This window comes from Euleptes europaea, chromosome 11 (assembly GCF_029931775.1).
Source record: "Euleptes europaea isolate rEulEur1 chromosome 11, rEulEur1.hap1, whole genome shotgun sequence".
In the NCBI taxonomy this organism is placed as follows: domain Eukaryota; kingdom Metazoa; phylum Chordata; class Lepidosauria; order Squamata; family Sphaerodactylidae; genus Euleptes; species Euleptes europaea.
This window is the reverse complement of record NC_079322.1, coordinates 29,768,015-30,052,536: the sequence shown is the minus strand read 5'-3', so window position 1 is coordinate 30,052,536 and position 284,522 is coordinate 29,768,015. Positions and strand designations below refer to the sequence as shown.

Sequence of the window (284,522 nt, the reverse complement as noted above, 5' to 3'; positions counted from 1 at the left end):
CTATTTTTCTTGGCAAGATATAAACACCCCAATCTCAGCCAATGCTGGGAAACCTCATTCAGCAATGCACTAACCCTGTAACGCTTAACAGCTGCTTAACCCAATGGAGAGATGCCCTGTTGTTTTAGAACTTTTTTGTTCCTCCACAAAATCCTTACATGGCCTGCCTTCTTTTTATCCTCATAACTCCGATGTAGGTTCGGCTAAGAAAGAATGACTATCCTAGAATGACCCATCAATATCCGTGGCAGATTGGGGATGTGAACTTAGATCTTCCCCAATCCTGGTCCAGCACTATAACCACTGCACTGCATATCCTAGGGACCATATGTTCCTGCTGTTTCAACTGAAATCAGATGTTATTCAACAGAAACCCTTGTTCTAAGACTGTTTATTGAATACTGGGAAAGGAAGCATAACAGATGCCAAAGGCATTTGTAGGGCTTTCTGTACCAGTCAGGTAGCTCTTGAACACATGAAGCTGGCTTATATTGAATCAGACCCTTGGTCCATCCAAGTCAGTATTGTCTACTCAGACCAGCAGCGGCTCTCCAGAGTCTCAGGCAGAGGTCTTTCCCATCACCTACTTGCCTAGATCCTTTAACTGGAGATGCTGGGGATGGAACCTGGGACCTTCTGCAGGCTAAGCAGATGCTCTACCACTGAGCCACAGCCCCTCCCCTTTTGTTTACAGTCATTTTTTGCAAGGCAATTGATATTCTGGAGTAGAAAATTTCAGAGCTGGGAAGATCTTGGTGACAGTACACCTGCTCATTAAGAGCACAAAACAGATTTGAGTGAACGTGTAGACGATTTGTGGGAAATATTTTTAGCAAACTTGTCCGTTTGATTATTGGGTGTCTAGAACACTAATCTCCAGTGTGGTGCCTATGGGTTCTAAGGTGCCCACCAATGTGTTTGCCGGTGCCCACTCGCTTCTTTGCCCCCGCAAAACTATTCCCTAATGGAAAGAGTGGGTCCTGGTTCTCTTCCTCCTCAGTGGAATGAGAGGCACTTCAGAAGCCCCCAAGATGCATCACTTTTGAGTCTGGAGGGAATGTCCATTTGGAAATAGCTGTCCCACCCTAGAGAGATGCTTGGCCTGAAATTTCTAAGCATTTTGTCATTGCCCCATGGAAGCCACTTCTGTGATTGGCCCTTCCTCCCATGGCAGTCATTTTGTGGTGGCATCTGCTCCCCATTCTTAAATTCCAAAAGTGTGCCCGGACTCAACAAGATTGAGGACCTCTGGTCTAGAATACACCTTTTTAGAATACACTCCATACCTTCAACAGCAGCCTGATACATAGAAATGTAGCTGGCGAAGTTTCTTCTGACACAAAGATAAAATAATGTAAAACCCATACCTGCTAAATTTCTGTTTTAGAAATATAAATCACAGCGAGTATGGCTAAATTTGATACACAAAAAGTCAGTGTCTTGTGCGTATTTTCTAAAAAAGACTTAACTGCCAATAGTAAACTGCTGATAACAGGATCAGGTCGCACATAACAAGGCACTAGAAATACCATAACATCTGCAGAAAGTATACATTGTGCCAAAGCTATACATTGTGCCAAACATACAGGCAATACTGAACCACAGTATGATACAGTTTAAATACACTATAAAATAAACATAGAATAACAGAAAATAAATATGCAACCATTCCAGCAGTCAGACTGCTGTAAACCACAATCCAGAAAAAGCACTTTGTTTGGATGTTAAATTTCTGTGTTAGGCTGCTGTGAAAAAAAAAGCATTGGAAAGAGCCTTTTTTTTTTTAATTGCCCTAGATGACAGTGAGACCAAATATGATATCAAGGCTGAGTCTCTTGACAATGGGATTTTCCACTGGAGTTCATTTACTTCAGTTCTATGGGGATTTAATTTCAACAGAAAGCCCCAGGCGCTCCTTGCTTGGCTCTCCTGGTATTTATTGCTTCCGTTTCTTCCTCTGAAGATGAGCTTATAAAGTAGATCATCATCAGGGCTGCTGCAGTGTGAGTCGTCCTCATAAGTCCCAGTCAGCAAGAACCTGAATTAACGTTTGTTCTCTCTGGAGAAAGACACCCCTAAAAGAGAAAGCGAGGGACAATCAAGGTGTTTACTCTTTTAGGGTTATTGGTTATTTTCCTCTTATGCCTAGAGGCAGTCTTTATTTACTGAGAAATATTGCTTTTCCATCCTGCTTAGGAACTTGGGTGGTGATTTTTACTTTTTTTTTTATAGGCGAGAACTTTATTTGTGAACTTATGCTGTAAGATCAATTGCCTGCATGCTTTTCCTGCAACAATCTGGTAAATGTTTGATCCTGTCTTGGTTCTCTCCTGTAATTAAGACCCCTCCCAGGAATTACATGCCCTTTAATGTATTTTATCCACAATGGCCAATGTCCACCAGAAATCAACAGGAGAAACAAATTCATACTTCAGAAGGAATGGGTGTGGAATGGGGGCAGGGGTAACTTCTCAATGGATGACATAACAGTCATACAAAATGACTTGGACATAGCAACATGATTGGAAGTGTAAGAGCTTTCCTCCCTTCTGGTCTCTTTCCCATCCAGGATTACTTTGGTTTCCCCCCTACAATAACACTGTTTTTAAAGTGCTGCTTTGAAATGCCAGATCAGTGAATGGAAATGCACCTGCCATCTTGGACCTGGCATGCGTCACTGCCCCCTGGGATGGATGTGGGACATGAGTTGAATTTATTCCAGTTGAATCCACCAGGTTTCTCTATACAGGAGTAGGCTAGAGGTGGTGGGCATTGAGAAGGGGGTCACCATAGCTAATCAGGATTCGATGTCTTGGCCCACATATCCTACATAATAACCCTCTATCTTGGTGTGCCTGTATCTGGCACACTGCCCTTTGAAGACAGGTTAGAGCTCTGTTGGTGTACTATTTGCTACACACTGTCCCTCCATGAACTGGTCTTTGTGTTGGTGTTGTCCTGAGGCATTTCAGTGTCCATGATAAGGCTTCCTTGTCAAAGCAGTTTACGATGTCAGTTTAGCCTCCAGGATAACAATATGTCTCAAACTGTATACTATATGACTGTAGACAAGTCACACTTTCAACTTGGGGCTGAACAGAAGGAAGGTAATGTATAGATGGAGAAGCACCTTACTTATTTCTTTTGCTATGCACTGATACTATCTAACAAAGTCTGAGCCGATTGGCGTCCCTTAATGTCTGCAGGGTCCTATTAGAACCGTCTGCTCTCAGAGATTGATGGATCTGATCGGTACTGAGGAAGTTTCCTGTTGCCATGGCTGGTGATCCTGACAAAACAAATGCTGACTGTACGGAGCCAGGTTTACTTCATTCATAGTTGGCCTTTCTTGCTGAGACTTAAGGCAGATTAAGAGTTATGCAGTGAGGACATTGCAATATATAGACTGAACAGTACAGATAATAAGCAGCATTACAAGACTGGAGAACAATGCCGTGGAACTTACATTACATATAATAAACAGGCTGGAGTAAAAAAAAAAATTAAATTCTGGGTGCTCCTGCAGGTACTGCTTGTCCTGTTCAAATGCATGCTTTTCAGTACAAGCAAAGTATTTGGAAAGTCCTGTTTTAAGAGCCCGCAAACATTTTTCTTAGTAAACAGAAACCATGCAGGACGCCTGATTCAATCTGGGGCGGTGGGCTGAAGGAGAGAGAGACCTTAAACATTATCCCCTGAACAGTTTCCCTTAAACAGGGCTTTCCAGAACTGCTATTTATTCTGGTGGGACAAAAATACTGGCGCTCTGTATGCTGCCGGTACAAATGTCATCTTGTTTGACCCTCATTGCTGCTTAGTGGTATGATGGGGAACTTTCCAGTCAGATTCCAACCAAGTCGATATTCCAGTCAGGGAGACAAAAACTGTCCATTCTGCCTCCTCAGACGTGGTGCAGAGCTTGTGAATGAGCTCTGTGGTTACAGTGGAGGCAAAGGTGGTTCCACAGAAGTGAATTAATGGAGAGCAGGAGACTGTTATTAGCTTCCAGGAGACCCTCAACAGCATGGGGTTCTGAAACTCAGTGAGTTTCTTTGTCAAACTTGGGAATTAAAATGCAAATCCCATTTTTCAACTTATACAAAAGCTACTTTATTATGGGGGGATATTCGCTGAAAGAGAAAAAAAACTTCAGAAAGAAGGATATATGTCTCTTGACTGTATAATGAGTACTTAATGAGTGCATAAACACTGTGCCGTTATTGAATTTTAATTGACTTCTTTGTGCTTTTGTGTTATAAAAGAGGTAGAAAACTACACATAATGAGCTCTTGCACTTGGCGTGACAAAGAACAAAAATGTGTCTAAGAGGTACTCACGTCGTCGTAGAAAAAGACTACAAATACAATAGAATGTGAGCAGGGAAACAAGCACATTGCTGCCTAAGAAGCTCTTTGCGCAATTGAACATAACCACTGGATGCAAAAATATACATGGAGTCATCTTAAAAGATGATTCAAATTTCTAGGATGGAGATGTCTTCTGTACTGAAAGTTCCTTGTCACAAACTGAGAAAACAATAGCAGGGAGGAGGAGGAGGAGGAGGAGGAGGAGGAAGAGAAGAAGAAGAAGAAGAAGAAGAGTTGGTTTTTATATGCCGACTTTCTCTACCACTTAAGGGAGACTCAAACCAGCTTACAATCACCTCCCCATTCCCTTCCCACAACAGACACCCTGTGAGGTAGGTGAGGATGAGAGAGCATGACTTGCCCAAGGTCACCCAGCTGGCTTCATGTGGAGGAGTGGGGAATCAAACCCGGTTCTCCAGATCAGACTCCACCGCTCCAAACCACCGCTCTTAACCACTACACCATGCTGGCTGGAGTGAAAACATGGTTCATGGATGGTGCCTAGGTTTGCCAGGTCCCTCTTTGCCACCGGCAGGAGGTTTTTAGGGTGGGGCCTGAGGAGGGCAGGATTTTGGGAGGGGAGGGACTTCCATGCCACTGAGTCCAATTGCCAAAGCGGCCATTTTCTCCAGGTGAACTGATGTCTAGCGGCTGGAGATCAGTTGTAATAGCGGGAGATCTCCAGCTAGTACCTGGAGGTTGGCAACGCTAATGGGGCCTCTCATTTCTAGCCTCAGCTGATATTCTGCTAGGGTTGCCAGGTTCCCCCTAGCCACCAGCGGGGATGAAGGGGTAGAATTGCCAGATCTAGATTGGGAAACTCCTGGAGATTTGGGGATGTAACTTGAGGAGGTCGGGACTTTATGAGGACACAATGCCATAGAGCCCGCCCTCCAAAGCATCTATTTTCTCCAGCGGAACTGATCTCTAATCTGGAGATGACCTGTAATTCCGGGGGATCCCCAGGTCCCACTGGGAAGCTGGCACCCTTAAATTCTGCATATGCATAGAAAAGCCTTTTAAATGTTGTAAGCAATGAAAAATCTCACAAGCATGTGCAGGGCTGCATCCCAAAGCTCTTGCCCTTTGGGAGGCAAGAAGAAACAGTGAGCAGTGGCAGAACAATTCAAGACATACCTGAGCAACACTTTTGCCCTAGGGGTGCCACAGGCCTGGAGAAAATTATCCTGTGTCTTTAGGAGAGGCTGAATGTGTGGAAATGGGCAGTCGAAGATTTTTGTGGCATGGAAGTCAAGAATATAGAGAGGTGTAATGTGCCATCGCCCTTACCTGGATGGCCCAGGCTAGCCTGATCTCGTCAGATCTCAGAACTGAAGCAGGGTCAGCCCTGGTTAGTATTTGGATGGGAGACCACCAAGGAACACTAGGGTTGCTGTGCAGAGGAAGGTACTGGCAAACCACCTCCGTTAGTCTCTTGCCATGAAAACGCCAAAAGGGGTCGCCATAAGTCAGCTGTGACTTGATGGCACTTTACACACACACACAATGTGCCATCAAGTCACAGCCAATGTATGGTGACCCCATAGGATGTACAAGGCAAGAGGCATTCAGAGGTGGTGTGCCATTGTCAGCCTCTGTGTAGTGATCCTGGACTTCCTTGGCGGTCTCCCATCCAAATACCCACCAGGGCTCTCCTTGCTTAGCTTTCAAGCTCTGACCAGATCAGGCTAGCCTGGGCCATCCAGGTCAGGGCCACCCTTTAAGCTGCTATTCAAGGGACCTTTTTGGCCAGGCTAGTTTGCAGATACAAAAGCATGGGGGAGGAACAACTGCCACTCACTTCTCCCTGTGTGCTGTGGTTGCAAACAAAAAAGATCCAGTGAGCACCTGGGTTCTTTGTTCTTACCACAGTTATTTAATAGCCATATACAAGCTGCTAAATAAGATCATCATCCGGTTTAAGCTCCTGTTCAAGGGATAAGATATATATATATTTTGCCAGGCTAGTTTGCAGATACAAAAGCATGGGGTGGCACCTGTTTTCTGCTTGAAGGAGGGTCTTTCTGCTGCTGCAAATATCCTCTGGTGAGACCTTTGGATTTTGGTCTCTCTCTGTGTGTGTGTGGGGGGGTTGCTTTCCCTGTTTCCCTGTGTTTCTTGGCTCACTCAGCTTGTGTAGCGGTTTTGTGTTTGCTGAGGTTAGATAAGCCTGTGCATTAGCTGCATGTTTGAAGAGGATGAGCTCAGGGTATAAAAGCACAGCATGAGACAGTTTGCAGTTTGCTTCTGATTTGTTTTTGCAGATGAGTAGTGTAGGATCCCTGCCAACCAGCACCAGCCTCCACTGATCAGAACTGTTCAAACAGTTGGGACGAGAAGTTCATGGCAGACCCATTTTACAAAATTAGAGATTTCAGTTGATGAAATCAAGGCCTACGTGCTTCCTATCTTCTACAGTGACGTCTCTGCATAAGAGCACATTTGCCCCACTTCTACAGGCCTTGGGAGAAAACACATGGTCGCTTTAGCCTCCTTTATTCCCTGTTTCAGCCAGGATTCAGCCAGGATGCGTTTTGCTGAATGTGCGTTAGATCCTGGCTGAATCCTGGCTGAAACAGGGAATAAAGGAGGCTAAAGTGACCATGCGTTTTCGCCCTGAGTGTCCTGTTCTGTCCTCAGCCCTTCTGGGAATTTAAAAAGGCCAGCCTCTTTTCATTCCAAAGAACTTACCTATTTTGAATTTAAATCTGCCTGCCCCTGTGCCTAGCCAACTCTGTCCTGAAACTATCCAATTAAAATTAGAAAATCCCATCCCTCAAAGGGAGTGTAGAACCTCCAAGTGAAGCCAAAGGATCGACTCTGTCGCTACTACCCAGAATGGGAGAAAGAAATAATTGTCATTAGTACACCTACAGTACACAGCCCATCCCATGAAAATAATTGCCCTTTTTGTCATCCCATGAAAGGTTTTGATCAGGGCAGGAACCTGGAAAGTGGTGTCGCTCATTTCTCATCTGTTAGTATACTTTTCAGCTACAAAGAAATTACAACAACAACTACAACAAATGCCCAGCCTTGCAAAGAGTTGAATCAATCTATTAATGCCTAGTCAAGGAGCCTGGAGGAGAAATGTCAGGGCAAAGTAGGTCAGATATTAAATCACCCAAAAGGAGCCGTCAAGGGCTGGGAAGAGAGCCAGCTTATTGAATGTGCAGTTGTGGAAGGGGAAGAGGGGACACACTGTTAAAAAAACATGTGGAAGGGAAATCAAGGTTACTCCATCTTCAAGAGCATCTCCACCCGCCCACGGTCAGCAGCCCAGGGATGCCTGGAGTATAGCTGACATTTTGCAGCAATGCGATGTAAGTTCCAAAAGGCAAACGGTGTATAATTTTTTTTAAAGCAAGGAAGCTCACCTACCAGTGACTGGGTAAACAGTTTCAAACTCCCAACGGTAATCATTAGAAACTTCTACAGATTCTGTATGGGAAGATAAGACAGATGGTAAAGTTTGCTTGTTGTCAAGAAGGACTTTGGGAAGGTGGGGGACCTGACTTCATCTTACTTACGCTCAGGGCCGGATTTTTAGAGGCCCTAAGCGCTTAAAAGATTTTGGTGCCCCCATATATATGTAGTTCAAAATATAAACAATAATAAACCATCAAAAATAATATATTGAGCCTAGTGTGATTATTCTCAGTTCCCACTTTTACTTCACCCTTCTTCTTCACCCTCATGTTCACCCTTGTTTTTTTAAAGGATAACAATAAAAATTGTGATGTTCAGGGGTTTTTTTTTGAGTCACTGTATGTATATAATTTTATTGTGGGGGCCCCAATCTAGATCTGGCAACCCCACCCCTTTTCATGGACCCTGGTTCAGCTGCACCGTTTGTAGTTTTGCACCCTGTGGTCCATGGCAAATCTGGCAATGGAAAATTTATGTGGTGCCCCCCCTTCTCCTGATGCTAGGGTTGCCAGGTCCCCCCTCTACTCCGGCGGGAGGTTTTGGGGGTGGAGGTGAGGCCAAGATCGCACGCACGTGTGGCCGCACTGACGCGATCGCATCATTTCCGGTTTACACCCGAAGTGCTGCATCGCAAGGGGCCTTTTACCACTCAAACTGGGAGTTTGAGTGGTGAAAGGCCCGTTGCAATACGGTGCTTCTGGGTGTAAACCGGAAGTGATGTGCCGCAGCGGGCAGGCGCACGTTCATGTGTTGCTCACCGACCCTCAGCTGGTCGGCGGGCAGCCAGGTGGATTGGCGGGGGTTTGCCCGCCACCACCTGGCCCTTGGCAACCCAGTTGATGTCCTAAGCACATGCTTATTTTGCTTAATGGTTAATCAAGCCCTGCTTACACTAACTGGAAGTGTCACTGGGAAATAATGGCCTCGAAGTTTGAGCTTGGGGCTCTTCAAAAGCCTCTTCCATCAGGTAATTGCGGTTTGTAGTCACTCACCCCATCTGGCTTGTACTTGGCATTGACAGTGATCCTGGCAGCACCCAGAAACTAAGGTTGCCAGGTCAGAGATGTGTTGGGTCCCCATTCGGGAGATAAAATCAAAACCATCCTTTCTAACTCTTTTTGCATCAGCAGAAAAGAGATGACTGTGGGTTTTCTTATCGCCCTCCTTTGTAGGCCACAGTGCTTGCTTCAGCATTGGACAGCGGAAAGCAAGCAATGGGACTAGAGTTGGGAGAAACCACAGCTATATCCTCTTTCACTGTTACACAGCTTTTGGTGAGAAAACAGAGATGCCTTCTGGGGTTGCAATCAGGTAATCCTACCAAAACTGGGTACTGGGCACCAGTTTTCCGGGTGCATAATAATAGGTGGCCAAAGTACTTGTCCAGTCTGAATAAATATTACACTCCTGACATCAGTGGAGGTGAACGGATGGATGAGCTTGAAGGGGAGGGGAAATTAGCATCGTATTAGTAACAGCAAACTGAGGTTTAAATGTGGGGGGAATGTTAGTTCCTTGCGACTGGCTGTATAGTAGATGAAAAAATGTAGACAGCTGTTAATGCTGATTTAACAGACAAGTTTTCAAATGGGGGGATATGTAGCTCTCCTGTGAAAAGTGTTCCCCCCCCCCCCCGATGAAATAAATGAATAATTTAGAAAGGCCATTCAGATTTTACAACCATACAAATATTATTTTGAATTGCAGAAAATGATCTTTGTTTTCTTTCAAACATGAATCACTACTGCTTCTGCAGAAATGTAACACAACCTTCTGCAGGGCCAGTTTTAAATACCTGGTTTTAACTAGAGAAGAAGAAGAAGAAGAAGAAGAAGAAGAAGAAGAAGAAGAAGAAGAAGAAGAGTTGGTTTTTATATGCTGACTTTCTCTACCACTTAAGGAAGAATCAAACCAGCTTACAATCACCTTCCCTTCCCCTCCCCTCAACAGACACCCTGTGAGGTAGGTGGTGCGAAGAGAACACTAAGAGAGCTGTGACTAGCCCAAGGTCACCAATCTGGCTTCATGTGTAGGAGCAGGGAAACCAGCCCAGTTCACCAGATTAGTGTCCACTGCTCATGTGGAGGAGCGGGAGAATCAAATCCAGTTCTCCAGATTAGAGTCCACCACTCCAAACCACCGCTCTTGACCACGACACTATGCTGGCTCTCTTTTATTATTATTTTGTATTATTATTTATTTTGTAAGCCACCTTGGGAAGGGAAGGTGGCATGGTATAGCCCAATCTTGTCAGCTCTCAGAAGCTAAGCAGAGTCAGTACTTGGAAGGAGGCCATCAAAAAAGATTCTGCAGAGGAAGGCAATGGCAAATCACCTCTGCTCATCTCTTGCCTTGAAAGCCCCTTGCTGGGGTCGCCATCAGCCAGTCGCCACTTGACAGCACTTTGCCTGAGGAGCACGTTTGACTCCATTCCCAGAGAGCGCCTCTGGCGCAAATTGGCCAATATGAGAATGGATCCTCGTTTACTCATTTTGATTCAACAACTATACTCCTCCAACAGCTGCCAAATTCGGTACAATAGATCTGGCCAACTTACTCCCCACATAAACTCTAATAAGGGAGTCAAGCAGGATTGTGTTTTGGCTCCCCACCTTTTTAACTTATATCTTGCTGGCCTTGCCTCTTATTTGGGGAAGGTTGATGGTCATCCCCCCATTTTAAATGCCCAGACCATCCCCCTGCTTCTCTACACTGATGATGCAGCCCTTCTACCCCGCACGAGAGTCGGCTTGAACCGCCTCTTGCAGGCTTTCGCCAACTTCTGCGATGAAAACTCCTTGCTTATTAATTTTGTTAAATCTAAAATCTTGGTGTTCTCAAAGTCTCACAAGACATGGTCTTGGGTGCTGAAAGGAAATAACATTGAGCAGGTTAGGGTGTTCAAATACCTAGGTGTTCATTTCCAGAGCAACTTGAATTGGAATAACCAGGCCAACCTGGCAATCAATGCCATGAGACTTCGGTCTGGGGCTGTCACTAAATTTTTCTACTCCATGGGTGCTCAACATGTGCCAGACGCCCTCAAAATATATAAAGCAAAGCTGCTTCCCATCCTACTTTATGGAATCCCCATCTGAGGGGATTCCATCAACCAAAAGCTAGAGTCAACCCAGTCTTCCTTTTTACGACGACTACTTGGAATTCCCAATTGTGTCCCGTACCCCGCTCTTTGTTTAGAGACAGGCATAGACCTTTTAGAAACCAGGGTCTGGCTGATTATTTTTAAATTCTGATTGAGACTCCACTATAGAGCCACCCCATCGTGTCTGACGTGGCATATGCTTTCCGACCGCTCGATCTCCCTCTGGAGCAGGACCATCACGGATAAAATTACATCCATAGGGATCTCCTTTGAGGCGTTACTTCCCTTAACCGAGGCGCAAGCCTTTAGAATCCTAAAACAAAGGATCACAGACATCGGGAAACAATCTCTGCTTGCTAGTGCCTTAAGCTCTTGCTAGCCTCTATCTCTATAGTATATCCATGACCCCCGAGCTCTCTACCTGGTTACTTCCACACTCTGACCTCCCCCTCCCTCAGACGCCTTTTTATGCAAGCCCGCTTAAATATCCTTCCCACAGCCTGGACCAGGGGCAGATATGCAAAGATCCCCCATGCGAAAAGATGAGCTCATGGACAAGCTCATGGACAAGCTCATGGACAAGCCGAAACAGTGGCCCATGTTTTGCTACACTGTGAGCATGGCACATCATTTCGTGAGCAGATCATTGAACCCCTCTTGAAAGACCGCCCTGGCGGCACTGACAAGGAGCTAGTCAGATTTCTCTTAAGCGATAGTCACTCTCAGGTTACTGCAGGGGTTGCCAGCTTCCTGGGACTTATTTTCAATTACTCTAATCCACATTTATGATTTTAAGTAATAGTCCCACTTTAGTTTTAAAACCTTTTTTTACCTAAATATGTATATATTTATTTTATGCCAATAAAGGTTTTGATATTGACAGCACTTTGCACACACATGCAAGCCGCCTTGAGGTAGAAACGTGGCTAATAAATATTATAAATAAAGAAATCCCATAAGAGGAACTTGGATGGGTCTTGTTGATGACCAATTTGATACCTGCAACCTGAGCAAAAAGTGGGTGACAGGAAACCTGTAGCCCCGGTCTATGCAGCGGGCTCATGTCCTCTTCCTTGGGGCCTTCTGCTACCACAGTGCCGTTAAAAAGGTTACCTAATGATCCTTTGGGAAATCTGAAATGTTAATTTTGGTTGAATCCCACTCCTTTTTCTACTGTACGGTACTTCTGTTTATCTTCTCTCCATCTGCTCCTCCGTGCGATAGTCTCGTCACAAATATTAAGTGGCGCACGATGCTGATACGAAAGAATAGAGGCAATTAGCCAGCCCCACCACCCACACCGGAGCCTCTAATTATAGACCAGGAGCAGCTGCATTATGAATCTATTTTATTAATGAGGTAAAAGATATTATACTATGAAACGTCTGGAGTGAAGGAGTATATAGACAGATAACGGCAGAAGGAAATGCAGTTCTTTTGTTAGGGTTGCCAGCCTCCAGGTACTAGCTGGAGATCTCTCCTGCTATTACAACTGATCTCTAGCCGATAGAGATCAGTTCACCTGGAGAAAATGGCCGATTTGGCCATTGGACTCTATGGCATTGAAGTCCTTCCCCAAACCCCGCCTGCCTCAGGCTCCGCCCCAAAAACCTCCCGCCGGTGGCGAAGGGGAACCTGGCAACCCTATCTTTTGTGGATGGGCTGAATGATGCCTGAGCCCACCTTAGTGCTATAGGGATCTAGCTTACCCAACGGCGGGGCCAGGTGCGACTTTTGCCCAGCAAGGCTTCTGATTGTCCATTGGAGACTTGATTGGCTGTGCAGATTTTTTAAAATGTTGCTTTGGCAGCAGCTGCCAGCGCAGCACAAGGATCTTCACTGGGGTTGCCAGGTCCCTCTTTGCAAGAGATTTTTTGGGCGGAGCCAGAGGAGGGCAGGGTTTGGGGGAGAGGGACTTCAATGCCATAGAGTCCAGTTGTCAAAGCAATCATTTTCTCCAGGGGAACTGATCTCTATCGGCTGAAAATCAGTTGTAATAGCAAGAGATCTCCAGCTAGTACCTGGAGGGTGGCAACCCTAATCTTCACAATGTGATTAAAAGTACACTGTGGCAGCAACTTTGTGACTGCCTCCACCTCCCATGGTGGTCACTTTGTGGCTGCACCCACCACAGTGTGTCAGAATTCCAAAGGTGCCCACAGGCTCAAAAAAGTTGGGGATCCCTGCCTTACAGGCTTCCTGGTATGCAGCTTACTATCTTTAGGTGCTAGACCAAACATTTATTTTTACCCAGGCTTTCAACTGAACAGTCCCATTTTTCTAAGTTTATTTTGAGGTGTGCTTTTAGCCAGATGGCCATTTTGGAGATTGTGGTCTTAAAGCATGTTAACTAAAGGGATCCTCTACATCGAGAGGTTATAAACTAGTACTAGGAGGCAACATGTGGGAGTTGACCTCTATGTCCTGGGTGCTAGCTTTTCAGGGCAACTTGGGTAAGCCACTACATGAAACAGGATGCTGGACAAGATAGACCATTGGTCTGATCCAGCAGGGCTCTTCTTACATTCTTAAACAGAGAATAGCTAAAGGCTTCAGAGGTTAAGGTGAGAAATAGTCAAGAAACAATGTAGCATTATTTTAAGGTAGATGAAATGCCTAGACAATGCTCAGTTTACCATATTGTCGAAGGCTTTCACGGTCAGAGTTCATTGGTTCTTGTAGGTTATCCGGGCTGTGTAACCGTGGTGTTGGAATTTTTTTTCCTGACGTTTCGCCAGCAGCTGTGGCAGGCATCTTCAGAGGAGTAACACTAAAGGACAGTGTCTCTCAGTGTCAAGTGTGTAGGAAGAGTCCTACACACTTGACACTTGACATCTCTTCCTACACACTTGACACTGAGAGACACTGTCCTTCAGTGTTACTCCTCTGAAGATGCCTGCCACAGTTGCTGGCGAAACGTCAGGAAATAAAATTCCAAGACCACGGTTACACACCCCGGATAACCTACAAGAACCAATGAGCTCAGTTTACCGTTTGCAAGAGAAGGGCAAAGTAGGGTTAGGATAAGAGGTTAGCCAGAGAGTACCGGAGATAGGGAGAGAACACTCAGATGTAAATGCAGGAGTACCTATAGTAAGATAAAGGCCATTCAACAGAAGTTCTTCCTTAAATGAGTCTTGCAAAAAGGAAGGTATCTTGATGAATAAGAAGCAAACAGGCTGATCCAGACACAGGAGCAGGCAGGGAGATTGAGTTGTATAGTCCTCTCTCTTTCAGAAAAGAACAGCGCACGAACAAAGCATATTGGAATCAGGAACCAGTACGTAAGGGCCTTGCAGAGACAAGGAGTTGTCAAACTACACTACTGTTCCACTGAGAAAATGACAGCGGACATATTTACCAAACCGCTACCAAGAGACAAGTACCAAGGCCTGCGCAATAACCTGAATGTTGTGAACCTTGACAGCATACAGAGTCGAGAGGGAGTGTTGGAGTGAGAGCGACTCAGCATGCCTTGACATTGTGGGGGGGCGCTATTTTACTCTAGGTTTGTAGTTGCTATTTCTTTAATGAGATGTTTCTGTTTTGCTGAACTTGGGGGGCTGCCCTCTAACTCCTCCTCCTTCTTTCTCAGTAGCCATTTTGTCTCTCTCTTTCCACAAGGTCTGCAAAGGAGGCAGATGTTTCTACAGGTCTCTCCTGCATAAACCATAAGATCATACTTGCACTCACATGACGCTGGATTAGCTAGCCACTTGTATAGGGACAGGTATTCTTTAGCTGAGGCTTTCTATCTTTTATCAACTGCAACAAGAATGTTAGCAAACTAAACCTGAATAAATGTATGTTCTACTTTTTTGCAACTTACTTCTTGGGAAGACTGAATTTATTGCACTCAGTATCTCGCTTCCATGACTGGGCAAACTCTGCTATATTAACCAAATATAAAACCCAATAGATTGATGTGGGAGAGGAGAGAAAGGTATTGCGGCAAGACAAAGGAGACCAATAAGAAATTAAAAACAAAGCTTTATTAAAACTGCTCCACAGGAAAGAAAATCACAGTAGGTAGTGGAAGATGGAGGTATTGGAAAACAATGTACGTTAATATCTCGGTCTCCAGCCGACGTTGTGTTTTATTGCATGCGATTGGTCTCTCTGGATGGAACTGTACGTGGGACACGTCGTTAAATTTGACTGGGACCAGATAAGCATCACAGCATTGAAGTTAATAATATTTCCAATTAGGACACAGAGTTCCAGGTAGGTGTCAGGAACGGATTTTAATGCAACACCATTCAATGAGACTCCCAATGCATTTCAAGCTCAAACAACTCTTCGTAACAGAAACATTAATTTGATTGGAAGACATTTCCTTTACTTGCTCTATAGAGCTATATGCATCTATTTCCTGTGGGAAATTGTCTCCGCTGATGTCCAAAGGCCACATTCGCTGATAATATAACAAGTGCTGTGACAGATGCTTCACCTATTAACTTTCATGAATGAAATTAATATTTCAGTGAGAATTTGACAAGGTATCCCATCAGATCCTTTGTGACATTTGGGGTTTGCTCACTGTCACATGACAAAGTCTTTGCTTGCTGAATATTCAGGGCACTATTTTAATCTCTCACACATCCAAGAATGTGACGCTGGTTTTTCTGGGGCCCCAAATGTCTTTTTGTCAGTTGGTTTACCACCCATATCAGCTCTGCCATGAAGATGTCTGGGTAACTTCTCTCCACCTGGTTTCCCTCACTGGGTTTTTGTGATGACATAAGTGGAAAAGGGAGAACTCTACGGAGCTCTACAAAGGGAAACGCCCTAGATGGATTTGGGGAAATGGCCCGATGATACCAGTTCCTCTGAATTATGAATACGACAAGCATGAATCTCAGATTATTACTCTTAAAAGAGAGAAATGAAACATAAGAAAAACCAGATCCCATCCCAGGATATTATTTAAAATGCTCTAAGGTGTGATTAGCAGCTATTATCCCAAGCACAGTGTTACTCTTCTAACTAATGAATGTGTTTCTTTTGTTAGTGAGACAATTGCATCTTTGCCAAAGGTGTTCTGATGTTCTCTCTCACTCTCTCTCTCTCAAAAAAAAAAAGAGGCTGGAGGGGGGAATAAAGCATCTTATTCTTTAAGAGGCTTTCCAGCTATTTCAGTTGGCTTAATTCCCAGAAGCTAAATCTAGTATTCGTGCAGTTGTAATGTCACCTTTTTATGGAATGATCATACTCTGCTTTCCTGAACAATTCTGCAGTCGGTAACAATTTCCCTTCGCTAGTCAGGAGTGCAAGTGTGCTTCTCATAAAAGATCTGTACTGTGCATGATGAAAGGTGGTGGAGTTAGGTTACATGCCCTGTCTTCAGCGAAGGGTAAGAAAAACGAAAGACCTTGAATTCATCTCGGTGCAGGACTTTGGAGGCATGAGATTTACCATTGAGTTAATGGTGTTTCAGAAGTAAATGTTGCCACTCCGAAAGGGCTACAGAAAGAACTATACTTAATACAGAATATGATCAAAGACTGAGGCAGCAGAAGTCTGGACTGTACCCCTTTACACTACAGGTGAGGGGAGTCAGATTTTATTAAAAAAAAAACCCCGCAGGAAAAACTCAATGCATATAGAAATTACCAGTTGGAGGGATCCCATTTGACCACCCAAAACACTATGCTAGGGACTGTGGGTAGGGTTGCCAGGTCCCTCTTCACCACCAGCGGGAGGTTTTTGGGGCAGAGTATGAGGAGGAAGGGGTTTGGGGAGGGGAGGGACTTCAATGCCATAGAGTCCAACGGCCAAAGCAGCCATTTTCTCCAGGGGAACGGATCTCTGTTGGCTGGAGATAAGTTGTAATAGCAGGAGATCTTCAGCTAGTACCTGGAGATTGGCAACCCTAGCTGTGGGACATGGGTGGACAAAATCCATGTGGAATGGGGGCTGTAATAAGGAGGGACACTGAGCAAAAACGCTGGCTTGAGCCTTATCCTTTGCCGTAAAAACGAAAAGGAAGTTAGCTGTGTGTCATAAATGATGGCTCTCAGATCCGGAATGCTTGATGGTTCCTGACCCTGGAGGAATGCAGTTTAATAAAAGGAGACCTGCGTGGACTCACAAAAAAACCAAAAAAACAAAATAGAACAGCAGCACACAAAACTCATCAAGCCGCACCTCATTGTTCCTGCTGCCAAGTTGGCGGGGTGTGGGTATAATTTACCTGGCCTTCATGCAAACCTTCAAAATGGCATGAATGAATACACTAAATTAGCATTTATATAGTTGGCTTTTCATCCGCAGCTTAACGCAAGGAGTTCTGCAAACATTGTTCGAACCACGGAAAAGATGCGTCCATGACAAGGTGAGCAAATAGATTAAAAGGGCTGAGCTGCTAGAACACAGCATCGACGGATGACCGGATCAGCGACGAGGGATTGAAAAGCTTGCTGGGGGCAGCCTGCCAAAACGGCCCTTCCTGCTTGCTTTCTTGCTTGGCCAGCTCAACTTCAGACAGGACAGGGATAAAGAAAACCTTAGGGTGCATCCTTCCATCCCCAGGCTGAAAGAAATGATTTAAGAATTGGGGCACATCGCAAGAAATGTTCCTGTGTACCTTCGAGAGAGCTTGAATTCTCATCCAGCATCAGAAACATGGATGCGACGTTGGTTGGATGGAAATCCATTAATGGTAATAGCCATTAGCAGCCATTAGTTGCTTTGAATGCCTAGGCACTTAGCAAGTTCAACTGGTAGAAAGCTGGCCATTGTAAATCCTGGGAGGGGAAGAAAAACAACACAAATCCGGTTTCAATATGTCTGTTTTTTCAAATGAGAACTAGCTAACAGACTGTTTTTAGATGCTGCAATGTTTTTTTTTCTCCAAATGGCTTGCTTATTAGGAGTGTGCATTCAGCATAAATCTTTCCTGCAGTGGTAGTTTAAGAACTGTGTACTAATTACACGAGGGGAAATGTTACCGAAAACTGCATCAAGAATTTTTTGTTTCCTAGAAGGACGCATTCACACACAGAGGGCTGGCCTTGTCATTAGGCTGGGTGAGACGTAGGGTTGCCATCCTCCACATACTAGGAACAAGAAGTGTACTGAATTAAGGTTATGGAAATCCCTATACAGGAAGGTTATTTGTCAGTACACAGCCACTAAGCACTCTAAATTTTCTTTTTCAAATTGTATTACACTTTATACATATCAACGTATGGTGAATTACTACAGTAAGACATACAATACGGAATGCATAAGACGGACCATAACATGTAAATGTCCATGAATCAAAGTTCATATTACTGATGTTCAAAGTTATAAAACAAACATCCATCCAGAATTGTAATAATGTAATAGTTGGAACACCAGGGGAAAAAAGGGAAAGAAAATTAAACTTATCCAGCAGTGTGATCCTTCAGCGCCGAGATTGAGAGATGCACTTTGTTCCGTGGTCAGCTGATCCTTGCTGGCCAATCCTATGTTCCTTGGATCTATGGCTGCTAGAAATAGCTAGCGTTGAATACGCTGCTGGAGAACGCTATGAGTTATACATGCGATTGCATATACATGGAATGTATACACATAGAATATATGGAATGTAACAAGACCCCGGTTTCATCTTGTTTCACGTTAATATTATAATGGCTTCTTCAGACTTTACATTTATATCTATAACAACAACAAAACATAGTAGTGTACTATTCTAATATCCATAACCTTATAACCCCATCTTTTAGGGTTCCCCCCCCCAAAAAAAACAAATGTATTGTCTGGGCCCCTGTGAGCCTCAGGGTTGCCAACCTCCAGGCACTAGCTGGCGTTCTCCTGCTATTACAACTGATCTCCAGCCAATAGAGATCCGTTCACCTGGAGAAAATGGCTGCTTTGGCAACTGGACTCTATAGCATTGAAGCCCCTCCCCAAACCCCGCCCTCCTCAGGCTCCGCCCCCAAAACCGCCCATCGGTGGCGAAGAGGGACCTGGCAATCCTAGTGAGCCTCCTCATTCTGTGGTTGAGCCCTGAGTATACCCTGGGTTGCAGAGAGGTTCGACAGGACATCTGGGCCTTCCTGCTCAGGAAGTAAGTTACTGATGACTTGCGAAATAGTCCCATATTCCTCCCCTCGGTACATCCTGCTAGGCCAGGCCGTACCACTTCCTGTTGCCACGGCAACGGTTGATTCTTTGGAAGATGCCAGAACTGTGACAAGCTCCCTTTGCTCTGCAAAGCCCAGCTGTTCCCTTTCAGCCTTGCTAGGGTGGTTTTGTCTCTCGGTGGATCAGAAGCCTTGCCTCCAGACCCCAACGTGTCATTTATCTCCCTCAAGAATTCAGTGTGAACATTCCCCATACATTCATTAATTTTGAAACATTAGCATATTGAGATTAAGAAACGTGGGCACTATTCCAAGGGCGTGGGGAAGTGAGCAATTTGAACAAATACTATACGGATAACATGCAAATAGATAGGCAAATAATATTTACACCATATGCAGCTAAAACGTCCCATGTTTGAGGAGTCTGGAAACTAAAACAGATACTTTCCCTCTCCTGTGGTTTCTGGGAAATAATTTCAAGTGTTCTGTCTGTCACTGAAGCCAGTAATTGTTCATATTCTAAATACAGATCTAGTTTTAAGAGTTCTTATTGATGGCAAATTCTCAGGACGTGCTTGAAATGTGTGAAGAACGGAGTTTGGCACATGTTCAACCTAAAGATCTGGCTGGTACTGAGTTGCTTTATTAAGACCCGATTCTCTGTGTGTGCACGCATGTCTGTTAACAGTTGAGCGTTTTCTATTTTTCACCAAAGAAGTCAGATAGAAAAGACTGGGCACTGACAGCTTGTGAATTTGGAGCTTAATTGGGAGTATATAAATAGCATCGAAATACGGGGGGAGGGGGGGAAATAAATGCAGAAAGGAAGAAAGAAATTATCCATGTTTCCTTTTCCATCTTAAGATCGCATCTTGTGCTATCAGTTCACTCCCTAACATATGAAAGAGTCTTTATGGTGCTGAAATCCCTGTGTCTCCTTTCCGTTGGTGTGATAAGAATCCCAACACCGTCTTTTGCCATGTTTAAAAAGAATAGTTTGTTGTCTTTGAAAGAAGACAAGGGGGGAAAAAATACTGTTCTGCCTTAGGAGTCCAACATCCTCATGTAGATAGACAGGCTTCTGCATTGACATCATTTGCTGGACCAGGAACCGTCGGCATAAATCTGATGCACATCCAAATGTGAAACGGAGTACAGATGTTGCCTTTTTCAACAACATCATTTCCAATGGGCTGCGTATCTGAAATTAATATGCATCCTGATCCCCATTCTGGTCTTTCTAAAGTGTGACCAGAGTGGTTGCAAACCTAAACGCTAGGGGATACATCCTTATTGTCTTCCAGCCTGTATTCAAGATATTGAATAGTGCAGGCCTCCCATGCCTGCCGCCAATTCTGTGTAGGGTTACCAACCTCCAGGTGGTAGCTGGAGATCTCCTGCTATTACAACTGCTCTCCAGCCGATAGAGATCAGCTCCCCTGAAGAAAATGGCCGCTGTTGCAATTGAACTCTGTGGCATTGAAGTCCCTCCCCTCCCCAAACCCCGCCCTCCTCAGGATCACCCCAAAAACCTCCCGCCGGTTCTGAAGAGGGACCTGGCAACCCTAACTCTGTGTGACACCACAACCATTAAGAATGGCCAGAAGACCTCTCTTAAGCATTCTTTCTATGCACCATTAGGTCTACAAGGCTGCACACACTTAGTGGTAGTCCCTAAGCCCTGGAATTACCTTCTCCCTAGAGTAGAGTTGCCAACCTCTATGTGGGGCCTGGAGATCTCCCACTATTACAATTGATCTCCAGGCGACACAGATCAGTTCCTCTGGAGAAAATGGCTGCTTTGGAAGGTGGACTCTATGGTGTTGTACCCTGCTTGGGTCCCTCCCCTCCCCAAACCCTGCCCTCCTCAGGCTCCGCCCCCCAAAATCACCAGGGATTTCCACACCCAGAGCTGGCAACCCTACCCTGGAGTGCAAGGTATTTTTTATTCAAACTAGCTTTTGGTTGGCTAGAGCTCATGTGAGACAGAGGACAATAAAGTGCATTTTCCTATGCATCCTAAGGGGAGATGGGATGGAGAAAGCTATATGTCGAAAGAACGAAACAGAACCCAGTAAGGCTTACTGAAAGCCACTGTGGTGTAGCAGTGAGAGTGTTGGACTAGTTTCTGGGAGACACCAGTTGAATTTCCCACTCTGTCGTTGCTGCTCATTGGGTGACCTTGGGCCAGTCATTCTCTCTCAGCCTAAGTCAACTCACAGCAGGGTTACCAACCTCCAGGTACTAGCTGGAGATCTCCTGCTATTACAACTGATCTCCAGCTGACAGAGATCAGTTCACCTGGAGAAAATGGCTGCTGTGGCAATTGGACTCTATGGCATCGAAGCCCCTCACCTCCCCAAACCCTGCCCTCTTCAGGCTCCACCCCAAAACCTCCCGCCATTGGCGAAGAGGGACCTGCAACCCTACCTCACAGTGTTGTTGTGAGGATAACATGAAGGGAGAATGATGTTGTGTTGATAAAACAGATGGGGCAACAATAATTTTATAGGCTGACAAAGGCTGCTAAATATGGCGTGGGAATTTCCTGTAGATTTGGGGGGTGGAGCCTGGGGAAGGCCCGGTTTGAGGCAAGGAGGAACCTCTGCAGGGTAAATTCCATAGAAACTGCCCCCCCCCCAAGAGCTGCCATTTCCTCCATAGGAACTGATCTCTGTCTCCTATAGATCAGTTGTAATTCTGGGAGATCTCCAGTCTCTAACTGGGGCTCGGCAACCCATATGTTTAGCCTGACTGAGGTGGGCCTGTTTTATAGCTTTTTCAGCCTGTACATGAACACAAACACACTGGGCTTTTCACCTTCATTTAATTGCCTAGCCTGTTCCTCAAACTGAAACTCGTAGGTGACAAGATCGGAGCAAAGTGCACCTCACCAGTGAGCGTGGAGGAGGAAAACCTTGTCCTTGACGAAATGCTTCAGGTCTGCGATGATGCAGACCTAGAAAGTCACCGCTATAAAGAGAAGATCGACGACGACGGTTGGGCAGGATGTGGAAGGAAAGGCTAGTTGAGTCAAGTCACAGCAAATGAAAGATGACATGGAATTTTTTTCCCTTGAGCAAGGTGAATGGGAAGATTCGTCCAAATAATTCAGGGAACAGCTTGTCCGCTTCACGGGCTGGGGTGAAATTGATCTCAGCTGTCTTTGTTTCACTTGGTGCAAGGAATCCATATTGACCATGATAGGCGACCTCATTCCATCGGCGCCTCTTGCCCGGCTGATCTCTGTCACAGCGTTGAACGCTCCCTACGTTCTCAAAGTAATTCCAGGGGCAGCCTGAATCCAGTCACACTGGGCGAAACGCAAGGCCGCTTCAGCCTCCTTTCTTCCCTGTTCCAGCCAGGATTCAGCCAGGATCGAACGCACGTTTGTGCGTTCGATCCTGGCTGAATCCTGGCTGGAACAGGGAAGAAAGGAGGCTGAAGCGGCCTTGCGTTTTCGCCCACTGTTCCAAAGACAGGCCCTTTTCTTAAGAGGAGGTACTGAAGGTTTCTGCCAGTTCTCCTTTACTGCTCAAAATTTCCTTCCTTGGGGGTCAGTGGACAGGAACAGCACAGAGGACAAAATGGGGGTTTAAGTAAAGGGGGGGGGGGATTAGCAGAAATCAACACCTCCTCTTAAGAAAAAGACACCGGTTTCAAACGTGGGGTTGGGTATAGGCCCAGCCTAAAGGGGGTTCCAATTTGAATGGAACGGAAACAAGCCTCTCTTCCTCTTGACGAAACCAAAAATTTCCATCGGCAAGAAAAGTGAAATCTTTGCCTCAAAGATATTCTCTGGGAATTCCCATGTACTCCAGCAGGGCAAATCACAAAATTCTAATTGTTCACAATATAACAGGCTAAAAATACTTCAGACAATCTTGAGGTTATACGCGGCAATGAAGTCAGACTTTAGCATTGATTTTCCATCTGCAAAAAAAGAAGATCTTTCTGGTGAGACCTTTGAGAGAAACATTTGATGAGTTCATAAACAGTGCAAGATCTGATTTGCAAGGATTAACTCATAAGAGGAAGCTCTGGAGCTTTTAAAGATGCTTTCCCAGCCATGAGATGTTTGACAGCAGGGCCAACCACAGGGGGGAGCCATGGGCCCGTGAATAAGGCAGGAACATTAAAATGGCCTTTCGGGTTTCCCCCACTTTGCTTCAGTTTTTGATTTAAAAGTGTGTCCGTTGTTTGTCATTGGTGACAATGTATTTGCATGATAAAAACACAAGAGTCAAAAAGAGAATTTCTGATGTCATTGAACAACCTGTCGGTAACACAATAGTCATTATATCCCTATCTAATGTAATGCAATACTGTTTTTTTTTTAAATTTTCAAAACACAATTCCAATGTGTGGATTAAACAATGCAGTTTATTATCTCTCTCTCTGTGTCTCTCTCTGTGTCTCTCTGTGTCTCTCTCTGTGTCTCTCTCTGTGTCTCTCTGTCTCTCTCTCTCATTTTATCCCACCCATTCTCCACAAGCAGTGTATATGGATAGACCACTGTAATGCACTCTTACATAGGTCTGCCCTGGAAGTCATCCTGGAGACTTCCTGGAGTTGGTGCAGAATGTTACAGCTCAGTTATTATCAGAAACTAGGTGGAACATGCATGTCACTCTCATTCTTCAGTCACTCCATTGGCTGCTCAACAGTTACCTGACTCAGTGCAAGGTACTGACTATTGCATACAAAGCTGTTTATGGCCCTGATCCCTAGGGTTGCCAACCTCCAGGTAATAGCTGGAGATCTCCCGCTATTACAACTGATCTCCAGCTGACAGAGATCAGTACACCTAGAGAAAATGGCCACTTTGGCCATTGGACTCTATGGCATTGAAGTCCCTCCCCTCCCCAAACACTGCCCTCCTCAGGCTTCGCCCCAAAAACCTTTCGCCGGTGGTGAAGAGGAACCTGGCAACCCTACTGACCCCTCATATCTGCAGGACCAGCCTCTCCCTCTCTGCTCCATCATGACAACTGCATCCATACGAACACTGGGCCTCCTGCAAGAGCCACCTGCCAATAGGCAAAATCATCAGCTGCCGGTACATGGGCATTCTCCATTGTGGCCCTCATCCTATGGGTTGCTTTCACACATGCCGGATAATCTACCTGCAAATAATTGCTAAAGTGCGTTGGAAGAACATTGGAAGGTGCTTTTATCCAATGTGTGTTAAAGCAGCCATGGAATGGCCTGCTTGGTGAGGTCAGGAATGCTTCCATCCTCCCAGCTTTCCACAAACTATTCAAAACTGAATTATTCACGAGGACTTTTTTTACATAGTTAATTAGAGCTGTACTGTGATCAAAATATTTCAGAAAGGTGCTTTGGTAAAGGGATAGACACTAGTCCATACTGTCTGTTGCCGTAAGCACAATCTACTATGTAATTTTTAGGAGCCCCATGGCCCAGAGTGTTAAGCTGCAGTACTGCAGTCAAAAGCTCTGCTCACGACCTGAGTTAGATCCCAACGGAAGTTGGTTTCAGGTAGCCGGCTCAAGGTTGACTCAGCCTTCCATCCTTCCGAGGTCGGTGAAATGAGTACCCAGCTTGCTGAGGGTAAAGGGAAGATGACTGGGGAAGGCACTGGCAAACCACCCCGCAAACAAAGTCTGCCTTGGAAACGTCGGGATGTGACGTTACCCCATGAATGACCTGGTGCTTGCACAGGGGACCTTTACCTTTACCTACTATGTAATTTATGCATCATTTAACTTATCATATTAATATTTAAGCTTTGTTTCAGCTCTGTTTTCAGATTTCTACTTGTTTTCAGATTTCTGCAGTCCAAACTTTATTACGTTGTTTATTGGATGTTTAGGATTGCCAAGTGCCCGGTGGTGGTGGGCAAACCCCCGGTAATTTGCCCCTCTGCCCGCCGACTACCTGAGGGTCGGCGGGCAAATGTGCGCAGGCAAACGTCCGCGGGCAAATGTTTGTAAATGCATTGCAAGGGGCCTTTTACCCGGAAGTGCCACATCGCAAGTGGCCCTTTACCACTCAAACTATGAGTCTGAGTGGCATAAGGCTCCTCGCGAGGCGATACTTCCGGTTGCCCCGCATGGGCGTGCACATGCTCGAGCACCGATCTCCTGCCCCAAAAGCTCCCGCCGGAGGAGAAGGGGGACCTGGCAGGCCTATGGATGTTCCATCCTATTGATTTTATTTGACTTACAATCCTCCTTGCCTCTCAGTGAGAAAGGCAGACTATAAATAATGTAAATAAATTGCATCCTCACAACAACTCCCTGAGGTAGGCTTGGCTGAGAATGACTGGCCCAGCTCCATTCATACCTGGGTGTGATGATGATAGTTTCAGGTGGGCAGCCCTGTTGGTCTGCAGTACAAGAGCAAGATTCAAGTTCAGTAGCACCTTAAAGGCCAACAAGATTTCCAGGGCATAAGCTTTCGAGAGTCAACACTACCTTCGTCAGGTACAAGTAGGAATGGAGATCCTTGCGCCCTTCTTTTATCTGACAAAGGGAGCTTCGATTCTTGAAAGTTTATACCCTGGAAATCTTGTTGGTCTTTAAGGGGCTATTATTGGACTTGGATGATAATGATTTGCTTTATTTATACCCTGCCTTTCTCCCCAATGGGAACCCAAGGTGGCTTACATTGTTTTCTTCTCCATGTTATTATAGCAACAACCCTCTGAGATCAGTTAGACCGAGAGTGTTTGACTGCCTCAAGGTCTCCCAGCAAGTGAGGGATGGCAGAGTAGGGATTCGAACCTACATCTCCCAGATCGTGACCCAACACTCTCTCCATGACACCATGTGAGGGACGTTATCGTCATGATGATTATTAATTTCAATCAATCAATCAGCCAACCTTTATTGGCATATACTCAGAGACGTAACATAAACAGTGCACAAAATTTTATGTCCATACCGGCATACTGAGGATTCTTGGCTAGATTTCATTTTATCAATCAAGGGTAGAATTGTTTTCTTACGAGGGCCGTCGTGCAGATGACAATTTAAGATTATATGCTGTACGGTATCGTGTTGACGAAAGCCACATACACATAATCTTTTCTCAAAGGGAATATTTTTAAGCCTACCATTTAATACCTCCGAAGGAAGGGCATTAAACCTGGCGAGCATAAATGACCTCCGTTGAAGGGGTTCCTGAAATGTATCAAAGTACTGCTGTAATTTCCCATATTTAATTTGTAAACCTGATTTAAGAGGAGAGCATATTGGTGGAGTAAATGGACATAGTTTTTGTTGTTCTTGGTCTAAAATTCTTTGTTTGATAGTATTGAACGCTGATTTTTCATCTAGCATAAACAGTTCCTCTAAGGCAGTACCAAGGTGACCAAGTTTAGCTAAAATAGTGGAGAACCAGTGACCTTTGTGATTGTTAATTTTAAAAAGAATTGCATGCCTCTTTGGCTACTGATAATAATGGAAAGACAGTGAAGAAAATGTCAGAACAAAGTACATATCTAGAAACTCTGCCAAGCGACTGAGATTGAAATGTGTTATTTTTAAACATGTTCGAGCGCTGAAATTAAGCACAGGTGCATTTAACATTCTGTGCTGCATTATGTACATATCACCAAAGAGTAGAATCTTGAAGAGGAACAAGTGGCCCAATCCCCTTGTAAAAACCCTTCACATTTCAGATGTGATTGCAGAAAGCCTGTAGAAAGTTATCATCATTACCTTGATTATGCCCCTATCCACACTCAAGAATGTCACTGCCTTGTTGTTGTTGTTGGCTTGGTAATGTGTGTGCATCATAAGTTATTGCTTTTCCTTCTCAGGTAGGGAACCTACCTTTCCACCACCACCCCTCCATCAGTATTCCCACTAATTCCATCCATATAGCCCACCGCATGTATAGGAGGCATGATCCACGTTCATCTTTCGACATGCGGAAAACCACAGACACTTTCAGGGGTCCAAGCAGGTGTCGGAAAACAGACCTTGAAGATCACTTCGCATTTAAATATTTTGTCCAGAAAAATGTGACTCTGCTCAAAGGAACCAGTTGTATCACATGCCATAAGAGCGTGGGAATGTTGTTGAATGAGATCTGAATCATATCTTACCTTGAGTTGTCCCCTCTCCCCAAATAACGGGGGTTGTCTGTGTTATCGAATTTAGCTGTTGCTAGGTTGCTTCCCTGTGGTGCAGAGTGGTAAGCTGCAGTACTGCAGTCCAAGCTCTGCTCACAACCTGTTCGATCCCGACGGAAGTCTCTTTCAGGTAGCTGGCTCAAGGTTGACTCAGCCTTCCATCCTTCTGAGGTCAGTAAAATGAGTACCCAGCTTGCTGAGGGTAAAGGGAAGATGACTGGGGAAGCAATGGCAAACCACCCCGTAAATAAAGTCTGCCTAGTAAACGATGATATGTGACGTCACCCCATGGGTCAGGAATGACCAGGTGCTTGCACAGGGGACCTTTACCTTTTTAGGTTGCTTGCTCTCAGTTTGTTCACGGCACTTTCTGCAGCCTCAGATCACAGAAGGTGCTGTTACTGACATCTGTGGCTTGCAGAGCCGTCCTAAGCAGTGTTACATCCTTCTAAGACTTTAAGGGACTTGGGAAAGTGTAGCCCTGTTTAGGATTGCACTGCTACAGTGCAGTCCTATGTAGGTCTTCTCAGAGGTAATGGCCATTTTATTCAAGGAGGCTTACACCCGGGAAAGCGTTTTGCGGACTGCAGCCTTCCTAGCTCATATGTTAAATATTACTGTGTTTATTACTGCTGCTCCTTCGGTCCCAACTGAAGTCCGTTTCAGGCAGCCCCGTGGCGCAGAGTGGTAAGCTGCAGTACTGCAGTCCAAGCTCTGTTCATGACCTGAGTTTGATCCCAATGGAAGTTGGTTTCAGGTAGCCATCTCAAGGTTGACTCAGCTTTCCATCTTTCCAAGGTCGGTAAAATGAGTGCCCAGCTTGCTGGGGGTAAAGGGAAGATGACTGGGGAAGGTGCTGGCAAACCACCCCGTAAACATAGTCTGCCTAGGAAACGTCGGGATGTGACGTCACCCCATGGGTCAGGAATGACCGGTGCTTGCACAGGGGACCTTTACCTTTTATTACTGCTGCTCGTTGGCCAGTGTTGTTGTTTTTTAAAAAAAATAGTTTTACCACTTTTATATTTCTTGTATGGCTGCTGCTGTTTGTCCTTTCATTGCACTTTTGGTAATATATTGGCACGTGCTGTGCCGCTGCCTCATGTAAATGAAATGTTAAATTTGAAATTTCTTCTGTCAAAAGAAAGAGAGTAATATACAAGCAGTGTAATTTGGATTTCTTTAAGGACATCACACACCATCCATTACCATTCCGGTGTTCCCATGGAGAAGTGTAGATGATTCATTTGCTGTCTCTTTGGAAGGATCCACACACAACAAGGCATGGGGGGGGGGGGGAATGGCCACAACAGGCTTTTGGTCCCAAGGATGCCAGAACACCAGAGAGCCGAATTATGCCCCGGCTTCCTCTGACTCTGTGCCACACAGATGATTTTGTGTTTTAGTGAATAAATCACGGTGTAGTGGGGGAAAGTAGCCCTTTCCAGGCATTACATTTCTTGGGAGCACACAATCATCTCTTGATTGTCTGAAAAGGACAACAGAGATATTTTGCAGCTTCAGTATTTTCCTAGATTGTATGTGGATGTCTCAGACCACTGAATGGTATTTTCAGTTCTGTCCTAAATAGACATGGCAACTTACTTTGTCTTCTTAAAGCAATCAGACTAATGGCTTATCTCCCACTCTGCCATGTCCCCAACTTTAGTGAGGTGTAGTGTGTGTGTGTGTGTGTGTGTGTGTGTGTGTGTGTGTGTGTGTGTGTGTGGAGTTTCACTTAATGTGTTTGGGAAGGGCCGTCGCTCAGTGGTAGAGCATCTGCTTGGCATGCAGAAGGTCCCAGGTTCAATCCCTGGCACCTCCACTTAAAGGGACTAGGCAAGTAGGTGATGTGAAAGACCTCTGCCTGAGACCCTGGAGAGCTGCTGCTGGTCTGAGTAGACAGTACTGACTTTGATGGACCAAGGGTCTGATTCAGTATAAGGCAGCTTCATGTGTTCATGGGTTCACTCCACTGACAGAATTGCCTTCTATTAAAGGAAAATTGAGTCCTGATCCACCTCACTGTGTACAGCAATCACAAGTGGCTACTTAATGTCTTACTGGGTATTCTATAGCCTGTTGCTGAAATGTTAGCCTCACATGTTAGGGACCTGCAAGCTTACAAGATGATTGGAGCTAGATGAAATCAAAAACCCAAAGCGCTGTCTGTTCCAGCCTCTTTGATTGTACCACACAACTCGAGACGATAGCTTAGGAAGGTTAAAGGCAGGGATATGATGGGAAAATAAGGATCGGTAGAGTAATAGTGTGGAGAGCTTTGAAGGGGAAGGGAATCCATCACGGGGATCTGGGGGAAGGGTGTAACATGGTCTGAGCGATGAGACGAGCGAATGATTTTGGCCGCAGAGCTCTGGATAGAGATGAGTGGGATGAAGTGTGATAAGGTAAGACTATCGGGCTATCGGAGAGAAGAAGATTGCAGGAGTCACGGAGACTGATTTTTGCAATTTGGTACGGGAGGAGCAGCAACGCTGCTTAGGGACAGATTGAATACAGCAAGCAAAGGAGAATGCAGGGATCAAATATAAAGCCAAAGCTCTCTCCCCCACCCACCCACGCCCCCCGTTAGCTTTGCCTCTAGGAAACAACATTGCTGGCCAGCTTTTGCTATATTTTTCTTAGGTGTTCCCCAAGATCAGAAAAAGTAATAAAGCAATCCAGAGATTTAACCGTGTTTCAGCTGCTTGACATCTTGCTTGAAGTCACAGGCATCCCTTGAGAAAATGGAAGCATTATAAACTTTTCGTAAAAGTGAAGCAGGTGCTTTTCGACAATGGTTTCCTTGGCAATTTACTAGCCACTAAAGCACACAACATGAAATTAACACCAGTTAAGTAGCTGGGGGATGGAAAGTAATGTGTTATCAAAGAAATGATCTCCTAAGCTTTCTCTGATCGGACAAAAGGAGAGAAAAATAATAGTCTCCAGGCATACTGATCTGAATGTGGAATGGAATAATTAACTACTGCACTGCATAGGAAAAGTGATAATTTGCAATACTTTCACTGCTCATTTTCTGTGGATAAATTAACGATAAATGCTCTGTTCTTGGATTTTGGTTTTGTTTCTATTTAATTGTTTTCCTTTTGTCATTGTGGGGACGGAGGTCTTTTCCTAGGAGGAAATTAGAGAGAAACCAAAATATTTTTCCTGATTCGTGCTGAAAAGCATGTGTTAGTTGGTGTCTACAACAGGTTGGCAATAGGGTTGACCTGCTTGGCACCATCATGGTACCAAGCATTTCACACTACCACCCTGCAAAGAAGTGATCATGAGACAAGCCTAGATTGTTTCCTGTTTCCTGTAGGGGAAAACCTGGAATGTAACTTTCATAGAATAGAATCATAGAATCATAGAATCATAGAGTTGGAAGGGACCACCAGGGCCATCAAGTCCAACCCCCTGTACAATGCAGGAAATTCACAACTACCTCCCCCCTCCACACCCCTAGTGACCAGAAGATGGCCAAGATGCCCTCCCTCTCATCATCTGCCTAAGGTCACAGAATCAGCATTGCTGACAGATGGCCATCTAACCTCTTCTTAAAATCCTCCAGGGAAGGAGAGCTTACCACCTCCCGAGGAAGCCTGTTCCACTGAGGAACCGCTCTAACTGTTAGAAAATTCTTCCTAATGTCTAGACGGAAACTCTTTTGATTAAATTTCAACCCATTGGTTCTGGTCCGACCTTCTTGAGCAACAGAAAACAACTCGGCACCCTCCTCTATATGACAGCCCTTCAAGTACTTGAACATGGTTATCATATCCCCTCTCAGTCTTCTCCTCTTCAGGCTAAACATACCCAGCTCCTTCAACCTTTCCTCATAGGACTTGGTCTCCAGACCCCTCACCATCTTTGTTGCCCTTCTCTGGACACGTTCCAACTTGTCTACATCTTTCTTAAATTGTGGTGCCCAAAACTGAACACACCTTTACTGAGAGCTAGCCTGGCATAGTGGTTAGAGAGTGTCAGACTAGAATCTGGAAAACCCAGGTTTTTACTTATGACCAGCCTGGTGTTAATCAGACTCATTTGTGAAGAGAGGGGAAACTAACTTTATGCCCAAGTTTCCTTTGGCTGGAAGAAGAACGGAAATAAATCAGTGTAACTCCTTGCCGCTCTTCTCTCCTCGCTTGACTTGTCCTCCTTATGTCATAGCTCTCTCTGTGCCTAACACAGCCAGTAGCTGCCCCATCCCCCGAGATCCATATCCCCGTACCCCAAACACACATCTTAACTCAATATATATATTAACAAACTCTGAGATTCTCCCGATTCTGATTTCTGTGCTTGTGCAGCAATCTCCTGGCTGTGGTTTGCCCAGCAGTAACTGCAAGCACCCCAGTGGGGAAATTCGGAGGAAGATATGTTAACATACAACCACATCTGGAAAGATTAAGCATGGCTGGGTCTAACTAAGGCTACTAAGCACTTACAAATTGTGGGTGAATATTTGCCCAGTGTGGTAATAAAGAAGAAGAGTTGGTTTTTACATGCCGACTTTACCACTTAAGGAAGAATCAAACCGGCTTACAATCACCTTCCCTTCCCCTCCCCAATACAGACACCCTGGGAGGTAGGTGGGGCTGAGAGAGCTCTAAGAGAGCTGTGACTAGCTCAAGGTCACCCAGCTGGCTTCATGTGCAGGAGTGGGGAAAACAACCCGGTTCGTCAGATTGGCGTCCGCCACTCATGTGGAGGAATGGGGAATCAAACCCGGTTATCCAGATTAGAGTCCACCGCTCCAAACCACTGCTCTTAACCACTACACCACACTGGCTCAAACTACTGTTTAAAGCACAAGAAGGGGCAGAAGAAAAGACGTTAGCCGACTGGGGATAGTTCGTTGTTTTTATCTTTGCCGCTTTCCCACCTAGGACGTGAGTCTACAGGCTGGGCTGAGAACGGACTGGGGAGAAGATATGAAGAAAGAGGAGAGCCCCCTTCCCTCTCGATGTCACTCACACCCAGATCAAAAACCTCACATCTGTGTTTCTGATTCCACTGCAGATAAATATAAGTAAACCGCCCGAACGTGTGCATATTCTTACTGTTGCTAATTTGGATCGCCTCACTGTCCAAGTCTCATTTCAAACATTGCCGCAGCTGACAAAACACGCTGCACGTTCCAAGGCTTGACTGAAAGGGAGAAGTCCTGCCAGGATTGTCTTCGGGAATCTTCCTGGAGGCTCAATTGGATGCCACAGGAAGCGGCCCTTGGGCACTCTTGTCTTTATTGCCTGCTCCTCCATGACTGAGGCTGCCGCTGCCGCATTGCCTAGCCTGATCGCTGAGTAGCAAAGCTTACAGCCGCTTGCTAGCCCTGCTCCAGGCAGAGCTGACAAATTGACTTTAATACTCCACTCGACAACTGCCAGGCAGGGAGAAAGGAAAGGAGGCTGTAGTCACCCAGAAAATAAGCAGGGTGATCAAACCAAATCCTTCTTTTTGACCCTACTGTACTGTGGCAGCCTAAGGATCGGCTGAATGAAAGGGGCCTGCTCCTTGGGCTTTTTTCCACCTGCCCTGCCAGAACTATAGATTGTTCCAAGTTGCTTTAATGAAACCTGGGCAGGAACAAAACAAGGAGACCCGAAATAAAAGAAACAACAGCCGCTCCAAAGTATCAGGAAATACACGGCAGAGAAAGCTGAAGGCGGGCTTGAATACAGGGCAGTTAAAACAGACTTCAGATTAGGGTTGCCAGGTCCCCCTTCACAACTGGGAGGAGACTTTTGGGGCAGAGCCTGAGGAGGGTGAGGTTTGGGGAAGGGAGGGACTTCAATGCCATAGAGTCCAATGGCCAAAGCGGCCATTTTCTCCAGGTGAACTGATCTCTGTCGGCGGGAGATCAGTTGTAATAGCAGGACATCTCCAGCTAGTACCTGGAGGTTGGTAACCCTACTTCAGATAGAAATAACTTTTTAAAAAAGGACAGTAAATGTATTCTACTTTGGTGCAATTTCTTTTGTTCAGGGATAGGCAGTATAAGAGAGCCAGTGTGGTGTAGTGATTCAGGTGTCGGACTAGGACCTGGGAAATCCAGCTTGAAATCCCCACTTTGTGCTTGCTGGGTGACCTTGGGCCAGTCACACACTCTCAGCCCTGACCCTGGCTAGTATTTGGATGGGAGACCTCCAAGGAATACCAAGGGATATATGATGCAGAGGCAGGCAATGGCAAACCACCTCCGAATGTCTCTTGACGTGAAAACCCTATGGGGTCGCCGTGAGTCATCTGTGACTTGATGGCAAAAAAAAATAAAAAAAATAAAAAAGGCATATAAAGCAGAGAGGTCCAAACCCACCTCCCAAAGCAGTCTTGTATCCCATGTGCTGGAGAATGAGGTAGACTGGTGGTAACAGAATGCTGAGGTTCTAAAATGGAAAACAGCTCTTCAGAATGCATAGGGTTTCCAGCTCTGGGTTGGGAAATACCTGGAGATTTTCGGGGTGGAGCCTGGGGAGAGTGGGGTTTGGGGAGGGGAGGAACCTCAGTGGGGTATAATGCCGTAGAGTTCACCTTCCGAAACAGCCATTTTCTCCAGGGAAATTGATCTCTGTCACCTGCAGACTGGCAGCCCAAAGAATGCAGGTGGTGGATTTCAGGTTTTTGAATATTCTTTCACATTAAAAAGTCCTTTCCCAAGCATGCCAGGGAAAGAGATTCAGTTCCCTTCCCTTTGTTTGCCATGAGGGCTTGCAGATTTCATCGAGTTTTTAGCACAAGGGAGCATTCCAACATGTCCACCTGGACTAGAACTTTCTCCCACTTCTTGTTTCTGCAACCTCATGACTCTGCATGGGTGAACCAAGCCTTAGGCTAGTTGCACAAGATCTCTGGGCCACGACCCACTGGAAGTCAAGGTTGTGTGGGGTTGCCGACTTTCAGGTACTAGCTAGGGAGCTTCTGCTATTACCACTGATCTCCAGCCAACAGAGATGAGTTCACCTGGAGAAAATGACTGCTTTGGCAATTGTACTTCATGGCATTGACGTTCCTCCTCTCCCCAAACCCTGTCCTCCTCAGGCTCTGCCCCAAAAACATCTCCCCGGTGGTGAAGACGGACCTGGAAACCCTATCAAGGAGGCCTGTAAGGCCTAAACACATTGATGTCTAACTGACTCAATATCATGTTGCTGTATTAACACTTTCCCTTACCCAGAATCTATCTGCTTTATTCCTCCGCCATTGGGGCTGCTGATGGGGCATCAGCTGGTTGTTTACAGCCCAGGTTGTTCTCTGAGGTTCATGATGCTAGTTGAACTCAGCTTCTTTCTCCCCGATTGGTACTCCAGGTATATGTCAGTGTAAATTATAGAATAAACCAGACCGGAAGGGTTTAAATCAGAGCTGTGGGTTTGTTGTGCAGAACAAACTGAGCCAGACAGGTGCGAGTCCCTAGTGTAGTGGATTTGGGGGATGGAGGATGGCAGCCTTGGAAGAATGTGGCTGACAGGCTGGGAGGACTTGCCAGTGCTGAGGGGAAAGCTGCTTGCGGACACAGTAGAAAGCACTTGTGACAGGCAGAAACCCAAAGGAGCCAAGAGAGAGAAAGAAAGAAACACTGTAAGGGTTCGGGCAACCAAAAACAAGACAGTCCCAGGCCTAAAACACTGCTTATTTTGTTTTGTTGTATTTATACCCTGCCCTTTCCCAATCAAGTCGGGCTCAGGGCAGCTTCCAACAACGCCATACAATGTAATATAAATTATAACATAGAATTAAAGCATAATTTAAAAACATTAAGCAATGGTTAAAAAGTGTTCCTGAGTTTTGCTACTGGGGGACAAAAAGAGTTGGTTTTGATATACCGACTTTCTCTACCACTTAAGGAGGAATCAAACTGGCTTACAATCGCCTTCCCTTCCCCTCCCCACAACAGACACCCTGTGAGGTAGGTGAGGCTGGGAGAGTGTGACTAGCCCAAGGTCACCCAGCTGGCTTCATGTGTAGGAGTGGGGAAACAAATCCACCAGATTAGCCTTCGCCGCTCATGTGGAGAAGTGAGGAATCAAACCCAGTTCTCCAGATCAGAGTCCATTGCTCCAAATCACCGCTCTTAACCACTATACCATGCTGGCTCCAGAGAATGTCCAGAGAATGTGCATCATTAGGAAGTGCCTTCTCTCATCCCTCTACTTTGTTTCTCTTCTTTTCAAGCCCCCAGAGCCTGAATTGCCGCTCTCTTCTTCCTTTGCCGATGTAAAAAAAGAAAAGGAAAAAAGGAACTCTAACAATGAGCTCAACAATCGCTCTTTTCTATTTTTGATGGCATCATGGAGGAGGCTAAATGGTGGAGCTAATGAAAACCCAGCCGAATAGCCGCTTTAGTGTTTGAACCACCCCGTCGGTCGGTCTGTTCATCCAGTGAGCTGTGCAGGGGGTGCTGAGCCAAACAGCTCCACACAGTCGGCAGCGGCTGTCTTCCTGTTATTTACATTTCTTTCAAGCTTCTCGCCACCTCACCCCCCAGATCCTCATTACAATGCTGTTAATTCACAATTTAAAAAAATTATACAGATTAAGTGGTTTTAAATAATTTATGACTTTTTGATACCACATGGATGAAAGTGAGAGCAGATGAAACCCTCAGACCTGAGCATTCGGTTAGAGCTTGCTTTTCAGAGCAGATGTGATATTTTAAGAATGGGAAGAATGAAAACAATGAATTGTTCGTTTGATAGTCGATGTGAAGTATTTACTGCTTGATATATTAATAATAGCTTGATGCTCAAGAGCACTAAAATGTTCTCTTGCCCCAACGGAGATTTGCTAGATGACTCACAGAATAGTCAGCCCCTGGTGCATGGGCTAACAACCGTACACCAGACCATTGTCCTTGTAAGGTCACCAATCTCAAGGTGGGGCCTGGGGCACGGGTCTCATCCATTTGCAGGGCGGCACCTTTAAAAGCCCTTTCTCAGATGAGCAAAGCTATCGCAGCAGAGCATATCAGAAGAGGGTCTCCTGTGGATCTGTGGGTCCCAGGCCACGAAGGGCATCATAGGTAGTACCCCACATCTTGAACTGAACTTGAAAACTAATGGGTAACCAACAGAATGACTACTAAGTGTAATGAGAGTTGTTTTTTTATATGCCGACTTTCTCTACCACTTAAGGGAGAATCAAACTAGCTTACAATCACCTTTCCTCCCCCTCCCCGCAACAGACACCCTGTGAGGTAGGTGGGGCTGAGAGAGTGTGACTAGCCAAGATCACCCAACTGGCCTTATGTGCAGGAGTGGGAAATAGGGCTGTATTAGGACTATAATTGTTTCCACCCACAGTATTTAGTGTGAATTAACAATGGACAAGCTGAAGAAGGTTCTTCAAAACGCTCTTAATTATCTAGAATTCGTGTTCCTGCTCCATTGGATCCTATGCTTCATACGGACTGTGTGCTTCTACTCAGCAATGCACACATGTTGTGGATTGGACTTCTTGTTTTCCATTGTTAGATTTGTGTCATTTGTGTGTGTGTGTAAATAGCTGGATTGTACACTTTATTGTGCTTGATTTCAGACTTGTGGATTCCCGTTGACATTATGTAAGGATACAGGGTTCATCTTTGTATGTTGTATTGTATTATATATTTTGCTACAATTTGAGCCTCCGTGCTGCTTCCCATTCTCTTTAGCTTGGCTGTTGCAGCATTGGTTTTTGTTTGTGTTTACTTGTTAACCTCCAGGTACTAACTGGAGATCTCCTGCTATTCCAATTGATCTCCAGCCAATAGAGATTAGTTCACCTGGAGAAAATGTGGAGGAATGGGGAATCAAACCTGGTTCTCCACATTAGAGTCCACCACTGCAAGCCTCCGCTCTTAACCACTACACCATGCTGGCTCAAACTTGTGTATTCTACATCAGCTGAAGTTTTTGAGTTCTCCTCAAGGGCAATCTCATGTAGAGCATGTTGCAGTAGTCTAGCCTTGAGGGCTACTGTGCCATGGAACCATATAGCTAGATCGGCTGGGTCGAGAGAGGGAGCCATCCTCCGTGTCAACGGGAGGGTCACAACTGGGACATGCCTGCCTGTGACCTCAGCGCTCTGCTAGTCTGTCAGCTGATGGGGAATGAGCCAAAGTTCCCTGTTCCCCTTCTCCCCACCTTCAGAATACTTTGGATTTTATCCCCAGTACTGAAGAAGAAAGCAGGTGCCGGTGAACTCCATAGCTGGGCATTGTGGGGCCTGAGAGCATCGCTTCTCTAACCAGCGGCAAATATTCCAATTTCCAAACATACTGGAACTTACAGAACATTTCAGAAGTCACTAGTTGTTTTGAGATTTGTTTCAAAGCTCTACTGCCGCATTATGTACCCCAGGATCCTTGAATAAGTATGCTGAGTTGGCTTCCCCCCCACCACCACACAATGGGGAATTGGATTGCCCCTGTTGACCCAAGGGCTTGTGAGCGTGTCCTTTCTAGCTTTATTAATAATATATATCAGCACAATTTCCCTTTACAACATGTGGGCCTTTTATTGCTGCATAAGCTTATTGAAATGCCAACTGTCTGAAGCTTGTTCTGAATTCGATATTGTTCATCGTTTTGCAGCTAATTCATGGTGCCTAATGGGAAAAAAATTATTAATGTCAGAAGAAGACACGAGGTCATATTAAACCAGATTTCCTCACCATTTAGAGGCTGTGATCCATGAAAATTCAGTTGCGGCTCTGGGCCAAACTATGTTATGTTGGAGATCTTGGGTTGGAACCTGCTGGTCTTTTAGTTGGATCAGACAAAAGATCCATCTAGTCCGGCATCCTGTTTTCCCACAGCAACCAACCACATATCCTTAGTCACAACTTCAGCAGGATCAGGCCGTAATCTGTTATTCCCAGTCCCCTACTTCTGTTCATGGAATGAGAGGTTCAGAGGCACATAAGTGTATGCCAGTAAATAGACACAACCTAGGCATGAAAACAGAAACACACTGAAAGCCTGTGGTCGGAGTGGGGATAGACATTTCAACCTCTCTGTATATGCAGTAGCAGACTTGAAAGCTGAACTGAAGCATAGCATAAGTATTCACATGACACATGAAGCAGTACAGAAATTACACAAATAGGATCCTACTTACAATCAACTATACCCAGCAGTAGAGACCACAGTCCTTAATCATTTATCCAAGCAAGTTTGTAAAACCATTTTGTGCAGTGCAACCCTACTGCCTGCACAGAAAAGCCCTCTTTAGGGTTGCCAGGTCCCTCTTCGCCACCGGTGGAAGGTTTTTGGAGCAGACCCTGAGGAGAGTGGGGTTTGGGAGGAGGAGGGACTTAAATGCCATAGAGTTCAATTGCCAAGGGGGCCATTTTCTCCAGGTGAACTGATCTCTATTGGCTGGAGATCAGTTGTGATAGTGGGAGATCTGTGGCTAGTACCTGGAGGTTGGCAAGCCTAGCCCTCTTGAATAGTTCAGTCCCGCATAGGTTGCAGAAGGCAAGGAGAGTGAGAGCTTTCCTGACCTCCTCAGGCAGTCCATTCCACAAAGTGGGAGCCACAACAGAGAAAGCACGTGCATGGGCAGTTGTTGATTTTGCCCATTTGCAGGTTGGCACCTGTAGAAGCCCCTGCTGACAGAGCGAAGTTTGGGGAGGGACTGTGGCTCAGTGGTAGAGCGTCTGCTTGACATGTGGAAGGTCCCAGGTTCAATCCCCGGCATCTCTAGTTAAAGGGACTAGGCAAGTAGGTGAGGTGAAAGACCTCTATCTGAGACCCCGGAGAGACTGAGTAGAAAATACTGACTTTTTTAATTTTTGGAACTGTAAGCTGCCTAAGACACAAGAAAAAGGTAGGGGTTATAGATTTTTTAATAAATAAAAATTATAAATGCACTTAATTATAAATGCAATTATAAGGTTGCCAACCTCCAGGTACTGAACAATAACAAGCTATCAGAGATAGATAGAAACCCTACGGGACGCTGGTCAAATGATGAGGTTTATTAACCCGACATGAATTGATAAGGAGACGACAACTGATGAAGCAACCGCGAAACAAACACTAAACCCGGAGGTGTCGTTTTGGACTTCTTTGGACTTTTCCTTTGGATTTGCCTTAGTTTGAATTTCTTCATACCTACGTTTGGAACTTGCACCGATACTGTGGAGCAATCCTATGAGACTTATATTTTGAAGGGATTCTTTTAGAAATTGTGTGATGGAACATACCTTGAGACTATTTTTCTATTGAAAGTTGAAGTAATACATTTATGAGTTATTGTATAATTTCAGTATCTTACTGGAGATTTTGGATTGTAATCTTTATAGCATATATGGTGATTAATATATGTTCATGTCTGCATGATAGTATTTGGTGTTTTTGTTTAACTCTAAAGTATTGTTATAATTAGCAAATGAGCTTGGTGCTGCTTGGTTCTCTCAACCTCCAGGTACTAGCTGGCGATCTCCTGCTATTACAACTGATCTCCAGCCGATAGAGATCAGTTCACCTGGAGAAAATGGCTGCTTTGGCAACTGTACTCTATGGCACTGAAGTCCCTTCCCTCCCCAAACCTCTTCCTCCTCAGGCTCTGCCCCAAAAAATCTCCAGGTATTTCCCAACCCAGAGCTGGCAACCCTAGCAATTATAAATGCACTTTAAAATTTAGTGGGAAACCTTGCCACTTGGCAATATTGCATGCATGGACCAAGAGGACAACTCTGGCTTATCCATCACTCCGGATTCAGCTTGGGTCTATAACTCAGAACAGGTACTGAGGTTGGGACTGGAAGATGAGCAGCCAGAGTAGTGTGGCAGCCTCTTGCTTTTCCCGCACAGGACTGATCCGCTTTTCAGACTCATCCTTTCTCTACACCGTTAGATAGCGGTATTTTGAAAATGGAGCTGCCAAGACCATTTCAAGCAGCAGCGATGAAGAAAACACCTGTGAGCAGCAAGACGGAAAAGGAGCTTCAAAGGGACAAGCAGCTCCCTCCCGCCCTCAGCCCCTGAAAAAGGGCCTGCAGTCTGCCAACACTTCCCATCGCTTTGGGGGCATGCAATTAAAATCTGGACATGTGGCTGCCAATAACAACAAAGGAATCAAAGAGGGACAATTTAGTCCCTTTATATAGCCTTTGTACGAAGCCATTATCAGAGTCTGGGATTTTGCCTGTCAATAAAAGGCCGGCTAAACCGAACAGCACAAAACTTGCCTTAAGATCTTGCAGGGAAGCCCAGAAGTAATCAGTCGGAGACGGTTGGCTCACAAGACATTCAAAGACAACCTGCCAAAGCTTTAGGAGGACTGCTAGAATGCCTGATGCCATCTGGTAGAGTAAACGTGCAAACTTACGGAAGCGTTGAATGAAACCAATTTTTTTGTTTGCATTCTCCAGAATATGGAAAGTATACCATCAGCTGATGGCAACAACAACAAAAAATCTCAGGGTAAGCACCAATTCAGGTTCACATTTTTACTCTTATTTCCAACCTTTGCTTGGCCTCAGGGTCTAACTCTGAGGGGAACAGTGTATTACAAAACCACCCCAGGTTTCTATCATGTTCAGGGTCTTACTGTATTTGTTGGTGTTGTATATTTACCAGATTGTCCTGAAACACAACACATGTTTTTACATTCTCCAAAATGGGGACAACAATGAATGAGGTCAAGTAGAACAGGTAAATGTGAGCTTGTGTGAAAACTAAGCAGTGAAGTTGTCAGGAGGCAAGGCAATGCAGCACCAATTAAGAATGTACTACACGACTGCGCCAAAGAAGTAAATCAGAGAGTAAATTCTTCCTCCCTTGCACAAAATGTTACCCCCCGTGGTACCTTTTCCCTCCTTTCTGATTCAGAACATTCTTTACAAATGCTTTCTTTGATGTCTCAAGTGATGAATGAACCCTCTTCGGCCATTTCCTTCACCTTTCTAGCATCCTAGGTCTATAGTGGTCCAGGAATGATATATGAGCACAGGCAGCGTGGTGATTAAAAGTGGTGGACTGTAATCTGGAGAACCAGGTTTGATTCCCCGCTCCTCCGCATGAGCAGTGGACTCTGATAAGAACATAAGAAAAGCCATGCTGGATCAGACCAAGGTCCATCAAGTCCAGCAGTCTGTTCACACAGTGGCCAACCAGGTGCCTCTAGGAAGCCCACAAACAAGACAACTGCAGCAGCATTATCCTGCCTGTGTTCCACAGCACCTAATATAATAGGCATGCTCCTCTGATCCTGGAGAGAATAGATATGCATCATGACTAGCATCCATTTTTACTAGTAGCCATGAATACCCTCTCCTCCATGAACATGTATACACTCCCCTCTTAAAACGTTCCAAGGTGGCAGCCATCACCACATCCTGGGGCAGGAAGTTCCACAATTTAATGTGGTGAATCTGGTTGGTTTTCCCACTCCTACTCATGAAGCTAGCTGGGTGACCTTGGGCTAGTCACAGTTCTCTCAGCCTCACCTACCTCACAAGGTGTCTGTTATGAGGAGAGGAAGAGAAGGAGTTTGTAAGCTGGTTTGATTCTCCTTAAAAGGTAGAGAAAATCAGCATATAAAACCCAACTCTTCTTCTTCTCTGTTATTAAATCTAAGCAGGTTGGCGTCTGTTCAACAGTTGAATGGGAGTCTACCCTCAGAGCCCAAACTCATCCTACTTGTATTTCATATCTGGCACTTCTTTCATCTAGAAAATGTATGTATCTGAACAGTACACCCTGCTTTTCTGCGTATTATTCAATTTTTGGTCATACCACCCCCAGTGTGATTTACTGTCAGTTCTCCGAAACCATTACCCCCCCCCCCCCCAAGTCTTACTTTATTACAGGCTGGCAAAGATTTTTTAAATTAATCAGCTCCCTTATGGATATACGTGATATTCCCCAACAGAAAAATCAACACATTCACAGTAGTCTCTAAATTAACTGCGTGCAGGCTCGCAAAATTAGGGATGTGGCCACCAAACTAACACAAATATTCTTACATAATAATGAAATCAAATGTGGAGGATTCCCTAATTCTAGATTAATAGGTTAGATATATAGCTTCAAAACATCATTTGTATTTAATGTGCATTGTTTAAAATGGAATTGTTTTTGTATTAAAACCTCATCATGCTTATGAATGAGCAATTATTTTTAATAAGCTAGAGCAGCTCATATGAAGCAATTAGTCAGGAACTCATATTAAAAATGTTCGCTTTGATAAAAATGGGCCACTGCTGGCGACGGGGTTACATTTCAGACAAAAAGTCACAATGGTTACTCAGATCAAAACAGACAGCTTGGACGTTTATTAAAGTGACAGATTTTAGGAGATGGAGATGAGCATCGACGGAGGAGGCCGACTGCTGTCTGGTGTTGAAGTGCAATCTTAAAGAAACATAATTACGAGACTAGCCAGGTATGCCATCTGAAGCAATTTTACAATGAACTGTACAGCGGGAATTGGCTCTTAAAGCAATTCTTTCCCATTCTTGTTACTAAGGGGGCAAGTTGTCCTTAATTGCTGAGTTAGCCCCTGAGAAACACACAACACAGATCAGATTTAGGAAAAACTGGGTTTAAGAGCAACTGTTTACTGTCAACCTCATTTATCCAGTTACTATATTTTGTAAAAAAAAAAACCAAAACTATTTGGAATTGTTAGGCAGACTCAAATGAAAGGCACACGAGGGCCCCTTCTCTGCAGGAAAAATGACTGTTCTGTTTAAGGAAGCGGCTTCTCTCACTGGCTGTCAGAATGGCTGGGACAAAAGTGGCAGAGTGGGCCACCACCGAGGAAGGGGGGTTTCCTACACGCTAGGTAAAAAGGTTTCTTGGACGATCGCTTTCGTGGGCCCTGACTGCAGCAATAATTCGGCAACTGTACCCGAGAAGGTCCATTTGGGAATATTAATGCTCCTCCATTTTGTAAGTTTTAAGGAGCAGTAGAAAGAGCCCTGTGGCGCAGAGTGGAAGGCTGCAGTACTGCATTCCAAGCTCTGATCATGACCTGAGTTCTATCCCGACAGAAGTCGGTTTCAGGTAGCCGGCTCAAGGTTGACTCAGCCTTCCATCCTTCTGAGGTCGGTAAAATGAGTACCCAGCTTGCTGGGGGTAAAGGGAAGATGACTGGGGAAGGCACTGGCAAAGCAACCCGTAAACAAAGTCTGCCTACTAAACATCGGGATGTGACATCACCCCATGGGTCAGAAATGACCCGTTGCTTGCACAGGGGACCTTTACCTTTTAGAAAGCAAATAAGTAATACACCACCCTCCCCCCCCGCCAAAGAAGCAACATTTTAATGAACGTTAGCTGTGATCTGGAGGACCATGGAGTCCTTTGGTATCAGGGATTGCCAATTTTTAATAGTAGCAAACTTCTACGCGCCCTCCCCCCATTCTGCTTTTCTACCACTGCTAGTCTTACCCTGCAGTAGACATCCACGAGGAACTGTTGAACAAGTTGTGTGTGTAAAGTGCCTTCAAGTCGCAGCTGACTTATGGCAACCCCTTTTTTGGGGTTTTCATGGCAAGAGGTGGTTTGCCAGGGCCTTCCTCTGAACAGCAACCCTGGTATTCCCATCCAAATACTAACCAGGGCTGACCCTGCTTAGCTTCTGAGATCTGATGAGATCAGGTAGCCTGGGCCATCCAGGTCAGGGCGTTGAACAAGTTACCAAGTACTAAGTTAATGCTGGGCAGCAGTAAGGCCCCCCCAAAGGCCTGGCTGGCATCCCACCTGAGTTCAGTAGGCATGTCAGAAAGATGCTCCGGAGTTCTGTGCGAGGCTTACAGGTTCTGTGGCAGCCATGCAGGAGTTCCTTAGCAACAAAATCAATACAGAAAAGGTTCCTTCAAAGTAGACCTTTGAACCTCCCCGGCTCTAAATGATGTTTTTCATGGACATTCCTATGTTCTTTTCCTACAGATGAATGTACACTGCATATGTTAATTATTTTGATGAGACTGGGAATATAGGAGGTAGTAGCATTCCCAGATTGACTGAAGCCCTTGGTAAAGAAAAAAAGACTGCATCTTGTGCACTGCAAAAAATACTAGACACTTTTGATTAACAAGACGATCAAGTTAACTTAATTTTTATTTTTCTCTATGTAAACAATACCTTTGCTAATATTCAAAGAAGAAAAACACCTTTTATATAAAAAAATTACATTTCTTTAAAGGACTGATGCAAACCAGTGATTTTGGACAGTACTGGGGAAGGGGAGTTAATTTTAAGAGGTGACAACTAGCATCATTGTCCTTTCTTGGCTCCATCATTCTTCAGCCTCTCCTTGTTTATCAGCATCCCAGTTCATACATTATAAAGTAATTGTAGAATCAGCCATCGTACAGAAAGTGTTTGACCAAAAGAGCAGGATGTCCAAAGGAGAGTGGACAGGCCGTTGCTGTCAGAGGGTGCTTCTTGGAGGACTTTCTGATTTGCACTTTCAGGCTGACAGTTATGTTGGGGGGGCTGCCCATTCCTCAAGATGTCAGCTGCTAAGTGAATGCAATGGAGGGCTCGGTGAACTGGAAAACCTCTTCATCGTACAGCTCCTCGGACAGCTCTTCTTCTCCATCAGCAAAATAGGTGGGGAATGGCAGGTTCTTACTGTAGTCTCGGTAAGTCCATAAATTTGAATCAGTGATCTAGAACACAAGAGCAAAAGGGGTTGATTATATAAAAAAAGGTTAGCAAAATCACTAAGCGCAAAGTTCTTGTGAACCGAGGTCACTTGAATTTGAATATTTTTTTGCTTTCATTTTCAGTTTCTTCCTAATTGGCAAATTAGCTATAAACATTTTACAAGTCCTTGTTTCTTGTTTACTGAACAGTTCATCAGAAAGGTATGACAATTTCTCCTGCAATACAGAAATTAGGAAAGTATTGGGAGCGAGCAGTCAACATTAGTTTAAAATCCGAATACAACACTGGTTTGCTGTCTCCTTTGTCCAAATTCTTCAAAGCAAAGTGAACAGCATGATGCTGAAATTATCAGAAGTTTGGGTGGTTTGTATATTAAGGTGTACAGTTTGAATCAAACATCTTTAAAGACAAGACAAAGGCACACAATGAAGCACCCATCTTTTAAAGTATGTTCTCCTGCCTAATGCAAGGAATGCTTATTCAGAGGTAAGCACTGCTGGATTTACTGCCAAGTTAAGTGCGCACTGAATTGTGGTCTTAAGCCACATTTAAAATAAAAGGATGCAGCTGGAGCTGCAATATAGAAGCCAAGATTAGAGCGGGAGAAGGTGAGAGAAAACCCTTTCCCATCAATTACTCTCCTAAAGCTGGAGGGTGAGAGATTAAAAACTGATAAAAGGAAGTATTTCTTCACACAACACATAGTTAAATTGTGGAACTCCCTCCCCCAGGACGTGGTGATGGCTGCCAACTTGGAAGGCTTTAAGAGGGGAGTGGAAATGCACATGGAGGAGAGGGCTCTTCATGGCTACTAGTAAAAATGGATACTAGTCATGCAAATCCTGCCCTTAGGATTTTGTTGAAATGTATTCTCTCCCCCCTCCTGGTGCACCTCTTCCCCTTCTTTCCACATATATTGTATGAGAGAAGGGTGCCATGTTTGCTCCTTCAGACTCTTAGGGTCCCTAACTGTCCAATCCTACCTGCTGCTTTAAAAAGTTCCAGTTCCAGCGCAAAAAAGAAAAGAAAAGAGCGCCTGTATGTAAATGAGCAGTTAGGCGTAACTTGATTATAACCTTTGGTGTATCTTCATAGTGGCTGTTAAGTAGTAAACTACTGACAGAGTAACAGCCTTATCATTACAAGACAGCAGATAGATTAAGTGGTAGTCATGAGAACATACAGGAAAGTGTGCACAATGGAGTAATCAAAGAAGATCTTATAGAAGAATATAAATCACAACTGAATAAAAAATGGGTAAGTGTTTTTGCCTTTGCCTTTCCACCCGGGCAGACTCTCTGTCCAATTGGGTTTTTCAAAAATCTGCCGGTTAATTCATTGAGGGGTAGGGCATTATGTCTGGCCAAGACAAAAAGTCTGCGAAAGGAACCGCTCATAAGATCTGGGATAAGAACCCTGGTGTGGGCACAAATGGGCAACGGGTGGAACTTGCAGCATTTGGGCCCTTCGCAGCAAGACTTCAGTGTAACAACTGGGTATAACAAAGGAATTTATAACTTCAAAAAGTCAGCTCAGGTTCCTGGAAGTTGCAACTCCCAAATGCCACCAGGAGAGTCTAAGCAGTGCTCTTTCAGCATTTCATATCATCAACAGCCGAGAAGCAAGCAGCGTTGAATGGACGGCACACGTGGCCGCCGCCTTTGGTTCTAAATATCACTTTATCTAATTGTGTGCATACAGAAAGCGGCCAAATTGGGCCACCCACAGACAAGGCAGGGCTCTCTGCCTACTTTGGGACTTCACGGGTATGCAGAAAAATATGGCTTTGTAAATTAACCAAGAAGAAAAAATCCCGTCCGATGAGGTCTGATAATGCTACAAAAGGGAGAGAATGTTGAGAGCGGCTGAGGGTCAGTTAAAGTGAAAAGAGTGGCGGGAGGGAGGGGTGAGCACGCTCCCATTTAGAGACTACCGGGGGAAGAGATTTTGGGGGACAGGGTGAGATTTCCAAATTGGCTCCATCTCCTGAAATTGCACCCCTTCATACACACTTGGGATTAAGCATTTTTATTCCTACCTTTAGTCCTCTTTATGTTATCTGACAAATGTACTATGCAAGGCCCAAACTCTGTTAATAGAGGAAACACTTTTTCTAGTAGAAAAACATGTGGGGCTTCCTGAATATTTGGACTCTGCGGCATCGCCTGCCAAAGTGGTGGAAGGGAGGAGGAAAAAAGAAGAAGAGGGGATGCTGGCAGACAAGCTACCAAATTGGCCAGATCTTTTCACACGGCCTTCAGACAGGTTTAAAAATCAAACCTTGCGCTTCGTCAGTTTCCAAAAAGTATCTTATTCCAGTGAAATTAACTTCAATAAATGTGACTCGGGTCTCAAAGCACACAGTCTCTGGGGGGGGGGGGACGACTTCCTAAAAAGCAGGCAGAAGACCCTGCATCTCTCTACCAGAAGAAAGCCCCGGCATCTCCATCCTCTGCATTTGACAGCTCAGGAACATCCTATGCTTCATGTGACCGACTCTGCCTCTGCAACTGAGTGAACAGCGTGTGCAATCCTAAGAACACTTTTCTGGGAGTAAGCCCCACTGAGGAGTTTTGAGTAGGATGTAGACCTGCTTAGGATGTTAAGAATTTTTCCGGGCTGGGTAAATGGATGAGTGTAACTTCGGAGCTTTTGGAAATCTAGTTTCTGACTGCAGCTGACAGAAAATACCACACAAGAATTGGCGTTTACAGGGGAAAGTATAAGAAGAAAAGGAAATACAAGTCAGAACATTCTGACAGTCCAGTAAATCAGCGCTTAAAGGAAGAGACTTACAGCAAATTCAGACGTCGGAGGGCACCACCTGGCCAAAATAACTTGCCTAAACACTAGCCAGTATAAGAATGATCTTTGACAGCAGATCTACTCAGAATCCTACTGAAGTCTATTCAATGGGGCTTACTCCCAAGGAAGTGTTTTTGGGATGGCACTGCAACTAACCTTCTAGAAGAGAGCTGACCAGGCAGGCTTCTGCAAGTAAAGAATACCTACAGAAGGGGGCTAACAATTACAGAAAGGGCCGAATCTTCTGGCTATCCTCCCAGCCTCCTTTAGCAGAGAATACAAAGCAGCAGTAGAAGAGTTGGTTTTTATACCCCGCTTTTCTCTGCTGCAAGGAATCTCAAAGTGGCTTACAACTGCCTCCCCCCACCCCCACACACAACAGGCACCTTGTGAGGTAGATGGAGCTGAGAATGTTCTGAGAGAACTGTGACTAGCCCAGAGTCACCCAGCTGGCTTCATGTGGAGGATCGGGGAAACCAACCCGGTTCACCAGATCAGAGTCCGCCGCTCTTAACCACTACACTACGCTGGCTCTCTTTAGGGCTTCACCTCAGCCCTCTCTTCAAGTTAAGAAGCCATTTTAGGAGACCGTTAGGTATCCTACAATAAAGTCTGTGCAGCTTGTTCTGGGGAACAGGTGTTTTAGAAAATTGCTTTTGTCCAGGAAACGAATGCCCCGCCAACACCTAGAAAAACTAAAAATGCATACAATACTGCGTGCTTTTGTCAGCGTAGCTGTCAGTACAAAGAATTCAGCAGAAAATAATCAGCGAAAATTGCTTGAGTGGGAAGCAAGTGCAATGCTTAGGAAGAGGGTGAAGTCACAGCCCACTTAAACAGCTTAGCAAAGCTCCAGGCCTGTTATCAGGAAGAACAGCAGCAAGACGCGAGACACTGACAAAGCAGGGATGTGTACTTGTTTCCCAAGTGGGCAAGATCCCACCCACCCCCAAACCCCTCAACAACAACAAAATAGTGTTTCGATATGAAGGGGCTACAGAGACTAAAATTTTCAATTTGCCTCTGCCGGATTTCTGTGCTCTGGAAGGCTCCTCTAAAATGGTTTGCGGGGTGTTGGGCCGCCCGCCGGAGTGGAGGAATCTGGCCAAGGTGAGTCATGCGCCTCAGTGGCTCGGTCTTCCAATCTGCTGCTTTCATTAAAAGAACAGCCTCGCAAGCTACTTTGTCTTAACAGCGGACCTTTGAGATTTTAAAAAATAAAATAAAAACGTAACCCTGTGCGCCAATTACGCCCCGAGGAAAGGCAATGTTGGCTTGTGCCGCGGCTTCCTGTCAAATTAGGTTACAGCAGCCAGAGGCACTCCATAACAAAAGTGCAGCGATTCCAAAGGTGCATTTCCAATTTGATGGGCTCAGGTGGAACTTCCGTGACTGCGGGCAGACGAGAGATCTCGCCCACAGTGGCAATGGTAAGAATTAAAGGAAATACAGCCACAGGGCAGGTGAAAGATGACACATGAGCATGCTTGATGTATTTATTATGCTCGGCCTAGCTTCAGGAGTCCTGCCAGGAGTCAAAAGCATGGACCAAATTAAAATTGTTCATCTGTTGATACCCAGAATGTCTTCTAAGTGCAGAACCCATGAATCTATTACTCGGAATGCTTTCTGGCGACGAGTGTTCACAGCTTGATATCTCCAAGCTCTGCTTTGCTGTATGCTCCGTAATGTGAGCTTACAAGTGCTTTAGGGAACACAGAACTAACATACTGCAGATTTTACTTTCTTCTTAAAAATGTCATTAAGGCAAGCATCTCTCTCTTTTTTAAGAGAAAAGGCTGCTTTTCCTGCTGAACATAAAACAGTTGCATGGGCTGAGCGCAAAACATTGCACTGATTAAGCCAGAGATACATCAGTGCTCAATTATAAGACTCGGCATGTTTAGGATTTCAGAAAGAACTTAAAACCATTAATTTAAACCATTTCAAATCTACTGGGGAAAATGTTTTCTATAAATGTACACGTGCCAAGGTGCACAGTGGCTTAATGGTTGCCAAGCAACGAACTAAGAGGGTATCAATGCGCTGAAGCTGTGCTTTTTATGCCCTCGAGACATCAGCAACAAAACATTCCACACTTTTGTCTCTACTATTTTAGTTATATCAAATCAAGATTATTTTTTTTACCTGACTGAAACAAGCTATACTTGAACAACAAAACAAATCCATGGAAAAGGTCCAGAGTATTTACATGACGGAACTCCACACACTCTATTTCTGCAGTTAGCACATCAATGCTAGGTAAGAATGATCAATGCAGATCTGAGTGGATAAACCAGCAATTTTCTAGCGCAATTCAAGATAACTGGGTTTGGTCTTTGCAAACATCAAACAGCCTGTCCCAGCGTAACTTGAGAATGGTTTTTCTCATTTGACCCTCACCTGCAGGAAATGAAATTGGAGACTGCATGAAGACAGGACATACTCTGCGGGGGACCACAATCACTTCCTCCCCAGACAGATCCTTTGACCCATGAAGATGGTTTTATTTCCGCAAGCTTTCAGATAAGATTTAACTGTGATAATAGACACTATTATTTGTCTACTGTTGTTTCATGCTATGGGTATTTTAAATGTGTTTTGCATTGTCCACTGCCTTTTTATCTTTTTCTATTGTTACCCTAAGTATGCCGACTTTCTCTACCACTTAAGGAGGAATCAAACCGGCTTACAATCACCTTCCCTTCCCTTCCCCTCCCCACAACAGACACCCTGTGAGGTAGGTGGGGCGGAGAGAGTATGACTAGCCCAAGGTCACCCAGCTGGCTTCATGTGTAGCAGGAGAGGGGAACAAATCCAGTTCACCAGATTAGCCTCCGCTGCTCATGTGGAGGAGTGGTGAATCAAACCCTGCTCTCCAGATCAGAGTCCACTGCTCCAAACCACTGCTCTTAAACACTACACCATGCTGGCTCTCTTTGGGGAAATTCACTTGGAGACTAAGCGAGAGAGTGTTTGAGAGTAAGTAACCAAGACTGAAAAGACCAACGTTTACTGGGATTGTCCCAGCAGAATTCTCTAAATAAACCAAGCCGATTGGTTTTTGTAGGTTATCCGGGCTGTGTAACCGTGGTCTTGGTATTTTCTTTCCTGACGTTTCGCCAGCAGCTGTGGCAGGCATCTTCAGAGAAGTAACACTGAAGGACAGTGTCTCTCAGTGTCAAGTGTGTAGGAAGAGTAATATATAGTCAGAAAGAGGTTGGATTGAGCTGAATCATTGTCCTGCAAAAAGTATCAAAGGTAATGTGCTAATCATTGTCCTGTAAGTATCAAGATAATGTGCTAATGAGGGTGTGGTATGTTAATATGGAACCATTGTATCCTGAAGTGATCTGTTAATGCGTGAAATCCAAAGCTAATCTGCATGGCTATTGTTGACTGTAGTCTTTGTTAGTCTGGAGGTTTTCAGAACAGGAAGCCAAGCCTTATTCATTCTTAAACTCTCTTCTTTTCTGTTAAAGTTGTGCTGATGTTTATGAATTTCAATGGCTTCTCTGTGCAATCTGACAAAATAGTTGGTAGAATTGTCCAGTCTTTCAGTGTCTTGGAATAAGACCCTGTGTCCTGTTTGTGTCATGGACATGGACTGACAGGGGAATTCAACTAAATGTGTTGAAATTCTTGGCCACAAAACTGCAGAGGCATAACATAAGATCAGCCATGAAACCAGTGTTATCCTTAATGATTTTAGCACAGGGACACCACAGAACCCTGAGAAGTTCTCCTGAAGGCAAGACGTTCACAGTCAGCTGGGGGCGTTTGTAAGGAATATTAATGCCGAGGGTACTGGCTTGAGAACTAAGGAGTCTGGAGAGGAGGCGGGATTGGTGAGGGGGAAAGCTGGAGTGTAAATGTGAATCAGAGTCGAGGGCAGAAGGCTCCAGCTAAGACAGACTGAAGCCAATACAGATTTTATCGCTCTTTAACACAACACAAGAAAGGGGGCTGTGGCACTTTAAAGGCTAACAGATTAGCTGTGACACAAGCCTGCCTGGGATGCAGATTTGTCCGTTTCCCCAGCGCGTTGACTTACTGGAGACTACCCATTGTTTGCTGGAAAGAGAGCCAGCAATCCTGGTAGGCTAGAGAGCACGTGGCTCTCACAGAAGGGGAATGGCTGAAATAAGGAAATTTATCTCACTTTAAAAGCTTTCTACACATCCTACTGTTCAGCCGACTCAAAAGCTGCATGAGAAGGTGGCCAAGGTTTACAAAGCTAGCTGAAGGAAGGCTGTCTTATGGCAAGAGGCTAAAAACGCACGGGTAAGGTAAGGCACTCTGACAACCGTCCAATGCGTCTAATATTCCACCACCTCCTCGGTTGTTGGAGGCTTTTGCTTGGGTCTACACGACCAATCAGAAGACGATGTCGTTTCAAAGAGTCCTAGTTTATAAGCAAGTGTACATACTTCTCTCTTCTCGTCTCTTATTTTTCTTCTTTCTCCCTAGCTAGCATCATATGCATTAACTGGGACTAACATGACCCTTTTGAAAGCCTTAATTTTTTTTTTAAACCGGATTTGTAACAAGGGGGGAAATGTCCATAATGACCCTCCTTTCTGAATACTTTAGCTGCTTTAGGACAGGTTAGGAAAAGTGGAACGATGGGGGCCAGGCATATGATCAAAGACTTTGCAGGTGCTCAGCATGCTCTGTAAAGCACACTGGCCCCCTGACAGAACTCCCCCTCTGTCCCCGCCCCATGTTTTTGCGGATGGTTATGGGTTTATTAGAGAAGAACGAAATAACAGTGGGATTTTAGTGCGCCATCTATCTGTTGACCATCGCTCGGTTTTAAATTATATACTGGGGTTTTATATGTTATATAGTTTTTAATTATTGTTGTTAGCCGCCCTGAGCCCTGGTTGGGTGGGGGGACATAAGCCGAAATATAAACAAACAAGTGAATGAATGAATAAGAAGACAGGGCCAGCTTTGCATCTCATCAGTGTCAGCCATAAGGGATCATTCTCCCCCCTCTTGATTTAGTCTCCAAGCTCCTGAGAGTGCTGTGGAACTCCTTCCTCCTAGGTCTCGCTTTCCTTTAGATGTAGCTTTCCAGCCATGCTTATGCCTTGCCTTTTTTTCCCGCTTATGAAAAGGCTATTAGGCTAATGCTCATGAGGAGACCTCCCTCAGTCTTGAATGACCAAACTGACTAGAAGGAGATGATTCCCGCCACATCGCAGCGTGCCTTCCCCTCCCCATGTAACTCCTGTCTCTGCTCAACCTGCTTTCTTCTCTTGTACCTGGGGGGGGGTTTGCCCCTGAACCCCACACAGGACATTTCTGCCCTAACCACGAGGAACAGCTTTTGTGGAGCACAGGAGGCTCCAACGGGAAAGAAGTGGGTAAAATTTTCTTCTTCTGCAAATTCACTCAGTGTGCCATTCTCAAAGGTCAAACCCCATGGCACGAAATATTGAAGAGCACAAGGAAGTCCTGTTGGTCCTTAGGGTGCTACTGGACTCAAATCTAAGATCATACAAAACATTCACTAAACAGCATTGTGCAAACACATTATCAAACAGCTGAAAAGTGAAACTTACCTTTACCAAACAGTTTGTGTGTCCTGGGACAGCACCATGAACATATAGGATATTGTGCTTCACACTGACCCGCCAGACCTGTAAGATTAAAGTGTTTGAACAGAAACCCAAGCATTATATTAAGGTTTTGTAAGTTGGTAAATTTGCCAACTATAACTCCTGACGGGTGGTGAAAATGACACTATTTGGTGGGAAAGTCACATGGGTAGGAGTTTATGACTCTAAAAGGAAATCAGGCTATGGAGTAACACCCCCCCCCCACCATACAGCAAATTGCTCCTCAGTTTGACAGGGAGGATGTCAGAATCAACTTGCACAGTGGGATGCAGGGAGAATGCTCACTCCTGCCACGGAATGCCACTGAAGGAGATGCGGCATCTTCACCGAAGGGCATCAAGAAGTGGCAAAGGAGACACAGGGCCACGGCTGCAGCACCGTACAGGAGCACAATGAGTCAGCAAGGGAGACTTCCTCTGAAAGTGGAGGATCCACTTAAGTATTTTGATTTAATAGTTTTTGATAGCCTCTTCTCCTTGTCTGTGAAAGTGTTGAGACAGCAAGGGAAAAGAGTCTGCTGCAGTACAAGACAGCTCTGTGTGTTGAGTCAGTGGGGGAAAAGTCATGGTGAATGATAACGGGGACTGGATGGAACCGCTATGCTCCTGTGCTCCTGACTATGTGAAACTACCTGATAAGCACCAAATGGTGACGTGTCATGTCTTAGCCTGGAATTAGGATAAAGGTTAATTCCCCAGTAAAATCAGGGCTCAGTCTTTTATGCTTGTTAAGGCGGCTGGGCCGCAGCTGTAATAAAACTGTTTTCTTGACTAACCTTCTCGGGTCTCTCTCCTCTACGAACCTCCATTTTGCCGCGACAACAACTACAAACAGACAGCAAAACGTGGCGCCTTCTTCCTCATTCAGCAGTGCTCCACGATGCAAGTGGGAATTCTGACACTACGGGAGCGGGGGTACTGAAAAACCCTTATTTTATTAAATATGTTTTCCAGTCACTTAACAACCCAGAAGGTTTTCAAAATAGCTTATACGATGGGAAGATGTATTACCATCACTATACTTGTGGAGTGGCTGACTATGAAGTGGTCAGGAAGGTCCTGCCCTCCCAGGTCCTCAGGAAGCTAGCAAAATCCGGAGAACCCACTAACGGTCTCCTCAGCACCCTGATGGTTTGAAATGGAGTTATGTTTGTGACCAAGTCTGTGAAAATTCCACATACAGCCATATACCTTTAGTCCACGTGTTGTTCTGAACCAGTTGCCCATCTGTCCTGGCATTTTCTTTCCCTTGAAGACCTTTGCAACCTTCTATCTCAAAACAAAACAAAACAAACCGAAGAGTTAGTAACGTACCACAGAAGTGCTCCTGTAGGGGACATTCACAAGGACAAAAGAGGTAGTTAAATCAACACTAAGCCAAACGTGGTGTTAACAGTTTTGCAACAAAAACTAATTAATGACACTGAGCTCTCACTCCTACGAAAATTCAATTGAATTCCGAGGGACTTATTTCTGAGTGAAATACTCATCAGAGCAAAGCCACCCTACAAAAGGCAAAAATCAACAGCAGCCCACATGTGACCTTTCTCCCTGTTGTGCCCCCCTCCGATGGAATAACCTACCTGAAGAGGTCAGGAAGCCTTACTACATTTCTATAAAGCTAGTTTCAGAGGGTAGCCATGTGGGTCTGCAGCAGAACAGCTAGAATCGAGTCGGGTACCACCTTAGAGACCAACAAGATTTTCAGGTGATACGTTTCAAGAGGCAAAGACAAAGGGAGCTTTGACTCTTGAAAGCCTATGCCCCCCAAAACCTTGTTGATCTCTAAGGCGCTGCTGGTCTCGATGCTACACATTTCTATAGTTTTGCAAAATGTGTACAACGGAACTGTTCAGGAAGTCATTTTCATAAAGGGAATAAAGTTGTAGTGAAATGGAATTCTGTATGAAGGGTACTTCCTATTTAGATAATAAGGTTTTAATTTAATTTTTAAGTAGCTTCCCCCCTCCCCTCCTTTATACTGGACGTACTATACTACTTCAGTATTCTTTAATTGTGAAATCCAGTTTACCATATTAATGGGTGGATCAGGCAAAACATTCCTGCTAATAGGAGAATTTCCTGATTCCTACTTATGGCGCAGACATGGCCCCATCCCCCTCATGCTGTTTGAGGGGTGGGGGTCCCCTGCCCCACAGGTGGTAAAACGTCTTGAGCTACAAAGGGGAGATGAAGAAGTCTTGTTGCGTTGATGGAAATCCCTTCTGTTAGCTCAGATTTTCTAAAGGATCCAAGCCATTATATATTGAACTTCCGCTCATTTATATTTTATTGCTTCTTCCCAGCCACATGACCAGCAGTACTGAAAGTTCAAGATACACTTGTGAAGACTGTCTATTGTCATACGAAGACCAAGTTGGGCATGCTGCCTTCTAACCTGCCCTAACCAAAGGCTTTTGCAGGGCAAGACAAAGAATGAAATCTGTCATTGGCTGCACTGCCAATGGCTGCACTTTGCACAGCCTTGAACACATGAAGCTGCCTTATACTGATTGAGACCATTGGCCTATCAAGGTCAGTATTGACTAGTCTAACTGTCAGTAGCTTTCCATGGTCTCAGGCTGAGGTCTTTCACATCACCTACTACCTGATACCTTTAAACTGGAGATGCTGGGGTTTGAACCTGGGACCTTCTGCATGAACACACATGAAGCTGCTTTATACTGAATCAGACCCTTGGTCCATCAAAGTCAGTATTGTCTACTCAGACTGGCAGCAGCTCTCCAGGGTCTCAGGAAAGGGTCTTTCACATCACCTACTTGCCTAGTCCCTTTAACTGGAGATGCCGGGGATTGAACCTGGGACCTTCTGCATGCCAAGCAGATGCTCTACCACTGAGCCACGGCCCCTCCTCTTAACGAGATCAATTTTAGCTTGTATGGAATCAACAACGAATGAGCCAATCCCATGTAAAGAAAGGCATTTGCAGTCAACGTGCAAAATATTTGAAATTCAATATGTCACATTGACAAATGGCACAATATTACAGGATCCTGCTGCCTCAGCCACCTTACCTACAATCGCTCTTTAGCTTTTTGCTCTAGCTAAGAGCAGGGCATGAAACTGGCAGGGCTCCAGATTTAATTCCAAATAATATGAAGAGAGTTGCTTAAGACTGCTCTTGTGTTTACCTATTTAACAAGCTGCCATGTGACCAGAAAAAAAAGTTTTTTTTTTTTAAAAAAAAACAGCATTTAAAACAAGAGCTCAACAGTCTAACGGACTCATGATAAAGGATATGAAGTCAGGGAATAATGACTTAAAAATTAAATTTATTTAGTGCATTTTTATCCTTTCTCTAAGAAGCTCAAGGATGTGCACACATCCTTCCCCTCCTTCAGTTTATTGTCACGCCACCACTGTGAGATGGGCTGTGAGGATCTCTAGCTGAAGGTCACCCAATAATTTTCATGGCAAGAGGGAATGTGAACAGATACCATTTATGTATGGGTTTTTTTTGCCTTGGATTTGCAAGTCTCTAGAGGCACATTGTTTCCATCCAAATTCTCAGAACTCAAAAATAAGCCCCCTGTGCAGAGTTTTGAGAATTCGGATGGGGAAAACGTGCATCTAGAGAGTGGCAAATCCAAGGCAAAACCTCCCATGCATAAATGGCCCCAGATTTCCTTGGTTCTGGTCCAGCGCTCTCAGTGATTACACCAGACTGGGGTCTATGAGATGGCAAAACGGGTTTGGCAAGCGCCTCGTTCTACCACAAGGGACGTGGAATTTGCTCAGGACCCACGCTGTCAGACCCGAATGAATGCCCGGTGCTTACAGCTACTGCTGTGCACAACAGTACAAAATTCGCTGTAACAACGAAAAACAACTACTGAGTTGAATTTTCACGTTCCCCCCCTTTTTGTATTGAAAACTTACAGATTTTGCACAGTATGACTTTTTGTTGAATTCTCAAGCAAGCTATGCAAAAAAAAATTACATCACTGACTCTACGCGCACAGCTCACAGAGTCTTGAGGGGGGGTCCCCAAAGGGCTTTGATCCCCCTCTAGTCTTTGCTTGCATTGAGAATCCTTGATACATCTTCCCCTGTTGGCATCTAGATCTATTCTAGAAGCTTGCAGCACCAGCAACACGGGCACGTGGAACAAACTGATGTTTAACGCTTAACAGTGTTCGGGGAAAATTTGGCTATAGTAGTAGCTAAGGTGTTTTTTTTTAAATCACAACATCATAAGATAAGGCTGGATTTTAATTTCCTTGGTTTACTTGATCACACTCAGAACTTAAACCACTGTTATAGCTAGGGTAATAACGTGTTTCCCCGAAAATAAGACATACCCATAAAATAAGCCGTAGCAGGATTTCTAAGCATTTGCGCAATATAAGCCATACCCCGAAAATAAGACATGGTGATAGGCGTGGCTATGCAGGTGCCGTGTGCGCCCGCCTACCTCGCCGCGGCTCCTACCCGGACCTGCGCCTGCGTCACGCAAATGGCCAACCTCGCAGCATGCAACTGGGAAACCTCGGCCGCTCCCTCGCCCCTTTAAAAACTTGATTGGCGGAGGGGGGGAGGAGGAGGAAGGGCGGCTCGCAAAGTGCCTGCCCGGCCCTCCCGTCCAGAGGTGTCGGGCTGCTTTGCCTACCTTGTGCGTCCACCCCCCCTTCCCCTGCGCCCTCCCCGCGCGTGAGGTCTCGGGGCTTGCTCAGCCAGCCTCCCGCGCCGCTTCTGTGTGCTCGGCGGCTTGCAGTGCCGCCTACCCGCCCAACTCTTTCCCCTCACTGCCGGGCCACCAGTTCCTGCACCCCCCCCCCGATCGCTCTCTCCTCCGCCTTTTTCGCCCTCTTCTCGGTTTGAGGGGGCGGGGAGCATCGAAGAGCTCCCCTCCTTTTGCAGCAGGAGCCGCGATCTTGCCATCCCCGCCGCTGCCTGCTGCTCCATGGCCGGCCACGAGTGGGACTGGTTTCAGCTGGAGGAGCTGATCGGGCAGATTAGTGACATCCGAGTTCAAAACCTCCAAGGTAAAACATAAAAACATTTCTCCCTTTGCCTTCCCTCTTTCTGCTTGTGCATGGAGGTGCGTATGCGCCTGCGTCTGGATCGGAGTGCGTCCCCCTCCGGGGTTGGTTTCCAGATGGATTCGATTTGGGGACTTTAAACCCCGTTTCCCATCGAGCAGGTTTAGTTAAGGAGACTTAACTATCTTTGAATAAATGTAGATGGTTGTACCATACTTAATAAAAATAAGACATCCCCTGAAAATAAGCCATAGTGTGTCTTCTTGAGGAAAAATAAATATAAGACAGTGTCTTATTTTCGGGGAAACACAAAATAAATATTGTCGAAGGCTTTCACGGTCAGAGTTCATTGGTTCTTGTAGGTTATCCGGGCTGTGTAACCGTGGTCTTGGAATTTTCTTTCCTGACGTTTCGCCAGCAGCTGTGGCAGGCATCTTCAGAGTACTCTGAAGATGCCTGCCACAGCTGCTGGCGAAACGTCAGGAAAGAAAATTCCAAGACCACGGTTACACAGCCCGGATAACCTACAAGAACCAACGAAATAAATACTTTATTTAATACTTTCTTAGGTCACCTTCCTTTCTTGCAGAGCTCAAAGCGGCTTACAAACATAGATAAGAACACATCAAATAAAATATATTAAAAACCAAAATTTTAAATCGCATCTTAGGACTGATACTAAACTTAACCAAATGCAGTCCTAAATAAAAACCCCTTCAACTGACTCCAAACATCAAAAGTGAGGGGGCCAAGCGCACCTCCCTGGGAGGTTGTTCCATAATGGTAGAGCTGCCACTGAAAAGGCCCTCTCTCGTGTACCCACCAAAGGAGATTCTTTGATTGATGGGACTGTTAGAAGGGCCTCTCCCTGTGATCTTAATTCCTGGGAAGGTACATAAGGGAGAAGACGGTTCTTCTGATACACTGGTCCCAAGCCATGTAGGGCTTTCAAAGTCAAAACCAACACCTTGAATTGGGCTCGGGACTAGATAGGTAGCCAGTGTCATTGATGTGATATCAGAGTCACGTGCTCTCGACAGCTGACCCCAACCAGCAGTCTAACTGCAGCGTTCTGCACCACTTTATATCTAAGATCTACTTGGGACATATCATTTCGTAACTTCAACTACTTGATCTAGAATGTGTAGGCACAACCGACAGAACATATTTTGATCATGTGGCCTTCTTATACCTACAAGAGTAACATTTAACAACACTCACGCTATTGGAAATTGCTCCAGGTCGCCTATGTGTTTTGGTCTGGCCATGGGTGGCAGGCTGGCCTTTAAATCCCCATCTTTTCATGACTCCTTGAAAGCCTTTACCAATTCTGAAAGTAAGCAAAGCCAAACTAAATCAGTTTTGAAGGATAAATCTCTAGAAAAAGACATCTTTGCAATAGTGCACAGTCACCCTGAACAGGATGCTAATTCGGCATCCAGTCTCTTCTTTGTCATAGAGTATATAAACCCCATTAAAAGGTACATAAACCTTCTATGCGGTTGAACCTTCCTTGTGAAAAGCCTCGTCTGGTGAGATCTACATCCATGACCTCAGCCCACCTTTCCCCCCCTCTTGGCAAGGTATTTGGGATAGACTACGAAGAGACACACTAATTTTGAATAGAGTCAGGGGAGGATCAGAAAGGCTTTTTTGGGAGGAAAACCTACACTTTTTCAGAACCAACATGGGAATCAGTACAACTGATTCTGATTACTAGCTATTTAACCATCAGGTTCTTCACCCTTCATTTCATATCATGTCTATTTTAAATGGCTGCGTTTTGAGAGTCCTCACTGATTCAGGGAAAGAAAAGGCTCTAAACACAGTGGCTGAAACCAAAATGATCCAGTGCAGTGAACATTAAAACGCAGCAGTTCAGTACCAATTTTGCTGGCATGCCAAAACTCATAATGCTCATGTAGATAAAAGGCATTTGATTCCAGGACTTTTTCCTTTCAACAGATTCTGCTGAACGTTTTTATAGGCCACTACTAGATGATGAGCAGGGAGGTGAAATGAGAAGCAAGGTGTTTCCACATTAATTGTGGAATGCTGATCACACGGTGGAGATCAGGACATTATGAATGCTTTAGCAACAAAGCAAGAATCTGTAGGGAAGGAGAAGGGAGAACCTCCACCCACAATTCATGATCTGAAGGAACCAAGCTTCAAAGCAAATAGCTCTGTCAACTTTAATCAAGCAGCATAATCCCAGGTGTCCGAGGACTAAGCATCCACTTCAACATTTCATCTAGATGGCCCTTTTTTTAAAAAAGGGAATTATCCATATAGTGCTTTTCAGAGAATAAAAATCGAAAAGCAATTTCATCACCACAAATTGTATACATATAAGAGGCACCACTCCGGGAACAATCTCTCGTCCTGTCCCTGCTTCCAAATTTTAACAAGCCCCAAGTATACTACAAAACAACCAAGTTTCCAGCATTTAATAGACATGGGACTGCAGCCTAAGACTGCCATATATAAACCCTGCCGCTCCTATGAATATATCTGAATGCCATCAATTCTCAGCCAGCGGTGAAGCTCTTTCAGGGCTTCCGTACACTAAGTGTTGGGCCTTTCCAGGCTATACCTTCCCCCCTCCCCTTAAAGTATACCCATAGATGCCCAGCGAGATTTCAAGTCAGATGATTCTGTTCTTCTACTTACCACTGCAAAAAAGGTAATCGTGCTGCACTTACTGAATGCAGAACCCTGCCCTGACCAGTAACACAGAACTTGAAATCCATTCCACTTAAAAAGAATTAAAAAACAAAACAAAACCCACACCGGGCCTCAAAAGACATCCTGCCTGAAGCTACCTTTGTAAACTCAACTACAGGTATTAAAAAAAAAAACTTTCCCCCTTTACTGGTGAAGCTAGGGAATTGTAGGATTTATTTAACTTAAAGGTAATAATATTACCTACAGGAAGATCAGAGCATAAAATAAATTAAACTATTGGTAACTGTCTTCTTTTCCACCACTGGCAAGTTACACACATATTACAAAAGCCTATGACAAGAGAGGGGGGAGGAAGAGGATGGACGAGATCAGGGTAACGAGGGAATGGATGGGACACAATGCAGACACACAACACTAAGGCGAAGTTCTCACTAAGGTGGTGCACCCACATCTGGGAAACACCATATCAGACTGTAGGAGGAGGGCCTGTGTAAAAGTCAACAAACAAGCAAATAAATAATTCTCTGCACTTGGAAACTAGAGAAACGCTAGCCTAGCCTTCATCTTAACATGTTCCACGCAGAAATTTCTAAAGAGATGCATTCGGTCACATGCACACCTTGCCAGAAGCTACAGTCCAGATGAGGGTTGAGCACCTCAGTAAGAACTAGGCCAGACAATCAAGCTGTGTTAAACTGAGCTGGAGGGCTAAGGAGTGTCAGGACAAAGCTTCCGCAGGACAGAACTGAAGACAGCAACAGAAAAGCAGAAAGGACAATGGGTGGGAGAGATGTCCCGTATTCGTACAATCTCAGTTATTTTTATTACCACTTATTTTTTTTAATCCAACAACTCACAGCCAATTTATCACCACCTCACAGGGTTTTCAACACCGAAACGTTCAGAAGTGGTCTGCCACTGCCTGCCTCTGCGTAACAACCCTGGACTTCCTTGGTGGTCTCCCATCCAAATACTAGCCAGGACTGACCCTGCTTAGCTTCTGAGATCTGATGAGATCGAGCTAGCCTATACACATATAAAGCAGTAAAAAGGGCAGCACTGAAAGGATTATGCATGTACACGAGAGAGCCACACGTACGGCCAGAGCTTGGCTTTCCCTTGAGCAGTTAGCACAAATGAAGGGACTTTTAAAACCGAGTGATGGTGCTACTGGGAATCATGAAAACAAAGCGGATTCTGTGCGCAGTTCTTCTCCACATGCACGTATCCCTTCTTTAGATACCAGCGAATACCTTTTAATCTGAAGTAAAAAACGGTAACAATTTCGACATCCAATCGGAGTTCTATTAATATTTAAAGCATCCAATCAAAAATCACTATTATACACACAGAAGTTACCTACCAAAACGGTAAAACAAATGAAAAAGAATTCATTAGCAAAACACCGATGAGCTAAGAAATATTGCAGAGCACTTTTAAAGTGTCTGCATTACACGTACCACTCAAGAATGAAGTAAAATACAAGTTAAACTCGCAATTTTACAGCTTGGGCACCTAAAAAATGATCACCTTATGCACCAAAAAGATACGATAAATATTATCACTCTGTGGCTAAAACTTCCTAATATATATTTAGTATGCTATGGTATAAAGGCAACCTACGTTTTTGCAGTGACGTCCACATATTGCCCAGGGCGGAAATGAGCAGCATACAGTGGAGTACCTTAAATAAGTGGGAGAAAATGACAGGATTTGAAGCCAATGAAGGGTTGCGCTGCAAATTAATTAGTATTATCACACAGGTTTTAACACTGAATGAAAAGTCGTTTAACCAAGTCCACTGTTGCAAAATTACCTCAAAATATTATCTGCCTTCTACACATGTGTGTTAGATTTAATGAGTTTAAAGAAAGCGCGGCTGCTGATTCAGAGGCAACAAGGAAGACGTGAAAGTTGCTGTATAAAGTCCTTTCAATGGCATAATGAACAAAGTTGGAAATAAATTCAAGGGCCGCTGCTGGAAAGCTCCATGAGCAGCCAGTCAACTTCCAGGACAAAGAACAGCCAAATCTAAAGGCCAAATTGTCTTCCTGCTCATCTCCAGTGGTCTTTTCTCCTTTCACTCTTCCTCTCCAGAGAGTTCTTATACATACACAGATTTTGTTCTTTTTTGCTTTTAATTGCTGGATATTAAATTTATTAGCTCACTTTTGCACACGGCAGACTGCATTAAAAGCCCGAATATTCTAGACTGCTGACTGCTCGCGAGGAATAATAACACAGCCCTACTGTATTCTCCAAACCCCTAAAAAGCAATCAGTAAAGGGAAAAGAAATGCCTTAGGAAATGATACTCAATGAAGACTTCTGAAGAGTGTGCTGCTAAGGTTTAACTTTGTCATGAAACTGACCTAGCCAGGCAATTTCTATTTAAAAATCTTCATTTGTGTGACAGGTTAAGATTTGGCCCTTAATGTGTAATTTTCAAACTGCGGGAGAGGACATACCCACCCACCCTCTCTATGAAGCTGCCTCATACCAAGCCAGGCCATTGGCCTATTGAGGTCAGAATTGTCTACTCTGACTGGCAGCAGCTCTCAAGGGTTTCAGCCACAGGTGTTTCACATTGTGTGTGTGAAGTGCCTTCAAGTCGAAGCCGACTTATGGCAATCCCTTTTTGGGGTTTTCATGGCAAGAGACTAACAGAGGTGGTTTTGCCAGTGCCTTCCTCTGCATAGCAACCCTGGTATTCCTTGGTGGTCTCTCATCCAAATACTAACCAGGGCTGATCCTGCTTAGCTTCTGAGATCTGATGAGATCAGGCTAACCTGGGCCATTCACATTACCTGAGCCTTTCAAGTGGAGATGATGGGGGCTGAACCTGTGACCTTCCGCATGCTAAACAGATGTTCTAACACTGAGCCATGCCCCCAACCCGTATTAGGGGTCCTAATACAGAAATCACAGACATTTCTTCTAGTTTTTTTGCAGTCACAGTATATAGTTACAATTTGGCAGTTTGTTAAATCATAATACTAATAAACAGAAAAATTCACCTCACCTAAAAAGAGGAACACAATTTTTTAAAATACGAAACAGCAGACATGCGAAACGACTACAATTTTACCCTCCCACAGAAAATGAGCAGTCTTTAATTCTGACCTTTTACATATACAGGGTTTGTTCTCTTCTATCATGAGATATTACACATTAGCACACTTTTATATCTCTGCACAATGGTGCTGATTTACAAAAGGGAGAACATTATGCAAAATTATATTCAGGGTCCTCCACTTTGAAAAGATTACCTGGCTTAATGATAGCATTATCTGACACTTTAAATGCTGACACTTTCTGTTTTGGGGGAACACCAATTTCTCTGTACATCTCCAGTTGAGACGGACGTCTCTAGAAGAAACACCAGCCACAAGGGGAAAGAAATGGGTGAAATATTAGAAATTCAATCCATGACATTAAAAATGCCTAAATATATACACTTTAAACACCAAAACAACAAAAACAAAACAAAACCCACACTTTGTAGAACAATTAATGCCTTCATCACAAAAGTTCTGGTTCAGTTTCCATTCAACCAGTTCTTTTCTATATGCAAATGCAGTGTTTAACCATCACTTAAGGCATACCTACACTACAGAGTTAAGGTAGTATAACAACCAATTCCTTTCTCCAGGGGATCCTGGGAGTTGTTCCGTCTAAGGGGCAATGAATTCTTAGCATCTTCACCTATACTGTTTTCAAAATTCTTTGCACACTGTCCTCAACATTCTTTCCACACTGGTACAAAACCAAAAAAAAAATGTGTAGTGAAACTTCTGTTGCACGAGCCAACAATTTAGAAATGCTTCAATTGTACAGATTTCCAACATGGTGCCTGCCAATGGCTAGCAATGTAAAATTTCTGGAAATTCTAATGCCATGGGAATGATTTTTTTTTTTCAGTTTAGGGAGAAGGGGATAGATTTTGGGAAAACTTAAATATATGCAATACTTAGTTTCCTATCACAGTTAAACTTATTCGCCTGATTTAACACCTTATTTAGCAAACAAAATTGTACTATTTAGCATATTTACAAAATTTAAAAGTATAAATGTCTTTGTTTTTTATAATTTGAAATATATCCAATTCTTGAGAGAGAGAGAGAGAGAGAGAGAGAGAGAGAGAGAGAAGAGCTGCAAACTGTTGCCCACTATGCTACCTTAACTCAGCAATCTTATTTTTCACAATCTGAGAGGCAGAAAAATAAGTTGAAGGATGAAAACTAATTCTATAGTAAATAAAAGAAAGCTTCTTACCATCAAAAAGGACAACTACCAGCATATATGGATATAAAATTAAATTGTGTAACACTGAAACCACTGAATTCTATTAAAGAGTTCATTACACATATTACACATAATCATTACACATATGAGACACTGTCCTTCAGTGTTACTCCTCTGAAGATGCCTGCCACAGCTGCTAGCGAAACGTCAGGAAAGAAAATACCAAGACCACGGTTACACAGCCCAGATAACCTACAAAAACCAATGAACTCTGACTGTGAAAGCCTTCGACAATATTGCACATATTATCACAGATTAATTGCTGCAAAAATTATTTACATTTAAACATATATATATATTCCTGAAAATACATTGTATATGTCTACAGTATACATAGGAATTATCATTATCTAATGTTCTGTCTTGGATGCACACCTTAACGTGGTGAGGGGATTTGAGTATGTTAGTGAAGCTGAGAGCAATACCATCAGGAGTTTAGGCTCTGTCAAGGAGCCTAAACTCCTAGCAGAGTCACTCAAGGCAGAATGGTCAAAGCTGAGACACCAGACTAAGGTGTATCCACCCCCTTCTAGAATCAACGGCCACATCAACAGAACAGAACGGACAGTTCCAATGGTGATGGAGGAGCAGGAATCCTTGAAGGGTAGTTACTGGGCAGCAGTAGTAGAAGATGACACTGGAGGAGGATCTATCATAGACAACAGCAGTGATACTTTAGCTAACCCTGGTTAGTACTGTGCAGAAGAAGGCAATGGTAAACCACGTCTGATCATCTCATACCTTGAAAACCCTATGATGAGACAATGCACAACAAAAGAAGATACAATGCTGGAATACAGGACCCCCCAGGTCAGAAGGCACTCAATTAGCTACTGGGGAAGAGCAGAAGTACGGACAGGGCTCTTCCTAATGATGCAACCAGCTGAAAGGACATTCAGTTGCTGATGTGAATACATGCAAAATGAAAACTCAAAGCAGTACAGCACATATAACAGGAACATGGAATGTGAGAAATATGAATCAGGGTAAACTTGAAATGGTAAAATGAGATATGGAACATTTAAACATTGTAATCCTGAGTATAAGCAGACTGGGTTAGGGCATCTGCAGTCAGAAAATTACAAAGTGTTTGACTCCAGAAACAACAAACTCAGAAGAAATGGAGTTGCTCTAATAGTGAGGAGAGGCGTAGCACAGGCAATCAGCGGCTATCATGCAAAGTCTGGCCAAATAATATCAACCAGTCTTCATGAAAAGCCTATCAACATAATCATAATTCAACTTTAGGCCTCAACTATGGAAGCCAAAGAGGAAGAAACTGAAAACTTTTAATTTAAAAAAAAAGCAACTGGAAGAAACAAATCACTAGTAGATGGTATATCAATAGAGATATTTCAAGCTACAGAAATGAATTCATCAAAATCTTAAGAAGAATATGACAACAAATATGTAGAACAAAACAATGGCCCACAGACTGGAAAGGTTCGGTCTACATTTCAATCTCCCAAAAAAGGAGACATCAAAGATGGCAGCAAATATCAAATCATCGCATTAAATTCCCCATGCAAGCAAAGTGATGCTTGAAATTTTACAGACTCTCACCATACATGGAACCAGAAATGCCTATGTTCAAGCTAGATTCAGAAAAGGAAGAGGCACTAGAGATCATATTGCAAATCTGCATTGATTACTGGAGAACAGAAGCTAAGATGACTAAACTGAGACTATCATAATTTGGTCACATCATGAGAAGACCAAACTCACTGGGAAAGACAATAATGCAAGGAAAAGTTGAAGGCTCAGAGAATATGAGGCAAGTCTGTCAATGATAAGACATTTTGGAAGTCACTCATTCATGGGGTCACCATAAATTGGAAGCAACTCATTCATGGGGTCACCATAAATTGGAAGCAAATTACACACAATACTATGATTGGCCTCAGCCTCCATTGCAGCCATTTTGTAGTAGTGTCTACTCCCTGCTCTCAAAATTCCAAGAGTGTGCACAGTCTCACCAGGATTGGAGAGCATTGGCATAGGGACAACAGTTTTAAATAGGCACATTTGGGAGTCTCAGTGAATTCAATGGAATTTGCCTCTGAATTAACACACATAGGACTGGGTTGTTTGTTTTTTTTAAAAAAAGACAAATGCTGTTTCTGTCAACCACTCAAGTTCCCAACATGCCCTTCATCCAAGGAGCTAATGGTGATGCATATCTGCCCCCTCCCAAGTCTCACAACAACCAGTGCTATAAATTGGGCTGCAAGATATTAACTGGTCCAAGCTCAAAATGAGCTTAAATTGAACCTTCATCTGCCCAGGTTACGTCTAAGTTCACACACTAGTCACTATTAACGTATGTCTGTATGACGTACCTGCAAACATCAACATAAACATTTTTCAGTTTTAAAAAAATGTTTTTCTAACTGTGATTTTGCATGTACCAGTAATCATGATGGCCAAGTTTCTCCCTTACAGAACTTGCGATAAAATCCCAGTCTCACAAAGGTGGATAACAAAGGATAGCATTTAAACTTGCTAGAACGGAAACAGCCGAAGGAAGAGCTGCCCCATTAACAAACCAGTGCAGTCAGAACTAAAATGGAACAAGAAGATTCCTCCAGAGATTTGTAATTCAACAAACCAGAGTATAATCCTTAATGAAAAGGCAATTCCACTACAAAAAGAAGCTTTCATTATTAACTAAATACAGAGAAAATACAATTTATAAATGGCTTAAAGTAGATTAATTCAGAAAGCGCTCTTGAGTCTTTTCCCTCAATATATCAACGAAAAGGAATGAGAATGGAAAATGCAAGAAACGGCACAGCCAAATTTTGGCCTTTAAATGGATCTCCCTAGAAAGCAATTTACGTGACTGACAGCAGCGACACACTTGGATAATCACCATCTGTCAGGCGGTCAGTGTGGCAGAAGTTCCCCGCCATTTCCCTCTTCCCAATGAAAATGCCTTCCTGAACTTTTTTAGACAAATTCATCAGGACAGCTTTAAGGTTATACAACATCACCTCTGCAATCTGTAGATTGCTGTAGATTGCTCATTATTTTGTACATACACTGTATAATGCCTGGAAACCTTTGCAATTCTGGAGCTGGATACCAGAGCTAGACAAATATCAGGGAGGTAAGTTAAGTTACCGACAGCTCTCATGTGCCCTAAAAATGAACAAATCAGCACTTTAATAATCCCAAGTATGCCTCATTAAAAGTAAGCTATATAGGAATCAATAGAATTTACTTTGAAGTAATGTCTGTAGGATAGGGAAGCTGAATTTTTACATTGAAGTGTGGGGTTCCCCCTCTCCACAAGTATGTAAATCTTGTCCAGTGGGGAGCTGTGGTATCTAAATCAAGGTAAAACATAGTCCAACTGCAAAGCTGGGGGAGGAAAAGAGCTTTTCAGGTGCTCTGTTTGCCTCCAAATACCCCACTCCAGATGGCCACCACACATTTTCCAATGTGTAAAAGCAAATTTCATCAAGAAGTTTTACATAAGATGGCAAAAGGTAAGCATCTCAGTTTACAGAAAAGTGTTTATAGATTCTGTTAGGGACTGCTGCAAATATGTTCTGAAGAGAAAATTATATATATGTCCATCTCTTGATCAGAAGGAAGAAGCACACCAAGGCGGGAGGAAAACCCCAAGGGAGGAAGGAGGAGGAGATTTTTTTTGCCAGCTGCATGAGGTTTGAGCTGAGTTTCTGCTCCTCCTCCATTTGGAGTATTTACCCAAAGGGCTCATGGATCGTGGCTTGCAGTCTGAGACCCCGAGCGAGCGATGCCAGCAGGCTGAGGACTAGCCTAGGATGTGGTGTACCACATTGTTTTGTTTTGACTTTCCCTCCTATTGTTTAAATTGTGTTTTTATATATTGTATTTTGTAAGCAGCTTTGGGTTCCCACTGGAGAAGAATGGCAGGATAAAAATACTGAAATAAATACCATGGTCAGGTCCCTTCTCAGATGAGCTGAGAAGACAGTTTTGGCAATGGGGAGCCATGTGCCCAGGGGCTAGGGATACTTCCTCTCCCACCAGGGCCCAGATGTCGCAAAAGACACAACATGTACAAATTGCTGTACATACTTAAAAAAAAAAAAGGATAGAGATGAGCCACAAAGGACTGGCCCCAGGCTGTGGCTGAAGTCTGGGCTGCTAAACATCTGGCGGGAGGCTGCATATGGCATTAACGCCTTCTCTTCCGGGTTGGAGGCCGAGGAAAAGCACGGTAGGAAGTAGCAGGAGCCTCTGGGTGTGGCAAGGGGGACATCTGCCAGACCCCTCTGAATCCCTTCAGAAGTCATTCTAATGGGGAGGGGCTGTGGCTCAGTGGTAGAGCATCTGCTTGGCATGCAGAAGGTCCCAGGTTCAATCCCCAGCATCTCCAGTAAAGGAACCAGGCAAGTAGGTGATGGGAAAGACCTCTGCCTGAGACCCTGGAGAGCCGCTGCCGGTCCGAGTAGACAATACTGACTTTGATGGACTGAGGGTCTGATTCAGTAGATGGCAGCTTCATGTGTACATGTGACAGAGTAGAAATACACGCATCAGCTATTTTTATCTCACCATTCATGCTCCCATGACATTTACCCAATGGGCCATACACACAAAGCTGTCTTCTCCCGGGACAGCAAAGGAAGCACTGTCTATTGTGACTGACCGCGATTTCCCCAGATAGCAGGCAGAGGTCTTTTGCCTGATCCTCTTGAGCAGAGATACCAGGGAAAGAATCGGTGACTTTCCGCATGCAAAGCAGATATTCTACCACTGAGCCACGGCCCCTCTCCAAATATATAGGATATGAAACAGCTATCTCCCCCTTACGCTATCAACTCAGACCAAACAAAGGCTGCTACCGCACTAGGTATTTCTAGCGATGTATTAAGAGTTTGAAAATGTTATAAAAAACATCGCTTTAAAAGGGTTTTTGGATGCCACGGCTAAAAAATGGTTGGAAGACGTCTTCACAGCTAAAGGGGCCAAACAAAGTGCGAACAGTATTTTTTATAACAGTTTCAAACTCTTAATACATCAGTGGGAATACATAGAAAGTGCGAACAGTATTTTTTATAACATTTTCAAACTCTTAATACATCGCTGGGAATACCTAGTGTGGTATCAGCCTATGTGTTGTATAAGTGTGATTTATCTCCAGCTGTTGCGAAAGGCATCTGGTGCCTCTTGCTATCAGTCATGGGTCCCTTAACAAGGTCGCTACACAGCGGGACACATTCCTGCATCTCCTGCTGCTGGAACAGAGCAACTCCCCCCCCACTCCCAAAATGATGAACAGCTAGTTCTGCAAGAGGGGGCAGAGATGGTTTTACGGGACCATAGATCATGTTGAAATATGAGACTTGGGTAAACCTGGTTACCGTACCTCTTAACCATTCTGCCTGGGATCCTACTCCTACTACTTGAAAAATTTCCATAATTCTAGTTTAAGCTACAGCTGTTTAAAAAGTAATTATTATTTTTTTCCAAGAGATTGCCGGAGAAAGCTTTATAGTATCATTAATTTTAAGGAAGAGATGAGCTATCCATACCCAACAATTAGTTCATTTTTCATCCTAAAACCTTTCATCTGGAGAGAACTCTTCTCCACACATGGCAGCGTTGAAAACGAGCAATGAATGTTTAAAAGATAAATAAATCTCCATGTTGATTACATTAGAGACTCGATTTGTAAAACACAACAGCTGTCAAATTTTTCAGGCAAGACAGCTTATTTAAGATCAACAGGAAATAAGGAACACAGACTCTTTGGTAAGACCATCGCCCCACAGTTCAGGCTATATAATTCTGTCCTTTGACAGAGATGCCCACTGGCACAGACTATGTATGCTATGTAGTACAGTGAAGCCATATTTTAGCTACCCTTTGATACTCACTTTCCTCCATGGGCTAGCAATTATTGAGGTTGGGACTCCAAGTCAATGGCAAGTAACATTTGTATCTCACTTTTCCACCAAAGATTTAGGGCAGCAAAGTTACAGCTGTTCCCCTTTCATCCTCACAACCTGCCCTACAAGGTAGTCCTGAGTTACTCGATGAATTTCATGGCCGAGCAGTGATTCCAAGCAAGATATTCCCAGACCACGCAGATATTCTACTCATTATGATGCAGTGCATCTCAATGAATTAATATGGCAGCACGCAAGGTTATTTCTCCCTCTCTCATACTAGAACGTGGGGTCATCTGCTGAAGCTGGAGGGTGAGAGATTCAAAATTGATAAAAGGAAGTATTTCTTCACACAACGCATAGTTGAATTGTGGAACTCCCTGCCCCAGGATGTGGTGATGGCTGCCAACTTGGAAGGCTTTAAGAGGGGAGTGGACATGTTCATGGAGGAGAGGACTCTTCGTGGCTACTAGTAAAAATGGATACTAGTCATGATGTATACCTTTTCTATCCAGGATCAGAGGAGCATGCCTAGTATATTAGGTGCTGTGGAACATAGGCAGGACAATGCTGCTGCAGTCATCTTGTTTGTGGGCTTCCTACAGGCACCTGGTCGGCCACTGTGTGAACTGACTGCTGAACTTGATGGGCCTTGGTCTGACCCAGCATGGCTTTTCTTATGTTCTTATTTACTGATATATCATATACGGTCTCTTTACAGGCAAGCCTGGAATGCTATGAAGTACCAAAAAAGCTGTTTTGTTTTAAAAAGACGACATGGGTGCTACAGACGGCCAACGCTTTATTGTCCTTGCTCCGGTGACTTTTAACAGAGACTACACATACGAGAAAAATCAGGTCAATTTTCCCCATCCATTTCACTGTTGGCTGGAAAAAACTCCAGGTGCCACATGTCCGACCACTTTAAAAGGCACAGGAGCAGTAAGTGTGTCTCAGCTTCTTACCAGAAAGCAAAAGGCAACATTAATGCAGGAGATTTCATTTTCCTATAATACACAAAACAGGTTCGGCTGAACACACTTTTGAGATAGTGGATATGGAAACAACAAAGTACATGTTGGAAAGAAAATGTTTATTCAAACACACACAGGAAGAACTCTTAATGAGAATGTGCATTATTGCCTGTGAAATCTAACAGGATAATGTGCAAAACTGTCCTTTTTAAAAAGGAAACAAAAGCGTCTTGCATAAGCTATGGTGTTAACAGTGATGGGATCTGGGGGTAATTGGACACAGTATTGTGTAGCGGTAATGTCAGACTAGGATTTGGGAGACCCAGCTTTAAATTCTTCCATTACTCTCTCAACGCCTAACCTACCTCATAGGGTTGGTCTGTTACGCCAAACACTGGGGTTTCCTTTTAGTGGGGGAAACTAGCTGGAGACTGGTAGAGCTTTGCAAGAGGTTGGCATGGGGATCTTTAATACCACATTTTATGGGGATGATGCACCAGGAGGCAAGGTTCCCAACAAAGAAGCGTTTTGTGAATTTTAAGGGTTTTTATAAAAAATAGTCAAATTCGTTTACACATTTTCACACAAATCCCAATACATGCAGAGAACTAAGAAAGCACAGGTATGAGGGGGTGGACACAAGGATTAAAGGTTCCCAGGGGAAATATATTTACCGTATATACTCGGGTATAAGCCGACCCGAGTATAAGCCGACCCCCCAAATTTGAGGCCAGAAAAGGGAATTTCGTATAAGCCAAGGGTCAATAAGAAATTCCCTTTACCGGCAATGCTGCGCTCTAAAATGGCGGCCGCCAATTTAGAGCGCAGGGCCTCTTCCCCAGGTCGCCCTCCCGACGGCCTCCCGGGCCCCCCCGACCCACCCCAACCCACCTCGACCCCAGTGCCATCCAAGGGGGGGAGGGGGAAGAGCCCCTGAACCCCCTACTTACCGGGAGAGGCGGCGAATCGGTGGTGGCGGCGCGGCCTTCCTGGGCCGGCAGCAGGCCCCTCCCGGCCAGAGGAAGGCGCCCAGGCGCGCGGCCGGCGGCGGCGCGGCCGGCGGGGGCCTCCTGCCAGCGCAGGAAGGCCCCTCCCAGCCGGAGGAAGGTGCCCAGGCGCGTGGTCGGCGGCGGCGCGGCCGCCTCCTGCCAGCGCAGGAAGGCCCCTCCCGGCCGGAGGAAGGCGCCCAGGCGCGCGGTCGGCCCTTTTTTTGGGCTGAAAAACTCGGCTTATACGCTAGTATATACGGTACTGTTCCAGGGAGCGAGGGTCCAGATAGAGGCAGCTGTGTGGAGACAAGTAACAACCAGCGCTACTCAAAAGGAAAGGACTGTACACGCGAGTACAGTGGCTAGCGACGTTGTGCCCCACACTTCTGCTGTGCAGCTTCTTCCTAGCAAGAGATCGCTCCAAGCAGCTGCTCCCCAAGACGTCCTCTTCCTCATTGGACAGGTAGTTACAAATACCCTCTATCCCTTATACCTATAGACCTTGTGTATGCCTTTACATTGTGTTTTTGTGTGTGCTTGTACCCCTTTAAATTCCTTTAATAAAAACACTTTCTTTGGACACAAATGTTCCTTTACTGAAAGCTGTTTCCACCAATTTGCTCATACCTCGTATACATTGGGCAAGAATTGGCTTGAAAACCTATCATAGTGCTTTAAGTGTCTCCGTAGCTAAATTCCCCACTAAAACCAGGAGACACCCCCCTTTAATTCCCTTAACAGGCTGTGAGGATCCAATGGGAAGAGGGAACAACAGATACCACCCTGGGCTTTTTGGAAGAAGGGCAGGATACAAATGTACTAAAAGAGTTAAGGCCAGACTAGATGAGATGCTAGAAGTCATGCAACTGAACTTCCTGAGCATATTTTATTAATCATTAGCCGATGCGAGGCTCCCAATTTGGATCATGGGCATGGCACAGCGGGGTTATTTTAACTCTCTATATGACTTGCCATTTTCCAACCCAAAATACTGGCAATCCAGTCACAGACTTCCTAGTGTTTCATCTATTTTGGCTGTAAGGTTCCAGAAGAACTGTCCTTTCTTCACAAATTCTTCTTAATAAATATTGGTAATGCTACTGGAGCCAGGATAGAAATATCAAAGATCATGAAATTATGGCAAATCTATACATACACATATAAAAAAGGACAAGGGTTTAAAATACACAGAGAGGCACCTCGCTTAACTCTTACTACACTTGAGAGAAGTATTTAAATTGAGACTAATGAAAATTCTAGCCAGAACAGCATCACAGTAGTAGACTTACTTGAAATGGAGACACATTTCTTCCTCCCACGTATAGATAAGTTTTTTTTCCATCACCATCTTCTTTTGGGACATACTTTAAAACATGGCAGTCTTGAACCTTCAAAAGATGGAAAAGATCTCAAAATTCAGACTGATTAATCAAACAGCCAACTATTACTAAATGTCACTGATTAATGTGATTTTATGTTGCATGTGCTGCAGCCTTTCAACCACTTGAGAAGTTATTACTTTAATAGTTTACACACCCATGATGAATTCCAATACATTCATGGAGTGCTGATGATAAACCTTATATTATTGTTGGTTCTTCAGTTTCAACACAGTCTACAGTCTGTTAACAAACCAGAAGCAGGTTCTGACTGCCTTGTAAGCAATTTTCCTGATTGGTTCAAGGTTTCATGGACTGGCCCTTATAAATAGCAACAGGTCTGACAAACAAAGAAACACCTAGAAGTGACTAGATAGAAGACAGCTTTTTCTCAGATGGTTTGTGTGTCAAATGACTAATGCAGGTTCATGATGACAGGCAAACATAATCATTTTTCTGTGCTTGTGGCGCCGAGTGGTAAGCTGCAGTACTGCAATCAAAGCTCTGCTCACGACCTGAGTTCGATCCCGACAGAAGTCGTTTCAGGTAGCCGGCTCAAGGTTGACTCGCTTCCATCTTTCCAAGGTCGGTACAATGAATACCCGGCTTGCTGGGGGTAAAGTATAGACCACTGGGCAATGGCAAACCACCCCGCAAAAATAAATCTGCCTAGTAAACGTTGTGATACAACATCACCCAATGGGTCATTGCTTTCAGTAAAAGGTCAGTAAAAACCTTTAACTAGTCCCCTGTGCAAGCAATTGAGCTGGTGCTTGCACAGGGGACTAGTTAAAGGTTTTTACTGACCTCGGAAGGATGGAAGGCTGAGTCAACCTTGAGCCGGCTACCTGAAACCAACTTCCGTCGGGATAGAACTCAGGTCATGAGCAAAGCTTGGACTGCAGTACTGCAGCTTACCACTCTGCGCCATGGGGCACAGGGGACTAGCTTTACCTTTAATAGTAATGCACTTATTTATTATATACATCTGATGAGGTGAACGCATAAAAGCTTATGCTGGAATCAATTCTAAGGTGCCACCAGACACTATTTCACTGTGTTCATTTTCTATTTCGCTAGTAGACACACCGTAAGTACAGAATCAAGATGCTGTATTGGCAACAACACAAGAGGTCCAGACCAAGCTAGAAGAAATCCAATACTATTTTTAATTTGATACTAGAATCCAAAAGAATTTCTCTCGCCTTCAAAGAATCACACAACTGTCCTGGATCATCTCATCTGTATTCTTAAAAAAAGGTTTATAAATATAAAAGACAGACATATGTAGGATGGCATCCAGAAAGGAAGTTACTGGTGCCTCTTTTCTCACTAAAAACATTGTGCCCTTTCTTCAATCAACTCACCTGATTCCAATAAAAGGTATCATACAGATGTTGTTTTTGGATTTTGTGAGGACTGCACAATTTTTTTCATTAAAGTGTATGATTTCCATTAAAAATGTATTTTCATTAAAATGTATGATTGGATTGTACCTGAAGTAACGTGACAGGAAGTTTTTCACCATTCTTGGTCCATAGTGGCATCATTCCCAACTTTACTGCAATCACGCCAACTCTTTGGGACCCTGCAGGTAAAAGTGAAAGAAATATACCATGGTTTCCTATACCCTCAGCCAGCTGGTACCCTTAAAATTTAGATCAAGGAGAACTCTATTGAAATTCATCAAATATTTCTCGCCTTAGGGGTTTTCTTGTAATTTTAATTTTGCTGTCCCAGAACAGATAAAAATTTTAAACTTGTGTTTTCCAAGGTCTGAAACGGTACAATTTAAAAAAAAAGAAAGTGGTTTTTAAATTGCCATATTTTAATTATTTTGTAAGCTAGTGACTTCTGTGAACTTAAGTGCAAAACACATAAAGCAACTGTTACACAAAGGAAAATGTGCCCGACAAAACACTTCTGATTTTTTTAAGGGACAGCACAGGTGCATCATGAGGATCATGTGAATAATGCAAGAGTTCAGAGGGATTTTTGAGAAAGGATGTTAACAAAAGCTTTGCAAACCCCTGCCAACTTTCATGAACTACCGTTCTGTGGCAAAAAACTTGCCTCTGGTCATGTTATATACAAACCTGGTTCCCACTGGTGCAAAGGCCAGGGCTCATCTTTCAGCGGACACATTTTACTAGCTGTTTGAGTTTTGAATTCCTCTGCTGTTAACTTCTTCAGGAACTTGGTATTCTCATCTGAAAGGTGCTCATCCCACCATGTGACATTGTTAACAATATGCCTGGTTATCACACGCCACAGACACCTTCCAAATAGAAGACAAAAATGTTTCAGCGAATGACACACAGGGCAGCATTCTCATCATCACCTAGCATTCACTGCTGCTATCCTGACTATTATCTTTAAAATATCATCACAATTACTAACAAAGTTGGGTCACATTTCATAACTTGCACCTGCACACTACCAACACAATAAATGGGAAAAGCAGAGGTCTGATAACTACTGTGTCAGTAGAGTATTCCTCCTTTAATGATTATCAATGCATTGCTCAATTGACAGCCTTCAAATGGAAGACTATCAATGAAACGACAGGAGCACGTTGAGATGCCTTGACATGTAGGTGTACCTGCAGTGCATCTCAAACCATTAAGGGCAAGGTGGCAAAGGTGGAACGTGACATACCTGCACATCTTCACAGTACTCTGTGTTAGGGCCCTAACTGCTCCAGGACCAGTTACTGCTGGTTGAGAATGAGTAGAGGTATGCCTGACCCAGGAGGGAGAATTTAGGGCTACTTGTGCTGGTGTGTTGTGTGTATATGTGTATGCCCATTGACATCCCTAGGCTGGCGCTAAGGCAGAGCTTATTCCAGGATTTCACTGCAGCAAGAAGGGGAAGGGCTGTAGCTCAGTGCCAGAGCATCTGCTTGGCATGCAGAAGGTCCCAGATTCAGTCCCCAGCATCTCCAGTTAAAGGGACTAGGTGATGTGAAAATAGGTAAGTAGGTGATGTGAAAGACTTCCACCTGAGACCCTGGAGAGCTGCTACGGGTCTGAGTAGACGATACAGACTTTGATGGACCAAGGGTCTGATTCAGTATAAGGCAGCTTTATGTGTGTTCATGTGTTCAAGAGATGGTGCTGCTACAAATAAGGCAGTATCTTATGTGAACTGTCAAACTATGGTCCAGTTGTTCATAGAACTGCTTGGACTCCAACGTCTATACTGGAGGGAGGGCTGCAGCCTGAGAACTTTATGGTGGAGTGCAGCTGTAAGGGGCTGGATATAAGAAGATCATCATAAGAGGTGCCCTGTGCGATCAGATCAGTGTGCTGCCAAATCCACCATCTTGTTGTACACAGTAGACAACTAGTTGCCCAGGAAAAGCAATAAACAGGTCACAAAGGCCCTAAGGTTGCCTTCTTGCACTGGTATTCAAAGGATGGGGATGTCCCCTTTAGTCATAGTGGCTAGTAGCTACAGACAGACTTCCCTCCACTAATCTGTCTAAAACCCATTGCTGATTCTTTCATTCTCGGGGCTAAACTTCCAGAATGTAAGCTATTTTTAAATAAAAGTTTGAATGCACAACAGGACAGCCTTAGGGCTGTTTCACACATCACATTTTGAGATGTAGCTTCTAAAAGATGGGTGGTGGCTCTGTGGTACAGCATGGGTTTGGCATGTAGAAGGTCCCAGGTTCAATCTACAGCATCTCCAAGGAAAAGGATCAAGTAGTACGCCCTGTGAAAGACCTCTGCCTAAGGCAGCGGACTGTTAGTCTGAGTGAATAACACTGACCCTGATGGTCTGATTCTGCATAAGGCAGCTTTGTGTGTGTTCCCTACCCCCGCTCATCCCCATATCACAAAACTAAAAGGAAAGAGCATGCAAGATGGGTAGGGGGAACGAAAAGATTCAATGTTAAAGTACTGGGAAGAAAAGGCATCGACACACAGCCAAGGATTGATAAACTGCCATTGTTCAAAGTCAATAAGGGGGAACTCAGGAAACACCACGCATGGCCATGACCCAGTTCCAGCAGCCTCAATGAACCCCCCAATTCAATTCAAAGAAAATGTTCAACAAATAAAGCTTCCCCCCAGGAACACTCACTCTGTGACGAGGGAATCACTGCATTTCACTACAAAAAGAAGCTTTCATTATCAACTAAACACAGAGAAAATACGATTTATAAACGGCTTAAAGCGAATTAAGTCAGAAAGTGCTCTTGAGCCTTTAACCTCAATGTATCAACTAAACGGAATGAGAATGGAAAATGCAAGAAACGGCACAGCCAAATTTTGGCCTTGAAATGGATCTCCCTAGAAAGCAATTTACGCGACTGACAGCAGCGACACACTTGGATAAACACCATCTGTCAGGTGGTCAGTGTGGCAGAAGTTCCCCGCCATTCCCCTCTTCCCAATGAAAACGCCTTCCTGAACTTTTTTAAAGACAAATTCATCAGGGCAGCTTTAACGTTAGACGACATCACCTCCGCAGCCTGCAGATGGCTCCTTATTCGGTACACGCCCCGTATCATACCTTCCTTTCCTTTCATCCCTTAGAAGCTCCTTGATCCATTGATCTTGAGCAGCCTATACCTAGTGTTGGAGGGATAGAAGGACTGAAACAAACCTTGCCACTGACCTTGTAGCCTTGGGGTCCCTGTCGCTTAGTAAAAAAGGCATTATGTCGGTCACAGAGGCATTGGATTTGTATGTTAAAAGGGGGGAAATATAGTGCGATCGAAGTTCCTCGTAAAAGCGGCCTTCCAAAAGGGCCTGGGCTAATGAGTCAAGAGAGCCAGAAGAGCAAGGGCGGATCCTGTCTGAGTATGGTATATTCAGAATTCTGCCCTGCATTACCATAGAAAGTTAAAAGAGAAAGTGCCAAAGCAGGACTGCAGCTGAACATCAAGAAAACAAAAGTAATGACTACAGGAGAATTACAGAACTTTAAGACTGACAATGAGGAAATTGAAATTGTTCAAGACTTTCTATTCCTTGGCTCCACCATCAACCAAAAGGGTGACTGCAGCCAAGAAATTAGAAGGAGATTGAGACTGGGAAGGGCAGCCATGAAGGAGCTAGAAAAGATTTTGAAGTGTAAGGATGTGACTCTGGCCACCAAGACTAGATTAATTCATGCCATCATATTCCCTATTACTATGTATGGGTGTGAAAGCTGGACAATGAAGAAAGCTGATAGGAAGAAAATAGATTCCTTTGAAATGTGGTGTTGGAGGAGAGTGTTGCGGATTCCGTGGACTGCCAAAAAAACAAATCAGTGGGTTATAGATCAAATCAAGCCTGAACTGACCCTAGAAGCTAAAATGACTAAACTGAGGCTGTCGTATTTTGGTCACGTCATGAGACGACAAGAGTCACTGGAAAAGACCGTCATGATAGGAAAAGTTGAGGGAAGCAGGAAAAGAGGAAGACCCAACAAGAGATGGGTTGACTCAATAAAGGAAGCCACAGCCTTCAATTTGCAAGATCTCAGCAAGGCTGTCAGAGATAGGACATTTTGGAGGACTTTCATTCATAGGGTCGCCATGAGTCGGAAACGACTTGACGGCACTTAACACACACACACATTACCATAGAAGGGTTAGCATTCAATCTAGCCAAGCAAAAAGCTCTACAGAGACGAGGAGTTGTCAGGTAATAGGTATAGGGAGGCAGACCACGTGGAGGGGGTATCAGACCAGGAAACCTTTGCGGTTCCGGAGCCGGATACCGGTGCTAAAGGGGCCACGACGGGGGAGGGGAAGGCTCCGTTAACCGTAACGGTCGGAGGGGACGGGGGGGGGGAAGGGATTGGCGCGCGCGCGCACCCACCGACTCCCAGCTCCTGCCTCGGTTGCCACGACAACCGAGCCACGACGTCCTTTGGACAGCAGCCGCGACCCCAGCCGGCCCAGAAGCCCCACGCCCGGCATGACCCTCCCGAAGCGTCCCTCGCCGGACCAGGAGCGCAGCGCGGCAGAAAGGCGCCCGGCTGGGAAACGCTTCCCTCGCCGCTCGCGAAAGTCAGTTCCGGGCAACTTTCGTTCCTAGGAGCGTCGCCGGCCGTTGCTCGGGCCGGCCGGTCAGGGAAAGGCCGCAGAGCCAGGAGGCTCTTTCCTTGCTTCTGTCCCCGCCTGTTAATGCCCCCCCCCAAAAAAAAGTTATAGGAGGAAAAAGGGGGCGGACCGTCCCGAATGATGAAGAGGCCGAACTCTCGTGTGGGACGGGACAGCCTCTGCCCGGGCGCTCCTGCGGCAGGAAAGAAGGCGCGGGCGAGGAGAGCGACCCCTGCTGGTTGGAAGTTGCAGGAAGCGCCGTGTGGCCCAGCGCCGCCGAACCGCGGGAAGACTCGCCGCACTTTGTCTTCCCAGCGATGTATTAAGAGTTTGGAAACGTTGTAAAAAAAAACGTCGCTTTAAAAGGGTTTTTGGATCCCACGGCTTATAAATGGTTGGAAGACGTCTTCACCGCTAACGGGGCCAAACAAAGTGCGAACAGTGTTTTTTATAACGTTTTCAAACTCTTAATACATCGCTGGGAATTCATAGAAAGTGCGAACAGTATTTTTTATAATGTTTTCAAACTCAATACATCGCTGGGAATAACTCTTAATACATCGCTGGGAATACATAGAAAGTGCGAACAGTATTTTTTTATAACGTTTTCAAACTCTTAATACATTGCTGGGAATTCATAGAAAGTGCAAACAGTATTTTTTATAGTCAAAAAGGGCAAGAGTCCAGTAGCACCTTAAAGACTAACAAAAATATTTTCTGGTTTTGTTAGTCTTTAAGGTGCTACTGGACTCTTGCCCTTTTTGACTACTGCAAACAGACTAACACGGCCACCCACTGAGTATTTTTTATAACGTTTTCAAACTCTTGATACATCGCTGGGAATACATAGAAAGTGCGAACAGTATTTTTTATAATGTTTTCAAACTCTTAATACATCGCTGGGAATACATAGAAAGTGCGAACAGTATTTTTTATAACATTTTCAAACTCTTAATACGTCGCTGGGAATACATAGAAAGTGCGAACAGTGTTTTTTATAACGTTTTCAAACTCTTAATACATCGCTGGGAATACGTAGAAAGTGCAAACAGTATTTTTTATAACGTTTTCAAACTCTTAATACATCGCTGGGAATACCCAGTGCGGTAACAGAAGAGCACGAAACGTGCGGCTTCACCTCACCCATCTCATAAGTGCGATATTTTTATTTTGTGTTTTATCAGTTGCCCCTCCTTGTATTTTATCAGTTGCTCAGGCTGGGCTAGGCACAGCAGACCTGGGTTCAAATTTCCCCTCCACTTAAGGCTTCCTGGGTGACTTCAGCAACAGCAAGACACTCTCGTCCTAATAAGAACATCAGAAAGGCCCTGCTGGATCAGACCAAGGCGCATCAAGTCCAGCAGTCTGTTCACACAGTGGCCAACTAGGTGCCTCCAGGAAGCCCCCAAACAAGACAACTGCAGCAGCATTGACCTGCCTTTGTTCCAAAGTACATAATATGATAGGCATGCGCCTCTGATCCTGGAGAGAATAGGTATGCATCATGACTAGTATTAGGAAAAGAGAAAAATGTATGCTACTCTGAGCCCCCATTGGAGAGAAAGATGGGGTATAACTGAATAAATGAATAAATCCTGACAATCTTACCACATTTATGTAGGAGTCCTCTGTGTATCAGGATGCTTTTCTTCTTTTTTTAAATCCCTGGGTCATTATCAGACTAATGGGCACAACCCAACCCTCTTCCTGGTAGCATAGTTGCAACTTTGCAAAGATCAAAACGGAATCATATTATAAATTGCCTTACATGTGATCAGTTAGGTGTGCACTGTATACACAAAGTCTCAAATGGAAGGAAATAGTTTCAAGCTATAATCACATTTTCAAGCAAAGAGTAAGGATATCTCTTACATTCTTCCCCAAAGCAAAGGACTGAGGAAATGAGGGTGTAACTTTTTTTCACACTGTGTGCTAATGTAATACTTTTTTTCCTGACAGAAAAGGCATTTAGTTTCAGTTGATACAGTTGAGAGATCTTCAGGACTGTTACATAAAAGCCAGGTATGAAGAGCTCAATGGGAAGAAGAAGAGTTGATTTTTATATGCCGACTTTCTCTACCACTTAAGGAAGAATCAAACCAGCTTACAATCACCTTCCCTTCCCCTCCCCACAACAAACACCCTGTGAGGTAGGTGGGGCTGAGAGTGTGTGACTAGCCCAAGGTCACCAACCTGGCTTCATGTATAGGAGTGGGGAAACAAATCCAGTTCACCAGATTAGCTCCGCCGCTCATGTGGAGGAGTGGGGAATCAAACCTAGTTTTCCAGATCAGACTCCACCACTCCAAACCACTGCTCTTAACTACTACACCACGCTGTAAGAACCTGTAAGAACAGATGAGGAGAAGTTGCTCTGGTTAGCGGGGAGGGGAGATTCATACCAGAAAGAGCTAGCACTGATTCTAGTGGCAGGCACCCCCTAGCATGCTTGCTGAGCAGTGGCACGCTAGACCATTTGCTTAGCACACAAGGCTCAGTTCTCTGCCTAAGAGACAAAGCTGGTGGGCCTGTGTGCTGTTGGCCACTCATAGAAGTTCTGGCTGCTCCCAGTGTATCTCACCAGTGTCCACTCTTCGTTGTGAGTGTGTACACACAATAACACACTAATAGTGAAGTTGGCCAAATCTGAGGATACTTAAATCTGGTGACTGGAGCTGTGACCGGGGAAGGCAGATCTTTCTGCAGATCTGAAAAATGCCCTGGGATTGCAGAAAAATGTGAAATATTTTTTTAAAAAATGCACTGGAGGTTTAAAACCCCCCCAAAGGTAAACAGAGCATCTGTAGCTTTAAGCAACAGGTTCCCTCAGTGGCTGTTGCTAGGCAACCACAGATTCCAGGTGTGGTTCTGCCAGTAAGAGGCAGAGGGAGTGGGCAGTGCTCTTTCCAGACTTATTTTAACATTTGAAGGAGGACTCATTGGGGCTAGGTCTGGCTAGGGTTGCCAGCTCCAGGTTGGAAAATTCCTGAAGATTTTGTGGTGGAATCGGAGGAGGGTGGGGTTTGGGAAGGGGAGGGGGCTCAGCTGGATATAATGCCATAGAGTAATTTTCTCCAGGGGGTCAGATCTCTGTCATCTGGAGTTCAGTTTTAATTCTGGTAGATCTCCAGGTACCACCTGGAGGTTGGCAAACCTAGGTCTGGCAGCAACCTCTGGGTGACTTGATACCTCCTGACTTACATGACTTAACTAGGCCTGGCTGCTTGCCACTGTTCTAAAGCAGCCACCCTATGAAAGCTAGTGTGGTATAGCGGTTAGAGCTTCAGAGTAGGGTTTAAGAGACCCAGGTTCGAATCCCCATCTTGCTGTAGATGCTCTCTGGGTTAATTTGGACCAGTCAGATACTTTCAGCCTAACTTACCTCACAGGGTTGCAGTGCGGATAAAAAGGAGGAGAGGAGAATAATGTAAACTGTTTTTGGTACCCACTGTGAAGAAAGGGTGTGTGTAAAAATGAAGTAAGTAAGTAAATAATAAACATGGCTGAAGAAGTTGATTTTTATATGCCAACTTTCTCTACCACTTAAGGGAGACTCAAACCGGCTTACAGTCACCTTCCCTTCCCCTCCCCTCAACAGACACCCTGTGAGGTAGGTGGGGCTGAGAGAGTTCTAAGAGGGTTGTGACTTGCCCAAGATCACCCAGCTGGCTTCTTGTGTAGGAGGGGGTTGGTGAATGGCAGAGGAGAGAATGAGGTGGGGAAGGGAAAGGAAATAATGTGGGGAGGGGGAAAGTGAGGTGCCACCCCTGTGGTCCTTGAGGGTTCCCTACCATGCAAATGGGCCTGGCCTGGTGGCTGTCGTCACAAAACTGGGCTACAGTTTTCCTAAGTTTAGGCTGGAGAATAGGGTTGCCAACCCCCAGGTACTAGCTGGAGGTCTCCTGCTATTACAATTGATCTCCAGCTGATAGAGATCAAATCACCTGGAGAAAATGGCCACTTTGGCCATTGGACTCTATGGCATTGAAGTCCCTCCCCTCCCCAAACCCCGCCCTCCTCAGGCTCCGCCCCTGAAACCTCCCGTCAATTGCTAAGAGGGACCTGGCAACCCTACTGGACGGTGGGGAGCTTAAGACAGAGGGGCAAATAAAATAGGTTTGCTGTTGGGTGGGAAGGAGATAGGGTTACCAGCTCCAGGTCAGGAAATACCTGGAGATTTTGGGAGTGGAGCCTGGGGAGAGTGGGGTTTGAGGAGGGGAGGGACCTCAGAAGGGTATAATGCCACAGACTCCACCCTCCAAAGGAGCCATTTCCTCCATGGGAACTAGAGTTGCCAACATCCAGTAGGGTGCTGGAGATCACTCAGAATTACAACTGTTCTCCCGATCACAGAGATTAGTTCCCCTGGAGTAAATGACTGCTTTGAAGGGTGGACTCTATGGCATTATAGCCTGCTGAGGTCCCTCCCCTCCCCAAACCTCGCCTCCCAAGGCTCCACCCCCAAATCTCCAGGAATTTCCAAAGCTAGAGCTGGCAACCCTAAAAGGGAAGCAGGAAAAGGGGAGAGTCTATGGGTGCTTTCAGGAAAGGGAAAAAGGAAATATTGGAGGAGGGGAAATGATATGCCTCTCGCAAGTCCTTGTGGGTTCCCACTTGTGTGTGTGTGTGTGTGTGTGTGTGTGTGTGTGTTTAGTGACCCTCATATTCCTTGGTGCTCTCCCATCCAAATCTTAACCAGAGCCAACCCTGCTTAGCTTCTGAGATCTGACAAGATTGGGCTAGCCTGGGCTAAGCTGCATATATAGATTAATTTAAAATACTTAGAATTCTAAAACATTTAATCTAACTTAATGAATTTCTAGCAGTGCAGTCCTAAACAGAGTTACCACCTTTCTGACACAATTGCCTTCAATAGAATTCAATAGAATTGCCTTCAATGGAATTGTAACTCTATTTAGGATTACACCTGTTTAAAAGGTCTGCATTTAATATATATAAAAAAAATCAACTCTGAGAATTACTTCTGAATTCTATTTGAAAGTGTCTGTGTAATAGAAAGGCATTTAAGCTACTGAAAAGGCAATTCGATTTCCTTTGTAAAGATAGGATACAATCCCTGGCAGAGAACCTTCCGTTCTTGAAATGACACATTTCCTTTACATTTGCCTTGGCGTATTTGACCTGGCCAACCTAACGGCAGTCTTAAATGAAAGACAAATCTAGCTAGAGAAAAATAAGAGGGGAAAGAATCCTTTCCTTTGTGGCGTATGTCTAGATATTCCACAGTGCTTCTCATCACTGAAACCTTTAATGCCTTCCCAAATTGAGTTGTTCCATCTGGCACAATGAATTTCAAATCTCACTTCAAAATCCTGTGAGCTACAGTCCATTAAGCTTTGAACACGCTCTTTCACGTCACCCTCATACATTACTGATGCTCAGTTACATGATTGTCTTTTATGTTAAAATATCTCTAGCAAATCTACAGATGGGGATTGCCGCTCCCACGTGACTGCCTTCTCTATTACATCTGCCTCGTTTACCAAGTCCTTGGCTGCTTGGAGGAATGGAGCGGTGGCGAGAGCAATTGTCTCCTTATTCGTATCTTGAAGTTAACAAATGCTATTTCGAGAGCACAGAAATCTCTGTCACGTGAACTTTGCACCAGAAAATGCACAAAATGAATGCACAAAAAGTGACTTATCCATATGCAGTTTTTGACCAGCCCATGTGACCTATGCAGTCTACTTTACTGCTCTGAACCGAACCTGGAGGTTGGCAACCCTAGCCCTGGTTGATGCTGTAAGATGGCCAATTCTATGTTAAGGCTTGCCTCAAAAGCTGAGCAGTGATTTGTAACAAAGCAACTGCCTAACTTGCCAGTAGCTGTGTGTTAACTCCCAGAAACTCCCACAAGATCTCAGTCCTTAAAACATCTACTTAGAACTACACCATATCGATTTCAATAGCACTTCATTCCAACAAGTGTTCTCAGGATTGAGGAGAGCCTAAACTGTAGGCGCACTAATGTTCCAGCAGTACTCAGGATCCCCTGCTGGGGGCCAAAGGCCATCCTTCCCTGCCTTGCCTTGCTCCATCCTGCAAACTGGTTTGCCAGGTCCCTCTTCACCATCGGCAGGAGGTTTTTTGGGCAGAGCCTGAGGAGGGCGGGGTTTGGGAGGGGAGGGACTTCAATGCCATAGCAGCCATTTTCTCCAGGTGATCTCTATTGTCTGGAGATCAGTTGTAATAGCAGGAGATCTCCAGCCACCACCTGGAGGATGGCAACCCTACCTTCAAAATACCTTTGCTTGACACAGCCAAGTGCCACATGATTTGGGTAAGAACACAGAGCAGCTTGGCAGGTAAGATTAAATCAGGCAAATGCTTCACTGTTGTTGTTGTTTTAACATCAGAAAAACAGCCAAAGGACAAAGTCAATCATTGCAAGAAAAGTGTGCATTGAAAAATTGATTGCAAAAACTTGCTTACATTCCTACATGCATTTAAAACACCTGCACTGTTCTTAAGTGGAAACTGATGTTGAAGAAGGATTGACATCCAAACAATTGTAAGTATATGCCAGTTATACAATTGCTAAACACTGTGTGTGTGTGTGCGAGGGGGGTGGTTGCGTGGATATTTGGCTGGTTTGCGGTTATTTAGTCTTCTTTGAGGGAGAACACAGGCATTTGAAACATGTTGGGTACTCTGGGCAGTTTCAGAATCCATTCCAGCACATCATTTTCTTGTGCTCACCACCTTTGTCCTTTCAGTCCCCCCCCCCCCCCCGCTGTGTGGTATAGCCCTCCTTCTGGTTTAGGTGCATCAGAACCATAGGCCTTGAAGCAAGCCAAGAACCTATGTGAAAACTAGCTTTCGTGATCCGATGTGTCAAACAAAGCCATGCAAAAGAGATTTCCTAGTATGTTCACATAAAATTCGATGCGGTGAATGAAATTAAAAGAACAGAATGTTACAAATGATCAGATGTGTCCAAAATGTAGTCCACCTAGTTCTGTAACAGCAAGCTACAAGTATGGCTATTAACATAACATGGCACATAGGATGGCTGCACAATGGAGTCCCCAACCTTGTTGAGCCTGTGGGCACTTTTAGAATTTTAAGAACAGGTAGTAGCTACCTCAGAGAGGACTGGACCAAAATGACTGCCATGGGGGCTAGGTCCCATCAGAAATTATTGAGAAGTTTCATAAAATATTATTTCAGGCCAAGCTTCCTTCTATGATGGGGGCAGTTTTTTCCAATGAGGTGCTGTTCCTTATAGACAAGGGTTCCTAACACTGCCTCATGTTGGGAGATTTGGGGTGGGGAGTGCCTGGGAAGGGAGGAGTTTGGGGAGGATGTGATGTCACTTCTGGGTGACACCTGGGGAAAATGGCCACTTTGGAAGGTACACTCTATGGCATTCTACCCTATTGAAGCCCCTCCCCTCCCAAACCCCGCCCCCTCAGGCTCCACCCCCAGAATCTCCAGGTATTTCCCAACCTGAAGCTGGCAACCCTAGTGGGGTGTAATGCTATAGAGTCCACGCTCCAAAGCAGCCATTTTTTCCAGGGGAGTTGATCTCTGTAGTCTGAGATCAGTTGTAATTCTGGGAGATCTCCAGGCCCCATCTAGAGTAGGTTGCTAGCTCTGGGTTGGGAAATACCTGGAGATTTTGGAAGTGGAGCTAGGGGAGGGTGTGGTTTGGCGAGGGGAGGGACCTCAGCATGGTATAACTCCTTAGAGTCCACCCTCCAAAGCAGCCATTTTTTCTAGGTGAACTGTTCTTAATTGTCTGGAGATCAATTATAATAATTCTAGGAGATCTCCTGGTGCCACCTGGAGGGTGACAACCCTAACCTGGAGGCTGGCAACTTTAGGCCTACAAGTTAGGAAGTATTGCAGCAGCTACATTCTCCTGCTGTTACAGAAATTATGTGAATTACTTAGGCTTCAATACATTTTCCAGACTTCTATGGTCTAAAACGCACGGTCACTTACTCCGGTTTCTGCCCAGTTTCCTCCCTGTTTATTCCCTGTTTTACCCAGGATCAAATCCTCGCAAACGAACAGCACCTAATTTGCTGCTGGCTGAGCAATGTGTCGACCCAAACCAACCCGGTTTTGCAGTCAAGGAGCCAAACCGTTATCCCTGGCTCGTCTCAGATAAACACGAGCCGAGTCTTCCGGCCAGCCCGCCTCCAAACCCCTCCCCTTGCAAGGCTGTCGTTGGTCAGTGTGAATCGACCAATCACCAGGGGAAGGGGGCGATGCTGAACGACCAGGAAGTGCGTGTCTCCTGCATTTTGTTTTCACGGACGGATCAGCACACAGTTTCACCATGGATCAACAAAGGTAATGCGTACAGATTCCCCCCCAGCCCGGGTTCATTTAATCCCGGCTGGAACGGGGAGGAAACTGGGCAGAAACCGGAGTAAGTGACCGTGCCTTTTAGACCTATATCTCTGGCTGTCATGCTTGTTACATTCATCTTGGATTCACGCTAACAGGGAGTGCTTCTGCAGTGATTTGAAGTGATCGTTTAAGCAATATTATTTGACGCAAAGAAAGAAAGAAATACAACTGCAAAACAGTTTTGTTTTTATTTTGGAACATGCAAAATACAATCCATGCATCTGCCATTTTGAAAAATCATTTTCATTTCACAGCAGATAAACCCAAAGATGTTTTGGCTATCAACTTCCGATAAATGTTTCAAAATGCTTTACAGTGTAAAGATAATAAGAAATTTAGCAAAATTTCAACAAACCTGTATAAAAAACAGATACAGATAACTTTTCATTTCAAGGCGACATGCTGTAATGTAAAGAGTTATACTTTTTTTTTTTCCGTAAAAAGTCTCCAACAATACAACTGCTTAACCTTTACCTGCAAGCCTTTAGGCTACACATGCAAAAAAAGGGAGTTAAAAATCACCAAAACGTGCTATTTTCAGTTAAGTACAATAGTAAGTAGTAGCATTTCTGAACGCTGTAAAAGGGTCCAGAGAAGTTCAAGGAGCTCGTGTCCTGGAAGACTCATACTCTGACATACATTTTGGTTTAATCCCTTTCCCATTGTAATAATCCACCACTTGATTTGGAACTTCAGCCAACACGCTTTTTGCTAACGCAGCTGGAGAGGCCTGCAGGAAATGGCAGAAAATACAGTTGTTAACGCACTTCATAACCAACAGTAATGAAATGAGACAACTAGGGTTGTCAGGTCCCTCTTTGCCACCGGCAGGAGGTTTTTGGGGCGGAGCCTGAGGAGGGCAGGGTTTGGGAGGGAAGGGACTTCAATGCCATAGAGTCCAATGGCCAAAGGCGGCCATTTTCTCCAGGTGAACTGATCTCCGTCTGTTGGCAACCCTAATGATCCACTTCAATGTAGTCAAGCACTCATGGGTACTCTTACAGTGCAATCCAAAGGGGGGGATGGGTTTAGGAAACGGCGTAACCCTTGTGCCAGCATTAGTGCCACTTGCGCCATGCAAATGGGCACTAATTCTGTTGCCGGACCACTTACACCAGCGCCGGGGAGCAGCGTGGCAGTGGCACGCATGGGCATCGGTGCAGCCTTGGCAGCAGCACTCCTTCACCACAGGGGCTCGTGCCAGTGCCAAAGGAGGTGTTTCCGGGGCGTGCTGACACTAGTCAGCTCCCTAAACCCTTTCGCCCCAAGAACGCCCCCTTTTGCCAGTGTACACTTACGCCTGCAAAAATGGTGGTGTAGCCCCACGGAACTGCACAGAGCAGTTCCATGGGGCCTAGGGTTTCCAACCACCAGTTACCAGCAGGAGATCTCCCACTATTACAACTGATCTCCAGCCCATACAGATCAGTTCACCTGAAGAAAATGGCCATGTTAGCACTTGGACTCTATGGCATCGAAGTCCCTCCCCTCCCAAACCCCGCCCTCCTCAGGCTCTGCCCCAAAAACCTTCCGTGGGTGGGTGGTGAAGAGGGACCTGACAACCCTAGTGAGGCCTGGGGGGATTTTCCAATCGGCTTTCTCACCACGGCGCAGCAAACCAATCGGGAGGCGGTGCGGCTGTGCCGTGGCTGCACTGTCCCCAGCCACGCCAGAATGACACTCCCTAGGATTGCACTGCCTGTATTGCACACTCAAGTATTTCCAGCTGCTGGGGCCTGGTCGCCACCCATGCTCCTAATTAGTAAAAGGTATGAATTAATGTAGGGCAGCAAGTGTAAAAGAGATGCTTTTAAGGATAAAGTCAGATGTTGCTGCCTCCTTTCTCTCATTTAGCATTTATTTACAGTCCATTCATTTTTCACAAACAAATCCAAGTCCGTTTGGGCATGAATCTGCTTAACTGCTAAGCTTGCATGCTTCATGCCTCGTTCTCTTCTGCAGTGTACCAAGAATGAAGATGAAAGTCTTCGGACACACTCCAATTTCTCATGACATCCAAATGTGGCACTTCAACAAATTGAGCTTTGTTTCTTTCCCAGTAAGTGACATTTAAACCCAGGTCATTGGGAAAGAAACAAACCTCCATTAATTAAGGTGCCTGTGTCTTGACACCGCTAAAAATTGGACTCAGTTCAGTCTTGACATGCAACTTGAAGGGACAGAAAAGGAGGGAGAAAACCCAACAATTGCCAGATTTGTGTCCGTCATGAAAAAAAGCTGATTTGTTTGTGATGTCAAAACTGAACGTTAATGATGCAAAAAGAATTACATGTAGGGTTGCCAGCCTCCAGGTACTAGCTGGAGATCTCCTGCTATTACAACTGATCTCCAGCCGATAGAGATCAATTCACCTGGAGAAAATGGCTGCTTTGGCAATTGGAATCTATGGCTTTGAAGTCCCTCCCCTCCCCAAATCCCGCCCTCCTCAGGCTCCGACCGAAAAACCTCTCGCTGGTGGCGAAGAGGGACCTGGCAACCCTAATTACATGACATTATCATTTTGAGTGTTTCTCTGTGCTACTTCACTTCCTTGGTTGCCATTTGCACTCTGCATTGCTCCAAGTTAGGACGCGGAGGGGAGGCAGAAGATATACAGGGCTGCTGTATGGGCCAGAATGTCTAGGTCTGCCGTAATCCAATATTATGTTCTTAAACAGCGCAAGTTTGATGTCTGCATTGTAAAGTGATTTAAGCCTCATGTGTGGGGGGGAAAAACCCTTAGACCCTTACACAAATTTAAGAGGTCTTGGTTGAGATGTTATTCCACAGGGTGATCATTCATCCAGCCCACAGCTATGCGTTCTTAAATTCTACGGAAGTCAAAATAACTTTAACATGAACTTTAATTCTCAACTTTAATCTCATTGAAGGGAAATTCTTCGTTTCAGTTTCGATAATAGAATGTGTTAATTTTATACACAATCACAACGAGGGACTGGACTATTAGATAACCACTGGAATTCCTTTTACCAGCACAAGAAAATAAGGAAAAAATGCTAAATAGAATAAGAATAGCTATAAAATGTGGGGAATAGACAAAGGCATGGCAAATGATAGATCAATGTGTTAAACACTTGTGTAATCTGCCTTGAGTCTCAGTGAGAAAGGCAGGCATAGATGAAATAAAATTAGATTCTATAAAATAATGAATACTGGAGTAACTCCGCATCCAAATTTCACACAGATATACTAATGGAGTTTGAATGAATTGGTGAACACACACATGAAACTGCCTTATTCTGAATCAGACCATTGGTCCATTAAGGTCAGTACTGTTTACTCAGACTGGCAGCAGTTCTCCAGGGTCTCAAGGCAAAGGTCTTTCACGTTACCTATGGCCTGGTCCTTTTAACTGGAAATTCTGGGAATTGAACCTGGGACCTTCTGCATGCGGAGCAGAAACTCACCCACTAAGCCACAGCCCCTCCCCATTGGTGTCTAACCAGTCAACAGATCTTGACGTTTTGGTGGATAACTCAATGAAAACTGTGGTGGCAGTGGAAAAAAAAATAGTAAAATTGGCCAGCAACATACTTTTGCCTCTAAAAGATGGCTATCTCAGTGCTGGAAAAGGACAGGTGCCTGAGCATCTTCCCCAAGAAAAAGGGCTAAGACATTTAGAGATTTCTATTTTGGAAAAAGATGCTGAAGGAAGGAGATTTTTTATAAAATTATGCATGGAATGGAGAGAGAGAGAGAGAGAGAGAGAGAGAGAGAGAGAGAGAACAAACACAAACTCCTGTCCCCCTCCCATAATAAGAAAACTTGGAGTCACACTGTGAAATCGATCAGCATTGGATTCAGGGTAACCAAAGGCTGTTACCGCACTAGGTATTCCCAGCGATGTATCAAGAGTTTGGAAATGTTATAAAAAACATTGCTTTAAAAGGGTTTTTGTATGCCACGGCTAAAAACTGGTTGGAAGACGTCTTCCCAGCTAAAGGGGCCAAACAAAGTGCGAACAGTATTTTTTATAACAGTTTCAAACTCTTAATACATCGCTGGGAATACCCAGTGCGGTAACAGCCAAAGGAAAGTACTTCATTTATTGACCACCTTAAGATGTACAAATGGTCACTGCACTGGGTGGCTCTATTTAGGCATTTTTATCCCTTCCCTGAATCTAAACTGCTTCTTGGGACAGATTGCATTAAAAATTAAAATTCAAAACATTACAAAATCTAAATATATATACATGGAACTAATTTCATTTCATTTTAAAAGGTTAGGTAACACTATGCCAGACTGGTGTATCAATGGTTATTAGTAGGGTTGCCAGGGGGATGGTTTCAGCAGGCAATTGCCTGCCAGTCCACCCAGCTGCTCAAGAGCAGAGATTGCATGCAGCCCCCCCAAAAAACCTCCTGCCGATGGAGAGTGGGATCCTGGCAACTCTAGTAATTGGCCATAATGGCTACCGTATTTTTCGCTCCATAAGACGCACTTTTTCCCTCCTCAAAAGTGAGGGGAAATGTCTGTGCGTCTTATGGAGTGAATGCCGGCTCGCGCCGTCTGGACACGCACGTGCCCAGCCGGCTCTGTGCACCCCACCCACCTCCCAGCTGGCCGTTGGGGCGGGGAACGCCGGCTCGCGCCGTCCGGACACGCAAGCACCCAGCGTTCCCCGCCCCGACGGCCAGCTGGGAGGCGGGCAGGGCGCACAGACCGGCTGGGCACGTGCGCGTCCGGATGGCACGAGCCAGCATTCCCCGCCCCGACGGCCAGCTGGGAGTCGGGCGGGGTGCACAGAGCCGGCTGGGCGCGTGCGCGTCTGGACGGCGCGAGCCGGCGTTCTCCGCCCCAACGGCTAGCTGGGAGGCGGGCAGGGCCGCACAGAGCCGGCAGGGCCTGTGCTCTGGCTCTCGCCGTCCCTACGCGCCGTCCCAACGTGCACGCGCCCAGCCGACATTCGCTCCATAAGACAAGTTTTTAGAGGAGGAAAAGATTTTTTCTTGTTTTCACCCTCTAAAAACTAGGTGCGTCTTATGGTCAGGTGCGTCCTATGGAGCGAAAAATACGGTAAGTGAAAAACTCTGTGTTTATATTTACAATTCCACCCATATCAGTTGCTAGGGGCACTGGTAAGCAAGGTCTACAGCCTCTGTGCCCTTCTTGCAAGCTTCCCAGACCATCTAGTTTCTCTGATCCAGTAAGGATTAACAAAAATTGATTAAAAATGAACAAAACATTAAATTCAAAAGGTTGGGAGATGGCCCAATTCATTTTTTTAAATCATCATGATATGCAGATGTAAATGTAAAAATACAATCCAACATGAAACAACTGTACACAGTGAGCTTTAGGTTTTGCTTTTGCTTTTATTCATAGGAATGCATACTCGCATGTCAGTACTAAATACAGAATTAAATCCCACTGAACCTCCTTTTTATTAAATATGATCAACACTGTAGCACAGAAATGTAGTTGTCTTTAGTATGTACATTCTTTGTGAGGCAAAGGTGACTGTTGCTTCCTTTCTAAAATCAAAGTTGACCGGTGCCAAAAAGGCTGAGGGAAGTAAGATTAGAGTTTAAAGAGTTGTGGAACGCTCTCTATCTCCCCCATCCCCAGAGCAAAGCATCGGAACTGGGTCAGCAGAGGGGGTTACCGCATTATGTATTCCCAGTAATGTATTAAGACAGTGATGGCGAACCTTTTAGAGACCGAGTGCCCAAACTGCAACCCAAAACCCACTTATTTATCGCAAAGTGCCAACACGGCAATTTAACCTGAATACTGAGGTTTTAGTTTAGAAAAAAACAACACATACATTAACATCTTTTGCCTTAAAAGAAAAACACAATAACAGCTTTCAATGATACAAACAACTTTTTATTGAAAGGTAAAAGTTTGCATTTGGCATGCTTTTGAACAATTAGTGTTTGTTCAAAGCCCCTAAGCTGGGCGGCGGGGAGTCTAGGGAAGGCAGACGCGACGGCTGCTCAACTTACCCGTGCGTGCCCACAGAGAGAGCTCGGCGTGCCAAGTCCGGCACTCGTGCCGTAGGTTCGCCAACACAGTATTAAGAGTTTGAAAATGTTATAAAAAACATCGCTTTAAAAGGGTTTTTGGATGCAACGGCTTATAAATGGTTGGAAGACGTCTTCACAGCTAAAGGGGCCAAACAAAGTGCGAACAGTATTTTTTATAACATTTTCAAACTCTTAATACATCGCTGGGAATACATAATGTGGTAACCCCCAGAGTTACATCTTTTTTATGGCTGGGTCGTACCTGCAACCAGGAAAGACAATGCTCAGCTCATCATGTCTCTTTTCAAGCAGGCATGGAGCTGGGGGAAGGAGAGCCCGGGGCAGGGGGGGAAGGGAGGGAGGGGGTGTGCCACGTGCACAGCCATCTCCGCAGAAACCAAGAGGGGGAGAGCAGTGGCCGGTAGGAGTGGAGGGTGGGCGGGCAGGTGGTGTGTGCACCAGCCAGGCTGTGGGTGGGCAGCTGTACCCGTGCCGCAGCATGGAGGCGCTCCTTCTCCCCACACCCGTGCTTCCCATGCCTGTGCTGGCACCCTCCCTTTCCTTGCACCCAAGGCAAGTGCCCCTGCCAGACCCCCCCCCCCCCCCCGCCCATGATCCGGCCCGTTTTCAAGTTGGAATTTGAGGACCAGCAATCTGCTCATTCACTGTCCAGATCATTGAGCTACAGTCCTGGTTGAAGAACAAGATGATGGAAACAAGATGCTCTCCACAAGCAAGGTGCCGCTAATGAAAAAGTCCTGTCTCTTGGTGCCACCTGCCTCACTTTTGAAGGCAGGGGCACAGAGTCTTGCATGGAAGATCTTAACTGGAGGGCTGAACAATATGAGGGGGATGGGGTCCTTCAAGTACCTTGGCTCCAGCAGTAAATAGTAAAAACAACCCACCCAGAAGCAATAAATTGTAAAACGTTCTAAACCTGTGTAAAAATTCAGAAATAACAGCCAAAAACCTCCAAGCTCCCCCGCCCAAGGGTAATCACAAAATTAGCATAAAACTACACAAACAAGGCCAGCCAAATAATACAAAATAATCTACAGGCCATGAAACAAATAATAAAATGGCAAGGCAGTAAAGGAGCTAGAAACTGTTCTAAGGATAGATATTCAGATAAAAGCCTTGGCAAATGAAGTATCTTAACCTGGTGCTTAAAAGATAGGAAAGTGGGCGCTAGGCAAACTTCTATGAGTAGAGCACTCTCCACAGCAAGATGCCCCCACTGAGAAAGAACTGCCTCCGGTTGCCACCCACTGATTTTTGCAGGTGGGGGAGCACACAAAAAACGGGGGCGATATGGATCTTAACTAGTAGGTAGGATGAAGGTGATCTAGGCTAGAGCCACAGGGGAAGGGAAAAAAATTCTCTAGCTGGACAGTTCTTTCAGTGAAGAGCAGCTTCTTGAGCTGCGGATCAGCCCAGATGGATAAAAAGTGAACATGGAGAACACAGATTAGACGACATTTTACTGAGATACCTCATGTTTATCATTGTGCATAGCCTAAAATCAGTTTAAAATTAGACACATGGCTGTATGTACACACACATGCAAAGGAACCCATAATTTAGTTTAAATTACCAGTTTTAAACCCTTCTCTTTACACTTCCTAGTTAGCTGGAATATAGCATTCAGCTAGAATTCCAATATCGTCATTCGTCATTCAATCAGAAATAATTGTTTTAACTTTGTTGGGAAAATCGCAAAATGAGTCGAAAATTATACTGAACGCCGCTGGGCTTCCTGGTTCTTCCCAGAAGCAAATTAGCAATAAACTGAAAGTAGGTCTAGCTCCAACTCATGAGTAATGCTACTTTTAGTGCTTTTCCAATACACTGTGCCTCCAGTGAAAAACTGCACACCATGATTAGTGGTAGGAGCAGAACTGAGATATATGACAAGCCCCATATGGGCCTTGTTAAAAAACAAAACAAAACTATATAAGAACAGCAGACCTAGAATCATAGAAACACTGGAGTTGGAAGGGACCACCAGGGTCATCTAGTCCAATCCCCTGCAGAATGCAGGAAATTCACAACTGCCTCCGCCCCCACACTCCCACTGACCCCTGCTCCATGCCCAGAGGATGGCAAAAAAAACCCTCCAGGATCCCTGGCCAATCTGGCCTGGAGGAAAATTGCTTACTGAACCCAAAGTGGCAATCGGCATTTCCCTGGACATGTAAGAAAGGCCCACGAGAACCAAACACTGCCACAACCCTTCCTGCCCTCCATCTCATGATCTGCCTAAGCTCACAAAATCAGCCTTGCTGTCAGATGGCCAACTAGCCTCTGCTTAAAAATTTCCAAAGGAGAGCCCACCACCTGCCAAGGAAGCCTGTTCCACTGAGGAGCCGCTCTGTCAGGAAGTTCTTCCTAATGTTTAGCTGAAAACTCTTTTGATTTAATTTCAACCTGTTGGTTCTTGTCCGACCTTCTGAAGCCACAGAAAACAACTCTGCACCATCCTCTATATGACAGCCCTTCAGGTACTTGAAGATGATTATCACATCACCTCTCAGTCATCTCATCTCCAGGTAGGGATGCCATCCTCCGGATGGTGGCTGAAGATCTCCCGCTATTACATCTGTTCTCCAGGTGACAGAGATCAGTTCCTCTGGAGAAAATGGCTGCTTTGGAAGGTGGACTCTATAGCATTATACCCCACTGAAACCCCTCCCCTCCCCAAACCCCACCCTCCTCAGGTTCCACCCCCAAAATCTCCAGGTATTTACCAACCCGGAGCTGGCAACCTATCTCCAGGCTAAATATACATGCTTTTCAGTGTCTTTCTCTAAAAATGTTGACTTTAAATTTAAACTTGAGGAAGATATATTCATGCAGAGAAAAACAAGAGGTGTGAGTCATTTATCTCTGCGCTAACCTTTGGGGGTACCTCCATACAGATGTTTTGTGTCTAAAACCCAAGAAGGTTTTTTTGGGGGGAGCATCCATGTCCCCAGATGTCCACTTTCCATGTCCCCCCCCCCCACTTTGCTGCGATCTTTCCCAAGTCTGGGTCGCTGTGATCTTTCGGGAAAAATTAGTCAAAGCATGTTGGCATGCACATGTGCAAAAATACAGGGAAGTGTGCATATTTGCAGGTCTTGCTCACATCAGTCCCACCCACACCCATGCTACTGGAGAGTTTTGTGGGGTCTTCTTTAAAAACAACAACCCCGTAATTGACATACTGGTGTTACAGAGAAGAAATGGTCATTGCAGGGTTTTGAAGCAAGGAAAGTATGGGGAAACTACCATTCCCAGACAATGGACAAGGAAGAAAGCTGATAGGAAGAAAGTAGATTCCTTTGAAATATGGTGTTGGAGGAGAGTGTTACGGATACCATGGACTGCCAAAAAAAAAAACCCCAAATCAATGGGTTATAGATCAAATCATGCCTGAATTGACCCTAGAAGCTAAAACGATTAAACTGAGGCTGTTGTACTTTGGACAAGAGTCACTGGAGAAGACAATCATGCTAGGAAAAGTTGAGGGCAGCAGGAAAAGAGGAAGACCCAACAAGAGATGGATTGACTCTATAAAGGAAGCCACAGCCCTCAGTTTGCAAGATCTGAGCAAAGATGTTAAGGATAGGATGTTTTGGAGGACGTTGAGTCATAGGGTTGCCATGAGTCTGAAGCAACTTGACGGCACTTAACACACACACACCATTCCCAGAGTCAACAAAAATAATTGCTGTGTTGATAAGGCTTAAGCCCGAGGCCATCTGTGGAGCCACCGTTCCTCTCCTACAATCTCCTTGTTTTCATGGCTTAGGGAACCTCACCAAGACATAGCTTAAGAATTGCTGGACTAAATAAAAAAACCTTCCCCAAAAGAGAACAAGGTTAAAAATTAACCTTACATGTTTGAAGTTCCTGAATGGCACGAACTGAACAATGTCACGAAGAACGGGCTCTCCCTTGGGAGATCTCAGGATCCCATCGTCCCCATCAAGCATCTGCATGTCACTGAAGTCAGCATTTCCTACTCCAACAATGATGACCGACATGGGGAGATGGGAAGCGTGGACGATGGCTTCACGGGTGTCGGCCATGTCTGTGATGACGCCGTCCGTCAGAATTAGCAAGATGAAATATTGCTAAAGGTTGCGAAGAGGAAAAACAAAATATTAATCTGTTTCCATTCCTAACCACCAATTGGCTAAATAAGTACCTCAGAGTTTCGTTGAATAGTTTTCACTTATTATTTTAAGTATTTCATTAGGGAGGGAAATAAAATAAATACTAAAGTAACTACAGCCCTAACATACAATGATTGCCTGCCATATAGGGTTGCCAAACTCCAGGTAATGAACTATTAACAAGAGGTGTACTGATAGAAGTTCCACAACCTCCAGGTAATAGCAGGAGATCTCCTGCTATTACAACTGATCTCCAGCCGATAGAGATCCGTTCACCTGGAGAAAATGGCCATCTTGGCAATTACACTCTATAGCATTTAAGTCCCTCTCCTGCCAAACCCCACCCTCCTACAGGGTTGCTATGAGTTGGCTGTGAGACAGCAGTTTACACACACACTGTGTTAGGATCTCAGAGGGACAAGGACACAACAGGTTTTATTAAAAACAAAACAACCCCCCTCCATAACTGGTAAGTAAAGGGACACCATTCACCATTCAACCCACCAGGGGTTTAAAGATACATACCCCAGACCACATTCATTCATATGCATGTGATTAATAGCTGCGCGCGCACACACAAACCTGGTTCTGTACTTGCGACAACAATTAGAATGTGCACTCCAACCCCCTCCCCCCCTTACGATGCTTTAACCACATCCCTGGTAAATATTTATTTATTTATTTCTATCAAAGCGGCTTACATCATTCTCCTCTCATCTGTTTTATCCTCACAACAATCCTGTGAGGTAGGTTAAGCTGAGAGTATTTGGCTGGCCCAAAATCATCCAGCAAGCTTCCATGGCAGAGTGGGGATTCAAGCCTGGGTTTCCCAGATCCTAGTTGACACTCTAACCCATGGGTGTCAAACACAAGGCCTGGGGGTCGGGTCCGGCCCCTTGAGGGCTCTTATCTGGCCTGCAAGTCAGCTGAGCTCCCCCCGCCCATCCCAAGATGTTAAATAAAAGTGTTAAATAAAAGCAAATACTGTAAGAGTGTTATTCAATTAATCAATCAATCAATCATCACCTTTATTGGCATAAAAAGTAATAATCAGAACAGTTAAAATACATCCAAGTTTAAAATTTGCACTGTTAAGAAACAAGCTCCCTTATGCTTATTGCACGTTGTAGGAATTCTGCTACCCGACTGATTAAGTCTGGGTTCTGGTTATTCAATTAGAACAATAATTTATATTTATCAGACGACTCCTTCTTTTTACTTAGCAAGAGTAATAAGAATTTAACCTGGATTTCTGCATACAAAGGGAAGTATAACAAGACATGAGTAACAGTTTCAACATGAGCATATTCTCAAGGGCAACGTCTATTCATATATGGAACTTTATGATATCTCCCCTCTCTCAGCGCTGAGGGTAAAACGTTAAACCTGGCCAGCATAAAAGCTCTTCGTTGATGCGGATTAGTTAAATGATAAAAATATGAAGCAACTTTATTCAAGTAAAAGGGAATTTCCATACTCAGTGGGGAGCAAGTTCTCCTAGCCGCACTCATGAGTTCTTGTCTTTCCATATCCAACAATCTGCTCTTAATTCAAACAAATATTGAGTTTGCAGAGTCTAGGGTCAACCCATCTAAAGAAATCCCCATAGATTTAATTTTATGTTCAATAATTTTTGACCATTTGAATTGAACATCTTCAAGCATCCTATGTGTGAGACTGGTAGGTTCTGATCTAAACAGTAGACGCAACCAAAATTTAATCGTGCTCAACCAAGCTCTAGTTGACAGCAGCTTTTGGTTAAGTTCCAGGCATAATGCAGCATATGGGACACATTTTGGTATTCCTAGGATTTTACGAAAAAAGGAAGATTGTAGACTTTCAATTCTTTGATGTAAGAGTGTTATTGTTCTAAGCATGTTTTTATTTTAAGTAAAAAAACAAAGTAAGAAATAATACCATTAATTGGCTTTTCCTGTGTCTTCTGCAAAGTTTGTATCTCTGGTACCTGGCGTTAAATTTTATGGTACACATGGCCCAGCCCAACCAAGTGACAATTATGTAATATCTGGCCCTCGTAACAATTGAGTTTGACACCCCTGCTCTAACCACTACACTGGTTCAGATAGGTTAATTGACTGATGTCACATATTTTTGAGAAGGTCACCAGTGCCAGAAGACACAGGAGTCTTTGCCTTAGCTTGCAGCCTGCTCTGACACTCACCGAGGACTCTTTCGTGTTGGTTTCTTCTGAAGCTGATTTAGCCACCTTCTGAATGATGGGCGCAATGTTCGTAGGCCCATACAGCTGGAGTTTAGGGAGGCAGTTCTGATAGGCTTCGACGACTCCTTGGATCCCTGACATTGAAAAGGAAAAGAGTTAAAGAAGCTGTAGTTACTAAGCAAAATATATCTGGGGCAATGTTTCAGGGATAAGTGAACATTGTTCCTTCCAAATAAGTTTTTTTTCCAAGTGATTCGTGCAATTCCCCTCACACAACGGATCTACTGTGCTGCCAATTTATTCTGCACAGCTGTGAATCTGAAAGATATATTTTTTTCAAAGCAGCTCTCCCCTGCTGACCCGACCTCTTTTAGATGTTATGTAATATATAATTCATGAACCCACTCTTCTCTTTTTTTGCCAACAGCATTTAATGTGCGTTTTGTAGATATTAAATGTATGGTCTTTAACACACTGTGGCAATGCATTCAATTTATATTCAACTGAGGCTTTAAACGAACATTTGGATACCAGCAATTATTCATACTTCACAACTGTAAATCTTTAATTACTAGATAGCGATGACTTGGTAGCAGCAATTCTTTCTCCCTTGCTCCCATTGGACTAACATTTAGACGCAAAGTAGTCAGCAGCTATAGTTATACCTTCAAAATCCATTTAGGGCCAACCTGGAAGGGGGATCATGTGCTCTGTCCCTGTCCCCAGCCACCATGTGTCGATTCAAATATTGGAACAGAACCTTTGTCTGTTCTGACCTTCCAATCAATACAAGCATACCTCGGAATTATTGCGGGTTCAGGCTCAGACCACCACAAGTCACAACGAAGCGGGTCACACTAATTTTTTGATTTCCGAGTGCATATAAAAGTTATGTCTACACTATGCTGTAGTCTATTAAGTGTGCTGTAGTCTATTAAGTAAGACAGGAGAATTACTCAGCTTTAAGGTTGACAATGAGTAAATTGAAATTGTTCAAGACTTTCTATTCCTTGGCTCCATCATCAACCAAAAGAGAGACTGCAGCCGAGAAATCAGAAGGAGGATTGAGACTGGGAAGGGCAGCCATGAAGGAACTAGAAAAGTTTCTTAAGTGTAAGGATGTGTCATTGGCAACCAAGATCAAGTTAATTTATGCCATAGTATTCCCTGTTACTATGTATGGGTGTGAAAGCTGGACAATGAAGAAAGCCGAGAGGAAGAAAGTAGATTCCTTTGAAATGTGGTGTTGGAGGAGAGTGTTACAGAGACCGTGGACTGCCGAAAAAACAAATCAGTGGGTTATAGATCAAATCAAGCCTGAACTGACCCTAGAAGCTAAAATGGCTAAGCTGTCGTACTTTGGTCACATTATGAGTCACTGGGAAAGACAATCATGCTAGGAAAAGTTGAAGACAGCAGGAAAAGAAGAAGACCCAGTAAGAAGTGGATTGACTCTATAAAGGAAACCACAGCCCTCAATTTGCAAGATCTGAGCAAGGCTGTTAAGGATAGGACATTTTGGAGGACATGGATTCATAGGTTCGCCATGAGTCGGAAGTGACTTGACGGCACTTAACACACACATTAAGTGTGCAATAGTATTATGTCTAAAAAAATGTACTGTAATAATTATGAAAAGTTTGAAATATCGTGAGAATTACCAAAACGTGACATAGAGACACAAAGTGAGTGCATGCTGTTGGAAAAATGGCACCAAGAGACTTGCTCAAAAATGAAATACCTGTGAAGCGCGATAAAGCGAAGCACAATAAAATGAGGTATGCCTGTACATGTAGGTCACTGATGGGAAGAGTAGACATGATCCCCCTTTTTCCTCTGGGAGTCAAACCTACGCAATTTCTGAAACTTATGGCTTTCTGATACAGACCCATATTTATCAAGGCAGCTTGGCAAATGAGAAAACCAGGAATCCTTGGCTCGTATAGAAAATATTGATTCACTGTTTGTTTTATTAGTTAAAATATTCACCATTTTTCAAGGTGACTCAATCAAGGAAGATAAAACAACACTCTGCAATTCATTCTTACAAGAGTTGGTCATATAATTATTCTCATTTGGTCTGTCCAACTGATCACTGACTAATAAATTGCCTTTTCTTAACCAATTAATGGACTTGATTGAAATAAAGATTTAATGCCAATTATAACAGAAGAAAATTTTATGGTCTGCCTTTCCTTCTCTGGAAGGGTGTCTAACCACTGTAACCATTTTCCTGCCTCATTCAATTTCACATCCAAAAGCGCTTAACAATTAACTGCTGCAATAAATGACATGACATAAAATTCTCTGTGTTATACTATTGGCATCTCATTTGCCATAACATGATTGTTACCTGCACATTCTGGATTGTCCTCATTAAAGTTGATTGCAAAATCATGAGAAACCTATGGATCAGACCCCGCCCCAATTAAATACAATTTTAGTTCAGCAAAGTGATATTTTCCAGCAGCAAATAGAGAGTTCAAGAAGGCTATACTCATCCAAAGGATCACTAGACATATTTTTAAAGCAGAACTCCCCCCCTTCATGTGCATGTATTTGACTGCTTCACAGCTGTGTGGCTTGCATCATGCATTATGCAGACTGCTTGTGCATTACTAAGCCACTGGAGAAGACAGTGCCCTGTTTTTGGATCTCTGATAGGAGGAGGTAGCCAAATTAATGACAGATATTATAATATTCCATTCTCCACAATCCCAGCTTGAGGCAAACTCATTCCAGTATATATTTGCATATATATGTAAGTTAGCATTCCTTTAAATGTTTGTGGGTGCATATTGGTATTCGATGAGTACATATCCCTCCAGCGGCATCTCTTTCAAGTTTAAAAGAGTAACATTTCAATTTACTATTTTGTCAGTGTTTAAAAATCTGTACAACATTATTTCTGGCCATCTTGTGTCCCGTTCTTTCTCAGAAGCTCTACACTCCTGCATCTTGTTCCTTGAATTACAAAAAACACTGATAGTTCATTCTACTGCATTCACAAACACATTTCTCCCAGCAATGACATCACTTCCACCTTTTAGAACAGGAGTAGGCCGAAGATCACTCGGGAGTGACCAGTCGCTTTCCAAACAAGTAAAAGCAGCGGTCTTCCCTTCCTTCAGTGCAACTCAGATTATTTGCTCATCCTTCCCTTTAAAGCTTTCACAGCAGCTTCTCTCCTCTTTTCATGTCATGCAAAGGTGAAGGAGGCACATGCATGCGCACACCTTTGCACCTTTGATGGGGAAATGACAGCATCAGCACCCTTTGGCATACACTCCCCCCCTCCTTCTTCACGCTGCACACACCTACCCTTGCTCTGGATGGAAAATGAGTGTGCTATTGATTCTGCCCTCCCTTGCTTTAGAACCATTGACACCCAAGCTAAATATCAAACATGTATTTTTCTAAAAACAAATTCTGTATCAACAGGAAGGTAAATTGAGTGGCATGGGAACTCTGTAACCTAGTAATATCATGTGGTATGCCAAAGGCCTTCGAATTATCAAGCTGGGTTTGCAACTCCTAATTGAGCATCCAAAGATGTAATTTGAGCAGACAGACTCAGAGTTCCAAGTATCTCAGGTTATGCTAAAAGTGCCTTAGCCACTCATTCCCCCTTTCCTGCTGAGGACCACTTTTCCACCTGCTCTCCACGGCCTTCAGTGTTGTGCTGCAGTAGTAATTTATCTCCAGCATCCCCCACATTGAGCTATATACACTAAGAGAATGAGAGATTCACCTGTACACGTACTTTATAGTCTGGAGGTATCCTGGCTCCAAAACCATAGACTGGGAACATTTTGTCGCTGAAAACAAAACACAAATAGTAACGCATGACGTGCTGGTACCTTAAATCCATTTGATTTGTTCATGAAAACATTACTGAGTAGAAGAACTGGGTTGGCTCAAGCATGTTGTTCGCACATTGCTTTTTACGGCCCTTTTCAGTCGTGATGTTTTACTATGCATATGGGTAGAACACACTACACACAATCCTGCCAGTATGTGTGATTGTCGTTTTGTCTGCAAGGGGCAGCGTGATAACTTGGGAGGATCACATGCAGCGAGTTCTTCCCTGTATGTGTGGTAAAACGTCCCAATCGGAAAGGCCTATGTACAAAGAGACTTGTTCCTTTATCCCCATGTCTATGCAATGTTTATCCAAAAATATGAAGCACAGATATTATTATCCCCAGCATTTCCCTCATCTTTTTGATGCTTTCATGGATTTCCTATTCTGATTAACTCTCTGTCTTTTGGTATACTGGTTTCCACATATTACGAAAACATTTCCAGTTTTACAAGGCTGCTATCAGCCAGCGTGTGGTCTATAAAGGGTGTCAAGTATAGGCTAAAAGCTAATTTAAGATCTCTTTCATTCTACCAATATCCAGCAGACTTTCTCCAACAAGCCACTAAAATAACAGGGACAACTTTATTAATTCCCATTGGGTAGCCAAGTGCAAGTTGCTATTCCAGTGACTCAGTTCCCTTTCTGTAATGTAGTTATATACTAAACAACAAAATGTCATGGTTGTCAGTACCATGGCAATTCACCAGTGGAATAAAAAAAGCCTGGAGGTTTTATGGGTTTTCCTTCCTTAGTTGCTTCAAGAAAAGTAGCACACTCCACATCTTTTTGGAATCGTTTAGGTATCTGATGATGTCTTCGGCAAGGACTACGGTGGTCTACTGGATGTCTTTGAAAGGACAGACTGACATGCAACCTGACCTGGACATGAAACCAGATCCTAAGTTGTTTTATTGAGAATAAGTCCCATTGAGCTCAAGAGATTTGCTGTGAAGTAAGTGTGCGCTGAATTGCAGCTTTAGCACTTTATTGGACAGCATTTAGAAAGTACAGAAAGCTCTAGTCTAGTGTATCAAGACAAAGACCAAGTTCAGTCAAGCATTCTGTCTCCCATATCAGTCAACCAGAGGCCACCAGGAAGCCCACAAGCCCATGAAGGCCACCGCACTCCCCACCCCCATTGTTTTCAGTTCCCTCCAGAAACTGCTATTAAATGGTATGTGTGTGTGTAAAGTGCCTTCAAGTCGCAGCCGACTTATGGCGACCCCTTTTAGGGTTTTCACGGCAAGAGACTAACAGAGGTGGTTTGCCAGTGCCTTCTTCTGCACAGCAACCCTGGTATTCCTTGGTGGTCTCCCATCCAAATACTAAACAGGGCTGACCCTGCTTAGCTTCTGAGATCTGATGAGATCAGGCTAGCCCGGGCCATCCAGGTCAGGGCATTAAATGGTATACTTGCTCTGAATTTGTAGTAACAGACCACCCAGCCTCCACAACTATTAGCTGCTGATAGATCCATCCTCCATAAACTTGTTAATCTCCTTTCAAAGTCATCTAAGACAGGGGCCATTTTGCAGGAGCTATTTCTACAAATGAATTATGAGTTGTATGGGAAAAAAACTTCATTTTTTTATCTGTACCTGAAGCTTTTGCCCATCGGATGCATTGGACTACCTACAATTTGAGTAATTTAAAAAAGGAGAAAAAGCTCTCTCCATCCACTTTCTTCCCACCACGTACAATTTTATGAACCTCTATCATGCCCTGCTGTCTTAGATAACATTTTTCAATAAAAAGCCCCCAACTATTTTGACATTCATCATAACGAAGTCGCTTCAATATATTGATCGTATCAGTTCTTTTTGTTCTGTTTCCAGTGCCATGACATCATTTTTCAGATGGAGCAACCAGAACTGTACACAATATTTCAAATGTGGCCACATGTGGTCATTAGAATGTTGGTTACACTTTTTCAATGCCATACCCAGGAAAGAGACTGAAAATAACAATAGCCAGCATCATAATGCATACTGGACATAAAGGATGCTAGACTATTCATTTATTTTTACAAGTGCAATGCACAAGTACAATTTTTACACAAAACAAGCGCTCTCCTATAGTATGTGACTGCTACCCTCAGTAGAATGCAACCCCTATGCCATGCATTTCTTGTGTAAAATGCAGAGCTTTGTATTCTGACAGCGCATTCCTGACCGGAATGCCTGCGCCAGGCTTAGGAGGCAACGCAGCAGCGCTGTCTCCTGAGGAGGTTTCGACCTGGCTGAAACCTCCGCCCGGCACCAAAAATCCGTGCAACCCTCATAGGGTTGCACAGGAGATACGCCACCTAAAAGGTGGCGTATCTCGGCCAAAATAAAAGTGGCCGTTCCCGAGCCGTAACAGCTCAGGAGGTTGCCAAATGGCAGCCCTGCCCCCTGGCCGGCACCGTAACGCCCCGGGTATGCCTCCCGGGATGTCGTTATGCCCTGGGAACGCCTCCTGGGTCGCCGCCATGGTCTTTGCCGGTACTCGCAAAGTACCGGCGTGCGCCTCCCAGGCGCCGTCACTGTGGGCCCTTGGCCCGGTGTAGGCCATCGCTGGCCTCCAAAGGCATCCAAAGGCCAGCGCACTTCAGGAATGTGCTGTTAGTCACTCTCAGAATTAAGGGCTAGCCTAGCATATCTTACATCGTAATGAGACATTCTTTACAAGCAGTGTGGAAAACAAAGTAGGTGGTAAAATTTAATTTTATGTTAATCGCATACTGATTGCCTTTTCTTTGATTGTGCTGGTGGAAATAGGGAAATCCTGTTTAATAATCAGGAGCTAGAATGCAAAAACGTTGGAAAGACTAAGAACAAAAAGAGATTAAGAAGATGAAATGCAAGAAATAAATAAAGGTCGTGTTCTACCAAAGAGGGATCAGAAAAGGATCTGAATACCCATTTCAAAGTGGAACCCATTATAATACTAGAATACCTTCAAGGGGCACAACTGTGCATGTATGGAAAACTGTACAACTTTGGTGTATTCACTTGCATAATAAAGCAGCAATGGAACCTTATTCCGTACCAAACCTACACACATACTGGTGTTACCAACACTAGCTTGGGAAAATCCTGGAAATTTGGGGCAGTGCCTGGGGAGGACAAAGTTTGGAGAAGGGAGATTTGATATCACTCTAGGGCTTCCATTTCTCCCCCTTTTTTTTGCTGTCAAGTCACAGCTGACTTATGGAGACCCTGTAGGGGTTTCAAGGCAAGAGACCTTCAGAGGTGGTTTGCCACCGCCTCCCTCTGCATCAAGCCCCTGGTATTCCTTGGAGGTCTCCCATCCAAATACTTGCCAGGGTCGAGGCTGAGAGTATGTGACTGGCCCAAAGTTTCCATGGCTCGAGTTGGGATTTCTCAGGTCCTAGTCCAACACCTTAACTACTGCACCACGCTGGCTCCCTCCATTTCTCCTAGTCTCTATCATATACCACAGTATGTACCCTCCAGAGATTCCATTTCTTCCAAGGGAACTTATCTTTGTAGGCTGGAGATCACTTGTAATTCCCGGAGAATTCCATGCCCCATCTTGAGGTTGGTAACCCTAACACACAACCCACGCTCATTAGTATAAAACAGAAAAAATGTAACCAGTGGGTATTGAAGAGGTTCAAAAAGAGACATTTCTATATAAAGCTGAAATGTATGTGAGATAACCACAGCGATAATTCAACAGCAGTAATAAGTGGTGACACAATCTTCAAAGCTTTCCTAAGATAATGAGCATTTCAAGGGTCCACACCAAGTTCCCGATCTGTAATATTTGTATTGCTACTGGCTTCTAATGCATTTGTTTGGTTAATAGCTCAGAATGGTTGGGGTTGTTTTTTTTTAACTGGGTGTTCAAAGAAAAGCTCTCTGATGGTTCTGTAAAGTATTAATGGGAAACTGGAAGAAGTGACTTCACCCAATGGAACGAAAGGGAAATGTGTGTGTCTCTGTGTCTGTGGAAGGCAACTGCTGGTTAAAAAACAGAACTTATATCACATTCATCAATTCAAAATCTTTGGTGCCTAAAAGGAAATGAGTTTATTTTCAGAGTTGTTGTTTTTTTAAAAAAGGAAACAGATTTTATGGAAGGATAAAATGTGATAGGTAGGAAGTAGAAAGGATTAAAAACAAAACAAAAACCTCCACACAGAAGAACACATTTTCATGCGTGAAAAAAACCAAACCAGATGGATAAACAAAATAGATGTTATTTTTTTTTTAAAGGATAAAATGGATGTTATGGTAGCATAGAAGAATCACCCAGATTTGGACTCAGAAAAAGTACTCCAGCAAGGATGGGGTTCTTTTTCAGGCTTCTCAAGCATTAAAGGACCAAACATATGCAGGTTCGTGCACCCCTTATGCTAGCACCTGAGTAACATTTGAGACGGTTGAGGCGGAGGGCAGCAGGGTAGGTTAGGGAACTCTCCACACACACCCCACACTCCCACAGCAAAAAGCCTCTATAGGGCGCTTATGCGTGGGAGTTTTACCTGGGGTTCGATGCTCGCTCAACCAACGCTTTTGTGTTGCAAATTAAAAAAACATTATGCACCAGCAAATTCACCAGCTGAAGTCTGGAAGCATGAGTCCCCGCCCCTTGAAAACACTGCTTTGTAATTGTTCCCCCCACCCGGTGGAAACCCAAATGCTGTGTTAAAAATCACAAATGGAGCTCTTCAAAAGGAATGGAATTGGGGGGTGGGGAAGAAACCCAAGCGTCATTTTAAAAACCAGTACTGAGGTAAATGTCTGCTCAGAAAGAACTCCGGGTGGGAGAGAAAAAAATCAGGAAGCATTTGCGTCCCCGCTCCTTGAAACGCAGCTTTGTAATTGGCTGCAGTGCTTACTGGGAGAAAAAGTCACCTACACACCCACTTCCCTGTCCTGCGCTTTGGCTTATGCATGGAAATTTCACCTGGGCTGATCTCAGGGGAGGTCGAAGAATTGGGTTATAACAGGAACGGGAAGACCTGGGATTTGCAAGGGCTGGGCACGAGGTCATCACCAATGGACGGAAAACTCATGCATAACTCCAAGGAACAACCGAGTTAGTCCAGGGGAGAATGTGAGTCCAAGTACCCATGCATAAAGGAGAATACTCTGTGTAGGTCAGAACTCCCCAGACTAATAATGACTGTTTGCTATGCACTCCCTGCCCAGTTCAGTTGAACCCCTCTATGCCTGCCCTCTCCTCAGAGAGTGAAAACACCACCATGTTCCCACTGACTTCAACAGCACTTTTTAATAAGTCCTTGCCATAATGCATGGCTGATTTCAAGTGCATCACCTCACTTTCATCCTTCATAATTAAAATACATCCACAGACCCTGCAAAAACGTACTGAGATGAGATAGCTGCTGTGTTGCTTGGTCTCTCAGTGCCGGGTGATTTCTACGTCACATGACGTACATTAAAAAAACAAAACAAGATATGCACCAGCTTTAATTACTGCTCTGTCAGTTTTACATTAAAATGTCTTCTTTTTTTTTACAAATTGCTCCTGAGGTGCTTTGGGGAAGCGGAATCTGCTGACTATGAAGAAATGTGTATCTATAATTGTGCTGTAAGAGCATGGAGAAATTGCAAGTGTAGTACCTACAAGAAGAATAACTAATGAACACGGGGAATACACATGCCCTAAAGGTAAACACTGAGAGGCATCTACTAATGAATTAACTAAAGTAGTTGAATGCAAATAACATACCCATACATTTCACTGATAAACCTTAAAAGAAACCACTCGGGGGGGGGGGGGGACGACCCACAACTTAATTTTCAAGCTAAGCACAAAAACACAGTAAATACCTCACTAACAATATCGAGGCCAGTACTAAATGAGAGGAGAAAAAAGAGAGAGAGAGGGAGGCAGTGATCGTTATTTAGCAAAGTCAGTGATCTTTTCATATTCAGTCAAGATAATTGGTATGATCAGGTAAAAACTTCAAGCTTCCTATTAGACCACAGTCTTTTGTCTTGTTTTTATTTTTTTGCAGTCAAATCGCAGCCGATTTTGTGCTGATCCCATAGGGTTTTCAAGGCAAGAGACATTCAGAGGTGGTTTCCCGTTGTCTGCCTGTGTGTTGCAACGCTGGACTTCCTTGGTGGTCTCCCATCCAAGTACTAACCAGGGCCAGCTCTGCTTAGCTTCTGAGCCTGGGCTATCCAGGTCAGGGCACATCATCAGTAGAAACCTCCATATACAATCTGAAGTGATTTTGAATAAATTTCAGTCTTCATCTCTTTTTTGTATTCCTTCCTCAACAACAGCACACCTAGGTCATGTGCAAGGTATATCTCTACGCTACATTTAAGTTCCAGATTTTTCCACATTAGCTGTCAGCATTCTGTTACAGGCAACACTCACCACAATTTAACATGTTTGTGAATATTCTGTGACTTTTCAGGGGCTCAATAATGGCCACAGGGTCCACCATTAGATACTTGTGTATACAACTGCATTGCTTTGGATTTTAGTTGATTGGTAGGTCTACTCAGAAACCTACCAAAATCTACTCAGTGGGACTCTTCCTTAGGAAAGTGTTCTTAGAATTGCCCAGTCCTATGCTCTGCTGAGTAATCGGAGCAAGCCTTAGATTTGCCTAGTGTGCATACTATCCCTGGCAAAATGAGACAAATCTATTATTTCTACTCTGCACCAGTATGTAACAGTATCAATGCTGCACACAGCCTCAAAAGGGTGTCTTATGCACACAACAACCTACTTTTGGAGACTGTCACAGCATGCAATATTGCCATAGCATGATGCTACTTGTGGGGGAAAGGTCTTATGCAGGGACTGGGCTATCTCCTGTTCTGTATGGAGTTGTACTCCCCTAAACGAGCAGGTTTGTACCTTGGGGGGTGCTGCTGGACCTGGGCCTCCTGTTGGTTAAAACGGAGGAACTGGTGGCCAGGAGCACCTTTTACCAGCCTTGGCTGGTGAGCCAGCTGTGGCCCTTCCTGAGCAGGAAAGATTTTGCCACAGCGGTGCATGCTCAGATTAGATTAATGCAGCGGGCTCTGTGTGGGGCTGCCCTTGAAGACTGTCTGGAAGCTCCAGTTGATACAGTTGGCTGTGGCCAGAACGCTGACTGGAATGTTTCACAGGGACCATGTCACTCCAGTCTTGTTCTGTCTACACCGGTTCTCAATTTGGTTCTCGGTCCAACTCACAGTGCAGGCATTGACCTTTAAAGGCCCATATGGCTTGGGGCCAGTATACCTGAAGAGCTGCCTTGTCCCATATGAACCTAACTGATCACTCTGGTTATCTTCAGAGGCCTTGCTTTGGGTGCCCTCACCATCTGAAGCTAGACAGGTGGCAACTTGAGAAAGGGCTTTCCCATCTGTGGTACCAAAATTTTGGAACTCCTGCCCCAGGGAAATTTGTCTGGCTCCCTCTATGTTGTCTTCCATCAGAGGGGGAAGACTTTTTATTTTGTTTGGCATTTCCTCACTCTTAGAAATAAAATAACTTGCGAGTCTTAAAGGTGTCATAAGACTCCCGTTTGTTTTGGCCCCAAAAGACATTATCTTCCTATAATAAGGTATAATTTATTTTTCCCAAGACCTTAGTACTTTTCTCAAGGGAAAAGGATTGTAGAAACTAAAATAATAATAATAATAATAATAAAAATGCAACAACCCACTTTTTAAGACACATTGAGCATACATTTTTGTGTAGAGTAAGGCATGCCAATGAAACATTCTAAATAAGACTAGTTGCAAGTTGAACAATTGGCATGTTTAGGCGCACGCGTTAAGAAACTCATATCCTCTCCTGATTTTTTTTATTTCACTGTCAAGCTTCATCCACGAATCCTCAAGTCATCATTATAACGTTACCCAGGATGCTCTGTGCTCCCCTTCCCATTAGAAGCCACCTGTTTGGTTTCATGAGTTTTTAAGAGTCGAGAACTTTTTATCGACTAAAATTGCAATTGCTAGGACTATAATACCACCGTATGGTTTTTCGGACAAAGGAAGGAGCAGCGTTCAATAGTAATCAGTTCTTACTTTGGCCCTTGCTAGCACACACATAATGGCCTGTTTTCTGGGGATTTCTTTCCAATTTACAGGAGTCCCATTTATGCCACTCTAACAAAGTGTTCCACTCAACTCCTTCACTTGCCTTTGAAAGAAGGTTTCATTACCATGCAAATAACGATCCTTTGAAGCGAGCTAATTACAGCACCCTGTAGCGTACTACATGGAAGACAACCAGTAAATGCCTCAAGAATGATCCAGAGGCATAACCAGCATCAGGCTTGCGAGGCACTCACTGTCAATATGTTAGCTGACATTTCTGACAAATATGTACATGTACATCCGTGCCATAAACTGCCACGCATTCAGGAGTACACGGAGAATAATATCTCTCTGCACTGAAGTGGTGCCCAGAGAGAAGATAATAGAACTTGGATCTGCCCATCTGCTAGAGGCAGTAGCACTAATCAAGGAATGCAGAAGGATCCACTTGATGCAAGACCTGAAATCAGTGATATTGGTCTGTATGCAGGATTTATATTGTTAGCCAGTGTGTGAATAAATAAGCTTTACAAAACCCACTTCGCATAGTGAAAACAGAATACTTGAAAGCTCATTAGACAACTCCATTTACAATGAGTCCAGGTCTGACTGAAACTCTGGGGCTAATATTGGAAAGGCTATTTTTTTTCCAGCACACACAATCTCAGGTAGTTCCAGCCACAGACTTGGAGATTCCCAGTATATATGCCCTTCTGCCCCTGACAATACAGTATATAAGACATGACATTAAAGAGGTTTATAAACATATGCATGGGTGAAGAAAGTGGACAGAGCCCTCCCCCTAAATTCTAGAGCTCTGGGTCACCTGCTGAAGCTCATGAGCAGTAGATTCAGGATAGACCAAAGAAAGTCCTTCTTCGAGACAAATTAACCTGTGGAATTCATTGCCACCAGATATGATTGCCTCTAGCTTAGACTGCTTTAGAAGGGATTTAGAGAAATTAATATAGGGTAAGTCTATCAACAGCTACTAGTCATGATGGTTACACAGAATCTCCATATTCAGAGACACCATACTTCTGAATGCCAGTTCAGGCAATGCGGCGGGAGGGGGGCAATAGGGTTGCCAGCTTTAGGTTGAGAAATACCTGGAGATTTTGGGGGAGGAGCCTGAGGAGGGTGGGGTTTAGGGATGGGAGGGACCTTGGTGGGGTATAATGCCATAGAGTCCACCTTCCAAAGCAGCCATTTTCTCTAGGTGAACTGATCTCTGTCAACTGGAGATCAGTCGTAATAGCGGGAGATCTCCAGCCACCACCTGGAGGTTGGCAACCCTAGGGGGCAATAACAGGGTTAATTTGGGCCCCTGCGCAGCTGCTTGTGGTCTTCAAGGGCTTTTGACTGACCATGGTGGGAAACAGGATGCTAGACTAGATGGACCACTAGTCTGACCCAGCAGGCACTTCTTATGTACATATGTATATAAAGACAGATGGTGGTTAGACACATGCACATTACATTAAAGAGATCAATGGGGCAGTGGTAGGTGTGGAGGTGTTTGGAGACATGGATACCCTAGAAGTTTCAAGGCAATAGTTGGGAGCCTGGGATTGGATCATAGATTACTGAACCTGCTTTGTGAGCAGAAAAGGAGGTATGCAAATCTAGATATCAACCCAGTTTAGGATTATTTAACTCTTGCCTGAAGCCATGTACACAGTTTCATTGCAATAACTCTTAGAAACTGCTAGATGAAACAGATGCAGCACTGCAGAAAAGCCAACAGGAATCCCTAAGTTTATCGCAGTGTCTGACTGCTCTTTAGAAAGGAGAAGAAAGGTCATTATCTTTCACCTGTCATAGTCTTGGCAGATCTCCCCAACAGCAACCAGTGCCTTCAAGTATTCATTTGGCTGATAGGGGTGGATATAGTGAAGAGAACAGCTGTTCCTGGGATCACCATTGGATGCTGTAAAATCTATAGCTACCTAGAAAACAAAGAGCAGGGGGTGGGGAAAGTTGTGTTACACACCTTCTCAGCTATATATCTCCATATTCTTTTGGCACAGAACACCGATGAATTTAGACTATGAACAACAACAAAAAGCCAGTTGCACAATACAGCTATTTGGGTTGTATTCCCATAATAATCTAGTATTCTCATAGTACATAGTAAAAACTATGCGATGCACACTAAAGAGTTGTACATTGTTATAGAACAATATAGTGGCGGAAAAAGCTTTAAATCTATGTGTTATTACACAGCTTCCAATAACACATAAACCTAAATGAAATTTTACAAATCAATAACATGAAACCAGAATCAATAAAACTATACATGTATACAATAAAAATAGCATTAAAATGACATCATGCGCCATTAATCTTCACAGCTGGGTTCTGAAGCAGGTCATTGTTTCCCCCAGGAAATTCAGAGAAGTGGCAACAAAGGATGGTGAGTTGCCTTCCCCTATAGTAACATGGCCCCATGATATATATGTGTGTGTGTGAGAGAGTGTGTGTATATGTGTATATTGGGGAGGGGTTGTGGCTCAGTGGTAGAGCTTCTGCTTGGCATGCAGAAGGTCCCAGATTCAATCCCCGGCATCTCCAGTTAAAGGGATTAGGCAGGTAGGTGATGTGAAAGCCCTCTGCCTGAGACCCTGGAAAACCGCTGCCGGTCTGAGTAGACAATACTGACTTTGATGGACCAAGGGTCTGATTCAGTAGAAGGCAGCTTCATATGTTCATGTGAGGTTCCAGGGATCTCAGCCTGGGCTGAAGAAACATTAATATCATTGGTACAGTCATGGCATTTCAGAAATAAACAGACATTTTTCTTTCATGACTCATGAGATTGTACATAAAGGCTTTGTAAGTTTGTTCCACACTCAGAGAAATGATGCTTGGCCACCCACTTTCTAGAATATCTGTTTCACTTGTTTGCTTGTCTGGCATACCATAGCCCTGAAATTCATATCTCATCAAGTGGTAACAGTAATGAATTTACAGACTGGATAGGAAGAGGACTAGATGGGTTTTTTGGCTACTTTCTGTTCAAAGGCTGTTTGAAAAGCACCCAGTGCATCTGTGGGCAAGTTGAAGAGCTGAACTCTAGTTCAACCCCACCTGGGGTCCACCTAAACTCTAAACAATGGACTGGATTAAAAGATTAACTTCCACAAAATGAGGAGTCTTCTTGTGATGAAGAAAGGTGTCTTGCTTAGAGGAAAGAAGTCCTTTCATCCGACTTGAAGAGGCTGTGTAGGATTATGATATCATACTTGTTCCCTGGTTCCCTCAAGCACTCTACATAGTATTTTAGAGTAATTTCTAAAACAAACTGCAAACTCCATCAAATCTTAATATACCTGAATAAAATTACATTTTGCTGTTATTTGTTTCAACAAAACTTATCACAGTAAAACAAATGAAACACACCGTCTGCTCCAATTACATCACAATGTTCATTTGTCTAATTATAAGTTCAAGGCAATCAGAGCTTAATTTAATCTCCTACACTCAGGTGCTTTCAGCTTCACACATCTGCCTTACACAAAATCTGTCTCGCACAAAATCATTGCAAAATTAAAATATTCTGCACCAAACACACGCACTAGATAGGTAGTGTGTGTGATATATATGTGTGTGTGTGTGTGTGTGTGTGTACACATATGAAGACTAGGCTGTTTCAGATGCTTAGCTCACGGCTTCAACTTTGTTATGATTACTATCATAATAATAATTCATATTACACTTTCCGTACTCAGATAATTATCTACGCTAATTAACTGTCCCTCACTTTTTAATTTTTTTTTACAGATGGTAGAGAGCCGGAAGGTGAGCCAGGAGGCAGATCTAATGAGCTTTGAACAGATTTTGGGAACTGGAATGCCATGCCCTTATTTTTTTTTTTTTTTTGAGAAGTGAGAGGCATCTGGCAATAAAACACATTTTACTTAACCTTTCAGAAATCATGTCTTCTCTCTCTTTCTCTCTTTTTTTTACTTTGATGGGGGAAGGATTTCTTAGCATTTTCTAGCTCAGTGACTGCTGGACTGAGTCATCATGGAGTATTCTCAGTGAACCAGAAGAAACACACAAGACAAACAATATGATAGCATGAACTGGAATAATACAAAGGGAATAAAATCCAACATTGCAAAGAATAAAGATGTGTTTATGGACAAACAGCAAAAAAGTTTCCATCTGATCACAATGTTATCATTTATTGCATAGTATCATCTGTGTAGTTTGTTTCCCCCCACCAATTCTGCTGTGATACTCCAATGTTACAGTTTGCTAATATAGATCCAGAAGATTTGAGATGGTGGCATATTTAAGGTTGCCAACCTCCAGGTGGTAGGCCTCCAGGTGGTAGGCTATTACAACTGATCTCCAGATGACAGAAATCAGGTCCCCTGGAGAAAATGGCCACTTTGGCAACTGAACGTTATGGCACTGAAGTCCCTGCCCTCTCCAAACCTCGTCCTTCTCAGACTCCACCCCCAAAATCTCCCAACCCGGAGCTGGCAACCCTAGGTATATTCCTTGTATCTCCCAGTTTGAGGGGCCTCAGTGGGCAGAGCTCCCCCTCACTGGCAGTAGGTAAAACTATTGTTCCCATAGACCAAAGTGATCGATAGATGCTGCAGTCTGTGTTTACTGCATGGTGTTAATTATCTCTTTTGCTTGTTAGTATGTCTTAATTTAGGCCAAAAAGAGAGCAAGGCATCGCAACTCTCCAAATAATCAGAAATGTGGATACAGTCTGCATTGAAGATCTTATATCGCGAGCTGCTTTGTTGTTACTTCTCCTCTCAAAAGGAAATCTTGGAATAAATGAAATAAACCAAACTGAAATTGATAGCTTAAGTAGGCTCATACTGACATGCAGTATACTTAGATAAACATCAGTACGTTCAATCCTGTTCAAATAACGGCTTGAATAAGATGGAGGAAAGAGAAGAAGCATTTTCAGCCATGCCTAGTATAAAAGGCACTAAGGTGTTTTAATAGCCTCCTTTATTAGTGAGGCCTGAGGTGGAGGCTACTTTTCCTGTGATAACAACTGATACAGCAAAATCATTCCAAATTACTCTTATCTACTGTAAAAGTCACAAGTGCAAATTAATCTTGACATGATTTCAAATTGACCAGACTTTTTTTTTTTTTTTTACCCTAGGACCATACTCCCATGCTTAATTTACGAATGATCATTTCTTCCATATCATACATACGGAATCCCCATGGGTGGCCTCATTTTGTGGATCACAAAATCTGCAAGGGGGGGACCAGCCAGGGTTAGTGGCAGGATTTCTGCAAACCCACGGAAACGCCTAAGTTTGCAGAAAAATCCCAGACCTTAAAACAAAGGAAGTTAAAAAAAAAAAAGCCATCAGGGTGTTTTGTGCAGATGCTGCAACTTAAACAAAAATGAGGGTGAACATAACACAAGATTGCATCTTGAGCTCTTGGTTGCCACTTGGAGGTTGCTAAGCAACCCCATATTAAATTGCCAAATCCCCCTGCCTCAAATATAGTGTTCTGTGGAATTCACTGAAGAGTTTAGGGTCCTTGTCAGTGCATCAGGTGAATGGTGCTCTAGCAGAGGCATAGAAAAAGGGCTGCAAGTCCATCAGCAAATTCCATGTAACACTTTATTATTTGAGGAAAGGGCAATGTTATATGGGGTTGCGTAGCAACCTCAAAATGGCATCTGGGACCTTGCAATATAGTCTTGCGTGATATCAGCAGCCATTCTGGGGTTTCTAGGCGGCCTCAAATGCCAGAAAATGGAGGGAGGGGAAAAGGGCAGGTCGGGGAGGGGCGCAGATGAAAGGGCACAGTAAAAGCTAGAGGAGTAGGGACAGCATGTGGAGAGGGGGAGAGGGTGTGGAGGCTGTGAGGAGAACTGTGAGGCATCAGAAGCGACAGCCAGGGGAGAATGAGGCAACAAAAATAAGGTGAAAGGGAGGAAGGAAAGAAATTTAGAGAGGAGAGAGGGGGAAACAAGCTAGCAAGGGGAGAGCAGAAGAACGAGAGCTGGAGCAAATGAGAGGAACAGGGGTAAAGGTGGGAGAAGTGGGAGAAGCGTGGTGGACAAGGACAGCAGTGAGTCCTGGTGGGTGTCCCACTTGTATATAGCCGTTGTGCAGATCTAGGTTTAAAGTTTCCCACAGTATTAAAGGCAGGGTGGGTTATTTTTTTCCCTCAGCCACTATACCAATACGGGTCATCACACAATGGCTCTGGTCAACCTGGAACCTCTTTAGTAGAGCTGGCATTGTGTGAGAGATCCCCCTCTCTGAGTTTGCTTCTCCAAATCAGTTGCTCAGACGTTGATACAGAAACAATAGATTTATTGAAGCCTTCAGGAGAAGAGACAGGCACAGGTAGAAAGTTGCAAGTGAGGGGCTATACGGGTTTACAGAATATATTGACTCCAGGGCACTGGGGCACTGGGGTTCACACTTATTGTTATGGGAAGTTACAAGCTTGGCATAATACAAAACATCAGACGGATCCCAGGAAGTCTGGTGCGGCTATCACACTTCCAAGGCCGCACCGGCCTGAGGGAGTACTGGCAGGAAAACAGCGGGGGGGAAGATACATGGGCCATCAGGCCTGGCGCCTGAGACCAGAAGGTGTGAACTGCTTTTACGAGTTCACTGATAATGCCGCAGGTGATGGAAAGCAGAGACACAAAGACAGAGACCCTCACATTCTGCCCCCCTTAAGGCCCCCCTCCGGGAGGACGAGGCTTATCGGGATAAGCGAGGTGGAATTCTCGGACCAAGCGAGGAGCTGCCATGTGGGGTGCGGCCACCCATTCGTCATGAGCGGAGCCAAGGTTTTTCCAGCGAACAAAGTAAAACAGTTTCCCTTTTTTCCATTTGGAATCTAAAACCTTGGATATTTCCAAATGGGTATCCCCTCCTACTACGGTAGGAATCTCATGAGCGGGAGGGGGGTGGAACTGGGGAGCTGCTACATAAGGTTTGAGGAGGCTTATATGGAAGACGGGATGAACCCCCTTGAGTGTCTTAGGGAGACTCAGTTCCACGGTAACCTCGTTGATTACTCTGGTAATGGGGAAAGGTCCTACATAACGGTCGCTCAGTTTTTTGCAGGGGCGAAGAGAGCGGAGATTTTTGGTGGACAAATAAACTTGCTCCCCCACCTTGAGTTCCCATCCCGGAGACCGGTGTTTGTCCGCTTGTTCCTTGTACTTGCTTTTTGCCCTTTCCAGATTTTTGAGCAACCATGGCCAGGTGGATTTAACCACCTGAATCCACTCCTGAAGATCAGGGGTAGACTGGAGCTCTGGCGAGACGGGGGCAGAACCGAAAGGTCCAAAATCCGTCCCGTATATAACTTGGAAGGGACTAAAGCCGGTAGAGGAATGAGGCGCATTGTTGTACGCATATTCGGCAAATGGCAGCAGGTCAACCCAGTCATCCTGGTGGAAATTTACATAGCAGCGCAAATAACATTCTACTACCGCATTTACTCGTTCTGTTTGACCATCCGTTTGGGGGTGATAGGCGGAAGAAAGGCCCTGTTCCTCCACTCCCATTAACTTTAGAAAAGCCCGCCAGAATTTGGCAACAAACTGGACCCCCCGGTCGGAGAGGACCTTCCTCGGGATCGAGTGTAGCCTGAGGACGTGCGTGATGAACAGTTTAGCTAAGCCCTGGGCTGAAGGAAGACCTGCACATGGAACGAAATGAACCTGTTTGGAAAAGAGGTCTGTGATAACCCAGAGAACCGTTTTCCCCCGACTTGGAGGTAGGTCGGTGATAAAATCCATGGCGATGACTTCCCAGGGACGGGAGGGGTTCTCAAGCGGTTTGAGAAGCCCCGGGGGTTTTCCCATCCGTTTCTTGGCTGTGGCGCAGGTGGGGCAGCTGCGCACATACAACTCCACATCAGATCTCATACCGGGCCACCAGAATTGCCTTCGAACCAGGTGAAGCGTTTTTACGAAACCAAAATGACCCGCTAGCCTGGCCCCATGTACAAGTCCCAATACTTCTTTGCGAAGGGAAGATGGGACATATAGTTTCCCCCCTTGCACCCACCAAGTGTTGGTTCGTTCCAAGCCAGGAGGGAGGAGATTGTGCTCCTCCTCCTGCAAGGAGGCGTCCCGGAGTCGCTGCTGGAACACTTCCGGGATACCTTTGAGCGTAGGGGGGGTCTCCGGTTGGCGGGCTTGGGATCGGGTGGTGACGGCCAAGCCAGGGACTTCCCCTCGCTGTTCGGGAGTGAACAGGGAGTCGACGGGGCGATCGAAATCGTTGCGATACTGGGGAAGTCGTGACAAAGCATCAGCTAGGGCATTTTCTTTGCCAGGGACATGTTTGAGGGTGAACCGGAATTTTGCAAAAAATTGGGCCCACCGAATTTGTTTGGCATTGAGTTTTCTAGCTCCCTTGAGAGCCTCAAGATTCTTGTGATCTGTGCACACTTCGAACGGCAGCTCGGCCCCCTCCAAGAAGTGTCTCCATATGGTAAGGGCATGTTTGACCGCTGCTGCCTCCTTCTCCCAAATGGCCCAGTTGATTTCGGACTGGGAAAACTTCTTGGAGAAGTAGGCGCATGGCCTCAACCGTCCCCCCTCATCCCTCTGCAATAGGGCTCCGCCCATTGCTACATCCGAGGCATCCACCTGCACCACAAAGGGCTTGGTGCAATCCGGGTGAGCCAAAACGGGTTCGGATGAAAAAAGTAGCTTTAAACGTTCAAAAGCTTGCTGGCACTGGGGAGACCATTGCAGACGGGCTGAGGGGAGTGCGGCGCTAGCCCCCCTGTCCTTGGTACGCAACAGGGCAGTGAGGGGAAGCGCAACTTGGGCAAAGTTGGGAATGAAATTCCGGTAAAAGTTGGCAAACCCCAAAAACTGTTGAAGTTGGCGGCGGGTAGTGGGGGTTTCCCAGTCCCGTACCGCCTGGACCTTGGCGGGGTCCATTTCCAACCCTTGGTGGGAAATCACATACCCCAGAAATGTAATAGAAGGTTGGTGGAATTCACACTTGGACACCTTAGCATACAGTTTGTGCTCCCGCAACCGCTGGAGCACTTCTCGCACTAGGCGCACATGTTCTTCCATGGTCTCAGAGTAAATAAGAATGTCATCGAGAAATACCACCACCCCCCGAAACAGTAAATCATGCAAAACTTCATTAATTAATTGCATAAAGACACTCGGAGCCCCCGAAAGTCCGAACGGCATGACCAGGTACTCAAACATCCCAAAACAACTGGAAAAGGCCGTTTTGGGTTCGTCTCCTTCTTTGATGCGAATGCGGTGGTAGGCTTCTACCAAGTCCAGTTTGGTGAAGATTCGGCCCTCCTTTAATTGTGCTAGAAGGTCAGGAATAAGAGGGAGGGGGTAAGCATTAGACTGGGTGACTGCGTTCAGTCTGCGAAAGTCAATACACAGTCTTAAATCTCCCGTCTTTTTCTTTACAAAGAAAGCTGGGGCTGAATAAGGAGCCTTGGAGGGGCGTATGAAACCCCTCGCCAGATTGACATCCAGATAGTCCCGCAATACAGTCTTTTCACTGGGGCTCATGGGGTAAACCTTTCCCTTAGACAGTTTGCCTTCCCCTACGATCTCGATGGCACAGTCCGTTTCTCTGTGGGGAGGCAGTTCGTCGCACTCTCTAACATCGAAAACATCAGTAAACTGCGAGTACTCAGAGGGCAATTGAGGAGAGACTGGGGCGGGGGACCCTACCAGTGCGGCGGCTGGAGTTCTGAGTACCCGTTCCTTGTCATGCAACCCACAGGGGTTTTCGGGGAAAGAAAGCACCCGTTTAACCCAATCAATGGAGGGATTGTGTCCCCTTAACCAGTTCATCCCTAACACTACAGGGGTTACAATAGGGGCGATGGTAAAATACAACCGTTCCCAATGTTCCCCCACGGACATAATCACGGCTGCAGTTCTGTGGGTCACAGGGCCCCGTTTAAAGTCACTCCCGTCCATTTGGGAAAAACGGAGAGGTCCCGGAAGCCGCTTGCGCCGGACACCCAACTTCTTGGCAGTTTCCTCATTTATCATGGTGCGGGCACACCCCGAGTCGACCAACGCGGGGACCTCTAACGGGGGACCCCCTTTGGGTAGGGACAGATGAACACGCACAAATACATTGTCCTCTTGGGCGCTTACCATCGGTGGAGCTCCTTGCACAACGATAGGGACGGTCTGCTGCGGAGCCCCCTCTACAGCAGACCGACGGCGTTTTTTGCCGGCTGTTCCCACTCTTCCTCCTCGCTGGAAGAGGGGGACGGGGTGGTGGCTTCCGGGGAGCCGTCCGAATCAAAGACGGTATTTGTAATCCGGGACCCCGATGGGACCGTAGAGTCGGATGCCCCATCCTGGGGACGCGCGTGGAGAGCGGAGGGTGCGCCGGAGCGCCGGCTCAGTGGTCCACTTCTGCGGCGAGGCTGGCTGTCGGCGGCCGGTTTCGTCGGCTCGGCCTGGGTTTGGCGGGGGGGGGTCGGACGGCCTGAGCGAGAGGGGCATTGCGATGCAAAGTGACCCTTTCCCCCGCAGATCAGGCAGACGCCGGCCTCGAACCGCTTGCGGCGTTCCGCGGCCGAGAGACCCCCGCCACCCCCTTGCCGGAGTTCCCGGCCACGGTCACCTCGGGGCCTGGGGTCTCGCCCAAGCCGTTGCTTGGACAAGTTCAGGAGTTGCTTGCGATTCTCGATGTCAGCAGCATGGCGAACCCAACCTTCCACATCCGGGGGGTTCCCTTGCATGAAGGCCCAATGTTGGAGGTCTGGGTTGAGACCCTCCCTGAAACATTGTACCAAGGTAGCTTCACTCCAGTCCAGAATTCGGCTAGCCAGTGACTGGAACTCACTTGCATACTGCGCCACCGACTTAGTCCCTTGGCGCAGTTGCATCAGGGAGGCTTTAGCCCGCTCACCCAGAGTCGGGTCCTCAAAACGGTTTCGGAGTGCTACCATGAACTCGTCCAGGGTTCGCAGCACCGGCGAGCGGAGTTCATACTGCAACACCATCCAGGCAGCCGCCTCCCCTTGCAGTAAGGAAGCCACGTACTGCACCCGGGACTCCTCAGAAACGAAGGTTCGGCCTTGTTCCCGCATAAAAATGTCAACTTGGACCATAAAAAAGGTCAATTGGTCTCCCGACCCGTCATACGTGACTTTCAGGTCCCGACGGGCCGGGGGGGCAGGGGTTGCGGGCGGACCTACCGGCGCCCCGTCTGGGGGAGCACCGGCTGGAGGTTGCAACTTCAGCGCATCTAGGGCCGTGGCCATCTCACCCATCACGCGTTGCATGGTCTCCATCTGCTCCTGCATAGCCCGGCGGTCTTCCTGCCACTGCTTTCGTTCTTCCTCCATGAGGGCCTCTTTGCGGGCCGGGTCCCCTTCGAGTCCCGTGCTGGGGATGGCCAACCGGCGATCCTTCGCCGCAGTCCGCGAGAGCGACCAGCCCTTGGGAGAGTCCAGCCAATAAGTAAGCCCCCGGGGACGTTCGTCCCGATCTTGGTCGGGGGCGCGACCCTTCGGTTTCTTTGGCTTGGCTCCCTCCTCCTTCGGGTCCGGCTTCGCCGGCTCGTCCGGAGCCTTGGGGGCATCGGGGATAGGAGTGGTGTCCTCGTCGGCTGACATTCTGTCCAAAGCGGTACAGCTGCAGTCCGAGAGGCAAGGACTTGCAACTTAATGTGAGAGATCCCCCTCTCTGAGTTTGCTTCTCCAAATCAGTTGCTCAGACGTTGATACAGAAACAATAGATTTATTGAAGCCTTCAGGAGAAGAGACAGGCACAGGTAGAAAGTTGCAAGTGAGGGGCTATACGGGTTTACAGAATATATTGACTCCAGGGCACTGGGGCACTGGGGTTCACACTTATTGTTATGGGAAGTTACAAGCTTGGCATAATACAAAACATCAGACGGATCCCAGGAAGTCTGGTGCGGCTATCACACTTCCAAGGCCGCACCGGCCTGAGGGAGTACTGGCAGGAAAACAGCGGGGGGGAAGATACATGGGCCATCAGGCCTGGCGCCTGAGACCAGAAGGTGTGAACTGCTTTTACGAGTTCACTGATAATGCCGCAGGTGATGGAAAGCAGAGACACAAAGACAGAGACCCTCACACATTGGCTCTTTTTGCCTCACATGCTGCCCCAAAAGAGAGGGCTTGGGGTTCAACAAAAAAAAAATGAGGTTGTGAGGACCAAACAAGTTTGCTTTTGTTTATCAAAGATGTTCCTTCTAGCCAAAAAATGATGCACTCACAAAGGATGTGCAGAACATCCTCAGAGCACACAGCATGGTGCTACAAAAGCTCTCATTAGCTCTTCAAATTAGCAGGTACATCATACCATAGGCTTTTTGTTCCCAAACCCATGCTTAGCATCTTCGCTTCCCTCCCCTATCAGATGGCCTTTCAGATCACAGCTGCATCGTATTGTCTCTACATGCTGCTCAGACTCAATGGAAACGTAATTAATTTGAAAAAAAGAGAGTGGGCTGAGTTAGGAGTAACTTCAGAACTCTGCACCTGGGCTCTCCGAAAAGCTGTCAGTGCAAAGGCCGACCCTGACTCTGTTCTAAGAATCCCTCCGAAGCATGGCACCTTTTTTCTTATCTTGTCACAAGCTCTTGCAATAACTGGTTTTTAAATGTTGCTACCTGGAATCGTGTGAAAAATCTTTAAATTGAAGGCTTTTTAAAAAAAATGTTTTGTGCCTTTGCAGAGGTTATAATCTTAGTCTACCTAAAGCAGGGGTGGGGAGCCTTTTTTCCGCCCAGGGCGGAATTAGCCGACCAAGCCCCAAGCAGGCAGCTACCCCAGATGACACCCCCCACGAGGGCAAGCAGGCAGGCATCCAACCGGTGGCTCACTTGCCCACCTGGTGGCACAGGATGGTCTGTTGCACCAGCCGGGCATAGCCGTCCAGCTGCACACCGGAGTTGCTCCTGCTCCACATGGTCAGGGCCGGATTCTACAGCCGGCTCCTGCTACCTCCACCTACAGCACTGGTTCCCAACCAGGGGTCCATGGACCCCCAGGGGTCCGCGAGAACTAAATTAAGGTCCGCGAAACAAAGTTATAAATCCATAGTAAATTAATATTTTCAATTAAAAGTTCTCTATTATAAAATATATATATTCAAATATTATTCTAAGCTTAATGTTTAACTAACAGTTATGATTAAAGTTTATTTTCAAATTCTTGGAATTTTTATTTTGAATCTTGGGGTCCCTGCACCGAACAAAAAAGTCCTAGTGGTCCCTGGTCAAAAAAAGGTTGGGAACCACTGACCTACAGGGATGAAATGAGGACACACTGACTAAGAACCCCCCACACACACACGCATTCTAGCCCTGCCTCCTTTAACCTCTCCTTTGTTGCCACTTCCGCCCCCATCCCTCTTGTAGTACAGAGAGAATACGTTTCTCCATGGCCAGGGTGGGAAAGGGTTAACACAGTTTCTTGGGCGGTCCTAGCAGCTCCATAGCTAACGACTCTTCTGCAAGGGGGGGAAAAGGTGCCTTTTCTCGGCAAAACAAACTCACATCTGCCTTGAATAGAGGCTATTCCTGTCCATGGGAGGGGGCGGATCACCAGTCTTAGATCCTTCTGAGCTAGAGATCTGCCAGGACCCATGAAGGGCCAGATCAAATGATTTCGCGGGCCTTAAACGGACCCGGGGCCAGACGTTCCCCACCCCTGACCTAAAGCATAGAGTCACAATACATATTAGGGCTGCACAGTTGGGGGGAGGGAAAGGGCTTTAACCCTTTCACCCCTGCACAGTTTTACAGTTCAGAACTGGGCTTCCTGGATGATTACTGTAATGTATTTTGTTGGTACAAGGACTATGCTGAACCATTGAACTGCTGAACTGTTGGACTCAGCTGTGCTGAACTGTGTTGAGCTTGAGGCTCTGCTCCAGGCTCCGTCGTCTGTGTCTTCTATTGGACGGTGGACTTTGGCCGTCCAACCACAGACTGGGGTGTTTGGCTCTGGGTGGTTGGGAACTGTATATAAGTTGGGGGGTTTTGCAGTTAAGTTAGTTCTCTCTTCCCTGTTAACTGAATAAAGTGGTTGCTGTTGGAATTCTGTCTCCAGCCTCGTGTGTAACCTACACATACATAATAATTACGTCCCTTTTAAGAAAAATTATCCTTTTGCCTTTTAAAAGGCTAACAACAAAAACAACATGGGAGTTTTGATCTTAACTAACAAATTTTGCAGAGAAGGAAGGTTAAACTCCTTCCCACATGCACACAGCTCTAATCTGGCTGGGAACCTGTTGGGCTGTAATCTGCCTTTACAAGACAAACCAAGGTCCATGATCTCCATCATGGCTAGTTTCTGGGGAAACTAACTTGTTCCTTTGTTTTCAACAATTTCAGTTTCAGTTAAAAAACACACACCAGAAAACCTTTTGGCTTCATCAGAAGAATTATGTTTCAAATATCGTCAATAACTTCACAAACCATTTTCCAGAAAATTTGCACTCTGCAACATCCCACTACATATGTTGAAAGTCAGCTTTTTCCAACATTTACTACTTATCTTAATGCTAATTTTAGATAACCTTAAAGGTGTCATATACCATCGATAAATTATTTTGAAACAGTTCTCTCTTAACTGCATCTTCACAGAAAACAATGAACTTTTTGTATGGATAAATTTCCATTTCTCAGCATTTAGTTCAAAACCAAAAGACTTCAACCATGTTTACTGTGTTTGTTATCATCTTTAAATACAAATAACACTCACATTTGTTCAGCACAAATCTTACTTTATTTCTTCTTATTTGAAAATAATAAAATATTGAAAATTTAAGATTCTGAATTATACAAATAGTATAGTACAGTGATGGCGAACCTTTTAGAGACCGAGTGCCCAAACTGCAACCAAAAACCCACTTATTTATCGCTGAGTGCCAATGCGGCAATTTAACCTGAATACCACCCCCAGAGGGGGCCCAGAGGGAGAGGCTAGGGTTGCTAAGTTCCTCTTCGCCATGAGTGGGAGGTTTTTGGGGTGGCGCCTGAGGAGGGCGGGGTTTGGGGAAGGACTTCAGTGCCATAGAGTCCAATTGCCAAAGTGGCAATTTTTTCCAGGGGAACTGATCTCTATTGGTTGGAGATCACCTGTAATAGCAGATCTCCAGCTAGTACCTGGAGATTGGCAACTAGTTCCTTAGTGTTTTCTCTCTACATATCAAGACAAATGGAAAGGTGTTTGGAGGATAGCTTGTGGGCACTTCAAAGGTGGAATAGGACTGCACGCCCCTCCGCCCGCACAGACCCAGAGGGTGCCGGAGAAGCCGCTGGAGGGAAAGAAGGAAGGAAGGAAGGAAAGAAGGGAAGGGAGGGGGAAAGGGAAGGAAGGGAGGGAGAGAAAGAAAGAAAAAGAGAGAGAAAGGGAGAAAGAAATGGAGCAAGGGAGAGAAAGAAAAGGACAGAGGGAGACAGAAAAAGAAAGAGGCCATTTATGCATGGGAGGTTTTGCCTTGGATTTGCCACTCGGTGGGGCGCGGCAGCAGGCTTGTGAGAGGCGAGCAGGGTGGGGCAGAGGGCGCCTCCTTCGCACCCACCGACCAGCCATGCCCCTCCGCCCGCACAGGCCCAGAGGGCGCCGGAGAAGCCGCCGGCCATGCCAAGTGTGAGTGCTCGGCTTCTGTTCCCCGCTCTCCCACCCGCCTGGCTGGCCGCAGACGCTCCAGCGGCGGCAATGGTGGCAGCTTCTGTGGGAGAGTCCGGGGGCCACCGCCAATCAAGTCGGAGGTTCCCCACCCCTGGGCTACAGCCTCCCCCATCCGGGGTGGGGCAGAGCCGGAAAGACCAGTGGCTTGGAGGAACCGTGCGTGCCGGCAGAAAGGGCTACGCGTGCCGGAAGTGGCACCCGTGCCATAGGTTCGCCAACACGGGTATAGTATAGTTATTGCATAATCTAAATGCCTTCTGAACTTGTCATTTTCCCAATTCTTGATTTTTTTATGTCAATGTTTTAGGCAAATTCCCTATCTCTAACAGCAGATGCTAACAGAACTGGCAGGGGAAAAGGACTTACATCTGTTCCAAACCTCTATCATAGCATTAATGTTCATACTATCAAACTTGTAAAACTTTTTTGATTGCTTTTATTCATCCACAAGAAAGTGTATAAAGACATATTGATATATTCCTGTTATATTGCTAATATCATTATGTCCTCCTGATGCCTTGCCCAGTCTGTAATCTTTTGACGTCTGGCTGCCCTGTAATAGGTTAATAAATCTGGTAAACTTCATCCACTTTTTTCTTTGCTCTTTGCTTGAACCCTAGACTTTTTTTTTTTGCCTTCCCAGTGTGTATTTGCTTGGGAATAAATGTCCTTGAATTTCAGAATGTATGGAGAGGATTGCACTCTTAGCAGTGACTAAAATTGGTTGGACTGCAGCCACTTAAGTGTCTTAGGATGTTGCTATTTGATTGTCCCTTATTTTTCAGGGGGTATGCTATATGTTTTGGACTGTCTTTGGGAGTCTGATTCACTATTTCTAGCCAATATCATCAATGGAATGTCTGGCAGGGCCCATCAGAGCTATTCTGTAATGACTCACACAAATAACCAGTTTTTTTATTATTGGTGGGGACAAACATTTTCAAGAAAAAGCTATAATACAGGAAAGTTATAATCCTTTCTGAAAAATGACAAACTTCTGCAAGCTGTTCTAAAACGGATAGCCAAACCTCTTTTTTTGTCTTATATTTGTGAGTGTAAACAAAAGCTCTGTGTGTGGGGGAATGGTACTTGATGTCTAATTTATCTCACATCCAAATTAACATGTACTGTATTTACTCAAAGGAAAGTCGACCCTGAATATGACTCTCTCTAAAAATGCTGTAGGCACACCCACAAAAAATTATTACTGAACATGACTGTAACTTGGATACAAATGTAAGATGACCCCCCTCCCCCCAATTTGGCATACCTGGGGGGGGGGGAACCTCTAGTTTTGCATTTGAATAAATACAGTATCTGGCACTGTGAAAGGGTTCTATCTCCAGTTAAAATTTGCTTACTGTAAACTGTATTTGGCAGCCACCCATGATGTAGTCTAAGAACGAATGCATCTTGTGAATCTGGAAATAACAGAGAGAAACTCATATTAAAATGGCATGCTCTTAAGTATTTATTTCTGTAGTGCATGGGGAAATGCTTCTCTGAAGAAAGTACTTGTTGAAAAAAACATTGCAAGTAAAAAAAAAAAAGCATTCACACTCCCCCCCACACCTGCTCCCAAAACCTTTATGCCTATGCACTGGAGAGAGGGTAGCTCCCTCCCCCTTTATTATCACTAAGGATAATGGAACTGTTTTTACAGTAGGGTTGCCAGCTCCGGGTTGGGAAAAACCTGGAGATTTGGGGGGTGGGGGCTGGGGAGGGCAGGGTTTGGGGAGGGGAGGGACTTCAGTGGGGTATAATGCCATTGAGCCCACCTTCCAAAGCGACCATTTTCTCCAGGTGAACTAATCTCTATTGCCTGCAGATCAGTTGTAAAGCGGGAGATCTCCAGCCACCGCCTGGAGGCTGGCAACCCTATTTTACAGAGAGGTGGAAGACAACACTGCTCTATAAGCTGTTCGTCATAGGAACAAGCTTGTGGATCCCAGTGATAGCATATGGGATAAATAACTCTTCATGCTATGCCACCAGCTCAAGCCCTACCACATTATTTCCACTGGTGGGCCATGATTCTCTCACTTCCCCTATTTAATGCAACTTTATGGCCATGCATAGGAGATGGCCACGTATGGGAAAAAGACTGTTGTCAATATGTTACGAGCCATGTATTAGCCCTGGAGCTGGCAGTCCCATATTCCTGCTTGCTGCTGGTTAGAGAGCATTATAAGACGAGGAATGGAAGGAGATAGCAGTGGAGGAGGCCCAGAAACATCCTTTATTTGGCATCCTTTCCTTTCCAGAGAAAGTGAACACATATAAAATGGTACTAAAGTCAACGGGCATTGGGAAGGGTTCTCTCTCGTGCTTTCATGGCAAAATATATTTTGTCCTTTACTCCCCCACCCCAAAAGCATACTGACATGATTTGTACAGTTTCCAACTTATTTACTCACAATGATTTCCTTAGCAATCATAATCCATTTTACGGATTTCACCAGTCCCTAGTATCACCAACTGACAGCGCAATTCTAAACAGAGTTACAACCTTCTAAATTTACTGAAATCAATGGAGAAAGAAGGGTGTGATTCTGCTGTGGATTACACTGAATCACAAATGAAGCTGAGTTCTTCTTACAGTTTTGTAACCAGGACCCAAGACTTTAAAGGACTCAAGAGAGAACAATCCCATAGGAAGGTCTCCTGCTCAAATCCTGCTCTAACAGATGCAAGCAGCTGCTATTGTGCGGTTCCCATTTCTATCAGTGAAGGACATATGTGGAAGAACCTGATGGCGGATTTCTGCCCCAAATCCTCCCGCCATTCCTTGCAATTCAGAATCAGAGGTGCAAAAAAACTGGCATGATTTAAAAGGTTATATTGGGGTCTGGATTCACAGCAGGGCAGTAGTGTTTTTTTCCAATCAAAAACTCTGTCTGGAAAGAATGGGAGGGGGGCAACCTCTCTGTGCCTATCCCTTTCCACAACAAACCACAGGTAGATGGATGAGGTAGATGGATTTAGTTTAAGTCTAGCATTGCCAGCCTCCAGTTGGTGGCTGGAGATCTCCCGCTATTACAACTGATCTCCAGGCGACAGAGATCAGGTCTCCTGGAGAAAATGGCCGCTTTGGCAATTGGACTCTACGGCATTGAAGTCCCTGCCCTCTCCGAACCCTGCCCTCCGCAGGCTCCACCCCCAAAACCTCCAGGTATTTCCCAACCCAGAGTTGGCAACCCTATTCAAGTCAGAGGTCCCCAACCTTTTTGAGCCTACAGGCACCTTGGGAATTCTGACACAGGGCAATGGCGCACACACAAAATGCCTGCCTCAAGAGACTGGGGAGAAGAGGGGCAATTAAAAAAACACGCTGGGAAGGAAGGGTGAGAGAGAACAAAACAAACACTGGGGTGGCAGCTAATACTAAAACAATGTTATTTTAATCTGCATAGCCGACCAGCTTTTCAGGGGCCAATCAGAAGCCCAGGTAGGCAAGAGCCTCACTTGGTCCCACCCACTTTCTAAAAACACCTGGTGGGCACCAAGAAAGGTGCACCATGGCAGGCGCCATGGCACCCACAGGCACAACGTTGGGGAGCCCTGGTCTGTGTGACTGAGGGACAGAAGAGTTCAACTTCTTTTCCCACCATGCCACAGTTCTGATCTGAATCAGGGACCTGCACAGCAACCATGGCTTCACTCAAAGCATGAGGGAGATCCTTTCACAGAGCTCCCAGCATTATATTTGTTTTAAACCTTAGGGTGGCTCCACGTACAGGTTTTCCTATGCAACCCCCCCCCCCCAAAAAAAACCTGCCGTCACTCTTTTTGTGACTTCCACATGATACTCCCATGCTGTTTCCCCCTTCAGGGTTTTTCCCGGCTCCACTGAGGGTTTCCCCAGACATGATTTGGTATGTTTTCCTGAAATAGGTTCAGGAATAGGTCCCTTTCCTGAAATAGGCCCATATCCAAAATGGGTTTAGGGTAAGTGCGGAAGGTGATGATTTCTTCTTCTCTCCACCCTCATCTGGTGTAATTTCATAGAATCATAGAGTTGGAAGGGACCACCAGGGCCATCAAGTCCAACCCCCTGCACAATGCAGGAAATTCACAACTACCTCCCCCCTCCACACATCTAGTGACCAGAAGATGGCCAAGATGGCCTCCCTCTTATCATCTGCCTAAGGTCACAGAATCAGCATTGCTGACAGAAGGCCATCTAGCCTCTTCTTAAAAACCTCCAGGGAAGGAGAGCTTACCACCTCCCTTGCGCCTGTCATCCACACTGTAAAAATATCGCTATAGTGTTAGGACACTATAGTGACCTTCCTAGTACCGATAGAAAGGGGAAAAATGGCAATACATCTGCTGAAGGCTAGGGGGGAATGATGGGTGCGAGGGAAAAGCAATGAGAGCAAAACAGGGGATTACCCCCCTGCAGAAGTGGCCTTGGTGGTTATAGTATAACCTCAGGGAATACTGATCCATAGAATTATGAACACACAATATAATGCATCAGCAATGCAGGTTTTGTTCCTTTGTAATGAATTTAAGAAAGCATGCAGAATACTGGTATTACTTTCCATAGGCAAATATTTGTCTTTGAATACACATAGGGAATAGAGCTGAGCTATCGGAAGGGTCAACAGCCACATTTCTTTCTGCATAGCAGCTGCCAGCCCTATGAAAATGTTGATCTGCCCTGAATTAGCAACATCATCTGTTATGCTACTTTGGGGAGTCTCTCACCATGGTTAACCTTCTGTGATATGCTTCAACATATTTATTTTTACATAGAAATGTCTGCAAAATGCAGACTGCTGACTCCAGCTTCCTTTCTTCAACTGTGTTGTCAGTTTGGCATCTTATGTTTTTTTTAAAAAAAAAACTTTCCAATTTTAATTGTAGAAAATTGTTTCAATGACAGCACCTTGCACAGGTTAAGAATGACGATGCCGGAGTTCTTGTAATTCTTCTTCTTTACTTTGTATTTGGGGTTTATGCACTCCCACTGCACCTGTGAAAACACAAGTCCCCGAGTGAAAGTCTTACACAAAACTGAACAATTCGTTCAGGCCGAGTAACATGTCCTCTGCAAATGAAAACAAAACAAGGAATCGTGCAAAATAGCTCCAGCCCAAATATACCTATCAGGTCCAAATTAGATTTAGTTCTTGTCCTTCTGCAAACATCTCCATCTCAATATGCCAACATTAATTCTCTTAGCAAAGTTATTTGAAGTACATCAGAGGACAACTGCTGCTTTGCTGGAAAAGAGGATAGGTTCATTTAGCCTAGTATTCTGTCTTCAGTGGTGGCCAACCAGATGCTATGGGATGCTCAACAGCAGGGCGTGAATGAAGGAGTCATGAACTATTCACTATCATCCCCCACCCCACCATCTGGTAATCCGAAATTTGCTATCTCAGAGCATCTGAGATGGGTATTGGCTGACACAGGGGAGGTGGGCTGAACACATGAAGCTGCCTTCTACTGAATCAGACCCTTGGTCCATTAAAGTCAGTATTGTCTACTCAGACTGGCAGCAGCTCTCCAGGGTCTCAGGTAGAGGTCTTTCACATCACCTACTTGCCTAGTCCCTTTAACTGGAGATGCCAGGGATTGAACCCGGTCCTGGGACCTTCTGCAGATTTTCTATTGCTGAGCCACGGCCCCTTCCCTGGAAGGCCGTCTGGCAGCAGCTCATTCTTTATTCTAGAGATAAGACTGACCAGATTCTTTGTAGGGCCAGGTGAAACCCTGGCGTTCCCTTGTATACACAGGTGAGCCACTGAGATTCTCCTTGCAGATTCTCAAATTGCCAGTGGCTCTCTCTTTTGGCAGGAAGCTATAGCGGGTGCAGAGTACAGGGTATTATAAGGACTGGCTGCTAGAGTCCCTGGTTCAAGATCCCTGGCACTTTCCACCTAGTTTAGCACCATTGTTTAAACCAAAGGGATCAAGACAATTCATTACAAGCCTTCAGTAAGAGACTATTACTGAAATATCAGGTTTATGCATATAGTCAGGCTACTGAGAAACGAAATGTTGCGAGGTTTGGATACAGAAATTGTTCAAAATATGCTCTTAGAACAGGTTCTTGAAGGCAATGTTTATCACCACCTTTCATGAAAGTGATTTAGGCTTCACGCTCTTATCCAGTTAAGTCAGAATACTTATTATTTTAAAAACATTACCCATCACATTGGCTTGTAAAACTGTCAATGTAAATTTGTTTTTCATACCCCAATGTATGAAATGTACATTTCATTGATATTATCACACATCAGTGCCTGTAATCCATTAGTGAATTCATCTGAATGAGTGAATTCATCTGATTTTTACAAGCTATTAATCTGTGTTAGGCTGTTTAAGAAGCTGGAAAATGTTCCTTGGAGGGTAAATAATCAACTACTTACACCAAGGAAGACCCATTAATGCTGGATTCTCAAACTGTGTGAAAATGATAATTTACCCTTAATCAGCTTTACCCCCACTGATCTTACAGAAGTTAAGGAATGAAAAACTGTTTGGAGCAAAAAATGTGCATTTAAAAAAATATTTTGTGGACTAAAGTCAAAAACACCAACTCTAAATAAATCCTTTGCAAAGGCACTGGAAAGTCTGTTTTTGATTATACTTCAAATAGGTGCTTCAGTCCTATTGTTTAATTGGTGACATGGAGATTCCATTATCCCCATGCAGAATTGCACATGGCTAGCTGTTGTGCATTCTCTTCCATGTTGAGGAATGCTCCTCATGGGAACCCCATTTAGCTACTGGAAGACACTCTAACTCTGGAGAGGGTGCCTCAGCCTTCTTTGTATCATGCTCTGTGAGGCTGCACCACATAAGTGCATCAGAAACCCATGGGACTGTGAATTTGATGTGTGACACAGAAATAAATCAAGGGTCATGTAAGCAGAACTTGCGGTACAATCCTAAACAAGGTTACACCCTTCTAAACCTGTTGACTTCAACAGGTTTAGAAGGTTGTAACTTTGCTTAGGATTGCGTTGTCACTTCATGTAAAGTTTAGGATTGAGAACACTGAAATATCTTAAACGATGTTTACGAGGTTAAAAATAGAACAAACCAAACCACATGCAAATATGCTTAAAAATAAAAAATTATCATTATGTGTATTTTGGAGCCAGGAATATGAAAGCAATGTCATGCTGCAGCATTGGTCAAAAGTTGTTTCACAGACCCTCTCTTCAAAAAGGGCTTGCGTAAGTACTATTGTACTAGAAAATATTAAAATCCACTTTTTAGGAGGCCCGTAGGATATTAGTTAGGCAATTAAATTATAATAATTTAGGTCCAATAATGTGCCCACAGGAGGGTATATACTTCAATCTCATTTCTTTTAAAGATATCCATTATTTCAGCTACCACATGTTGTACAAGCTGGATTGTGTCATGATTTGTATTTCAAGTTAATAACTTCAACAGGTTTCAAAGACACAACATTTCAAAACATATGGTGAATAAGAGAACATCACTTGGAAGTGATATTTAATGCCCTTTTCCCCCTCAGACCCAGCAACACTTATGCTTCATGGTCACAGGCAGCAGCTAAAGTGGTAAATCTGTACCTCTGTACCACTTTAGATTGCGGGTGGGGACTTGTGAGTAAACATTTCCCTATGCTTAAGAAAACCCTACCATAGAAAACTATGTCAGGGATAGAAGGCTAGGCTCCAATCTAAACTCATTTCTACATGCAAGGTTTCTTTCTAATAAAGCTGAGGGTTCTCTCGTGTGCAGTCTGAACTTAGCATGGCTAAGAATCAGGAGTTTTTCTGCAGTTTGTGAGCACTAGGACATCACACACAGGCATTTGTGCTACAAATGAATATTGTGAAATCCCTCATATACTTCTGCAGACGCCCCTAGCATTTACTTGGTTTGGTGATTCGGGTGACAGCCATACTTGTTGCTATCGGCGTGCTTAATGCCCATTAAGAGGTTAAAAACTTGTTCTCCAAGCAGAATTTTCAGTACTGTCATCTTGGAACATAGTGAACAGACTAATAACTAAACAAATTTAACAAGACATATTTCCAAGCTGTATGTAGCCCAGACAGATGAATGTTCCCCTGTTTGCCCTGGAGCTTAATTATTCTTCATGTGAAGAAGAAAAAAAAAACATTTCCAGAGGCGGAAATAGGCAGACAAGGGACCACATTTGCCTGGGCATTTCCCCAATGATCTCTAGAGGACCCCCCTCCCCATTATCTCAAATCCAAGTTCATACTCTACCCCCGAAACCTAAATGATGGTTTTCCCAATTAAGGTTGAACACAAATCTGATGGAGACCTACAAATATGCAGTGAAGTCCTATGCAGATACTCCAATCTAAGCCCATTTTTTCCCATGGGCTTAGACTGGAGTAACACTGTATAGGGACAGCACTGCCAATAACTCACATCTGTCTGAACGTAGAGCTAATTTCAGCCGGTGCACTCCAGGGCTGAACCTGGCTTCAATCCCAAGGTTCAACACTGTAATTTTTGGAGCATGATATGAGTTATTTGACAATACTGCTGCCTACTACAGCTGAATGGGCTGTCAGACTTTTCAAGCTCCCTTGTCCAACTCTGCTGCTTAGCAGTATAAACTAGAGATTCTTCATAGCCAAGGGAGATTTGATGCTGACAGGCCTGAGAGCAATTGCCCAGTGTCAACCTTAGGAAAACACACAATTTTAGAGTTGGGAATTCCATCAGATGTTGGTTTATGTGCTGTTACTAAATGTACGTCTTCTAGAATTGTTTTGGAAAAGCAGGACTCCCTTGTTTTTGCGTAGGTAATATGGAAGAAATGAAAAAAGGTTTCCATGCTTCTATTGGGATTTTAATGACTGGGAATTTTGGAAGTGTTCTGAGAGCATTTGCTCTCCGGTTAGGAAGAAGAATTGGTTTTTTTACCCTGCTTTTCTATACCGTAAGGAGTCTCAAAGCAGCTTACAACTACCCTCCCTTCCCATTCCCCACAACAGGCCCCTTGTGAGGTAGGTGGGGATGAGAGAGTTCAAAGAGGCAGAATATATTTTAGAAATACAGCCTCCTTGAATTCACTGGACTTTTTTATATACTGGTGGTGGAAAGTACCATCAAGTCACAGCTTCCTTATGGAGCCCCTGTAGGGTTTTCAAGGCAAGAGGCATGATTTGCCATTGCTTGCCTTCTCATGGACTAAGGGAACTGTGACTAGCCCAAGGTCACCCAGCAGGCTTCATGTGGAAGAGTGGGGAATCGAACCTGGTTCTCCTGATTAGAGCCTGCCACTCTTAACCACTACATCACACTGACTCTTTTTTATACTAGCTGGTGCAAAATATTGCAGCAATAGATGCTGGCAGTCATGGCTATATTCAGAGGTGCTGATAGAATGCATGAGCTACTTGGTTGTGTCTGTGCCCAATGGGGATGCTCGTTTTATCTGTTAAAACCCTTCATGGTCCAGTCTTGAGAGTAATAGTGAGACACCCTGTTATTCCTTCCAGGTAGGGTTGCCAACTGCCAGGAAGTAGCAGGAGATCTCCTGCTAATTCAACTGCTCTCCAGCCGATAGAGATCAGATCACCTGGAGAAAAATGGCCGCTTTGGCAATTGAACTCTATGGCATTGAAGTCCCTCCCCTCCCCAAACCCCACCCTCCTCAGGCTCTGCCCCAAAAATCTTCCACCCGTGGCGAAGGAGGACCTGGCAGTCCTACTTTCAGGCCAAATACCTGTGTCAATTTTGGGGAGAAGCAAAATGGGAAGCGAGCCAGCGCTGCATGCGACCTGCTGCTTGCATTCAGCTCTCCCAAAACAACTTTGAAAGCACAATGCTTTAAGGATCAAAATCTGATTCATCGGAAGGAGATATTTTATCCAGGTGTCAGTTTTTTCCAAAGTTTATTTTTGAAAATAATGCTTTTCAGCCCAATATAAATGTAACATAGGCTGCTTCCACAATGAGACACTTCTGTACTGCTCAGTCATTCCTTTTCTGCAGTCAGTCAAAAGCAGCAGAACTGCAACAGGCAGCACTATTTAATATAGTATTATATACCCTATAAATATCTAGCTATACCAGCTATTTCCTTGCTCTCAAAGTAAAGTAACTTCATTTCAGCAAAGGTTTGCATGCCCCTGTAATGTTCCATTCATTCCTTTGCTTTCAGCCTTGTCCATTGTTTCCAGGGGCTGATGTATTCTTGAACCAATAGTTAATTAATATTTCTTGTCACCAGGGTGGAAGGAGAAATTCAACTGCTGCTTTTGACTTTGCTGTCAAACCAATTGCTCATTTTTTTGTTTGATGTTTTTATTTTTGTAATTTAAAAATTACAAAAATAAACAATAAACTATAACAATAATAAAATCTTAAGAAAACCCCAATAAGAATGGCTTTGGATGCAAATTAAAAGTACTTAATTCCTCTCCCCACAAACAAGAACTGATAATTAACAATCATTCAGAAAAACCTGTGGCCAGAGCCAGAGAGAATGGGAAGTATTAATTAAACCAGAAGCAGAAGATAAAAAGGGAACTGTAAAGGGTCAGTAACCCTTAGAAACTTCAATAGTACTTTGACTGCACAGCCAAGAGCTGCAATTGCATTTTATGTTAGCAAAAAACTGCCACAAAGGTTTGAACACATGAAGCTGCCTTATACTTAGACCTATCAAGATCAGTGTTGTCTATTCGGACTGGCAGTGGCGCTCCAAGATCTCAGGTGGAGGTCTTTCACATCAACTATTACATGATTCTTTGAATGAGAGATAACCTGGGACCCTTTTGCATGCAAGCTGATGCTCTACCTCTGAGCCATAGCCTCTTCCTGAGCAGTCGGTAATGGCACCTGGAGTCTCCTTTGAGCTGAGGAAACACATGATGGCAATTCCAAACTAAATGGCAACAGTGGAAGTAATCCCAGAATGCTGTTTTACATTTTCGTTGCAGGCAAAAGATCTAACTCAGTGAACTTAGAGATAATAAACTCTAACACTATTCCATCCTCTGGCTTTCTATAGTTAAGATACATAAACATAGCAAATCATAAGCAGTTTAATATAGTTCTTGTAGGTTATCCGGGCTGTGTAACCGTGGTCTTGGAATTTTCTTTCCTGACGTTTCGCCAGCAACTGTGGCAGGCATCTTCAGAGTAGTAATACTGAAGGACAGTGTCTACTGTCCTTCAGTATTACTACTCTGAAGATGCCTGCCACAGTTGCTGGCGAAACGTCAGGAAAGAAAATTCCAAGACCACGGTTACACAGCCCGGATAACCTACAAGAACCAATGAACTCTGACCGTGAAAGCCTTCGACAATAGTTTAATATAGTATTAATAACCCATTTGAGCACATCAGCCATATTCCTCCATACCCCAGAGATCAGACAATGTTCGCATGACTACGTTTTAATAAACAAATTAAAAGCAAGCCAAGTAAAATAACATTGTCTTCTGGAAATTTCCATGGGGACCATATGTAAGAGGGTTTCTGAACATCCACATAGCTATTTTTTCCTACTACAAAGACAGATTTTTCTATTACGTAATATTCCCTTTGCTAATAGGTGTCCAGGTGTGTCTTTATTTTAAGGCTATTTTTGAAATCCCTCTAGTTCGCTTCAGCTGAGAAAAGGAATATCCTTGGGACCTGGCTTTATGAAAATCTCTTATTGAAATCTGTTCACAATGTACATTTCTGTCAAGAACAGTACAACGCCAACAGTGTGGGAACTCAATTTGGTATCACACATCAGATCTGATATTTTCCTCTTTCAGACTGATGAATGCAAATGGCTGCAAACCTATAGCCAGGTGGGTTTTTATTTAGATTGTCAAAGGCCTGTATGATGTAACCCAGCGGGACTTATGTTTGACACCCCTGAGTTAGTGTCTCAAACTAAGAACTGGGAGACCTGGGTTCAAATCTCCACTTTCACATGAAGCTTGACCTTGTAGCATTCACTCTGTCTCTGCCTCAAACTTACAAGGTTGTTGTAAGGTAGGGTCGCCAACCTCTAGGTACTAGCTAGAGATCTCCTGCTATTACAACTGATCTCCAGCCAATAGAGATCAGTTCACCTGGACAAAATAGCCGCTTTGGCAATTGGACTCTATGGCATTGAAGTCCCTCCCCTCCCCAAACCCTGCCCTCCTCAGGCTCCGCCCCCAAAACCTCCCACTGGTGAAGAAGAGGGACCTGGCAACTCTCTTGTAAGGATAAAATGAGGAAGTGAGATGCATGTATACTTCCTGGAGTTCTTTGCAGGAAGGGTGGGTTAAAAAGGCACCAGTAAGATAGATAAATTCTTGGGGAAAGGAATAAACAACACATATGCCACAATCAAAAGCTTATTCTTCTTTAAAAGTAGTGTCACATACTGCGTAGAGTAGACAAGGGAAAGACTCGACTTTAAATTCAAGTCACGTTCATAGTTAGCCATCATTGGCAAGACTGTACCTCTCTCCTAACCTACATCCCAGCAGCGGAAAGATAATGTACAAGTGATGAAGTTTTGATTTTTCTTAGAGGAACTGATTAAAGCTAAAGGCTCCAGTACTGTACACTCACAGGAAAGGCTACTTCCTAGCCTGAAACAGGCCAAATCATTTATCATGTTCAACAACTTTCAGCAATCCAGACTGGCAAAGATAAATCTAATACCAAGAAATGGAATTATTAACGAGCTGTTAGTTCCATTTACTAAGGCCTTTAACCAGTGATTGATTTTAGAAGCCAATTTGGTTCATTATGATGGAATGGGATCTGTCACAGCGGAGTGCTGTGAAAGCAAAGAAACTGCCTAAGAACCATGAATACTTTGCTTTGTGAAAGGTTATCCTTGTTTACCTTCTCTGTCATGAATTGAGATAGTTGCTTTTTAATATTCCTGCGCTGCAGACCTTGCAATTAGATATTTTGCGAATTTCGCCTTAAACACGATTGACAATCGAACTTACCGCCTTCAAAGGTGATGATCAGGCGTAAACCGATCAACCAGCTTGTTTTATTTACACCAAACAACTGCAAATGCCCGCTGAACAGGTTGTATTGGACTTTTGCAAACCACTTAGCAGCCACTAGCATAACTAGACACTATTAGGACAGATGCTGAAGTGTAGGGTTTTATTAAAACACAGCATTTATTTATGACTGATTTATATGATTTATTGTGATTATTATGATTTAATTGTCTATTTAAACTGCTGCCTGCTTACCAGATCAGTTAAGCAGCAAAGAGAGGGGGGTAGTGGAACTCAATTGGGGTGCGTGAGAATGCACAGGTGCTAAAAGCCAATTGTGCTGGGCTACATGGTTAGGAATACAACCTACTGAACAGCCACGAATAGGTTGATGAACAGTAGGGTTACCAACCTCCAGGTACGAGCTGGACATCTCCTGCTATTATAACTGATCTCCAGACAACAGAGGTCAGTTCCCTTGGAGAAAATGGCTGCTTTGGCAATAGGACTCTATGGCATTGAAGTCCCTCCTCTCCCCAAACCCTGCCCTCCTCAGTTGTAATAGCAGGAGATCTTCAGCTAGTACCTGGAGTTTGGCATCCCTAGCTGGAGAACATCTGTTTCATACTTGATTTGGGCTCCTCCCAAATCTTTCCTTAAGAACATAAGAAAAGCCATGCTGGATCAGACCAAGGTCCATCAAGTCCAGCAGTCTGTTCACACAGTGGCCAACCTTCAAAAGGAGTCCGGGTGGGGGGGAGAGAGGAAGAGTGGAGAAAGAAGGAATACTCTCCCACATGGCATTGTGTCACTGCTGTCGAGAACAATAGTACATACAACGGCACACCATGTCAGAAGTTTTAATATCCTTCCCAGAAGCAAACTCACAGGGTTTTTTTGGATCTAAAGATGGCTAATAAGTTAGCCCTCAGAAGCAGGAGGTCAGCTACCCAGGGAGGAATAAGCAGCTCGCTCAGAAATTCCAATTAAAATTTCGCTCAGCTCCAGTTCCTATTGAAACCGTGAGTGACATTTTAGCACGGCATAAATGCCAAACAAAAAAGAAGAGGGCAGGAGGGAAAACGAACAACTGTATACATTCTTCACCCACACACACCCAAATAAATCTAAGAAATAGAATGATTTACAGCTTGTTGAGAACTCTGTTAGGGTCAAAACAGGCATGACAGTAACCACTGGCAAAGTGCTTGTCTGTATTAGTGTTCTATGCACATCATGTCATATATAAACACATTATAGCACATTAATCAGCCTGTTCTTGCGCAGAGTCTGCAGCAAACCTGACTGGACCGCTAACTGCTGTCAGAGCAACAAAGAATAAGGGTTGCAACTAACTGTTGCTCTCTGCTAGCAGGCACCGTACAAAGTTAGTATTTACTCTGGAGCCTATTAAAGGGTTTAGCCCCTCTGAAGGCAGAATGGTTAGCCTTCCAGCAGACATTTAAAACTCGTTTCCACACTAGTGATTTACAAGTCTAGATCAACGTACTTTTGATGGTGCGCCTTCCTTAGAAATCTAAAGAAATGTTGGCTCGAATGTTTACATCACATAAATAAAATGTGACTACACAAGTGGAGAAGCAGCTTGACATTTTGATTCTGCTGCTGCTTTCAAATCACCCACATTCCTCTTACATACCTGTCGCCCTTCCATCGCTCCTCGCATTTCCTTGAATGTTGAACTAAATTCTCCAATAAAGTCATGCTTGCCGTTGGAATCCCAGTCCCAAACTATGCACTGAAAGATAAAAAGAAGAGCATTATTTCTCCTTAAAAAGGAGCAGCGCCTTGACCCAAATGGCAATTCCTCTGCATGGGTCCCTTGGTCCTGGCAGTGATCTTTCTGCATGTCAGAAGGGGGTGCAGGAACAGAAAGAAACATGGGGGAATCACTGTTCCATGCATGCACAGTTGAATACAGGCCAAAGATCTGAAAGACAATGGTTCCCACTTTAACAAAAGAAGGATGCTGCAAGACCCTCTCCCCAAAACAACCCCTCATATACACTACACTAGTTCCAAGATGGTTAGATCCATACTAAAGTTTCTGCTCACAGAAGGCACTTATGTCACTGGAACAGAAATGTCTGCCTTCCCACCACCAGCTAGAGCCCACTAGTCTCTAGGGTTGCCAGCTCCGGGTTGGGAAATACCTGGAGATTTTTGAGGCGGAGCCTGAGGGGGGTAGGGTTTGGGGAGGGGAGGGACTTCAATGCCATGGAGTCCAATTGCCAAAGTGGCCATTTTCTCCAGGGGAGGATGGGCTGGAGATCAGTTGTAATAGCAGGAGATCTCCAGCTAGTACCTAGAGGCTGGCAACCCTACTGATCTCCCCAAAATGCCATTCTTGGAGAAAAGGGAACCCTCAAGAATGGCATGAGAAGAGAATCTGGGTCTTCAGCTGGAAGGGGGAATTGACAGAAATTATCCCAAACCTTCTGTTAGTGGAAAATTTAGTCATGATCCAAGCCAGAATTTTGAGACTGCTCTAAAAATCCAGCAATGCTTAGCCCATCTGCTAAGTTTAGTGAATTAGCCAGGTCCAGGTAAGAAAGGTAGCAGCAGCTTCTAGATCCTTGCTGTTCCATTCCTACCTAGTTTCACTAGGCTGTGCTGACACAAGGCTATAAAAGGTGCAGGACGCAGAGAAAATAATTCCCCTACTTCTTTTCCCCAACTTAAGGATCTTGACTAAAATCACACTTAATGACATTGCCTCTGGGCAGGAGCATGAGACACATTTCACCTGTGTGGAAAGTACCTCCACACTTAAGGAACTTTCCACACTTCAGGAACTTTCCACACTTAAGGAATTTTCCACACTTCAGGCACTTTCCACACTTAAGGAAGGCTCTTCCCCAACTTAAGAATCTTGACTAAAATCACACCTAATGACACTGCCTCTGGGTAGGTGCATGAGACACATTACGCCTGCGTGGAAAGTGCCAGCAACAAAATAAAAACGTATCAACTCTTCCCATCAACTATCCCATATATAGAACAGACTTTTTACTCCAATGCTACACCAATAAATTCATACTGGTAAACATGACTTAATGGAGCATAATAATCTTAAGTGATATTTTTCCTGCAACACAGAATAAGTGTCCATTTCCACTACAGGAGCGTTAAAAGCAAGATGCGTTTTTCCATTGATTATCACTGGCAGCAACACCCCACGAAGCCCGGTTATGTAAGCAGCAAATTTGTGCTACCATAGCTGAACAAAAACACCTTACGCCTGACAAATAGTTCAGGCCAGGCTTTGCCCCTTGCAAAGCCTACTCTCTTGAATACGGGAAGTAGAGCTATAGCAGTGCCTCGGTCTCCAGTGAGGCCGAAATGTTTGGGATGTTACACTGTAGGACACTTGGCAGCTCCGTTCCTTGGATGCCAAACAGATGCTCATGTACTCTTACATAACTGCTGGCAGCAGCTGTAGCTGCTATAGCTATAGCATCATCCCCCTTAGCCAATCTTTTGGTGATGATCTGTAGACTGTACAGTGTACACCTGATCCCTGACACTCTCTCAGCGAAGTGCCCATCCATATGAGCAGCATATCCATTGCCTTTTCCTTGGCTTTTCAGACTTAGCGACATACCAAAGCAAGTTATGAAATCACATCCTACATGAGAAGAAATCCGCCAACACTGAAACCAACCCATCCGTTCCAATAATTAAAAAACAACAACAACATAGCACCTTCTATACTAATGTTTTATATCCTGTGCTTATACCAACAGACCCATCACCCATTAAATTTTGTTGCTGTAAACCTGAAATTGCAAAGTGTAAATGTGTGTGCCAACACCCCGACGTTTCACAGATGGAAATAGAGCCTGGTGTTCTTGTGATACCTCATACTAATGACCCTTTCCCCCAATTGTTATATGCTCGTGAAGGATATTGTCTGTCCTATCCTGAACTGATTTATTAACAGTAGCTGATCCCATCATACTTAATAATTAAAAGTAAGCTTTACTCACTGTAGAGTAAATTAGAGACAGTGATGTACTAGGGTACTAAAAAATGACTGCCCCTTAAACAGGAGCAGCTGGAAACGTGTGAAATACACAGATCATATAGGCATACTCTTGGGTAGCAGTAGCAGATTGTAGATCCCTGCTGAGGGCCAAAAACGCTGGGAGACTCAGGCTATTTATGCAGGGCTGTTTCTGTCGTGGTCATCCCGCCGACTGCTTTGGGCATCCTTTTGATTATGCATGCCTTTCCCAACCGTGAGAGGTCGCCTTGCTCTCCCTGCGCATTTCCACATGTTTTGCCCATGTTTTCCACATTCTGTTTTAGCCAGAATCTGGAAAATGCGGGCAAAACGCGCGGAAACACATGGGGAGTGCAAGGCGACTTCTGATGACGGGACAGTACAGGACTGTAAAACTCATTTCAGTGAAATACATGTAAAATGTTATATCAAATAGTTAGTAAGGTACACATACATATAGCTGTTTTCTGCAAATTACTGAAATTAAAAAGTACATTTTAAAGAGGAGCAAAAGGCCAGAAGAAAAGGCCAGAAGAATGGAATGGCTGAATACAGATACACAGAGAATGTATACCTGAACACAGGAACATCCCTGTCATTTTGCAGTACCTTTTAAATCAGTTTTGGTCTCCAATTTTTATATAAAGGAGTGCAGTGGGAAGTACAACCTGGAAAAACCTGGAAATACAACCTTCTTTCCTAGCTTGGAAAGAAGGCGGATGAGGGGAGACATGATAGAGGTCTATAAAATTATGCATGGTTTGGAGACAGTGGACAGGGAGAGGTTTTTCTCCCTCTCCCATAATCTGCTAAAGCTGGAGGGTGAGAGGTTCAAAACAGATGAAACAGAATTTTTTCACACAATGCATAGTTAAATTGTGGAACTCCCTGCCCCAGGATGTGGTGAGGGCTGCCAGCTTGGAGGGCTTTAAGAGGGGAGTGGACATATTCATGGAGGAGAGGGGTATTTATGGCTGTTAGTTAGAATGGATACTAGTCATGCTGCATACCTATTCTCTCTAGTATCAGAGGAGCATGCCTATTATTTTGGGTGCGGTGGAACACAGGCAGGATGCTGCTGCTGCAGTCGTCTTGTTGGTGGCTTCCTGGAGGCACCTGGTTGGCCACTGTGTGAACAGACTGCTGGACTTGATGGGCCTGGGTCTGATCCAGCAGGGCCTTTCTGATGTTCGTATGTTCTTAACACATTAATAAACACCACTTTGGTAAAGACTGCTGAGGAGGATATTCTGGTACCTTGTCTGACACAAGGAATTCTTCACTGATTGGAAGGAAGAAATTTTGTCATTTTTCACCACATAAATCTAGAACTTTTCGTTGACCTTTATATCCCAGAGGGATAAAATATGTTTGAATCAGGCAGATGAAGCACATTTCTCTCTGCAAAGCAGAGTTGTTTGGTGACAAGTTTGACAGAGATAGGAGAAATGTGTCCCTCCGTGTCTATGTTTATATATTTTAGAGGTACAGTTTAAAAGTGAGCGAAAAAGCTTTGCAGTTCCCTCGATCGGATATCCAGGTTTTCTCTTGAAGCATGCTGAGAAAGCAGCTCCCCTATTTTTATTAAATCTCCATTGTAAAACTACAGATGCTAATAAATTCCACCAAATATTTAAAAATGGACCAAACTACATATTATGTACACTTTTAAAATCTATATTAAAACAGCTGCTAATTTGATTATGGATGCTCTCTCTGACTTTAACCTCTTGGGGCTGATGGCAGTTTTGACTGGGCAATCTAAACTCAAGGGAAAATGCAGGGCTGGGAATTCTCCTTCAGAACTGCTTTTCCAAACCTATATATTTATAAAAATATTTCTTGCCTGCCTCCCCTTTAAAAATTGTTTGTGGCTTCCGGGTCGGACGGCCCCCCCGCCACAAGCGCGGAGCTCCGCACTCTTGCTGCCTCGCTGCCGCGGGGCGATTATCTCGCCCCTTAAAGATCCGGCAAGCGGCTCCCCTTGGAGTAAGAGGGGAAGCAGAATCGGGTGCCGGCGGCGGATCTGTCAGTGGAGCAAGAGCCGCCACGAAATCGGCGGCGGTCGCCCAGACGGGATTCCGCTGTATAGCCGGCGCCATCTTAAAGGCACAGCAAGAAGAAAGCGAGGTGAGATCCGATTTACATTAAATTTGGAATGAAGAACTTTTTTCTTTAATTAAAATAGCAACTTGGGGTGTGTGGCAATATTGTTTATAAAAGACTCAATTTAGAACCATCTATAGTTTCGCTACGCTTTGTTTTGTGACTTTTGGCTTTTTGCCAGCTGTGTGACGCACAACAAAAAGTTTCTTACCAAGCAAGAACTCAGAAATAAAAGAAAGGAGTTGGAGAACAATCAAGTGACATGGAATAAGAACATTTAAGATGTCATAGTGATTGCTTTCTCTGAACTGGATTCTTATATCTGAAATAACTTTTGTGTAATGATTTAAAAGAAAAGCTCTGCCCCCCCCACCTCCCTATTTCTCTCCTCTGGATTATAAATACTAGCTGCTCTGTCTTCAGCTTTTACAGCTTGCAAATGGGAGAAAAAGAGAAACATACCAAGGATATTCTTAAAGACACAAAGCTGGTGGTATCACTTCCTCAGAGAAGGCCCTCTGTGTCTCAAATTGTTACTAAACAGACAATTTCTCCAGGTGCACCTACATCTGTTGCTACCAAGATGACTCCAAAAGCAAAGCCTGAAGTAACACTGACCTCTGTATTTGAACTTTTAACTAAGACTCACCAAGATGTTACTGAAATGAAACAGAAGTTATCCCAGAATACAGCTACTACATCCCAAAACTCTGCTGCAATAGCTACTTTGCAAGACACAATCTCATCTCTGACTATCAGGCAAGATAGGGTTGAAACCAAGTTAAAGAAAAATTCACAGGAAATTAAAGAAACCAAGAAGAAGGTGGACACCCTTGAGATGGCTATTGCATCCTCATCTGACAGAAGCGAGAGACAACAAGACCAGATGGCGATGATAGAGCTTAAGATAAAAGAATCTTCGTTACGTATACGTGGTTTGAAAGAAAAAGTTGAAAATCGGGATTTACGTGGATATTTGGCAGCTCTACTGGCAGATTTTTTACAAGAATCTGAAGAAGTTACTACAGGGATGATTGTGACAGCTTATAGAATGAATTCTGCATATGCAACCAGAAACAAAGTACCTAGAGATTGCCTGCTTCAATTATTTTCGAGGAGTCACCGGGACTTGATACTTAATACTCATTATAAGACACCGTTAAAAGTAGAAGGTGAGCCTCTGAGACTGATGAAGGAAATACCGGCAAGATTGCTGAGGAAAAGGAAAGATTTTATGGAGATTGTTCAATGTTTAAGGCTCAATGGAATCCAATATCGTTGGGAATACCCTCAGGGCATCTCCTTCACCTTTAAAACAAAAAGGTTCAAGTACACAGAAGTGGACAAGGCCGAGCAGTTCTTAAGAAGATATGATGCAGAATTGGTGAAACCTACTAAACCAATTAAGCAAGTTCCAATCAGAGAATCTACGGAAGAAGAAAAGGCATCTGAAGCATCTGGAGGGGGAGATTTGCCAACAGACTCTCCAGAGGACTCTCCAATTGATGAAGCTGAAGACTAAAGAATGGGGGGAAGGGGGGCAATAAGAAAAATGCTTGTTCATGTTGTGTATGGAAGAGTATCGGATCTAACCGATTTTTGATATGTTACAGGTCTTATCTTGGAACATCAACGGATTGAACTCTCCTAATAAAAGGAGGAAAATATTTTACCAGCTACAAAAAAGTAATGCTAATATTATTTGTTTACAAGAAACTCATATACTCCCAAAGGATATTTTTAGGTTGGAGCATTCAAGGTTGGGTACACTTTTCACGGCATGTAATAATAGCAGAAAAATTAATGGAATAGCTATGTATATACCTATTTCAATGGAACCAAAAGTAGTTTTCCAAGATACAGAGGGAAGAGTTTTGTTAGTTGAAATAACATGTGGCTTTCAGAAGTTAATGCTTGTGGGTATATACGCGCCTAATATAAACCAAAAAGTTTTTTATGATAAACTCGCAATATTATTAGCTGAATATGCCACAGAAAAAATGATATGGATGGGGGATTTTAATGGTGTTAACGTACCTAAGATAGACAGATCTGGAAAAAAGAAGAAAGCAACTAATGAAGGAAAATTGCCAGGGGTTTTTGATGCTCTTACTGATCAATGGAATATGTTTGATGTCTGGAGATTGGCACACGGCAATAAGAAAGGTTACACCTTTTTTTTCCCAAAGACACCTTACATATTCCAGGATAGACATGTTGTGGTTATCGAAGGGCTTAATAGAGAAATCAGAAGACTCAGAGATTTTACCTAGGGTTTTGTCTGATCATAATGTGGTTTCAGTTAAAATTCAAATGGGAGATAGGGGATATAAACCCTGGAGAATTAATGATTTTATTTTAAAAAATACTAAAATAGTCATTAAATTGAAGATGGATATACAGAATTATTTTAAAGAAAATATGGATAAGGGTACCCGTGAAGATATAGTCTGGGATGCTGGTAAGGCAGTATTTAGAGGACTGTTAATCCAACAAAATACAAGGTGGCACAGGGAAAGGGAGAAAAACAGAAAACATATACTAGATGAAATAAGACAAGGTGAAAGATATCTAAGTAGGTTGCAAGATAAAGCAGCTAAACAGGAACAGCAGGTTAAGATTAGAAATTGGCAACAATATGAATTTTTAATTGCAGAAGAAATTGAAAGTAAACTTATGTATAATAAACAAAGATTTTTTGAACACGCAAATAAGCCGGGTAAAATGTTAGCTTGGCAACTTACCGTATATACTCGCGTATAAGCCGAGTTTTTCAGCCCCAAAAAAGGGCTGAAAAAGCCGAACTCGGCTTATACGTGGGTCAATACGGTAGGGGAGGGGAGGGGGGAGAAGGGAGGGGGAACTTACTGCCGCCGCCGGGCCCACGCCGCTTCCTGGTGCCAAGAGCGGCCTGGGGCAGCCTCCTGCAGCTGCAGGGAGGCTGCCCCGGCCCTCGCCCGGCTGCGCCGCCGCTTCTGCCGGCCGAGGGCGGCCTGGGGCGGCGGCCCCGGCCCTCGCCCGGCCGCGCCGCCGCTTCTGCCGGCCGAGGGCGGCCTGGGGCGGCGGCCCCGGCCCTCGCCCGGCAGCGCCGCCGCTTCTGCCGGCCGAGGGTGGCCTGGGGCGGCCTTCTGCAGCTCCAGGGAGGCTGCCCCGACCCTCGCCCGGTCGTGCCGCCGCCGCCGCCAGGACCGCGCTGCTTGCTCCTGCACCGGGAGCCCAGGTAAGCCTGCGGGGGGGGGTTATAAGCCGACCCTCGGCTTATACGCGGGTGCCTAATTTTTCCCCATTTTGGGGGGGAAATTAGGCACCTCGGCTTATACGCGGGTCGGCTTATACACGGGTATATACGGTAAGCAGAAGGAAAAGAAAATACCAATTACTCAAATTAAAAAGAATGGCAAGATTACAAGAAAAAAAGAGGAGATTTTAGAAACATTTGTAGAAATTTACACAAATTTGTATAAGAAAAATGCTGTCTCAGAGGCAGAAATGGACAAGTATCTTGTTAAAGGGGACTGGGGAAAAATAACACAGGAAAACAAAGATTTTTTGGATTCTTTAATAATTAAAGAGGAGTTGGAAGAAGCAATAAAAAAAAGTAAATTAAACAAATCTCCTGGCCCAGATGGATTTAATGTATTTTATTATAAAACATTCAAAGATCAGTTAACTCCTTATTTACTGGAAGTAATGAACTTAGCATTGAAAGAAGGAATTATTCCTCAAACCTGGAAACAAGCAAATATAACATTAATACCAAAGGCAAATTCTGATATATTGGAAGTTAAAAATTTTAGGCCTATTTCATTGTTAAATGCTGATTATAAATTATTTGTAGCAATATTAGCCACTAGATTAAAAAGAGTATTAAATCAAGTAATACATGAAGATCAAGCTGGCTTTCTACCTGGAAGGTTAATGAGTCAGAATGTGAGGGTGGTAATTGATCTTTTAGAATATGTAGAACAAGATACAACACCAATAGCTTTGATATTTTTGGAGCTGAAAAAGCTTTTGATAATGTCAACTGGCAGTTTATGTTTAAGATATTAGATTTTATGGATTTTGGTGCGAATTTTAAAACAGCAATAAAAGGAATATATACACAACAAACTGCCAATTTGAAATACAAAGGGGAACGAGACAGGGATGTCCTCTTTCCCCTCTACTGTTTATTTTAGTATTAGAATTTTTACTGTATAATTTTAGAATAAATGATGATGTAGTTGGTGTACGTATAGGTAAAAATCATTATAAACTTAAAGCATATGCGGATGATTTAGTTTGTTTTTTGACTGATCCGATTGATCAAATTGACAGATGGAATAAAATTTTGGAGGTTTATGGAAAGCTTTCAGGTTTTAAAATTAATAAAATTAAAACTAAGATTTTAACTAAAAATATGACTCTTTCACAACAACAAATATTAATAAAAAAGACGGGGTTTAATATTGAAAACAAAGTTAAATATTTAGGTATATGGATATCAAATAATAATCTTAATTTATTTCAAGATAATTATGTGAATCAATGGCAACAGATAAAAAAGGACCTGACAAGTTGGGAAAAATTGCCATTATCATTGTGGGGAAGAATTTCGGTAGTTAAAATGATGATATTACCTAAAATGCTTTTTTTGTTTCAAAACCTCCCAATAGTTAAGGGTGTACAGATATTTGATGTTTGGAAAAAAGATATTTTGAGATTTCTCTGGGGTAAAGAAAGACACAGGATTGCATATAATAATCTAATTGAACTGAAGGAAACGGGAGGATTTGGACTACCAGATTTGAAATTGTACTATCAAGCAGCATGTTTCACCTGGATCAAACACTGGATTCTCTTAGAGAACCAGAAATTATTAGAATTAGAAGGATTTAAATTGAGATTTGGGTGGCATGCTTACTTGTGGTATGAAAAAGAGAAAGTAAATAAAGAATTTAACTCTCATATTATTAGGAAAAATCTATTAAAAATATGGAATAAATATAAGGATGTTTTTGAGAGCAAAACTCCCGGCTGGATTAATCCTGTAGAAGCATTTTTGAGAAGGGGTATACATTTAAATTTGGATGGTAATAATTATAGAGAAATGATAGAATATAAAGATGGTATATGAGTATTGAAATTAAAAGAAGAACTTCAGATTAAAGATTGGTTCATGTATTATAAATTAAGAGATGTTTTTAATAAAGATAATAAGTTGGGTTTTAATCAAACTAAATCGGAATTTGAGATTATACTTTCAAAGGGTAATAAAGGATTGATAGGGAGGATATATAAATTACTAATAGAAATAAATTTAGAACAGGAAAGGATTAAGCCGGTGATGTTGAAATGGATGAGAGATTTAGGCTATAATATAGATCTGGAAATATGGGAGAATTTATGGAAAAAGGAATTTAAGTTCACCATTTCAAATGAAATAAGAGAGAACTTGTATAAAATGTTTTATAGATGGCATATAACCCCAGAATGGTTAAGTAAAATGAAGAAAGAAGATGAAGCTTTATGTTGGAAATGTGGTAGGCAAACAGGTACATTTATGCATGTTTGGTGGTTTTGTAAAAAAATAAGGAGGTTTTGGAGATTAGTTTTGAATGAAACTAATAATTTGATTAAATCAGTAATTAAGAGAGATCCCGCCTTTTGCTTATTGGGTATGTCAAAAAAAGATTTAGATAAAGGTGACAGAGTCATATGTCAATATAGCTTTGCAGCAGCAAGAATTATAATCGCAAAAAAATGGAAGCAAACAAATAAACCTTCAATTAAAGAGTGGAGAGAAAAATTATGGATGTATATGCGGATGGCCAAAATTACAGCTTCTTTACATGGTAAAGATATGGAGGAATTTAAATCTACATGGTTAAAGGCTACCGCATATTGGGATAAAGTGGCAAAAACGGATTTTAAAAGTATAGTTAACGAACTATAGTACAATAAGATTTTAAATAAGAGATAATTACAGATATTTTATTTGGTAATGTCATAACACTCCATCGGAAGTCCAATGGTGATGGGCACTGTGGTGGGGGGGTGGGATTTGGATTCAGGGCACGATGGAATTTAGAGAACTGAATATTGTATTAGTATATTGTATTAGTATACTGAACATGTATTGTATTGTGCGCTGAACATGTATTTTTTGTTTCTGTTTTTTTATTAATGTATTATTATTTTTGTTTATGTTTTATTATAAAAATAATAAAAAAATATAAAAAAAATTGTTTGTGACATGCAGTAGAATCATAGAATCCTGGAGTTGGAAGGGGCCATACAGGCCATCTAGTCCAACCCCCTGCTTCATGTAGGATCAGCCTAGAGCATCCCTGACAAGTGTTTGTTCAACCTCTGCTTAAAGACTGCCAGTGAGGGGGAGCTCACCACCTCCCTAGGTAGCTGATTCTACTGTCGAACAACTCTTACTGCGAGTCCTATCCTCTGCTGCCAACAGGAACAGCTCCTTGCCCTCCTCTAAGTGACAGCCCTTCAAATACTTAAAGAGAGCAATCATGTCCCCCCTCAACCTCCTCTTCTCCAGACTAAACATTCCCTGCTCCCTCAGCCTTTTTCCATAGGGCTTGGCCTCCAGGCCCCTGATCATCCTCATCACTCTCCTCTGCACCCGCTGAATTTGGTCCACATCCTTTTTGAAGTGAAGCCTCCGGAACTGCACACAATACTCCAGGTGTGGACTGACCAATGCAGTGTACAGCGGAACTATGACATCTTGTGATTTGGATGTTATGCCTCTGTTGATGCAACCCAAAATCGCATTCGCTTTTTTTGTTGCTGCATCACACTGGCTGCTCATATTTAACTTACAGTCTACCATAATTTACAGTAAAAAGAAAAGAAAAACGGCTGTTAGAGTGGCAAGAGCATAAGATTATATAAATACATCAATCAAATGCTTAAACAAATACAAAAGTTGCTTTTATCTGTCACCTAAAGCTTAAAAACTGGGCATAAAGCAAGCTATTGTAGGAATTCATTCAAGAGTGCCACCACAAAGAACGCCTTCATCAATCAAACTACTGGCTCCATTTTACTGCCCTGAGGTTTGATTTTTAAAAAAAGAACCAATCACATTTTGTTTGGCCTTTATGGACCCTCATATTTAAGGTCGCATCCTGTTTTCATTCTAGTGGTAATACAAACTGTTAAGCATATTTGAAACTTTACAAATACAACCATTCTTTGCCTACCAAATTCATGAGTGAGGGTTTCCTTACACTGAAGAAAACCAAAAGTCTGGCCAGTAGGGTTGCCAGCCCCCACCCCACCCCCGGCCACTGGCAGGGGATGGGGGGTAGGGTTGCCAGATATTCAAGTCTTAATTATCTTTGTTACCTGTAAGCAAACCTGATAGTTGTAGCTTTATGATAGACATAGAGAATTATCTCTCATATACAGAACTATCTCTCACAGAGAACTATGCCTCCCAAGTTTGTTTGAGGGATAACCTACCTCAATATTTAGTACAGACCTAGCCCCTTTGCATTCTAATTCCTGTGGAAAGCATTGCGATGAGCAGGCTGTGATATCACCACTTTCCATAGGGGTATATCATGTAGTATGTATGTCATTAGAACTTCTGTTCAGGTAACAGAGGGGTATTCTTCACGGAGATTTGCTGCTGTTTCGACGCTGATTTGCGTCGGAGTCAAATTTTGGTTATTCACTGGAGATCCATATTTTCCCCCACTGAGCAAAATAAGCCGCATTAAAAGAGAGGCAATCCAAACCACTTTTGAGACGATCTTTCCTGTGGACCCGTGTTTTATTGCTCAGATGCCCATGAAAAAATGTTTGCTTCGCTCCCCGGGACGTCTCCTTTCTCCTCCCCCAAGAACGGTGATTGGCTGGGGGCGTTTCGCGCTCGGACAAGAATACCGCCCCTTTTGCTGCCTGCCTGCCCCCCTAGAATCCTGGCACTTCTCTCCCTCCGTGCCCGTATGCCTTCCCTGCCCCTCGCCCGGGATGGGCCTTGGAGCTGGGCCCACACCTCCAAGCCCAGGGGGAAGTCGGACGGACGGCTCCAGGGGGAGACCGTCGGGGCCACGCCATGTGCTCCTTGCGCGCTGGGGGTGGTGGTGGTGGCAGCTCGGTCTAGGGCAGCTGGACCCGTGGGGGGGATGTTCAAGGGAAGGGGTTGTTGGCCCCTCTACCCCAGCGGGGAGGGGGGATTTTTGAGAATTCGGATGGGAAAAATGTGCATCCTGAGAGGGGAAAACCCAAGGCAAAACTCCCTCCCATCACTCTTCTGAAGAGTGGCGGCCAGCCTGCTCTTATCTCCCTCCTCTCTCTCGATGCACTGTGGCCGGATCATGGCCGATGCACAATCTAGGGGCCTTCTTTCCTCTCCCCCCCCCCCCCGCCATGCACACTGGCTGGATCGGGGCTGGCGCGCAAGCTAGGAGCCCTCCTGTCTCTCACGATGCAATGTGGCCTGATCATGGCCGGCGCACAATCCAGGGGGCTTCTTTCCTCTCCCCCCCCCCCCCCGCTATTCCCACTTTCAGCTAAACACTTCTCTGGGCGCATGGATTCCCTGCCCCCCCCTCCCCAATCCTGTCTATCATTAAAGGGCAATGGGTTCCACACCTATAGAAAATAGAGGGAAGCTTTGAGGAAAGCGCTGCCTTCCCCCCCCCCCCCAATTTGGAATCTGACTGTTCCAAAAGCAGAACAGAGCGAGGGTGGAAGAAAAATGGAGGAGACCAGAGGGACTGGTGCTTGTTTTTTTGCATTTGGGCTGGTGAACCCCACGAGGTAATCTGCTGGGCGGAGTTGGGGCGGAGCTGGGGGCAGGCATAAACAATGAGCCTGTTGGAAGGGGAGGCCTCCTGCAAAAGGGACAGACCAAACCGTTGTCAAATACAGCGTACTTTGTTCCCATGAAAAACCAAAACTATAGATAATTGACGGGGATAAATCGCGGCCATGAAAAAAACATTTAAATCGTGTGTTTTTTTTAGTCCGTGGCAAAACAGAAGCAAAATCTACTGTGAAAAATGCCCCAGAGTTCACTTGCATATCAGCTCCTCAGGGTGATGTCAGCAGATTTTTGAATCTCTGGCCATGCCACCGGCATTGCTTTGCAAGGAAGATGGATCACAGACAGCTTTTTTTCTAATCTTTTACAACTATATCCTATCCCACTGTGAATCTGAGTGCCTTAAACTCTTGAATTGCCTTTCTAACATGGGCAGAAGGAATGCCTCTGAGAATGCCGACATAGAAGAACCGATTCCCCTCCCCCACAATTCTTTAAATTTCTTCCTATACTTTGGAGTTCTGAATTATCTTCTCTTGTCCTCAAAGTAAAACCAATGCACTAGAAATGCTTTATCATAAGAACATAAGAACTGCTGGATCAGACCAGGGCCCATCAAGTCCAGCAGTCTGTTCACACAGTGGCCAACCAGGTGCCTCTAGGAAGCCACTAACAAGACGACTGCAGCAGCACCATCCTGCCCGTGTTCCACAGCACCCAAAATAATAGGCATGCTCCTCTGATACTAGAGAGAATAGGTATGCAGCATTAGTATCCATTCTAACTAATAGCCATGAATACCCCTCTCCTCCATGAATATGTCCACTCCCCTCTTAAAGCCCTCCAAGCTGGCAGCCATCACCACATCCTGGGGCAGGGAGTTCCACAATTTAACTATGCGTTATGTGAAAAAATACTTCCTTTTATCTGTTTTGAATCTCTCACCCTCCAGCTTTAGCAGATGACCCCGTGTTCTAGTATTATGGGAGAGGGAGAGATTCACTTCATTGTGTACATCCACATTTTGTACAGAGAACTCTGAAGGCTTGATGTCGTTCCATTCTCAGGGTTCGATCCTATTAGCTTTTTATTGTCAAAAGTGGGAGGAAGGGACCCCTTTTGACTACTGAAAAGGATATGCCAGGGATTATGGGACCCGTGTTGACAAAAACCATGTGAAATGGGGATCACAGTTTGGAGAGAAGTCAGGAGACATTGTGTGCAGATTTAAGACCACCCAGAAGTACTCTTGATGTATCAGATGCATAAAAAGTTGTCTGATGCAGAGTTTTATACCAGCAAAACACCTGACCATAAGAGTCCTGATCCACTCATACATATGATCACATTGCAAGATCACACTGTTTTATCAATGCGCATGATTTCATTTACATCATCCCTTATTTCCACCATGGAACTCAAGGAGCCCTCCTTAGAGTTCCCAGGCAGTATCCCATATGGCACTCATCTGCTCCAAACCTCAACTTCAACAAGATTGATGTGGCATATTCCTTCATACTCTGGGACCAGGGTTATCTCATATCTACAGCTTTTTCTTCTTTGAACACATACCCTTAACAGTACAATCCTAAGCAGAGTTACACCCTTCTATGCCCATTGAATTCAATTGATTTAGAAAGGTGTAAACTTCTGTTCAGGACTGCACTAAGAATAAATTAATGTAAACTAGTTCCTCCCTCTCATGCACAAACAGAAGACTAGATACTGATGCAACACTAATGTCATGGGAACTACTGCAGTGCTGTTACTCTGTAAGACATTTTAGATCACAAGGAAGGAACCCGTACTGTGGCTTCTCCTCATGCCAGGATAAACCATTCTGAAACTGGATAATGTAGGCCAGTATGGTGTTGTACCAATCTCCACATCACCAGAGTAATGAAAGTAATGGACTGAGTTCTGAGTATTCAAAAGCATCATGAACTTAAGAATAATTTTTCACCTCTTTCCTCATTTTTGCAAAGGTATTGTGGGTAGCCTCCATTGTTTTTATTTGTGGTATAAGAATGAGTTTCAACCTGGAGATGTTGTAGAGTCCTGCTAATGTTGCTGATCTGGATAGACCAGGTTAGCCTGATCTCATCTGATCTCAGAAGCTAAGCAGGGTCAATCCTGGTAAGTATTTGGATGGGAGACCTCCAAGGAATACCAGGGTTGTGATGTGGAGGCAGGCAATGGCAAACCACCTCTGAATGTCTCTTGCCTTGAAAACCCCACCAGAGGCCACCATAAGTCAGATGTGACTTGAGAAGCCACCATAAGTCAGATGTGACTTCCAACTCTATGATTCTATGACAGTAATAAAAAAAAGTCACAGCGCTTTCACACATACTGAATAATGCACTTCGATTGCGCTTTAGTGATCGTTAATGGAAGTGGATTTTGCTGTTTCACACAGTAAAATCCAGATGAAAAGTGCAGTGAAAGTGGACTGAAAGTGCATTATTCGGCATGTATGAAAGTGCCCTTAGAGATGGTTGGGTCTCCCTTGCATGCTTTAGTACCATATGACAACACCCTCTTTATACAAAGGAGAACATCAGCACGTACAGGATTTAATCACATGCCCATTCATTTCTTCGCGGACCTATCATATGCAGCTGTGACAAGGGGAGGGGGAATCTCTCCCTCGTCTCCTACTTCGTTTTACCTCAGATAATGGAGACGCCAGAGGCTTTATTCAGTTCAGCAACAAATTAACAGAATTTTATTATACTTCACAGGGAGAGGTATTGGAGGAAAAGCTAGTGTTAAGGAAAGGTACAAATGTTCTATATAAATAATGAGTTGCTCAACAAGTACAGCACAGATGTTGTTTTACTTAACCCAGATTTCCAACTCTTTAAGGTTGCTTAGTCCCAGAACCTGCACACAGAGGTTCATGTGTATACTCTGGTGCCCGAAACTAGGAAGTGCGAGATTCTCCATTTCTTTTTCTCTTTGAGGAATTACTTCACATCGCTTAAAGTAATTCTCTCACAATACTTGGGCTAGGAATGCCTCTTTCCTCAGAGACTATTCCTCCCCCCTGTGACTAGAGTAGGGACTACTCCCAAACTCTCTTTCGTCACCCTTCTGGTTTGTAACCCCGTCATACGAGGCACAACCCATCACGCCGGAACCTAGAGTAGCAGCTCAGAGTCTTCTCTCTTAAGCTCCGCCCACTCCCTGTATGTCCCTCCCACATACAGTCACTGACAGACATTAACCCTTAGTCCGTCACATCAGTGCACCTATATACAAACTGTCCTACCTTTTTTCTTCCACTCAAAAAAACAAACACACAATTGCAGGTTGCTGATTAAAGGGGGGGGGGGAATAACAAAGAATCGTGATTGCACTAATGATTCATTCATTATCTGTAGTTCATTATAATGCCAGAAGTTGTTAAGAAGAGAAAAGGACTGTTTGGGATTATTTGAGGTTTGAAATTTAATTGGAGGTCATTAAAGTCAAATTACATTCAAGAAGGTCAAGGTTAAGACAGATCAAGCTGGCTGTTTGTTTCATTCTCGTAGACTTCTAACTTTAGCTTTTGGGAAACCAGATAGTTCTTGGTACCACTGAGTTCCCGGACAAAAGAAAGCATCATTATCTCAGTGTTGTTTGCACAGCTATAATTAGGGTGAGGGTAAGGGTGCTTGTAAGCTGGCCCACTGTAATTGCCTATTATGCAAGAGATTTACGTCTGGCTACGAACGTCCATTGCCACTCTAGACTAGAATGCAGCAAGCTTCTAAATAACACATAACACAAATGATGGCTTCCACGCACTCATTTGAAACAACACACCAGCCATGAATACAGTACGTTTTAGTACTAATTTGCACTAGACAAAAATCATTTGCTATTTAAAAATTAAATAGCATGCACCCACAATAGATTACATACTGGTAGGCTTTCCCCTTTTACAGGCTATTAAGGAGTTCCACATTTTGCCCTTTAAAGAAGGGGACCACTTGCCAATCTTTCTTCAAGTGTCACTGTCAGCAAATCAGATACATTCTAGATTTTGCTCCGTTAATGCCGCTATTGTCAGTAGAGGAATATGGTAGTAGAATCAGATGGTCAGCTCGTTCTGACAGGAAACTAAAAGAGGTTCTAGCCTCGGAAGATGTGAATTTTTATTGTGTGGCTTTTGTGAGTACGGAACCTTCAGTAGAACCTTTAATCATTTATAAAAAATATATATATTAAAAAAGTAAAGGAAAAAATAGCATGTACCCAAGGCAGTGTTCAGTAATTATAAAACCCATAATATAACTATTAATAAAACAATTATACATTTAAAACCATGATTAAGTCTGCTACAGATGGCGAAGTTTACTAGTTATGCATCAGCAATACATAAAAACATAAGAACATAAGAAAAGCCCTGCTGGATCAGACCAAGGCCCATCAAGTCCAGCAGTCTGTTCACAGTGGCCAACCAGGTGCCTTTAGGAAGCCACAAACAAGACGACTGCAGCAGCACCATCCTGCCTGTGTTTCACAGCACCCAAGATAATAGGCATGCTCCTCTGATCCTGAAGAGAATAGGTATGCATCATGACTAGTAGCCATGAATACCCTTTTCCTCCATGAACATGTCCACTCCCTTCTTAAAGCCTTCCAAGTTGGCAGCCATCACCACATTTTGGGGCAGGGAGTTCCACAATTTAACTATGCATTGTGTGAAAAAATACTTCCTTTTATCTGTTTTGAATCTCTCACCCTCCAGCTTCAGCAGATGACCCTGCGTTCTAGTATTATGGGAGAGGGAGAAAAACTTCTCCCTGTCCACTCTCTCCAAACTACGCATACAATCTGATTTATACCAGAGAGATGTAAGATACCTGCCAAAATCCTTGCCCAGACACAAACCCTCTTCAAGGGTCATAAGCTGTTCCACACCTCAGCTTCTTTCTTTCTCTTCCCAAGAAGCCTCATGCTGATGTTCACAAGATTACCAGTACAAATGCTATTCTTGTATTGAATTTGATTCAATGTTGATACAGTGCTTCAGTCCTCACTCTCCTCCTCCCCTTCCAATCAAGTTGACTGTCCCATCAGATACAGAGGCAAAAAGATTACAGGTAGACACCAAGATATTGAAGAGCTAGAGCTAACCACAAATGCAGGAGCAGGATGAAAGAGATCCTCAAAGAGGAAAATATAAACTGTCAGATATTAAATACTGAAATTAAATGGCTGAGTGTCAGGTATATAAAACGGAGTATTTAACAACAAAAATAGCATGGCGATTTGATCTAGGTTTAATCAAGGAATTGTGTGTATAGGAGCTTGTGAAGTTCAGGGTCTTAACTGACGTTGAAATAGAGGAAGTGTGATATGAAGCTTGATCTGTGCGGTCTCTATCCCTGCCCTCTACCTGACAGACTTAACTCAAGTGGCTTCTGAATGTAATAAGTCCAACTCCTGTGAGGGAAACAGGAAAAGAACCATAACTTTTATTTACGCCCACGGTTAGGGGAATAAGTTGGTTCAGGAAAGAGAACAGAAACAATTTACAGATCGAACATAGTGTTAGACTGTAAGACACCACAGTCTTCTTTTGGCCCACTCCTCTGGAGGCAAAATCCTACCTCCAGTAGGGTTGCCAGACCCCCACCAGGGGTGGGGGATCCCCCAAATTGTGCCCCTCCCCCCGATGTCATCCAGCTGGCCAGTCTTACCAGGTTTAAAATAAGTCCCTGGCCCCATTGGTGTGATGATGTCACTTCTGGAAGTAATGTCATCACGTCGGAGATGTTCTGGTATTTGGGCAAAACTCTATGGTAAAAATAGCCTCTATCAGAGTTTTTCCCCAAATACCACAGCATTTCCCTTGATGTCATTGACGTGGTGTCACTTCCTGAAGTGACGTTGACGCGTCGGCGCCGATCTGCCTTTGCAGATGGTAAGTCCCCTCATCCCCCACTGGTTGCCAGGAAGGACCTGGCAACCCTAATCTCCAACCCTCCAACTTTTGAAGTCACCTGGGACAGGGTGACTCCAGCCTATCATTCTGGAGTTGCGAGACGTAACTAACTAAAAGCTGAAAGAGTTTACTTTTTTTCTCACCCCCACTCCCATCTGGCTCCTCTAGCCCTTCCATGGATCCTGACTGGCTGCTAGCTGCGCTGCTCAAACACCAAACAGAACAAAGGGGATTAGAGTTTTTTCCCCAGAAAGGTTTTTTTCCAGACCATTGTCAATCCATCCCAGACCTCTTCTCCAGCTTCTCCTGATCTCCATCTCAACTATTTGTCATGTTCCCAGTTCAACTTATGACATTCAGGGAAGGCTGTTATGTGAAATATAGGATTGAAACTTTCCTTTTAGAAGATTTCCTCTGAAATCCTTTAACAAATTAAATTCTACACAATCTCTTTTGGCACCTGTCAGTTTACTGAACTAGTCCTGTCAAAGCAGAAAATTTTAACCTAAGGATTAAACTTAAAACCCATTGTACTTTGTCATATCTCCAATGAATCCACTGAACAAAAAATGAAAATGGGTTCCCCTATTATTTTTTGACCATTTTTCAAACATTTAAGAACTGTCAACATATTCCGACCCATTACATATGTCAACACATATCCCCCAATTCTATCATCCTTTCCTCACATGACCATATCATCAATGAGGCAAGGTTAAACTTATGCTTACTTTGCTTTGAGTCAATTTTTTTCTAACACTTTCCCCTCACACACTGTTTAAGACATGCCTTAAGATCACCATGCTTCATCGCTGGAAAGCAGTAATGGACACATCCACTTAATGTCCCCTAATACAGGACTTAAGATGTAAGGTACCTTTTGAGCAAAGATGAGTAAGATGTTTCTGTAAATCTGTTTCTGATGGGGAGGGGCCATGGCTCAGTGGTAGAGCATCTGCTTAGCATGCAGAAGGTCCCAGGTTCAATCCCCAGCATCTCCAGTTAAAGGGGCTAGGCAAGTAGGTGATGTGAAAGACCTCTGCTTGAGACCCTGGAGAGTGCTGCCCGTCTGAGTAGACAATACTGACGTTGATGGACCAAGGGTCTGATTCAGTATAAGGCAGCTTCATGGGTTCAAAACAAAAACAAACAAACAACCCCCCCAAATCCCCCACTCTGCTTATTTAACTTAGTCATTCTGCTAAGTGACAAGTCAGTATAAACGCATGACACATACAGTGCAATCCTAAGTACAATATCCAGTCTCACTGAATAGACTTGAGAAGAGTTCTGAGTAGACTTGCTTAGGATTGCTCTCATAGTCAGTTAGGATTCCTAACAATTCAAAATTGATTCTGGTCATTAGGGAAGCTTTCATGGAAGGTAGTAGTGTTGCCTGTGATAATAATAGTGCTTCCACCCTAATCCGCAATCAGCATTTTTTAAGAGAAGGAAAATTAGCAAAATGGACAGGCTGAACCAGATCCAGTGCCAATTGAGGGGGGGGGGGACTAGCTGGTAAAAGTCACCATCTTGACCTGAATTAAGTTGTATACCTTTCATTGCAAAGTGATATTCTACATCTTTGTAGTATGTAAAGAAAGAGAAGAAAACAGAGCTTGAATGCTCCAGGAATACCACACTATGCACTCCTCAAGATGATACACTCATACTCATAACTAGGGCTGTGCACCATTTTTTTCCTGGTATTTTTTCATGTTCGGGTTTCTTAAGCCTGGAAATTTTCAAGAATCCGAAAGCCAAATCTTTATATCAGCTTTTCCCAAATAATTGAAAATTTTCAGGTTTATTAAACCCGAATTTTAGAAATACATGATGCACAAATGAACTGAGCCCAGCATTCAGCTCATTCTGCCGCCTCATGTCCAGGACTTTGGAGGCGGCGGTGGACTCAGACAGCAGGTAAGTGAGGGGAAGGGGGAAATGGCAGCAGAGCCCTAGCAGCCCTGAATAATTGCAAAAAAAAATTAGGCATTGTTTGGGATCTACTTTTCAGCTCCCTTTAATTGCCGCCATTTTTTCTGGTAACCTCCTCCCCCGAAAAATACCAATATGGTATTTTGAGGATTTTTTCAGTTCGGCTTTAGCCAAATGCACACCCCTACTCATAACCATCTGGAGCCTTAGGCCCCTTTCAAACTGCCTTTTTAATCTGGTTGAGCAACAGGCTGCTAATGTATTTTTTGTGTCAATTCAAACACAACTGGTTTGGCTTCTGGCTGCTAACAGATTTTTTAAAACCTGTCCAGACAATGCCGTTTGCATCCCGTCAGCATCGCGAGGCTCTGCCGCTTTATATGAAAACCTCTTTTTCCCATTTTCAGTTCTTCCGGGTGCTTCTGAATTGCTCCTGTGTGTTGTTTGAACTGTCTGGAGCACTTCCAGAAGAAACGTTATTTCCCCCTGCCTTTTCCCACATGGCGTACTTTTTCAGCTTTAAAAATAAAACATTCTAACCACTGACATGGCCATCACTGTAGCTGATAAAGAATACACCACTGAAAAAGGTGGGGAAACAATAGTGGCACTGATTGAGCTGGCCAGAGCGCTTTAGAGACGGCTCAAAGACAATTGAAATGAGTTGTATGAACACCCATCTCTGTATTACTTTACTTGGAAACAGGCCAACAATGGACGACATCCAGTTTAGAACGGTAATCTGAAAAGGGCCTCTCTCACACCTATCAGTAAATTGTAAATAGCAGTGCCAGCTACTTCATTCTTGCCCAGAAATTGTTGGGAGAGAAGAGGTATGAAACAGCCATTTTGTTATGCAGGCGTCTAACACACTGTACCCCTTCCACTCTGCGAAAACAGTACATAAATCCCAGTTTTGAGCATTTTCTTACCAATGTCCTTATAAACCTCCTCTTAACATAGGCCAACAATAAAAACTTTATTTTTTGAATTATTTTTTCATTCATACTCTGAATAAACACAAGACAACCTTATAAGAAATGGAAAAGCATCAGTGATATTATTTTTGAATGGACTGCCAGTCCCAGATACAACATGGTATAATACTAATTACACCAAATGAGAATCTGGCCCAGTGAATCAATGTTTTCTTGTATAGCTTTCTGCAAAACAAGTCCCTGTTTCTAAAATATAACAAAAGCAGCATATGTATGATTGCCATTTCTGCAAACATTGCTTTCAGATTCTCTCTCGCCCAACTTGTAAGGCTGCCAAACTGTCTCATCAGGTTTTACAATAAATATTCCCTTTAATTTCTTCTTTTGTTGCTTCCAGACTCTTCTACAAAGATTGCACACAGTATATCGAAGAGAACTGGAAAAAAAACCCAAGTACCTTTTAAAAATCTGCTGTCACTCTTTCCCCTTACTAGCAAACCAGCAGGATTCTACCATTGAGTAAGGCACCAGTTCTAAGAGCAGACCCTTCAAACCCCACACCCTCAGTTCCATGTATCAAGCACAAACCACAGACACAATATGCCTTATTCCTCCAAAAGGGAAGAGATGCTGGCAAGGTGAAAACAAGATTGCCGTGCTAAAACCCTTACGTGTACTTGGCATTGCCCTAGTTATTTTTACACTTGTCTTTGAAATCTAAGAAACTTTATAGGAGCAATTATGCAAAACTTGCCATGGCTTGAATGATAGTAATCACAATGCATTAATTATATGATAATTTGCTACTGTAAACATGACCACTCTGCAGTGGGGTTGCCAGGTCTCCCCCCCCCCAGGCACCGGCAGGGGATGGGTGGGTACGGTTGCCAAATCCAAGTTGAGAAACTCCTGGAGATTTGGAGATGGTGCTTGGGGAGGACAAGGACCTCAGGAGGGGTATAATGCCTCAGAGTTTACTCCCCAAAACTTCCATTATTTTTCCAGAGGAACTGATATAACTGATAGTCTGTAGATGACCTGTAATTCTGGGGGATCCCCAGGTCCCACCTGGAGGCTGGCATCCCTAGTCCGGATACCTACTCTTGGTCCTGCTCTATCTTCATCTCCAAGACAGTACTTCTGTCTTGTCTGGATTAAACTCCCATTGCTTGCAATGATTAAGCATTTTCCCAGGTCCAACCCGGAGACTGGCATCCCTACTTTGTAGGCTCTTTGGGTATGTAAGCTGCATGGCTGGAAGACTATGAAAAAGGCTTAGTTAGTGATATGGCATGCGGTGGGGTAGGGTATCAACTGTTCCAAAGAGGAAAACGCTAAAATCCTTTTGGGATAGTACAAGTCCCTTGCATAAACCTAGGCAGCTCTTTATCTTAAGACTACTACCTGTTTGGATAGGAAAAAGAAAATCAGAGCTCTCTCTCTCTCTGTGTATCGATCACAGAGTTCTGGCAAAAGATAAATCTCGTTTCCTATTCTATTTCCTTCCTTACTTGGCTTCCCCCTGCCTTTTACATTATAGTCAGAATTCACTTTGATGGACAGTGAAATCACTTCCTAGCACAAAAAGAATGCAATGGGGAAATGAAAAGTATTCAGCAAAATGAAATAGATCATGGTGTTAAGACCATGTTTAATGGATACAGCCTCTTTTGCCAAAGTCAACAGAAAGAAACAGAATCCAGACAGTGTTCAAGCATTATTTTTAAAGAGAACTCACTTGTGTGTGAGTAAAAAGCACTTTTGCCTGTGCACATGTACTGGGAAAGGTTGCTATCTTCCTCCTAATATTAGATTCTTACCTCTATAAAGCTGCTGCAATTTTGGGTGGTACAGGAGTCTGCTACTGGAAAGCGGAGTAGAAAAGTGCCCTTGAATGTGCAAAAACAAATAGAAGCCCAGTCCTAAGGGGGGAGCTAAATCAGCTTAAGAGCCGGTGTGACCCCGGATCTGACATTAGTGCCACTTGTGCCAGCTAAACTGGCACTAACACTGGCGCGGGGCCACTTATGCCAGCATTGGGGAACAGCGTGGCAGCACAAGCTGCAGGTACTGGTGCAGTCTTGCCAGCAGCATTTTGCTGGCGCAAGGGTTCACACTGGCGTCAAAGGGGGCATTCCTGGGGATGGAGCTGGAGTTAATCAGCTCCCAAAGCTCCCAAGCAAAAGGGAAACTGCAGCTAAGAAATCAGAAGGAGACTGAGACTGGGAAGGGCAGCCATGAAGAAGCTAGAAAAGATTCTTAAGTGTAAGGATGTGTCACTGGCAACCAAGGTCAAGTTAATTCATGCCTTCGTGTTCCCTATTACTGTGTGTGGGCGTGAAAGCTGGACACTGAAGAAAGCTGATAGGAAGAAAGTAGACTCCTTTGAAATGTGTTGTTGGAGGAGAGTGTTACGGATACCCTGGACCACCAAAAAACCAAATCAGTGGGTTATAGATCAAGTCAAGCCTGAACAGACCCTAGAAGCTAAAATGACTAAACTGATCGTAGTTTGGTCACATTATGAGAAGACAAGATTCACTGGAAAAGACAATCATGCTAGGAAAAGTTGAAGGCAGCAGGAAAAGAGGAAGACCCAACAAGAGATGGATTAACTCAATAAAAATAAGCCACAGCCCTCAATTTGGAAGACCTAAGCAAGGCTGTTACAGATAGGACATTTTGGAGGATATTGATTCATAGGGTCACCATGAGTCGGAAGTGACTTGACGGCACTTAACACACACGCACAAAGCCCTTTCCACCTGGGAACGCCCCATTTAGCCAGCACCGAGTTACACCTGCAAAAAGGCAGGTGTAGCCCCGTGAAACCCTATGGAGGAATTTCATGGGGTTTTGTTAAAATTACCTTTTTGTCTTCCTTTTTCGGGCTAGGAAGCTGCTCAGGAAGCGGCACGGCTGCGCCATCCCTGGGCATTTCTTAACCACCACCACTCTTAGAATTGTGCAGTTAGTGTTACTTGGGATCCAATTTTTGTTCGGGGGGGGGGGGGAGGACTACACTCCTCCAAAACAGCCGAAGTGCTAAACAGAACTGACAGCTTTGGGGTGCATTAACTGTAGAAGTAATGAGGATCATGTATCCTCTATTCTTTTTTCAGTGTCATTCTCTTCATTCCTGAAAGGCACCATATAAATGAGAGGAGGTTCCATTGCGTGGGCTATCCGCTGAATTATTTTTGCTCTTGGTTGCTATGACTTTTATTCTTTTGAAAGAAAGAAGTTCAAACGTGCATGGAAACTGCATTAAAGGCAAAAGGTTTCGTATATGGAGAAGAACAGATTGGATGAGCAAGAATCATCAAGTCTAAGCCCCACATACTTGAAACCATCAATTCCAAGTTCCACTCACTAACCATGTGTGGTTTCCAGTTGCTCCTCCATGTGCAGTGTTGTTTTGAAGACTTCCAAGATGCTGGGCTGTCACTATCATTTGATTGGTATGTAATCTTTTCTAAGAGGGATGAAAAGCTAAAGATTTTAATTTAACTCTTACTAGGAATTTTTCCTGATATCAACTGTCATAACAGATAAGAGAAATTTGGCAGAGAAGTTGATTTTGACAAAGCTGTTGATAAGAGGCTCATGAAAGATAAATGGTAATAGTCAATAAAACCCAGGAATAGGGAGGTTAATAGGAAGCTGGAAGAGCAACTAGCTCTGAGGGCCTAGGCTATAAATGGATCATAGTAAGAAGAAGCCATTTTTAAACTGTTAGAAGACAGATTTATATTTAACACATCAATAGTTTGCACAAATAAAGTGTGGGAGGCTTGATTATAATGAGTACTAATATAGGTCCTTGCATTTTGTATTCACAAAGAAATGCACACATATGGTGAAGGCTAAGATTGTTATCCATGTTAAACAAACTTACTGTCTGGCATAGTCCAACACATCCTGGTGGCCACTCCTGGCAAAGAATACACTGGTGACCACAGCCACTGGAAGCGACATTTTCAGAGGTTGGTCTGCAGTAGAACAGCTAGATTCGATTCTAGTAGCACCTTAGAAACCAACTATTTTTTTCAGGGTATGAGCTTCCAAGAGTCAAACCTCCCCTCGTCAGAGAGGGGATAAGCACCCTTCCTACAAACTCCCTGTTTCTTCTCCCCTCGACACTCTCTGACACCTGAAAATTTTGTCGCTCTCTAAAATACTGCAGGACTCGAATCTAGCTCGAAGGGACATGTTTCGTCGTCCTTCTTGGCCAGTTACAGCTATGCTGCCCTTAAGACCAACAATTCCAGCAAGCTGAAAAGGTACCCCAGCCATCAAGACAGCCCAAACTGATGCTCTTCCCATTGAGTATTAGGGACTGGATAGGGTAGAGGATTTGTGGAAGGGTGGGGGCCCAACAGGGTTGGGGTTTAGGGAAAGGGATGGCCGGAGTTGTGAGAAGTTGCAGCAACTCCCCCCTCTGCTATCATAATGAACACATCAGCAAATTCCTAGCCATTTAACCACTGGTAACTATATCTCATGTCAAGCTTTGTTTGTATGATATGCAAAAAGGAGTGGGCACAGCATAGGAGGGTCTACCTATGCATTTTTATCCCAGCTTATATCCAGAGAGCAAAAGATAACACACATGGTTCCATACCCACTCCCCCTCCATTTTGTCCTGAGAAGTAGATTAGGCTATGAGAGAGTGACTGGCCCATGGTCATTCATTCAGCTTCATAGCTGAGTGGGAATTTGAACCTAGGGTTTCCCAATCCTAATCCAACACATTAAGGGCCCATTCCTGAAAAATGGGCCCAAAGCTTTTAGGAGGCCGACTACGGCCTCCGCCGGCGCAGGGGCCCACACAGCAGGCGCCCAGAAGGCGCACACCAGCGTGAGTGGCCCCAGCGCTGACGTGCAGGGCCGGGTGCTGCTCCCCAACCACCGCTGGCTCCCACCGGCCTCCCGCTGCCAGCACAAGCCGTGGCGGCGAGCCGGGAGGAGTTCCGGTGCCCCAGGAGGCGTTTCGGGGCGTGACGGTGCTGGCCGCAGGGCGGGGCCAACGTTAGTCAGCCTCCCGAGCACTTTCGGCTCGGGAATGCCCCTTTTTATTTTTGTAAGCTGGTGTATCCTCATAGGGTTGCACGGGTTTTTGGCGCCAGTTTGCCTCCTAAGCCTGGCGCCTTTCAGAAATGCACTGTAAATGCTACTCCACTTTGCAAATTGCTTTGCCTGGCACACCAACAACCTGAAGCCAGCCCTGCTTCAATATACTCAGAATATGAGTATATTTATATTGTTATATCATAGCTGGTCTGCTACAAAGTCTACTTTAGGCTGCAGTGAAATTTCTGCTTAGCACTAAGGGGCTTTTCTGTATTATGAAAAATGAAATGGTGCTCAAAAACAAACTTAACAATACATGTTTCCTAGAAGCTAGATAAATGGTAATTAGTATTATTTATGTAGCACCGTCACAAAACAAGGTGTTTTATAAAATAACACAGGTAAAAAAAGCTAGTTCCCTACTCCAAAAGAGCTTAGGAGACAGAGGGAAGACAGCAGACAGAAAGAATGATCGGACAAGGGGTCACGGGGATTGAATGGGAGCAAATACATCCTGTGCTTAGGTGTTCTTTCATATGGGGATGAAGATGGAAGGTAATACACTATTACTAAATCTGGTAACCATATTGTGCAATACTCCAGAGTGGTTCATGCATGGTAATGAACTATTGCTTCTATATCAATGACAGTGCACTATTCTCCGAAATATTCAGAAATGCTAACTGTTGTCCAGTACCACAATATTCATGCTGATTATTGGACTGATCCTAAATTTGAGAATTGCTACTAAAATTGCACATAAGAGTTGGAGTTGAGAGGGAAGGTAGCATGGTGTAGCCCGATCTCATCAGATCTCAGAAGCTAAGCAGGGTTGGTACTTGGAAGGGAGGCCACCAAGGAAGATTCTGAAAAGGAAGGCAATGGCAAACCATCTCTGCTCATCTCTTGCTTTGAAAGCCCTTTGCTGGGGTTACTATGTTAGCTGCGACTTGAAGGCACTTTGTTCACACGATTGGAGTTATGTACAATGTCCTGTCCTCTTTTAAGACCTCCTGAAGACTCACACCTTTTGCAACACTTTTCTTGAACGACAATCCCAGGCTTAACATACTTATTCTTCACTGTATTATTCCTCTACTGCTATAGGATTCTACCCTATTCTGTCCATAATACTCAATGCTACTCCAACCACTTGTCTCCTTTGTTTTGCCATTCTTAAGTTGCTTTTGCATGAACAAAGGCGAGCACACATTAGGTACTTCTGTAGGAACTTTTCCTGACAGAGGCATCTTTCAACCAACAGTTCTTCGCTCCCCCACTCCCTATTAAATACTGTTTTGGAGAACAAGCAAGTTTCTATCTTCACCTGCTTTCTCAGAGTTCATTTAAGTGACTGCCATGGCTATGAAATAGCACATGAAAAAAAAGCAGATGGTTTATGCTGGCATGCAATGACCTCGTACCCATCACCGTGCATCAAGTAAACCAGCACCCCCAATTTTTCTGCAAATCAAATTCTGCATATGGCAATGGGTGCTCATGATGCCCTGTCTGCCTGCAATAGGCAACCACATGCAAACTTCTTCCTAGGCCATGTTGCCAGACAGAAAAGATCAGACCTCTGCTTCTGTGCATTAGAAATGTGGTGAATACAATACAATATGTTCCTTTCCCAACCAATGCTGCAAACATGTATTTTACACCAAACAGATATCACATGAAAAAGCTGTCCTGTGTTCAGTTGTTCATTTGGTAGATTTTAAAAAAAATAATTTGAAGCTGACTGAGTGGACATTACAATAAAGTGGAAGATGTTCCGGTTTATTCTTTATGTATGTCAATCAGTTTCGTCTTCTCTCTACTCAATTTGACTATTTAAGTGGATTAAATTAAATAAAAAACATTCAAATACAAGAAGGCAAATTGAGGATGCTTAATGAAAGCAATTTTTAAACTTTCTGGAGATCTCTGATGTATCTTCACAGTTCTCTACTCTTCTGGAAGTTAATTCAGTCAGGATAAAATATTTACTACTAGAATTTAATTTAAACTTCTGGAAGTTAATTCAGTCAGGATAAAATATTAACTACTAGAATTTGAGGCAACAGACTGGGCCATCGGCGACATGATAATACGTTTGCTTATCAAAATAGAGTCCCCGACTCGGTGGATCATATCCTATTGGACTGCTCATTCCACAGCAGATCTCGCCATTTAACGTTTAGCCATTGCCAAATTCTCAAAGTACAAGACCAAGAAGTGATCTAATTCGCTTCCTCCTAGCAGACAAGGACAGGAATCTCACTGCTTCAGTAGCCTCCTTTTTGGCTACAGCCCTCACTGAGAGAATCTCCAAAGATCATTCGATTCAAGACAACTCAAACACACCACAAACTTTTAACTCCAATTGATATACTATCTTTTTTAATGAATAATAATAATGATTTTATCCTATTCTTTTATGCTGGCTGTACGGCGTGTTTTACTATTTCAAGATGCCAATAAAGGTATTGTATTGTATTGTATTGTATTGTTGCTTATCAAAATAAATGCTGTTCTGCAACTTATAATACAGCAGAATGCAATCGACACTAGGGGAAGAAAGATTGTACATACCTATGGCTGGAATTATTTTTTTTAAATTTTTTTTGTTTATTTCAAAAAGGGGAGGGATACAGAGGAAAAAAGGGAAAGGATGGGGGACTGTCTGCTAATAAAGTACATTTGTAAAAAATAATGATAGCATTTTAACATAAAAAGGAAATACAACATGATTATTGCAACTGCTTCTCTAATTGATTAAATAAAACAACTTGTTCCACTAAAAATATTCATTTTGCTATAATCAATAGTTGTACCTTTGTTCTTGTTCTGCTAAAAAAAATAGCTTCCCTTTAGTTCAACCAATACATTTACAGCTTTATAAAGTTTTAGCTACTGGTTTCTATATACCTATAAAACAAACTAAATTTTTCATTAAACTGTTCAAGGGTTTCTTCATCAGTCATGTTCAACACGGGTCATTTTAGCCATCGTGGCATATTCTAGCATTTTATCTTTCCACTCATCTGTGTCTGGCATATTTAATTGTCTCCATCTCTTCGCGAGACCTACTCTGGCTGGAATCGTCGACAAGCTAATGGATTTGAAGAAAAGAAGCATCACCTGTTTGTAAATTACCATTTTGGCACTGACTATAAAGGGTGGAGGCGGGGAGAAGGAAAAGAATATTTTTCCAGAGAGAAAATCTAAAGGCAGGGTTTCAATCACCAAGGTTTAAATTTTCACCCTTAATTATAGTAGCAGGAAGTAGGTTAGCCTCTTTAAATATTTAACTGCTAGTTCTTGAATATCCCACCCCAGTACCTGGGTTATCTAAATAGGCCCTAATTATGTTCATAATAATTGCAGGTGTGAAATCAAAGCCTTGGTTAAGGCTGGCTTCCAGTGCCAACATTTTGCTACTTAATATGCAGTTTCCTCAGCAATACAATGAAAACAGCCTTACGCACTTTAGTAATACAGGTAATGAACACACCTTGACGGATATGTAAATTGGCCTCACAAGTTTCAGTGGGCCAGAAGGACATTGTCTCTGAACAATAAAAGGGATAAAATTAAGCAGGCTCTAGAAACTATAAATTGGGGGATCACTGTGGAGAGGAAATGGGGCGGCAATTTGGCAACCTTCCCTTCACTTCCTTTTCTGCCACACCACATCTTGCCCTTCGTCCACTTCCCACAACTCTTCCCTCCACTTCACTGCTGTCCTCTTTTCTTACTCCACACAAAATCTTTCATTATCTCCTATTTTTATTCATCCCTCCCTCTCATCCCCTTGTTTAAATATGTGAGCTGGAGAAAAGAAAGTTCCTGGACTTTTAGTGACAACAGGAGAGTCTTTAGGATGGTATCACTAATGACAAGGAAGGAGGAAGACCTGTCCTTCAGATCTAGGGTTGCCAACATCCAGGTGATGACTGGAGATCTCCTGCTATTACACCTGATCTTCACATGAAAGAGATCAGTTCCCCTGGAGAAAATGGCCGCTTTGTCAATTGGACTGTACGGCATTGAAGTCCCTCCCCTCTCCAAACGCCGCCCTCCTCAGGCTCCACCCCCCCCAAATCTCCAGGTATTTCCTAACCCAGAGCTGGCAACCCTATTCAGATCCCCTTCATCACTTGGTGAGCAGAGAGGTGTCGGAACACAAGCTAGATTATAGCTACTTTGAGAACCTGTTACAAACCCCTACCCTAGCAAAAGTCAGGACACGGAGGGGCTTAGAGGGAGTTTCAAAGCAAATGAAGAAAAAAAGCTTCGGTGACTACATGTTCTTCATTCGTTTTTTTTAGCTCACCCAATTTCTATCCACCTCTACACTTCACAAATTGGAGCTTGATAAGCTGCAGAAACCTGGAATCAATCGTTCAAGCACCGCATATGACGGTGAAAAGGAGGAGTGAAGGAAGCAAGCATGGTGCAGCGTTACCATTTTCTTGCACTCCTCATTTACACATAGTTCATGCAAAATGGAGTACTGAACCAAGAAGCCGACCCCAACACACTCTGAACTGCAAATCACGCTTTCAAAACCATTAGAACTGAGAGAAAAAAGAGTAAGACATTTTCATTTATTTATTTTTTAATAGGAAGAAGCAAACATAGATCTCGGCATGGATTTTAAAAGATAATTTGGGGGGCAGATGTTATTTTTATCTTTTCTGTTAAGGATTTAATTGCTGAAAACAGCAATAAGCACAAAGGTACCAGCACAGCATGAAAAAGGAGGGGTGGGGGGCTTTACTAGTTTGGGCTTTGATTAATTAAAAGAAGTACCAGAATAGCCTGCTATCCAGCAGCTTTCAGAGAGTCCAAGCACCATTAATTTCAAAGTAACCAATGCCTCTTTGATTCCAATATTTAATGACGAATGCCAGATGTGTGCTATTGATGGACATTTCGTTTCCATTAAAAGACACAAATGCAGAACAGAAACTGGTCTACAAAGGGCATGTATTTACCCATCTGCTTCAAGCATGTCTGGACAGGCAGCAGACACATTTTCAAAACAAATAAATAAAGCACATTCAATCCAAATATTAGGCACTTCTGGGGCCTAAAACCCCAGATTGGTTTTTCTCCTTAGTTACACCCACCCCTGGCTTTTATTAGGATCTAGGGTTTATTAGGATTAAGGATTTCAATTCCTTCCTTCCTTCCTTCCTTCCTTCCTTCCTTCCTTCCTTCCTTCCTTCCTTCCTTCCTTCTCTGAAAGTTTATGTTTTTTTAAGTATTTTGTATGTCTATCAATATCCAATACAGGATGTATAGGATAAGAACAACTAACAATAGCTTCTTAAATTTTCCCCTAAGCTAACAACAACAATAAAGAAGATGCATTCTGCTTTTATACTGCCATACTAACTTTTTATTTGTTCCTTTTTCGGCTGTCCAAAGGGTGTCAGGTTAAGAAATAACATTTGGAACCCAACTATTGTTTCCAGGGTATCTCTAGGCAAAAGAAGTCCAGCATTGCTTATTTTTGTTTGCGTGCCCACGTTGTGTAACCTCTTCAGCGTGTCAAGAGGATGTTGTTATGTTTCCGAAACACAGTGGGGCTCTGGCAGTGATCTGAAGAAAAGCTTCTGTCAGGCAGAAAGTACACATTAGCTTATAAAAGCCATCCAAGTGAAGAGAGCAAGACTATTGTCTAGGACTGCCCTAATCCTTAACCATCGGCACCCTTAACCTTCAAACTGCCATCTTCCCAAGTCAAGAGTCTTTGGAGATACAAGAGTAGTAAGCTGTTTTGCAGATATTGTGTCTCTTTGATAGCTCCTCTCCTGAGCAATCCCAGTTATTAGAACTAATAGTCCCTACTTACACAGCCCTTTCATCTTCAAAGGGTTTATTAACTTAATTAACCCAAATCATATAGCAGTTAAAACAACAATTTTCATGATATAAAAACACATGAGCTAGTTCCCCTTAGGAACTGGCAGAAATTTCAGTAAAGACCATCACCAGAGGTAACAGAAATTCTACGTGTCATATCTAGAATTTTCTTCCTTTGAAGCTATGTTGCTAGGGTTGCCAACCTCCAGGTGGGGGCTGGAGATCTCCTGGAATTACAACTGATCTCCAGACTACATAGGTTGCTTATTCATTCATTCATTCATTCATTCAAAACATCTCCTGGAGAAAATGGCTGCTCTGGAAGGTGGACTCTATGGCATTATACCCACCCAAGGTCCCTCTCCTCCCTAAGCCCCACTCTCCCAGGCTCCACCCTCAAATCGCCAGGTATTTCGGAACCCAAAGCTGGTTAACCCTTTATGTTCCCTTCCTCATAATTATAATCTGGGAAGAAGGGGATGTATAAAGGGGGGGGGAGGCTGTTTGATTGTTGTTACAAGTCCCACCATTGCCAACAGCTCATTTTGAAAGACAGAGGCCCGTAAATTTTGGATTATTTACAAGCCAGCCATAATTTGAGGTCACCCACAAATATTCCATGATATCAGAGATCTTTCATAACATTGTGTGCAGTGAATTTGTCTGCCTGTTCTAAATCTCAGTTCAACATGAGAGAACCTTGCTTTTAAAACCTGACTTACAAGAGATAATGCTGAACTTTGGCTGAACTTTGAAGCAGGCAGAAGCAGCACAAAATGCTATAAAAAGACCCTTCCTCCCTTCTTCAGAGATGAGGAAAGGGAAGAATTGGAGTGGGCCCAGTTCAGAGGGCCAGGGCAGATCTGTAGAGTTCTGAAGAGAAGGCAGAACTAGATATAGCAATGCACAATGTGGACTCCAACATGAAAGTTAATAGCATGGTGAAATGAGATAGGACAACATTACAATGTGATGATGCCCTGTCATCTATTTTTATAACTACGTTATGTGAATCAGGTAAAACTCCATATAAGGAAGCCATGTTTGGTGGCAACCTCATACTTCTCATCACATCTAATTGCAGTCAAATTGAAGAAGCATTTTGCTCTGTAGTTCAATATTGCCATTAGACTTTTTAGACAGTTGGGTATAATCAGACAGCTCATTTCTTGCTGTATTTATTGGCATATAAGACCCCTTTATTTAGATTATGCATTTACTTGCCCCAAATAGTTTCCCAGTTAACCATTTGTATTTCTTTTTTGTTGTTGTTTGATAAATAATTTTTTTAAAAAAAATTGAAGAAGCACAATGTGACCTCTAAGGATATTGCAGTTTAGTGAAGACTTTAATTGCCAGTACGAGAAGCACAGTCTCCCTATTCTTTCTGTAGGGTTGCCAACCTCCAGGTACTAGCTGGAGATCTCCTGCTATTAAAAGTGATCTCCAGCCGATAGAGACCAGTTCCCCTGGAGAAAATGGCATTGCCAATGGCAGTTCACCTCTATGGCATTGAGGTCCCTCCTCTCCCCCAATCCCGCCCTCTTCAGGCTCCACTCCCAAAACCTCCCACCGGTGGCGAAGATGGACCTGGCAACCTCATCTTTCTGGTATCCACCTCCACTCCCAGTTTTTATTTCAATTCATAGTCTTATAGTCAGTGTAAGATAATTCTGGCATGGTATAAGTCAAGATCATCTCCTTGTATTAGCAGAGCTTCTGTTCTTCTAACAGCCACTAGACTATCTGAAATTCAACAGGCAAAGCCCAGGAAAAATCTCAGTCTGGGTAGATGGTGCAGTAGGCAAATAGACAGCCCCAAAACATTTTGGTACATGAAAAATGGCACTCTCTCTCTCTCACCTTCCACTAAATGTAACTGAAACCACTAATCAATTATCTAAAATGAGCTACTGAAGCAGCCACCTCAGCGTGCTTTGGGATATTATGGAGCACTGGATAGAGAAAGTATCTCCAAGCAGTCTATGCACAACTACCCAGGAGGCTCTCAGAAAATCTCAAGTGGTAGGCTGAAAGCACACAAACAGGTTTTTGTATCCTTTTAATTAGTTTGTAACTGGACCTTACACAAGTTCACCGAGTTATCACTTTGCTAAAGAAGGGAATACTGGAGACAGGCCTTATAGTTATTAATATGTAAAGTATAGAGGAATACTTTTTTCAAACTTGCCATAGCATGCCCTTCTTAAGTACTGTGGGGATAGGGTTGACAACCTCCAGGTACTAGCTGGAGATCTCCTGCTCTTACAACAGATCTCCAGCTGATAGAGATCAGTTCACCAGGAGAAAATGACCACTTTGGCAACTGGACTCTATGGCATTGAAGTCCCTCCCCTCCCCAAACCATGCCCTCCTCAAGCTCCGCTCCAAAAACATCCTGCCGATGGCAAAGAGGGACCTGGAAACCCTACATGGAGACCATACCCTCTATGAATAAGGAACCAACCACTTCTACCATTCACTTGGCCAGTCTCTCATGGCTGGCTATACCTGCCAGGAAGGGCAAGGTTGAGACATGTTAACCTCACCTCTCCAAGAATCAAATCCATATCCTCAGGTTGAAAAATACGGATCAATATCTGACAAACAGAAGCTCTGGTACTATCCAGGATCCATAATGTATTATTCGTGACAGCTACATGAATCTTTCATTCCCTACTTGTGAGCTTTGCAGAGGCACCTGGTTGAGCAGATGAACTTTTGGTCTGATCCAGCATAACATTTGTTATTCCTAAGTGAGGCATCACAGATTCACAGTCATGAAGATGCCTTCTACTGAATCAGACCCTTGGTCCATCAAAGTCAGTACTGTCTACTCTGACTGGCAGCGGCTCTCCAGGGTCTCAGGCTGAGGTCATCACCTACTTGCTAACCCCTTTAACTGGAGGTGCTGGGGATTGAACCTGGGGCCTTCTACATGCCAAGCAGATGCTCTACCACTGAGCCACAAACCCTCCCCTAAATAAATAAATAAGATCTTGCAATGAAAAGCTCCCTTGTGGCACCTTTAACACAACTGATGGAGAACCTTCTGTCAACTATGTTCTATTTCAGCGGGCAGCTCTAGTCCAGGAAAGAGTCTGTCACAGTAACAATGCAAAAGTATGCAGTTACTCCTGGACAATGGAGCAGTGAGACAATGCTGAAGAGCAGTGAGACAATGCTGAAGAGCTGAGCTAAGAGTTGAGTATGATCCTAAGAAGAGTTACACAACTCTAAGCTCATCATTGACTTCAGTGAACATAGAAGGGTGCAGCTCTGCTTAGGACGGTGCTGAAAATCAGTTAAACCATTTTGCTCTGTCAATTCTTACGATGCCATCTGCTCAAAAACCAAATAACAGCATGGAATCAGATTCTGAAGCTGACCTCTAATTCCTCTTAATCATCAAGGTAGTTTCCAGTCAAGCATTTTTTAAAATTCACCTGGTCTGAAGAGCAATCTTTTCACATGAGGAGGTGAAAGAAACACAGAGCAGCACAGCCAGATTGCCGTAACATCGTCTCTACCTGGTTTTAGCTATCAGTTTTCCAGCAGCATATTTGAGCATCTCAGTGAAACACGCAAGAACCTTATTTTTAGTTCAATCCTGTCGGCTTAAGTGGTGTTACACTGAGAGACGTTTACAATATTAAGCATAATCTTTAGGGAAACACATTCCTGAGTGGATTTTAATTTGAATCAGTTATAATTAAATAAATCTGCAAAATGGTGCCTTTATGTCAAAGGGAAGGTACAGAGTTTTTTTAAATTTTGTTTTGTTCTGTAAATGCAGTCTTCACTTTCACAGTTTTTAAAGTGTGCTATAAATGCAGAATTTCTTGTTCCATAGCTTATACCGATCACTGACCTTTAGCCTGCGATCCTGGTCTCCGCTGCACAGAGAGTTTAAAGACACTTTAAATGACTTCCAGGCTGGGTTTAAATTATTCATCACCACCTAAGAATGAAACAACAGAAACAGATACCAAAATATGGGCATTTCAAAAATAAAAGACAAAGCCATACACCTAGCTTGCAAATAATCAGGCTGATTTGCCCCCCCCCCCCCCAAAAAAAAAGGCAAGATAGAATTTAGAAATAACTGAAGATATTAGGCAGGCATATTGGTTCATAGAAAAATTCCAAAATAATAGCCATGCCACACTTTTGGAATAGGACCAACCAAAATATCGCAGAAAGAGGCAAGCTTGTGAGTTCACCAGAATTCTTCATCCAATTAAGACTGTTCAATACAAAAAAAAGGGGGGGGGGAGAAAAGATGTTTCATGTTATGGTTGGGAAGCCCTTAGTGCAGGGGTGAGGAACCTTTTTTCTACCAAGGGCCATTTGGATATTTATAACATCATTTGCGGGCTATACAAAATTATCAACTTAAAAATTAGCCGACCAAGCCCCAAGCAGGCAGCTGCTCCAGATGACCAACCCCCCTGCACGGGCAAGCAGGCAGGCATCCACGGGTGGCGCACTTGCCCACCTGGTGGCACAGGAAGGTCTATTGCACCAGCCGGGCATAGCCGTCCAGCCACAAACCAGAGTTGCTCCTGCTCTGCATGGTTGGGGGCAGATTCTACAGCCAGCTCCTGCTACCTCCATCTGCAGGGATGAAATGAGGACCCACTGGCTAAGAACTCCCCACCCCCTGAGCATTTTGGCCCTGCCCCCTTTAACCCCTCCATTGTCACCACTTCTGCCACCAGCCCTCTTGTAGTGCAGAGGGAATATGTTTCTCCATGGCCTGGGTGGGAAAGGATCAACACAGTTTCTTGGGCGGTCCTAGCAGCTCCATAGCTAAGGACTCTTCTGCAAGGGGGGAAAAAGGTTCCTTTTCTCAGCAAAACAAACTCACATCCGCCTTGAATAGAGGCTATTCCTGTCCATGGGAGGGGGCGGATCGCCAGTCTTAGATCCTTCTGAGCTAGAGATCTGCCAGGACTCACAAAGGGCCAGAGCAAATGACTTTGTGGGCCTTAAACGGCCCCCGGGCCTGAAGTTCCCCACCCCTGCCTTAGTGTGTGGTTTGGGAGTACAAGATGTCTTAAATACTGAACAGAATTACCTGGTGCAGGGTGCAAAACAGATTTCCAAATACACCAAGAACTACTGGGCCAAAGGGAGGAGGAATGGCAATAATTAGGTACTGCATATTTTGGTAGCGTGTGTGTGTGTGGTTACATGCTGGTTTAATTGATTCAATGTAATTAAGTTGGTTTAACATAATATTGAGCACACCACTCAATAGGCTACGGCTTTGATATTTGAGAATTTATTTTGCAATCAGGCTCCTTTCCAAACCTCGGTGGAGCCTGTGGGGATCTTTTGACTGATTTTCTTGGCCTCAGAACTGGGTCAGACAAAACAAAAAAGAACACAACACAGAATGGGCAAATAAGGGTGATTTGTTTATTGAAGATAGAGCATGAACAAATCTGAAAGGACAATATGGGTACAGAGGGCACATTTACTTTATCAGCCCATTGAGTAGTAATGGGAACAAAGCCCATTGCTCGCCTTATTAGGTGGGTACACAGATCAAAGCATATATTGACTGAATGACTGAGACCACATTAGAGGGGAAGATCACATGGGAACAGGATGAGTGGTTTTCCCCTGTTCCATTCCTGTATCATTCTGTGCTCTGCTCCACTTTTCTTAATTTCATTTTAATTATGAGAATTTATAAAATTAATTCTGAAAATGGGGCAGTCATCGTTTAACACAGATGCTATCTCTTTTAATTCGTGTGCATCTTCCCTCCCTCTGCATTACCAATGTGGACTGAGAAAACTCTGTAAACAAGACCAGCCACTTTGGAACTCTTAAAATATGGGAGCAACCTGTATTAGGCAAATTTTGGAAGCATCCCTCCAAGGGAAGTTCCTGCTGGACCTCAGGAAAGTGGAGACTTGTGAATTTCCCACATGGTCTACCCCTGTCCCTCTTTGCCACTGGCAGGAGGTTGACATTTTTTATTCTGGATAACTGAATGAGGCTGGAAACATGGTGAATAATGGTTATTAATGACCCTCTGTCAGTTTTAGGCCTAGACAACTACCTTTGATAGGGCTGCCAGGTCCTTCCTGGCGACTGACAGTAGATTTAGGGAGACGGTTTTGGGGGTGGTGATTGGCATCACCTACGTGATGATGTCATTTCCGGTCTCCATGTTTTCCATAGAGTTTTTGGGGAGAGTGCTAGAGCACCCCCACACACACACACCGTGCAATGCTGGCACTTCTGCATAAACTGGAAGTGACGTCATTGTGTGGAGACGCTGATCGCTTCCCCTCTCTCCCCCCAGCGGCTTCCGCCTGCCGACCAGCTAAGTGTCGATGGGCAGTTGAATCAATTGGTGGGCAACTGCCTGCCATTACCGGGCAATTGGGAACCCTAACCTCTGACCATGAGTACTTGTACAGGAAGAGTTTGGTTGTTTTTGAGTACTCTTTACTGCATGCTAAAACTATGATTTCAGACCCTTATTGGTACCATAATACCTTACTGTTATGGCAGCAAGAGTTGTATGAATTGACATGCCAAAGAAGGTAGTTTAGAAAGTTAGAGGGGAAAAAAACCTCCTACCAGTTGAAGCCTAGATATTGAGCAGCCTGACAGGAATCCTAGAATAATTTTCCTCAAGTGACCATGTGAGCAGATAAATGGAAGGAAGAGTTGGGTCAATGGTCGCTTGTGATGTCATTAGCCCTGTTTAATAGGCATCTGTGACACTTGCATGACTACATCCCACATAGCACTTGTGCCATTTTATGAAACTTTTCAAAGCCATATGGTAATTGTTTTATTCTATTTTCTTCTTCAGAGGCTGGGCACTTATCCACTATGCCATACAAGCATAGGACTGCTAATCTAAAACAGCACAAATTGACTATTCCTCTCCAAAACAGTGCCTTGCAAATTCATGTCATTTTTTTCTTTCTTTTTAAAAAAACACCCATAATAATGGAAGAGTAAGTGTACGTTTTACTGATGCAGGATCCCCCCCCCCATTTTAAAAAAAAGGAGTTAAAAGGAGTACTGGTAACCCTACAGCCAGGCTCTGCTGTAACTCAACACCTCGACAATCAAGTTAAGCTTGCATCTCACAGAGATGAAAAATCATACCCTAACATCAGGGCTTGGACAATCTGCCTTCTGCCCTTCTCTCTTATTAAATTTTGAAGCATCTAGCCTGATGAAGTGTTCTGGTGAGCTCAAAAGCTTGCACTATGTTTTGTGTCAATTTGGTTGGTCCTAATAAAGGTCTTGCCCTGACCTGGATGGCCCAGGCTAGCCTGATCTCGTCAGATCTCAGAAGCTAAGCAGGGTCAGCCCTGGTTAGCATTTGGATGGGAGAAGTCCAGGGTTGCTATACAGAGGAAGGCACTGGCAAACCACCTCTGTTAGTCTCTTGCCTTGAAAACCCTATAAGTCGGCTGCGACTTGACGGCACTTTACACACACACACACAAACACACACACACACACACACACACACACACACAATATAAAGGTCTTACATGGATTTCATTCCTGTTTTTGGATTTTGGATCAATATGGCTGTACAACTTCTCCTCTATTCTGCAAGGCTGCTTCTGGTCTGCCCTGCTCCCCTACAGCCACGTGGTTTTGCCCTCTCTAGGCTCATGCTTTCCCTCCCTCCCACCCTTTGCGTTTTGGTTGTTACGGGCATTGGGACAGATCCATTTGTGGGGAGGCAGTATCTATGAGCCATCTCCATTTCGGGGACTCCCTTAAGGCGTCTTGGTAGTGAAGCCATTCAGCGGCATGCCCAGCCCTGGGACTGCCAACTGGTGCTCACCACCAGGTGGAAAGGGAACCATGCAGTGGTATGCACCCGTGTGGGTTCCCAGTGGCTTGCTACACCACAGTTTCTCCCCCAGCACATGGGATGGAGGGGATGGGGTACATCGGGCAGCAGGTGGGTCACCCAATGTTGGATCCATCCCCATGTTGCGCCAATGTCCTTTAGTTGCATTCAATAAAGTTCTGGCCTATTTTCCCCAGTCGGGTGTGTGTTGTGGTCCTTCCCCTCCCCCCCCAATTGCTCCAGGGTCTCAAGCAGCCTAGAATAATAAAATATTTTACATAAACATCTTTTTACCGCTTGGAAAGGTGATACATTTAACCTCCATAACATCTGAAGTACCTTTGAGGTACTTCTGCTGTAATGTAATCCAAGCATGGATATTGTCCCCCTCCACTCCAGTAATTATGGGTTACTTGTTAAGATTCTACCATCCCTGGTGGAAATAATAATAATAATAAAAAACTTCTTCCTCGTTGAGGAAAGCTATACCCATTTGGTTTAGTACTCACCTCAGTTCTATGGACCAGCTGCTGTGTTGCATCGTCATTCATTCGGAAAATTTCCAGAAATGGATCCGATTTGCTGAAGAAATCCTGAAATCAAGATGCGAGGATCTTTATTTTCAAGTCCTATTGGTTTTTATCCACATAATCCAGGCTCCCCCACTGATGGAAATAAAAGTTTTCTGGGTTTAACTCTAAGCATTTTTATTTTTGCTTACTAGTTGTAAGGTACACTGTTGTACCAACCTGTCAAACTCCCAAATGACACTGCCCAGTAAGCGGATTATGCTTGGGGTTGTGTTCCCTCCAGTAATTATGAATCATTTGTGAAGATCCTGTCAAATCTGGCAGAAATGTAAATAAAACTAAGGAACACTCCGTTTTTGAGGAAAGCTGCACCAGTTGAATGTCAACTACCTTTTATAATTAAATAGCCAAAATATGTCAAAATTCAGAATAAGAGATCAACAAAGAGCCAGTATGAGAAAGCCATATGCATTACTGAAACGATATAACTTAACATTAGTAATAATTGACATATGAATTAATAATCCATAATTTTTCTGCAGCCCAAACACTGGTTGTTATGAGTCTTCCTTAGGAAGTGGGATACACTGATCTCACAATGAGAAATATACAGAGGAGCACAAGTATTCTAGTGCAACAGCATAAACTTGTGAATGGTTCACACTTGGATTACTCACTTCTACTCACACTTGGATTGCTCACTGCTATCACTTCCAGCTCTGTAAAGCCTTAAGAAGCCCTTAGCCCTATACAAATCTTCACTTGCTATATACGAGTTATTCGAGCATCTCAAGTTGCAGTCAATTTATAGCGACCCCTGGTGGGGTTTTCAAGGAAAATGATTAAGCAGAGGTGGTTTGCCATTGCCTTCCTCTGCAGAGTCTTCCTGGGAGGTCTCCCTTCCAAGTGCTGACCCAACTTAGCTTCTGAGATCTGACGAGATCGGGATATACCATTCCACACACACCACCACTATACCCTAATTTAAAGATTACATTTTCTTTTTTTTAAATCTATATTTAGCTCTACACTGAACCACATTTGCCTCTGGAAGGTATCAGGTTGCAGACCCCTGATATCCTTGTTCAGTCATTTGCAGTTCAATCGTGTCAGTGAGGGCCTGATGAGGGCAGAAAGATGGGATATGAATTTTGTAAACAAACAAATAAACAGTATCCATTGGCAGAGGGGAACCCCTGAATTCTTGGCTTCCTAAATCCCTTTCACATTCCAGATCTGAACACGGCAAATGTCTATCTTGCTTTCTTTCATTTCTAATAAGCAGGTACAATGTTGTATTACTGAGAAACAAATCATATAGATGAGGATACCCAATCTTTGAAAACTGTTGTAGGGAGATGAGGGGATGCAAGTCACCTGAGTTATAGGATGATCACATGGAGTGCCCCCATCACACATTTCATTCCATGTGGTAGAGTCAAGGGGGTGAAAGAACAATTACCCTACCACCATGGGAGACTCCTAATGGGCTGGCAAATATATGAATTAGCCACTAATATCCTTGACTATAAATTATAACAACGTTTCTATGCTGAATGATCTCAGCACAGCCGAGATGTTTAATTGTCAAATTTCAAGTCTGGACTTTTAGTTCAAACTAATTGTTTGCTTATCACTCCAAGGAGTGCAGTCCTAAACAGAGTTACACCCTTCTAAATTCACTGATGTCAATGGGCTTAGAAGGGTGTAACTCTTTTTAGCACTACACTGTGACTCTGCAATTAGGGTTGCCAACCTCCAGGTAGTAGCAGGAGATCTCCTGCTATTACAAATGATCTCCAGCTGATAGAGAACAGTTTGCCTGGAGAAAATGGCTGCTTTGGCAATTGGACTCTATGGCATTGAAGTCCCTCCCCTCCCCCAAACTCCACCCTTCTCAAGCTCCGCCCCGAAAACCTCCCGCTGGTGGCGAAGAGGGACCTGGCAACCCTATCTGCAGTGTTTTAGGCAGAATACGTATCTCCCTGTTAGTAATACATTGCCTCTGCAGCAGCAGTGTAAGTTCAGTCAGAAGATAAACCAGTAACCCCTTTCTGTAGAACTTATTTGATAGCATATACATTTATGAATATCATCTTAAAGTAATTACAGTGACATTTCTTTCTTTTTCTTTTTTTAAAAGACTATTCTATTTAATGGGAAAATTCAAATATGTTTGGCCTACTGGGGAGCTAAGTGACAGAATATATTATAAGCCCATATAGCAAGCCAAAACCACAGTGACACAATATAGTCGGACTTACCCTAGGCATTATGAATTATATGTTCAGCTTTGATCATTAAACTTTGCCATAGGAAAGGGAAGAGAACTATGAGATATCGTTTGCCAGAAGCTCTACAAATGCATACTGCAGACCAATTATGTCTAAAGTAATATTATAAGCACAATTACCAACATTATTATTGCTCAGTAACAATCCACCATCATTCTTGCCCAAAGAAATATTTTTTTATGCTTGTTTCAATTCAGATCTCAGTTGATAGCTAAAGATGTTCCGAAAGTGTTTACACTGGCCAAATGGCATCTAATGGCATATTCAGCATTGTTTCGTGAGACCAAATTTGGAGAAGTCCTCTTTGAAGAAATAAACAGTATTTATTATAGCAAATGTTAAAATCCACCCACCAGCTCCCTTCTGATCCTCAGCTTGCCAAGCAATCATTCAATATGGACCAATCGACAATATGTGTCGTACGTGTGAATGCTCAGTATGATAATCCCTAGCATCCACCTCCAGACATAATATCCCAGATACAACAGACACTGACAATTTGCCTGATATCCTCAGCCTTCATGGATAGGGTTGCCAACCTCCACTTTGGTAATTCGACTCTATGGCATTGAAGTCCTTCCCCTCCCCAAACCCTGCCCTCCTCAGGCTCTGCCCCAAAAACCTCCCACCAGTCGTGAAGAGGGACCTGGCAACCCTATTCATGGACTCTACTTTGGGCAAACAATCCCTGTTCAGCAAAATAGTAACTGTTTGTGACACTATTATTTATTCCTTATTTATTCTTTAATCTTTCATTTTAGACAAGGCAGCTCTTTTTGCCACAACATGTGACATTTCCAAAAGGGCAAAAAAAAAAAAAATGTTCCTTAACTGAATAATATGTAAACAAAACAGTAACATTTCCCCACTTGGGATGCAGTTAACATGATATGTGGCAGAAATGCTACTGAGATCTAATATCCATTTCTATGCAGGATGCATAACAAAACTCACAAGTTCATCCTGCTCTTCGACAAATGCATTACCACAACGTTTATTTTACCACTGGCATGTTTTAAGTTCATGGCTTTGCTCAATAGTCCCTGCCAATGTTAAAGCAAGGGTGACAGGAAAACAGAAGGCCTGGGCAGCGCAATGGCCTTTTATGCAGGGACGTTTCCCTGCGTGTCACCCCCGCCAACTGCTCCGGGCCTTCCTTTTGATTATGCACGCCTTCTCCGCCCGTCAGAGGTCGCCTTGCTCTCCCTGAGCGTTTTGCCCGTGTTTTCCAGATGCTGTTTTAGCCAGAATCTGGAAACTGCGGGCAAAACGCGCGGGGAGAGCGAGGCAACCTCTGACGGGCGGAGAAGGCGTGCATAATCAAAAGGAAGGCCTGGAGCAGGGTGACCATGGGGATATGTCCCTGCATAAAAGGCCAATGTTGGCTCACTAAGAAACCGAAAGCCGGTCGGGTGACTCAGAAAGTAAAAGCTGGTGTGAATGAATAGCCACTCTGGCTTCCAGTGCTGAGAGACAGCCCATGTGAATGCGGGGGAACGGTGCATTCTCAGAGTCCATTTCTAAATGCGTCTCAGCCTTATGCTGGAAGGAAGTAGAGAAGGAAATGCTATCCAGGCCAGTCAAGCAGTCTGTTCTGTGCTGGGCATGCTATTTCATTCAAGCAAGGATCCTGAACTTCTGTTAAAAAGCACCACTGAAAATGTGGCTGCATCAACACCACTGGATATTGTTCTAGTGTTGCGCTTTCGCAGTCATTTGCAACTGGATTTTCCTGTGTGGAAAAGACAATCCAATTGCAAATGATTACTGCAGCATCACAACAGTGCAATATCCAATGATGTCTGGTTGCAGCGTATGAATGATCACCTGGAGAGAGCTCTTTGAGGAAAGCTGCCAGTTCTACCTAGTCAGAAATTTGTTATCCAAGCTGGGAGACAGGCATAGACAATGAACAGCAAGGGTGGAAAGTACTCTGTTATGTGTGTGTGTCCAGGTAGACACATTAGGTGTCTTGGTAGTGTTGCCAGGTCCCTGTTTGCTACAGGCGGGAGGTTTTGGGGGTGGAGCCTGAGGAGGGAGGGATTTGGGGAGGGGAGGGGCTTCAATGCCATAGAGTTCAATTGCCAAAGCTGCCATTTTCTCCAGGTGAACTGATCTTTTTCGGCTGGATATCAGTTGTAATAGCAGGAGATCTCCAGCTAGTACCTGGAGGTTAGTACTAATTTCCAAACCCATGGTAGCAGTACAGAGGTGTATATTTCATGCATACCTGGAGGTTGGCAACACTATGTCTTGGGCAAAAGCATATATACAAAGGCCATATAGCAATCCAGCTTATAAGCATCATGTCACACATTGTAGTTGGGAAACTGAACAGATAGGCATGTCTATATGGGGAGAGAAGGTAATACTTGTATGTGTGACAACCAAGTTCACATCTTTAAAAGTAATCATACTACTTGTGATTAATTTAATCTCACTACCCTGTGGATGTGGTTCTCAGTACCAAAAGCTAGAAGAAAATAAAGGATGTTAGACCAGAAGTTGCATTTTGGAGGTAATTAATTCATAGGTAGGGTTGCCAGGTGCCCCCTTTCCTCCGGCGGAAGATTTTTGGGGTGGGGATCACACACCTGCAGCCTTGAGCAACATGATCCTGTCACTTAGGGTTTTCTTCTGGAAGCACTGCCCCACCATGGTACTAGCTAGAGATCTCCTGCTATTACAACTGATCTCCAGCTGATAGAGAGCTGTTTACCTGGAGAAAATGGCCACTTTGGCAATTGGACTCTATGGCATTGATGTCCCTCCCCAAACACCGCCCTCCTCAGGCTCCACCCCAAAAACCTCCCACCAGTGGCAAAGAAGGACCTGGCAACCCTACATAAACTACAGCTGACAAGTCTGCTATAATTTTACATCATAGCTTTTTTTTTAAAGTGTGTCTAAATTTAGCCTCTTCCACTCACCTCCAAGGAGTTAAATATAATGGGCAGGGTTTAAAAAAAATACTAAGAAGTTCTCTTCCTAATCAAGGATAATTCACCTTTTAGATGAGACACACAACCAAGGTCCTGGATGTTTAGAGCAATTAAAGATCCCCAACTTAGGGATGCTATTAACCTTTGTACTTTAGTCAAATTACAAATTCATTATGCCTTGCCTACCTAAATATTCCTGGCAGTTTTAATTAGATTTGCTGTTACTAATTACATTCAGCCTATACTGGTAAATGCTACACACATTCATAATTCTTCCCATGCGAGTAGAATCCCCCCCCCCCCCAGTTCTACTTGCATGATCACTTGCAAGTTTGGGCTTCAAGGCACACGCCACCAAAGCCAAGATTCCTGCACTTCAAGCCAGTCCAGTGTAGTTCCATTGGCTTCAGTGATTGGCCTGACCCTGTTAGTAGCTCAGACCCTGTTAGTAGCTCAGACCCTGTTAGCAGCTCCAACCACTAAACCAACTAACTACAGGGAGGGGCTGTGGCTCAGTGGTAGAGCCTCTGCTTGGCATGCAGAAGGTTCCAGGTTCAATCCCTGGCATCTCCAGTTAAAGGGACTAGGCAAGTAGGTGATGTGAAAGACCTCTGCCTGCTGGTTTGGATGAAAGGAAGTCATCAAGGTTTTCCCCCCCATTATCAAAACTTTAGTATCATGTTGCCAATGGTGACTCTCCTTAGATTAGGAAACGTGGAAAAATGGCCAGTTGTAAGTACTTGCATTCAAGGGTTGGCTTGAATATAACTGCAGCCCTGACTGTCTGACTGCCATCTACCTGCAAAATTCAAAAATTCATTCCCCTGTGATATCTCAATTATAAAGGAAATAGTCCTACATTATGTTAAATACGTACTTACTGGCTATTGTGTGTAGAGAGTCTATTAGTGGGAATGAAAGAAGCCCTACAGAGTATGAAATCTCTATATAATATAGCCTTTAACATTTCATCACACTAACACCACTTTAGTGTGGCCAGGGAACAAGACTAGGTTGTGTGCAAATTATGTAAGAGGGCTATGCCAGTAGCTGTACTGATAAAATAAAATTTGTTTGACAAGAGGGAGTCACTGGGGTCACTATGCCCAGGTAGGTTTGCCAGCTCTGGGTTGGGATGTTCCTGGAGATTTGGGAGTGGAGCTTGGGGAGGGTAAGATTTGGGGACAAGAGGGACCACAGCAAGATATACTGTCACATAGACCCCCTCCAAAGCAGCCATTTTCTCTACAGGGGAACTGATCTCTGTAGTCTGGAGATTAGTTTTAATTCTGGGAGATCTCCATGCCCACCTGGAGGTTGGACAGAGAATAGGTTTAGCTTCCATCCCAGCGATGTCTCCCAACCTCATCTTTATATTTGCTTTCACCAAGGTCTGATGAAGATATTTTGTCACCCCAAGCAACTGATTAATTCCTCTCATAGTGTTGCTAGCCAGGTCTGGCTTGGACTTAGATGGTAGCAGATGGGAGAGCCAGTGTGGTGTAGTGGTTAAGAGCGGTGGTTTGGAGTGGTGGACTCTGATCTGGAGAACCGGGTTTGATTCCCCACTCCTCCATATGAGCACCGGAGGCTAATCTGGTGAACTGGGTTGGTTTCCCCACTCCTACACACAAAGCCAGCTGGGTGACCTTGGGCAAGTTACAGCTCTTAGAGCTCTCTCAGCCCCACCTACCTCACAGGGTGTCTGTTGTGGGAAGGGAAGAGAAGGTGATTGTAGGCCGGTTTGAGTCTCCCTTAAGTGGTAGAGAAAGTCGGCATATAAAAACCAACCAACTCTTCTTCTACATTCAGGAGGTGAAACCAATCATCTCAACGGTCTGGAGTGAGCCAAATCCCTGCAGTGTGTCAACACACCATCCTCACTGTGTCATTTCAAGTAGTTGCTTGAGTGGCTTGAATGGAGAACTGGCCCTGTACTTCATTAAAGTAATGACTACCATTTATTCCTACAAAGAAAAACAAGGGACTACATCTGGGGGACACTGTTGCAGTGGGGGCAGAATATTCTTCATCCCTGATGCTTTGTGTCTGCCCTTGTTGGCTGGGATTCCACAGTGGGGGGGGAGGGGGGAAAGCACCCAGAGCACCTGAAATATCCAAGCCCATCCTCCATTAAAAGGTAAAGGTATTCCCCTGTGCAAGCACCGGGTCATTCCTGACCCATGGGGTGATGTCACATCCTGACGTTTACTAGGCAGACTGTGTTTACAAGGTGGTTTGCCAGTGCCTTCCCCAATTATCTACACTTTACCCCCGGCAAGCTGGGTATTTATTTTACCAACCTTGAAAGGATGGAAGGCTGAGTCAACCTTGAGCCGGTTACCTGAAAGTGACTCCCGTTGGGATCAAACTCAGGTCGTAAGCAGAACTTTTGACTGCAGTACTGCAGCTTACCACTCTGCGCCACGGGGCTCTTCCTCCATTACACCTTCACAATGACAGGCCTTGTGCTAGTGCTGCACAATGAATAATAACATCCATAGACTGAAGAACATTTTCTTAATCAGCAACTACACTTTTGGTTGAATGGGCAAAAAATGTTGCCATGCATACACAAAGAAAGAAATTCCCCCCTACATTTACCTAGGAAAACCTCCTCCAAACACAACACACACATAAACGAATTCCAAGTTTTCCCAAATCTATATTGTAATAGACAGCCTTGAGTATTATGTCTTTGATGGTTTTTTTTTAAAAAAGCCAACATATCTGATTGGTGGCATTTGAAATACATGAGGTCTCAGCATAATTAAATTATCTCGGCCTTAATTACATTCCATTGGGATTTTGTCTAATTACTATGCAACTAGAGGAAAGCCTCATTACGAGCATCGATCGGAGATCTCTGATATGTTTAATAACATCAGCACTCCAAGAATAGTAGCAAAGGGGAATGTCTCATTCAATCACATTTGTCTGTATTCTTATGTCTTTTGGTAAGGTTAACATCAAACTGTGAACTTACCTTGTCATCTAATTTCCGGGCACTGAAGGAAAGTTCAACATAGTCATCATTGCCAGACAATTCTTCAGCAATTACCTAAGCAGAAAGTCACATTTAGCTTCAAGTAGAGGAAACACACACACTAAACATATGAAGCTGTCTTATACTAAATGAACCTTGGTCCATCAAGCTCAGTATTGTCTACTTAGACTGGGAGTGGGTCTCAGGTCGGGGTCTTTCACATCACCTACTACTTGATCCTTTCAACTGGAGATGCTGGGGAATTGAACTTGGATCCTTCTGCATGCCAAGCAGATACTCTCCCACTGAGCCACGACCCCTTCCCAAAATGATACTGGCAACAGTGCAACATGCAAGCAGGGGAGTTGCTTGTATTACAAGCCTTGACATGCTGAAAACATGTAACTATCACATTTCCAATAATGGATTCTACCTACATTTGTGATTCAAAGTAGGGATGTCCAATTGCTGTATTACTGGGAGCTATTCTGCCTGTTTTCCAGATAGTGGTCCAGGGACAAGAATTGTATTTGTCCGTGGATGCATAAGTAACTGGTTGACCCAGACCCTTCCCTTGGCCGGCCCCTCCTCATACGTCAGCCTGCGAATGAACAGGGACTGGCTCTCTTTTCCTGCGACCCGCTGCCAAAATTCGCCCCTCCCTTCCCTTCTTTGAAGGCGGGATGGGCGGTCTTTGGCCCATACTGATTTCCTTATAGGTTAGTGCTATATTTGTTCCTTAATATATTTGGCTTTATCTAGTACTAAGGACTTCACAGTTATGGAGCATACGTATTACTCAGGCACTGCATACAACAGCCAAATATGAGAGTCTCTAACATTAAAAAATGCACACACAGCTTTAGAAACCTTTTTCCTACTGGTGAAACTGAGCATACTTCTTTTACTACACTCTGATTAAAACTGAGTAAGGTTATTATGGTCCAGACAAAATTAATTTGGAGGTATATATGGCTTTTCATCTAGCAATTGCTGGTTTCAGGTATTTATTCCACCCAAAGGAATCCATGATGGTGTTTTACCTTTTTCCTCCCACAGAGTTAATTGTAACTTAAATCATGGACGAAGCATGGGAGGAAAAGGTCAAAAACTCCCTCTCCCAGTGATCCTTCACCATTTTTTAATTTCAAAATAAACATGCGAGAGACTCTAAACATGGCTCTGTTGTATGATGTGTGGCTTGGCCCCCACGGCATACATTTTTCCTCTCGCTTTGTGGGAAAACAACTTCACAGACTGTTTGGCTTGTGAAGAGCAGAAACTTGACATTGTGTTCAAATATAACTTGTTACTTACAACTTACTATATATAATTTACAAAATTCATAACTATATAATAACAATGTTCATGGTTTAGGGTTGCCAACCTCCAGGTAGTAGCTGGAGATCTCCTGCTATTACAACTGATCTCCAGCCAACAGAGATCTGTTCACCTGGAAAAATGGCCGCTTTGGCAACTGGACTCTATGGCATCCCCTCCCCTCCAGTCGATAGAGATCAGAGGACCTGGAGAAAAACGGCTGCTTTGGCAATTGAACTCTATGGCATTGAAGTTCCTCCCCAAACCCTATCCTCCTCAGGCTCCGCCCCAAAAATCTCCCGCCGGTGGCAAAGAGGGACCTGGCAAGCCTACACATGAAGCCTGCTGGGTGACCTTGGGCTAGTCACAGCTCTCTCCAAACTCTCTCAGCCCCACCTACCTCACAGGGTGTCTATTGTAGGGAGGGAAAGGGAAGGTGATTGTAAGCCGCTTTGAGACTTCTTAATTGCAGGGAAAAGTGGGGTATAAAAAACAACTCTTCTCCTTCTTATTCTTATTCAAACAAGTGGTTAGAGAAAGTTAAGGGCCACAAAAGAATGCTGCTGCTGCTGTTTTTAATGGCCTATTCATTGTATGTTCTGTTGTAAACTAACTGGAATGTGGGAATTCATTTTTGTAGCTTTGTAGCTTTGAGAACCATAATTAGATGTATTGATAAGGTTAAAAATGATGATCAATATAATCATTATTAATTCTTAGTATAAAATTCTATTTCTCTCCTTTTTATTTACCATCAGAATGTATAATACTGCATTGGAATTCCAACAAGCAATAAGAATAATATGGCTGAGAATTACACGTTTTTTTCTTGTGAGACAAATAGGGAAGGAATAATTTATCAGATGGACTCACCGTTATGGACGATTTCCCCGCTGTGTTGCCATGTTTTAATAAAGACTTTGAGAGTTTTCTCTGTGAAACAATCTGCACAAAATGAAAACAAAGAACACGAGAAGGCAAAGTCAGGTTTTGCAGTTGATTTTTTTTTATCTAAGAAATTTATGCACATAGAACACCAGATAATTAACTGAAACCGAGATAAAACAATTCCACACGGCATGATATCACAATCTGTTTCCAGAAAGAGGCATCACTGACTGATCTCAAAATAGATCTCTTTTCCTGGGCAGTGCTGATTGTTCTTGCCATTTCACAAGCTAACTGTTGATGCTACTGCTTCAAGGTAAAGTAAAAGGCTCAAATCCTAATTGTCTTACTTTTTGGTATCAAACAGCCCATTCCTGAGCTGACGGCGTAGGGGAACGGCGGGGAAGAGGCGCATCCGCGCCTCTTCCTAAGCCATTTCGCCTACGCCGTTAAACAAAAAAAAGCCATTTCGCAGCTTTTTTTTAACTGGGGTTTTTTGCCCCATTGACAACAGCGAGGCTGCGCCAGCAAAATAGCAGGCGCAGCAACACCGTTCCGGCTTCCTGCGCAAGTGACCAAAAGGGGGTAGGAAGCCACCTAACCGGCGGCTCCTCCCCCCCAGAACGCCCCCCTGTGCCGTTGCGGCCTCTCTACGCCATTGCCGGCGCCACGGAGAGGCTGTGCCAGCGGAGGAGTGAGCCACCCTCCCCGCCGGCGTAAGTGCGTCATTACACGCACTTACACTGGCGGCGGGGTCAGGCTGCCTCCTAAGAGGTTTCACCCCTCCCTCAGGAATGGGCTGTAAATGTTTAACTTTCCGAAGGTAATGGGCGTACCATTTAACAAGTTGTAGCAAAAGCATCTGAACAATTGCTTAAAGATGCCCTTCTGAAATAAAAGAGCAAAAGTCCACTAGCACCATAATGACTAACTAAATTTCTGGCAGGGTATGAGCCTTTGTGAGTCATAGCTCAATTTTTCTTCTTCTTCAGAAGAAGAGTTGGCATTAATATGCTGCTTTTCTCTACCTTTTAAGGAGAATCAAACTGGCTTACAATCTTCTTCCCTTCCTCGCCCTACAACAGACACCTTGTGAGGTAGGTGAGGCTGAGAGAGCTCTAAGGGAACTGTGACTAGCCCAAGGTCACCCAGCTGGGTTCATGTGTAGGAGTAAAGAATAAAACCTGGTTCTCCAGATTAGAGTCCACCGCTCTTAACCACAACACCACACTGGCTCTCAAAGAAGTGAGCTGTGACTCATGAAAGCTCACACCTTGCCAGAAATTTTGTTAGTCTTTGAGGTGCTACTGGACTCTTGCTCTTTTCTACGGCCACAGACTAAAGTTGAGCAAAAAAAAAAAAAAAATCAGTAAATTTCGGGTTTGGGTTTATTGGGTCCAATTTTTTCCAGTAAAAAAAAAAGCTGAATACCCATACCAGTAAAGGGGTATTTAGCTTTATTTCCGGGTTTACTGAAAAAAATGAGCCCATTTTAGTCTATGGGGATTTTTTTTAATCTCCTTTGGGGGCATTTTTGGAGGAAGAGTTCCCAAATTTTCAGGTAGCTTCAAGGGACTCTCCTTGCATGAACCCTGAAGTTTGGTGAAGATTGGGTTTGGGGGTCCAATTTTATGGGGTCCCAAAGGGGTTGCCCCCCCCAATAGAAAAGTATTGAAAAGTTTACAATGCTTTTCTATGGAGGAGGAGGTCGACCCCTTCGGGACCCCATAAAATTGGATCCCATGACCCAAACTTCACCAAACTTTGGGGTTCATGCAAAGAGAGTCCCTTGCAGCTATGCTGCGAATTTGGTGACTCTAACTCCAAAAATCCCTTCTCCCCCGGAGAATTTTAAAAGTACTTACTTTTCATAGTTTGTAATGGCCACTTCCTCACCAAAGACTTGCGGGAAAACTCCGTTTCCCACGAATGCATCCTAAATAAATAGCTTTGTGCAGGCCCATTGCAAGCATCACTCCTGACAGAATCCCCAGCACCTCTGTCTGGAAATCTGCCACAAGGAGGAAATGCATTTCACTCATACTTCAAATCACGATTTCCTTTAAAGTCCCAGCTTTTTCTTCCTGGCATAAGCCAGCTCTCTGGTTCCAGAATCTCTAACATGGCAAAAAAATTGAGACAGCCATCACTCTGCTAGCTGTTACAATTAACTGTCATATTTACTTCCTAGGGGAAATATGACTGACACCTATTTTCTTGTCGGGTAGCTATGTAATAAATCAAAATGTGTCAGGGCTCCTTTGAAAAAGGAGCACTGAAGAAGGAAGCTTGAAAAGCAAAAAGGTTTATTATCTAGAAGCACTGTCACATGCAAGGCAAACACAAAAATCGTGCCTGGTAAAAAAAGAAAAGGCGGACACTAAAAGGTTCAGTACAATGTGTCACACATCCAACAATCCACTATTAATAAGAAAAACTACTGCTGTGACAACTAAGTAAGGTTATAATATATGAAAGTATTTAATCCATCTTCAATTTTTTTAAAAGATTTGCTTTTTAAATTCCATATAAGCTAACCTTTGATATTAGCAAACTGAGTTTAATTCTATTAACTATTCACTCATGTGAAAGTACAATGTTTTAGTAAAGTAAAATATATAGATAAATATATAGCAGGTCAAGGTAGTTTTAACCAACCAATATTATGTTGTTGTGTAAGCATTTAATAGTTTTATATCAGTTCAGGTTAGAAGGATTAGAAACCCATTCCAGTTACTTACAAACAGTAACTTGTCCTAGAGATGTATTGATAGGCAGAATTGTTATGTCGTGTGGTTTGTATGCTTTTTGTTGTTCGTTGTTGTATATTTTATATTATGTTGGGGGGAAAATAATAAAAGCATTTAATAATAATAAAAAAAAACTACTGCTGCTTTCCACTGTGTGTGTGTGGGGTGGGGGTGGGGTTTTGGCCAAAATAAAAAAACCCTAACAAATCCTCACATGGAACAGGCAAAATTTCTGTGTATGTATCTGCAATAGTTGCAGGTTCCAAACTCTGCAAATTATGTGCTTTCAGTAGGTTGCATACTGTCTAAATTCCATGCATGGAAGCACAACTTCCCTGCCTTTCCTTTCCTGCTGCAGTCCAAAATGTCTCCCAAGGCTGCTCCTTGGGGATGGTAGACTCCCAGAAGCAATGAGGGGGGGCAGTTGGTGGGTCATCACAGGAGGAGGGAAGCTGGCTAAAATCACCTGCCCCCTTGGGCATGTGGATCTTTTCCAGGGGACCAACCCATATTCCTACACTGCACCTTATACTTTATTCCATGTTTGGGAGCATTTGTTTCTCTCTCCAGCATATGTAGGCAGAATGAAAGTTTAGGCTCCAGAGAAGGTCTTAAAAAAACTTTCATCTCTTTTCCTCTATGAAGATCTGTGGCTCCCACCTCTTATTTTTATTTATATTGGAGGCCTCACTTCAAAAGGGATGTGGACAGAATCGAGCGGGTGCAAAGGAGAGCGACGAGAATGATCAGGGGCCTGGAGACCAAGCCCTATGAGGAAAGGTTGAGGGAGCAGGGAATGTTTACTCTGGAGAAGAGGAGGTTGAGGGGGGACATGATGGCTCTCTGTAAGTATTTGAAGGGCTGTTGCTGTTGGCAGCAGAGGATAGGATTCACAATAATGCATTTAACATGCGGGCAGAAAGGTACTGGCTGGATATTAGGGAAAAAGGTTTTTACAGTAAGAGTTGTTTGGCAGTGGAATCAGCTACCAAGGGAAGTGGTGAACTCCCCCTCACTGGCAGTCTTCAAGCAGAGGCTGGAGGAGTACTTGTCAGGGATGCTCTAGGCTGATCCTGCATTAAACAGGGGGTTGGACTAGATTGCCTGTATGGCTCCTTCCAACTCTATGATTCTATGACTGTCACAACTGCCCTGGCAGGGAGGCTAGGCTGAGAGAAACGGACTGGCTTAGGGCTGAGTGTAAATCCAGGGCTGCATTCTGATGTCACAACTAACAGAGGTTTGTCCATGACAAAGGCAGCTTTTTCATGCTTGCTCCTCCTGGTGTGTGGCGCATAATTGAAGGCAATCCAAGTTTGGCACTCAAGCGCCAATTCACCACACACTGAAATTTAGAATCCTACAGGGTGGGGGGAAGCAAACAGACTCCCATTCACTCAGGACATGGATTTGGATGTCACAACAAACATAAGCTTGATCCAAAGCTTCCCAAACCAAGAAGAATCCAATTATTTCAAGGGATGTAAGGAGGGGGAGAGTGATAGTTGAGCACCAACACAACAACAAGCTGTGTTTGTGCTGTTCATGGACAAACCTTTGTTTGCAATGGCATATGAAGGACCCCTCCTCAGTTTCCCTTGTCCAAAAACAACACTCTGACTCTTACAGTGCATTCCTAAAGGGGGGGGGTGAATGCTCTTAGGAGTCAGCATGACCCCTATGCTGGTGTCTGGCAAACTGGCATGGACACCAGGCATTGAGGCACTTAAACTGGTCCCCCTGGACTGCAGTGGCAGTGCAGGGCTTGGGCAGGACCTCCCATCGACATTCTCCCAGTGCTAGGCCCCATGCTGACATCTCGGAAGGCATTCCTGGGGCGTTCCGGGGGGCAGAGCTGCCGTTAGGTAGCTTCCAAACCCCTTTCACCCTGGGAACACCTCCCAGGATGGTGGCAGTCCTGAGCCACCTTTTCATGTGGCACAAACCAGCTTTCTTTATTTCGGAAAAAAGGCTTTCCCCCCTCCATGGTGGCTGGGAAACCTCTGAGGAGACTTCTCAGCTGCGCTGTCCCGGCCGCCATGGTTCCCCCCCCCCCAGGAATGTGCTATAGCTCTCACTTTGTGTGTGTGTTAAGTGCCATCAAGTCACTTCCGACTCATGGCGACCCTATGAATGAAAGTCCTCCAAAATGTCCTATCTTTGACAGCCTTGCTCAGATCTTGCAAATTGAAGGCTGTGGCTTCCTTTATTGAGTCAATCCATCTCTTGTTGGGTCTTCCTCTTTTCCTACTGCCCTCAACTTTTCCTAACATGACTGTCTTTTCCAGTGACTCTTGTCGTCTCATGGCGTGACCAAAATACGATATCCGCAGTTTAGTCATTTTAGCTTCTAGGGTCAGTTCAGGCTTGATTTGATCTATAACCCATTGATTTGTTTTTTTGGCAGTCCACAGAATCCGTAACCCTCTCCTCCAACACCACATTTCAAAGGAATCTATTTTCTTCCTATCAGTTTTCTGCACTGTCCAGCTTTCACACCCATACATAGTAATAGGGAATACGATGGCATAAATTAATCTAGTCTTGGTGGCCAGTGACACATCCTTACAGCTCTCACTTTACTCATGTCATAATGTGAGCTCAGTAGAGACATTCCAAAGAGAAACACTGAAAATGTCCTAATGGAGCTTGGGATTTGGGAGACCTCCATTTACACCAGCCACATTTTCTAACATAAAAGGGCTACAATTATCTTGGTGATTCTCTCATTTACTTATTCATTCATTATAAAGGAGTGTCGCTCTCTAAGCTATTGAATGAAATTTTGTCACAGTGATTGCTCCTCATATGAATACACTGCTTTTATGTTCTCCCAGTAAACTGCTGTCAAACAAATAGTAAAACAGATCCATTTGGCAGTTAACTGCCTTCATCAGTAATTAATAATTAGGAGATGCAAGGCATCATTTATGTAATTGAGAGGAAATCAATTTTTACTGGCATTAAACTGCCCTTTGAATATGCATGCTAAGATGTGCCTCTTAACTAGCCACCTTTTGGAAACCGCCATCAATTATAAATAATGTTTATTTCTTATTTATGGGCATAAAATCCCCTACCAAGAAAGATCATAAAGACTGCTGGCTTCCAAGCAAGCAAGTTGCAACCAAGCCAAAAAGACAGATATTAGAAACTGCTGATATGTCAAATATTCAAACACTCAAATGTCAGAAGGTCAGAGATCAAGGGACATGGCAGAACTCTGATCTCGTTAAATCGGCTCATCAGAATATGCAAGGTGGATTCCCATCTTGGCAGAACGTAGGAGAAATCTGGATCAAAACTGCACCTGTTGGTTTCCTTACAAGGTGGTTCTCGGAGTGATTTTCACTAAGATAAGAAACATCTGTCTGACCTCACATATTTAATACACACAAATCAAACCCAGGAAAATTTGGCAAGGGAACCTCATCACCATCCCACATCAGAAAACAATCAGGATACTTTCCCTTCTACTGGGTTGATGCCCTCCCCACAAACAAGAGAGCAGACCAGAAAGGGGTGAGAAGCTTCTGTTTCATGGCTTACACTGTTTCCCCCAAGTCCTGGCTACTTTTGTAACTGTGTGCGGTATCTAGAACACAACACTTACAGAACTAAAAATAAATACTGATTGTGTGGATGCTTCCGAAGTTTTCTAATTTCAGAATCGTGTGTGATGTTTGGGTGGCTTACACTCCTGCTTTACAGTTTACAGCTCACTATGCCCTTCCAGACATACAGTGAGTAGGGAGAAAAGGGGCAAAGAGTTCTGAGGCATCATAAGGTTGAGGACACCCCCCAAAATATCGGTTCATATTGTCTAAGCTTGCTAGGAAAACATGTTGTAGGCCAGGGGTGATGAACTCAATTGTTACAAGGGCCGGATATGACATAAATGTCACTTGGTTGGGCCGGGCCATGCCTCGCCAGCCCAGATTGAAAGTGGGAAGGGGTATGGCTGCCTCAGATGGCTCAAGGGCCAGATAAGAGCTCTCAAGGGGCTGAATCCGGCCCTTGGGCCTTATGTTTGACACCCCTGTTGTAGGGTGTTAGCTAGGGTGTTGTAGGGTGTCCACTAGATAGAAGCCAGCTCTGTAGGCCATTGGCAATTTGCAGCCACCAAGGTCCATTGAGAGAAAACTGTTAACAAGAAATAGATTAAACCTCTGCCCTAGTCACAAAAGGAAAGCTGTTTGTTCACTCCCTCCAGCACAAATACCAAGTTAATGCATCCTCCACCTGTCAGTATTCCTCTGACACTACAAGGGAGTGGGCAGTTTTTGTCCTTCCGCCTCCTCTGTGCCTCACATTGTCTTTCCCCTGCTGGTCCAACTGAACTTACAGGCTGGACTACAACTCTCCTACTGATACCCAAGCAAAAGAATGCAGAAAACAGAACTGAGATTTTTACCTGCCCAAGAGTGCACTCCATACCACCAAGAAAATCTGCATCTTTCAGCCCATTGTGATTGCTGCTGATGTCGTGCACTTCAAATCGTAGCCGCTGAACCTCTTCAAAGTAAAAGTCCACTGTGAAAAGCTTTGAGAAGACTGGATTTATGCAAGTCCGAATCACTTCTGTCCTGTCAACCTGTCAAATGAGAGAGTTTACAGCAATGATTTTTCCATTTTACTTAAATAAACTAAAGCAATGATTAGGAATGTAAATTTAATGTTTTTTTTTATTTGGCTTAAAGCAGCAAATGAGTATTATTTAAACTAAAGCAAAATGAATTTTTAAAAACTTATACAGCCAATACAATGAGATCTATAAATAACTACTTAATATGATTACAGTTTTTTTTAAACCTTGTTTTTTTAAATAAAATAAGCTATCAGGATAAAACATTTTAATGGTTTTGGAAGGGTAGAATTTAAAATCTTAACATCTTTCAACAGAAACAGGCAATTATATTAGAGGTAAAACCCACATGTATATCAGGTTTGTGCATACAATGACTACATTTTATTTTTGGAAGAGGTCAGTTGACTATATAATAAAAAGAATCAATTGACTAGATGTGTAGACAGAAATAGATATAAGCATGTATAATGTGGATTTTAATTATCTGAACATCTGGGGATGCATGAAAAATGTCAGGTTGAGGTTTGATTTATACATGCAATACTTAGCAGCCTGTTTCTGGCTGACTTGCTGATGAATATGTGAACTATTTCCAATGCAAGGTACTATGGACCAAAGATAGTTGTAACTATAGTAACAGGATGGGATTCACTTGCAACCAGTACATGCACACCTCGCTTTATTGCGCTTAGCAATAATAATGCAGTTTTCCCAACAGCATGTGCTTACTTCGTGTCTCTGTCAATTTTTTGTAATTCTTGCAATATTTCAAACTTTTTCATTATTATTATTATAGTACATTTGAATAGTAGGAGCCCCGTGGCACAGAGTGGTAAGCTGCAGTGCTGCAGTCAAACCTCTGCTCATGACCTGAGTTTGATCCCGATGGAAGTTGGTTTCAGGTAGCCGGCTCAAAGTTGACTCAGACTTCCATCCTTCCGAGGTCAGTAAAATGAGTACCTAGCTTGTTGGGGGTAAAGGGATGATGACTGGGGAAGGCACTGGCAAACCACCCCGTAAACAAAGTCTGCCTAGGAAACGTCAGGATGTGACATCACCCCATGGGTCAGGAATGACCTGGTGCTTGCACAGGGGACCTTTACCTTTTTTACTTACATTTGAATAGACATAATGCTATTGCACACTTAATAGACTACAGTATAGTGTAAGCATAACTTTTATATACAATGGGAAACCAAAACTTTCATGTGACTTGCTTCATATTAATAATATTCATATTATTGTGGTGGTCTGGAACCGAACCCACAATTTCTTTGAGGTATGCTTATACAAGTTCAACAGAAATAGATGCAATGGCAAACGTGGGCTGCTGCCGAAAATGGCAACCCCTTGTCAAGTCCCCCAACCTTTTCTCTGTACATACAGCAACAGACACATGCTGTGATACTCGACAGACAGTGCCATCCTAAAAAGAGTTACACCCTTCTTAGTTCATTGAAGTCAATGGGCTAAGGAGAATATAACTCTGCTCAGGATGACCCTTAAAGTTGTGTTTCCTTCCACCTTCTTTCATTTCATTGGCTGCTAGTCATAGCTCTTAGAGCTCTCTCAGCCCCCCTACCTCAGAGGGTGTCTGTTGTGGGGAGGGGAAGGGAAGGTGATTGTAAACCGGGTTGAGTATTCATTAAGTGGTAGAGAAAGTTGGCATATAAAAAACCATCTATTCTTCTTCTTCTGCTACTGGGAGCAGAGAAATGAACTTGATGACTCATTTCCATAACATTACAAGGAGATGAGAGAAAATCCAGCATGGGGTTGCTGGTTTTGGTGTCAATGCATCGTGGAAAGGAAGATCAGAGTGATCCAAAGGGATATTGTTCTCCCACTCCATTCTATGTACAAAGGGTCGTTGCGGTGGAAAAATCAGATCACGCCAATTTTCCACAGCGACAGCTCTCTCAAAGGCATCGGATCTCATATCTTAAGGACATTTAAGATGGAGGCTTTCTGCAAGTTTTAATTTTTGTTCAAGTGTTGAGAGAAAATAGCGACAGTAATATCTGAACACATAAATGACATCAACAAACTAGCACATCTGCTTTTTACTCAGCTTATGTAACAGATGATAAAGAAAATGTGGACACAATTATTTCACGCCAGTTCCTGAATATTGATTAAATCCAAGGAACCCTTTATTGCAGTGTGTGGCAGGGAGCTGTGTTATTTTTAGGATGAATGGAAATTAACAAGATGAAACTTTCCAGCCAGTAATAACTTATATGAGATTCCAATGCAAGTACAAAGCAATTTACACTTCACTTGGTAGCTCATGAGTAAGTTTTTATTAACTCCGCTTTCACGCCATTTCATCTCCATTCCACAAATGAAAAGCCATCAAAAAAGGTCATCATACTTTACAGTCATTGTTTTCACATTAAGGGATGTTTGAAAATATTGAACAGCAGTTAATGTAGAATTAATCCCTTTTTCAGTGCAACACTGGATTGCAACAGAAATCAAGCATGCACCCAAATATCCCCCAAATTTATGTTGGTCCAGAGATGTATCATCCAGAAAGTTTAAGAGCTGCATAAATTCCTGCATGAACCACCACACATAACTTCAAACACACCTCTTTCCGGTGAAGACAATTCAGATATCCTATTGAAACATGAAAGGTAAATCATCACATCATAAAATAATGAGTGATAGTAAGTAAATGTGAATCAGCACCAACTGAGCAAGAAGACTTTGCTATTTACTTTCAGTGCTGTACTAAGTTGCTAACTAGCTGGGTACCATGTCTTGTTTGCACAGAAGATTTTTATACTGTCCAACCGATAATGCAAGATGGCACACAAGGAACAGAATAAATTTTTATATGAAACCAAAGCACAAAACATCCCAATCTCAATAAAACCAATACATACTTCTTTACCAATCACAAAAAAACCCACCCCAAAGTTTTTACATTTGCCTCTGGAATATTGCACTGTTTGAGTGCAAGTAAACTGCCAAGGGGAAGAAGTTTCATCACCTGGGTAGTACCTCTGGAAATGTTTCCTTCTCACATGGCCTTACTCCAATGGGTCCTAACAGGGTCCTATCTACATTATGGTTTGTTCCCTTGGGTACACACCAACATGTATTTCATGTTCCATACTGGGAATTTAATTCCAAGCATGTGTGGGTCCAATATGGGCTGGATTGGAATCAACTTGAAATGGCCTCAGCAGATGTTATTTGCTTCACTGGGGGCTCCATATGCAGTGATGGGTATGCCTAGATTTCTCCAAAAGAGAATAATATGGCCCTGGAGCCATTACATTTGGAGAAAATAGTATGCGGGGGAGGGGCGGTTAAGCCCTCTCTCCCGATGTGTTATGGTCACGGGTTGGGACTATGATTTGTGGGGAGATGGGACCTAAATCTCCCCCTATGCCATTTTCCCAAATGTACACAGCCTCAGGGACATATTATTTGCTCTTATGGGGAAACCAAGTATACCCCATCACTGCATATTAGGGTTGCCAGCTCAGGGTTGGGAAACACCTGGATATTTTGAGAGTGGAGCCTGAGGAGGGCAGGGTTTGGGGAGGGGAAGGACTTCAGTGAGGCATAACGCCATAGAGTCCACCTTTCAATGTGGCCATTTTCTCCAGAGGAACTGATCTCTGTCGCTTGGAGATCAGTTGTTATCCCAGGAGATCTCCAGCCACCACCCAGAAGCTGACAACTGTATTGCATGTGGAGCCCCCAATGGGGCAAATAATGCCCCCCAAACCATTTCAAATTGACCCTAAACTAGCCCAGATTGGGCCTGTGATTAAATTCCCAGCATGAAACTCGCACTACATATTTGACCATGAGGACCCAGGAAAAACATAATGTATAGTCTGGTGGTGTCTGTAGATCTCGGGGGCTATGAAGGAACAAACTGGAGGAGGCAGTACTTCAGCTAGGCAAAGCCCAAGTATTGTAGAACTGTATAACCAGAAACTATGTATGCAACAGAGGTGGAATTTTTGCTGATCTTAAAAGACCTTCCTCCAACTGCTCAGCAATGCTCAGCCGAATGGCTAGTCACCTGGTTCTGTCTGCTGCTGGAAAACAGACTCAACAACAGGAGACTGTATTCAGAAGAATAAAACAGTGTCTGAAGACTCAGTCTTGTCCAAGGACTCCAAGCCTCATAAAAAGGTAAATGTCCCCTGTGCAAGCACCGGGTCATTCTTGACGTTTACTAGGCATACTTTGTTTACGGGGTGGTTTGCCAGTGCCTTCCCCAGTCATCTTCCCTTTACCCCCAACAAGCTGGGTTTACCGACCTTGGAAGGATGGAAGGCTGAGTCAACCTTGAGCCGGCTACCTGAAACCAACTTCCGTTGGGATCGAACTCAGGTCGTGGGCAGAGAAGAAGAAGCAGCGTTGGTTTTTATATGCCGACTTTCTCTGCCACTTAAGGGAGAATCAAACCGGCTTACAATCACCTTCTCTTCCTTTCCCCACAACAGACACCCTGTGAGGTAGGTGAGGCGGAGAGAGAATGACTTGCCCAAGGTCACCCAGCTGGCTTCGTGAGAGTAGGAGTGGGGAAACCAACCCAGTTCACCAGATTAGCGTCTGCCGCTCATGTGGAGGAGTGGGGAATCAAACTCGGTTCTCCAGATCAGACTCCACCGCTCCAAACCACCGTTCTTAACCACTACACCATACTGGCTTGGACTGCAGTACTGCAGCTTACCACTCTGCGCCACGGGGCTCTACCAAGCCTCATAGGTGGGGTTAAAACTCACTGACATGTCTCAAATACAGACCCCTTCTTGTTCTCATAATGCCATGTTTTTGCACTGTACACACACACTCACACAAGCATAATGCTGCTACAAGCACAGCAAAGTACCTCACATAGCCTATGCCTATTTTTCTCTCTCATACACATTCATTTCCCTCTCTTTAGTCTGTCTGATCCATTTTCTGCCAGGAAGACTAACTTTCTCTGAGCAGCTGCTTGAACATAATCAGTAGGTACCCAATACTCTTGTGAGAGAAGTGCTTTTTAAGTTTATTCAAATGTGCTAGTTCAGAGGGGTCCATAGTTCTGAGGCTGATCCAGCTGCTGTAAACCCGGTGAGCGTCCATTAAAATATAAGACGAGCCGAAGAAGAAAACTGGAAGCTATACAATTCTATTGAAAAGAAAATATATGAAAAGATGCATGAAGATTTTTAAGTTCACTGCATCACATTTGTTCAGTCTTGTCATTACTGTCCTTCTGTCCTATTAACTGAGATAGATAGATAGATAGATAGATAGATAGATAGATAGATAGATAGATAGATAGATAGATAGATAGATAGATAGATAGATAGATAGATAGATAGATAGATAGATAGATAGATAGATATTTCCATATCCAAACCTGGCACCAGACTGTAGATTAAAAAGTCACACAATTTTACCAGGCACAGACAGGATGTTTCTACAAACTGGGGGAACCCCCAAGCTTGCAGAAAAATCCAAGAAGTTTCTGTGGAGGATGTGACAAAAACAAAGAAGTAATCTGTGATGGACAGGGTAGGTTCTGTCTCTCCCTAATGAGAGCTGACAGAATTTTGGGGAGATACAGCTGGAAAACAGCAGTTGGGAATTGGCAGCTGGAGAGTTGAGAAGGAAAAGAGTATGTCTGATTGAGTGAAGCTGAGGCGAAGATCAGCTTAGAAGAAGAAGAGTTGGTTTTTATACCCCAATTTTCAGTACCTTTTTTAAAGGAGCCTCGAGCTGGTTTACAATTGCCTTCCTTCCCACTCCCCACAAGACACCTTGTGTGGTAGGTGGGGCTGAGAGAGTTCAGAGAGAACTGTGACTAGCCCAAAATCACCTAGCTGGCTTCATGTGGAGGAGTGGGGGAACCAAATTAGAGTCCTCCACTCATGTGGAGGGGTGGGGAATCAAGCCCGGTTGTCCAGATTAGAGTCTACCTCTTTTAACCACTACACCACGCTGGCTCTTAAAGATAGCTGGTGAAAAAGAGTCAATTTGTAGCACAAGATCCAAGATGCTGGAATAGGGGAACTATTCAAAAGTTCAATGGAAGCAAAACATTGTAACCTCTACCTCACTTTCTTCAGTGTTTAAACCATAAATAAAACTTAACTACTTTTTTGCTCCAAGCTTCCTCCCCTATTCACCACTGACCAGCTGACTGGTGGGCTGAGCAGAGGGTGGTTGGAAGCGGCCACAGCGGCAGAGGCTTGGAGCAGAAAACCTGTCCTCTGTGCCTCCTGCTCCCCCCAGCCCCATGCAGTGGCCAGGTGATGGAGAGGTGGGCTTGGAGCAAAAAACTTGTCCAACTGCTTCAGCGCCCTTTCAGCTCCTCTGCCGTCGGCGGCAGAAGCTTGGAGAGGAAAATACTGCAGGCTTTCTGCTTCATGCCCAGTGATCCCCAACATCTGGCGTGGGGAGATTTATCACAATGCAAGGAACCACAAGCAAGGGGAGAATGGGATTTCCCCTCCCCACAAATTGTCCCCCCTCCCCCCCCACACACACTTGTTTCTACTAATTTGGTCATAAGTCTATAGGCATGGAGGATAACCTCAATATTTGTCACATATTTATGGGGACTGGTAGATTCCCTTTTTAAAATTTACTGAGTTTATAAACTACCACTCCAGATACCTGTTGAAGGCACATATGATTTTTTTTTTAAAGAACAATTTTAAACAACATTAATTAATTTAAAAAAACACAATAAATGTAATATCCCCAGTAATGAAGAGATGCCTGATCCACAGCATTCCAGAGATAGGACCCCACCACCACAAGGGTGCTGTCTCTAGCTGCTGTTCACCTAGGGTTGCCAACCGCCAGGTACTAGCTGGAGATCTCCTGCTATTACAACTGATCTCCAGCCAATAGAGATCCGTTCACCTGGAGAAAATGGCCGCTTTGGCAATTGGACTCCATGGCATTGAAGTCCCTCCCCTCCCCAAACAGCGCCCTCCTCAGGCTCCACCCCCAACATCTCCAGGTATTTTCCAACCCAGAGCTGGCAACCTTATGTTCGCCTCCTCTCCATAGGTGAAGGAGGCTCAGGGCTTCAGATGAAGATCTTAATGGGTAAAGCGGCAGGGAGGAGGCGGTCCTGCCCCAAGCCATTTAGAGTACAACACTCAGAAACAAAAGCGACAGCCAGTACAGATCTTTCAATACAAGACTGATATGATCCCTGCATCCAGCCCACGACAGCAAGCTGGTCACCGTTTTTTGGACTAAATGAAGTGAAGCTTCTGGACCACATGGCTTGAGGGCTGATGGCTATGGGAGCTGGTGTAACATAATAGCCCAGAGAATGAGCTGCGCTGCAGGAGGTTGCCAGTTCGAATCTCATCTCAGTCATAAGGGAAATCACTTTTACTTCCTACAGCATTTTCTTCCGAGGCCCAAACATAATCAGCATGCTGAGGAATCTAAGTAGGAAATGAAGCAATCACAGTGGTTGCGAGATGAGCTGTCAGTCAACATCGCGCTCTGTGGGACATGAAGATTGGTTCATGTATTATGGAATGGAGATCTTAGATTTTATGATTAAATGCCTCATTCGTGGAAAACGCAGCCTTTGAAGGTACTAGAAATACACTCCGAAAACCATCTTTAAAACAGTAAAAGATTTTCCATTAAAGGTCTATATCACAGGGTGACTATAGGCTAATCTATGTGCAAAGGATGACTCTCATAGATGTTCATTATGTAGTCCAAAGTCCTATTTTCCACCAATAAACCTTTTATTGGTGGAAAATAAGACTTTGGACTATGTAATGAACATCTATGAGAGTCATCCTTTGCACATAGATTAGCCTATAGTCACCCTGTGATACAGACATTTAATGGAACATCTTTAATTGTTTTAAAACATTGTTTTTTGGAGTGTTTTGCTAGTATTTTCAAAGGGTGCCTTGGGGGGGGTGTGTGCTTACAGTTTTCCTACCAGCAATAGAAGTTCCTTACATTCTCTGAAAGAAGGAAGTTGGGGGGACCATTGTCAACAAATCTACACATGAATTCTTGTTCACACAGGCAGGGAAATAAGGTGGCAGAGACCTGAGGTGTAGGGTTGCCAATCTCCAGGTGATGGTTGGAGATCTCCCGCTATTACAACTTATCTCCAGCTGATAGAGATCAGTTCCCCTGGAGAAAATGGCCACTTTGGCAATTGGACTATATGGCATTGAAGTCCCTCCCTTCTCCAAACCCTGCCCTCCTCAGGCTCCACCCCAAAAATCTCCAGGTATTTCCCAACCCAGAGCTGGCAACCCTACTGAAGTGGTAGAATGGAGTACACCATTTTGGACTGCTCCTGATGCAAAAGAGGGGGAAAGCCCTCCTTAAAAATAATAAAGGAACCTTACCAGGCTGCTTGCTGTGCCTGCCAGCCTCTCCTCTCCCATACACAGCAGGAGAAAATGGGGGGTGATGTTATGGATGTGGTCTCTTATAGAAATTGGGGCATTCCTAGAGTGGCATGAGGGCGGTGACTGCCACGACAGGGATGCTTCCATCCCCATGCTTCATTCCCCTAAAGCTCATGGGGTTGCCAGCACAGGGCTGGTAACGCTAACAGCCACCATCAGTATATAATTCTTTTGTCTACTGTTGCTAGAGGAAAGTTGCTTTGCTAGGCGTATGCTTCAGGCAAACTGAAAGGGAAGGGAAGCAACTGCTGAATTTTCACTCTGGGAGGTACAAACAGATTAAGAGGGACCCTTTTGGGATTGCTGTATTTCCCCCATATTTATGCTGAACCCTAAATAGTTATATCCTTCTCCATTGAAGTCACTGGGCTTGTGTGTGTGTGTGTTAAGTGCCAACAAGTCGCTTCCAACTCATGGCGACCCAATGAATCCATGTCCTCCAAAACGTCCTATCCTTAACAGCCTAGCTCAGGTCTTGTAAACTGAGGGCTGTGGCTTCCTTTAGAGTCAATCCATCTCTTGTTGGGTCTTCCTCTTTTCCTGCTGCCTTCAACTTTTCCTAGCATGACTGTCTTTTCCAGTGATTCTTGTCTTCTAATGTGACCAAAGTGCGATAGCCTCAGTTTAGTCATTTGAGCTTCTAAGGTCAGTTCAGGCTTAATTTGACCTATATCCCCCGATTTGTTTTTTTGGCAGTCCATGGCATCCGTAACACTCTCCTCCAACACCACATTTCAAAGGAATCTATTTTCTTCCTATCCACTTAGAATACTATAACTCTGATTAGAATGGCACTGTAAATCTTGAAAGAATTGCTCGTGGGGTAAACCTTGAAAGCTTCCTCCCCAAGGTATTCATTTGCAACAACACAACCAAAAGAGCTGTAATATGGTAGTTAGGTTTACAATTAGGTTTGCACTGTGACAATTACTGTTACTGTGGTGGAATGGCCCAGCTGACCCACAAGTCCTAATTCATTCAGTCCTCCAAGGTGTCTAGGTGCCCAGTGACCGTCCTAAATCTCCGCCTGGCAACACTTCACTCTTCTGGCCCGCCCGACCCTCAGAGGTTTTTTTTTCTTGCTTCTATTAAGAGGGCCAGCACTCCCAGCTTCCCTACCACATCACCATTCTAAGGCTCCGCCTAGTGTCCACATCTCCTGCTACTCAAGGTCAGTTCCCACAGGGACATACTTGCACACTCTGGGGGAAATAGTGATTTAGCAACTGACTAGATGAATTCCCCTGGCACCCACTTTGAATAGCGCATTCGAATGGTGGAGTCTATGTAAGGGCTGTGGCTCAGTGGTAGAGCATCTGGTTGGCATGCAGAAGGTCCCAGGTTCAATCCCTGGACTCTCCAGTTAAAGGAACCAGGCAAGTAGGTGATGTGAAAGGCCTCTACCTGAGACCCTGGAGAGCTGCTGCTAGTCTGAGTAGACAATACCAAGGGTCTGATTCAGCAGAAGGCAGCTTCCTGTGTTATGGAGTGTGGAGAATGACTACCAGTCTTTACAATAGTTAGAACTTATTAAAAGTAAAAAGTTATTCTTGTTCTTATTATTTACAACATTTGTAGCCCACCTTTCTGCTCTTACAAGGGCCACCAAGGCGGCTACAAAGTCCATACACATACTCTCTGAGCAGCCACTGACTGAGCAAAAGGCACAAAAGAAAGGTGATAACATGAAATTCCTCTGTCCCTCATTCTATATGCTATTCTAAGGCAGGCGCTTGAATTTAGTGTTCTAAAACCTTCCTGGTACCTTGAAGTCTTTCCCCAAGCACCCAGCCCTTTATCTGCTCCACCAGGCAATGGCAGCCATCAAGATGAAGCTCCAGTGTGACAGCTTCTTCCTACAGATGGAATCAACCAGAATGGACCTGTAAAAATGGACCCCTCTCCCTCCATGCCAAGGGATTTTCTTTTTTCTGTTTCCCCACACCCTTCTGCCTCAAAGAAGCCTTTCCTGGAATCTGCAGGAAGATATAATCTAGCCTCTTGCACCCTTACATCTCTGTGTCAACTACTAAGTGTTAGATTCCAGCTAAGGCATGTGCTGACCATTTCATTGTCTCCAGCCAGGATGTCCATTAGCCTTTCCAAAGCTTTGATAGTTAGTATCTGAGCAAGACCTGGGAGCAGTTGGCTTCCCCCCTCCTGCCTGTCTTCTGCTTTGTGTGCGCACACGGTGTGTGTGTGTGTGCATTAGGGTTGCCACCCTCCAGGTACCAGCTGGAGATCTCCAGCCAATAGAGATCAGCTCACCTGGAGAAAATGGCCACATTGGCCATTGGACTCTATGGCACTGAAGTCCCTCCCATCCCCAAACCCCGCCCTCCTCAGGGTCCGCCCCAAAAATCTCCTGTTTTTCCCAACCTGGAGCTGGCAACCCTAGTATGCATGCGGTCCAGTCACAGCTGACCTATGGCGATCCTGTAAAGTTTTCAAGGCAAGAGATGTTCAGAGGTAGTTTGCCATTCCTGGCCTCTGCATGGGCAGCGAAGTAGTTCTGAGAGAACTGCTACTGGCCCAAGGTCACCCAGGACTGGAGGCTTCATGTGGAGGAGTGGGGAATCGAATCTGGTTCTCCAGATTAGAGTCCGCTGCTCTTAACCACTGCACCCCGCTGGCTCTCTTCTGCTAGGAGAGAGAAAAAACTTTATTAAAATGTGGGGGCTTAAGCCCAGACCACAAAGGTATTTCTCCATCGTTACAATATAAACAATGGCAAATAAAGGAAATAATCGCCTAAGTGAGGATGCAGTCACAGAAAGTGACCTGCAATACAAAACAGCATTTGATCTTTTTAGAACAAGAGTCTTTCTGACTGAGGCAGCACAGGAGGGCTTTAACACAGTCAAGCAACCCCCAAGCTTAAACAGGAATGGTGTAGGTGGAGCATGCAGTTCTCTAAATGATGCTTTATCCTTGCAATCAAGACTACAGCCAGGAAGGCACATTTGAGGAATGATTTAAGCTTTATTCACTTATAGATTATAGCATTTACAATCAAGTTGATGAGGCAAATTTACCAGCCCAAAACAGCACCTTGTATACATGTTTGTGTATTGTTGTACGGCGGCACAAAAGAACGTATAATAGACATTTTGCTCTTGATTTTACTGAAACCTCAAATTCCGCCCGAGTGCTTTTCTACACATTGCTGCCAGACAAACAAACAGAGAATTCTGATTATTTTACAAAAGGTGCATAACAGCATTATTGACAAGTGAAAATAGGGACAGTGTGAGGTGATGTGGGGGGAGTTGTCCCACATTTCCTCCAAGGAATTCAGGTCCCCGCTTAGGTCCCCAGTCCAAGGTCATCCAGAGAACTTCCTCACAAATTGCAGTTTTAAACCTGCGTCCTCCCTATCACAGGGCATCACTTCAGCCTAGGGTTGCCAGCTCCATGTTGGGAAATACCTGGAGATTTTGGGGATGGAGCTTGAGGTGGGTGGGGTTTGGGGAGGAGAAAGACTTCAATGAGGTATAATGCCACAGAGTCTACCTTCCAAAGCAGCCATTTTCTCCAGGTGAACTGATCTCTGTCGCTTGGAGATCAATTGCAACAGTGGGAGATCTCCAACAGCCTCCTGGAGGCTGGAAACCCTACTTTAGCCATCTCATCTCACCAACTCTCAAGTAAGCTGGACCTCATATTTTGATTTATTAGTCTTATATCCCGCCTTTTCCCTGCCAAGGCAGGGGAAAGAGCGGCTCTTTATAGACGCTGTATTTTCAAATAGTTTTATTTGAAATGTAGCTGTTCAGAGCAGTCATCTTATATATTCTATAGGAACAGAGTTAAAATCTGTCAACAGACCTCTAGGCAAGGAATAGGACTAGGGTTGCCAGGTGGGTAGTTTCAGCAGAAAGTTGCCTGCCAATCCACCGGGCTTCTCCGGAGCGGTGATTGTGGCCACGCACCATGCCATGACATCATTTCCGGGTTTGTTCCCGGAAGTGCCGCATTGCCGTGGCCGCTTTGGCACTTAACCCCCCCCCAAATGCCAGCCTCGCCCCCCCCAAAACCTCCTGCCAATGGAGGGGGGGACCTGGCAACCCTAAATAGGACTCTATGGAGAGGAAGGTCTCTTCCTTCCACTGGGATGTTTGGTGTGCTCCTCAATTAGAAAGGGGGCCATATGCATACAGACATGGGTTTGTGGTGCACATGCCCCTGATCACACACAGTTAACTCTCTATTCATCTGAACATTATTAAATTGTTTGGGGAGGGACTTCAATGCCATAGAGTCCAATTGCCAGAGTGGCCATTTTCTCCAGGAGAGGAGATCTCTATCGGCTGGACATCAGTTGTAATAGCAGAGGATCTCCAGCTTGTACCAGGAGGTTGGCAACCCTACTGATGGACCCCTGAGTCAGTTCAGGCCACCGTGTAGGCCTTGGATCCCAGGAAGACGATTACTGCACTTGGTAATTTCTTTGGATTGTATTCTACAAATGTTCAACCTAGACGCACAACTAACAAAGAATGAAAGTCCCACCCTCCCACACAGTTACTGGAAATAATCCACTTTTTAATTTTCATTAAAATATATTGATGTTATTACAAAGATCATTATCTGATCCTTAAACATCAGCATGTCAAAAATGGGGGAAACCTCATTACATTACATTAATTTGCAGCTTAATGAATTGCCTACAAATAGCTATCCAGTAACGCATCTCATGCTGCCAAAAGATCTCCTAATGCACACACTTGAGTAACCAAAGCATTACTAATTCTTAGAGGTGGGTTTATGAATCATGTAAATTGATATGGATCCAGGGAGGCTGTCAGTTTAAGAAAACTATCTGATAATGACATGCTCATAATGGAAAGATTTATTAATTCACTTTCAGCAGTATAACTCAAATGACAAATCAATTATGTCACCGAGGCATTCAAATTTGGGGGTGACAGAGTGTGCAGTTATGTAACGTGTGTTGCACTGGCCCACGGCACCCAAATGAAAGCTTTCAGACACAGATCACAGTGGAGAATGAAGATGTTCTCATTGGTAGGGTTGCCAGGTCCCTCTTCGCCACCGGCGGGAGGTTTTTGGGGCGCAGCCTGAGGAGGGCAGGGTTTGGGGAGGGAGGGACTTCAATGCCATAGAGTCCAATTGCCAAAGCAGCCTTTTTCTCCAGGTGAACTGATCTCTATTGGCTGGAGACCAGTTGTAATAGCAGGAGATCTCCAGCTAGTGCCTGGAGGTTAGAAAATCTGCAACAGAGTCTCCAGTACAAAAGTAGCAAAAAATTCTTATTGGTGCTTACACATGTAACATCAACAATACAAGAGTGAAAGATACATATAAGAACAATCAAAGTTATATACAGTATGTACAATCTAAGTAAGGTGCAGTCTCAATGCACCTCAATTGCCATGTTCTTTCAAGTAAATGTTGTATTTTCTTCAAAAAGTCCAATAGTAGGTACTATCCCAAAAGCACACTTTTTGGGAAAAGGTGGGGGACGGCCGTTTCAAATCTTTTCTTCAGCCCCAAACAGTAAACATATCCAAATCGTACCCAATAGTAAAATCTTCCACTCTGTTCTCAGTTCCCCAAGGGATACTCTAAAGTGAAGCCGGGGAGGGAGGGAGCTCAACATTGATGGGATGCCATAGAATCCACTTTAAAAGCTGCCATGTTCTCCAGGGAAACTGACCTTTGAAGTCTCTAATTCTGGGAGAACTTCAGCCTGCACCTGGAGGCTGGCAACCCAAGTCCTTAAGCCAGGCCTCATGCCAGACCAAAAGAAGTCAAGGGCAGACATGTCAACCATGAAAGCTTTCAAGTAAAAGGAGCCTGTTAAAGAGGAGGCATCAAGAATGAAATAGAGAGAAGTAGTCAAATGACATTGTTTTTTCTTCCCCCAACCTACTACAAGGATGGTAGGGTTGGTGTTCAAGGGAACGGATATGAATTTCATTGTTGAATGACAGAATTAACTCTACTTGAATATTCTCATAATGTGCTTTATTAACAGAGCTATATACAATTTTGCCTCAAAAAAATCATGTTCCAAAACAAAATTTGAAAAAGGTTAATTAGTTCTTGATAGAACTGACCTTAAAATTCAGTGTTTGCCATCAATTACTGTGAAATGATTGTCTGAGAAGCTACAATTTCCCCTACAGGCTGATAAAACCACAATATGCTCCATTCTACACAGGCTACTTTATTCCCATTTTTCATGCTATCAAACAATACTTCAGCCTTAACATATTGGATGACTTAAATATATAACTCAAATATTGCATTCCCCTTTGCATTCCATATTCAGTACCTAAGTGGTTCCGGGCAGGGCACTCAATTCCGTTCAAAGGAAACTCTAGGATTCAAGTGTTCCAAGTCCTCTTGAATGACAATGGGCATTGGGCTTCCTAAATACCGTACATTTGGCTCCTTTGAAACCTCTCAGTTTAACACAATCTAGGGACATTTTCAAGTGCAAAGCTAGAAGGTATTATGCTTGAACAGACAACTCCTTAAGAGCTCAGGTTAAACAAGTACTTGTTAATATTGTCAGAGAACCCATCCACAGAATGAGCAGCAAAGCCAAAGAATGAAGTGAGAGAGCGTTCAAATATTTTCAGAACCTATTGGCTGGGTTTTTAAAATCTAGTTTGCAGAAGCGAATCTCAAATAATAGTTCAAACATGCATCAGTTCAACTGGAAACTCTTCATTCTAGATGTTTTATCAACCATGGGCTACCAGATATGATTTTTAACGGGATTGTGCCTACATGAGACATGGTTACACCAAGAACTAGTACAGTGTAGGAGTTTAACAGTGCAGTCCTAAACAGTTACACACTTCTAAGCTCATTCACTTCAATGGACTTCAAATGGGCTCTGTTTAGGACTGCATTGTAAAGCTGCCATCTGGAAAAAATCTACTTCAGATCTCATCACAATCTTGAACCTGATTAGGCGGACTTTTGTAAACAACTATGTCTTAACACTGACCTCATCATATCTGCAATAGGAGGACAACAATATTACTAACTCACTTCAAAGGTTGTTGTAAAGATTACAGCCTGCCAAACTACATGTTATGTGGGAGATCCATCAATCAGATCTCCTGTCATTTTTAAAAGTTAAAGAACCACAGGGACCACCGTTGGTTCGTGGCCACTCTAGAGACCTTTCCCACTACGTTATTTTTTCCTGAAAGAAATCATGACATATAGTGTCAATTATCCATAGTGAAGTAAAAAAAAGAGAGAGAGAGAGAGAGGCACAACGTGGGTGCCTGTCTTTTTCTCAAAACAGGCTAATAGCTGCATGTGAGGCACAGAGGAAAGTGTTTAAAAGAAACCTTGCCTAAATGCATACTGGGGCAGCGTGGCTGCCTTTTAACATTAAAATAATTGTCAAGAGATCTCTGATTATGGTTCTCCTGTATAAAAACAAATCCCATTACTTGCAAAGCAACTTGGGCATCTGGGTAAACAAGGGCCCTGGGATTTTGCTCCCACAGATCCCCCCCCCCCAACTCTGTCTCATTTGCCCTGCTGGGGCTCCCATCTCCAGTTAAAAGATCTCAGGTAGCAGGAGCGGAAAGGATTACTGCTTGACACGCTGAAGATTTGTTGCCAGACCTGGGGATCTCCTGCTATTACAATTGATCTCCAGACAACAGAGAACAATTCCCTTGGAGAAAATGGCTGCTTTGGAGGGGGGACTCTATGGAATTGTACCTTGCTGAGATCCCTCCCCAAATCCCACTTTCCTTAAGCTCCACCCCCATAATCTCCAGGTATTTCCCCACCCAGAGCTGGCCACCCTACTGCCAGACCACACAGATTTATATTGAGCTAGAAGGACCAATGCTCTGGCTCACTAGAAAACAGCTTCAGATGTGCACTTTATTAAAAATAGTTTAAGAGACATTTTCAAAAAGATATGCATATCTGACTATTCTGAAGTTACTTTTTAACCCCCATTCTTGTATAAAGGTGTGTTTATGTAGTCTAAATTTGGTACCACTTGGCTGTAGGAGAGAAAAATCCTGTAAGTGCTATAAATGGGGGGGGGGGAGAGACACGATTGTGTCTGATTTTGGATTAAGACTTTATAGTAAAATTGAAGCATTTATATAATGCTCACAAGAATGAACTGAACATTTATTTAAGCCAAAAGCCCTCAGCTGGTTAATTTTTATGTCTCCCTCTCTACCACCATGTATGTTTTGTAGAAAAAGAGAGCCATACAAAGGAATGCACAATGAAGCACAATCCCTTTCTTTGATCCTTCTTTCTGAGAAGGGCTCTCAAAGAGAAAAGGACAATACCGAAGAAAGAAGAACTTCATCCCAAAATAGCAGAGTATTGAAATGTGTACATTCAATCTAATTGAATGGTTTTCTCCTTCAAGTATAAAATTTGTATAAGGATTTTGAAGTGAGGTGTGGCCTGTAAGATCAAGAAACACCTTCAGCCAAAGATGGTACTCTTTTAAGTGGATTTCCTTTTCAACCACTGCGAAGTGATCTTGAAGGGTGACCTGGTGCTAATCAAACTATATCAACTTTGCAGGCAAATATGGTATACTCCTTCGTGGTTAGGGTTGCCAATTGCCCGGTGGTGGTGGGTAAACTACCGCCCATCCACTGGGCTGCCCGCTGGCCAGCTGAGGGCCAGTGGGCACTGGGCACACGCGTGCATGTGCACGCGGACGCAACACACGCATCACTTTTGGGTAAACCTGAAAGTGACACGGACGCTCTAGCACCCTCGGCTAAAACTCTATGGAAACCATAGCGTTTTGGCCGGGATCACTAGAGCGTCCCCGTCACTTCAGGGTTAAACTGGAAGTCAGTTCCCCTGGAAAAAATTGATGCTTTGGAGGGTAGACTCTATGGCATTGTACTCCACTGAGGTCCCTGTCCTCCCCAGGCTCCACCCCCAAATCCCCAGGAGATTCTCAACCTGATCCTGGCAATCCTACCCCTCCACCCCCACCAGTGGCCAGGAGGGACCTGGCAACCCTAATTCAGCCTGATCCTCATGAGGTTGTTCTCCTTGAAGGGTCCAGGTTAGCAGTCTGGGGATCCAGCTCTGTTCCTGAGGAGTGCCTTTCGCCAGGTGAGGCTGGTTTGCCAGCTACGACTGTTCCTGGAGAAAGTGGATCCAGTCATGATAACACAAAACCACAGCGATATTTGGGTTAGTTTACTGGGACAAACACCCTTTGTGGAGGTACCTATAGTACCTGGTACAAATTGTGGCAACACGGATGTTCACTGGGTTAAACAGGTAACAGCAACACTGGCTGAAGTTTCTGAGTTCAGTTTTAAATGCTGCTATTGAACATTAAAACACTAAGCAGCTTGGGCCAGGGTGCCACAACGAAAGACTGACCACTGCCCTGTTAAATGAGGAAGCAGCAGAAGAGTTGGTTTTTATATGCTGACTTTCTCTACCACTTATGGAAGAATCAAACCAGCTTACAATCACCTTCTCTTCCCCTCCCCGCAACAGACACCCTGTGAGATAGGTGGGGCTGAGAGAGCTGCGACTAGCCCAAGGTCCCCCAGCTGGCTTCATGGGTAGGAGTGGGGAAACCGACCTGGTTCACCAGATTAGCTTCCACCACTCGTGGAGGAGTGGAGAAGCGAACCCAAATTAGAGTCAACCGCTCCAAACCACCACGCTTAACCACTACACCACACTGAGGTGAAATTGGTGACCTCTTAGTGGAGGCCTCCAAGGTTTCAAACATCCTGCTCCAGAAAGTTTGTCTTGTTCCATGACTCCTGGCATCCCAGAGATCTCTGAAGACTATGTTTTTCCCCAGAGGGCTTCTGGTGTTCCCTGGTGATAATTTACATTTTTCTGCTCATTGCTGGCTTTATTCTTTCTTTCATTTAGCTGCACCCAGTGCATAAGTTTGAAGATTTTACTGTTTATTGGCTTGGACAGCTTTACTGCTGCTTTTATTATTTTATGGGGTTTTTTGCTGCTTTTAATGTGCCATTTTATGTTCTGTTTCTAACTTTATTGTAACCAGTTCCGAATGGTATTTTGTGAGACGAGTAGGGCAGACATATTTAAAATTAATTATTACGGTCTGTTTAAAATTTTACTACACAACAGAAATCAGACAATATTGGGAGGTGATGCACAGATAAGTGCAAGTTTGAAAGAGCAGCAAAGCCTTTGAACGAGGAAGAATTAACCATATATTGACTAATCCACTCAGTAGACTGTCTTTAACACGGTGTATAGATCCTAGTTGGAACTGGATGTGCTTTTTAGAGTCCCTGAAAATGTCAGATCCCACTGCGATGTAAATTCTGGGCTGCCAAAAACCGTGACTGAAACAACCCTGTAAATTGTGGAGGTGTTTGGACTGGAAGGATGAATAAAGAATTCCTTACTGCCACAATTCTTCCTAAACAGTGGGCTGTGGATTTTTACACACAAGCAGGCACTAATGCATTCGAAGGCAAAGGAACATGCATTTGAAAGGCTAGAAACAAAACCATTTCAGTACAATAGCTTCCCCAGTTTATTGTCATCCTAATGAAGCCCTGCCTTTGAATCCATGCCAAGTATTACTTATGCAATCACATTTTACCGTTCAAAAGCTACACAACCACTCCCTACATGTAGTCTCGTAGTTAGAAATTGGACAGTTAAGAGGCTGGTGTATGGATGGTGGCAGGAAAGCACTCCACTCAGCTCCTGGAAACGGGGAAGGAAGTTTGAGTGAATCGCGCCATTACCTTTTTTCGTCAGCGGCGAGGTGCGAAGTGATCTCATCTTCTGTGTCGTGGGAGGAGCAATGGAAAAAGTGCAACCCTCCACCCAAAAGGATTCCAAGCAATGTTTTGTCTGCCCACGTTGATGAAGAAATGGCTGTCCCTAAAGGGCAGAAGAAGGAAAAGGTCGCTTCCAGCACGAGAAGCAACGGAAAGAAAGTGTTGTATAATGGGCAGAGTGTCAGGTTTCTGGGAACGAAGCTTGCTGGCTGACCTTAGGCCAGCCATACTCTCTCAGCCTAACCTATCTCCCAGTGCTGGGATGATAAAACGGAGGAGGGAAGAACGATGTTGCAATCTGCTTTGTGTCTGGAGCGGAGAGAAAAGCAGGGAGGAATGCATAGGAGTTAAGAGCAATGAACTTTTATCTGGAGTTTTATTCCTCACCCCTCCACACGAGTGGCAGACTCTAATCTGGAGAACTGGGTTCAATTCCCCACTTCTCCACATGAAGCCTGCTGGCTGTCCTTGGGCCAGTCACAGTTCTCTCTGAACTCTCTCAGCCCCACCTACCTCACAAGGTGTCTGTTGTGGGGAGGGGAAGGGGATTGTAAGTCACTGGTGTAGATAAATATTATCTTTTCATTTTGATTATCAAAATATCCTTTTCTCCAGTGTTCTCACTATGCTCGTGAGAAATGGGGACCAAAGAGAACCACTCCCCAGTGCTCCCCTTGCCCAGTGAGATTCTGACAGGAAAAGGCATGTAACTGAGATTTGTTTGTTTAATTTATAATTCCCACCCTCTCCTCAACAGAGGACTCACGGCAGTTCACAACACAGGACCAATAGATTGCTACTGGCGCAAAAATGGAAAGATAAGGAGATACCAGACGTAAAGATGTGGATTACAAAAATGCATGAATATGCAATGATGTCAAAACTCTCCACCTTGCAACATCATGAGATGATTGAAGGACACAAGCAGAAGTGGCAATCTTTTTATGATAAATATGATAGTTTATAAGTATATACTTTAGTTAGTGTTATGAAATTTGTGATTGTTCTTTGCAATAGATTAAAGGGTAACATTAAAAAAATCAAAAATGATATTCGAGAAATGATGTACGAATGATATCATAGTGATAAAAGAAGAAAAAAGTAAGATTATGATAGAGATAATGATGAAGAAAGCCCGTACGCCGGTGTAATGGAAATGAAAATGAATGTAGTCCGATTATCCCTTTCCCTGTTTCCCTTTTCCCATGTCTTGTAATAAAAACAATAAAAACTTTAATAATAATAAAAAACTTAAAAGGGAGACACAGGGAAGATGGCACATGATGGCAATCAAGTACTGTGGATTATGTAATTCACTCATCAAGCTCTTCTTGGCCAGTAAAAGTCTCTGTGCTGGTCTGCCTCTTCTCCATCCTGAGATAAAATAACATTCACACAGACCTAATTTTATTCTGAGCCGGAACTATCTGCTTGTCCTTCACCCCAGAAAAGAATTTTCAGGAGTTTGTTCGGTGGTTTGATTCCTCATTCTAGACAGTCACAAAGCAAAGCAACTAGCAAGATATAAGCATTCCCTGTGTAAGGCAGACATTTTGCCCCTTTCTCTCCCAAAAGGGTCTCCAGCTCAAAACAGACCGACTCCAAACTGCTCTGCAAAGTTTTAGATCTAGGGCTGTCAGCCTCAAGGTGGGGCTCAAGTTCTCCCAGAAATTACAACGGATCTCCAGACTCAAGAGATCAGTTCTCATGGAGAAAATGACAGCTTCCCGATGTGGACTGTATGGTATACCATAGTCTAGGAGAAATGGAAGGTCTAGAATGAGATCCAATTCCCTCTGATCTCCCTGAAGCAACAATATTTCCATCCCTACAGCCTAACTGTGGTATGGTTGCAGGGCTCTATGCTGCTAAGACAATCTCCATATCTAACCCGAGTGGCTCTCATTGCCCTTTCTTACATGCACAGGGTAATGCTGATCACCACTTTGGGGTCAGGAAGGTTTTTTCTTCCAGGCCAGATTGGCCAGGGATCCCTGAGGTTTTTGGCCTTCCTCTGTGTATAGAGCAGGGGTCACTGGGGGAGCGGTAGTTGTGAATTTCCTGCATTGGGCAGGTAGTTGTGAATTTCCTGCGCTGTGCAGGGGATTGGACTAAAAGACCCTTGAGGTCCCTTCCAGCTCTTCTATGCAGGTTGGGAGTGGGACCATCCATTTCCCATGTCAGCACCACCAATTCCTAAGAAGTTTACAACTGAACGAACTTCTGCAACTGATCTTCACAGCATTGAGGGTGCCTTAATTAGGGGTGGGTGTTCCAGGACATGAGTTAAAATTGGTTTGGGACCAATCTCCTGTAATACCAAAAACTTTTCTTTTAAAAATGCTCCCAAACATCCACCCAGGTTTAAATGTATCTAGATAAGCCAGTCACAAAAGCCTTTTTTGTGAAGGATTCTGACACCCAGTACCTCCCAGGCACCAGATATCATTGACAATATCACTGGAAAAGATCTAGGTTGTTCATTGCCTGAGTCAAGAAGTGGTGTTAATTATTTTATGGTGTGACATTACCTGAAAAAAAGGCGAACGGACTAATGCATTGCCATGACTGGAAAAGAACAAAGGCTGCAGAACAGTGACAGAAGTGGGCAGAGAATTCTGCGATAGAATCTGTGTGGCCCATTGTTCAGTTCACTATCTTATTGCCAGTCAACCTGAATAAAACCCCTGGGAATGACAGAATAATTAACACAGACAAAACTGCACTATCTGCTTTCAAATGGAGAGAAAGCTAATGCATCAGATCCCATCAGAGATATCCCACTGCTAATGCAGAGGAGGGAAAACGCAATATATATATTTATTTTTCAAAAATTGGACTTCAAACAATCTTTTATCTCCCCAAACCCAATCTTTTTACACTTCTTATTAATAACCGAACCATCTCTTCTAATAGCTTCTTTCTATTATTTATTTCTAGGATAACCTTTTTCCCGTCATCAATAGAAATTAGATAATGCAGCAAACCAGATTAGGGGGGAAATGTACTCAGCCACACAAGTGAAAAAATAGGCTGAACACAAATAAAAGTAATTAAACTGCTAATCTGTTTCTGTATCTGAAGAAGTGAGTTGTGGCTCAAGAAAGCTCATGTCCTGTACTGGGCTCTTGCTCTTTTCTACTGATATTGACAGACTAACACAGCTATCCATCGTGATTGTGCTAATACATGGTTACTTTTTTTGTCAGCTAATGTTTTAAGAATAGGAACTGGGAGAGATCATGCATTTAGCTCCGTTAGGGTTGCTGACCTCCAGGTGAGGGTTGGAGATAGGGCTGTCAATTCGGTTCGGCCCGAACTGAAAATCAGCCGAATTTCCCCTGATTCGGTGGTTTTTAGTTCGGGAGGAACCGAACTCAAAACTGGCGGGCAACCGGGGGGGGGCCGAATTCAGCAAGTTCGGGAGTTCGCGAATAAATTCGGCAAATTCGGCCGTCAGTAAGCAGCATAACCGTCAGTAAGCAGCATTCTCCTCCCCCGGCCAATCGGTGGGCAAGCTGGGTCTTCTTCTGGCCAATCAGTCAGGATTGAGTACTGGAGGAATCAGCTGATGTGCGGCCCAGCCAGGGAGAGAGAGAGAGAGAGCGAAATCCTCGTGTGTGTGTGGGGGGGTGCTTGTGCACATTTGCTCCTTTCTGTGGCTGCAGGGGGCGTATTTTTTGGGGTACAGACACAAAACTTTCACTGGAGCTTCAGATGAAGCTTCTTAAGATACCCCCCCAAGTTTTGTAAACATTGGGTCAGGGGGTCCCGAGATATGGGCTCCCCCTTTTTCTTTCCATGGCTGCAGGGGGCACATTTTTGGGGGTACAGATCCCAAACTTTGAGCAGAGTTTCAGACCAGTGTTCTTAAGATACCCCCCAAGTTTTGTAAAGATGGGTTCAGTGGGGGCAGAAATAACGCCTCCCCCCTTTTCTCTTTCCATGGCTGCAGGGGGCGCATTTTTTGGGGTGCAGATCCTAAACTTTGAGCGGAGTTTCAGACCAGTGTTCTTAAGATACCCCCCAAGTTTTGTGAACATTGGGTCAGGGGGTCCCGAGATATGGGCTTTCCCCTTTCCCCTTTCCCCTATTGGGATGAATGGATCAGCCGATCCTGTGCATCTTCTCCAGAGCAAAACGTTCCGTGCCTAATTGGAATCATCTTGGATTACAAGTCCTCTTCAGCCCCTCTTGATGGAACAGAAGACAGCCACAGTAAGACCTCTTTGGGGGCTTTAATCTATAATTTTTCTCCTGTGTATGTGTGTGTGTGTGTGGGGGAAAGCAGAGTCTGTGTGTGTGGGGGGAGGGAGCAGTTTCTGTGGGTGGGGGGGAAGCCAAAGGGGGCTTTCGTCGGTTCTGCCTGGGGTGTGTGTTCCCCCTCGAGTCTCTCGCTCCCTGGTTTGAGGGGGGAGGTTTCAGTTGTGTGTTGCAAAGGTGTTGTTTAACAAGGTTGTGTTGTTTTGCAGTTGTTTTGCAAATTTCTCAGCTGTTGTCGGGGCTGGGAGCTTTGTGCGTGGGTGGCAAGCTCTGCTGAGAGATGCACATTAAGGGTGGGGGCCCTTTCAGGGCCCATATCTCAGCCCCCCCTGACCCAATCTTTACAAAACTTGGGGAGTCTTTCAATAAACGTCCTTTGAAGCTCTGCCGAAAGTTTGGGACCTCTAACCCCAAAAATGCCCCCCCAGAGCCGCGGAAAGGAGCGATTGTGTTTTTAATGGCTTTATTCGGCCGAATTTTTTTTTCGAACTTTGAATTCCCGCCGAATTGAACGGATCCGAAGTGGGGGAGTTCGGACTTCGGCACGTACTGAACCCACAAGGGCCAAATTCGGCCGAATCCGAACTGTACTGAATTTTTTTTTTCCGACAGCCCTAGTTGGAGATCACCCAGAATTACAGCTCATCCCCACACTACAGAGATCGATTCCCCTGGCTTAAATGGCAGCTTTAATTTGGGGGCAAACTCTATGGCAGCGGTGTCAAACATAAGGCCCAAGGGTCAGATCCAGCCCCTTGAGAGCTCTTATCTGGCCTGCAAGCCAGCTCAGGCAGCCACCACCTCCAGTCCCGATCTGGGTGGTGAGGCATGGCCTGGCCCGACCAAGAGACATTTATGTTATATCTGGACTTTGTAACAAATGAGTTTGATGCCCCTGCTCTATGGCATTATATCCCTCTGAGGTCCCTCTGAGCCCTCCCCAAATTCCATAGACTCTATGCTCCAACCCCAACACTTTGGGAATTTCCCAACCCAGAGTTGACAAACCTATGCCCAAAATAGGCTGTGTTGGAGTCTGGGGTCTTCTTATGTCTGAGACAAATTCGGAGAGAACTGCTATGTAGGGTTATCAGGATCAAGGTCAGGCCTGGAGTTCTCCCAGAATTACACTATAGGTAGGGTTGCCAGGTCCCCACTTACCTTGGGCAGGAGCTTCTTATGGGCAGGGCTGGGTGGAAGGATTTCTGCACGCTCCCAATTTCACTTCCGGTTTCCTAGCCCTGCTAAACGCACGTGCACAGCAGGGCCAGGATGAAGGCTCCAGCCTCCCTTTCCATGCTGCAAGCCAGATTGGGACCGATTGGGCTTGCAGCATGGAAAGGAAGGCTGGAGCCTTCAAAGACCTGCTGTGTGCACGCTCTGAGAGATCAGAGAGCGCGCACAGCAAGGCTAGGAAGAAGGCTCCAGCCTCCCTTTCCAAGCTGCAAGCCAGATCGGAACCGATCTGGCATGCAGTTTGGAACAGGAGGCTGGAGCGCTCCCGGGAGAACGGGGGGGGGGGAGAATTGCTCCCCCTTTTTTCCTTCTGCCCGCTGACCATCAGCTGGTCAGCGGGCAGCCTGGTTGATTGGCGGGCAATTGCGGGCAGTTGGCAACCCTAACTACAGGACATGATATCACATCCCCACTGACCTTCTTCCCCTCCTAAAAACTTCACCCAATCCAGGCACTACCCCCAAATCTCCATGTAGCTTCCCAACCATAACTGCTTTTTAAAAATATGTAAACAGGAGGATGCTGGAATTGAGCAGATTTATATCAGAGGAACAACATGGGGGACAGGGTTAAACCCTCCCCCAATTCCTCTCTCCCATCCCTACAGTTATTCGTAAGGAAAATTAGAAATTCCAGATTTATCCTCATCACAGATCTCTTGTGTCTCACCTAGCCCATCTTTCTCTCTCTTGGGGCATGGGCAATGGGTTTTGGACTGCCATCTTTTCCCAGCATACAGTGAGGCCTGCCTGTATGCCAACATACATAAGCAAAACGTTTGTCACTGCGCCTAGCTGATTCAGCGCCAGAGAGAATAGCTGCTTATATAGAATTAAATCAAAGCCCTCCCCATCCCTAAGGCAGTAAGTCACCAATGTGACTGGTGCAAACAAGAATTTTGAAACACCGATCAATAAGCACAGTCCCTTTACAGTAGTAACATAACTTTACTGATAGGGTCATTTCCCAATCAGATATCAGCTGAATCACTCATTCTCTGTCCTGCTCATCTTCTTGAAGCAGACAACCATACATAAGAATAAAATCCAGATACAAATCTGTCCCTTTATTACTGACACTAACTTTTTATTCAGGGGTTGTTTCTGTTCTCCCCCGCCCCCACCTTTCTCTCCAGCTCCTTCCCTGCCCTTAGGACCACAATCAGTAGTAAGGAGACTAATTGTTGCAAAGAAAATTAAAAATACGAATAACTGAACATAGAAGCAACATACTTCGCAAAACCGGTGGTGCCCCTTTGGTACAATGCTTTATCGAAAAAGAACATGAAGCCACTGATGTTTTTTATGCTTGCTACCTTGTGGACCCTGATTGAGTGGACAGACAGCATAAAAGCATTTAAAATGATAATAATAAAAATAATAACATACAAAAGCTATGAGGGATGGGAGCCATAGTATGAGTGAGTATGAGTGAAAAAGCTGGGTGAATCCAACCCTATGTTTTTCTGCTTTTGCATCCTGAAAAATGAAACTCATAAAACTAGGTATCTAGAGGAAAGAATGGTATTGGTGGATGATAACTCTCAAAACTACAAAATCTGGGTTGAGGCCATGGCTCAGTGGTAAAGCATCTGCTTGGCATGCAGAAAGTCCCAGGTTCAATCCCGGCATCTCCAGTTTAATGGATCAGGTGAAAGACCTCTGCCTGAGACCCTGGAGAGCTGCTGCCAGTCTAAGTAGACAATACTGACCGTGATGGTCCAAGGATCTGATTCAGTATAAGGCAGCTTCATGTGGGTTCACTTGTGTGTACAAGGTATCCCACATTCACGTTAACATCCTTGCAACACCTAGATTATAGGGAATACGTGACAAAAGCTCCTTGTATATAAAAAAGCAATGATCAGTGGCTTCCCATCTCTTCTACAGTTTTCTCACCTTATGTATTTGTTGGCATAATAACCATTACTAATTGCATCACCTGAGGGAATGAACCAAGAACTCTTATGACCCAGAATAAGTCCATTACACTTGATAATGAGAATGACACCCTCTATAGTACAAAACCAACTTTAAGAGAAATGTTGACATTTATTTTTGCCATCCTATATCTGCATTAAAAGGATATTATAGCCATAATCCCTTTCTATTACCATTCAAATGGATTTTAAATGCTCTCTTAACAACCACATTGCTGAAATTACTGTACAATCCTCTGGATGCTTTCAGTCACATAATCCATAGAAGGCGAAAGTGTAATGCACCTTCTGGCATTTGGATGGTTCATCTGCATTTCAAAATCAATTTAGAAAAGGAGAAAAAGAGTTTCGCTAATCCAGTTTGGCGATAGGATAAAAGCCAGTTAGGCCCTTTTCATAAACATCTTTTAGAAAGCTTAATACCAATCCAGTAAGTGAAATTATGGTCACTTGGGTTTCTCAGCATAACATGTGGAAAAGGGAGAGTTTTAAAGTAAAAGCAAACCCAGGCAACACCTTCTGAGATTTTAAGTGAAGGAACCACATAAGCATGTAAAGTGCTAGTAAATGACTAATGCTACACAGTTCAAAGCTGAAATTTTCTATATTTATTACTCGGTTAAATGGCATCTTGTGTTTCCATGCAGATGGCAACGTCATGATAACTGCTTCAATAGTTTTTCTAGGTAAAACCTGGAATAAGGATCTCTTTGGTCTACAGCACTTTATTAATGTTTTTGTGGATATTTTAATTAGGGTTGCCAATCTCCAGGTACTAGCTGGAGATGTCCTGCTATTACAATTGATCTCCAGCCGATAGAGATCAGTTCACCTGGAGAAAATGGCCACTTTGGCAATTGGACTGTATGGCATTGAAGTCTCTCCCCACCCCACCCCACGCCCTGCTCAGGCTCCACCCCAAAAACCTCCCGCCGGTGGTGAAGAGGGACCTGGCAAACCTACTTACAAATGACATATCAATAGCGGTCAAAACATCAACAATGAAAATGAGGAAAACCAAACTGAAGACAAATAAAAAAGAAACAAAAATGGCCACACCAGTTTATTTCTGTATAGAATAAAGAAAGCAAAGAAAGACCCTAGACATTCCACACTGTCTCTTGCATTTCAGAATTTAATCTTGTAATCTAATATGCTTCTACGGAAATACAGTCATCGTCCCCCCCACACAATAACTGTGCTATGTAGCATTGATTTTGTATGTGATACAACATTACAAGCTCAAGAAATCAAGAGGTCTTTTGGCACGTGCTCTGGGGCTCAGGGTGCTTTTCCTACTCTCTCAAACTCTGAAGTGGTCTGAAAGCTCTCCTAATAAAAGCTAACTGCATACCTTCTGCTAAGAGCATCTGTCATTGCTAGCCTTAACTTTTGCACATCTATTTACAACTTCACACTTTCAAAAAAATTCACATCACATCCCTCAGCCTGTGAGATGCTATATTAATTGCTCTTCTTTCCCTCAGACTAATTCCCTCTTTATTTTGCAAGAAACAAGGAAGGTTAAGAGACATTTCTCATTACCAGCATTTACTTTACTTCAAGCCAACACTGTGCTGCAGTGAGCATTGGACTAGGACTGGGGAGACCCAAGTTCAAATCCAGGGAAACATAAAACTCACTAGGTCACCTTGGCCTAGTCTAGGGTTGCCAACCTCCAGGTAGTAGCTGGAGATCTCCTGCTGTTACAACTGATCTCCAGCTGATAGAGATCAGTTCACCTGGAGAAAATGGCCACTTTGGCAATTGGACTCTATGGCATTGAAGCCCCTCCTCTCGCCAAACCCTGCCCTTTCCAGGCTCTGCCCCAAAAGAGGAGAAGAGGGACCTGGCAGCCCTAGCCTAGTCACTCTCTCAGTTTAATTTGCCTCCCAGGGCTGACATGAGGACAAAACGGGATGGCGTTCTTGTGAGAATATGAATTCTACCCTGACTCCGTGGAAAAGGGCTGGATAAAAAAATGTTAGTATTTATTTAAGGGGGAAAAATGTTCCCAAGGTGGTATGAAAGAGAAAACCAATGCTTTGCATAGAATTGCCACAAAACAGGGCGTGTGTGGTTGCCATCATGTGACTGTTACGTTCAAGACAGCATAATCTCTGAGATGTGGTTCACAGACCAGAGAGAAGGGTCAAATAAGATGGCACATGGGCAGAACTGGATAAACTACAAGGCTTATCCAGTAGTACATAAGTAGTAGAGAATGTCTTAATTTCTGGGCAAATTTCCCCTTAATTTCTGGGCAAATGAAAAATGTCATACAATGGAGAATATAGTAGTGGGAACTGGTACTATCATCATGCCAGCAAGCAAACTCTTCCAGGATAAAACCAGATTGGTCAGATGATGTGACGGATAAGGCACATAAGTAATAATACATTTGAGTCCATCTAGTCCAACACCCCTAGCAGAGTCTCCAGGAGCCAAACAGCAACATTTTCAAATACAGGCACCATAAAGACTTGGCCATCTCATTTCTAAGACATGTTCACTGCCACTGAACTGCACATAAACAGAAAACCACCACTGCCTATGTGTGCATAAGCAAATGCCACTGACATCACAAGCATCACCATCAAGCAAAAATTGAATCAGGGTTATTTCCACCCAATTCTTTGACTGGATGACACTATACACGACTCAAAGCAGAGTTACATTCATCTAACTCAGTGGTTCCCAAACATTTCGGCCCACCGCTCCCTTGGTTCCACAAACTCAACCCCAGCTCCCCCTACCCTATACTATAAAAAGCATTAGTGGTGTGCACAACTCACTAAAGAAGATAATAACAACAAAATTTCAAAATTGTAACAATTAATTGCACATTTATTCAAAATCCAATTAAAACTTTTTCGTTGAAATTTATTCAACAAAACTGATGAACTTGATCCAGTGGTACCAGCTCTTCAAAGTCTGGAAACAAATTCTGATAGTTTTCACCAAATTTGCCAGCATGGTGCCATAGCTTGATCTATTGTAAATTAGTGAACAACACAGTTGAAGGGGGCCACCTCTAGCACCCCCCTGCTGCCTTCTTGCCTCTCAGTGCCCCCCTAGGTAATCCCACCGCCCCCCAGGGAGTGGTACTGCCCACTTTGGGAACCACTGATCTAACTGCCTTGAAGTTAATGGGCTTAGGAGGACAGAGACTGCTTAAGGAATCACCATGTCTTTCAGACATACTCCACATGCAAACCCTTCTTAAACACATGGATATCATAGCATCACGTTTGGCAAGTGAGGGAAACCCTCCCACCAGCCTTCTCAAAGTCTAGACTAAGTTGGTCTACCAAACCACCCCTAGGGTATGAAGTGCTAGGGTATGAATATTGTCAATATTGCCCGGAAAGATGCAGCAATATTTTAGTACACTTGAGAAGCCTCTTCAACGGAGAGCATTTATGCTAGCATGACTCAATCCCTTTCCATCTAAGGTTTTATATGGGAGATTTACTAAGACCCCCTTCATCAAGAGGGTATGTCCATGCTGTACAGGCCAGCCAGACTCCTTACAACACATTATCTTAGATTGTCGTTTACACGATGAACCCCGAAAAAATTTATATTACCCTTAATCAGCAACCATATGTCAATTCTTGCTGAACTACATTTCAACTGATGTTACGGTGAAGGTGGCGGAGTTTTTGGCAGAAGCTGTTAAGGTTAAGATTCAAACTTAATTTTAATCTAGATAAGTACTACCTGGTTATCTCTGCCCTTGTGACCATCAATATTATGCCAATAAAGGTTATCTGATTCTATGTTAATCGATGTAATTTTTAGCCGTTCCATTTTAATTGATTGCTCCTGCTTCATCCAATTTGAAATCTTCTTTAATAGCTTGTGGGCTTCCTAGAGCTAAAGGTGACACTTGTTGAGTTTCTTTGTTTTTTTCAATCTCCTGCAATGTTTCCGGGGAGGTAGTGAATTTAATGTCTCCAACTAGTCCTTGAACTAGTAGTCGTTCTTGTAGAGATGCATGAGGATCAATTATCGACAAATGCTGAACTGCTTCTGTTAGTCCTTGTCTCCTTCTTAGTCTTCTAGATTGGATTTCTTCCCGAAATTGTTGTTCTCCTTCAGATGGCATCTGGCCTTCTTTACTTGCACTAAAGGGAGAAGTTGAGTGATATAGAAGTTCTTCTGCTAGTTGATCGGCTTCTTCTCTTGTTCTAATAGTTCTCTTCCCCTTTGGCATTGAGACACTTATTGCATATGGCGCAATCCAACGAAATCTATGAAGTGCTGGGGGAAATGTAACAGTGATGATCAGCATGCATTATTTGATGGTAACGCTAGACACGGATGATAAGAATCTTTGCTAACGACACCTCACTTGTAATTTGTTTTCACCCTCCCTGTTAATACTGCTGTAAATTATGTTTCATGTTTTCTCAGTAAGCTCTTCTGCTAAAGATTCAGAGCCAGACATGTGGTTCACTAACACTACAGTCCTCCGTAGAGTCACACCCTTCTAAACCAGTTGACTTCAATGGATTTAGAAAGGAGTAGCTCTGCTTAGGACTGCACCGAGAGTCGCTTTTCCCCTCCAGTTCTCTAAAGAGCTTGTTGCTACTTCGATGGTAATGTCTCCCATGGGAATAATCAGAGATGAACGTATTACACTTCAGTATAATAAAGAGACAGACACCTCAAGTCAGTCCAATCTCCAACAAAATGTCAGGACCATGTACTCCCTCCCCCACACACCTGAAATGATGGCAAAAGAGGACTGTGATCATCATGCCGCCATTTTCTAACCAGACTGACTTCAGAGCATCAGCACCCTCAGAGCTAAACAGAATGCAGATTGGTGTCTGTATTTAAATTCAATAGGCAGATTGTTCCAGTCAATAGGGAAAAGTCCTCCACTGGGAGAAGTCGACCAGTGGTCCATCCATCCAAAAGTATTTCAGAACTATTCATTCACGTTACATACACTATATTAGCAAGCCAGTGTGGTGTAGTGGCTAATAGCGGTGGACTCTAATCTGGAGAACCGGGTTTGATTCCCCACTCCTCCACATGAGCAGCGGACTCTAATCTGGTGAACTGGGCTGGTTTCTTTACTCCTACACCTGAAGCCAGCTGAGTGACCTTGGGCTAGTCACAGTTCTCTCATAACTCTCTCAGCCTCACCTATCTCACAAGGTGTCTGTTGTGGGGAGAGGAAGGGAAGGCGATTGTAGGCTGGTTTGATTCACCTTCAAAGGTAGAGAAAATCGGCATATAAAAACCAAGTCTTATTATTATTATTTAGCATAGTCTCTTTTCACTACTTATTAGATTTTTTTCTTGAAATCAGTATCTTGCATTCCAAAAGACATTACAAATGTTTCACTATTGCCAATTCAAACTTTTTTAGAAAAGAGCTAATGCTTGCAGTAAACTGTGTGTGGAAGAGAAAGATATGCAAATAAAGTGACCCCACACACCCAGGGCGCCAATACGAACAATACATTTTCCTTGTGCAAAAGAAAATTGATTTAGCCTCATTTAATGCTTCCTAGGAAGAAATCTTTCTGCCAGGAGCTTCCTAGGGTGCTTCTGTTTACTATACAAAAAGCTCGAAATGTCATCACATTTTTAAGTGGGCAGAAAGGCAGCCACAAGCAACAGAAGTAAACCACAGGCTGTATCCTTTCCAGGCTAATGTTTTATTATTAAAATAGGAAAATGTATATTCATGATGCTGCCCTAATCCAGAGATCTCTGCATGCAAAAGGGCATTATGGGTAGTGATGCATGGAGGGGGGTGACAGAAATCATGGATATGTACTCACAGGGAGACGTATCGGAAGGTGCATCCTCATCTATCCTGCTAAGTTGTTAGGGTAGGATTTTGTTATGGTTCCTCCAGTACAAGACCTAAAGGAGTGCACATCCCTATTTACCCAGACTGCTTTGCCCATGTGCAGTGATATTCTGTGATATCCTGCTGCTTTAATCTTACAAAGTGAAAAGCAAAATGAAATCCATGAGTACACATACAACATATGAACTGCAATTACTATTTAGAGAATGCAATGCGTGAAAATGTGCTTTATGTGCATGGATCATATAAAATATCTAGGGTTGCCAGCTCCAGGTTGGAAAATACCTGGAGGTTTCTGGGGCAGAGCCTGAGGAGGGTGGGGTTTGGGGAGGGGAAGGATTTCAATGCCATAGAGTCCAATTGCCAAAGTGGCCATTTTCTCCAGGTGAACTGATCTCCATCGGCTGGAGATCAGTTGTAATAGCAGGAGATCTCCAGCTAGTGCTAACAGCTAGAAATATCTGAACATCTGCAAAATATAGAATTTTCTGAATCGAAATGCTGTGCGCTTAGGGTTGCCAACCTCCAGGTACTAACTGGAGATCTCCTGCTATTACAACTGATATCCAGCCAATAGAGATCAGTTCACCTGGAGAAAATGGCCGCTTTGGCAATTGGACTCTATGGCATTGAAGTCCCTCCCTCCCCTCCCCAAACCCCGCCCTCCTCAGGTTCCACCCCAAAACCTCCCACCGTTGGTGAAGAGGGACCTGGAAACCCTATGTGTGCTATCCACAGAAATATGGCTAGGTAAGGAACACTATGATGCATGGGTGTCAGAACTAGACTTGGGGACCATAAGAGAGAAACATCATGTACTAAGGTACAGAAATTTCCCTAGAAGTTATACGTAAGAAGCATTATGAACACTGAGGTCTAATACAGTCAGCCATTACCAGTTATAAAAACACATCGTCAAATATTGATGGAAACTTGCTTTCCTTTTTTTAAGTAAAGGAAAATCAAGTTTCTCAAGAAACAAAGCTGGCATGCAGTGTTCAAAGGTTTCTGAGTAGTATTAACAGGTCTCCGGTTTTAGACCCAAGACTCTGATTTTGAGGTTCATTCTCTGAGCCAGAACTGTAAATGTCAGGGCCGTTAGCTAGCCTGCACACCTGATGCTTCTTTTAAGACTTTGGTGCATACGTAACTAGTGTATATGTAAAATGGAAACAGGAGGCAATAACCTCAACAACCATTCTGCAACATTTTACAGCTAGCATAGGGGAATGGGGGGAAGAGGAAGTCTTAAAGGTAAGTACAGTATATGTAGTTGAGCTTGTTGTTTCATTAGCAGACATCCACCCAGAATTATTAATGTTGTCTTGTTCTTTTAATGCTTCTTTTCACATAATACTGAAACTATTGTCAGTTGTGACAATGCAAAATATGCTTTTCATCAGAATGTATCTACCTTTTTAAAATATCCAACATATCAGCTAGTTCAAGAGAAACCAGAGTTATAATTTGCAGCATTAGTGACATAGAAAATACCACTGTAAAATTTACTAACAGGTAATGTCTGCTGATGGAAACTATTTCTGCTATTGTTTAGATGTCCACAATGGGACCATCTCCTCTCACTTCAGGAATGGGCTGCCTGCCACAGAAATTAATTTTCTCCCTTTCATTTAGAAAGTGTTGATGCAATTCTATTTACTGAAAAATATATTTTAAGTTAGTGTCAGTCATATATGCTAGCTATACATTCCACCCAGGGCATTTATTTGCCATATTATATCCCGCCTTTCCTTCAAGGAACTCAAGAGTGCTATACAGATTGTTATTCCACCTTGTTTGCTTCTATCTTCTGTGGAAAAGTTCAGGACAAAGTGAACTCTCTAATCCTCCTGACGAAGCTTTTACAGCAAAACGCATAGGGGCTTTGTATGATAATAAAGCTATCATCTAGCATCTCTTTCCCCCTTTTTTTGGTTTGCTGGCACGTTGCTTGGGGTAGCCCTATTTTTCTTTTGCCTTAAATCTGTCCACAATTCAGCATGTAAAAAGTTTTGATAACTATAAACATAATTTTTCGCAAGCAGACAATTTCCCCACCAAATTAGTTCCCTCTCTGCCTCTCATTACAAATTGAGATTCCATAATTTTTCTGAATAGATTCGTTTGTCTAAAGCAGTGCTTTCCAGCTGTGCCCTGGGAAGCCTTGAAAGCTTAACATGGTTTCAGTAATTGCAGACAAACTTTTCTGAGAAGCCATTTTTGATACCCGGAAGTATGCAACTGCTAGAGGGTTCAAAGCATGGTTTAATGTGCGCCCTTCATACAAAACGATAGTGATGCCCAACGGGGTTTGACCAGTGCCATGTTAACAGGCACTATGCCCTAAAAGATGCCTCAGAACCTCTAGCAATGTGTAATGTTTTCTGGCAGACAGATTCATTGCAGAAAACATCCCCTGAAGATAGAAGCTCTGAAAGCCACTTGCTCAACAGACATATTTGACCCAACAGAAGTTTCTGTCTAAATCTGCCAATATCCTAAGCAAACATGTAAATGTGATTAAAAATTATTTTTTGTGCTTTCTAGTTGAGAAGACACCAGAGGCTACCGTTGAAATGCCCATCTCTCCGCTTTTAAATCAGGCCAATAATTCTGTGTACATTTCAAGCACAGCTAGAGATTTCTTCCAGCTGACATTCCAAAGGACGTCGCACTGCTTGAGTGCCTAAACAGCTTAGCTATTCAGACTTTTAAAAACTATAAAGGCTTTTGATGATGTCCTTTTAGTCAGATGAGCATGTTTGTCAAAGAAGCAGCAGACACGCTCAAGGTTGCTTGAGGTCCTTAATAGTTACTAAGTGGAGAAAAGGGACATTTTTGGATCTGAGATTCTCAAACTTTTTATCTCCTATACCAGAGTTTTCCAAAGTTTTTGAGTCATGGAGCACTTTTCAGGAGACAAATTTGTCACGGAGCACTAATTTTCACCTACCACCTATATACTAAACCGAATGACAGTAGTATTTTTCTTTCCAATCTCTTCATGGAGCACTAGATGTTTCGTGGAGTACCAAGTTCTCCTTGGAGCACTGTTTGGGAACCTCTGACTTATACTAATGGAATGTGGTCTTGGTAAAGTGCTTCCCCCAAAGTATTAAAAACTTTCTTCAGACCCTTGGTTCCTCAGTACCCAAATGCTGATGGTCTGGTGACCCCATTCATTATGAGACTCTCGAGTCCGCAACCTAAGAATCAATGTTTTAGTTCAATGATGTGTTCATTGATTCCTTTGATATTATTTTAGATTTATTTAGATTTAGATTGATATTATTTTAGACTTGGATATACAGCCCAGAAAACAAAAGAGAAACAGAATTAAGAGATCTCAGAGAGCAATGCATGCATATAAAATCCTTTCGGACAACAGAAAGCAGTATGCACCAAACAAAAAATGACATTGACTTGCCATAGATAACAGAAATTCTGGTTAACTCTTGTACAGGCAATCACAAGGTCTAGACCTGTGTCCAGGACATCTAAAATGCTCTCTCTTAAAACTATGATCAATCCAAACCATGCTTAACAAAAAATAAGTTCAAAGAAATGAATGGGACATATTTCCAAAAAAAGAACATTTTGCATTATTAGCTCTGCCAAGACAGCTGGTCTGGAGACATGGCAATGCTAACCAAGCTAGAAAACAGGAAAGCAGATGTGTGGGTATGGGCCTTATGACAGCAGTTTAGCTTGACAAATAGTTCAGATTAAGAAACCAGTCTGGAGGCGGAAGCTTTATAGGATCGAGAGGAATGCTATAGACTGCTTGCATCACCTGGCCTCTGCAATACCATCTCCTGGCCATCTGCAGCAGTACTGCTGACATATAGCAGAGAGTAGTGCAGAAGCTACATTCTCTGCCATGCTACCATGAGTATATAAAGTGAGAAGCCTGGTCCCACTGACAGAAGATCCTGGTTCATAACACTAGTGCCTTATATAAGGTTTTCTGTTCTTCCCCATCCAACCTTTAGCTATCTATTTTAGTAGTAAGAATTTTTTTTTAATGTTTCAAGCTTATCACGCAGATAGCATGACCAATTCTAGTAAGTAGTAAAGGAAGATTTGGTTACCTGCAAATAATCACTTAGGTTTACCAGTCCTTAATCTGGTTTCTTTCTAAATCATGCAAAGCAAGTGTGAATTAGTCCTTTTTGGGGAAAGAGATAATGTGACTGTAAAATATACTAGCATATAAAAGTAGACAAAACCATCTCAAGTTCAAATAGGTCACACCATTCATTTTTCATTTCCCTTGTTTATGCAGTGTTTCAAATAATAATAATAACCTCAAGCTATTCTAGTAAGATAAAAGCTTCAGGAGATTTAATATTCATATATTCACCTCCCTATATTTATATTTGCATTTTTATAAAGAAAGATTAGCCACACCATTTCTACTCTATCTCTTTGAAAGCCTTCTTGCCTTCTTCTCCACAACAATCCAGTAGTTACAACCTATTCCAGTTTCATGATGCCCAAGAGAACATGGAAACAGTATTGCATGTTTTTTTGTTGTTGTTGTTGATCATGCCTTTAATCTTTGTGGAAAATACAGAGAACCAACTAAACATTTATTTATTTAATTAATTTTTTATCCTGCCCTCAATTCCCGGTCAGGTTTTACTGAAACATCCATTATGTTCAAAATCACTAGTTTGTATAAAGCCAAAGATATTCTACTTTCAATAACCTTGTAGATGTCCAGCATAATCATCACTGCCCATGGATGATGCTTGCTCCAGCCAACTTCCTGTTTTATGAAAGACCTGGAAGACAGGACTCATATACAAGAAGGCAAGGCCTGCATTTCTCCTTTAATCACAGCTATCTCCAGACTACAGAGATAAGTTCCCATGGAGAAGATGGCAACTTCAGAGGATGAACTGTATGCCCTATATCATAAAGCAGAAACAGAAGTCCTAGACTGACATCAGATCCCTGCTGAGATCCCTCTTCCCAAACTCTGTCCCAACCAGGTATTGCTCCCAAATCTCCAGAAATTTCTCAAGTTTGAACCGGTAACCCTAATATGAGAACACACCTCCATTGTGAATTTATTAGGATCTGATGATGTTTTGAGAATTCACTGGTAACCATGAACATAAAATGTGGCAAAGTAGTACCAGAGCAAGTACTTTTGGCTTTTCATACTGTTTGGAGTTGTGTGGTTCTCAAAGAGATCCACTTTAAGAAGAACTTACAAGAGAGCGACTATAAAGTGCTGGAGGGGGGAATCTCAAAAGCAAAACAAGTCAACCTTTGCAGATACTCAAGGTTGGGACAGGGGTTGATGCTACGGGCATGTTTAAGATTTTATGGACTCCACCCTTCTCACCCATACACAAACTCTGCAACAAGTACTGCTGACCATTTCGAAGAACAGTGCTGCAGAATGTATGACTTTTTAATATACAAGAGGTTTCAGTATTTCTTCAAACTTTTCACAAGGCTATTGAGTGTGCTGAATATCCAACATGTGACCTAAGAATCAATGAGACTATATGTCACCATTTGCAACATTTCCCCATGAAAAATATTGCTGAACTTTAACAAATACCGTTCTGTCGGAGATAGCTGAAGTACTGCAAAAACCACAAAGCATAAAATTCCTCACCTGGTAGGGTTGCCAGGTCCCTCTTCACCATCGGCAGGAGATATTTGGGGCAGAGCCTGTGGAGGGAGGAGTTTGGGGAGGGGAGGTACTTCAATGATTAGAGTCCAATTGCCAAAGTGGCCATTTCCTCCAGGTGAACAGATCTCTATCGACTGGAGATCAGTTGCAATAGCGGGAGATCTCCAGCCACCACCTGGAGGCTGGCAACCCTATCACCTGGATTAGCAACAACAGTGCAATCCTATGCAGAGGATGGGGTTTGGGGAGAGGATGGACCTCAGGGGGGTACAGTGCCATACAGTCCACCCTGCAAAGCAGCCCTTTTCTCCAGGGGAACAGATTTCTATTTCTGGAGATCAGTTGCAACAGCAGGAGATCTCCAGGCTCCACCTGGAGGTTGGCAACCCTAGGGAGATGCAGGTTTGAACCAAAGTTTAGTCAGTGGCTTTTGGAAAGTGACAGAGCATGGCATGGCAAGGGAGGGGGAGAAGTAGCTTGGGGTATTTGTTATTACTCAGAAGTAGCTCTCATTAAGAAAAAGGTGGTGAACCCAGCCTAATCTAATCTACCTCACAGCACTTAATTGCAAAGCATTTTGTATGCTGAAAAAGGCCATACGAACGATTTATGATCATCATGCTAATAAACTTTGATAGGCATTACATGAGGCAGAATAAAAATAAAGAATAACATTTATGATTAGGGGAGAGATTTTCAGCTGGAAATTTTTAATCTTGTTTCAGTTTATTGAGGGTTCAATCATTTGATAAAGTGCTACATGATCACAGTGCGTTTATTATTATGGGGTCCTGCCCTAAACCACCAAGACTAAAATGTAACATTAAAAAACACTTCCCATCTAGGGTTGCCAAGTGCCCGGTGGTGGTGGGCAAACCCCCGCCAATCCACCCCGCTGCCCACGGACCAGCTGAGGGTCGGCGGGCAAATGTGGACGCGCGCCTGTACACCGGGGAACATCACTTCCAGTTTACACCCGGAAGCGCGGGATCGTGAGGGGCCTTTTACCACTGTTTGAGTGGTAAAAGGCCCCTCGCAATGCGGCACTTCTGGGTGTAAACCGGAAGTGACGCGTGCACATTGGCACAGCCGCACGCGATCCCCTCAGCTCTGCCCCAAAAGCCTCCCACTGGAGGAGAGGGAGGACCTGGCAACCCTATTCCCAACCCCCAAAGATCTGCAAACCTGTTACCAAGAACAGTTTATAGTTTCTCTCTGCTTTTAACCAAATGTGAGAATAAATTAGCCAAATCTGATCCAATTTTAGTTGTATTAATATGCAACAAAAATCATGTGTTTTGGCAGCACAAACTGCATAGCCACTTACTGGTTTAAATATTAAATACAACATAGGCTTTTCACATAATTAAACATCTTCATCCCTTCTCTTAGCATATTTTCCTTCCTGAAAGCATTTCAGGAACTAATGACTATCTTCATTGCAGCTGGCTTCCACATTTTTGAGTACATTCAAGTGAGATTAAATTTGATGCTTAAAGTCACTTTGAAATATTAATCAGAAAACAGCATTTTTACAATTTGGGTACATTAGAGGGGCCGATGGAAGCCGTACATATAAGAGGCAGAGTTACTAGTTAAGAACGCTGTGGATATTGCATATCATAACCTAAGACATCGATTATGTAATGGCAGTAGGCTATTCTTCACCCAACATACTGGAGTACCCTTTGCTCCTTCACTCCCTCTCCTGCCAAGCAGCTGGCAGGAAGGAGGAAATTGTCAGTCTCTCCTCTTTCTTCCATCAGCAAAGCTGCACTGACAAGAAAGAGAGGAGGGGCGGTTTTACCCCCTCCCCCGTGCAGCCACACCCACTGGTCTGTCAATCCAGGTGGGTCCTGTGAACCCCAGGAATCTAGTTTCCAGTCAGAAGGGACTGCTGGGGCAGGGGAACATGGGGAAAATCCATACTTACCATGTGCAGTAGTTAAGATCCAACCCAAAGTACAGGACACTTTAGATAAAGAGATCCTTGCAAGACAGCCTTACCAAGTACATCTTTCTTTTTTCTTGCCATCAAGTCACAGATGACTTATGGCGATTCCAGGTGGGGTTTTCAAGGCAAGAGATGCTCAGAGGTGGTTTGCCATTGCCTGCCTCCGCATCACAACCCTGGTATTCCTTAGAGATCTCCCATCCAAATACTGAGCAGAGCTGACCCTGCTTAGTTTCTGAGATTTCACGAGATCAGTAGGGCTGCCAGCTCCAGGTTGGGAAATACCTGGAGATTTTTGGGGCAGAGCCTGAGGAGGGCGGGGTTTGGGGAGAGGAGGGACTTCAGTGCCATAGAGTCCAATTCCCCAAAGCAGCCATTTTCTCCAGGTGAACTGATCTCTATCGGCTGAAGATCAGTTGTAATACCAGGAGATCTCCAGCTACTACCTGAAGGTTGGCAGCCCTAGAGATCAGGCTAGTCTGGACATATGACTAGACAAAAAAAAAAAAAAAATGACCAGGAAAAAGATTTTCTTATGTTTTGGCTACCCAGAGAAAAATAGATATCTTCTTGTTGTTGTTTTTAGAAAATGTTTATGTTGGCTTTCAGGCACCAGACTCCCAAAGCACCAAACAACAAATATAAAAACATCAGTAAAATCATGGACCCATAAAAGCCCGAAATGGCAGCAGCATATCAGATTGGCAATAAAGGCAGAACAGAATTTAAAACAGCAACTCTTTACCCAATGGGGGGAGAGAGAGGAAGAAAGTAAATAAAATCAGAATAAAAGAAAACAGACCAGCTCAATTAACCAAATGCCCAAGTAAATACAAACCATTTAACCCAATGCCTCAATCTGAGAAAAATCAGGCACCAGTCAGACAGTAAGTAGGGTTGCCAGGTCCCTCTTCGCCACCAGCAGGAGGTTTTGAAGGCAGAGCCTGAGGAGGGCGGGGTTTGGGGAGAGGAGGGACTTCAATACCATAGAGTCCAATTGCCAAAGCGGCCATTTTCTCCAGGTGAACTGATCTCTATCGGCTGGAGATCAGTTGTAATAGCAGGAGATCTCCAGCTAGTGCCTGGAGGTTGGCAACCCTAGATTTCACTCCTGGGCTCTTCCCAGTTTTTTAATTTCAAGAACTGCAAACTGTACCCTCCTGTCGTTATATGCTTTCATTATTTTGTGCCCAATGGGCAGTAGATTAGCCGTTGTGGTGGTTTTCATATTGTCTATTGTGGCTGTTGTTGTTTGCTTGTTTGTTTTTGCTGGTAAGTGGCCATATTAAATTTTGTTGTATTGTACAGTAGATTTTGAATGGACCTCTTTGACAGTCTACCTACCCGGCATGCCTCAGAATCTGATAGTTGTCGATGGCTGCACAAGATTTCCTGAATAGCAACATAACAGCAATAGAGGTGGCAGGGTGGTCTTAGTGATTCTGGAGCCCTGGGCAAAAGTCCAGGAGGAGGCCCCCGAATTACTGCCACCCCCCACTAGGGCCAAGCAGGGGGCAGCCCTCAACCCATGCCAGGCGGATGGAAGCCACCAGCAGAAGCCAGTTAAACAAGCCCAAGAGGAGGCAGATACAAGCAGCTGCTACTGCAAGCCTGTTGCCCAAGCTGCAGACAGGGTGGGCACACGTAGCAGCAGTAGCCTGTACTTCTTCTTCCTGCCTTTTGGGGGGGGGGAACAGGCCATGGGCTATCGTGGCCACTCTCAGCATGGTGCCCAGGGTAGCTGCTCCTGTTGCCCATTGGTAGGGGTGCCAGGTTTTGTGGGCGGAGCCTGAGGAGGGTGGAGTTTGGGGAGGGACTTCAATGCCATAGAGTCCAATTGCCAAAGTGGCCATTTTCTCCAGGTGAACTGATTTCTATCGGCTGGCGATCCATTGTAATAGCAGGAGATCTCCAGCTAGTACCTGGAGGTTGGCAACCCTATTGGCAACCCTAACCATTGGCTAAGACTTCCCCTGGCAGTGGAACAGTCCTTTCATATGGAGGCCTGTATGGGAACTCTGGCAGTGCTGGAACTACAGCCAAAAATTCAGGTTCCCTAGCACCAGTCTTGAATCAGATTTAAAATCTGTTAGGTGGTGGCATTTTATCTGTGTCCAACAAATAAATTAAACTTAACTTAAACCCAAGCATGGAGTTCATGTTACATGTGGATTATTCTGCTTAGTAAATCATTCCCTTCATAATTTCAGAGCAGAAAGCCTTTTTGTAATTTCTTGAACGCAGAAGATGGATATGCTATCTTTATAAATTCAACACCTATTAAGAAAAAATATCTTTTGACGTTGGTTAGCTCAGCCAGCTCTTGAAGTCTCATCTTGTCCAATCTACTTCCAGAGGCTCGGAACTGTCAAGATATTTTGACAAGTTGTATAATAAGAACATAAGACAAGTCTCAAGAAGCAGATGTAATGGTCTTGTCACTGATCCATCTGTCATCTGCCATATTAATCAGTGCTTAGGCCCACGTTTTCTTTGTATCAACAAAACCATGATGTTAGAATAGAGAAATCCAAACCATGATTATTAGAGCAGCCGCTCAGCCTGCCATGTATGTATATGTGTATGTGTGTATATATACAGGTATAAATTATCAGATTAACTAGTCAATACTTGTTTAGGAGACCATCAAGGAAGACTAGGCTGCTACACAGCGGAAGGCCATGGCAAATCTGTTGTAAACCTGCCACCCTTAGCCCAGCAGTTCCAGGGAGGGCGGGGTATAAACCTAATAAATTGATAAGTAAACCACCTCTGCTTATTTTTTGCCTTGAACATGGTTGGGATTGCCATGAGTCAGCTGTGACACATTCGGCTTAGTTACAGTTAGCTAGTTTTATTCATTTATTGTTAAACAGGCCACAACTTGCAGTTAGCAAGATCAGTGTGGGTGAAAGATTTAGGATTAAGTAAAGCACATTAGTGAGCAACAGGGCCTCGTCCCAAATCTTCCAACTCAGCCTAGCTTGAAAAGTGGCTCCTTGCCTTGATATGGCTGATCTGACCACCTAGAAACATTGAAACTAAACCACTGTAATACAATTTACATGGGCCTCCTGTAGGATTGCCAGGTCCCTCTTTGCCACCGGCAGGAAGTTTTTGGGGCGGAGCCTGAGGAGGGTGGGGTTTGGGGAGAGGAGGGACTTCAATGCCATAGAGTCCAATTGCCAAAGTGGCCATTTTCTCCAGGGGAACTGACCTCTGTCGGCTGGAGATTGGTTGTAATAGCAGGGGATCTCCAGCCACCACCTGGAGGTTGGCAACCCTAGCCTCCTGTCAAAATCCATTCAGAAATTCCAACTGGTGCAGAATGTCGCAGCTCGGCTATTATCAGGAGCTAGATGGCACAAGCATATTATGCCCATTCTGCAGTCACTCCACCGGCTGCCCAGAGGTTACTGGGCTCAATTTAAAGAAGTATTGGCTATCACATACAAAGCCTTTTGTGGCCTCGGACCTTCATGTCTGTGAGACCGTCTCTCCCCTTATGCTCCACCATGATAGCTTTGCTGATCTGAGCAGGGCCTTCTGCAGGTGCCAGCCTGCAAATGGGCAAAATCAACAACTGCCCATACACACACACCTCTGTTGCGGCCCCCACTTTGCGGAATGGTCTGCCCGAGGAGGTCAGGAAGGCTCCCAATTTCCTGGCTTTCTGCAAACTTTGCAAAATCGAATTATTCAAGAAGGCTTTTCTACGCAAAGAATAGGGCAGCACTTAGGGTTGCCAGGTCCCTCTTTGCCACTGGTGGGAGGTTTTTGGGGTGGAGCCTGAGGAAGGCTCAGTTGTAATAGCAGGAGATCTCCAGCTAGTACCTGGAGAGCTTTGAGTTCCCTCCATTACAAGAGCAGACATATTAACTGCCTTGAACATATTTTCTGATGAAGACCTCGGGTCGAAACTGAGCGTTAATCCGGACCCGTTATATACCTTGGACTGTGAAATTTGTATGACCCCAACTTCATATTGTCAGTGCAATCAACAGGATACAACTCTGTGATGCACTTCAACAACAAGGCACCCAAATGTGGAAACCTTGAAAGGATTACTGATGGACAATGACTCCAAAGATACTGGTTCTAAAAAAGAACGTTTAACTTTTGTATATAGTTCTATTTGTCTAACTAACATCACTGTATATATTTATTCACTGTATTTGACTACTGCACATAGAATATAGCACTCTTTGCATAGTATGATTTATGTGTTTTGTTGTCTTATGCTGCTGTGTTTACAAGTTAGTACCTGGAGTTTGGCAGCCCTAGTAGCACTGTACAAAATGATTCACAAAGTTACCTGGATAAATTATTAGGGACTGTGGTCTATTTGCTGTAAATTGGATCCCACTATGTAATCTTGCATCATTTGACGTGTCAAGTTAATAATTATGCTCCACTACAGTTCTCTTTTTTAAACTTCTGGTTGATTCTACAAGCCAGATCCTTTTTCATTGTTTATGGAATGCCCCATCCTGTTGATTGTATTGACTCACTCTGTGAATTCTGCCTTGAGTCCCAGTGGGAAAGGCGGACTATAAAACAAAGTAAATAAATAAAACTAAAACAAATCAGTCATTGTCTAAAGATTGCAGATTCACATTCTAAAACAGGGGTCTCCAAACAGGTAGCTCCTGAGCTACTGGTACATAAGATCATGTATCCCCTAGAAGTAGTGTTGCCAACCTCCAGGTAGTAGCTGGAGATCTCCTGCTATTACAACTGATATCCAGCTGATAGAGATCAGTTCACCTGGAGAAAATGGCCACTTTGGCAATTGGACTCTAAGTCCTTCCCCTCCCCAAACCCTGCCCTCCTCAGGCTTCACCCTAAAACCTCCCACCAGTGGCAAAGAGGGACCTGGCAACCCTACCTAGAAGACTCAGGACAGATTTTTAAAAAGATCTGCTCTTTTTGCAAGAATGGAAGCCATAAAATCTTTTATTTTATAGCAAAGTGGAAACAACACTGGCGTGGCGTAGAAGACGTCTCGTATTCATTCCTGGACAGGCATTTCCTCGAAAACAGCATTTAGCAGAGATGCTGTGAATTTCAAGAGGAACGTGATTGCCAGGTGAATTTAGCATGATTGAACTGCCTCGCTTACATGCGAGATGAGCTCCTGATTGGATTGCTTTGATGCTTTGAAATCAAAATGTGTCTTGAGTGCCCCAATGACAAGTGCCAATTGTGCTCCAGAGTGCTGCCCACGTTGTACCTTGGTAATAAGTGACAAATTTGTGTTGCCACTTGCAGCTGCTTTTGCACTTGCACGGTCTGCTAAATAAATCTTCTTGATCACTGGAGAAGAGTCACGAATCCCCTGGGGTCATGGCTAGGTTATTTGTCTAAGTGACCTATTTGTCAAGCACAGAACCAGTTGCAATTAGGTTTGCCAGCCCTGGGTTGGGAAATACCTGGAGATTTTGGGGGTGGAGCCTGAGGAGGACGGGGTTTGGGGAAGGGAGGGACTTCAGTGCCATAGAGTACAATTGCCAAAGCAGCTATTTTCTCCAGGTGATCTCTGTCACCTGTAGACCAGTTGAAATAGTGGGAGATCTCCAGCCACCACCTGGACAGGGTTGCCAACCTCCAGGTACTAGCTGGAGATCTCCTGCTATTACAACTGATCTCCAGCCAATAGAGATCAGTTCACCTAGAGAAAATGGCCGCTTTGGCAATTGGACTCTATGGCACTGAAGTCCTTCCCCTCCCCAAACCCCGCCCTCCTCAGGCTCCAACTCAACAACCTCCTGCCGGCAACATAGAGGGACCTGGCAACCCTACACCTGGAGGTTGGCAACCCTAGTTGCAATCAACTCCTCTTTGTGCTTGTGCATTAAATGTATGTGTCCTTTAAATATTCCTACAGTGGATATGTTGCCCCCCCTTTTTTTTGCATCTGTAGCACCTGAGAAGTGATCACAAGAACTGATGGCAAGATTTGTCTTATGTTCTTATGTCAGCTATGTTCATGGGTAGAACTGAGTGATGGTAAAAGAAGGCACATGGAAACATCAAAGCAGAGAACCACAACAAAAAACATTTTCTTTTTTCTTTTTTTAAATGGTGTGCCTTTCAACAGTTGGAAATGACAGCAGCAAATGGATGATGGAGGGCAGCAGCTGTGAAAAAGCAAGTCTGTAATTGCACAAATGGACACATCTGAACCATTGAAATTGATATACTATCCACTCACTCAATGACAGCAATCAGAGAACAAGACATGAGCGAAACAAACAGGTAACTGAGCTTCTCTGGTGCTTAGTGGAAGCGTGCGATTACCTCACTCAACAACCTATACCTCCCTTAAGGCCCTGGCACAGTTATCTGGTCTAGTCTCCACACAGCTGCATGTTGATTGACCAATTGCTCCAGATGACAAATGATCCATCTCTTCTATTTCTGCTTCAAGCAGTTTCAGTTACAGGGTTTAGCTGACCAAGGGCATGGGGCTTGTGGACTGGTGGGATTCTTCCTCCTTTGAGGTACTGAGGTGTCCAGAGGTTGGAGAACCTACAGCTATGGTGTTCAACAGAAGCGGGGGGGGGGGGCTCTCAGGTCAACTCCCATTGTGAAGCTGGTACAAGTAGTAAGCAAAAGCAGGAATAGGGAAACCCCCAAATGCTAAGCTACACCACATCCAAATAACACTGCATCTAGGTAAAGTTTTTGTCTGACCGTAACAGGGAGTTTTGAAAGAAATGATGACTGAGGCTGCAAACTTGTTCCAGCAGAGTGCCTTTTAAGAGTAAGTTGGCCACTTCTCTTCTTTTCCTCAGTATATCCTCAATGTATCCCATTCCTGCCCCACTTTGTCCTCATTAGCAAGATGGGAACTATGTTATGGTACTAGCTGAACATTTCCTGCTATTACAACTGATCTCCAGCCAATAGAGATCAGTTCACCTGGAGAAAATGGCCACTTTGGCAAATAGACTCTATGACATTGAAGTCCCTCCCCTCCCTGCCCTCCTCAGGCTCTGCCCCAAAAACCTCCCACCAGTGGCAAAGAGAGACCTGGCAACCCTGAACTTAAAATTACAGCGCTGTATACTGTGATGCCATAATTCACCCTGCAGTGCTATAAATTGCAAGTTATGACCTCATAAGTGGTTATGTTCTGATCCTGTCCTGCTCTAACATAGATAATCCTGAGGACAGGATTGCACCATTAGTCTGCTCTACAAAGTTTTCTTAAGTGCTGGGCAATTCGAAACTTGGAAACAAGGTCTGCAAAAAGAGAGGTATGTATTAAACCGAATGCAGTACACACAGCACAAAATAGTCTCTTTCTCCCACAGGAATACCAAACAGTGTTTTTCATGAATATGTATAATTATATGTTCTCTGTGAGTGAGAAGTAGTAATTAATTCAGTGTTAAAAATCACAACCTATTACTTGAACACCATAGCAACCAACATTGCCAAAAGAGAAAATGAAATTTCAAAGCCTATTTTTAAATTATTACATTTGCACATTTTCCAAAATTTCAAAGCAGGCTAGAATTATTTTTAGATAAAGACAATAGAAGTTAAGTTGTCAGAATGCTCAGGCATAAGCTTAGTGAAGCAACAGCAATTTACTGCTAGAAAGATCGAATAGCCTAGTGACTTCTGCAACACCGGGGCTGCTCTGCATACATGTTTTAAAGGGAGATTACATTATGATTTTGGCCTAAATAGTTTTAATTTTGTGATTAAGCTTGTGCTGAATGGTTGCCTTTTTATTTTTAATGCTGAAAGAAGTATTTTTGTTTTAGGGAGAAGCCAAAATTATGACCCTACTTTAAAAACATAAATCATATAAAACTTATTTTTCATTCTTCTTTGCTTCTCTGGTTTGATCTCCATGAAGTTGCTTTGGGTCATTTGCCCCCAGGAATTCTTGCTGGGAATAATTACCCGGGTGATCCCAGGAAAAGGGGGAACATGCAGTGAATGTTAAGATACAACAATGTTCCACAGCCAATCAGAGTAGGCTATGTGATGATGTCACAGAGGACATAAGAACACGAGAAGAGCCTTGCTGGATCAGACTGATAATCAGACCCATGTAATCAGCATCCTGTTTTCCACGCCAACCAGAAGGAGAAAGAAAACCATTCCTGGGCCAACATTTTTTCATTCAGAACGGGCCCTTCTTTCGTTAAAGGATACAACTCTATTTTACTTGGATTTTTTTCTTGGGTTTTTCTTAAACCCTACTGGAAGACGTGCCCCTTACCTTACCTTTCCTTTGGCTCAGTACTCTTTTTTAGATAAGCCACCAGATACTTTACCATACTTGTGTTTATGGCTTTACCATACTTGTATCCCTTTGGGAACTGGTTGACATTGCTGCTGCAGAATGTTGAATTGAAACAGACTACTTTCTTATGTAATTGATTTACTTGAAAATGGATGATAAATTATGGGGCTGAAGAAACGAATGTGAAACGGCCGTCCCCCAACTTTTGGATTTATACCTATAATTGGATATCCTAAGGAACTGGTTATCTTTGAAATCCAGAAGAGGACTTTGCTTCCTGATTTACACCAAAAAGACTATTGCACACTTACCTTGTAATTTTGTACATATTTAGCAACTTAGCTGTTAAGGTTCTGAGCTGCACACTTGTTTTGTCTTTTCTAGCTTTGTCACTTATTATATATTTGCTATTTTGCAACCTGTTTATGTGCATCTGTGTACCCATTCTCCTGTGCTAATTTCCAAACCACCAGGTAGTAGCTGGAGAACTGCTGCTATTACAACTGATCTCCAGCCGATAGAAATCAGTTCACCTGGAGAAAATGGCCGCTTTGGCAGTTGGACTCTATGACACTGAAGTCCCTCCCCTCCCCAAACCCCGCCCTCCTCAGGCTCCACCCCAAAAACCTCCCGCCAGTAGCAAAGAGGGACCTGGCAACCCTACTTTTGGGTGTTGCAGGCTATTTTACTTTGTTCATTTATTAGAGTTGTATCACATAGAATCATAGAAACATGGAGTTGGAAGGGACCTTCAGGGTCATCTAGTCTAACCCCCCTGCACAATGCAGGACATTCACAACCGGAATTATTTCCATTATTTAATCCTGATCTTATTTATAACAACGGTGAATCTAGGAGCAGGATAACACAGTTGTACATTGGGAAAGAATAAAAACTGATACAGAACAACAATAAAAAGCTACAACAGAGTTTCCCAGCCTGTGGATCTCAGCCCAAAAGTTGGTCATGAAGCCTAGGAAAGTGGCTCCTAGGCTTTTACAGTTTTATTGATTTGTGCATGCCCGGTTTTTAGGGTGAGGCACCATTAAGGTTGCCAAGACATGCCAAGCCTGCCAACCAGTGGGGGGCAGGGGACTTGGTGGGGGAGGGTGGCATCACCAACATGACGCCGTCAATTGCAGGCAAAACCAGCGAGTGATGGCAGGTAGTTCTAGGAATTGCCAAAAACTCTACAATACAACCATAGAGATTCCCGTGATATAAATCTAATAAAATAAAATAATATAATAAAATAAACAAAGCTGCCTTTTAAAATCCTTTCCCCTAATGCTGCTTGGAGCAGTGGCAGGCAACAGGAGCTTGGGGAGGATACCCTGCCCTCACCAGGGCTTAGCAGGCCATAATAAAAACTGCGCCCAGTTAGCAGCCACACTCTCCTGTGGCCTCATTGCTCTGCTTTTTGGCTCTCCAAGACAACTGGTTGGCCACTGAGTGACACAGGATGCTGGACTGCATGAACCACGACACTGATCCAGTAGGGCTGTTCTTATGCAATCCCTCCCCTGCAGTCTAAAGTGATGCATCCCATTCTACCACCTTGGTGCTCTACCACCTCATTAACCACCTTATTCTCCTGCATGTACAGACCAGGCCTGAGGAAAAAGCTCATAGAAACTGTAACTTAAACACGGAAAAATCCAAAGGTCTTCTGAAACTTCCTTTTCTTGCTCTAAGCAGGATATAATTGAGTGATGTGTGTGAGAGAGACGATGGATATCTACTTCTGTTCTTAAAACCACTGCCCCCAGGGGAGTGCATGTTCTCCCTCATTTATCATTGGGATGGCATTTTCAATTTGCTTCAGCGGATGGTAAATATGTCCCAAGCCTCGAAGGCGTTGTTTTCATTATTTGATAAAATGATTGATGATCATTTTGGATGTTTTATTTGGGGATTATGTAAGTTATGAACAATTTTTCTCCTTATATAACTACCTTGTTCTCTGGATGTATAAAGCTTATTTTCCCCATACACTTCCCCTGTCATAAGATATATTTCCACAATCCTTATAGAGTATATCCATCAACATCCAAGCTTGAAATACCATGCAACAGGTTTGTGGTTGTCCATCGCCTGTCAAGTGTGGCACTCCCAATCCCATGTAGATTGCCTAGTTTAGGTCAAGGCCTAGAGTTTCTCCTGCCCCAGGTAATCAAAGGACCCTGGAGAAGCATACTGTCAAAAGTAAATGCGGAATAGGAACAGACAGCCACTACCACCCCCATCATGATTAAGAGTTCAGCTAGAGGAAATAGAGATATAGCTTGGAACTTAACCAGGGAGCACCTCACTTAGACAAACAACGTCTGCCTGAGCAGGGAACACATGAAGCTGCCTTATACTGAATCACACCCTTGGTCCATCAAAGTCAGTATTGTCTACTCAGACTGGCAGCGGCTCTCCAGGGTCTCAGGCGGAGGTCTTTCACATCACCTACTTGCCTAATCCCTTTAACTCAGGATTGGGGAACCTTTTTTCCGCCAAGGGCCATTTGGATATTTATAACATCATTCGCGGGCCATACAAAAATTAGCCGACCAAGTCCCAAGCAGGCAGCTGCCCCAGGTGACACCCCCTGCACGGGCAAGCAGGCGGGCATCCAACCGGTGGCACACTTGCCCACCTGGTGGCACAGGATGGTCTGTTGCACCAGCTGGGCATAGCCGTTCAGCCGCCGCCACCAGCCCTCTTATAGTACAGAGGGAATATGTTTCTCCATGGCCCGGGTGGGAAAGGGTTAACACAGTTTCTTGGGCGGTCCTAGCAGCTCCATAGCCAACGACTCTTCTGCAAGGGGGGGAAAAGGTTCATTTTCTCAGCAAAACAAACTCACATCTGCCTTGAATAGAGGCTATTCCTGTCCATGGGAGGGGGCGGATCACCAGTCTTAGATCCTTCTGAGCTAGAGATCTGCCAGGACCCACAAAGGGCCAGACCAAATGATTTCGCAGGCCTTAAGCGGCCCCCGGGCCTGACGTTCCCCACCCCTGCTTTAACTGGAGTTGCTAGGTATTGAACCTGGGACCTTCTGCATGCTAAGGAGATGCTCTACCACTGAGCCACAGCCCCTCCCCAATGGGAAGACAATCCCATTGATCTTCTGGATTATACAGCACAGGCCTTATGAATAGACCTCCAGCCTCCAGAGATCAGTATACCTGGAGAAAATGGCTACTCTGGAAGGTGGACTCTATGGTGTTTTACCCCACTGAAGTCTCTCCCCTCCCTAAACCCTGCCCTCCTCAGGCTCTACCCCAAAAACATCCAGGTATTTCCCAACCCAGAGCTGGCAACCCTAAGTGAAACACTACAGTTTATATGGAATTGTCCTCTGTTTATTAAAATGTACATGCAGACTTGAACAAAATCAAACGTAGAAAACTACAATTCGTTTTCTGCATCTTACTTTTCTTAAAGAACAAGATAGCTGTATTGACATTATAATTTATTCCTTTTGACACCAATAGACAAGCTTCCCAATCCTAGACATATTTCCAGTCACAATATTGCAGTGAAGGCATTCACACAAGAGGGAGAAATGGCCAGAATGATCACTGAGGGGGGTGGGGGGAGAGGTGACAGACAAAACAGATGTAATTAATGTTCCCAACATTATGAAAATATTTCAAAGTACTTCTCTTAATGTCTCTGAATTCATTCTAAATTAATTTAGCATTGGCTTTAAAATCCGTCACTCACAATGCTAACATTTTAAAGAGGGAATGGTCTTTTGCTTCCCGTCCCCCCCATATATTTCCGACTGGTTGCAGAAACACAACATAGACAATAAAAGAGAACAATCACTCTCTGTCCAGTGAAGATAAGAGATTTCTACGGTAAAATCAAAATTAAGAGGCTCCAGTCTGCCCACAACCACACACCTTTATTTTCTTGTGGTAGGGGAAATATTATAAGCTACTAGAGCACTAACTGAATTTTGCAAAGCTCTCCAAGCATCAACTGATGTGGTTAGGTAATTTTTTAAAACTGTATTTAGAAACCACAAGCAACAGCTAAGGTTGCGATTTTCTTACTGACGTACATTGTTCCCGGCAAGCCTGAGAAATATTCCACCTTTTAATTTTCTGCCGCTCAAACTGATGTTGAAAGTATAGATTCTGTGGCCATTAAACAGTGACAACAATATCAAATGGTATCATGGGATGGATCCAGCCAGCTTTCCCCCTCAACCTCACCCAATTCCTGTCTTTACTACAGCTCCTGTTCTACATGGCTTTTGTACATGAAGGTCCCTTTATCTCCAGCATAGACTTTTTGGGTAGTAGGATTGCCAACCTCCAGGTACTAGCTGGGGATCTCCTACTATTACAACTGATCTCCACCTGGAGAAAATGGCCAGTTGGGCAATTGGACACTATGGCATTGAAGCCCCTCCCCAAACCCTGCCCATCTCAGGCTCCACCCCCAAAACCTCCCGCCGGTTCTGAAAAGGGACCTGGCAATCCTATTGGGTCGTCAGAGGGAACCCTTCAATTTTCACCAGTGGAAAAGCTGGCTGGATTCAACCCAATGAAATGAAAAGTATTCTTAATTATACTATGTTCTAGACTTACAATGCAATCCTAAACAGGTTTGCACAAATTCAAATGTAGAAAACTAAAATTTGGGATTGTAGCTGGAGATCTCCTGCTATTACAACTGATCTCTAGCCAATAGAGATCAGTTCACCTGGAGAAAATGGCCGCTTTGGCAATTGGACTCTATGGCATCAAAGTCCCTCCCCTCCCCAAACCACTCCTTCCTTCAGCTCCACCCCAAAAACCTCCCGCCGGTGGTGAAGAGGGACCTGGAAACTCTAGGTACACCCTTCTAAGATCACTGATTTAAGATTGCACCATTAGAAACCTAACTGCAATATTAGCGCTCTATGTTAAGATTTGTAATTTGGAAGAATGTGGTGATTTCAGACTTCTGGCATTTAAACTACATCTATAAACTTGCTCCCTGCCCTTAATAGGGCACAAGACATTTTTCCCCCTCTACCTCTTCCTTCAAATGGAGCATAAGGCTCTGTTTGGGCAGGACAGAACCAAGTGAGACTGAAGCCTAGAGGAGAAGGAGGAGGAGGAGGAGAGTTGGCTTTTATATGCCGACTTTCTCTACCATTTAAGGAAGGATCAATCCGGCTTACAATCACCTTCCCTTCCCCTCCCCACAACAGACACCCTGTGAGGTAGGTGGGGCTGAGAGAGTGTGACTAGCCCAAGGTCACCCAGCTGGCTTCATGCATAGGAGTAGGGAAACCAACCCAGTTCACTAGATTAGCATCCACCGCTCATGTGGAGGAGTGAGGAATCAAACCCGGTTCTCCAGAACAGAGTCCACCACTCCAAACCACCGCTCTTAACCAACACACCACGCTGGCTCTCATGGTGGCTAAGAGGAAGGCAGAGAGTAGCCATTTAAGCTGGCTCTGCCTGCCAGTCACAGGCTTTTCACTACAGTGGTAGCCTGACCAATCATCTTAAGCGAAGCAATGTCTGAATACTTCCAGGGCCCAAGTAGGAACTTTGAGGACCTCTTCAGACTGGCTTGGAAAAGGGACTCTTTTTTTAATGCATGACATTGTTTGCGCTCAACTGGCCCCGTGCGTCTGTAAACTCATGGTTAGACTTCGATAATGCGCTCCATGTGTGGCTGCTGCTGAAGAAAGCCCAGAAATGACAATTAGTTCAGAATACAGCAGACGGATTATTGTCACCTGGAAAACATTTTGCCTATTTCAAAGTAGCTTTAAAACAATGAGGCGCTTTTCACACATGCCAAATAATGCACTTTCAATTCACTTCCAATGCACTTTGCAGTTGGTCTTTACTGTGAAATGGCAAAATCCACTTGCAAACAATCATTAGATTGAAAGTGCATTGTTCGGCATGTGTGAAAGTACCTGGGGGGGGGGGGAGGGACAGAATTTATATTAAAAAGTGATTACACCAGTATGCTGACTATCTCATGATTAAAAGTATGGTAAACTGCATGGTGACTTGCTAACTGAAATTATAGATGCCACACAGGGCTGTAATATGGATATCCTGCTATAAAGAAGCAATCCCTGTGACTACACAGGAGGGTGTGGAGTAGGATTGCCAACTCTGGGTTGGAAATACCTGGAGATTTTGGGGGTGGAACCTGGGGAGGGGAGGAACTTCAATGCCATAGGGTCCAATTGCCAAAGCAGCCATTTTCTCCAGGGGAACTGCTCTCTGTTGCTGGGAGATCAGTTGTAATAGCGGAAGATCTCCAACCACCACCCGGAGGCTGGCAACCCTAGCATGGCGACACACGCAGGAGAGTACTGATATACGTAGAAATATGTTTGCAGACATTAGAGCCAATAAAGGAATGACTCACAATAGGGTGATCATTTTTGGCAGCTTCCCTCTGGCCACTATGATGTGTGCTACAACCTTTAGAACTGGAAGGGACAAACGGTCACTGAGTCCAGCTCCCACACTGCTTGCTAGACAATTGGCATAATTTTCTGACTTAACATCTGTTCAGATTTTGCAAGCACATGGGCAGTTCAACACTAACCTGGCATAGCTAGTCAGTAATCCTGTGCTTTCTCAGCAGAGAAATGAAATGGCAGAAAAATTAAATCCAAAGAGCTAAGATCACAGCAACTGCACTGGAGTCCACCCCCAACCCCCTCCAATCATACAGCAGTATGCTGCTAACACCCCCCGTTTCAGCCATATATGGAAGCAACCAGCCAATGCACTCTGACATGCTTCTCTGCCGCCACCCACCTACAGCACACACCCGGCTCAGATTTATTAATATGGCAAATGCCATTAAAACCATTCACATCAGTTACAGAATAAAATTGAAGAATCTAAAACTATAGGTTATACGATTCATAGATAGTTTAAACAGTGTCTAAAACTATAGGGTATACGATTCATAGATAGTTTAAACAGTTTAAGCAGACCTCGAATTAATAAAAATATTTTCCATTTTAAGTGAAATTACCAAGCCCCAGCTTTGTCTGACGGATCTTATATATTGCGGCACAGAATTTAGCTCCTTGTTTCACCCTCTGGTCTGATCCTTCCCATAGGAGACTCCTCAGTCTCCTTTCCTCGGAGCTACCCTTTATTAGCTTAAGGAGAGGGGAAATTAGCTTGTATCAGACTTCCTGAAAGAAAAAGCACCTGGAAAAGACATGCACAATAGATTCAACCCAACTTGGAGGGGCATCCCCACTCTGATCTTGGTAATCTCTTAAATCTGCCTTCTAGGATCGCCGAGGGTAGGGTAGAGCTTCTAGCAAGCGAAAAAGCCCTTCTTTCTTTGTTCGTTTCCAGATATGAAAGATATTCTGCTGGCGCTAACACATACCTGTTGTTGACTGGGGGCAAAAACGCCGGAGAACACAGCGCACACCATGGAAATGAACAAAGGAAGTAGAACACTCTGTCCTGTTGGAAGGACTGTGGCATCCTCAGTAGGTGCCCTGTGACAAGCATACTCCTAGGAGCTCTTCAGATGAGGGGTTTAAATCCCCTCCTGCAAAAACATGTACTTTTGGCAAGTGGACACACAGGGAAGGAAACATGGACACTCCACCCATATCACTCAGCTACCACTACAGCTCCCTTGGAAGAGGACCCCCCCCCCAAAAAAAAGAGGATTCAAGTCCCAGGGAAGGAAGAATACCCTGAGAAGCAGCTTTTTGTAAGAACAGAGAAGCAATGGCAGGAACCACAACTCACACAACAGAACACTCACAAAAGGAATTCCTGCAGTTTCCCTAACAGCACACCTGAGAAGCCAGAAGGAAAGGGTTAGAATACAACCAAGGAGGAACCTAGACATAAGGCAAAGCTCGTCTATTGGCCTGCAACAAAACAGAAGGAAGGGGCAGGACTAGATTCCACCCCTCACACACTGCAGAGCATTCTTTTAACCACACACCTCACTGAGCATGCAGGGAAAAGATGCTCATGGAGCATATGGGAAGTCTCTACTGATCTTGATGTCAACACCAGTCATACCAGGGCAGGAAAGACTACAAAAGTCATGGCGCTGTGGAACAGCGTAGGCTTAGGATGCATGAGGCCTCTGGTTCAATCCCTGCATGCAGTTAGCTATAGGACAGCCTGTAAATTTTGCACTGTCAGACGGAATCACTGGGGAGGGGCTGCTTATGCTAATTAGATGCCCTAGAGTCAAATAACTCTGCTTAGCACCTTCTCATGTGGTCATCCTTCCACTGCACTCATGAAGTTAATTAGGGCTGCCTGCTGCTATTCATCAAGCAACCCTTGCTCTCCATATCTCCTCCCCATCATGTAGCTGAATGGTTAATCACACACCAACAGTGACCATGGGAGACCGCAAACCCAGAGAAGCCTGTCCTTCCCCCCCCTTGCTAGAGCAAAACTATGCTGACTCTGAAGGGCTTTCTAAGCCCCCTCCCAGTAGGAGTCCGAAGCTGAAGATAGCTGATGTTTGCAAAGAGCGGCTTATGGGCAGGGCCGGATTTAGGTTTGATGCGGCCCTAAGCTATTGAAGGTAATGGGGCCCTTTATATGTCCAGCTGTCCTTTGTCAACAACAAATTGTCACTGTTTTTTTGTGTTGAATATATGCTATATGGTAATTTATGGACCTAATAGGTATCTAAAGCCATTTGCACATAACAAAATATTTTATCAAAGTAATTGTTGAATTGAAATACAATTAAGAAGTATATTAATAGTGAAATAATTATTATTTCCTTTACATTTTTTGGGGGGGGGGCAAGAGAGTGGGGCTCTAAGCTATAGCTTGTTTAGCTTATACGTAAATCCGGCACTGCTTATGGGAATAGATTTCTGTCTTCCAAGTCCCATTAAAACAGAGTTATGAACAGTCAGTCGTTCATTGAATAGTAGTTATCAGGAGCTCTGAATAGAACTCAAATGAATGGCTGTTTGATTAGCATGTCATGGGGATGCAGTAATAGGGACAGATCTACCTGTCACTCCGCTATACATCGATATGTCTTTCAAAAGCACAGAGCCTTGTCAGCGCAAGAGAATTGACAATCACACGGCACAGCACCTAGAGGCACACTGGTCACTGCAACAGCTGATCGCGTGAGCACAGCCAGCACTTGGCACCGGACCACGAAGAATTTATCTTGGTCTCCAGCTGGTCTAAGACTTTGGGGAACACGGTTCCCAGGTTCATCATTATACTGATGACATTTTGGATCCCACATCTTTTTATTATTGGTTAGTGTTCACTCTGTCAACATGAGTAACAATGGTATTTACTTGAGAATTTTGAATCTCCAGCAAGAGGATTCCAAATTAATTATCTTGCCGTACTGATCAGAATGGAAAAAATAGGTAAGTGCAGACAGAAACGGCCAGAAGTGGGGGAAATATTCCTAACGATGCAAGTAATAGGGCTTGATAACTTAAAATACGAGTACGGTCAGGGGACTGCGCAGCCTAAACGAATCCAACGTTTCTGTATCTGGGCAAAATTCATTTCTATCTATTTAAGTGGCTGATTGGGCTACTTGAAAAATACAAAGCATTCCATTGCGAAACAAGGAAAGGCTGCAAGCTGATAAAGAGACAATTACTTTATTATTCAGCGCTCATTTAAAAAAAACCCAACCAGTTTTAATTCCCTTGAAAAAAGATAATATTCCAATAAATATTCACAGTTTTAGACAAAGACGATGTTGAAATTCATTAGAGACAAATAGTAACTCCTTGCTTGGGAGCCAATTTCACTAGAGCTGGGAAATAAATTAACTCTTTATGAACTCTCATTAATGAAATAGATGGGTATTTCGAAAAACTGAGTGATGAGCTTCGGATTGCCACTTTAAAAAAATAGCCTTGCTCCTGTGCCTAGGGAAGCCAGGACTCCCACTTTAGCAGGAGACCTCCCACCCTCCACCCACTTTGCTCACTGCTGCCACCACTCAGCAGGACAGTGGGGGGCAAAATGCCAGGGGAAAAGGGGCGGCAATCAGCATTGTGCCAATGTGCTGACATCACTTCTGGAGCAACTCGGAAGTGATGTCATTGCTTTAACAGCTGCTCAACACACACACAGATTTAGCAGGTGAAGCTTTTCCCATCACTACATCTCCTTCCAGGAATAGCTTCACCTGCTAAGCCTCTGTGCATTGGGCTTTGTACAAAGGCACAGGAGTGGTTAAGAGTGGTGGACTCTAATGTGGAGAACTAGGTTTGATTCCCCACTCCTACACATGAAGCCTGATGGGTGACCTTGGGCTAGCCACAGCTCTCAGAACTCTCTCAGCCGCACCTACCTCACAAGGTGTCTGTAAGGAGCTATGCCTTCATGCCGTAGGAAAGGTGAGAGAAGGTGGTTAGCTATAAATTGGGGCACTCTGTCCCATCTTTACTCCTCTACTGAAGAAGGACTTTCCCAATCCCAGATTTCCATTTGGCTAGATCTTTACAGAGCCAGCAAGGTGTAGTGGTTAAGAGCAGCAGACTCTAATCTGGAGAACAAGGTTCAATTTACTCTTTCACATGAAGCCTGCTGGGTGACCTTGGGCCAGTCACAGTTCTCTCAGAACTCTCTCAGTCCCACCTACCTCACATGGTGTCTGTTGTATGTGTGTGTGTGAAGGGATTATGATTGTAAACCGCTTTGAGATTCCTTATGGCAGAGAAAAGTGGGGTATAAAAAAATAACTCCTTCTTCTAGTACCGTTTGACAATTGAGCACATTCGAAGATTTCTCTTATATTCTTGTACTGTGGGGCAGGGCTGGGGATTTGTCATATCTGAACATGAACTAAGCCTAATAAAAAGCTCTGACATTACGCTGGCTAAATTTAGATCTGCACAAAGCCCATCCTTTTATTTAACCAACGTTCCACCTCCTTAATAATACAATCGGATCACAGTGGTAAAATAGCAATATCTATTCAGATGAATAATATGATGGATTTTTGCACTCCTTGGTAACATTAAAAAAAAAGTAGTGAGTTCCAGTAATATCCGGAGCAGAAAATATTGTGTAATTCATTTTGGTGACTTGAGTGACTTAGGAAAATGGTGCTTCATTGCCTTCCCCTCCTCCATAAAAAAAAATCCCTAAACATGCCTAGGAGGAACATGCATGCCTAATAATTAGGGTTGCCATTATCCAGGTGATGGTTGGAGATCTCCTGGGATTACAACAGATCTCCAGGCAACAGAGATCAGTTCACCTAGAGAAAATGGCCACTTTTGAAGGTGGACTCTTGGGCCTTATACCCCATTGAAGTCCCTCCCCACTGCAAACCCTGCCCTCCTCAGGCTCCACAACCAAAAAAATCTCCAGGTATTTCCCAACCTGAAGTTGGGAACTCTATTGCCAACACCCGGATGGCAAATTCCTAGAGATTTGGAGTTGGAGCCTGAAGAGGGTAGAGACTGGAGAAGGGAGGGAGCTCAGTAGGGATGTAATGCCACAGAGTCTATCCTCTTACACTGCCGTGGAACTGCTCTCTGTAGCACGGAGATCAGTTGTAATTCCGGGCCCCACCTGGAGGTTGGCAAGCCTAGTCTAGGCATGTGAGTAGTTGCCAATGTGCTACAGAGACCATGATTAACACTGAGAGTTAAGCATGAAGAGATTTCTGATGGGAAGCCATTTTACAACACAATCTAGACAGAATCACACCCTTCTAAGTCCATTGATTGCAATGGATTTTGAAACACAACTCTGTTTAGAATTGCACTGCCAGTCTATTGTAACAACAACAACAAAAAGAAATCCTCTTATAAAAGTCAATCCATAATTGACTCTATAAAGGAAGCCACGGCCCTCAATTTGCAAGATCTGAGCAAGGCTGTTAAGGATAGGACACTTTGGATAGGGTTGCCAGCTGCCAGGTAGTAGCAGGAGATCTCCTGCTAATTCAACTGATCTCCAGCCGATAGAGATCAGATCACCTGGAGAAAAATGGCCGCTTTGGCACTTGAACTCTATGGCATTGAAGTCCCTCCCCTCCCCAAACCCCGCCCTCTTCAGGCTCCGCCCCCAAAATCTCCCGCTGGTTGAGAAGAGGGACTTGGCAATCCTTACTTTGGCAGACATTGATTCATAGGGTCACCATGAGTCGGATGAGACTTGACGGCACTTCACAAGCACACACATTTGTAAAAGAACAACCCATTTTATTATGGCATAAGTTTTCATAGACAAGAGGCAACTCCATCATCAGTTCTTGGGACTGGATTCTAACTCAAGAAGAAGGAGGGGGGCCTCCAGAAGTGCTGCTCTCAGTTTACCATTAGGCAGACCTGCCATCGTGTCTCACAACCACATAAAATATTTTGATTAAAATATGTTTTTAAACACCTGAAATTATTTCTCTAAGTATTTCCATTGTTTTCTGTTAACCTAGCATAAGCAAAAGATTAAATGGGACCCCTAGATAACAACTAGGTAGGTGGGACATACCCTTTAAAGTAATCAAGTCCAACCTGAATTCAACCCAAAAATACATAGACGGAGAGCCCAAAAGATCAATGAAACTCAAGTAGCACAGCATGGGACATTTCTACTCAGTTGTGCAGATGGGATAAGCTATATACACTGGGACTTTATACATTGATCAGTAATTACTGTTGTTGTGGACGGGTACTTTAGAGTTGCCAGGTCCTCTTTTCAACCAGCGGGAGATTTTGGGGGCAGAGCCTGAAGAGGGCGGGGTTTGGGGAGGGGAGGGACTTCAATGCCATAGAGTTCAATTGCCAAAGCGGCCATTTTTCTCCAGGTGATCTGATCTCTATCGGCTGGAGATCAGTTGTAATAGAAGGAGATCTCCTGATACTACCTGGCAGTTAAAGCAAACCAGAAACAGCAAGCAAGAACAATATGATATAAATACAAATATATTAAAGTGACAAGTGAAAAGGTGAAATAAGAAAAAATACAAACAGAACAAAATGCACAAATATAAAAATTCTCAGCCTAGACAATCCAAATAATCGTCAGAAACTGATATAATATAACAAGTTCAAAGGTAAGTATTCAGATCACAGATCTTGAAAATGCTTGTTCTATATAATCTTGCATTTCTCTTTTGCAGGAAGAAGTAGACAGAAGGCTTGGGAACAAACATCAAGAATTAATCCATAGCTTCATTGATAGGACGTGTTGTCTAGATCATGTGACCACGTTTAGCTATGGGCTTCATCAGCTATGGGCTTCATCAGCTATGGTTCACCAGTCTGGTCCGTTATGAAATGATACCTATTAGGTGCATTCTATTTCCTCTTTTTTTGATTGCATAGCTGATGAAGCCCATAGCGAAACGTGGTCACATTCTATTTCCTCTTTTTTTGATTGCATAGCTGATGAAGCCCATAGCGAAACATGGTCACATGATCTAGACAACACGTCCTATGAAATGATACCTATGATACCGCCAAGTTGAATCTGAAATAGCTCACAGCTGACCTGCCAACTAGGGTTGCCAACCTCCAGGTGGTATAACAAAAAGAAACGTCACTATGACCAAAAATACATAAAATAGGAATCACCCAAGGTGCTGAATGCTAAACCTATATATTGTGAAGCTTATTAACACACTAAAATGCATGCACAACTTATCACTATTATGCATTAACACACTAAAATGCATGCACAACTTATCACTATTATGCATTTTAGTGTGTTAATAAGCTTCACAATATATAGGTTTAGCATTCAGCACCTTGGGTGATTCCTATTTTATGTATTTTTGGGTCATAGTGCTGTTTCTTTTTGTTATACTTGCTCTTAAAGCACGATTGCATATTTTGCGGGCTTTGTTAACCTCCAGGTGGTGGCTGGAGATCTCCTATTACAACTGGTCTCCAGCCGATAGAGATCAGTTCATCTGGAGAAAATGGCCGCTTTGGCAATTGGACTCTATGGCATTGAAGTCCCTCCCCTCCCCAAACCCCACCCTCTTCAGGCTCTGCCCCCAAAACCTCCCACTGGTGGCGAAGAGGGACCTGGCAACCCTACTGCCAATGGGAATCAGTGAAATTGTTTGGGGGTCCAAGATGGACCATTTTCCAACAAGGCAATGTTCCCATGAAAACACAAAATACCCCAACGTGGGCAACATTCATACAGACTGCTTTCTCCCAAAACAGACCATTGGCCCGTTTCGCTCAGTACTTTCCGTTCAGACTAACAACATCTCTCTAGGCTTTAGGTCTTGGCTGATCCCATGCTGCTGCCAGGGGATCCCTCTACCTGGAGGTGCCTGGGCCTGAACAGGGGATCTCTATGTATAAAACATGTGCTTTACCCACTGAGCTTTAGCCCCGAACCATAGACCTTCTACAACTTTGCAGAAAGAGAAGAGCAGCAGGATTGACAGCTTCAGGGCGATTCCCGTGACATTTCAAAAATCTGCAATTTCAATCAGACACCATATGAAAGGCTTCCTGGGGCGTGAGGCTGCATTATAAGACCTATTTCGAGCAGACATTGGATTTCAGCGTGGCAGCATCTGCAAGCTGTGAACTAATGGAAAGAAAACCTCTTTTCTGACAGATAATATTCCTAAAGGAAGGGAAATCCACCTTTCAGAGCCATAATTACTGCTTTCTAAAATGGAATGTGGGTTTTTCTGGTCTATTAATAATGGCAACGTGGATTCTACTCAGAGCGTCTTCTGGGTTGCACAAATTAGGTTGTTTACAAATATGAACTTGTGAACAGTTAGTGTTGCAAAACCAGCAGTGCTATCTGAAGCAGTTACACCTTTCTGAACCCATTGATTCCAGTGGACCTAGAAGGGTTTCACTCTGCTCAGAACGTCACTGTTAGTCAGAGATGAAAAAAGAACTAGGGGTGAAAATCTATTCAGCACACTCAACTCTTATTTATTCTGCTTTTTGTGTTACATGGCCTACTCAGCTTGTGAGGCTCCAAACCAAACTTAGCACACCTGCCAGAAGAGTTGGTTTTTATATGCCAACTTTCTCTACCACTTAAGGAAGAATCAAACCGCCTTACAATCACCTTCCCTTTCCCTCCCCACAACAGACACCTTGTGGGTAGGTGGGGCTGAGAGAGTGTGACCAAGCTGGCTTCATGTGTAGGAGTGGGGAAACTAACCCGGTTCACCAGATTAGCGTTCGCCGCTCATGTGGAGGAGTGGGGAATCAAACCAGATCAGAGTCCACCACTCCAAACCACCGCTCTTAACCACTACGCCACGCTGAGACGTATCATGACAGGGGTTGATCTGTGCCCTGAGCCAGTAGATGAAGCACAACTCACTACCCTAAGATGCCTCAATGGGGCAGCCATTCCATATGAAACAACCCTATGTACTTTTACTGTGTGTTGCACTTAAGTGAATCAAGGTAGGCACTACAAAGCCTGTTTCCTTAGAGAGCCTTTTATGTATCCTTTAATTCTGACACTGAACAAGGTGTATAAATTAGGTGGAAGAGGTCAGCAATTTACAGTGCAATACCAAGCAGAGTTCATTGATGTTGATGGGCCTGCAAGGGTATAACTCTGCACAGGATTTCACCGTTAGATGCCTATTTAATGCACATAATTCTGGACAGCAGCTTGCTTTGTACAAATAACAGCCAGTGGACTTTCAACAGGGAAAGAATCAGGAAGGCCCCAGAATAAATTGATGAGCCACAATATTCTCTGCTTCTCAAAAGGTTGAGACATGGTATGAATGATGTCTGTCACTTCCCCAAAACTAAATTATTGGAGAGCTCTAGGATTAGTAACAGGAAGAGACATGTTGATTGTCAAGCCAATAGAACAATGAACGAGTTATAAGTTTTCGCCATAAGTTCTTAGATTTAAGCATTTGACCTAATTCTAGATGGGTAACCATGATTGCAGCAAAATACAACAAGAACTCAGGGGCACCTTAGAGATTGATATGGTTTTTAAAAACGTGATAAGAGTATTTAGACCCATGACACCCCCTACTCCCAACATTCTCTGAAAGGATACCTTTCACATTACCACATCAGGATTTTCCCTCACTTTGCTGCAGGTGTAGACCAGGCCTCAGTAACAAGCCCCCAAGTCCAGCACCATGCACTGTTTAGGGTTGCCAACCTCCAGGTAGGGACTGGAGCTCTCCAGATGACAAAGATCAGCTCCCCTGGAAAATATAGCTGCCTTGGAGGGTGGACTCTATGGCATTATACCCTGCTGAGGTGCCTCCCCTCTCCAAATCCTGCCCTTTTCAGTCTCCACCCCAAAAATCTCCAGGTATTTTCCAACCTGGAGCTGGCAACCCTAGTGATGTTACATGCTGTGGCACGGTAAATGAGCATGTTTTGATTTTGTGTGTAGTCATTTCTTTGATGATGTGCTCCAAGTCATTTTTACATGTTAACTTGAGGCTGTTGGTTTTACATTCACACTCTTCTGCACTTCTTTGCAAAAAGTTATTTGAAAAAGAAAGCTGCTGGAACAGCTTCATGAGGTAATAAGGAAATTGCTGCAGGAATACATCATCTATTTCTAAAAGGTGCACTTCTCTTGAAAATGTTATCTAAGCCATAAGCACAATTACATTGTGTTGGTGGGCTAGGTTTTGACATGTTTTGCAGTGTTGTTGGACTAGTAAGACTCGTCATGGAACAATGAGATTAGCATGCCTTCCACTGAGAGGAAAACACATGGGAAAAACCCCATGAAATTGAAACATCCAATCTACCTTTTAGAAAACTGGAACTCAACATGAAGCTGCTCATAAGTGAATCATAACACTGGTACCTCTCAATGCAGTAGTGCCTAATTCAGCTTGCAGCAGATGGGTTCTACGCAAGGGTTGTTCTCAGACTTTCCCCCCTGTAAGTACCAGGCATTTGTGAGCCATTTCACATTGGAAATGTGGTGTCAGGGAAAAGGGGAGTAAAGCCTTCTCCAAGCTCTATGTCCCAAACCTGAAACGGACCTACAATGCTCCTGGTTCCTCCTTCCCCAACTGAGAAAACAAGGATACTGATTAAGGTTGCCAGGTCCCGCTTTGCCACTGGCAGGAGGTTTAGGGGCAGAGCCTGAGCAGGGGTTTGGGGAGGGACTTCAGTGTCACAGAGTCCAATTGCCAAATCAGCCATTTTCTCCAGATGAACAGATCTCTATCTGCCGGAGAACAGGAGGAGATCTGCAGGAGATCTCCAGCTAGTACCTGGAGGTTAAGTAACCCAAATAAACACCTCTGCGCTACTACCAATGGTAAGAAAGTTAGTGCAGGAATGGCTGATAACAAGATTTAACAATTAAGCCACATAAGCAGCATTCATGATATAACAAAATGTATTCAGTGCAAGAAGAAACAAGGTGAAACAAACAAACTATATACAATAGTGTACAAATGCAATTTCAATGGTCCTCTTGGGTACAAAGATCCACAGTCGCTACATCAGCAAGACGTTCAAGGCTTTATAATATCAAAGTGAAAAGGAAGACGATCGTTTCTATTTTCTTCTTCAATTCCGTTCAATCAGGTATTTCAAATATGCACCCGTACTTCCAAAAACAGTATCAATTTCCCATTCGGGATACAAAAGAACTATGTAGACTTCAATTTTTGGATTCCAATACCAGGATATTTTTTAAATCCAACATAGTTGTACAGACGTTTCAAGTACTTAACCATTCCCAATGGGATACAACAAATGAGTGGACCATTGAAATTGCATTTGTACACTATTGTATATAGCCGTGTTGGCGAACCTATGGCACGCGTGACCGACTCGGCATGCGTAGCCCTCTCTGCCGGCATGCACGAGGGACGGGGCGAGGAACCGGCAAGCTGACAGCCGGGAGAAGACGGGGCGCAGAGACGCGCCGCTGCGCCACCGCACCCCAGCTGTAGCCCCTCCGCCCAGCTGAGAGTCGGGCGGGCCGGCGCTGGGAGCGGTCAGAGGACTTGGCTGGGGGCGTGGGGAGGAGGGCAGGAGAAGACGCGTCTTCAGCCTACTCACAAAACTCGGGCCCAGAAGCCCCCCCGCCCCTTCAAGGAGGCCCCAGCGGGGTGGGGGTGGGACGTGGCTGGGGCGGGGCCAGCAGGGGTGGGGCCAGCAGGGGCGGGGCGTGCAGTCTGCCCCATTCCCCAGGCGCGGCTCCTCCCCGGCTGCCCCACCACCACCACCGCGCGCTTCCTCTGGTAGCTCCCGCCGCCTGAGCCCGGAGGAGGAGGAGGACCGAGGGACCCCTGCTGCTCCCGCCGCCGCCGCAGGCAGGGGCTCCTTCCAGCAGGTGGTGAGTCCGGTGGGCGAGGGATGGCGCGTGAGTCTCTGGGCACGTGCAGAGTGCGGAGGGCCCCCCAGAGGGAGGGAGGGAGGGAGGAGGGGAGGAGCGGGTGGGCGAGCGCACACGGAGGCCTCTCCCAGCGCCGGCCTCGGCCTGCGCGGCTCCCCCGCCAGCGCTAGGGCGGAGCGCGCGGGGCTCGGGCATCTGGCTTGGGCGGGCTTCCCCCCTCTTCTCCCCCCCTCTTCTCCCCCCTCTGCTCCCACCCCTACCCGGCCAGTGGAGCATGCCAATGCGGAGGCTGCCAGGCTCCGGAGGGTCCTACTACTCCTCCCTCTCCCTCCCTCCCTCCCTCCCTCACAACAACTCTGCGAGGTGGGACAGCGCGTGGCCTGCTTGCAGCGGTCCCTTTCGGGGCTGGGGAGCAGACCTCCGGTCCGGCCTCAGCACCCCCACCCACCGCACAGGCCTGCCAGGCAGGGGTGCCCGCCTGCGGGTGGGGCCTGGGGGTCCTGCAGGGGTGAAGCAGGCTCACCTTGGGGCATGCGGGGCGGGAGGGGGGTTTCCAAGAGCTTCAGGAGAAGAGGCAGATTAGGTCAGGAAAATGACCCAGGAGGGAAAGGGTTAAACATCTCATCGCTTCCCCCAACAAAACTGGAAGCCCCTCCCATTTGCCCGGGAGGGGGTGGGGGTGGGCTTCTTGTCTAAATTCTTGTTCTTTTTTGGAGTTGCATGGGGGGGGCGTTATTGGCCATTTGTGAATGGGAGGTTTTGCCTTGGATTTGCCACTCAGATGCACATTTTCCCCATCCAGATTCTCAAAATTCTGCATGGGGGGTTATTGGCCATTTATGAATGGGAGGTTTTGCCTTGGATTTGCCTTTCAATAAAAAGTTGTTTGTATCATTGAAAGCTCTGCTATTGTGTTTTTCTTTTAAGGCAAAAAATGTTAACGTATGAGTTGTTTTTTTAATTGTTTCTTTTTATACAAATTTCAAATATATATTTCTTATTCTACATACATTGATTGTAACATGTACTTTTCACATTTCCTTCCTTCCGTCCCTCCCATCCCCCTCCCTAACTCCACTCCTTCTATTTTTTAGTCTCTTAACCCCAGCCACGGGCACAAAGTCTGGATCTTCCACCGAATGTCTTTTCTTCCTTCCGTTGATATCCACTCTAAATAGGTCTTCCATTTACTCGTGATTTCCCTGCTCTTGTCTTCCCATGAAGTCTTCTGGCATGAGTTGTTTTTTCTAAACTAAACCCTCAGTATTCAGGTTAAATTGCCGCATTGGCACTCGGCGATAAATAAGTGGGTTTTGGGTTGCAGTTTGGGCACTCGGTCTCTAAAAGGTTCGCCATCACTGGTATATAGTTTGTTTGTTTCACCTTGTTTCTTCTTGCACTGAATAGATTTTGTTATATGATGAATGCTGCTTATGTGGCTTAATTGTTAAATCTTGTTATCAGCCATTCCTGCAGTACCTGGAGGCTGGCAACCCTAATACTGATACAAGTATGCTTGCCCGAAGAAGAGTTGGTTTTTATATGCCGACTTTCTCTTCCACTTAAGGGAGACTCAAACCGGCTTACAATCCCCTTCCCCTCCCCACAACAGACACCCCGAGAGGGCTCTAACAGAGCTGTAAGTTGCCCAAGGTCACCCAGCTGGCTTCGTGTGTAGGAGTGGGGAAACAAATCCAGTTCACCAGATTAGCCTCCGCCGCTCATGTGGAAGAGTGGGGAATCAAACCCGGTTCTCCAGATCAGACTCCACCGCTCCAAACCACCACTCTTAACCACTACTCCATGATGGCTCTCCCACACCATGCTGGCTCTCCAACAAATGGCAGCTCCATAAGACACAAAAAATGTGTGGGGAGACACACAATGTGTCTTCTCCTCCCCCCATCAAATCTCATTTGTCCCTTAATTAACTAAGGCTAAACCACAACTCAGGGGACTTTTATCAAGACAAATATAGGGGAACACCATTATTTGTTTCTGAACTACCCCCCAAATTCTCACATCTCGTTTAACCAAGTTTGTCTGACTCTACCTTGTGTTACTGATTGTAGCAAACATATATAAGATCGCTTGAGACAGGATACCTTGCAAACGTAGCCATGTGGCTCCAACCTAGTCTTTATCGCTGCTTTCCCATAGGTTATTGCAAACAAAATGCACTGTACCTGCTAGACACAGGAACAAACCAATGATAATCAGTGATGGGAGCCAGTGAGGCTTATACAGAACCAAACCAAAGCCCTCCCCAAGCCAGTGAGCCAGCAGGAGAACAGGCATAAACAACCGTTTGGAAAACACACACACACACACACACACACACTTCTCAGCACCATCCTTATTGGTGGAAATACGTGTATGAAACCCTATTGAATGGAAAACATCCCTGTCAATTAAACGTGTTCTTAGTAATCTCTCCCCGCTTCTATCCTCCTTGAACTCTAAACAGCCAAATTCAAAGAATTCCAACTATTGCCAGTAGCCATTAATTTTTTTTAGTTTGGATTATTTACAACTACGTTGACAAAAAGGGCCCTTTCATTTTAATGGCACTCCAGAGTTCAGATCTTTCACCTGGGACAGCCGCTTCACTATGTCTTATGGTAGGTCTGACTCTTCAGTTATCAGGGATGACTCCTGCTATGAAATCTTACACTGAGTGAAAAAGAAATAATGCTAAGTATCAGATTAAGATATTTTATATTTCAACACCTACTTTTCCCTAACTGCCATGAATTCCAACAGCATCTAGAATTTACTTTCTCCCCCACCCCCAAATTTAACTTAGGAATATTTGCTTGACAATATCTCCCCTAATTCTTGTCAGTGTTGTACTGGATTGGACATATTTCATTGTATGCCATGATTTAATTCTTTAAAAAAAAAAAAAAAAAGATCAAAATACTTCAAGATGTTCAAATCACAACAGCTAGTTAAACTATATACTTATTTTGGTTATGTCACTGTTTAAGTCGCAGGCCTGTGTGAATGTTTATGAGGCAGACTGTTGATTTCAGAACTACCCTTTCTTGAAAAAGGCAAATTTTGCAGGGAAATTTGTTTCTGTAATTAACGCAATTTGATGTGAATGACCTTATGTAACAACAGAATAAGCTTTAATTATTGTCGGTGATTAATCTGTTTGGTTGGGTTTTATTTTTAAAACATGTTGTCCTAAAAATATTTCCAACCTAAAAAAGGTCATTTTACACTTTTTGTAGTCTCACATATGGTGTTGATTCTTTTTTGACTTGTGGTAAATGAGAAGGTTTGATTATAAATTATACAGAGTAACAGTTCATAATTTCCGCACGTCATTGTGCAGGGATGCAGATCACTTCCCCCCTTTTTTGCTGGCCTACTTCCCCCTCCAAATATCTGAGTCTCAGCAGACAGCAGCAAGAATCCCCATTAGTGGTAGGGTTGCCAGGTCCCTCTTCACCACCGGCAGGAGATTTTTGGGGCAGAGCCTGAGGAGGGTGGAGTTTGGGGAGGGGAGGGACTTCAATGCCATAGAGTCCAACTGCCAAAGTGGCCATTTTCTGCAGGTGAACTGATCTCTATCGGCTGGAGATCAGTTGTAACAGCAGGAGATCTCCAGCTAGTACCTGGAGGTTGGCAACTGCTAACCCCTCTATGGTTATGCAGGGCAGAATTTTGAATATACCATACCCAGGCTGGACCTGTCCTTGCTCTTCTGGCTCTATTGATTCATTAGCTCATGCCCTCTTGAAATGCCGCTTTTATGAGGAACTTCGATCACGTTATATCTCTCCCCTTTTAACATATAAATCTAATGCCTCTGTGTCTGATATAATGCCTTTTCTACTAAGTGACAGGGATCCCAAGGCTACATTGTCAGTGGCAAGATTTTTTTCAGTCCTTATATCCCTCAAACATTAGATTTATGCTGCTCAAGATCAATGGATCAAGGAGCTTCTAAGGGATAAAGGAAAGGAGGTTGGAAACCCTACTCCACCTTCTGCAGCAGCCATTCCAAAATGCCCACAGGCTCAAGAAGGTTGGAGACCACAGTCCACAATCTGAAGTGGTGCAGTCCATTCTGCCACCTCCCGGCCACTTTATTCCCACCTCATTCTTCTGCATGTATTAACTGGCACTTGCTTGTGGCTAGACTGGTAGATATTGACATGCAGCAACATGCAGATATTGCCCACTGCTGCAATATCGGAATTGCAAATGCCATTCTTTGCATTTCAATTAACCAAATTTCTTAACCTCTTTCCAATAAACTCTTCCCTCCCCATCAGCCTCCTGTCTGTACTTTTCCAATATCTCCTTAAGCGCAAACGGCATTCTAACTTTCTGAATATGAAAATGCTTGTAGACTCTCGAGTGAGTTTTGATAGGTAAACCTGGATTGCAAGAGATTTACTTGGGAAATAATGCCTTTAACCTTTTATTAAAGCTCTGGCCGATGTTGATCCAAAAGACTTGTTTAAAGCCACAACACTCAAAATGAATAGAATACACACAGAAATTCTGCTAGGATAATTACTGTATCACATCCCCAGTGTCTATTTATTTGATAGCCTTCAAAATGCATAAAATATATTTTCAGATTTGTATGTATGACAGCACCACTGTGTCTCTTACAGTCATGTACTGAAAGAAACATAAAATCATAAAATTGTACAACAATCGGCAGCATGGTGTAGTGGTTAAATAGTCTGGCTAGGATCTGGGAAACCCAGGTTCCAGCCTCCACTCTGCCATGGAAACTTGCTGGATGACGTTGGGCCAGTCACACACTTTCAGCCTCAACCCTGGCAAATAATTTTCCATTCTTGGTTTTTCATTTTAACACCACCCTACATAATTGACAAAAGAGCGTTTATAGCGGGAACTTTCCTGCCATCATTAAGACTTCTGCATCCCTCGATTTCAGTGGGAAAGAGTTTAGCCCATGCTGAACTCTTGCATTGAATCAACAGGATCTTGAAGTGCTCCCCTTTAGGTGGATTACAGCCACAAATGCCCTGAGGTTTTTTAAAAAAAGTTTTCCGAATTGAGGTATATAAAAGGTCACAGTGCTCTTATCTATTGGTACAACTAATCCGCAATTAACCGAGCCCCATGGTGCAGAGTGGTAAAATGCAGTACTACAGTTAAAAGCTGTGCTCACGACCTGAGTTCGATCGTGATGGAAGTTGGTTTCAGGTAGCCGGCTCAAGGTTGACTCAGCCTTCCATCCTTCCGTGGTCGGAAAAATTAGCACCCAGCTTGCTGCTGAGGTTAAAGTGTAGATGACTGGGGAAGGCAATGGCAAACCACCCCCTTAAACATAGTCTGCCTAGGAAACGTAAGGATGTGACATCACCCCATGGGTCAGTAATGACCAAGTGCTTGCACAGGGGACTACCTTTACCTTTTTTAATCCGCAGTTGTCTTGGACAGTATCATAGGTTGCTGTTCAACTGAGCAATTTTCAAAAATGATTTACAGTCGTATGCTGTGGATGTAATGGTACCAATGATGGGGAGTACACAGCTATAAAATGCCCCCAAAGAGAGGCAAGGCTTTTGCCTGTTCGGCTACAACATACCACACAAAGCAGCACAATTATAGCAGGACATCAAACCACCACCAAAAAAATCCCCCCTTAATATGCATTTAAATGGGAGACCTACCTCGAACCATTGCCCATGAGACTGCATTTTCAGGATGACACAGGGATCTGGCTTAGAGAGGGCATCCCGGTCGGATATGCCTTTGCACGCAACTCTCAGTTCCACCTTAGTCAGGCATGGGCTGCTAAAGATTCCCAGGGTGTTAGCTGCTGATTCATAGATGTTGCTCATTTTCTTCATACTCTGCAAAGACAGCAAATGTTCAATGGAAAAACTTCTTAAAACACAAAAGCAATCTTGTATTCAGAGGGAAACTGTTCCAGACATTAGTACTCTAGGGATCATAGAATCATGGAAACAGAGTTGGAAGGGACCACCAGGGTCATCTAGTCCAACCCCCTGCACAATGCAGGAAATCCACAACTACATCTCCCCCCACACCCCCAGGGACCCCTACTCCATGCCCAGAGCCACTTTTGTGTTATGCACTAATATTTTATATCTTATTAATACCAGATTTTTTATCAATTTTTATAATTTGTAATAGTTTTTACAGTTGTACCAAGTTGGACAATCTGATATACTAATTTCTGGCTTGTCAAATAGACCGTATCAATAAACTTGACTTGACTACTCAATGCCCAGAAGATGGCCAAGATGCCCTCCCATCTGCCTAAGGTCATAGAATCAGCATAGCTGACAGATGGCCATCTAGCCTCTGCTTAGAAACCTCCAGGGAAGGAGAGCTTACCATCTCCCGAGGAAGCCTGTTCCACTGAGGAACCGCTCTAACTGTTAGAAAATTCTTCCTAGTGTCTAGATGGAAACTCTTTTGATTTAATTTCAAACCGTTGGTTCTGGTCCGACCTTCTGGGGCAACAAAAAACAACTCAGCACCCACTGATTTAAGTCAAGGGGTATTGCTAAAAGTATAAGAAGCCAGATAGCTGAGATTGTGTCACATTAACAACAATCTTAATACACACTATCAATAATAAACTCATTTTGTTTTTCATCTCCATCCTATGGAAATATACCTGGTCACTCATAGTAGTGTGCTTCAACCTGTGGATCAGTACCCCCAGACGGGTCTCAGAACCCCATCTGCTGGGTCACCAAGCCCTTATATGGCTACTATTATGCTGCCTTTGGAAGGGCCTGCAGCTAGTGTGCATACTGCATGTACACTGAGAGAAGCAACAGGATGGCAGTGTGAGGCAGAGATAGTGGTGCCAGAGAATACCCCGCAAAGTGAAAATGGGGGAAACATCTTTGTCGATGCTGTGACTGTGATGTCATTTCCAGGAAAATACCTGCAGGGATGTCACAGACCCTCTCCCCAACCCGATGCTCTAGGAATTCCAGTGATCTCCATAGTAAAGACCATTGAGATGTTTGGAATTCCTAGAACATAACAGGTCTTTATCCAGAAATGATATCACAGCATCAGGAACTCTGTTTTTAGGCCTCTACCCCTTGAAACCTCCCAAGGGTGGTGGGATGACAACCTCAAGTAGAAAGGATTCCTCCATCGCTTTGACCCTCGCATTGTTTCTCACTATGGTACACTTCCTGGTGCTCAGCTTGGATTTCCAGCTCCCGTTCTCTTAACCACTACTTACAACCTAAGCCTTGGAACTGATAAGGTCATATTTTTTGTTCCTCCTCTTCCTCCCATAGGACTTTGATATGTCCGGACTAGAATCATAGAGTTGGAAAGGACCACCAGGGTCATCTAGTCCAACCCCCCTGCACAATGCAGGAAATTAACAACTACCTCCCCCCCCCCCACATCCCCAGTGACCCCAACCCTTGCCTCGCAATGCAGGATTCCACAATCAAAGCACTCCCGACAGATGGCCATCTAGCCTCTGCTTAAAGACCTCCAAAGACGGGGACTTCACCACCCTCTGAGGCAGTGCATTCCACCATCAAACAGCCCTCACTGTCAGAAAGTTCTTCCTAATGTTTAGGTGGAATCGCTTTTCTATTAGTTTAAATCCATAACTCTGTGTCCTAGTCTCAGGAGCAATAGAGAACAAGCTAGTTCCCTCATCAACATGACATCCCTTCAAATATCTAAACATGGCTATCATGTCTCCCCTCAACCTTCTCTTCTCCAAACTAAACAAACCCAACTCCCTAAGTCTCTCCTCATAAGCAATGGATTCCAGTCCTCTGACCATTCTGGTCGCCCTCCTCTGGACACACTCCAACTTGTCAACATCCTTCTTAAATTGTGGACCCCAAAACTGGACACAGTTTTCCAAGTGAGGTCTGACTAATGCAGAATACAGTGGTAGTATTACTTTCCTTGATCTAGACACAATACTCCTATTGATGCAGCCCAGAATTGCATTGGCCTTCTTAGCCGCCATATCACACTGTTGACTCATGTTCAGTTTGTGGTCCACTAAGACTCCCAGATCTCTTTCACATGTACTGTTGTCAAGCCAACTATCTCCCATCCTGTACCTGTGCCTTATGTTGTTTCTGCCTAGGTTAAGTACCTTACACTTCTCCCTATTGAAATCCATTTTATTACTTATGGCCCAGATCTCCAGTCTATCAAGGTCATCCTGAACTCTGACCCTATCCTCCGGGGTATTAGCTACCCCTCCTAACTTGGTGTCATCTGCAAATTTGATTAGCATGCTCTCTATTCCATCATCCAAATCATTTATAAAAATATTAAATAGTACCGGTCCCAGGACAGACCCCTGTGGTACCCCACTAGTCACTCCTCTCCAGGATGAAGTTGTGCCATTAATGAGCACCCTTTGGGTTCGGTTGGTCAACCAATTGCCAATCCACCTAACAGTAGCAGTGTCCAGCCCACATTTTACTAGCTTTGTTTCAAGAAGATCATGGGAGACTTTATCAAAGGCTTTACTGAAATCAAGTTACACTACATCTACAGCATTCCCTTCATCTACCATACTTGTCAGTCCTTCAAAAAAAGATAGGAGATTAGCTTGGCATGACCTGTTTTTGAGAAACCCATGTTGACTGTCAGTGAACACGGCATTTCTTTCTAAGTGCTTACAGTCTGTCTGCTTAATTATCTGCTCTAGTATTTTACCTGGTATTGATGTCAGGCTGACTGGGCGATAATTGTTTGGGATTTCTTTCCTCCCCTTTTTAAAGATGGGGACCACATTAGCCCTCCTCCAGTCTGCTGGAACCTGTTCTCCATGAATTCTCAAAGATTATTGCCAGTGGTTCTGAAATCACTTCAGCCAGTTCTTTTAACACCCTTGGATGCAGTTCGTCCGGCCCTGGAGACATGAATTCATCAAGAGTAGCCAGGTATTCCTGTACTATCTCAGTGTCTATACTATGCTGTGATTCCCCTATTGCATCCTCTGCTCCATTATTCCCAGGTTGAGGACTATTCCCCTTTTGGGAGAAGACTGATACAAAAAAGGAGTTAAGTAATTCTGCCTTTTCTGCCTCCCCTGTTACTAACTATCATGTGCCTGAAGCACAGTGAATCCCAGGCCTGGCTAGGCTGAAGGTTAGCGACATTTTATTAAGATGCTATATTAGTATCTTGAGAGGTGGTATAGCTTATGTCTATAATGAGCAGAAAGCCCACAGATCAAGTCTCAGCTCAGCCATGATCACGTAGAGTCTTTGGCAGGTATTACTGAAAGTGTACCAAGCGTAATTTAATTTCTAGCAAAAGCTGGTCACATTTTAGCTACCTCTGACAAGACATCTCCTCTGCTCTTTTTAGTGCTCCCATAGTAGAAATTCATCCCTCCCTTTAATATTTTATCATTTCTATTGCATTCTCTATCAAAGGTGCTAGCAGCAGCTTATGGGAAAATTTTAAAAGACCAAACCATTTTTGAAAAATACCAGCATGCAAAAATTCACATATTGAAATCACAACTTTTTAAGAACATTAAGTTCTGTGTTACAATTATTCCTGTGTCCCTTAGGAATAACTGGTTCATTTTCTACCTGGTATTTTAATACCCTTTCATGATAATTGGTACAATCAAGGAATTGCAAGTAAGCATCTTTTGCATCAATGGAATCATATTATTTTGGGGGCCCATAAGATGAAGTTCCTATTAGGTCCAAGATCTTTAGTGACATACGGTAGGTAATGTAGGAAGGAGCTTTTGGGAGATGTAATTTAGCTACTAGATAGATGGCCATGGTTTTAGAGTAACATAATTGTTGGAGGACTGTGTACTGTTTTAATCTAAACTCAGCAACAGAAAAAAGCCAAGTGTCATAATCCTGCCTGCTAGGTATCAGGCTATTTAAAAGCATGCACTGTTCCAGTTTTCAAAACAGGCTAGACACGCTGTTAACATCTACATCATTCCTTATATATATATATATATATATATATATATATATATATATATATATATATATATATATATATATATATATATATATATATAAATTTTTTCAATAATAACTTACATATCATTTGACCATACATCCTCTGAATCAAAATAATAATAATAAAGAGTTTAAAAAGTTATTAGGTGTATGTCTTCAATATTTGTATACGATTAAGAATATTTGACTTCCCCTCCGTCTTCCTCCCTCTCTAAAATATCTAAAATCTCCTTTTCATTCTTACATTCTAATTCATTATAAGTCATCATATTCATATTATACTTTCCCCTTATCTGGTGTCTTTCAATAAACAATAATCATATAATGTTAATAATAAGAAGGAAAGAGAAATAAAAACATTTAAAAAACAATGATATACAAATCTCATTTAACATACTTCCCTCCAGTTGTTCATCTCAAAATAATTTGTATAAATCTTTAAAAAAATTAAAAGAAAAACCTTATATACCCCAAATAAAAAATCATATTAATAATATTTTCCCTCCACCCCCCACCTTTCCCGTATTAAAAGTCAAATTAGTGTTCTTCCAACTTTCTCAGCCTTTCTTCTTATACTTTTTCTTCTGTCGGGAATTTCTATCACATCATTCCAATCCCATATGACTCTCAAGATGAAACATACATTAATCAGGCTGGTGATGATTAAATCAAAGCAGAGTAACCTCAACAGTGGTGGGAAAAGAATCACCCCAAATAACAGAACTATCTTTTCATGGTCCCCAGATCTAGCAAATATATTTTTCTCTCTTTGATTAACTAACATTGACTAACTAACTCAAGCTAACCATAAAATCACATTTCCTCTCTATCAGATCAAGTCCTTATTTTCTCTACCCTTATGGCCAATTCTTATATTAAAGGAATGATGTGCTACCTATGCTAATAGAGCCCTGTAGGAACAATGCGAAGGGCAGGATCACAGGGAGAATCATTGAAGCAGCAAAGGCATAGTCCTTTCATTTCGATTCTGTCATATGAAGACAACTCCATTCCTACATTCCTACATTGCTAGTCCCCATATCACCCCAGTAACCTGGAACTGAAACTGCTGCCCTTGGTGTGTCCCTAATTTAGTATTCTTCAGGGATGTTAGCTGACACAGAAATGAGAAGATAATAAAATCTTTCTGAACACACAGGATTGGTAATTAAAACAAAAAGATCTCCCCAAGGTCTGGAATCCATGCCCTATGAGGAGAGACTTAGGGAGTTGGGTTTGTTTAGTTTGGGAACAGAAGGTTGAGGGGAGACATGATAGCCATGTTTAAATATTTGAAGGGATGTCATGTTGATGAAGGCACTGGCAAACCACCTCTGTAAGTCTCTTGCCATGAAAACCCCAAAAAGGGGTCGCCATTAGTCGGCTGCGACTTGATGGCACTTTACACACACACACACACATGTTGAAGAGGGAACTAGCTTGTTCTCTGTTGCTCCAGAGGCTAGGACACGGAGTAATGGATTTAAACTAATAGAAAAGCGATTCCACCTAAACATTAGGAAGAACTTTCTGATGGTGAGGGATGTTTGATGGTGGAATGTGCTGCCTCGGAGGGTGGTGGAGTCCCGTCTTTGGAGGTCTTTAAGCAGAGGCTGGGTGGCCATCTGTCAGGAGAGCTTTGATTGGTGGGGGGAGGGGTGGGTCACTGGGGATGTGGGGGAAGGTAGTTGCTAATTTCCTGCATTGTGCAGGGGGTTGGACTAGATGACCCTGGTGGTCCCTTCCAACTCTATGATTCTAAGTCAGGTTGTGTAAAATGGCAGTAATCAAATATTCAGCTACATCCGAGATGGAGGAATATGTTCAAGTATTCGTTAAGATAGTCTGCAGCAATTTATTTCTTCATGTCTCACTAACACATAAGTCTTTTATAATTCTCTTATTCAGTCCTTTGTTGATGAGCAGCTACAATTCCTGAGAGAAAGTACAGAAAGATGATGGGCTTAAGTGGGATAAAGGAGTGTTCGCTGCAGGTCAAGCCATAATACATTTTTCATTCACTGCCACACAGATTCCATTTCTTTTTCTTTTAGCAAGAAAAAATGTGCATCATGCCACCCAGGGAATCCCCCCACACAGTCATTTCTCATTAACCAGTAGAACAACTCATGGTGGAAGATGTGGACACACATAAAAAGGCAGCAGGTAAGACAGCGGATCATGTAAATTCACAGGTAACAAAAGTGGTTTCCTTCTTGAGAAAGGAGGAAAGAATCAGGAGCGTTCTCTCTTACATGCATCACATTCTACAAAAGGCTTTCACATTTTATAGGATGCCCAGACATTTAGATTCTGCATGAGCCACTGTGGTGAAGTACTTAGTGTGTCAGGCTATCATCCAGGAGAACCCGGTTCAAATCTCCACTCTGCCATTGAAACCTGCCGGGTGAACTTGGGCCAGTCACACACTCTTAGCCTAACCAACCTCAGAGGCTTGTTGTGAAGATAAAATGGAGGCGAGAATGGCATACGCCACTTTGGGTCCCCATTGGAGAGAAAGGTGGGGGTATAAATGACATAATTAAATTAAATAAAGTGAGAATTGGCCTTTATTCGTAGGCTAATACCAACACAATAGCAGTATTTCCTTCCTGGAATATATCCTGAGTAATAACAAGAAGCATCTGGTTATATCTTCAAGACTTTTCAGTCTTAGGGGTGGGCCTGTATCTCATAAGAACATAAGAAAGGCCCTGCTGGATCAGACCAAGGCCCATCAAGTCCAGCAGTCTGTTCACACAGTGGCCAACCAGGTGCCTCTAGGAAGCCCACAAACAAGACGACTGCAGCAGCACCCTCCTGCCTGTGTTCCACCGCACCCAAAATAATAGGCATGCTCCTCTGATATTAGAGAGAATAGGTATGCAGCATGACTAGTATCCATTCTAACTAACAGCCATGAATACCCCTCTCCTCCATGAATATGTCCACTCCCCTCTTAAAGCCCTCCAAGCTGGCAGCCATCACCACATCCTGGGGCAGGGAGTTCCACAATTTAACTATGCGTTGTGTGAAAAAATACTTCCTTTTATCTGTTTTGAACCCTCCAGCTTTAGCAGATGACCCTGTGTTCTAGTATTATGGGAGAGGGAGAAAAACGTCTCCCTGTCCACTCTCTCCAAACCATGCATAATTTTATAGACCTCTATCATGTCTCCCCTTAGCCACCTTCTTTCCAAGCTAAACATCCCTAAGCGTCCTAACCGCTCCCCATAGGACAGTTGCTCTAGTCCCCTAATCATTTTGGTTGCTCTTTTCTGCACCTTCTCAAGCTCTGTAATATCCTTTTTTAGGTGTGGTGACCAGAACTGTACACAGTATTCCAAGTGTGGTCTCACCATAGATTTGTACAAGGGCAGTATGATATCAGCAGTTTTATTTTCTATTCCTCGTCTAATTATGGCCAGCATGGAATTTGCCTTTTTCACAGCAGCCGCACATTGGGTTGACATCTTCACTTAGCTATCCACTACCATCCCAAGATCCCTTCCTTGGTCTGTCGCTGCCAGCACAGATCCCATCAGTGTATATGTGAAGTTGGGATTTTTTGTCCCAATATGCATCACTTTACACTTACTCACATTGAATCTCATTTGCCATTTTAATGCCCATTCTTCCAGTATGCAGAGATCCTTCTGGAGCTCTTCACAGTCCGATTTTGTTTTAACCACCCTAAATAATTTGGTGTCATCTGCAAACTTGGCTACTTTACTGTTTAACCCCAACTCCAGGTCACTGATGAACATCTCAGTGGGAAAGCATCTGCTTGGCATGCAGAAGATCCCAGGTTCAATCCCCGGCATCTCCAGTTAAAGGGACTAGGCAAGTAGGTGATGGGAAAGACCCCTGCCTGAGACCCTGGAGAGCCTCTGCCAGTCTGAGTAGACAATACTGACTTTGATGGACCAAAGGTCTGATTCAGGATAAGGCAGCTTCATGTGTTCAGTGTATTGTGGCTTTTTGGGGACAAAGCTTACTTTGTCAGATGCATGGCATGAAGTCAGCACGTCTATCCCTCTGAAATTTATCACACTAAGTCACATCTCATTGATAGTGAAACCCACAGATTACATAGCAATGTGAGACAAGATAACTGGAATCCTCACTTAGCATAAATATTCAGAGAGGCCAGAACTACACCCTACTCAGGAAATGGTACCCTGCCTAAAATAAGCAGCTAGACAACTAGTAGGCATAACTGCAGACACAGAAACAGGTGTGGGAGAGAGAAGATAAGGCAAAAGGATGAGGAAAAATGGGAGGATACAGACACAACAGCAGCTATAAGGCTGGGAAGCCTGTAAGGAACAACTGGAATAGAATTTCTGGAGAGAATCCCTCCAGGAAGTCAGTCCTTGGAACACAAAAACTGAAAGCACCCATGATTTAAGGGGAGTGAAGAAGGTGGCAGAGAAAAGCTGTCATTCAAGCAGTCCTTCAAAGAATAACTGCAAGAAAAAAATCAAGTCTTGCAGGTGAGATGAAAGGAGGGTGATGCTACAGGACTGAATTGCTGAAGAGGGAAAAACCCACCTTCATTGCTTTGCAATTCATATATCACTGAACTTGTAAAAATGCTAGCTCGGTGCACACATTGGCCCCTTGCATTCCACTGAATGCACAGGGAAGGAGAGCGGAAGTGATTGTATTTCCCTCACTGCCATAGAAAATTGCTGGGTGATGCTGGGCCAGTCACACACTCTCAGCCTAACAAGAGTGGTACAGTGGTTAAGAGTGGCAGACTCTAATCTGGTAAACTGGGTTTGTTTCCCCACTCCTACACACACAGCCTGCTGGGTGACCTTGGGCTAGTCACAGTTATCTCTGAACTCTCTCAGCCCCACCTACCTCACAAGGTGCCTGTTGTGGGGGGGGAGGTGATTGTAAGCCACTAATTGACACTCCTTTCAGTAGAGAAAGGCAGGGTATAAAAAACAACTCTTCTTCTTCTTCTTCCTCACAGGATTATTGTGAGGATAAAATGGAGGAGATTGCTGTGAGCCACTTTGGGTCCCCAATGGGGAGAAAAGTGGGGTATAAATGAAGCAAATAAAGGCTCACTTTAGTTTGCTTATAATGGACTGATTCTACCATTTCAAGATTAAACAGCTAAATAAACTGTCATCAGAGGCCTTCCATACAATGCTAGACAGCATAGAAGAAGAAGAGTTGGCTTTTATATGCTGACCTTTTCTACCACTTAAGGGAGACTCAAACTGGTTTACAATCACCTTCCCTTCCATTCCCCACAACAGACACTTTGTGAGGTAGGTGGGGCTGAGAGAGTGTGACTAGCCCAAGGTCACCCAGCTGGCTTCATGTGTAGGAGTGCGGAAACAAATCCAGTTCACCAGATTAGCCTTCGTCGCTCATGAGGAGGAGTGGAGAATCAAACCCGGTTCTCCAGATCAGAGTCCACTGCTCCAAACCACTGCTCTTAACCACTACACCCCGCTGGCTACCCAAGAATG

General features: G+C 44.0%; 2 protein-coding genes across 2 annotated transcripts; both read right to left on the bottom strand.

Moving 5' to 3' along the window:
• Window positions 1-44,492: 44,492 nt before the first annotated feature.
• MRPL3 (mitochondrial ribosomal protein L3) lies at window positions 44,493-80,271 on the bottom strand. Its single transcript, XM_056857065.1, has 10 exons — window positions 80,171-80,271; window positions 76,445-76,626; window positions 75,845-75,936; window positions 74,259-74,357; window positions 64,086-64,185; window positions 62,441-62,501; window positions 59,351-59,459; window positions 54,318-54,395; window positions 53,071-53,148; window positions 44,493-44,697 (listed from the first exon to the last, which is right to left on the bottom strand). The coding sequence occupies exons 1-10, from the start codon at window positions 80,269-80,271 to the stop codon at window positions 44,548-44,550; spliced, it is 1,050 nt and encodes a 349-aa protein (XP_056713043.1). The 3' UTR covers window positions 44,493-44,547.
• An 8,677-nt stretch (window positions 80,272-88,948) lies between these two features.
• Window positions 88,949-274,905, bottom strand: CPNE4 (copine 4). Its single transcript, XM_056856978.1, has 15 exons — window positions 274,726-274,905; window positions 202,251-202,430; window positions 195,072-195,143; window positions 192,879-192,953; window positions 184,636-184,719; window positions 180,149-180,238; window positions 143,274-143,372; window positions 133,573-133,659; window positions 130,040-130,099; window positions 114,822-114,955; window positions 104,875-104,929; window positions 103,465-103,516; window positions 101,112-101,245; window positions 98,651-98,887; window positions 88,949-89,506 (listed from the first exon to the last, which is right to left on the bottom strand). The coding sequence occupies exons 1-15, from the start codon at window positions 274,903-274,905 to the stop codon at window positions 89,375-89,377; spliced, it is 1,671 nt and encodes a 556-aa protein (XP_056712956.1). The 3' UTR covers window positions 88,949-89,374.
• Window positions 274,906-284,522: the final 9,617 nt, after the last annotated feature.

Coding starts and splice junctions, on each gene's coding strand:
- MRPL3 (XM_056857065.1), bottom strand. CDS start 80,271: ATGCCGGGCGTGGGGCTTCTGGGCCGGCTGGGGTCGCGGCTGCTGTCC. Junction 75,937..76,444: donor TTTGCACCAGTGGGAACCAG/GTTTGTATATAA, acceptor TTTTACCTGCAG/GGTCCCAAAGAGTTGGCGTG. Junction 59,460..62,440: donor GTGGACGTCACTGCAAAAAC/GTAGGTTGCCTT, acceptor GCTTACTTTCAG/AATTGGTAAAGGCTTTCAAG.
- CPNE4 (XM_056856978.1), bottom strand. CDS start 274,905: ATGAAGAAAATGAGCAACATCTATGAATCAGCAGCTAACACCCTGGGA. Junction 202,431..274,725: donor CTCATGGGCAATGGTTCGAG/GTAGGTCTCCCA, acceptor CTCATTTGACAG/GTTGACAGGACAGAAGTGAT. Junction 180,239..184,635: donor AGCTGGTCCATAGAACTGAG/GTGAGTACTAAA, acceptor TTTCATTCTTAG/GTGGTGATGAATAATTTAAA.